Source organism: Gossypium arboreum, chromosome 6 (genome assembly GCF_025698485.1).
Source record: "Gossypium arboreum isolate Shixiya-1 chromosome 6, ASM2569848v2, whole genome shotgun sequence".
Taxonomy (NCBI): domain Eukaryota; kingdom Viridiplantae; phylum Streptophyta; class Magnoliopsida; order Malvales; family Malvaceae; genus Gossypium; species Gossypium arboreum.
Window position 1 is genome coordinate 898,873 of NC_069075.1, and position 284,502 is coordinate 1,183,374.

The window sequence follows — 284,502 nt, forward strand, 5'->3', positions numbered from 1 at the left end:
AAAAATCTATTTTCTTCGAATATGAATTATTCATTTGAATTATTATTCATAGAAGAAGTTGTTTTCTAGGTAAAAATATTAGGGAGGTCGTTGTATTTAGGGGTGGATTATATTTCGGCCCGTGTTTCTATTATTCTACAGAAAAATAAGTAAATTAACCCTTATATATTTTAGAATGTGCAAATTAGCTCCTTTGTTTAATTTTATCTGTTAAATGATGACCTAAAACGTTACTTTAAATGGTTAAGTACTAATTTGGTCCTTGTACTATAGTTAAAATATCGCTTTTAATTTTTTAAAATTTCTTAACAATAATTCTAAAATATTAAAATGATTAAAATATCGTGTTAATGACTTTGGGGATTTATTTTAATTTAAAATTTTACTTTTTATCTTTTATTTATTCCCATAGATTTAAAACATTATTTTCTAAAATTTCAAAACCAATGAAGACCTTATCTAAAATTAGAAATTTATATTAAAAATCAAAACCCGAAATTGTTGAACCCAATAACTTAATATTAAAGCTTCTCAATGTACTAAACAATAAGATCTTGAATGGAAAAATTTATAATAGCTAAGGGATGCGAAAATGAGTAATCAAATTTTTATAATCGAAATTACACATCATTAAGATATACGAAAGTATAGGAGATGCGAAAATGAGCATTTTGTAAAGTAGAAAAAAATTAAACATTGAATAAATTTTATATACCTTTTAATTGTAAGCATGAATGATGAAGATGAAACTGAACAATAATAAAAGCATGAGAAATTTGAAAATGAGTAATCAAAACTTTTAATTAATAATTTCTTTTCTTTACTTCAATCAAGTTTTTATTTATTTATAGCTTCAATCAAGCATGATAAATGATTTTGCAAAATAGGAAAGAAAGCCTTGTAAAAAGATGATGATTTTTAGATTTCGACTCGAAAGTTTAATAAATACTTTTAAAATTTTTGTAATTTTTAAAGATTTTTTACATATAAATTTCAAACTTTTAGAAATTTTTATTTATAAATTTTAAAAAATATTTCAACGTCATTTTCAATAACTTATATTTAATTTTAAATTTTTTAGAATTATGATTTTTTTAAAATAAAATTGATATTTTAATTATATTTTATGGACCAAATTAATACATTTAAATTAATATTCTACACATTTAAAAGAGACTAATTTACACGTTTCAAAATGCACAAGAACTAATTTATCCATTCTTATTCTTTTAATAAAAGGGTCGAAATAGACTTTCCTGGTACTTTTTATCTTATTTTCTATGTTCTAATTTCAAATTTCAAACTGTATAATGTAGGGTTGATTTAGAAAAATCAAGAAATCAAAAATCAATCAGTATTAAGGTGCCGAACAGAATGAATTTTAATTTTATATAATATATATTTAATTTTAATCAATTTATAATGTAAAATAAACATTTTATATTAAGTTAGTGAAAACAGCTTTAAAATCATATATAAAATGAATTTCAAAAATAAGAGTTGCTAATTATTTTTCATTTACTTAGACAAACGTTTTTTTCTTTTATATGTATTTACATGAAAAATATATTTCAAACTTCATTAAATAATATCCAATTTAAAACAAAGTTTATTTCATTAAAATAAGATAAAATAATATAACAAAAATTGAATAACATGAATAATTTGAAAAATCAAGAAAAACATAACCCAACCCAACAAAACAAAACATTATATATGTATATTTTACAAATATTTTATATACATAAAATTTCAAAAGAAAAACAATGTTTTTATTTAATTGGAAAACTAACTTTTATTTCTAAACACTATAACACAAACTTTATCAAATAATATAAAAAAATCATAAAACAAAGGTTGTTTTGTAAATTAAAAAAAACCCAAAACTTATATTCTAATATTAAAATAAAAAATCAAACAATTATCAAGTGCAGAAACTAAAAACGCAACATGAAGGCCCAAAAAATAATTAACCCAATATAGAATAACCAAAAAAACCAGTCCTTTTTCCAATGAAAAAAAGTTAGGATTCGATGGAGTTCGTATTCTGAAAAGGAAAAATCTACAAGTTCAGATTTTTTTTTTTTAAAGGAAGGAAATTAAAGGGCTAAAAAAGCCTAAAACAACATCAGAGATTACAATTAAAGACCTCATTTTCTTCTATCCAAAGCATGTTTAACAAAAGGTGGAACCTACCTATCAAGTATCTGAATTTTTAATCAAATCAAAATTTGTCCATGGCTCTCCACCCCCTCTACCATCTTGTTTTTTTCACTAAACCAGACTTTTATCAAAACTTAGAGGCCGAAAAAGCCGAGTTCACTGGCTCTCTCCTTCTCGAAAGTTTCGAAATACTGATATATGATTGTTACGGCAAGCAATATTCCGGTACCTGAACCGATTGCTCCCATGAAATCGGCTAAGACAGTTAATGCACCGATGCACATTCCGCCAAATGCAGCTGCCGTTGGTATGTAACGGTTTAGTTCTTTTTGTAGATTTGAATCTCTATGTCCTGGCATCACCATTTGTTGTTCCTGCAAACGGAACACGAAACAAAGACCTTTAAAACGGCAATAACAAATATGCATTGACAAATTGGTGAGCCTGAAGGTAAGGCTGTGCAAAAATCAGTGGAAAACGACCAAACTGAACCAAATTTTGGTTTTTCTCGATTCAGTTTGGACAGTTTCAATTGAAAATTGGTTAACTTGGTGTACTCGGTTTGGGTATGAATTTCAAAACGGTTTAAAATTGGAAACAGCAAATACACATTGACAAATTGGTGAACTCCAGGGTTAAGGCAGTGCAAAAATCAGTGGAAAACGACCAAAATCAAATTCGATTAAAGGAATCATCGACTGAGAATGGGACAACTAACAGAACCAGTAGATGAGCAAACAAGGTTCATCATAAAAGGTTTACCTTGAGCTGCTTAGCAACATCCCTGGCTGAAGAACCGGAAACTTCAATCCAAGTTTTTGAAAACAAGGCACAGGCAGAAAGCATGAACACTAGATAAAACAGAGCATGGAAGGGATTTGCTGCCATATCTGCCAAGCTGTAGTAATAATTAGACAAAACCAGGCATCAACACATTTGAAGAGAAAATAACCCAAAAAAGAGAGTTTCACAACCAAAGACAAATGGAACCGATTCTAACCTTGCAGGGGCAGTAACATAGTACGCTAGACCGCCAACGGGAATAAACTGACCACCTGAATATTCAGATTCTTTCCACTTGCCCAACAGATTCACAAAGAAGTTACCACTGTACTTCCGGTACAGCAACTGCATAAAGATAAACAATGTTTAGAACGAAGCCTTTTTATTATTTGCTTTTCATGTAGAGTACAGATATAAAAAGGGTACCTGGGAGATGAAATAAAGATTTGAAACGAGTGCAGATTGAAGGATGATGGGCATGTTGGAGGTGTAGAATAGCTTAATGGGATACGACCCTTGCTGTCCTCGAGCATTCTTCGATCTTACAGGCAAAACAACTCGGAAACCTTGGAAGTAGATAACAATAAGGAAGATCAAAACCGTAGCGAGTAAATTTGTAACGTTTGGAAGATTCTGTCTGTAGAAAGCTTCACGAAGTGCTCGAACTTTGTCCGTCCTGGTTATTAAAAGATGGAACATGGCAATGACAGCACCTTCGAATTCAGCCCCACGACCGCTGTTGATTGTTGTAGGGCTAAAGGCTTTCCAGATTATGTTTTCACTGCACAATGGAAATAGTATTTAGGATAGCCACTTAATGAATAGATTGCAATTGAGATGAAAAAGGAACGATAAAATAACATACCAGATATTGGTGGCTATGAAAAGGGAGATCCCAGAGCCCAAACCATACCCCTTTTGGAGAAGTTCATCGAGGCAGATCACAATAATTCCAGCAAAGCAAAGTTGAATAATAATAAGAATGGCATTTCCAACACCGAGCTGACCAACACTGCCGTACATACCAGACAGAACGTACGCCACTGCCTCACCAACAGCAATTAGGATCCCCAACAGCTTTTGAGCCCCATTTCTGCAAAGCAAACATAAAAGAACCAAAGATTATAGAGGATATATAGTGCTTCAAGTTATAATGGAGAAAATAGTCATGTTAAAACACTCACAAGAGCGCACGATCCTCACGAACACTGTTGTCAACCTCGATGATCTTTGAACCAGCCAAGAGTTGCATCACCAAACCGGAAGTAACAATGGGGGTAATCCCAAGTTCCATAACGGTTCCACGGTTGGATGCAAGGATAACACGCATCCAATAAAACGGATCAGCACCCGTCGTAGAATGTATTCCATAAAGGGGAAGCTGACTGCAAACCAGGAAAATAAAGAGGGAGATCACAGTATAGATGACCTTCTCTCTAAAAGGGATTTTCCTATCAGCACTCTGAACTTCAGGCAGAAACGAAAGGAATGGTCTAACCAAATGAAGAACTCTGAACCCACCTCCCATATTGGCTATTCAAAACTGAATTACACCACAAAATTCAGCAATTGTTTCAGTTAATGAACTAGCAAAATTAAGGAAAAAAAATACATACTAAATGTGGCCACATATCAAATACAAATATCATTGATTGTAAAAAACAAGAATTAAGTTCATTCTAATTTAACGGATCCTTGCACAATTTTAAAAAATTCTCTACATTATCTATCCTAATCCAACAATTAGAACAATGTTATCGTTCTTATATATACCCATATCTGCATAATAGGGACAAGGAGGAACATGCAAGAAATACAAATTGTAGATTAATCGATGATGCTTTGAAACATGAAATAAAATAGGAACTGATTAAGTTCTCATTACATTTTAAAAAAAAATCAGTAGTAGCAGACCTATCAATCAATCCGATCTAAAAATTAGATTCAGCATTCAACCGAAATTACCAGTCAAATTACAAATCAATCCGATCTAAAAAAACTGGTTCCAAATTATATTAAACACATGTAATCGGTTCAATTTAGCTGAGATTAAAAGGAAAAACCGAAATAAACACGAATCTGTCCACAGATCAAGCAGATCTACAATACCGTAAAGTAAATCTGGTAAATCAAAATTTGAAAACTAACATTCTAAATATATACACATATGCCAATCCAGATCTAGAAACGAAAAACACAATACATCAATTCTTTTTCTTTCTATTGCCAAGGAAATGACATTTCTTAATGAACAAAAATTCAAAATAAAACGATAACGAAAAACATAAAATGAAAAGAAATCGATACATACTGTGAGGATTTGAGAGCAGATCTGAGAATATTACGAGCAAAAGTTTCCCTTTGGAAAATTATTTTTCGTATTTTTCAAAGAGAAGAGAAAAATATCCCCTTACTGGGTTGTAAAATGACAGATACAATGTGTTGTTATTTTTATAGCACAAAAATATTATTTGAAAAATAAATATTTTTCGATTTATGCTTGATTTTTATTTTGTCGCGGCACTATTTTAGAAGGCTTGCCGTGCCACGATATCTTATCCAATAGGAATTTACCACGTGTACTTTTGGTGTATAATTAGTTAATTGAATATTTGAATTTGGATCTCATGGTATATTGTTCCTTACTAATTTGACTTTGGGTAAATTGCGATAATAGTCACCTTTGTTTAGTTTAGGTTACATTTTAGTCATTTATATTTAAAATGTTATGTTTTAGTCACTTGTCTTATCCTGTTGTAATATTTTAGTCACTAAGCCGTTAATTACCATTAACAGTATAATGATAAGCTGATGTGGTAAGTTAAACCGTCATTTTAAATTAATATTTTAGGTTAAATTATACAATTAGTCTCTATATTTTTTCGTTTTGAGCAATTTAATTCTTTTCTTTTATGTTCTTTTAACTTTTTTTTCATTCTGCTTCTCCTATGTTTTCCTCCTTCTCTATTTCTTTTAATATAGTTTTTTATGTTTTCCATTTGTTAAAACTAGTCTCTATATTTGGCTTTAATAAATAAATAAATAAAAAGAAAAAATAAAAGTATAGGGACTAATTTAACAAGTGGACAACATAGAAAAACTATGTTAAAAGAAATGGAGAATGGAGGAAAATAGAGGACTAAACAGAAAATAATGGAAAAAAAAGAAAAAAAAAGTTAAAAAAATATAAAAGAAAAAAATTAAATTGCTTAAAACGAAAAAATATAGGGACTACTTGTACAATTTAACCTAAAATTTTCATTTAAAATGATGATTTAACGTGTCACGTTAGGTTACCATTACACTGTTAACGATAATAGCTCAGTGACTAAAATGTTACAATACGATAATGTAAGTGACTAAAACATAACATTTCAAACATAAGTGACTAAAATGTAAACTGAGGCAAACAAATATGACTATTTTCGTAATTTATCATTGACTTTTTGTTTTCAAATAAGATACCATTCATAAAAGGAAGTTAGATACAAATGGGCTGAAAGCCCAAATATACAATATGAAGAGCAAAGTTGTAGCCCAAAACTATGTTGTTGCATGAGGAGGAGGACGGGGAGACGAAGTCCGATGAATGTTCTCTACGTCTGACCCGAACGAGAAACAAGCTTTCTGGAGAGGTCAATCAAGTAGTGAAACTCGAAAGGTGATATTTGACTCGCCACGGTATTGAAGAGAGCATCAACGATGGAAGAGCCAAGATCAGAACATGACAGTGGCCAAGGTAGAGCTTGGTGTGATGGCACCAGTGGCCATCAAACTCGAGACCAGTGAGAGATTGGATAGACATCGGGGCCAAATAGACTTGACTGTGGGTCGGGTTACTCACCCAAATTCGAAGTCTCACCCAAAAAGTGAGAAAGCTTAGGCAAAAATATAGATTTGAAAAATGTGTTTGTACAAAAATAAGGTCCATTTTCTAAATGTGTTGGGCCTCGAGTAAGGATTTTTTTGACCCGAATCAGTATAAACATTTTTTTTTGTTGTTTTATTATTAATTCTATTACTATTTTAAAGTTAAATATTGACTCAAGTTCTGAGCAAACTGCTTGGTGCTGCCATTGAACCAATCAAAAAATTAGTTGAATCGAATTTTTGACTTTATTAACTCAACCCATAAATTTTGGTCCAAATCAGTAAAACTCAACGCAAAATAAAACCCAAAAATAAAAATGTTGCCCAAATAAATTAAATTGAGCCTAATAAATAAATAAATAAAAGTTAAATATATATTAAACTTATTACTTATTTGTGTTTATAATTTTTCTAGATCTTTTATCTTGTTAAATTTTGAGTGATTGATCTAGCAATTTAACCGGTTGAATTTTTTTTTTTCAAAAGATGAAAGTATGAGTTAGATTCTTCTACTATAAAGACTAGATTAAATTACTCCCTTAAATATTAAATGAGTCGATTTAGTCCATATATTAATCTGACCCCTATAACAGAGGGATCTGTAATTTCACTTTTTTCCAAAGTTTCTTTTGTACTTCTAATCAAGCTTTACAAAAGTTTTGAAAATTATAATGAAGTATTCTTCAAATTAAAAGAAAAAAATAAATATACCCCTATTTTTTTGGTGAAAAATTCTAATTAAACCTCAAATTTTTTAAAAAAACTGACATGAACACGTGTATAGAGAGAGAGAATGCAAGAAATAGTCATATCTAAGGTGTAATATTTAATGCATTGTCAATGGATGAATCTTATTAACTATTAATAAATAATAAAATAATATATTATCATTGAATTAAATAAAAGACAACGGAAGACTTCTAAATAAATAATGATAATTTTGTTTAAATATAAAAAATATTAGTTATAATTTTATAAATAATTACTAATAATTCTTAGGTTTAGTCGTTTAGGGTTTAAAACTCGAGTTTATGGTTTAGATTATTAGTATTTATAGGATTCCAAAACTCATGTTTATTTTTCTTACTTTTTAGATATTTACTGATCAAATTTATATAATAGTTTAAAAAAATACTTTAGAAAAGAAGAAAGAATCGCGGTGGAGAAGGAGATAGTGGAAAATAAAATATTTGAAAAAAATTTAATTCAACTTAATTTAAAAGTGCCACGTGTTTCAAAATGATTGGTTAATATTTTTTTTTAACGATGTCAATTTTTTAGGGTAAATTGAGTAACAAAGTATGGGTTAGGTACCATTTATGATTAAAATAACTGAATTTAAGTACCAACTTGAGAAAAATGGTACAATTTAAGTGCCATTTTGTAATTTAAGCTTTTTTTCTTGTTTTATTCAATGACGAAATATCATAATAATTGTCACCGATGATATATGAAACTTATACAAATGCATCAAATATTTTTGAGTATTGTACAATTAAAGGGTCAATATTCGCACAAACACACGCTCACACTACATTCAAGTGAACTGCTCAAATAAAGGTTTATCACTTCCTTCTGAAAACTCAAATTCGAGTAAATTCTATAAATAAACATCTCTTAACCATCAAGCAAATCACCACGAGATTTCCCATTAAACATATATTTCATGCCAAAACCCAACATTTTTACATTAAGCCCAACATGCTAAGTTATATTTGAGGCCTTGAAAGTATATTTTCAGCTTTCAATAAGGCCTTAGTTTAAAAAGCCTAAGCCTGTTTTCAGTCTCTCTTTGCTTAGCTTTCCCAATTTGTAGGCCCAAAAGTTACCAATTTCCAAAAAGTTTGGGCCAAAGAAAATTTGGAAAGAAAAAAAAAGTAGAAGGATGGAAATCATAATTTTCGATTGGGTTCTATTTTTTAGACACATTGTTTGATGTAGTAATTCCGAACTCTAAACATGGATCATAAAATGAATACGAGAGTGTCGAAAATAAAATTTATTTATTTTGTCCAAGATAGTTATTGAACTTGACAGTTATTTGCTCACGAAGTTGAATTTTTTCTTAGTCCAAGTAGCTATTGAATTTGACAATTGTTTCTATATTGGGGCATGAATTAGATAATTTCTCACGATTGGCTAAAATTTTCTTAGTCCATGTTACCCCCTGAACTTGGTAATTTTTGTCACATTTTAGACCCTAATATAGGAATAATTATCAAATTCAGGGATTAACTTAAATAAAAAAATTCAAGCCCTAAATAATATATTAACCTTTTTTTATCTTTTAATTGGTATGTTTGGTAAAAAAAGATGAAAAATATATCTCCCTTCTTTTTATTACTAGGTAAAGTTGAAAATGGAGAGGAAAGAAAATGTTAAAATATTATTCAAATCCTTGTTTTCTTTCGTACATTTGAAATTTAGTCCCTTTACTTTTATTTTAGGAACTTAGTGTCTTTATTTTTAGAATTTCAAAATTCAAGATCAATTGTTAATACCATTATAAAATTTTCACTAATTTCACGGGTGTGACATTTTGAAATAAATAAAAAACTCAATTGGTAGTCACATAATGAAAAAAAATAACGTTACAATGAACCTAAATTTAATGAATTTTTTTAATAATGTTAATAATTGAACTTGCATTTTTTAATCTGAAAAATAAAAGAGCTAAATTTCTTAAAATAAAAGTAGATGGATTAAATTCCAAAAATATGAAAAGAACAATGACTTTGGGCATATTTTAACCGAAAGAAAAAAAAAAGATGAGTTTATTATATAAACATATTTCCTTTTTTACTCATTAATATTTAAATTATTTCGAGTTTAATAAGTTTAATTTTGGTAAAAGTACTATAAAGGCTTTCATACTAGGAGTTAGATTGTATTTTGTATCATTTACTCGGAAAATGAACAAATTAATCCTTATACAAAAGATCAAATAGCAAACTGGTCCTATCGGTTAAAATTTTCATTTCTTTCTACTGTTAAAAACTAGCATTGCTAATAGAAAACTAGATAGCTACACATGATGTGTCACGTATAACTTATACCTCATGTTGACGTACAATGACCAAATTTTAACAGTAGAAATAGATAAAATTTTCAACAAAATAACCAATTTGCTATTTGGTCTAACCCGTAATGATTAACTTGTCTATTTTTTGAATAAAACGAGTAAAATGTAATTCAACTCCTAGTACAAGAAGTTTCATGATACTTTTACTGTTCAAACATAAACAATCTGATTAAATCCAATTTACATCTAGTTTAATTAAATCGATTTTTTAACATTAATTTCATTATAAGTTCTTATCATATCTTTTTTTTATATACAATACCTAAAATTACTCATAGCCCCTTCTAGACCTTTAAATAGGAGAATAATACACTTCAACATAGTTGAAGCCACGTCCTCCTGCAATGGCAACAATGTCGATGTTTATCAAACTAAAACTCGATAATTAAATCGGAATTTTAAATTCAAATCTAAATAACAAAACAAATTAGCCGCAAAGTAGTGTCCATTAGCATGTGATGAACAACACTAATCACTAGACTAGTGTCTATTGAGAACTAGACAACAAGGAACTGTTTCCAATGAATAAAAATGATCCCCCCTCCACTTCATCTTCTTAATTTAATTTTTGGTATAATAACTTTTTTGGCCCTCCAATTTTAAAACAAATTCATTTCAACAATCTATTTAATTTTTCACCTTTTTTAGCCCTTGAATTTGTAGTTTTTATCAAATCACTCCAAAACGGATGAAAAAGTTAATATTTGTTAACTCTACTGGCATGGCATATATATGGGTTGCCACGTAGATGACATATAAACTTTTTTTTGAAATCTAAAAATATTAATAATATATTTATAATATTTTAATAATTTTAATGATTATTAATTTTAAAAATAGTTTTCTATAAATTTGTTTTGAATTTTAAATTTAAAAATTAATTAAATGATAACATATCATCTACGTGTATGTAACATCAGCAATGTTAAAAATATTAACATTTTCGTTCATTTTGGTGTGATTTGACAAAATAAAAATTTAAAAGCTAAAAGACTAAAAAATAAATGAAGGGCTAAAATGATTTTTATATAAAATTAGAGGGTCCAATAAGTTATTATGCCTTTATTTTTTTAAAAGCTGTCATTAATATTGAAAATGCTGAGGAATCTAAAATTTCAACAAAGGTCAGCTTTCATAGGATAATACAAAATATTAATCATGATAATGTGGGGAAAAAAAATGCCAGTCAAAGATTTGGGCACCATTAACTAAGCATATTTTATTATTCCTTGTTGCAAGTAAAAAGAAATTTGTGGGAATCATTTTTAACTTTATTCTCTAATGGGTTTAATATTTTTTGTGTTTGGGATTTTTTTCAAGTAATTATTTTTATATTAAGGTCAGAGTCGGATTTAGGGGTTGATAGGGACCGGTTCCTCTAAAATATAAATTTTTATTTAGATCTTTAAATTTTTTAAAAAATTTTAAATTAGTAAATGTAAAATTACACTTCAGCCCTCTAAAATTATAAAAATTAGATTTAATCATTTAAAAAATATAAAGATATAGACTATAAAAAATTAAAATTTTATTCGGCCCCCCTAAAATTTTGTTTTGGCTTCGCCCCTGATTAGGGTTTAATTTTTTTCCAAGATTTTGATAATTTTTTGAAAACCTTAAAGTTTGAGTTTTAATATAGAAACAGTTGTCAAGTTTAAGGACTAATTTGAAAAAAAAAAGTTCAAGCCCTAGTATGGGAACGATTGTTAAGTTTAGGAACTAACTTTAACCAAAAGATGAGAATAGTTGCTTAGTTGGAACCCTAAATAGTTGTTTAACTCTTATCTAAAATATATTAAAGTATTAAAAACTAAATTTGTTACCGCACAAATGTTTAGGGTTTCAAACTTTAGGAGATGCATAGAGCGGCTCGCTCGAGGGGCAATTCATGCTAGAGAGTGGAGAGAGTTGCTAGACTTTTAAAAGAGTAAATCAAGTGGAGTCTTGACAGAATAATGACTACGTGTTGTCTCATTGCCTTTACCTCGGTGATAAGGGGTTATTTATAAGGGAATAAAGGTTGCATGTGGGTCTTAGCCACTTGAGATCATTTCTTTATAGTGTAGTGACTAGTGATAGGGTGACGTGTGTCAGTCCAAGACATTTTTGGAGTCGATTTAAAGGGATTAGACGAGAAATTGTCGAATGTGATGGATTGGTTGATGTCATCAGTGAGCCTTATCGATATATATTATATAGATTAGATCAATCCACTAAACTTAATATTTAAGCGACGATGTAAAGCCTAGTTCAATCCCTATAAGATGATACTTTAAAATATTAAAATTTCGTATCATTTTATAATAATCGATATCGATACGATACTAGCTACCGTGATTTAAATTGTTTCATTAAATCGATGTAATTAAAAAAAAATTAAACAATATATTTTAGCCGTAATTACTTTTGGTTTAGGTGCATAGCTCCTTCGATAGTATATAAAGGTGCGATAATCATTTGCATTGGAAGTAGTTCATGGCTTTTTCTTTAGTTGATTATTTTATTAATGAATAAATTAAAATGTTTTTGGGATTTAATTGCTATTTTTTAATGGAGGTTTAGACCAATATATTATTTTTACAATTTCAAAATATTGTGTCATCAATTTGTAACGATATTATAAAAATAATTAAATTATAGTTTATCTCGTTTACTAAAATTTTTAAGTTTTAAAATTGAACTAATGATTGAATTGGTTAGACCATCAGTTGTAGTTTGATTGGTTTAATCAGCCAATTTTTTAAATTAAATAAGTTATCAAAAAATCATAAAAATATGAAAATATTATTAAAAAAATAGTGAAAAATCGTTCACCACCAACTTAATCGATTTTAAGAGATTCTGTAAAATTTTGATTTAATTCTTTGTCTAAATTGATGTGTTAGTCGATTCTCAATCCAGCGGACTAGTATATTTTGGTTCCAACAACCATAGGCTTTAAGTTAAAAAAATGATAAACTGCACTCAATGTCACTAAACTATTAGTAAGTTTATGTTTTGGTCACTCAACTTTAAAAAGTTACAAAATGGTCATTGAACTAGTTGAAAGTTTTTTTTAAGTCACTAGGTTGTTAAGGTTTTTTTTTTTTTTAAAGTTCGGCTAGCGAGCTCCGATTGAAATTTTAATAATCAGTATGGTGGATTAGTACCCATTGACTAGTAGAAGAATGATAGTAGATCTAATTCGATCTAACGATAAGTACTAGGGATTGGAAAAGAAAACTGTTTGAATTTTGATTTGCAGATTTATGACATTCAAAGCAGTTTCATGAAAAAATTGAACTATAGAAGGGAAGGAGAATGCAAGCTTTCGATTGATGCAAATTATGCAAACAGAGAAGGCTATACATAAACAGTTTTAACAACCCAATGACTTGAACGAAAACTTTTAAATAGTTTAGTGACTTCGAGTGTAATTTAACCTTTAAAAAAATAAACAAAAAGGTGGTGGCGGTTGGCCAATCCTTAAGGTCACCCCTCTACACTACACAATTAAATAAAAGGTTGTTTTTAGGGATAGTCTCTCATCTCATAGCCATAATTATCACCGAAAAAGGAAAGCAGTTAAAAAACGGCGGCGTTTAATGTTGTCACATGCATTATGGTTATGGGTTTCCAACTCATCTAACCTAGATTAAAAATTTTTGGTTTTGGTCCCAATAAATTAGCTCTAAGGACAAATAATTATTTTGCTCAGGGCAAAGATTTTTATTTGGGTTCGAGATAAAATTATAAAATTTTCGTGTTAAAAAAAATTAAATTGCATTATTGATGTTTTTTAAACAGCCAAAAATGAAAATTTTCTATTTATTCAATAATTAAAAGACTCAATTTGAATGATTTATATTTTGGGATGGGTTAAATGGAAATTTTCTAATTTAACCAATGGGAAAAAAAGGCCCTACTCGTCTCCCCTGTCTTCATCACTTGGCTCGAAGGTACGAGTTATAAGTATACGATCAATATTGATACACTCTTTTTCTTAAGTGTTTTTGTATATTCTAACTCCTTTAAAATGAAAAATTGTTACTTTAGACCCTAAAATTCATAAAATCATAAGTTAATATATGGTAAAATTACAAGTTTCCCAAATACTAGAATTTTGATTTACCCTAAGTGAAAACTATATAGATTACATTTTAACTCTCATCCATTTTTTTTATGGCTTTGCCCTTATACCATACTTAAATAGAAAATAACCTTTTTTATAAGGGTGAAGGGAGAGGGTAGATAGGGTTTTGCCCGCCCTAAAATTGGAAATTTTCTATTTTACACCCTAAAATCTATAAATTTATAAATTAATACATGATAAAATTACAGTTTAATTCTTAAAATAATAAAATTTTGATTTAATTATTCTAAAACTATAAAAATATAAGCGAATATAACGATGAAATCATAAAATATATAACATACCCAAAAGAAAATTTTGACTTCATCTCTATTTTTTTTTAATTTACTTGAATTAATATGAATATATAAAAAATATATATATTTGTATCCATTAATGCATATGAATAATGAAATAAATTAACTTGTGGTACTATATTTTATGCCATATAGGCCAAAGCCTTTTTTTTTTTTTTTTAATGAGCTTGAAACCCATAGCACAACATGCTACACAATATTCTATCCATATGGTGCATTAATTAGGCAACAATTTTTTTTTTAAGTGGTCCACATATATTTTGTTGACTTATTTTAATTTTTCATTTGGAGAATCCAAAGCAAAATCCACATGGAATTGGATTGGGTTTGTTTGTGATTAGGGATGTTGAAACTTCAATTAAACTCGAATTAATCTAATCTAATCGATCTGATTCGATTAATCGATTAAAAGTTGATTAATGGTTTTTTGAAATTTTGGTTATCGATTAATTCGGTTTAAAATCGGATAATTAATTGAACTTAATAATTAATATTATAGGTTAATTTCAAGACTTATGTAGTGTTTCAAGATATAAAATTTCGGTTAATTCAGTTAATTCGATTAACTTTCAAGATAAAAATATATATTTTGGTTAATTTCAATGTTCTTTTTTTTTTTATAAGTTTTATACTTGCTTTAACCAAATGAAAAAAACATATAAATTTTGGTTCGGTTAATTTTTTTTGAAAAAATTTCGGTTCGATTAACAATTAAAGGATTATACAGTTCGATTAATTCGGTTAATGCTAATTCGATTCGGTTAATAACCAAACCGACCATTTAAACACCCGTACTTGTGATATGTAACAATTGTTTTATTAACATACATATTTTTTTTTATAGGTATTTGAACAATACAACAAAAACCCCAAAAGAGTTTAGAAGAGGAAGATAAGCTTCCCAAAGATGAAGGTAGGAAAAAAAATTAGGGTTGAATTAAATTATAAATCTTTAGAAGGGTCAAAAGGCAATTTTAATTTTATATTAATTTATAATTTCATAATTTTTCAAGGGATCTTAGAAAGAATTTTACCATTTTCAAGTAGTTAAACCCCCAGTTTTTACCCACTAAAACTAGTCTAGAACACTCACTTGAATGAAGCCTTCTTTAAATAGTTAAAACGTGTGAAATGCTTCTCATGAGATGATCACTTCAATTCTCTTAAAATGGGGATAAAATAATTGCTTTTATTTCTTAGGTATAATCATCTTTTTGGCCCTCCAACTTATAAAAAAAATCATTTTAGTCTTTCATTTATTTTTTCGTCTTTTTTAGCTCTTGAACTTGCATTTTCTATCAAATCACCTCAAAATAGATGAAAAAGTTAATACTAACTTTGTTGACGTGGCATACATATGGATTGCCACGTAAATGAGACGTCAATATTTAAACAATTGATAAATTTAAAAATAAAAAAATATTTTTTATAATTTTAATGATTTTAATTTTAAAAATATTTTTGAATTTTTTATTTTAAAAATTAATTAAATGTTTATGTGTCATCCACATGATAATCCACGTGTATGCAACATCAACAAAGTTAAAAAACGTTAATTTTTCCATTCATTTTGAGGTGATTTGACAAAAAAAAACGTAAGTTTAAGAATTAAAAAAAAGGAACAAAAATAAATAGATGACTAAAATGACTTTTTTATAAAGTTAAAGGACCAAAATAACGTTTATGCAACTTAATCATTATATTAACTTGTGATTTCCTAAACATTACTATGTATAAATTTTCAATCCCACAACATAAGTTTATCAATTGAGTCTTACCTCGATTGGCATCGGTATTGTTGCCATTATAGGATGATATGGATTCAAGTGCGCTGAAACGCATTACCCTCATATTTAAGGGTTGAGGAGGGGCTATGGATAGTTCTAGACATTGTATAAAAACAAAGATTTATATAATAATAACCTATAATGAGATTAACATTTAAAAAAAAAACCTCAAAATAAAAAGATGAAATAATAGCATTCATTATTTCTATCTAAATAATGGAGCATAATAATAACCATTAAATTACGATTATAAAATGTATTTTTAATTTTTTATTGTACTTTATAAGAAATATATATTTTTTATATTCTTCATGTTCGTTTTATAGTTTATGTTCAGGGTTCGTGACTACTCTTTCTAATAATGTTGTCTCTAAGATTCGAACTTGAATATTCTAGTAATTAATTACTATGTACAAATATAGTAAGTATTTAAGACAAAAAAGAAGAAAATCACAAACTAACCATATTAAATTCTTCCATAATTATATTACCCACTTATTTTTTTCCTCTTCAATGCTCCATTGTTTGTTTCACCTTCTTGAGGTTTTTGTCATAAATGAATACAACTTTTATTTATTAATTTATTATTGTAAAGAATAGTGTTTGATTCTGGTTTTTGACAAGAGCAAAGGTAGAAAAAAATTTAGGGAGGGAGATTAAATTGAAATTTTAAGGTTTTGAGAGGGCTAAATTGTAATTTTATCGTATATTAACTTAGAATTTTATGAATTTCGAGGTCTAAAGCAACTTTTGCCCTTTGTTTTGGGTTGAGCGAAGCAATATTTTCAGAATTGGATCAGTGACTGAATCAATTAGGCCATTGGTTTTGTCGATCCAATCGCTTCAACCAACTTGAGTAGTTAGTACATTTAGATTAAATAAATTACTAAAAATTTATAAAATAAAAAATATTTTTAAAAAAGATTCAATCGTCAGTTGAACCGATTTTTTTACTTTGATTCAACTGACCTGTGCTGATTCGCAGGTCAACGGGTTTGATGTCTCTCTTTGAAAGTTTAAAAAACCATGGAGAGGAGCTCGAGTTAGAGAATAAAGAATTTACAAAACAATGAATGATTATGGAGGTGATAGAGTTTGTGCTCTAATACGCTTTTGGATGCCTAAATTGAGATGAGATGAGATGCTATTCAGGAATAATCAAGCAAGCTGAGAGCAATGGGTTAGATCTTACTCAAAAACAAATATTCCTCTACCTTTTTATATGGATGTCGTAGTAGTTATTTTAGTTGCATGGAAGTGTTGGAGTAGAGATGTTTATGGGTTGAGTATAGTTGAGCTCATTTATGATATTAATACACTTTATGTTTACTTAAATCTAGGCTGACCTGAGATATAGCTAAAATTTTACCAAAAACAACCCATATTTTTAAATCCATTTTTAAAAAATATATATTATTTTCAATTTAATATTTTAGAAATTAATATATTTTATTAAAATTTAAAATATAGACAACTTAACATATTTTCAATGCTTACATAGAATATATCATTATATATTTACTTATATGTCATAAATTACACAAATATATATATATATATATATATATATATATATTACAAAAGTATAAATGAATACAAGCTCGAGCCATGAATGTCAAAATCAAAACCCAACCTATATATTAAACGGGTCTTTTTTTTTTCAAACCCATTTTTTGAGTATTGTGCTTTCATTAAATCCACCCGTATTCAGACTTACTTTCGAATTTATTATTTTAGTGAAACTAAACATTTACTCTTTTTTTTTTTAAAAAAGTCAATTCATACAACAATAACATAGAAAAATTCAACATATTAGTTACTTTTTGGTCCCCCATTTACAAACATATTTCATTATCAAAATCTTCTAATGGAAAAAGGGGATCAAATAAAAAATCAAATCAAAAACTTTATTTCCTTTTATTTTTTTGAAAAATTTTATGATATATTTTGATTATATCTAATTTTTATAAGTATAATATTTAAAATTATCCATAATATCTCTCTAATCCATAATCAAGAAGATAATATGTTTCAGCGCACTCGAACCACGTTCTCCTATATTGACAATAATACCCTTACCAATCAATCTACGGATTGAATCCGTGGTACTCGAATTTAAATATATGTAATATAAAAATACAAATTTATTTGCATGCTCAAACAAAAAATGGACATACCACTTTTATTGGGTATAATTAATGTATTGTCTTAAAACATATATATGTTTCTGAGTTTCTGTCTGGTACAAATTATACCTACCCTTTTATTTTCTTAAAGGTTAAAATCAGTTATAAGTCCTTGTACTTTTCAAATATTTAGGATTTAGTCTTCATACTTTTATTTTCAAGAATTTAATCTCTCTACTTTTTAGATTTTAAATTTTAGGTCTATCTGTTAAAAATATTAATAATTTTTTGTTAAACTTATTAGTTTGATATTTTAAAATAAGAAGAAAAAAAACTTATTTAGTAGTAATGTCGAAAAAAAATGACATTATAATGAACCTAAATTTAACAAAAATTAACAGCTTTAACTGTTAGACATGAGTTTTGAAATCTAAAAATTAGAAGATTAAATTTTAAAAATAAAAATATGGCGACAAATTCTAATTTTTAAAAAGTATAGGATTTATTGCAATTTTTATTATTCAATAATTCTATTAAGTTAAAATTAAATTTAAAATCGTGTTCTAATAAACATTTTTAAAAAAAATTGACTTATTTTGAAAGTTTAATAGTCTTAAAAATGGAAAAGGACCAAATTGATAAAATGTAAATACAAAGGATTAAATTTAGCATTATACCTTTAAATTATATCATATGTAAAAAAATACTTTAAGAAACATTTCTTTAAAAATTCTTCATTGTACACTCTCTTCATCTCTTTCTATTTGGTTTAAGCAAATTTTTAAAAGAAAAAAATCAGAACTTTGTTTTGTCTCTGTTTTTGTTTTTTTAAATCTTTTCTTTAATGGGACTATCATTTTCCTTTGAAAAGTTAAACCATAGTATTGAAAATACATGTGAAGTGAGGTGGCAACCAAACAAACACACAGAGAACAGAGATCTATGGTGTGTACTTTTTAATGATGAGCTTCTTCTTTTTTGCATTCAAAAGCTATAATCTTTGAAGGATTCAAAGCTTGAAACGTTGTAATTTTTTTTTTTTGCATGTTTCAAGTTCTGGGTTTTGTTCATACTTTAAATCTCATGCATTTAAGGTCTGGGTTTACATTTATATGATGATTTAGCTTAAAAGAGCTCATCATCTCAAATGGGGATGCTTTGCGCTTGATGAAATGTCTGTGAAAACTTCAGGTATGGTTTTACTAAGTAATTAATGAGGGAATGTGGGAAATTTTGTTGCCTTTTTTTTTACATATTTTTTATTATTAAATTTAGAGATTTGGGGCTTGTTTACATTAATGGAGATGTTATATGTTTTGATATGATTTCGAGATTCCGAAAATCGAATTTACATAAATGCTGTGATTCATCATGACTAGGGCTGTTAGGGTATTAAAGGATGCTAATGGTGATAATTTTAGTGACCATCTAAAGAATCATATTCATTTGACTAACTGTATACACTTGAAGAATCATATGCGTCATAAGCATAGCCCTATAATGTCCGACCGATCGATCGTGAGGGATCTTATGATCCTTCAACGATCCCGGTCCCTTAGGGATCCTTCTGCAAGTCCTCCTTATTGGCATTCACCTTTGGTTGCTGATTTGCTTTCGAAAAAGGTTGATAAGGATGGTTTTTATCGAGAGGGGAGAAGGTCTGTTGGTGTTGAGAGGCCGAGAAGTGGAAGGAGGTTTTCGGTAAGTTCGCCGGCTTTGCCTAATTTCGTGACTTCTAAAGTTGTGCCGGGTGAAGGTAGTGGTAGTGATCATAGTAGTAAGAGTGGAGATAGAGATAATCGAAGGAGTAGGAGAGATCATAGGACTGATGTTTTGGGGGAGAATAATGAGCCTGTACTGGAGCAAGATGGTAATTGTTTGTCTCCTGATGCGACCTCGGGTGGTTCTGGTTTGAATGATAGGAGTAAAAACCGAAAAGGGAAGCAAACACAAGGGATTCAAGTGAAGACTTTATCCGAGCAGTTGAATGACCTTCCTGTGGATAGTGATGATGTATTGTCTTCCAATGGTGACTTTCATGGAAGGCATGAGAAAACCAGTGAGGAACCTGATGTCAGCGTCCGTGGTTACTCGAGTGGATTAAACAAGGTGAAAAGGCGCAGGTTTCGAGGGGCAAGAAGATCTCGGGCTGCTCCTTCTCAAGAGGTTGGAGGTCGGAATGAGTTGTCTGTGGCTTCTAGTTTGTTTGCTCGAGGTTCAATGCGCACAAAGTATGGTATGGAAGAGGAAGCAAATGAATATGATCGGCAAAACATAACGAAGGCCCCTCGAAATGGATGTGGGATTCCATTTAATTGGTCAAGAATTCATCAAAGAGGTAAAACTTTCCTTGACATGGCAGGAAGGAGTTTTTCGTGTGGTTTATCGGACTCTAGATTACGGAAACGTGGGGCAGGTTTCCATGGAAGAAATTCTCCTGAAATACCTGTGGAATCCGATCAGTCGAGCTCATCTGCGAAGTTCAACGCTGAGGCACTGCCGCTTCTAATCGAGGCATCTGGATCACAGGACAGCACGGACAATGCTCGTTGGGTAAATGACTATTCAGGGGAGTTAGGTATATTTGCCGATAATTTATTGAAGGGCAACATTGATTCAGACCTTGCTTCTGAAGCTCGATCTAGTGACCAACATAAGTTAGTCAGGAATGGCCAAGGTAGGCACCAAAATATCACAAAAAAGTACATGCCGAGAACTTTTAGAGACCTCGTTGGACAAAATTTGGTATCGCAAGCCCTTTCTAATGCTGTTATGAAGAGGAAAGTTGGATTGTTATATGTCTTTTATGGACCTCATGGAACCGGAAAAACTTCTTGTAGTCGGATATTTGCTCGAGCTTTGAATTGTCAGTCACTTGAGCAGCCCAAACCTTGCGGGTTTTGCGATTCTTGTATTTCACATGACATGGGAAAGAGTTGCAATATAAAGGAAGTTGGTCCTGTTAGTAACTTTGACTTCGAGAGTATCATGGATCTTCTTGATAATATGAACAACTCTCAGCTGCCTTCGCAGTACCGAGTTTTCATATTTGATGACTGTGATACTTTATCCCCGGATTGTTGGAGTGCCATATTGAAGGTCATCGATCGAGCACCCAGACATGTGGTCTTTATTCTTGTCAGTTCGAGTCTTGATATTCTGCCTCATATAATTATGTCCAGATGTCAGAAATTCTTTTTCCCGAAACTGAAGGATGCGGATATAATTTATACCTTGCAGTGGATTGCATCTAGAGAGAATATCAGAATCGAGAAAGATGCACTTAAACTGATCGCATCTCGATCCGATGGATCACTGAGGGATGCAGAGATGACTCTCGAGCAGCTGAGTTTGCTTGGGCAAAAAATCTCGGTTCTGCTGGTTCAGGAACTGGTATGTTTGCACTGCTTAATATTTTTGGTTTTCTAGTATTTCTCTAAATACGTGCTATATTTGTTCCTTGCCTTATATGCTGTAAATGTAGGATTTTCATACTTGAATCCTAGTAATATGTATATACACATACATATAAGCTCAAATGACGAGAGAGACCTTTGTCCCCGAGTTGGGAAAAGAATGAAAGTGATAGAAATATTTATGATGATTAGCTGACATATCTATAATTACTCTAAACTTTACTGAGATGATTCACAGGTTGGGCTTATCTCTGACGAAAAGCTCGTGGATCTTCTTGATCTAGCATTATCAGCAGACACGGTAAATACCGTGAAGAGTTTGAGAGTGATAATCGAAACTGGTGTGGAGCCTTTAGCTTTAATGTCACAGCTTGCTACTGTGATAACCGATATTCTTGCTAGCAGTTACGATTTCACTAAAGAAAGGCATCGAAGGAAGTTCTTCCGGCGACAGCCATGTAAGTCTTAAACAAACAATGAACAGAACAATATTCATTGGCTCTTCGTGTTTAAATATTTATCTTTTTTTCCGAAACTGATAGACCATATTTATGCAATCCAGTGTCGAAAGAAGATATGGAGAAACTACGGCAAGCTTTGAAAACGTTATCCAAGGCAGAAAAACAACTGAGGATGTCAAACGACAAACTAACATGGCTAACGGCTGCTTTGCTTCAGCTTGCTCCTGATCAGCAATATAAATTGCCGATTTCTTCCGGTGACACTAGTTCTCATCATAGTCCATTGCCTCTAAGTGTTACAGATGGAACAGATATACCTGAGAAAGGCCTTGAGCTTGTTCTGCTGCGTAATAATACTAGAGACTTGTCAACAAATGTTAGGTCAGAAAATCTCTATGCAAGAAGTCCAGGGGATTTCGAGACGGGTACCGGGAAGCGACATCAGAAATTAGTCAAAGATCATACGAGAATCGAGAAAATTTGGTTGGAGGTGCTTGATAATATTCAAGTTAGTAGTCTAAAAGAGTTCTTGTATCAAGAAGGAAAGCTGATCTCGGTTAGATTCGGTGCAGGTATGTCCTAGTGCTCATTATGATTGTGTTTGCATGATTTCATTATACGGCCATAACATGCATTTAGACAAGCATATATGAAGTTCACAGCCGATGCGGAATAAGATATCGGAAAATTTGATTTCTAGTGCTCTTTCTCGTCTAGATGGTAGCTCCATGATCCGCATCCAAGTTTTGCATGTTATTTAGACTCAAAAAATTATTCCTTTCTCCCTCGATTTTCAAAAATCTCTTGTTATCGGTATCATTTTGGTATGGTTATTTTACTTGATACGAACAATGACAATATAACGCTTTCTCTATGTTTAGTAATTATCAATGTCTCCTTCACCTGTCTACTCGATATTTCTGTTTCTTTTTCAGCCCCAACTATACAGTTGATGTTCAGTTCACATGCGACAAAATCTAAAGCCGAGAAATTTAGGGGGCATATTTTACAAGCATTCGAGTCCATTCTCGGTTCTCCCTTGACAATCGAAATTAGATGTGAAATGAACAAAGATGCCACAGCTGGTTTTCATGGACTTCTCGTTTTACCATCTTCCCGGGATGGTCCATCTCATATGATCATGGATCTGGAGTCCAATTCTCGAAGTAGGATACATGAGGCAGGTTTTCATGATACTAACAAAAGAGTTATGGGAGAGAGAGATTCCGGCATGCATCGGAAATCACCCGAAGCAGGAAGGAGCGAAATTGTTGAAATTCCAGTTTCTCCGAGAGAAGCCAAGGACAACGAACATGCAGCTGTTCAGGAGCTGATGTTGGCATCCTACTCAGGGAGACAAAAACCCGGGGAACTAACCCCGAGTCAGAGCATTGTTAGTAAGCTGTCCATTGCACACGTAATTCATCATGGAGATGGATATACACAAGAGAACAGATGGTCAAATCACAAAGCAGTTTCCATTGCCGAAAAGCTCGAACAAGAGAACCTGTATGTATATATCTGTTGTTACTAACATTCTACTATAATTAGAATACTGCCAAGCTCGGACTTGACTCGAAATTCAGAGTTCGATACCCGGCTCATTCTTGATCAAACATTCTACTATAATTTCTTCTTTTTGACACCCGTCGACCCAGGAACCTATGCAACTCTTTCGTAATCCATAAAACTTCATATTTTCATATTTCAGGAGACTCGAACCAAGGTCAAGAAGCTTACTTTGCTGGAAAACATCTAAAGCAACACGTCGGAAGGTATCGGATCATTGATTGTTCCAGTCTTCTTAAGTTTGTGAAATGATTTTAACTTTTGTTCGTCTTTACAGCGCTTGAAGATCAGAACACGAAGACCAGCTCTGTTATTGAAGCTCGTCTCTTGTGGAAGATGTCTCTCTTCCAAATCTCCTAGGTAAAGACCCGATAAATTCCCGGACGGCTCGAACAGTTATTTAATTCATATTACATTTGTAATTAGCTATTCTTCTAGCCATTTACAAGCTCGATTTGATCCGAAAAAATATTTTTCCTCGAATAAACGTTCGAGTTTTTCAGATTTGTAGCCTTAGGTTCCACGTCAAATCTTGTATTCATCAACGGTGTTAGGCATTTTGTCTGTGAATTGATTCTGCACACAATCGTATTATTTTCTCATGTTATAATCGTATTTATTGATTAGATTCATTAACATTTTATTTTATTTCGATTTTGATATATTCATATTATTTTTCCGAAAAAATCTAAATTATTAAATTCCACTAGACTAATAACTCAGTATATTTTTATTACATATATATTGCAAAAAGTAATTCGTAAATCGATTCGAATTTGGACGATTTTAAAATACAAGTTAAAACGACTATCCAAATCAAACCAAAATTTATTTTTGTTTAATTTTAAAATTAATTTAAAATTTCATGATATAAAAATAAATATTTTATATTTAAAATAATGAAATTAACTTAATTTTTATATAAGAAATTATTTTTCAAAAGAAAATGCTACATAAGAATTATTGATGATTTTTATTTACTAGAATAACAAATAAAAACAGAAATATTTATGAATTTTAAAAAAAAACTATAGAAATAAAAGAAAAACCAAATTCATTTTGTTAAATAAAACAAAATATGAAAGAAAAAAATGAAAACCAAATCAAAGAATCATGAAAAGAACCAAAATAAGCTCACCCTTCACTAAAAAATCATCATTTATCAATAAAAATATAGTGAAAGCAAAAGTTAATGTCTTATTTTCTCAAAAATATGTGAAACTGAACTATATTGAAGCAGTTAATATATATATATATGAAAAATAAAGCCATATGAATCACTATAAGCTCTATAGTACCTAAAATATGACCATGACATGCCTAGAAACCTAAATATGATACATCTGAAATTCGGGTCGTTTCAATTTTTCATTTTTCTTGTAAGTACTCAAATACGTGAAAGAACCCATACCCGTATCTGATGATCGTACCCGAACCTGAAATATCAAGACATCGAAACCAATATCAAGTTCTCTCTGCAGAAGTAAGATGCCCCATTTGTTCTGTAAGGTTATTTACATTCTTCATGTTGTTCCACCAAAATCTGCTATGACCCTCGGGTTTGTCTTCGTCTTTTCTTGTATCGGGATCTTTTCTTTCGGGTGGAACTTCTCGAGTATCTGTTGAACCTGGATTTTCGGTCAAAAATTGTTCCCAGAATCCATCATTAACCCCAGCTGGTGGAGGAGCAGGTTGTTCCGTTGATGTAACGGGCTCTGGGGTAACTACGGTGGATGGCTCGGAATTCATGTCGATCTGAGGGGATTTAGGTTGAGTTTCAATGTTGAGTTGTATGGAAGATATAGATGGACTTTCTGGACAACTCGTTGATTCGTCAAACACGTTGGCTCGACCAAAATCATGTATGGCGTTCTCCCAAAACACCATGGATGATTCTAATTGCTCGAATGGATCCGTGTTGGACATTGATGCGGTATCTGGATTTGGATTATCTTCGATCCTGGATTCATCGTATAAGTAAGCAATTCTTGGTAACCTTCTTTTTCTAACATGAGCCTCGAATTGTGGAGTTGGATCTATAGGAAATCCCGGTCTCTTCAAGGCTCGAGCTACATTAGACACCATACTTTGTTGCCGCCGCTCCATAGTTTGTAAACGCTCCCTCAAAATCTGCATTTGCATCTCGAATCCTTGTCGTTCCTCCTCGTGTCTCTTTAACTCTAGAACGAGTGACATTTTTTCGCTTTTAAGCCTCTCGATCTCATCCCGAAAACTCTGTCTCTCTGATTCCGTTAATGGAGAAGCTCCTTGACCTAATAGATTCTGCATTGAATGACTATGAACCGGTTTCCGTCTATGTATGTTCTTCAAAAGATGAGGTTGACCTCTTATGAAATCATCGTTCGCAAATTCCCATTGTTCGGGATCACTTTTCCGGAAACCCTGACAAAATACAAAAAAAACCATTCAATTCAAAGCAACAATAAGCAACTACGAAGACACCAATTAAATAACCGAGTAGCTTACATATGTATTAAGCTGTCTTATAAAGCTAGAAAAGTTGTTGTGTTTGAAGAATCTTGGAAGTAAATCCCTCGCGAATTCCAACGGATTCCATACAATGAAACTTCTGTTACTTGCACTCCAAGAAACAATAGAATCTGTAGAATGATCATCAACCATCTCGTACGTCTTTGTAAGGAATGGAGGGAGTGAACTTGAACTGCTCTGAGCATCATCCATACCGAAAAATTCTCCTATACGTAATCTCAAACACCCCAAAAGCCAGTTCCCGACAATCACATAAAAACCAACTGAAAAAACCTCACTCGTAAGCCAAGCTCACCAACTGTTCAAGACTAAAATGTTCACTCCCATACATAAATCTCAAACACCATAAACTCAGTTTTCCAGCAATCACATACCAACCAACTGCAAAAAACTCACTTGTAAACCGAACTCACCGACGTTTCGAGACTAAAATCTTAACTCCTATATATTAATCTCAAATAATAAACTCGGTTTTCCAGCAATCACGTACCAACCAACTGCAATAATTCACTTGAAAACTGAACTCAACGATGTTTCAAGACTAAAATCCTCACTACTATATGTATATCTCAAACGCCCTAAACTCAGTTTTCCAGCAACCACGTACCAACCAAATGCAGTAAATTACACCTAAACCGAACTCACCAACAGTTCAAGACTGAAATCTTCACTCCTATATGTATATCTCAAACACCCTAAACTCGGTTTTCCAGCAATCACATACCAAGTTACCAACCAAATGCAATAATTCACTCGAAAATTGAACTCACAGACGTTTCAAGACTAAAATCCTCACTCCTATACTTAAATCTCAAACACCCTAAACTCAGTTTTCTGGCTATCACAAACCAATCAACTGCAATTATTCACTTGAAACATCGAATCACAATCGAAAGAACAGAGACCACTGAAGATCCTTATATCATATACAACCAAAACCCTAATTCATGAAGAAAATTCCCAATTCTTCAAATTTCAATCAAAGGACATCAATGGATGAAAAAGCAACACATAGGCCCTAAAAGTCTTAAAAACCCCAAATTAATCCCCAATAAAAGACAAAAAAAACCCACAGCTAGAGAACCCTAAAACTCCAATCCAAATCCCTAACTTCTCCTTCAAATTTCAATGAAACGAAAAACAGAAAAATACCCTTTTCTCTTCCAATCTCAAACTATATAATTCAACTTTTTTCCAGCTCCAAAATGAGAAAAATTAACTTCAAAAAGACAAAAGAGCCTCTCCAATGGCTATATAAAACCTCCCTGTATTAAATTCAAAACCAAAAACCAAAAAATTAAAACTAAAGAAAATAAAAGATTCTGTTATCAGTTTGAAAAAATATCAACCCCATAACCATCACTTAAAAACAAAAAAAAGTGTAAATAAACATAGAAAATGGGGGGAAAAAACTTGAATCAAAACCAAAAAAAAAAAAAAAGAATTAATTCACATTAACTGAGTTCATATTATTACCTGAGAAAAGCAGAGACAGCGAGAAAATATAAGAAAGAATAATATGAAATCACAAAGAAGATGATGGTGATGATGATTATGATGATTACCCAGAATCCGAAACCGCAAAAATAAATAATTTACTTGGAATTTTTGACCTTTTTTTTTCTTCTTTTTTGCTTCGAGAATTTTTCGGGGTTTCTTGGAACCGCGTAGAGTATAAAAGATTATAGAGATTTTCTACCATTCTACCGTTTACTTTTAATATTATATATATACTGACTGAGTTGGCTGTCACGAGTTAACTAGATAATTCGGTTATTAAAATTATTTATAAATTATTTTTAATAAAAATATTTAAAACTCGTTTTCTAAAATAAAGTAATGAAAATTAATATAATAATATTTTCGTCTTTTACTTTTATATATATATAATATAATCGATTGAGTTAATATTAGAAGTAAACGAATCGATTCATTACTAATTAGGTTAATAAAATTAGTTAAAATCAGTTTTAAAACAAAAATACTTAAAACCCACTTTTTAAAATAAAGTAATAAATATTAATATAATGAAATTTTTTATGAAATGCTTAAATAAAACAATTAAAAATGAGATGTCTAAATATTAAACTCGGGGTAGTACACTGATTTGAAACAACGCAAAAAAAAAAATTATTGATCCACAAATTGGTATGAATTGGTTGAACCAGTTTAAAAACCGATTGAATTGGATTTTATATTTTTTTTTGAATAATTTATTTGATTTGAATCAAACAAACTTAAAATCAAGAACTTTTACGTGTTCGACCATCAGTCAATTCCAATAATATTGCCTAGAGAATATTTATTTATGAATATTTTACTACTCTGCTCAATCAATTGTTTAATTTTTATAAAAATAAATTTAATATTACTTTTTGTGAAAATTTAATATATATATATATTTTTCATTTGTGAGAAATTTTCAGATTCGATTAAATGTAAAATCGAATTTTTCAACTTATTTTTCTATAAATTTTAGCTTAATTTTTTTTAAAATTTTCATTATAAGTTCTAATCATAGACGCTCTTTTTTTTTACACATGCCTAAAATTACTCATAGTTCCTCCTCAATTAATAAATAGGAGAATAACGCGTTTCAACACATTCGAACTCACGTCTTTCTACACCAATAACAATAAAAATTAATTTTGCTTAAAAATTAAAATACCCAATGATTGTGGTTATACAATAAATACAATGAAAATTAATATTGGGTTTTATAAAATATACAAAAATAATACAACTTTATACTTATATATATACATACATATGTATGTGTGTGCATATAAAGATTGACTTGAAGAGTAATTTGTTCAAAGTGAGAGGTGGAATTTAGGGTTTAAGACAAGGGCCAATAAAATATATTTATTTGTTTGTCTTAATGTTGGGGTGATGACATGGGTGCTTAGGTGAGAAAATTTCTAGAAAATAATATGTTTTTTTTTGTTAAAATTTGCTATTAGTCCCCGTACTTTACAAGTATTCTGAATTTGATCATTGTACTTCATTTTTATTTTGATAGTTTTATACCTTTTAAATTTTAAAATGTCAATAATCACCAAACGATAACAATTAATTTAATTAAGTTATATTTTCAAAATCCGATGTGACAAACATATTATCATGTGTATTGCACAACTTTTAACCTTTTATTTTAAATTTTAAATTTTAAAATTCTAAAAGTATAGGGATTAAATTTGATAAATTCAAAAATACATGGACTAGAATTGATCAAGTTAAATACAAGAACTAAATGCACAACTTTTGCAAAGTATAGAGACTAATAGTACAGTTTGACATTTTATTTTTAGATTAGGGTTTTAAGATTAAAAAACATATATATGTAGAATTTGAACGTTAGTCTTTGTAATTTAATTTAGTATAATTTTGTTTTATTTTTCAATAATGTAAATAATTAATAATGTTAATTATTCTGAATAAAATGTTGAAATAAATTCATTTAAAAATATTTCTCGTAATAAACTAATACCGCATAAATATTTTAATCAAAATAGTTAACGTTGCTAACTATTTGGATTAATTATAAGCATGGAATACCATCAAATTAAAATTTATGGACTAAATTACAAACTTGAGCATAATAGAAGGATCAAAATCATATTTTAACCCAATAATAGCAACAATAATTAAGGGAAGATTCCATTAATTGAAAATTTTGGCTTTTTCTTTCTTCTAAGTCCCATATGAACATGTTTTTCTCTGACTTTGATGTGTGTGTTTTGTTTTTCTTAATAACATTTTATTTAATTTTTCGATATAATATTAAAGGTAAGAGATAGGATAACACGATTCAATCACCGATATTTTAATTAAAATTTCTAATATTTGATAAAAAAATTAAAATTCAAAAGTATATTTGAATTATATTAAAAAAAAGGTAAATTGTACACAAGATCACTAAACTATCAATAAATTTATGTTTTGGTAACTCAATTTTAAAAAGTTACAAAATGGACATTGAATTATTCGAAAGTTTTCATTCAAGTCATTGAGATGTTAAGTCTACCTCTTTTTTCTTTTTTTTTTTTAAATAAAAAAGTCCGGCTAGTGAGTTCCAAGCTATGATTTGACGATTGATACAATGGATCAATACCCATCGATGAGTAGAAGAACATATCCTAGTTCAAAGTTGTTTCATAAAAAAAAAGGTTGACCGTAGAAAAAAAGAGGAATGAGAGCTTTCGATTGTTGTAGGCGGTGTAATCAGAGAATGTCATACAACAACGATCTTAACAATCTAGTAACTTAAATGAAAATTTTTGAATAGTTCAGTGACCATCTTACAAATTTTAAAATTAAGTAACTAAAATATAAACTTATTAATAATTTAGTAACTTGTACTTTACATTAAAAATTCAAAGTGCAATTTTCATCCAAATTTGTGGCTGAGTTTATAATATTCAAATATTGTTATTTTATTTAAGGATAAAGAAATATTTAGTTTCAGAATTTGGTAAATTTTTAAATTTAATCCCTTAATTTTTAATTCATATTAGTTTTAAATTATGGTAATTTTCTCAATTTGATCCTTGATTTTATTAAGGCATAACAACGTGACATTTTGATATTGTACTACTATTACAACTACGTAATCATCTAAAAAATTAAAAATTTTTATGTAAAATCTAAAAAAATTCAGTGAAACTCGAATTTTGGACTTCTAATTGCAACCCCTAACATGTGATAGGTGTTAAGAATTAGGTCAAAAATTTGTTATTAGTCCTCGTTAGCCCCTGTACTTTAACTTGATAATTTTTAGTCTTTGTACTTTTTTTTTTTAAATTGAATTTTCAGTTATGACTTAAATAGTAGGCATTGAGTTTGTTCAATAAAATTACGTTAATTCTAAAATCTTATGCGATAAACATATTATTACATGTATAATATCGTATCAACTTGCTATTTTTCACATAATACTTACCGAAAGACCATATTATTTTAGTTAATGGATTTAATTGCTACGGTTTTGAGTTAGGTTTAAAATTTTAAAATTTGAAAAAGTATAGAACTAAAAATGATCAAAAAACACAGATTAAATCTACACCCTATATATAGCACGAGACTAGACCTATTCATGTGTTGAGCTATTGGTTCAAGCTTAAAGGTAAGATAGAAAGATGAGAGGGTTTAGAAAAAAGTGCGTGGCTCGAAAAATTAGTTTTGTGGGTGAAATCAAACTTCAACATTCAAGGTCCGAGTACATTCTATATTTTTATTTGTATATATATTATATATTATAATAATTAACAATGTTAAAATTAACTTTTAACTAATAAAAAGTAATTGTGTGAGATTGACATTATTTACATAAAAAAGATAAATATCAATATATCGAAACTCTAATTTATAATGTATAAATTTATTTATTTATTAACAATGGTTTCACTATCAATGTAATAATTATTATCACTTAATTAGACATTCGATTCATATTAAATTAAATTAATTATTTTAAATTAATTATCATTTAATTAGTGTTTCAGTTTTATACAAATTAAATTCGATATTTACCACTATAAATATATGTATTAATAAGATATTTTTATTCAAAATAACATACGAAGAATTACTGGAAAAATCATAATAAGTTTTTTTTTATCATCATCAAAACAGTACGATTTTCATCATTATTCGAGATGTTTAATTATTATTATTATTTGATATTCAATTGTTTTACTATTATTTAATTTTTATATTATTTAAAAATAATTGTGAATGTTGTTTACCGTTGTGTTTTGAAATATTATATCAAAGGCAATGAAATATTGAAGTAATGATTTCTTGTAGATGAAATTTTGACTCATATTCGGATGATAGATCATTTTATTTAATTAGTTAATATTTTATTATCGGTTGTTTCACGGTTTTAAATTTTTCTTTACTTTTAAAATGTTATTTTATTTTGTTAATTATTTTAAAATAATTAATTTTATTGTAAATTGGACTAATTATTAAATTTAATTAGTAAATATATATTTAAATTTATAAAATATATTATTTAATAAATTTAAAAATAAACACGTAAAGTCAGTGCAACGACGTGACGTGAGAACTAGTTATAATAAAACAAGATGTAAACATTAAAAATATGTTAATCTTTCTAAATTTAAAATCTTAATAAAAGAAAAATAATATAAAAATAAAAATAAAAACAAAATATTTAAATAAAAATTGCAAACTAAAAACAAGCTTAAATTAGTGATTTACAAATATAAACATGTTTAGACAAAAATTTAAGTCTGTATTTCGAGTCAAACCATGCTTGAGTAAACATAAAGTATAATAATATTACACTTAAGTCTAGCCCATAAACCCCAAGATTGATAGCAAAATTTGACTTAGGGGTGAATGATTAATCGGTTTGGTCGGTTTAGTTTAAAAAATCCAAAAATCAACTTAACTAACTTCATTTTTCTAGAAATCAAATCTGACATACTTTATGAATAAAACCGAATAAATCTAATCGACTTTTGTCAGACAATTCGATTGGTTAATCGACATTATTGACATTACCATGTTTTTTTTCGATATTGGATTTAGTTTTTAGTTGGGTTTGGGTTTAGAGAATATATTTAGATGTATTGAACTTATCTTGGGTCTAGGCTCGGGAATATATTTGAAAATTAGTTAGATTTAAATATTTTAAAATATATTAAAATCATAAATATTATATAAAAGAAGGTGCAGGGAATATATTATGGGACTCGTTATTAACTTGATTTAATTACATTATATAATAATTAATTTAATTTAATTATCATATTATATACCTCATTATTAATCACATCATATAATAATTTAATTTAAATTGATTTAAGAATCAAATATAAATATAACATTTATTTTTATCAAATTAATGGTGCAAGAAACAAGAAAAAAAAGTAATCTTATTTTATTTTATTTGTTTATTACATATATGATAGTATACATGCACATGCACATGCACATGGCATATCATATCACATCATATATATAATAAAATAGAATTTTGGAATAATTTTAACAACAGTAATGACATTTGTCACCTATTAAATAAGAGGATAAACATACTTCAGTATGCTCAAACTCACGTCTTCTTACACTGGCAACAATGTCGACCCTAACTGAGTTAAAACTCATTCAAGTAATTAAGTGCATTCTAATTAATACATACAATCGCCATTGCATCACATAAATATGCAAACTAGTAATGGATAATTTAAAATCAGTTAATTTAGTTAACTCGAATTTGGGTTTTTAAAAACCAAAACTGAATAGGCTAAATTATTTTACCAAATCTAAAACTGCAATTATATAAACCAACCGGTTCGATCGATTTAGCCAGTTTGACTCAACTTTTGTACACTCTTAATTTGACTACATGGATTTAACCACCACAACACATAATTGGAATTTCAAAATCTTTCTCTCTTCGTATAGGATGAGTATTTCGGACACTGATGATGTAGATATACATTACTAATAGAGTTTTTAAATTCTACAAGTAGAGTCAAGATGTTAACAAGTGTCATATAAGAATATAGTATAATATTAAAAAAATTACAAAAAAAAGAGACATAAAATAAAAATTTAAGGTTATTTATGGAATAAAAAAATATATTGTCGCTTGTAGAGTTTTTACTTATAGACTAAAATTTATCAAATTAGAGTACGTAAATTAAATAGCGATTGTAATTTGTACTTGCAATGACAGAAGTACCCTTGATGTAGTTGACCGTTGGGCCATGTTTCCGTGATTGGATGCTAAAATTTGGGGACTACGGCATTCGTGTATTTGTGGACACAAAAAAAACCTAATTATTCAATAGGATTGACTCTTTTTTTTTCCGAAGAGTTTCTTTTAAAATGATTTGGGGATTGAAAATGGACTTAAATAAAAATTGGGCCTTTTTAAATAAGTTTTAAAAAGCCCATATAAACCTTGCTTTTGGGGGTATATTGAATAAATTGGCCAAATTTTGGGTTAGATATAATAATTTTTAAATTTTTGTACTTTTGTCTATTTAGTTTTAACTCGATTGGTATCGACATTGTTGCCAGTGTAGGAGGATGTGAGTTCATATGCGCTGAAGTGCATTATCCTCCTATTTAAGAGTTGGGGAGGGGCCATGGGTAGTTCTAAGTATTGTATAAACAAAAAGCAGATATGATAAGAACATACAATGACATTATCCTCCTATTCAAGAATTGCGAAGGGACTATGGGTAGTTCTAAGTATTGTATCAACAAAGAGCAGATGTGATAAACAACCTATAACGAAATTAATGTTAAAAAGAAAGTTTCTGTACTTTTTATACATTTGGAATTAAATTTAGTTCCTATATTTTTATAATATTTTGAGGGTTTTAATATATATTAATTTGACATTTGATGATTATTGATATCTTTATCATGCTTTATATTTTGATTTTTGATATTTTTGGAGGACATATATAGTTATGTATTGAGAAAATATTAAAGGGTTAATTTTGTTCGAGTTAAAATGAAAAGTCGATCAAATCCATCAAAATTTTTAAGTTTAATTAATTTATTCATAATAAATTTCGATTCAATTAACAATTAAGGATTTTAAATTTTAATTAAATTGATTAATGAAATTTTAATTTGATTATTATCTGAATCGACCAATTAAATACCCTAATTAAATATGTTTATTACATATTATAAATATATATTTAAAAAAATATTATATAAGTCGATTAAGTCCATTGGCTCAATATTGAAAATTTATAATTTATTTTAACCACCAACAAAATAATATTCATAATCAAACCGACTCGACCTAATTGATTAAATAAAGAAATACCAGTTAATTCGATTGAAATAAATTGACAGAAAGTATAAAATTGAGAATTACAAATTATTATTATACCAACTAAAAAGTGGCACTTAATAATCGGATGCTTCACTAATCAAATTGTAACTTTTTTAATTAAGTGACCACAACGAAAATTTATCCATAACTTAGTGACTAATAGTGTAATTTACCAAAAAAAGATGTAAATAAATGTCTCGTGGGTGGCTGGCATATCGGGCATCACGTGACCCCACCACTCTTTGAGAGAGAGTTTGTTAATGGTATAGGTATAAATGTTAAATTTTGGTTTTAGTCCCTATACTATAATTAACTTGAGGATTTAGCTTTTACATTTTATTTTAACATAATTTAGTCATTTTGCTATTATTAATATTGGGTTTTAATTCAAATCATTAGCACCATTAAAAACTTCAATAATAGATTGATTAGAGTAAAAAAGAACAACAAAATCACGAAGTTATGCTGAAGTTTTTTTTTAAATAATGAAAAATTTTCAAATTGAGTTCAGTTGTTAAAATAGTATTCGTCAACTTGACCAACTCAAAATTTTTTGATTCGGTTCTACTCGACTCCATCGAATGCTAAACCTTAATTGGATCTATTAATATATTGGGTGGACTGCCCGTTTTGGTTGGACTTAGACAAATTTTTCAGTTTCGAGCTGAATTCGAATTAAATAATTTAATTTAAATTATTTCAAAACTATTAATATAGAATAAATTTTAAATAATGATCATTTGGGTATGGTAGGTCAAGGCCAAAACTTTTTTTTTTTTTAAATCGAACTACAACTTGATTGGTCATATATGCAAGGGTGAATGTAATGGGGGCACGCAGGACCCCTGCAAAAATGGACAATTGCAATTTTCTCCTTATAAATCATTAAATTATAAATTTATATATATGATAAAATTACATTTTGATCCTCTAAAATGAAAAAAAAAATATTTAATCATTTTTAAAAATGATGAAATCATAAATTAATATACAATAAAATTATATTTGAACCTCTCAAAATTTTATAATTCAATTATGACTCCTAAAAGTTTTTCTAGATTTGCCCTTGCACACTAAAAGTGATCTTAGGCCGAGATAGGCCTGACCCGAAGAAATGGGCCTAAAATTTTGCCCAAGCTCGATGCGAATAAAAATGCTAAAATCGAGCTTGATCTAGCTCTGCTCGACCAGTATTATTATTTTTATATAAAATAAATTTAAAAATATAATAAATCAAATACACTAAAACCATTAAAATAAATGTTTCTTAACAAATTGAAAATAAATTAAAAAAAGTAATATTTATGCTTAAATAACACTACGATAGGTGCAACTTAGCAATCAAATGTCTCTAAAGTAGTAGCAAAATTAATAATAAAATAATTATTATACAATATTCAAACAATAACAAAAAATAGTAACGATATGATAATGAAATGACACCAAAATAGTGGAAACAACAATTTTTTAAAAAAAATTGGGTCAGGCTCGAGCCAAAAAAGCTCACTCGAGGCTCGGCCTGTTTAAAAAATGGGAACTTATATTTTTGTTCAAACACTTCTATTTTTAGGGTCGACTTTGGAGTCGAATTGAGTGGTCCGACCCATTATTAGATCTATTATGCGTGTGCACACATATGTATATAGGCTTAAATATCCATTTAGCCTTGAACTTACACCTCATGAACTTTTTTTAGTATATTTATTTACTCTTTTTTTTTTTTGTAACACCTTTAATAGATTGTGAGTACGTGACAAATTAAGATTATACATTACTTGAAAAATGTATAATTTTTTTTTAAAGAAAATTATTATTAACCAATGGAGAATGACAAAGTTGATTTGGTAATGGTTCACCCCAAGTTGTGTCAATAAGTCATTGGGTATTCAATGGAAGGATGGTCATTTTGTCTCTTGGCCCATGTGCCTTCATTTCACTAACAATGGAATTATACTTTGTTTCTCTACAGTGACAATGAAGTAACATCTTAGGATATAAGTTATTAGGACAGTTAGGTAATTGATAAACTTGAATCTTCATATGCATTCCATGTACACCTAGCGGAAGTAGTCTTATGGAGGTTCGTCATTTTCCCATGATCTGAGTTCGTTAGGTTCACCTCGTTGGTGGTTCGGTCGATGTGGACACATTAACTAATGACTTGCTTATTGATGACACATAGAGGGACATATAGAGGAAGTATAACAAATATGAAAAAAATTTACAAAGTTAAATTATATAAATATTTTAAAATTATTAAAATAAAAAAATCTATAAATTTTCAAATAAATGTATGTATGTATGTAAAAGAATCAAAACAAAAATGGTTAGAGCTTACGAAACGATTTCTTGGAAGGCCAAACCGTTTTCACCTTTATAACGGTATTGTTGCCTTCTTCACATTATTGTGATACCTTTCCTAAAAAGCATAAACACGTGCTATCCTCGTGATCTCATTTTAATAGGACTTAATTGCATTAAACATCCCAAACTATCATACTCATTCTAATTTGATCCTCATACTTTAAAATGTCCTAATTATATTCCAAATTATTGATGTTACATCAATCAGGCTCTTCATTATTAAAACCATGAATCTAACCATCATATACGATAACTAAACCAACAAACTGATTTAACATTGATCGATTTTATCGTTAATCAAGTGAATATATTTAGATTTAAAATAATGAAAATATAATTATATCTAATTGACTTCACCTACTTATATATTAATTAAAAAATATAAACATATTTAAAATAATTTAAAATATTAAATATTAAGTTCATCGATTCGGTTATAAAAATTCAAGAACCAATAACCAATTGACATAACCAAATAAATGACTCGAAAACTAATTTACCACTAAAACCATTTAAACCGAATCCCACTTTATCAAATTGGTTAGTTAAGTTGCTTTTAACCGACTTATGTTCTCCCTACATCTATTTTTATAATATTTATTTTTCTTTAAAATTTTTATTTTAAATTATATAAGATTAGATTTGATATATAATTTAATATTTAAATTAACAATTTTAGTGATGGAAGAATTTATTGATATAATCTTGATAGTTTAGGATGTAATTAGAATGTTTTCAAACTTAGGGACCAATTTAAAACGAGCATCATAGTTTAGGGACATAGAGGCAAATTAACTCTTTTAATAATGGCTCGCTCGTAATTTTAACAATAATTCATGTCCAAATTTAAAAACACCTCTCCTACTAATATTTTAGCTCACAAGCCACACACCCTTTCTCCAACCTCCCATCATTTTTACCACCACTTTCTTTTTTTTTTTTTTTGTTACTCTTTTTCCGTTTGTTTCTCGAGAAAATAAATATCATCATCACAAACACAATAGTAATCACAAATTCTATGAACTAAAAAGAAAAAAAAAGAGTTTAACGTCGTCATCGCTGTTTATTTTCAAAGAAATGACGTCAGGGACGAGAATGCCGACGTGGAAGGAGAGGGAAAACAACAAGCGGAGAGAACGGCGGAGACGAGCGATCGCGGCGAAGATCTTCGCCGGTCTGCGGATGTACGGTAACTACAAGCTCCCGAAACACTGTGATAACAACGAGGTGTTGAAAGCTCTCTGTGATGAAGCCGGTTGGACCGTCGAAGAAGACGGCACTACTTACAAAAAGGTAAAAACCGATCCAAATATATATATGATTTATAATTTATGAGCGAACAAATTATTTTTTTCAAGGTTTAAATATGTTATAAGTACCTGTACTTTTCATAAATTTGAAATTTAGTCCTTATATTTACTTTTCAAAATTCAAAATTCTGATCTAATTATTAACATTGTTATTTTTAAAATTTACTAAATTTAACAAAATAGTTTAACTGTGTTATTGGATCTAAATTTTGAAATCTTAAGTGTAAAAAATTAAATTCCTAAAACTAAAAGTATAGGGACTAAATTAAAAACTTGTGTAGAGTATAAAGACTTATATAGCATATTTGAACAATTTATCAACTGTTAAAATTCGATTAAAATATTTAATCATGTTTCACAGAAGCACGAATTTGTGTATATATTTTTTTCCGGCTTCGGTGAAGCAAAAGGACGACGAAACATTTTTATAATAGGACGATAATACCTTCCATCTCCTGGCTTGAAAATTTGCACTTTGCTTTAACGTAAGAAGTCATAAATTTAATTGGAAGAGCTAAGTACACTTTGCTAATATAACTTTTAGTCCTTGAATTTTGGTAATTACTTTTACTTTGGTAACATAGTACAAAAAAATTTAAGTACCACAGTGGACTTATCTGCCAAGTTTAGGGACTAAAAAATATATTAACCCTAAATTTAATCCAAGTTAAGAATTTTCTTCAATAGTTAATTTTTTATTATGAGATTTTTCATTTTTTTTATAGAAGTTATCTTTATGTTTGATGTGACGTCTTGTATACGCATGTCATATTGATAAGGGTACAAATTGAGAGTTAAAGATTAGACTGAAATTACAAGCTTTATTAATTTAAGGGATTAATTATAAAATTGGACAAAAATCTAAGGTCACTTTAGTAATTTCAATCCAAGTTTATTTATTTTATTTTAAAAAAATTTTCCGGGATTATTGGCTTTGTATTGCTTTTAAATAAATTTTAATGAAGAAAAAAGGCTGATATCGAATCCTTGGATACCACTTTTATGATGAGATTTTAAACAGCTTTAGCTGTAATGCGTGTGGGGATGGGGTTTTGATTAAAGCTTACGGTAAAAATAAACAAAGCATGCTACATTATATGCTTATGTAAACGCCATTGTCTTTGACATTATTATGCTTTTGGCTTATTTCACTATTTGGTCTTAAATTATATCATTTTTTTATTTTGGTACTTAATTTTTTTGTCTCACTTCAGTATTATGAATTGTCATTTTAGTTGAAGTTTATCTAAAAAAATAAGGTAAAAACATCACAGAGGTCCTGTATTAGAAGTCAGATTGTATTTTGTCTCATTTATTAAAAAAATAAGCAAATTAGTCTCTACACGTTAGATCAAAGATCAAATTGATCATTTTTATTAAAAAATTCATCCATTTGTGCTGTTAAAAACTGGCGTGCCAAGTGTCCTTCATGTTAACGTACATAAACCAATTTTTAATAGTAGAAATGGATGTAATTTTTAACAAAAAGACTAATTTACTATTTGGTTTAACTTATATGAATTAATTTACCCTTTTTTAGTAAAGAAAGTAAAATATAATTCTGCTTTTAATAAAAAGGCTTTCATGATTATTTATTGTAAAATGTGATAAAAATCATAGTTCACGTACCAAAATTGAGAAAAAAAAAGTTTTGATAGATATAGTTCGGGGACCAAAATAATGAATAAAACTTCTTTTTACCCTTTTTAGTGGAAGTTTTTGTCGGGTTGCAATGACTATGTTGCCCCCCCTAATCATGCATTTTGGTCTATCATATGTGACCCCATGAAAACAGAAAATGTCTCATGCAATGTTGGGCAAAATGAGGACTGGCAGTTAGATTTTACTTATAAAAAAGTTTGATTTAGACATTTAATGTTTTCATAATTCATCAATGCCTTTGTTCTTTTCTTTGTCTTTGTTGTTTAAAATCCAAGTAGTTGAGGTATTTTTCGAATGATGGCTTGTTGTGTTTAGCTACTATGTGCGTGAACATCAGCTTATTTTTCTTGACTTTCTTGGCTAAATGGATAAATTTTTATAAGTTTCTCTCAAAATTTAAAACAGCGGCCTTTTCAACCTTTGATTAAATGAAAAATTTCATTTTTGACCCCTCTAAAAATTAGTAATTCAATTTAAGCCTTTTTAACATAATTGTTTTTAGCTTTAGCCTTTAGCTCCTGATATTTTATGGTTTTATGTAAGGGCACTAAAAGAATTTTAATGGCTTCATCCTCAGTTTGGACCATTTCGAGATCAGATCATTTTGGGTTCAAATTAATTATGTTCGAGTCTTTTTGGGTTTGAGTTATTTAAGTTTTTTGGGTTTGGATTATTTTGGATTATAGTAATATTAAGTTACTTGTTTGAGTGATTTGTAGTTTAAGTTTTTTAGATTTGAGCCATTTTAGGTTCATGATTGACGAGTTCAGATTTTTTATTTTCTATTGCCAAATCAAGTTGGGTCAAGTTTGGGTTTTTGGGTTTGGGAAAAATTGGTAAGTCGATGTCAGATGCATATCTTAATATGGGTACGAGAATATGATAGAAAATTTAATAGGTCGAGTTTAGGTTTTTGGATTCCGGGAAAAATTGATAAGTCTATGTCGGATGTATATCTTAACATGGGTACGAGAATATAATAGAGAACTTAAAAAATTGAACACATTTATGTTGGACGCATATACATATTTGATCCTTTGCTCTTGCATACTTTTTTGTCCTCCATTTTGTAGGGATGCAAACCAGTGGATCGGATGGACATTTTGGGAGGTTCGGCATCGGCTAGTCCATGCTCTTCGTATCACCCAAGTCCTTGTGCATCGTATAATCCGAGTCCCGGTTCATCATCCTTTCCGAGTCCGGCTTCGTCACATTACCGAGCCAATGGCAACGGCAATGCCGATGCCAATTCCTTAATCCCATGGCTCAAAAACCTTTCATCCGGCTCGTCTTCAGCTTCATCCAAGCTTGCTCACCATCTCTACTTTGCTGGAGGGTCGATAAGTGCTCCGGTCACCCCACCATTAAGCTCCCCGACTTCCCGAACTCCTCGAGCAAGAAACGATTGGGACGAAACAACCGGTGGCTCGGCACGAACCGGGCAACGACATTGTTACCTTCCTTCATCAACTCCACCAAGTCCCAACCATCAAGTTTTTCCTGATCCAGAATGGCTTTCTAGTGGACCGACATCCCCTACATTTAGCCTCGTCTCACGAAACCCTTTCGGGTTTAAAGACGAGGCTTTATCAGCCGGAGGTTCACGAATGTGGACTCCAGGCCAAAGTGGAACATGTTCACCAGCATTTCCAGCTGGTGTTGATCAAACGTCGGATGTTCCGATGTCCGATGTCATTGCTGCCGAATTTGCCTTTGGTAGCAATTTCACTGGGTTAGTTAAACCTTGGGAAGGAGAAAAGATCCACGAAGAATGCGTAGCCGATGATGATCTTGAGCTTACACTTGGAAATTCAAAAACCCGGTAATGTCTCCATGTCGAAATCTCAGATTCAGTTTTCCGGTCAACGACATTACTGAGTTATTTCGAGTCCGAAACTGCATCCGCCGCACCCATCTCTCCATTCAAGCTAAAAAGAAATCAAAGACCAATTTATAAATAGCTCATAGCTGTGTATCTGCCCCTTCAAGTGCAGTCCATTCATCAATTTCATATATATATATATATATATATATTCTTTCTCTCTTTGTAACAAAAAAAATTCTAGTAATGGCATTGACATCGACATTGACTGTTTGGTATGATTGTGGTTTTTGTGATTGCAAGTGATTTAAAATGTCCCGGATTTTTTTATGGTATTCTAATTTTGTATTTTCTAAAAGAAATTATTTGTGTTTGATGTATATTTAATCATAAACTTTCAAATCGATTGAACGACAATAACTAATTATGTTCGATCAATAGTGACTTAAATAAATTTTTTTGAATAATTTAAAAGCTTAAAATAATTGCGTTGACGTACTAATCATGATAACTGTATTGTAATATTTCAAAGATTTACCAAATATTTTCAAAAATTTTGTAGAGTTTATTTAACAATTATTAAAATTTTAAAGGGCATAGAAAAATTTTAAAATTTTTAAAAGGGCTTAATGACAATTTCTCAAATTCTTTGAGTGTCTTTACGTTACACCCCTATCTATCATCCATTGCATTGTTTTAATAATTTAACATTTTAGAGAGTAAACTCACCAAGAAAGTCATTAAGAGGTTTTCAAAGGTTTAGGAAGGTCGGAGCATCTACAATCGGAAATTTAGAGATTAAATCATAGTAAATTTCTTACACGTATATTTAGACTTAATTAATGAAGCACGTGTCGCCTTTTTAAAATATTCTGAAATTGTATCAGATGAAACTCTATGTGTACAACAATACATAAAATATAAATGTCAATATGAATACTTGGAAAATAAAAAATCCAAGTAGAGTCAAATTTGTGTAGTGGTAATGCAATTATAATGTTGGATTGTTCATCATTGCTATGGAGCCGAACGAAATAATTAAAGCTATCCTTTTAGTTTAGCAAAAGGGTAAAAATATTAGGTAGAGATTGTATTTTATCTTTTTTTTTTAAATTTAAAATAGTAAATTAAAATTTTTTATATTAGATTAGAGAGTAAATATAATTTTTCTATTAAAATTTATTTTAAAAATTGGCATGATTGATGATATTATACACCAATGATCATTAACCCGAAACTCAGATAAGATTCGGATCGCTTACCCGTGACCCGGACAGGCCCCACTAGATGAATGTGTGCGAGATGTACAGCAAGAGGATAGTCATGGGAGCTCGCGGTATCAGCTCGCACGAGTCAAGGGGAGTTCGCGGTCTCAATCCGCATATATCCAATGAGTTCATATGTAAGGGGCCGCGAGGTCTAGCAAGCGACCTAGAACGGTACAGATGTCCAACATACCCGAGACCTGCTCTAATGTCAATCCTATGAATAGCAGGATCAAGTCAATGAACATTTGAGTCAAATCATGAACATTGATAATATGTATAAATACCCGAATATTTCCTTTAATGAGACACGGAAATTAATTTACTCTTTGATATAATGTACATAGACTAATTTATCAATATTTTGAATAAAGAGTATAAAATACAATCTGACATCTAATACAAGGGCTTTTACGAATACTTTTATTGCAAAAGGGTGTATAATGTGTTCATTTATTAAATTGGATTTGTTTTAAATTTTAGGAATTCAATCATTTTGAGTTCAACTTATTTATCAATCGAGCATTTTAATTCAAATCATTTTAAATTCAACAGATTTCGAATTATTTGTTTGAATCATTTCTAATTTGAATAATTATGAATTCAAATCATTTTTTGATGTTGACTTTTGACTTTTCTGTTGTTGACTTTTTATGGTGAAATAAAATCTTAAGAGAAGTAATGAATTCCCGAAAATGGTTACCTAACATTAACAGCACAAATGTGTAAATCTATACAATATCTGAATATTCTTCATCATATACATCATATTAACAAGTCGAGTTTTTCCGGTTTCTTATCTACCAATCATTTCCATTTTCATTCAACATTTCCCCATCTAGGTCCGGGTCCGGGTCCAGGTCCGGGTCCAGGTCTGGGTCCTTCCCTTTCGAAAGACCAAGAACCCCTATACAACAATCCATCAATATAAATTTTTAAACAGGCAAAGAATGATAGGTGATTTACAGAGAATGTACATATGATACCAAGGTTCATGCTCCATTGTCTCTTCTTTATACCGAATACCAAAGCGATTAGTTCGATTTCCAACTTCTGGCACTTAACTTAGTGTGTTATATAGATCAGAAAGCGCACGGTAAAGAATGGCGGCGGCAGGTGGCCGAGGCATGGACCCGAGAAGTATATCGGTTGCAGTTATTGACTGGCTGCCGTAAAATCGGGCATTCTCTCGTCCCCGTGTTGTAACAACAGTCCCTTTGAGTGAACATCCAACAAAAGCACCTACATATTCAACTGACTATACTCAACAATGCAATCATTGATCTTGAACTTTAGACAACCGTGCGAGATTAAAAGAGTTCAAGTCAACGGTTGATAACAGTACCATGAAAGCTCCTGTACTAGAAGTAAGATTGAATTTTACTCCTTCAACTAAAAAAATGAGCATATTAGTCCTTGTACGTTAAATCAAAAAGTAAATTTATTCTTTCTGTTTAAAATTTCATCCATTTTTGCAGTTAATAATTGGCGTGTAAGATGGATTAACCAAATAGTGACATGTGACGTGCCACATGTACATCATGCTGACATAAAAGATCAGTTTTTAACCGTAGTAATAGATGAGATTTTTAATAGAAGGACCAGTTTGCTCTTTGATCTAACATAAAATGATTAATTTGACCATTTTTTAGAGAGGGCAAAATGCAATCCGATTCTTACTACAGGGGTCTCCATGGTACTTTTATTGTCATATAGCTGATAGACAACATTATTTATGTCGATATTTGACATGATACCATGACAGGTCCTAAAAGATCACTAAGACAAATATGCAACCAAACCAAATTCAATTATGTTTAAAAGGAGAGGATGAGACGATACCTTTACTACAGCTGTATGTATAACAAGCAGCATAACCACCATCACCGGCTCGTACATCTGCTTCTACAGTCCGTCCAACAATACCAACGGCAGCACTTACACCAGCTCCAATAGAAAGATGTGCATTGCCGCTAAAAGTCTTAACAGCATCATTCGTTCTCAAGATTATAATAAAATCCGTCAATTCTCCCCCAGCCTGCAGATGTAACCCTTAATAGTTAGGAAAGATAGTGAAAAACGATTAACTTCATGAGATTGGCTCGTTGCATCCCACCATACACATATCCCAGTTGATTTTGTTCCGTAATATATTCAATCGGTTTAAGATATGATTGAAAACTACCTGAGCTCCCCATCCCAAACCGAATGAGGAAATGGCAGAGGGTGGAGACCAGGAGTCGTCCTCTCTACGAGCAATCACAAGTCCCGTACCGATATTGTATGTAACCATGACACCGACTTTCATAACAGAGATTATGGCAAGACCTTTTGCATCTCGGAGAATAGAATCAGGAATGGATTTCTCAGGTTTCAATGAACCAACCTGTCCGGTGAAAGAGAAAACGGTAAGAATTCAGAAAAGCTATGTATAATTTCAATGAGAATTCCAAGTATGAAATGAACAATAAAGGTTTACTAGTTAACGATTAATCAATGAAATGTAAACCTCAAAGCTCGATTCTTACCTTAGTAATGTAACCCCGAATCGTATTTGTTGCCTTATAAATTTCATGTTCCATAGACTGTCCCCAGGGGAAATTAACCCAAGATCTCAAAGTACTCAAGTCAGTCAAATCGTGTGTCGGCAGCTGAGCAGCATTACTAACCTGGTCCATCAAGTATGGCTGGACCGATTCAAGCCGCACACAGCATACATCGCAGACACGTTGCGGGTCTGTTACATGAAACTTTTGGGGCATTAAACTCCTTCCTTTAGAACACTCACCGCAAAATATTCCTCCACAAAACCTACAATGGTGTCTTGAACAAATGATCGGGTGAAACCTCACACCACACAGCATACAAGCGGAAGCCGCACTGTCAGCCAACCACTTTGGCGGTTCCGCATCGAGAATTTCCTTCACGTTACCTAAATTCACTTCGTTTAGTGTCTGAGCCATCTCTTGCCAAGCTTGCTCAAGCAAATGACTCGATAACCACGAAACTCCACATCGTTGAATATCACCAGAAGCTAAAGCGTTGACTTTCCCACGGGCAGCGAGTATCATCTCGACGATCACATCCCACATAGTCAACTCCTTCTCTTCACTCAAAAACTCACCCCACCCCATGTCACCTTCAGGGAAATAACCTCCATTGGAATGAAAACCTTTGGCCCATTGTTCGTGATCGCTTTCGAGCATTGGTGGAACAGAGACCGGTATCCATACTCCGGTATCCTCAACAAGGGGGGAGTCGTAAAAGAAGTACTTTCCCATTTTTTGATGGCTGGTCCTTGGTTCTTTTTCTTCTTCTTTTTCCTCATTCAAGTCCTCCACAGTGTTGGTTGGCATTGATAACCCATTATCATATTCTCCATAAACATTAACTCCTTGATTATCAAAACCCTAATATTAACATTAGAATACCCTAATCAGAAAAGTCCCCAAAACTTTGAATTTTCAAGGGAAAAAAAAGCATTTTTTTTATTGATAATGAGAATGAAATTAACAATAAAAACAAACCCATAATTCAAAAGATCAAAAGGGAGCAGGAAAACAAAACCAAAATTTAAAACCCCAACTTTCTACTTCACTCTCAAAACCCTAACATCAACATGAATGGGAAACAAGCAAATATTCGTAAAAAACCCAAATCATAAAAATCCCCAAAACTTTGAATTTTAAGGGGGAAATGCATTTTTTTTTTAATTCACGGGCATGAAATTAACAATTAATATAAACCCATAATTCAAAAGATCAAAAGGGGGCAGGAAAAATCAAAATCAAAATTAAGAACCCTAACTTTCTACATTCAATGATTATTCGATTAATTCAATAAAAATAGAAACAATTTCAAAGACTTACCGAGTTGGAGCTCCGATTAACGGTATCATCGTTTAGGGAAAGAGAAGAAACCCCAGAATCAGAGCCCGAATTTTGATTGGAGCCCTCCATTTGGAGTGATTGAATTAAATTAAAAATTATTTAGCAAATGAAGGGTATGAACAATAAATTATTTACAGTGAAAAACAGTAATTGAAGCGAAAGAAGAAGAAAAGACTCAGCTTATTTATAAGAGAAATATTATAAATTAATTCATTAAATTCATTGAAAGCTGCCTTCAAAACTTGGAGTTCTTTCTTTTCGACGTTACGTTTGCAGGCAGCATCTAAATGACAATTTACACAAATATATGAATATTTTAGGGTAAACTTCGTTATTAATACCTGTAGTTTACAAAATATATGGATTTAGTCCCTATACTTTTTAAATTTTAAAATCAGTCATCACCAAACAATAATTGTTAAATTCATTAAGTTAAGTTCTGCTATTTCCAAATTTTGATGTGTAAAGATTGAAATTTCATAGTTCGAAAAAGTATATGGACTTAGAATGATCCAATTGGAGAATATGAACTAAATTTACAAATATACGCAAAAAAATTAAATATCCATCAACAAGTAAAAGAATATACCTTTGATCGAAGTTGATTTGACGGTTAGTGTCGGAGATCAAAGAAGAAAACTGTTTGAACTTTAGCTCACAGATTTGTAATATTCAAAATTGTTTCATGAAAAAAAAAAAACCTAAACCATAAAAGAGAATGAGAACAAAAACTTTCGATTAGTGTAGGTGATGCTAACAAATAATGTAATTTAACTTTAATGAAAACTTTCAAATAATTTAGTGACCTTTTTAAAGTTAAATGACCAAAACGTAAATTTACTAGTAGTTTTAATAAACTTGAATGCAATTTACCCAAAATTCTTAACACCCAAATAGAGCTGATCATGGGTCAAGGCGGCTGCCCTGACCAAGGCCCTTAGAAAAATGGGAGGGTTTGGGTAAAATATAGGCCGAAAAATAGGCTTGGGCAAAAAACGAGGCCTGCTTTAAAAACGGGCAGCCTCGAGTAAGAGTTTTTTAGTTTGCAACTATTTGGCCCAATTATATATTAATATATATATTTTTATTTTATTTTAATTATTTTAAATTTTAATATAACTATTTTTATTATATTGTTAATTTGTGTATTGTTTTAAGAATTGTTTTAGTATTATTTTTATTTGTTTTAATATTTATTTTATGTTTTTAAATATATTTGATTTATTATATTTTTAAATTTTTTATTTAATGAAATAAGAAAAAAAATTAATATGGGTCGGGCTGCTCGGGCTTTGTAATTTTATTTCGGCCGGGCTTGGGCAAAATTTTAGGCCCATATTTCGGCGGGCAGGGCCCGAGCCTAATAGACGGGCCTAAAATTTTATTTGGGCCCGCCCAACCCGCCCGCCCATGATCACCTCTACACCCAAAGGATCAAACTTGCAAGATTAGACAAATAAAAAAATCACCTCAAAATGACATGATTTTTTTGAAAGCACCCAAATTTCCCTTGAATCTCGGCTATAAAATTCCCTTCTCTTTCCCAATTCTCTTCCTTGTATTATCCACTCTAAGTTAAAAGGACCATTTTGTAATTTTTAAATTTGAATAACTAAAATATAAAATTATTAATAGTTTAATGGCCTATCTTGTTTATATTAAACCAAAATTCTATGGATTAAAGTAATTAGTAGTTTCGTGTATAATAGAGATCGGATCAAATTAGTCATTTTATTATTAAATGGATCAATTTCATCCCTATACTCTTAAAAGATTCAAATAAGCCCTAGTTGTAATAGCATTAACGTTTACGGTATAAAAATGTCTTGAAAATTATTGAAGTTCAATTACAAATAAAATATTTTATTTTACATAATTATAAAAACTTTAAAATTGTTAATTCTGTTAAACTGTAAATTATATTTTTTAACCAATTGATGTTAACTATAGTACGATTTGACATTATTTGATTGTTTTAGGGTAAACTACGAGTTCCTTTGGATGGAAGTTTAGCTTCCTTGCGGTACTTTTGGTTTTTCTTTTTTATCTCACACTATAGTATCGTTACAGAGGGGCCCTACATTAGTAGTCACCCAACTGTGATTTTTTTTCCTTTTTGGTCACCCAACTATGAAATGTTACAAATTGGTTGTTCAACCATATTTTTTTTTTCTTTTTTGGTCACTCAGCTATAAAAAGTTACAAAATAATCACTTAACTATTCAATTTTATATTTTTTAGTCACCCAACTATCTTGGACTTTTGGAGTTTCCTTCTCGTAAGCCAGTTGGTGATAAAAAAGACAAAATTGAAGTTGGGTGACCATTTTGTAACTTTTCATAATTGGGTGACAAAAAATGAAAAAAAATCATAGTTGAGTGACCATTTTATAGCTTTTCATAATCGTGTGACTTCAAATTTTTTAAAATTTTAAATTAGTAAAGATAAAATTACGTTTTGCCCCCCTAAAAATAATATAAATTTAATTTAATAATTTAAAAATTATAAAGATATAGACTATTCAAATGGTGAAGTTATATTTTTGCTATCATAAAAATTAAAATTTAATTTCGGCCTCCCTTAAAAGAATTTTCTACCTTCACCCCTAGCTGAAGGTAAACACCCATCCAAAGGGACTCTAAATTAAATCACTTATTAGTAAAGAAACTAATTTGATCAGCTTCCTATAATATAGGGACCTCTAATAGAAATCCACCAAATTCTAAACACCCAAAGGATCAAACTTCCAAGATTCAGACAAATAATAAAAAAAATCCCCCAAAAAGACATCTTTTTTTTTTGTTTTCAAAGCACCCAAATTTGCCTTGAATCTCGGCCATGGAAACGAAACCAAGCTCTAAAATTCCCCTCTTTTTCCCAATTCTTTTCCTTCTATTATCAACTCTAACCCAACCCTCATTATCATCATCAATCGATACCATCATCATCAATGGCAAAGACCCATCAATCTCTTTACGGCGCCGTATTCTATTAGCTTCTCAAAGGAACAACAAGATGAACCAGATCCCTAATTGTGGCGAAAGGGTGTCGAGATCTCAGTGTTTACAAAACCCAAAGTGTCGATGGTGTCGTAGTGAAGCTCTTGATGATATGTGCTTTAAAAAAGCTGAAGCTTGGCGATTGCCTCAACAGGTTTTTCTTTGTAATTGATATTCGATTTTAGTTTATTTGTGAATGAATTTGATCTGATTTATGATATGTTTTTTTGAAATTTTTGTACTGTTTGATTTGGTGATTTTATGTGGATGCTTTTGAATTGATTTAAAATTTTGGGGGGTTTTAGTGGAAATTTGATGAATTTTGGGGGGTTTAAAAGCTGTTCTACACTTAATAGAATTCTCTTACACTTTGCTTTAGAGCCTGATTTCCAGTCTTTTTGGCTTATGATGTTTCTTTAGATCTATGTAGCCATTTGATGTTGTCGAATTCAAATTTAGTAATACTTGACTCGGGTTGTTCGTAAATCTTATCTAATTTTTTTTATATTTTTATATTATTAAACTAGATATTAATTTTAATATATATGGAGTTCGAGTACAAAAATTAGTAAATGAACTTAATTAAGTTTAAACTTGAGTGATTCGTTATATCTTAAACAAAGCTTAAGCTTAAAAAAAGATATTTAATCGAACTTGAGTTAGAATATCGAATTCCAAATTTTAAGTCGAGCTCAAGCGTGACAGTAGGACTCCACCCCTAATCACGTCTCACTTTGCACATGCTGCGTATAGGAGTTCAAGAATTGGGCTAGAGTAAGGAGCACCTTTTCTTAGGGTTTTATAGCATGGGAGTCAATTCCGAATTAGTCAAAATGTCTCGTAAATCGAAACAAGAAAATTTAGGTTCCATTTCGATATAAATTTTAGTCGGTATTAACTCGTATTAATAGGTTTCACTCGTATTATTCGAAATATAATGTATTGAAAAATTGGAAGAATAAATAAAATTTTGGATCAACTAAGCCCTCTCAGGGATTTGTTTAAGAATAAAAACGAAGAATTTCATATAAATACTATGGAATAAGATTTAATTCTATTAATGAGGTTTCCGTAAATATGTCTAGGGGTGTTTAAATGATCAGCCGAATCAAATTGGCATTAATCGAATTAACTGAACTGTATAATTTTTTAATTGTTAATCGAACCGAAATACTTCGGTTAATTCGATTAGTTAATCGAATTAACTGAAATTTATATATATTTTTTGTTTTGATTAAATCAAGTATAAAACATATAAAAAATACATTGAAATTAACCGAAATATATGTTTTTGTTTTGAAAGTTAATTGAATTAATCAAATTAACCAAAATATTATGTCTTTTAATACTAGATAATTAAAAACGCTACCTAAGTCTTGAAATTAACACATAATATATATTATTAAGTTCGATTAATTATCCGATTTCAAATCGAATTAATTGATAACCGAAATTTTAAAAAATCCTTAACCGACCTCCGGCCAAACTAAGTTTGGCTACTGACTGATTAATCGAATTAGATCAGTTCGACTGGTTAATTCGGTTTTAACCGATGTTTGAACACTTCTAAATATATCCATTTCAAAAGTAGTAAGTTTGAAACAATTGAAATTTATTTTACATGATGCCACCTAAAATATTGGTGTCACTGATTCAAAATTTTTTTTTAAAAAAAAGTTGGCATGTTAGGATGTGTGCCGGTGAGTCAAATCGCAACAGTGGTACCACTTGATAGGGTGGCCGCATCAAATTTTGTATTTTAAACCTGCTCCCCAATAAGAAAAACAAATCTGTTATTATTTATCCGTTCTGAAATAAAACGAGAGGGGAAAAAATCTTAAGTTTGAAACAATGACAAAAGTCTCAAACTTGGGTTCCTAAAGCTATTCGAAATCAAGATTGAAGATTAAGAATATTTGCTTTTCATTTCCGAAATCAAGTTTGAGTTGATCATATTAGTTTGTAATTATTTTTATGTAATTTCATTTTATTTTACTATTATGTATAATTATGTGCCTATTTATTGATAATAATTTCTAGTTTTATATGCAAATTATATTGATAATTTCAAAGCTTTTTTTATTGTTTTAAAATGGTATAAATTGTTTTATTAACAATTAAAATATTTTTTATTTTTAATTTATTTTACATATTTAGTATACAAGATGAATAACTAGCGTTCGTATATGTCCATTTTGATAGGATAATTTACCATACAAAAGTTGGTTGTTTATTTGAGAACGTGGTCTAACATGAGTGTAAAACTTGATGAAATCAAACAAAAGATTGATGCGAAAATCGCTTGGCATTGTTGGAGCCTCGAAGGAGGATGTCCAAACTATTCTACAAATTTTTAGTTTCGTCAAATCCGTGCAAATATAAGGAGATGCAACTTGTAGAGAATGATGATGTGGAGACTATGATCACACTGCATTGCTCGCTTGATAACGTTGAACTAGTTGAGTTATTTGCTGAGTTAGCAGGTGTTGAGCCGCTACAAAATGTCACTCCATTAAATCAACAATATGGAATTCATGACCCGTATACAAAGTGTAACACCCTTCACCTGATTCAATCGTCGGACCTGAGCTACGAGATGCTACCAACATTACTAGAGCAAGTCACATTCAAATCTCAATAATAAATCATCCACAACTTAAACCTAATAGAATGACCAATAATAAAATTTAACCAAATAATAAAATATTTGTAAATCCCCAATTCCTTATAAAACCATATGTTGAAACTCAACTTTTACAAGTCTAACCATCTTAATGGACCAATCTCTTATATTATTATTACTTTTTGGTGGATTACAAGAGGAAAATAAAGCTCTAACAGTAATATGATTAACGCGACTCGAATCCATATCACATTTGGAGCGGTAAACATCCTGGCCATCAGGCTAACACACGAAATTCTCAATCTCTTATATTATTACATCTAAATTATGAGAAACAGAAAAGTAAACAAAAAATAAAGGCAAAAATAACTTCATTATCATGTGAACAAAAAAGGAAATTTTACTTTTCAAATCTTAATAAAATTAGATAAGATTGAGATTAATAAAAAAAGCATGTTTTTTTTTTCCTTGTAATAATTAGTTGAGATGATCACATGCTTTTTTGTTTCACATGTATTTTAATTGAAGCCGCCTTGAAACAGTCCATGTGTGATAAATGATAATATTTTTTTAAGAGTCGGATTATTCGTTCAAATATAATTTGTAAAAATTTTTGAGAAATTTTAGTAAAGTATTGAAATTATTGTGGATGGTAATTAAAATATTCGAATTTATAATATTTGAATTTGTAAAAATACGCTTCTAATTTGGATCTCGAAAAAAAAATTATTCCCCGTGCTACATTTCAAATATGGTCAGAATCTAATTAGTTCGGCATAAAATTTTTCAAGAGTTGAAAAAAATTATTATACCATTTTAAATTAACGAGTTTTTTTTTTTTTTCATTTTTAAGAATTAAGGACTCTTCATGCTGTCCCTAGAGTTGTTTTATATATCCTAAAATCAAGCAATGGAATACTTAAATATGAATCACTTGATTAGATAAAATTATTTAAATTTGACTCGATAATAATCTAACCGAATTTAAATTTTTTAAAAATAAATTCGGATTCTGATAATAATTACATAATCTCATATGTAACTACAACAACAAAGTTGAATGGTCAATGGTACTGTTAATCTACAGGATCTTATATATATATATATATATATACCCTTTAAATTGTTGTTGAAGAACAAAAGCATTTTGTGTCACTGATTTTCTTTGTTTCTATTATCCAACAAAACTTAGCAACCATGAATGAAATTTGTAGTGGCGATGAAAATCATGTGGTTCTCAATGTTTATGATGAGCCCAATAATCATAATCATCCCCCATCATCCAAAAACAAAGATTCTGAAATGGTCTTCTCCATACCTTTCGTGCAAAAGGTGATGTATGTATGTATATATGTATATATTGGAGGGGTTATATCTTTCGAGAGAAGTCTTCAAAGTATTTTGAGGACCTGGTTTACAAAGCTGGAAGCACCTTGACTGTTCGTGGGCACATGGCCACCCATTAAGGGGATGTGAGCCCATGTTTTGCCCTCGGTGGGGTGGGTGGCTGTGCGTCTATGTATAGTTGAGGTGATCCCGGCTCTGTGAACTAGATTCTCAAGGCAGCCATTCACTACAAGTTGACTGTTGATAGAATATCTTCGATTATTGAAGGATCGATTGACTATCTGATGGAAGGCTTCTCCCGAAAAAATCAATGCCCCTCAACAGTATGAATGTATGTATGAATGAAGATTTTTTTTTTTTTTTTTTTATAATTTTGCAGGTAATGGGTGAGGTATTAGGCACATATTTCCTAATATTTGCAGGTTGTGCAGCAGTGGTAGTGAATACAAACAATGACAAAGTGCTTACAAATCCTGGGATAGCCATAGTATGGGGATTAGCTGTAATGGTGTTGGTCTACTCACTGCGTCATATATCGGGTGCTCATTTTAACCCTGCAGTCACCATTGCTTTTGCTACTTGCAAAACCTTCCCTCTCAAACAGGCATGTGCTGCTATCCATCATTCATGCATGGGGTAGAAATTTAATTATAATTTTTTCATGGATCAAAATATAAATTTATTATGTACTGATTTAACCATCATTTTTAAGGGATTAAAATGTATTTTTACTATATATTAATTTATAGATTCTTTATTTATAAGAAAACTGATTTTTTTTTTTTTTTGATTTTTGGAGGTCAAGCCCCTGGATGCCCTCCTTCAGATTCACCATTGTATATACATACATATCCAATGGTTGATATTTGATATTTGGTTTTTTGTTATATTAGGTGCCGTTTTATATATCGGCTCAAGTTGTTGGATCGACGATGGCGGCCGGGACACTTCGGCTTTTATTTAACGGACCGGATGATGTATTCGCCGGAACGGCACCGCAAGGGTCGGATTTGCAAGCGTTTGTGATAGAGTTTATTATCACTTTTTACCTTATGTTTGTTGCATCCGGTGTTGCCACTGATAACAGAGCTGTAAGTTTGCTTATACCTTTTTTCTTATACCTTATGGTTTCTTTTATTTATTATAAAAATGCTAAGGTTCAAAACCAAATCGGTAGAGTGATTCATTTTTAGCAAGGATGTTTGAACCAGATCGACCGGTCAATAGGACTAAGTTTTTAAATTTTAATTTTTAATGATTTTTAATTGATCTGGTAACTTGATCGGTTTGGCTATCGATTCGATTTAAAAAAAATTAGTTTTTAGTTGTATGAACCGACCAGGCTACACCCATATTTACCTTATCATTTCTTTCATCGAAACGTGCCAATTCCTATATGTATATGGAAAACTTGTCCCAAATTAATTTTATCATAAGAAGCCAACAATCTAATACCCAAACTCAAAAACCTTAATCCTGGATGAATTTGACCTAATTACTTTAAACTTGAAACAACTTGAACTTTAAATTGACCCAAACTCAAAAACCCTAAACTTAGATAAACTAGACTTAGTTACTTTAAATACAAAACAACCCGAATTTGAAACGAAACTAAACTCAAAATGACTTTAACTTTTTAAAATCCGAAATGGTGTAATTTATTTCATTTACCATTTGTTTTTATATGTAGATCGGAGAACTTGCGGGACTCGCCATTGGCTCTACCGTTTTGCTTAATGTATTGATTGCTGGGTATGAGCTTTGTCCTTAAGCATTCTACATAAAATATTTCTAGCAAAGGTCTCTGGTTTTTAGGGGCGAATTTAGAAAAAAAAAAATTTAGCAGGACCTGGATTTTGTTATAATCTTTTTATAGATTAAAATATAGGTTTATTATGTATTAATTTATAATTTTATCATTTTGAAGGGACTAAAATAAATGTTTTTCATTTTTAAGGGGCTAGAGTGCAATTTTACAATATATTAATTTATAATTTCTTTATTTTGAAGGGCTAAAGTGCAATTTCACAACCCGAAAATTTTTGGAAAATTTCATTTCTAGGTTTAAATTTGTTAAAATTTTGCCTTAATTTTTTTTGAAAATTAATTAATCTCTTTTAATTTTTGGGAAATTTTCATTAATTTCACAAAATTTTAAAATTTTAATTAAATCCCATTTTTTTAAAAAAATTAGTTAAATCTCCCAAAAGTTAATTCTGAGAACCATCACTCATCGTACTAATGATATTATATCTTACTCGACAGGCCGATCACCGGAGCATCGATGAACCCAGCAAGGAGCTTGGGACCTGCAATTGTGTCGAACCATTACGAAGGAATATGGATATACGTTACGTCGCCGATCATCGGAGCAGTGTCGGGTGCTTGGGTTTATAACATGATGAGGTTGAATGACAAACGGGACATCACAAAAAATGTTTGTATCTTCAAAAGTTGACCTAATTGTGCTTAAAATAATTTACAAGATCTATTGTACAAATGTAAATTGTTTAATTTATAATTTTTTTTAATTTAAACCATATTTTTAATCTATTTTGTTTGTAAATATTTGGTTCATTTGTTTATATATATTTTAACAATCTCGTTATAAGTTCTAATTATATCTGCTCTTTTTGATACAATACTTAAAATTACCCATAGCCCCCACTCCAACTCATAAATAGAAGGGTAATACGCTTCAGCATACTTAAACTCACGTCCTTCTGTATTGGCAACAATGCACATGTCAATCGAGATAAGATTCAACCGACTATTAAAATATATGTTGAATATGAATATTTTAAGAAAAGTAAAATATCCAAATAATATATACCATGATTGATTGTATTGTCTAACCATCATATTTTACTAAGTCTTGTATTGCATCAAAATAATGTGAACTAGAAAAGTAAAAAGCAAAAAATAACTTTACATCCTTAATAAGATTTAGAAAAGAACAAAACTTGATAAGAATAAGATTTAACAAGATCGCATGATTTTATGCAATCGGTCCAACGATTAAACTACTAATTCATCGAATCAATTAGTTTTTTAACAGTTTCATCGGTTCAGATAATTCTTGGCCTAATTAACTCAAAGCTTTTCTCTAGACCGGTACCTTAACCAATTTCCAATCCAATCAGTCTGATTGGCCTATAGATGTGTTTATTTGCAACTATTTGAAAAACATAGTGGACTTTCGAGTTTTAACGAAGCTAAAGGCTGAGAGAAAAAAACGAGGAAAAATATACAAGTGTCACATATGAGTATTATTTTGTTTAGAGTTTTTAATGTATTCAAAATGACCTTAGATGATCACATCTCAGTACCCAAATATTATGTATACATCATGGATTAAAAAAAATTGTTGAAAAAGAAGAAGCTAACATGCCCTATCAAAATTGAAGTGAGTTTGTATGCAAATTATTTATCACCATGAAACCCTACATTGCTTCAAATCCAAGCTTTTCATCGATTCTACGTAGATCATTTACCGGTAGAACCGGTTGTTTTCCTTGTTCGCGGAATGAGAACACATCTACAATAGACCGACATAAACAATAACTCCGAAACAAACGACATGATGCTAACCCAAATGAATAAGGTTTTTCTCCAATACCATATAATTCTTTTGATGAGAGGAAGTTTGGATTCGAGGACAAGGGATGCACCGTATAGGTCAGGGATACCAGAGCCCGAACCGTGTGCCGGTCGTTGTTCGAGCACTACCTTTAAGCAAGCGGTGGGCTCGGTGCCTTGGTTCAAATCTTTGAGTTTCACATTCAATGTTTGGACTTCAGAGATAAAGCCAGTGACTAGTGGTACGGCCTTGACTAATGTTAAAAGAAGGCGAATAGGTAAGCTTTTAAATCTCATCATGCATGAATGGCTTGAACTGTCAAGTGTTTCGCCCTTAATAGAGATGAAATCTGTCCTTACCTTAAAAAAAATAGTTGCATAAGCATTCATCAATATTGGTACTCGAGCCAAGCTCAGCTCGAGCTCGACTCGAAATTTAGGATTCGAGACATTATCGAGCTACTCCAACTCGAGCTTGATTAAGCTTGATCGTATTCAAGCGCTAACTTATTCGTACTTAAGCTCTTTCTATATGATAAGAGTAAAAACATAACTCATTGTACAACAATTTATTAAAATGAAAAACTTGATTAGGCTAATAAGCACTCGACCAATAGTTTGAGTTGCTTGAGGTCAAACTTGACTTGATTATTAACAAATCGAATTTAAGTTTTCCATGAGTCGAAATTGAATAATTTATAAACACCACTCTCATTTACACCTCTACAGTTTTTTTAAAGTACTCGCATTGAACATTCGTTTTCAATGCATATTTTAACATGGGTATGGTCATACGATCTTCCAAGAACTCTCTAAATATATGAGAAAATATGTCAATATTCAAAACTCATACCCGATTTCGAGTAACATAAACTTCAGTTACCTAAATAGACTCTAATTAAACTTGGCAAAGAGGCTGCCATTAACCTACGGGACATGCTTATGCATGAAGAGAAATTTTAGAAATAACGTAACTTAATGAGTTCAACCTTTTTTTTTTTTTTTTGAGTAATGAAATTTTAAAATTTAAAAACTAAAGGAACTAAAAAGATCTCTCCAGTCCCTCTCAATTTTGAAAATGAACAACTAAAGACAATTAATCACAACATTAATGTTTTCCATCAACTATAGATTTTTTTATTGGTATTATAACGAATTTAGCCCTCAAAGTTTACACTTTTTGTCAATTTGATTATAATTTAACAAGTTTATCCCACAACATTTGTACAAATGTTGAGGTTGAATTTTTCAGAATTAAGGCTAAAACGGAAAAATATGTAAACACCGAAGGCTAAATTTATTATTATACCAATCAAAATTATGTACAATTGACAGAAGACATTTATGCTGTGATTAATTATCCTTAATTGCTCACTTTCAACATTGACAGGGATTAAATTGCTCCAATTCTTTTGAGAGGAACCAATTTGCTCAATTTTGAAATTGAGAGGGGCTAGAAAGGTCTTTTTACCGATTAAAAATAACCAAATTAAAGTATAGTGACTACACCTACAACTTTTTATGTCGTGATTAATTGTCCTTAATTGCTCACTTTCAACATTGACAGGGATTAAATTGCTCCAATTTTTTTGAGAGGAACCAATTTGCTCAATTTTGAAATTGAGAGGAGCAAGAAAGGTCTTTTTACCAATTAAAAATAACCAAATTAAAGTATAGTGACTACATCTACAACTTTTTTAAAAGTAAAGGGACTAATAGCATAATTTAACTAAACACAAATAAACAACATGAACGTAAGAGGAAATTTCAATTTCACACCTGAAACATCCCCAAATTCCTGTTGTAATCCGATTCCGGCAATGTCAAAGAAACAGTAACCTGCAAATCATGAAAAGGAGGTATAATTGGAGACCCTAAATTCTTCCCCAAATCCATCTTCTTCCCCGTACATCTCACCCCACAACCAACAGCAGCACAGGATATAATAGGAACATAAGCAACCGGACTACCCTTTGTATAATCAAAATTCAAAGTTTCTTTAATCTCCAATGGTTTCTCCACTAAATACCTCATTAAAATCCAACTAATCACAAGTGAAGTAAACAATAACCCACATAGAACAAACCCTAAATAAGCAACCCACAGAATTCCCCTCCAGGTTTTGAAAATGAGCCGCCCACAAGGTGAATCGAACCATAATTTGATCAATTTTGAAATCAAATAAGCTTTGATTTGTTTCAATGGTCTAAAAGGATCGATTATTAAGATGATGCAGTAACTCAATATTGATATGGGATATGTAATGGATCTTATAATGAGTTTCAAGAGGAAATAGATTGGGTTTATGACTAAACGAGATGTGAAAAATAGTAAATTCCAGGTAATGCGTATTGGGTCGGTGAGTTCGGGTGAGTGATGAGCTCGAGCGGCAGTGATGGTTGATTCGAGGTGCGTTGACTCGATTATCTCGGAAGAAGAAGAAGAAGCGGCATCGCTTGGTTTCGGATCGCGGCAGAATTTGTATGTTTTCGAATTGGTTTTTTTTACGAGCGAATCTACGGCGGGTTCTTTGGAAGTGGTTCCTTGGCGGGAGAATAACCGGTTACGGAGTGTAGATGATAAGGCTGACGTGGAAGGATCTGATTCGCCGACGGTGACGGAATTGTGTGACGGAATGTCGTCGGAGATTTGTTCGATTTCATTGTTGTTTTGGGATTCCATTCGAGCATTGGCGACGATATAATGCTTTTTTTTTTAAAGAAAAAAAGATTATTGATAAAAATAATAAATAAAAAAAATGAAAATAGTTACATGTAAAAGAATTCACATCGGAATTGTCGCGAGTACAAGAGCTCGTGGATTCAAGTGTATTAAAACGCATTATCTAGAGAAGAAACAATAAGTTATTTTTTAAGAGAGTTAAAATTAATTTTTTAATTTTTAATAGTTTATATCTTTATAATTTTAAAGGATTAAATTAAAATTTTATCATTTTAAATGTCAAAGTGCAATTTTACTTTCAGTAATTTAAATTTTTAATATTTTTAAAGAGCCTAAATGGACAATTTTTTATTTTATGGGGAGGCAGGGCTTCTGCCATCCCCCAAGATACGCCACTAGCATTATCTTTCTGAGGAACTATATGTAATTCTAGCCATTGTATCAAAAAGAACATATATGATAAGAACCTAAAATTAATGTTCAAAAGAGATTAAATAATATATAATCGTATCAAATCAAAATTCATGTCTTTTTATGATTCGTTTTTCTTCCATTTTCACCATTGATTCAATCCAATTCTGACAACTAATGATGAACAAAATATTTTAAGAAAATAAAAAATAATGTTAAAAAAAATTGGAATACCATATAGGATTATTGTAATTTAGAGTTTCATAATTTCAATTTCCGTAATGAATTCCTTCTCAACTAAAATTATACATTAATTACTTTCGATAAACGTACATTCAAAACCGACTTGAATTTAATCAGTTGATTCATATAACCATATTTAGTAAACGATAACGAGTAAGTTCGAGACTCGAAACTCAATACTAACAACATCTCCCTTCGGAACAGTAATTTTGTAGACTCGCATGTCCTAGAACAACGACACTAATGATTGAAACTAAACATAAAACAACATAAATATAGTGTGAAATCATATGAATAATATCTATTATTCATGGTAAATTTGTTGATCGCTGTCGTCAAAGCTGAGCGAGACGGCGGATATCGATTGGATAAGCATCGGACGGCTTCTGAGCATTGTACGATCTCCTTCCGATGATCACATTTGCAGCCTCAGTTGGATGGAAAGCATCCCAAAACAAGTACTCATTCCTATTCCTACATGGCCTTTGTAAAGGCAAGCAAGTGATTTGTCCGTTGTTCCTCCCAACACCACAACATCCAGCATTTGTTACCCTAAAACCTGAAACATATAGACGAATAGCACCATTTCGTCATGTCGGAATCGATAGTGTCGATAAATTAGGATGGCAAAACCCAAATTGCCGAATGGATTCAAGGGCTAATCCAAAGGGGCAGGTAGGGTCTTGACTCACTAGATAATATGGGAAAATTCAATTTTAGACCCCTTTATTATTTAGTAATGCAATTTAATCCTTTTAGCATAAAAAATCTTAAGTTTACCCCCAACAAGTTATATTTCTATCTTGGCCCCTCCAATAAAAGATTCCTGGATTCCCCCATGGATGGATTTTTACAAAAAATGAATATGGGACAAGATGATTTTTTTTTTTTTTTGCGGTGAGCATGAAGCGATTTGGTAATTACTTATCACACTCTATCCCACTCCACTATATAAAAATACTCTTTTACCTTTTTTATAAGTATAACAATTAAAGGGTAAAAATGTATTATAGATGTCTTTAAAAGATTGAAAATATTAAAAATAACTAGCAAAAATTAAACCAAGACTCGGCGGTAGTGGTGCAATGTGATTAAATTTTGGAGGCCTAATTAAAATTCTCAAAAACTTTGAGAGATCTAATTAAAAATTTTCAGAAATTTTAGTTTCATTAAAAATTTAAAAAAGGATCTAATTGAACTTTATAAAATTTTTGAGAAAAATTAATAAGAATTTTCGAAATTTTAGAGGATTTAGTTAAAATTTTCAAAACTTTGTAGAACTTAATTATATTTTTTTTAAATTCTAGGGCCTAAGTGAAATTTTCAGACATTTTGAAGGACTTAATAGTATTTTCCAAAATTTTCTTATGGAACGGTAGTGAATTTGACATTAACACTCGTCCTGCTCCATTGTTATCCCTATTGTAAAAACCGAGTTAACATTTTCGTTTTCGAGTTAGCATTTACCGTAAGCCGAAGGATTGCTTGTGATGTCTTGAAAAATTCCGTAAACATCAATGTAGATGAACTTTGCATCAGAATTGGCATTGTTGAATTGATCAACGAGTCCTTTAAGCTTGTTGTTGAAGATCCTATTTGCAGCATTGATTCTTTCAACACAAGTTCGACCATCTCGGCTGTTTTGAGCCAATTCATTCGGGCTGCACCCGATCTGACCTAACCCAATCAACACGAACTTCCTAGCCCCGTAGTTGTACAAAGCCTAGAAATTAAAAAAAAAAAAAAAAAAGAGAAACGTTAATGTCCAAAAATGATTTCATATCGACTAGTCAAAGATCAAGTTATGTCTACCAAGGCATATTTTGTAATAGGGTGCAATTCGAAAATACTAGAGATCCCATTATAGATTTCTACAGGTCTCAGTGAAAATATAGTCCGTACCCTTATTTAGGAGATTAGTGTTGATCGGGAGAAAAAACGATTTCACATCGACTAGTTAAGAATTGGAAGAAAGGGCAACCTACATCTAATTTTAGGATGCTTCATTGAAACGAACACGATTTTTATCTCCAACGCAAACAATATCTTACAACGAACATGGTTCAAATGTGTAAAGATGAACAAAAACTACTAACTCGAAGTTACCGAGTATGTAAGTTAAATGAAGAAAAAATGATCTCATATTTGATTATAGTGGAGGATCTTCGAACTAAGTTTGAGGGCTAACTAAAATTTTCAAAAATTTAAAAGTTTAGTAAAATTTTTTTCAAAGAAATTGGTGTCTAATTAATTTTTTTTAGATTAATGAGAATTTCAAAAAAAAAGAAAAGAAAAGAGTTTAATTAAAAATTCTCAAAAAAATTAAAAAGTAAAATGAAAATTTTCAAAAATTTGAAGATTTAAAATTTTCAACAAATTTCAAACCAAAAATGAAATTTTTCAAAATTTGGAGGGGTAGGCAGGGCTTGGCCCCTTTAAATTGGAATTTTTCTATTTTAGACCCTCAAAATCTATAAATTTACATATTAATCCCTAATTAAATTATAGTTTGACCATCCAAAAATAATAAGATTTTGATTTAATTCTTCTAAAAGCAGTAAAAATATAAGTCAATACAATGGTGAAATTGTATGTATTTTAACTCTCATAAAAACATATAACATAATCCCGCCCCAAAAAAATTTTTGACTTCGCCTCTGACTAAAGTAGATAGTAATTCTATAACGAACACGGTTCAAATATGTAAAAACGAATCGGAACAGAATACGAACCTGAAGTTGCTGAGTATATTGTTGAATAAGAACATTAGCATATTGTTCAGGGTTATATCGCCTGCTGGTAGAGTAAAAAAGAGGCATGAAATAGTTGTTAAGGTAATCGTTGCTACCAAGTCCAATGGAGTAAATACATTTGCTCAAGTAATTTGCTGCATTAGCTTCACTCCCAAGCAAGTTCACCACTTGTGAAACTGTTTGCCTATAGTTTCTAACTTGCCCACTGAAACTGATCCGAGCTCCCTGCAGTTTTTAAAATCTGATTAGCATGGGTTGGGTTGGATCGATTCGAGTTTTAAAATTTTGTTTGAGTTATTTCGGTTTGGGTCAAGTCCGGGTTTGGATTACTTCGGGTCGTTATCTTTTTGCGTTTTGATTGCTTCAAGTCTAGGTTAAGGTGAGTTCACATTATTGACTACTAATGGAATAATTTGAGTTGAGTCAAATTTAGGTTTGAAATGGACATGTACAGAGCGTTGGCTTTTTTTTTTTAAATCGGGTTTTGGAATTGGTCTAATTCTTCAATTAGTCAAGTCAAATCTAAAAAATCCCCGCCCGCCAAGGTAAGTACAAAATACCCCTTATATATAATATTACTTTAAAATATATGATAAAAAAATTTATATTTTTGTTTCCTCTAGTAGTTTGGTCAAGTTGGATTGATTCGGGTTTTAAATTTGTTTGAGTCATTTTAATTTAGGTTGGTTTTGGGTTTAGGTTAATTCAGGTTGTTTTAGATTTGAGTCATTTAAATTTCGAGTTTTAGGTCTGGGCTAGGTGAGCTCAAGTTGTTGACTATTAGAAGTCTCAACTAAGTTGAGCCGGATTTAGATTTGAGTTCGGAATGGACAAATAGGAATGGTAAAAACTGAGACTCTACAGAGTCTAACTCAACTCAATCCAATAGGGTCGGAATTTTTAAAAAAAAAAGGGTTTCGTGATGGGTCTAATTCTTTAATTGATCAGATCGGATCTAAGGAAAACACACCTTATCCCACCACAGGATAATTATCAAAATACATTTTTATATATAAAATGTTAGTTTAAAATATACTAGATTTTGTCACTTGACAGAAAATATTGTACGTTAAAAATATTTTCTTTAAAATTTATTCAAAAAACCGCCTTGCCCTGCCCCTTAGCAATCTCTATGAACAAGTGTATACAAAAATTACCAGCTGTTGTCCAGTCTCTTCTCTGATTCCGGCCGCGGCTGATGCATAGTTAACTCCTCCGAGGATTTGTCTACCTCTAGCGGCGGAGTAAGGAGGAATGTAATTCTCAAAGCCCAAAAGTTCAGCTATACAATAAAAAAAAAAACATAATAACATTAAAATTAAATCAAATATAATTAATGGAGAGCAATCGATTTAATCAATCGATTTTTTTAATTAAATTTAATATGAGAAAACGAACCCAACCGACTTTAGTTGAGAAAACTAATCAAACCAAACTTTGGATCAGTCGATTCAATCAATTTTTTTTATTAACACCTTAATTTATAAATATATACTATAAAATATAAATATATATTAAATAATTTAAAATTAATATAAAATAAGCCATCGGTTTGATTTCGAAATTTAAAAACCGATAATTAATTAAATTGTTCAATTAAATTGAGATTAAAATCGACCAACCCGCCCCACTCAACCAGGAGCTAAACCAGGAGGGGCAGGCAAGGGCCCTGGCCCCCCTAAAATAGAAAATTTTCATTTAAGCCTTTTAGATTTTTTTAAAATTTTAAATTAGTAAAGATAAAATTACACGTTGATTCCCCTAAAATTATAAAAATTTAATTTAATCTTTTAAAAATTATAAATATATAAACTATAAAAAAATTCAATTTTCATTCGGCCCTCAAAAAAAATTTTCTGGCTTCGCCCTGCACTCAACCAGATTTCAAATACATGAAATCCGGGCAGTAACATAGAAATAAACATTAAAAACCAATGATAAAACTCAAGGCAGATTTTTCAATGAGTAGTTCCGTCAAACAGATGGAAAGCTCACCAATGACATCGACTGTGGTTTTGCCATTAGAGAACCTTCCAGTTGGTCCATTAGGGAAATCGATTCCATAAGGCATGTAATTAGCTTTCGCTAATGACGATAATCGATTATTGTTCCCATTATCAACTAATGAATCACCGAAGATGAAGTAACAAGGAACTTGAGGTGCGCCATTGATGAACCCGAAGCTCAAGCTTAGAAGTACAGCCACCCCAAATAGCACACACAGTTTCACCATTGTTACTATGAAATTGAAGCTTGAAAGAAGGGAAGAATAGAAAGAATGGTGGAAATGTGTGGGGAAGAATGGCGTGTTGTGAGGTATATATAGAGAAATGGAGAAGGAGATATGATGTGAAGACTATGCAATGATCGCCATGCAAATGATTTTGCTTTTACAGTTGAAGAAAGTAGGTTAAACGCATTCATTACACGCGGAGTTAATGTGAGAGTCTATCTCACCTTGTCGGTCCATATACGACATGCTGAGATTCGGGATGAAAATTTGGATAAAGGTAAATAATACTATATTAGGGGACGACTCGATTTTATTTTGGTATTGGTATGTATTGGTATCGACATGTTTTAATGTATCTTTTCAAGTTTATAGACGTTTTTAAATATTTTTCAGATATAAATTTTTAGTTGGTAAAAGTACCATAAAGGATTTATATACTAGAAGTTAAATTTTATTTTGTCCCCTCCACTTTTAAAACGAGCAAATTAGTCTATGTATGTTAGATTAAAAATCAAATTGGTCATTTTCTATTTAAAAGTTCATCCATTTGTACTTCGAGCCATTTCAACATGTGAAATCATACGTGACATAATTTAAAATGAAAATTTTAAAGAAAAGTAAAATGTTGTTGCATAAATTTTAAAATTAAAATTAAAAATAAAATAAAATCGAAAAAAAAAATGAATGATAGTTTCGTTAAAAGCTTCAAAAACCTCAAAACTGATATTTTATAACATTATTCATTTTACAATGTTCATTTCTCTTTATATTTTTCCTTTCAAATTATGTCACATAAAATCAAATGTTTTATTTAATGGTTAAATTAACGATTTGAGTAATGGAAGGACCTTATTGATATAACATCGATAGTTTGAAGATGTAATTAGAATGTTTTAAAGTTTAAAGATCAATTTAAAATGAAAATCGCAATTTGGGGGTGTTTAATGCAATTAACACATAAAATTATTTTATGAAAGGGTTATTCTTAATTAATGAGTTAATTACTCTCTCTAGTGTTATTATTCTTCATATTAATTAACTTTATTCATTATTTTTAGGCATAATAACTTATTTGGCCTTCTAATTTTAGAAAAAATATCATTTTAGTCATCCATTTAATTTTTTTATCTTTTTAACCTTTAAACTTGTAATTTTGTCAAATTACCCCAAAATGGATGAAAAAATTAACGTTTTTACCTTTGCTGACATGACATACAAGTGAATTGCCACGCAGGTGACACGTTAATATTTAATTACTTTTTAAAATTAAAAATCATTAAAACTATTTAAAAGTATAAAATTTATAATAAAATTTATTTTTAAATTTTAAAAATTAATTAAATGTTGACATGTCATCCACATAATAATCCACGTGTATGTTACATCAGCAAATATAACAAATATAAACTTTTTCATCCATTTTGGGTTATGACAAAATATAAATTGAAGGGCTAAAATAAGCGAAAAATTAAATGAAGGATTAAAATAATATTTTTATAAAATTAGAGGGCAAATTATTAAATATAATGTATCAAAAATTGGGTGGACTACATTTAGAAAGCTAACCAAATTTCAACGCTAATTAATTTTATGCTGCAAATGAATAATTAAATAGTTCTAATAATTATTGCAATTAGCTAATTAAAGCACATAATAGTTACATCATCAATATCCGTACACTTTATCAATTCACTTACATTAATTATTAAAAAATTAAACTATTACCTTTACTCGACTATGTATAATTAAATGAGATATTACGAGTTAATTTAACATTAATTCAATTAAAAATAATTAAAAGATATTTTTATTTAAATTTGTTTTTTATATTTTCATATAAAATTTATAAAAAATAATTTAAACTCGTAATAAATTCACAAGAGGTAGGATTTGAACTTAGGATATCAAGATAGTAATGGACTCGATTTTGTCATTTTAACTAAAGTTAGTTTTTTTCTTTGGAGGAACTTCCAATTATCTTGGGAGAAGATTACGAAATGTTGTTCACTCGGAACTGACAGACGCCTCAACAAGTTTGAATTTGTCCTTGCTAGGCTAAGTAGTAGCATTATCATCCAAAAGTGACTTATATACTCTATATGACACGGGTTTGAGTCCAACCATGCGCATTATCAAGAATCTAATGTGGTACTCTTGTTATACGGGCTTATTGTCTCTTGTGGGGTGTGCATCGCATTTATTAAACGCTTTGCAGGCATTTAAAAAGACATTTTGACGAGTAATCAAAGAAGACCCAAAATAGGCCCAATGTCATGATGTGGGGCATCAGGATGTCGGGATGACGCAACAATGTTGAAACAGCAAAGCAGAGATGGCGTCGTGACGAGGCGATATGCCACGTCACGACATGTTCTCAAATTTGGTAGACGTGTTTTAGACTTCAAACATGACTGATTCTCCTAGTTAGACTCTAATTATTCCAGGGATATTTTAATATGATTAGAACTTTAATCTTAACCCTATTTCGAGTGGCCAGAATTAACACACCAATCAGCAATGGCAGGGTGACAAAATGTAGTCGTATATGAATTTTGGTAAGAGTTTCGTGGTAACTATGGAGAAAATTTTGTGCCCGAGTTAAAGACTTTGTTTTCGAGGTTTGGGTTTGTACGTTTAGTATATTTAGGTTTATTTTCTCTATATTATACTTTCGTTTGTTTACTCATTTAATGAAAAGTTGATACCTACTTTACTCGTAGTTTTCCCTCTTTGAAGATTTTCCACGTAAAATATTTATATTCATTCCTCTGCTCTTTTTTATATCTCGCAGTTTATACAAATCCATCCCCAAATCCTCTTCAAGCATGTCAAAGTTGGGAGAAAAATCACCCCTCCAAGAACAATCCCAAATTTGTAGGGAGGTCTGCCAATGTTGGGTTGACAATATTTTATAAATATAATTTTAAATAATTATTTTACACATATCATAATAATTTCCGTCGATATTACACCTTATCCAAATAAATATCTAAAGAAAAACAATATCCACATCATCATTCAATGGTGCAGCTTACCTTTAACACCAATCAAATCGTTTCATTGACCAGTTTTTTGTTCACATTCTTATGTTAATTAATTTTGAGTAAACTATCAAAATAATCACTTTTGTTTCTCTCACGTTATATTTTAATTATTTATATTTGAAATGTTACATTTTAGTCACTTATGTTATCATGTTGTAATATTTTAGTCATTGAATGTTAACTATCGTTAACAGTGTAATGGTAAGCTGATGTGGCACGTTAAATCATAATTTCAAACGAAAATTTTAGGTTAAATTATACAATTAGTCCCTATATTTTTTTTGAACAATTTAATTTAATTTTTTATTATTACACAAATGTGAAATGCATCAATTTTTTAAAAGCCCAAACAGCTAAAATAACTCATTTAGCATCCATCAATGAGTTAACAATTGGGACATGTATGAATTAGATTGAGACTTTCCAAAGTCTTGGTGAGACTCGATGGAGTTCTCATCTAACTTCAATTACTAACTTATTAACGATGTATAATGCTACTAGCAAAGTTTTTGAAAATCTAAAAAATATTGCTCCTCACTATTCTCAACAAGGAGATGCTTGTTGCGCATATAATAAATTGAGGTCTTTTGAGTTTATTTTTATTTTGCACATGATGAGGGAAGTTTTGGGATTACTAGTAATCTTTGTCAAGCTTTGCAACATCGTTCTCAAGATATAATAAATGCCATGAGTTTAGTTTCGACAATAAAAGATTTAACTCAAAAGTTGAGAGACGGTGGATGAGATGATTTGTTGGAAAATGTGATATCTTTTTGTGAAACTTGAGAGTTGGTTTTTCCATATATGAATGCTCAATACATTGTGGGTGGTAGTGGTAACAAGAAGGAAGATGTTATAGTGGAGCATCATTATCGAGTGGATATATTTTTTGCTACAATAGATGCTCAATTGCAAGAATTAAAGAGCAGATTTAACGAACATGTTGTCGAGCTTCTCACTCTTACTACAATTTTAGATCCCAAAGAGTTTTTCAAGTTATTTGATACTGATAAAATTTGCATTCGTGTAAACAAGTTCTACCCAAAGGATTTTTCTTAACAAGAGAAAGAAAATCTCCCGTATGAGTTGAAGCATTATAAACTTGATGTATGTAAGCATCATACTTTGAGAAAAATATTAACACTTTCAGAGCTTTGTAGGATCTTAATTGAAAGTAGAAAGTTAGTCATGTAATCACTCGTTAATAGATTGATTAGTCTTATATTGATTCTTCTAGTCTCAACTGCGTCTACAAAACGTGTTTTTTTTTTGCTATAATGATTTTGAAGACTCGACTTCATAGCAAGATAGAAGCTGATTTTTTGAGAAATTCTTTAGTTATCTACATTAAGAAAGAAATTGTAGAAAATTTTAATGCAAACGAAATAATTGATGGTTTAAGTGAGATCAAGGATCGAAGAGTACAATTCAAATAAATTTTAAATTTTCTTTCTACTTTATTTTTATTTATTAAATTATTTTTCTTTAATTAGTTTTTATTTTTAAAATATTATTATCGTTCATTATCCCAAACCCCCTCTTGAAATTTTTTAACTTCATCCCTGATTTCTACAAATTAATTTTGTGTATTTTCTATCTTTCACTCATCTCTTGCCAAAAAATTTTAATTATCAATTCATTCCTTTAAATAAAATCCGATCTATCAATTATTTTTTAAAATATTTATATTTAAAATTTTGTCGACATAAATGTCAATACATCAAACACAAATATATATATATATATATAAAGTCAAAGTGTAGCCTTTAAAGGCTAAGGTAAAGTAAGATTACAAAGTCAATTCTCAAAAAGGCTATATCCATCAACTTGGTGAAGAAAAGAAAAATGGGAACACAAATCACATGCCATTACACTAACAAATATACACTTCTTTGTGGTCTTATTCATATATATATATATATATATATATATATATATATGTATATGTATATATATGTATATGTATATATATTGGGTTTACTTTGACTATCTTCTCAATGTGCATGCTTTTAATTACGGCCATGCAATTGATTGAGAATTTGGTGGGTATATGAAACGAAAAAAAAAACTTTTTATAAGATATTTATGTTATACTAGACGTGGATAATGATAGTAGAAACGATCGCAAAACAATAAAAAAGAAAAATAAGAACACTTAAATTTTACGTGAAAATTTTTTTATCAGGAAAAATCACTGGCAGAGGAGGAGAAATTCACCAATGTTGAAAAACAACAATATAAGAGGTTTACGATTATACACAGTTTTTAAGGGTTAAACAACCTGTCTAGTAGAAAAAGTATAATCCTATATGGATTCAACTTGTGCGACAACGTCCGGCCCGAGGCCGTAGCCCGCCACAGATCTCCAATTTTGCCTCTCTATTTTAACAAGTAAGTTGCAACTCGAACTTTTTAGGCTAGATCAAAAGATATTCGGGTCACACAACTCTAACAATTTATATAAATCCATAAGTACTGATTAATGGCCGACTGAGTTCTAGTTCGGTTTGCATTGACATTGTTGTCTATGCAGAAAGACGTGAGTTCAAACGCACTGAATCATATTTATCTTGCTATTAAAAAGTTGGGGAGAGTATGAGTAGTTCTAAACATTTGTATAAAAAATACCAATTAATGTATTTCTCGAACTCGATGAAGTATAATTTATATATATATATATATATATATTAGTGGATAAATCTAAATATATATGTTAGTGGGTGGAGGGTAGACAAATTTAATGCTGGAGAGATGGTCATAAACCAAGTCATGGGGCACATTAGGCTGTGTATTGACTGCTCGTCGTTGACCTTCACCGGTGCCGTTTTACTAGTTCTAAATGGCAATGGGAACATTATTGAATAATAATAATTTTGGTAGCATTTATTGAATTGGGGCTGACCCTTTAATTTCCCACCCATATCACACATATATATTGGCTAAATTCCAGTTTAAGTCACTCAACTATGATTTTTCTTCTTTTTTTGTCATCAAACTATGAAAAGTTATAAAATAATCATCTGAGAATTAGTAAATTTCTTTCTTGACAATCTAACTATGAAAAGTTACAAAATGATCACCCAACTATCAATTTTGTTTTTTTCGGTCACCAGTTGACTAATATAAAAATGGAAACACCCAAAAATCTAAGATAATTGGGTGACCGAAAAAGAAAAAAAACAATAGTTAGGTGACTAATAATGTATATATATATATATACATACATTATATTTTAAGTTATTGACTGAATTAGTATCACGAATTAATTGAATCTTAGTTTAATTGAAAAAAAGTTAAAATCCATTTTATTTAAAAAGTGCATTCAATTTTCTCTATAACATATTAATATAACAGTCAAGTTTATTTGTAAAATCGATTTTTATGTTTTAATTTTTACTATTTATAGTAGGTTTCCACCTATAATAATAATTGTCTTAAATTATGAAATGCACTGTTTATTAAATCCATTTTCTATAACAACCTTTCTCTCAAGTTTTAGTGAAATTGAACCTCATGTATTAACTGATGGCCAGGGTGTTTACCGTCCCAGGTGTGACCAATGTTTGAGTCACGCTAGTCGCATTGCTATCAGGGCTTTGCCCTCTTGTAATTCACCAAAAAGAATTAGTCAAATTAATTTTATTCCTAAATTAAAACAATTAATTAAGATGCCATTCAATAAAATATTTAAATTTTACATAAAGAATCTATTTTCCATATTTTACAAATGAAAATATTCTTTAATGATTAAATTACATTTGTAAATCTTATGGATAAATATCAAATTTATACATGAACTTTGATCCAATACGCAATTTGATATATTGATCGGTACAATTATATATATGGAACTTGAATTATGGTTCATATATATATAAATAATATTACGTGAAACTTTAATTTTGATTCAATTGTACACATTTAAAAAAACGGGTACATATATTTATTTTCATATTGGATTAATATAATTGTTTGCATATGCAATATATCCAGATAAATTGTAGTAATTCAATAATGTTCCTAATGATGGGCTAAAAAGCAATTCATCCATTTAGCCATGAAGACACCATAACCCCTACAATGACTAAAACTACCCATAGCCTCTCTCTGACTTATAAATAAGAGTATAATGCTTTTCAACACACTCGAACCTATATCCTCTTGCATTGACAATAATACTCATACCAATTGAATTAAAATTTAATTTAAAATTAATTTTAAATATATTTAATCTCAATTAATAGCACTTAGTATATATAAAGTATTTTCATTATTAATAGTCAAAATCATTCTATAAATTAATCTGCATCAACAAAATATTTTTTTTTAATAAAATAATTAACTTTGGCAAATCTTCATTTTTATGTGTTTAAGTAAAGCTCTAAGGAAGGAATAATTTCCGTCTGGCTTACCTTCATTAGCAAGCAACCTAAAATTATTATAAAATCAATATATTACCCAATGACTTCTTCTTGAAGAAAAATAAGTTTTAACGTTTCCCTATTAGATTGTAAATAAAAAATATTAAAAGGATAAACATAGAGATACTCATGCGTCGGGTCGAGTTTCAGTCGAGCCTAAACATTATATTAATATATTTGATGCTTGTCCAAATCCAGTCAAGCCCGAAATATGGGCCTAAAAGTTTATCCAAGCCCGTTCATATTTGCAAAAGACTAACACAAGTCCATTTTACGTCTAACCCTATTAATTTTAATTTTAAAAAATATATTTTTATATTATATTATTTCAATTTAATATTTTTTATTTATTAAAATTTTTATATAGTCATTTTAACATTATTTTAATGTTTACATTAATGTAATATTATATATTTAGCATAGATTTATTTTTTAATGTGTTATAAATTACATAATATAAAGTATTATAAACTTAAAAACGGGTCGGGTCAAAATTGGGCATTGAATGTTCAAACTTGAGCCCAACCCATATTTTAAATGGGCCTTTTTTGTTAAAACCCATTTTTTAGTCTAATATTTCTACCCAAACCCTCTCAATTTTGGGGCGGACATTCGGGTCTGGGTGGATAGCCCAACCCGTGAACAGATCTAAATAAACATATATTAACTCTATTTTAATTTTGCTAGTGAAAATTAGAAATTTTATATTGGTATATAAAAAAAGTTTTATTAGTGAAATTAGTTCTTAAATTACACCTCAATTTTCGCTTTGATTTTTTCCTTCAAAAGTGATATATAAACTATCAAATTTGTCTTAACTTATGAAAATGTATTGTGTCAAATTGTAATTGATGTCGAGTTGTAAATATGCTAGGTTGTAAAAAAAGGGAACATGGTTAGGAGACTGGTAGGGGCCTTGACCCTACTAAAATGGCAAATTTAATTTTTGGTCCTTTAAAATTTAGAGCAATTGCACCATTAGTTACTAAACTATTGGTAAATTTTCGCTCCCCTTCAAATATATAATTTAATTCCAGCCCCCAAAAAATTTCATGGCTTCACCTCTAGTGGTAAATTATGTCAGCTTGGTATTTGACATAATACTCACAAAAATGATAAGTCATTTTTTACTAACGAATTTAACAGCTGCCATTTAATTCAAAACAAAAATTTAAACAGACTAAAACTACAATTAGACAGATGTCAACGGAAAAAATGGTTTGGACACTATTTTTATATATAGCGTATAAATGTAACTTAATTTTTTTTAATAATTTTACTATAGATTCTGATCATATTTGCTATTTTTTACTTAATGTCTAGAACTACTCATAACCCCTCCACAATTCATAAATAGGAGGATAATACGCTTTAGCACGCTCGAACCTATATCCTATTGCATTGTTAATAATACTCATGCGAATTGAGTTAAGACTCAATCGTTCGTTATCTCTTAATTTTAAAATAATGTCCTATTGACAACTTTATAATCATAAATTATAAGTATGTTAATTAAGTTTTAATTAATCGAGATTATGTCGATTGAGTTTTAGTTCCATTGATATCGACATTGTTGTCAGGAGGACATGAGTTTAATTGCGTTGAAACATATTATACTCCTATTTAAAAGTTAGAAGAAATTATGAATAATTTTAAATATTATATCAAAAAAATTAATCGAGATTGTGACTAACATCAAGAGGAAAAAAAAAAACCTTTACATGCACCAAATATTTGCATTTTTTAATAAAAAAGGGATTTAAAATCAAAACAGAACTCTTAAAAATTTGAAATTTAGTCTTTATGCTTTTATTTCTATAAATTTAGTTTTTTTAGTTTTTAGATTTTAAAATTCGGGTTCAAATTTTAATAATTTTAAATTTATTTTGTTAAATTCATGTACATTACAATGTTTTTTTTTTTTAGTTATATGACTATCAAGTGAGTTTTTTTTAATTTTAAAATGTCACACTGAAAATTTAACAATATTAACTGTTGGATCTAAGTTTTGAAATTTGAAAACTAAAAGAACTAAATTTCGAAAATAAAAAACAATGATCAAATTTTAAATTTATAAAAAAATACAGGGACCTATAACATATTTTAACTATTAAAATATTATTACATTATATCTTCTTATCATATTTGCTTTTTTAATACAATATTTAAAACTATCCATAGTCTCTCCCCAACCTTTAAATAGGAGAATAATGAGCTTCAACTAGATCTCATTTATGGGTTGAGCTACCCGCCCAAAACTTGAGAGGGTTTGGGCAAAAATATTAGGCCTAAAAAATGGACTTAGGCAAAAAAATAAGCCCGTTTAAAATATGGGTTGAGCTCGAATTTGAACATTCAAGGCCCGACCCGGCTCGTTTTAAGTTTAAAATAATTTATATTATGTAATTTAAAATACATTAAAAAAATAAACCTATACTAAATATATAATACTACTTTAATGTAAATATTAAAATAATATTAAGATGACTATATAAAATTTTAATAAATAAAAATATATAAAATTATTAATTATTAAAATAATATAATGTAAAATTTAAAAAAATAATATGGATGGGCCTAAAATGGGCTTGGGTTAGTCTTTTGTAAATATAGATAGGTTTTGGCAAAATTTTAAGCTTAGATTTTGAGTTGAGTCGATCTTGGGCAAGCATAAAGTATGTTAATATCATGCTTAGACTCGGCCCAAACCCGACTCATGAGCACCTCTACTTTTAACACACTTGAATCTATATCTACCTATACTAACAACAATATGATTGCAGTTAAACTAAGACTCAATCTATATTATAATCGTAATATATCTTAATTAAGTTTCAATTAATCGAAGATTGTGACTAGCATTAAGAATAAAAAGAAACCCTTTACATGCACCAATTATTTGCATTTTTATAACAAAAAGTAATTAAAAATTTAAAACAAAACCTTTTATATAAATTTTTTTCCTTCTTACACGTGTCAATAAATAATTGGCTTGAACTACTCAAAATCATAGTGAGGCAATAGATATAGTGGACCACACCCAAGCCGAGTGGGGCCTCCGCTCTCACCGTGGCTTATGCGGCGCATGAGCCGTGGGATACGCTGAGCTGTGAGGATGTGTAGCTTTACACTTACGTCGTTTCACGTCACCCTTAATCATTGGTGGGTAGAGTGTAAAAGGAGATAATTTAGTGTTAATTTTTTATTATTTATTAACTAAAAATTCATCAAAATTTAAGGACCTAAAAACACAAATATGCAAAATCAAGAGGTGAATGAATTGAGTTAAACATAATGGGAGCATCTAGTCGAGATGAACTGTGCTTGGCACATGATTACTTATTAAGAAAATGTGGGCATTTGTCTTATATGTTGTAAGGCATGGACACAAACCTTATTAAGCATGTTTCGTCCTGACTAAACGCTACCACTCTGTTTAACATACTATCTTTTCGACAATTTTAAGCACTCAGTTTAGGCCACTAAAATATAAAAATTTTCATTTAGACTTCTTTATAGTTTATAAAATTTTAAATTAATAATGATAAAATTATACTTTAATCCCTAAAAATAATAAAATTTAATTTAATACTTTAAATATTATAAAAATATAGACTATCCCTAAATTCAAAATTATAAAAACTTGTTTTTAGTGGTTCGAGATTATGTTGACACTATTACACAAAGGATTTGTTAGTTCATATAATATATACGATTGGAATTTAGGGTTTCAAATTAGAATTATAGATTACTTATAAAATTAATTTTAAAAGTTTTGGATAATAATCTTGATGTCTTTTAGAGCTAATTTTAATATTAATCCAAGTTTAGGAACTAAACTTATCTATAAGTCGAGCAGTTCGTCTAGTTCGATAGATTTGAGTTAAGCTTAAATAAAATTTTTATGTTTCGAGCTGATTTAACTTGGCATGAATTGAATTTTAATAATATATTGTTTTTAAATTTTAAATTAATTATAAAGTATTAATATTAATATAGAATATATTTATAATATTCTATTAAATTTTAAATAGTGAAATGGGCCGATGGGCCTAGACTTGAGTTTTTTGTTTGGATTCAGGTCATGATTCGATCCCGATCGACCCATGGATAGCTTGACATCAAACTAAGATTGAGCCCTTAAAAAAAATGAGAAATTGAAAATTGATATAATTCGATGATGTTTAGATTGTTTTGGTTCGTAAGTTAAAAATTATGATTACTTGAACCTAGTTGAATTTTTTATTTAATTTGTAATCAATTTTATTTTCATGATGTAAAAAATATTTTGTATTTAAAATAATAAAAATAATTTAAAAATATAGTATGATAATTAATTTTCAAAAAAAAAACATTGTATATGAGTTAATGGTTTTATTTATTTAGTTAAAATTTTATGAAAATAACTTTGAAACTTTATCGAATAAAATCTAAAACTAATATTAAGGGTTTGTATTTTATGACTAACAAAATATTATACACCATCATTAGCTTGTAGAAGAGGTTAAAGACTCGTCGAAGGAGAAACGAGTCAAGATGAACCCAATCAGAACTTTGAGCCAATTTGGCCAAATGATCCACACATATATTACCTTCCTGTAAGGATATGTAGAATATCAACCACTCATCATCCTTCATGTAATATGGTCCAACAGTCATCAACAAGAGATCCAAATGGATGGCTCTCCTCAACAAAGCATTGACCTCGACCTTGACTATCCACCATTGGATGCCCATCAACTTTGCAAACCGCAAGCCTTTGCGAACGCCCCATAACTCAGCTTGTACACTATCTGATAGATCAATCTTCATAGTGAAACCTCGTAACCAATTACCAAACTCATCCCATATCAGTCCTCCTGCTAACGTAACTAGGGGTGAGCAAAATCTGATTTGATTCGAAAAACTCGATAAAAAATTTAAACTTTGAATTAAATAGTTCGAGTTATTTGAATTAATCAAGTTATTCGGATCAACTCGAATAAAAAAATTAAGTTTTTCGGTTTAACTAGAATATGATTTACACAATTCGAGTTATTCGAAAATCCGAATAAAGAAAGACAAAACTACGTTATTTTGATAAATATTTACTTTTTTAAAAGTTAAAATTCAAAATAATTAAGTTTAAAGGCCAAACTACGTCGTTTTAATAAATGTTTACTGTAACACCCCCTACCTGTATTCGTTGCTGGAATAGGGTACGAGGCATTACCAGAGTTTACGAATTAAATTTTTTTAACTCAATATAACCCCTTTGTAGATATCTAAACTTCCCTGCAATTTTAAACTGAGACCAATCCACATCAACCAATCCAATTTTCAAGATAGATTCATGCATATTTATAAGACAACCTCATCACATGCCAAAACCAAGATTTGTTAGCCATACCAATGGGTGACCTTACAATCATTTCACATTAACATTTACTTTATTAGCTTATAAATGCCATTGATTTCCAATATAAAGTAAACCATTAAGTTAAAAGGCAAAATCATTATATTGTTCATGCAGTTAAATAATCTTGTACTTCATCTACTAGTTAAATAATCGGTCCATCTAAACGCAACATTAAGTATAAATAATAGGATTCGTTAACTCGACTCGATTTGACTCGAAATTTTTTGACTCGTTTCGATTCTATTTGAAAAAAATCAAATTGAGTTCGATTGCTAAAATAGGATTTGTTAACTCGACTAACTCGAATTTTTTTTACTCGATTCGATCAAATACTCACCCCTAAACGCAATCCAAGTACTAGTTGTTATAGCCCCATTAGTGCTAAGCAAACACATCCCCATTAGTGGTCGATTCCATTGGATCTAACGAGGTCCTCTAGCAATAATTGGAAAAGCTTATTTCATGTCTTGATCAATGTCTTTGGCTAACTTCTTTGCATACTCCAAAATGTAAAGTTGACAAAGTTTTATCCTGAAAAACTATCACGTTACAAGCATTCCATAGCCCTCAAATAATAGTGACAAAGAGCACGCCCCATGGTATACCAAACTCCCTCATCGTAGCTAGCTCACAATTCATCTTTAAAATAAGGATAAACTACATTCAAGGTCATTAAACTATTAAAAAGTTTACGTATTACTCAACTTAAAAAAGTTACAAAATAATCACTAAAATATTTGAAAGTTTTTGTTTAAGTCACTAGGCTATTATGTTTTTTTTTTTTTAAGTTTAGTTAGCGAGCTCTAAGTGATGATTCGATGATCAAAATAGTAAATCAATACCCATTGATGAGTAAAAGAGCTTACCTTAGATCTAAGTTGATATGATGGTCAGTGTCAGATATCAAAAAAGAAAGTTGTTTGGATTTTGGTTTAAAAATTCATGACATTCAAAGTCGTCTCATGCAAAAAAAAAAAATCAAATTATTAAAAAAATAGGAGAAAAAGAGCTATCAATTGGTGCAGGTGATGCAAATGAAGAAGGCCAAACAATAACGATTTTAACAACCCAGTGAATTAAATGAAAACTTTTGAATAGTTCAATGACCATTTTGTAACTTTTTGAAGTTGCGTGACTAAAACGTAAACACACTAATAGTTTAGTGACCTTGGGTGTAGTTTACCTTAAAACATATTATCAATAAATTAAAAAGCAAAGGTAAAAAGAACTCTCCAGTCCCTTTCAATTTCAAAATTGAACAGATCAGTCCCTCTTGAAAAACTCAAAGCAATTTAATCCCTGCTAATTTCAAAAGTGAGAAACCGGATAAGTAATGGCGACGTTAATGTTTTCCACCAATTGTACATGATTTTGATTGGTAAAATAATAAATTGAACCCTCAAAATTTACACATTCTGTCAACTTGGTCCCAATTTAACAAATTTATTTCGTAACATTTGTGTAAATGTATAAATGATTACGCTGAAATTGTTTATTTTTTTTAGAATTAAGGTCAAAATGACAAAAATATGTAAATACAAAGGCTAAATTTGTTACTATACCAATCAAAATTATGTATAATTAATGAAAGACATTAACACCGTGATTGACAGGGTTTAAATTGCTCCAATTTTTTTGAAATGGACCAATTTACTCAATTTTAAAATTGAGAGGGACTGGAAAGATATTTTTACCAAAAACAAATTTAAAATATATATTCTTAATAATAATATTATTAGAAAATCTGATAATGTGATTATTATAAAGGAAAGCGGGGACTGTACTCTAACGCTTTGTGATTGTTTGAATGACGTCATCTTCGTCTCAATCACCAGCATTATAATAATAAACTGAAACCAGTGCAATTTTCGCTTCTCATTTTCCCTTCAAATTTTCCCTCAAATTTTTGTTTTTCAAAATAATCTCTAAAAATCTGATTCCATTTCCCCTTCTTCTTCAATGGCAGCCGAAGAAGAATTCCAAGAATCAGATGTTATATTCACCGACGCCACACTTAACGGCGGAGCTCCTCTTCCCTCCGATGAATTAATAGATCGCCGGCGATTCTTATCCAAAACCGTCCGTTCTGTTCCCGTTAACATCCCGCTTCATCAACGTAGTACTATCGTTTTCGATTACGGTGGTGATTTAGATGAAGATCGGGAAATTGTGCCGCCGCATGTGATATTAGAACGGAGAATCGCTGCGAAAACGGCGTTTTCGGTTTGTACAGGTAATGGAAGAACGCTTAAAGGAAGGGATTTGAGTCAAGTTCGGAATTCGATTCTGAGGTTGACTGGATTTTTGGAAGTATAATATATATATGTTTAATTTTTTTCAATTCTTTTTTTTTCATCATTTCAAAATTCAGAAATGGATTGGGAGAAAAGAATTTGATTTTATATGTTATATATATAAATTATTTATGAGTTTCAATTGTAATTTCTATATCTTTCTATTTGCTTATGATTTTCTTTTCTTTTTGGTTTAATTTCTAGTTTTCTTGTAATTATTTAATTTCTTAATTTGATTTTGTTTTTAAGAATTTGATTATATTTTTCACTTATAATTCAGTGGAATATTCTTAATATGAATGTATTTTATTTTTAGTAAATTAGACTTAAAATTATACTCTAAATTTTAGTTTGGTCCTTAATTTTTAGATATGATTTTTTTAAATAATTAAGGATTAGTTTGAAAATTAAAGTATAATATTAAGGGTCAATTTATGAATTCTAAATTTTGCATATATTTAATTGATCGTAATTTATAAAGATAAATCTCAAAATTATACATGAAATTTGATCATGAATCAAATATATATATGAATAATTTTAATTTTGATTCAATCATCTGATTTAAATATATATATATCGTTTGTTTTTATATTGGATAAATGTAATTATTTGTGTACATAATATATAATCATAAAATTGTGCTATATCATTATTGTGTTAATAATTCGTGAAAATTAAATCAAATCAAAATTTTTATATAAAATTGCACAAAATAAAAATTCATGTATTGAATTGCATATTAAACCGAAGTTTGCTATGCATAGTTTTGAGATTTGTCTCAAAATTAAATTATATATATATATTTAAATATGTATCGATTGAGTCTTAACTCAATTGCCATCGATATTGTTACCAGTGCATGATGATATGGGTTCGAGTGTGCTGAAGCGTATTATCCTCCTATTTTGGGGAGGTTTTATAGGTTGTTCTAGGCATTATATTAAAAATAGTAGTTATGATAAGAACCTATAATGAGATTAATGTTCAAAAAAATTTAAATAATGTATATTTGTTCTAAATCAAAGTTCATGTACTAATTTGCACATCGATCAATGTTCACGTGCAATTTTCAGATTTTCTATAATTTATATAGAACTTTTAATTTTGATTGATATAAGTATTTTAAAATATTAATATTTTAAGGAAATGAATATAACTATAAGAAATTTAAAAAATACACAAATTAAGAGAAAAGTAACTATAAGTATTTTGATCATATGATTAGATGTTATATTTTTTTAGTTTTAAGTTTACAAGTATACGATAATCCTCGATTTAGTGAAAAATTTACTATTAACTGATCTAGTTCAATCGATCTTGAATTAAAATTTAACTAGTTGATGATGTTTCACTTTATCTGTTATTTCCTACCAAAAAAAGTAACTATCCTTTAAAATGAAAAAAAATAATTAGATATTATTTTCTGCTTTGTTGGACATAAAAGATCTTCAATCAAAGTTATTTTATTTATAATTTTAAATATTAATCGAATTTTGGATGCAAATATGCATTATCCATTCTTATATATATATATTTTCCTCGGTTTAGAGAAATTATTTTATGAATCATTTTATTGCATTATTTATGGTCTGATCCAATTAAAAAAGACATATTATCTTATTTTTTCATATCATATGTACATTTAAACTAAACTTTCGGATCAAAGATAATGTGTCATCTTTTAATTAGATGAACCATGAATGATGTAATAGAAATGAATTAAATAAATAATAAAATAATAAATATATTAATTATTAATATATTATTTATATAAAATAACTATAATTATGAAATGGAAATATGAAATATGCATAAAACATAATAATATACAATTTTAATAGAAATATGAATTGAATAATATTTTATTTGATATTCACATTTAAAAAAGAGAGAGTAAGATATGGAGAGGATTGACAACGAAGCCACGTGCAGTGCATGGGCTTTTATAATAAATCATTGCAAACTTGCAAACGTGGCAGACAATGAATAGATGAGTTGTCGGGAAGGAAATTGCCAAATAATGTATTGTGAGATTTTCCAATCAACGACGTGTATCACTTTATAACCCTACGTTCATTTTAAATTATTTTTTATTCTTTTATATTATATTAATTAAATCTTAACTCGATTGATATATATATTTTTATTAATGAAAAAGGACGTGGGTTCGAGTATACTGAAATGCATTATCAATGAGAAAAGATGTGGATTCAAATACATTAAAACACATTACTACTATAGAAATATATGAGTTTGAGTGCGCTGAAAGTAAATTATTTATAAGAATAAATAATTTCGAATAATTCTATATCCTCAATATGTTAGATGATATTATCTACAAAAAATATTATTTAAAAATAAAAATAATATTTTATTGTAAAAGGTGTCCCAACAAAGGGGCGGTACGCTTTCACCTTTTACTTTTCTTTTTAATATTTTTAGAATAAATTTTATATTTTATTAGTTTTATATTTATATTTTATGATTATTTATTTTATTTTATTTAATAAAAATGGTTAAGATGATTTATTTTTATAATTTTATAATTACAAATTTTATGAAATTTTATGTTAGTATAATGGTGAAGCTGTACTTTGACCATAAAAAATTATTATTCATCTTTAGTCCATTTAAAGCAATTTTTTTACTGCACTCTTAGATGTGACAGCTCATGTAATGGTTTACATGTATTTCATTGCTTATGTTAATTTTTTTTATAAAGTATACATAAACTGTCACATGGCTATCATATTATTGTTGTTAAAATTTGAATAATTTGGTTAGTTTTTCCTCTCTAAAAAATTGACTAAAATTTGAAGGTTGAGAGTCAAAGTGAGAAAATAAAAAGTGAGAAAAAATGGTAAAAGTATCATAGAGGTTCCTATACTTGAAGTTGAATTACATTTTGTCCCTTTTACTCAAAAAAAGGACAAATTAGTCATTATATGTTAGACCAAAGAGCAAATTGAGTTTTTTGTTAAATTTTCATTTATTTCTATTGTTAAAAGCTTATATTTGTATGTCATCATGAGGTACACATGACACCTCACTTATATTTTTTTAGTAAAGGTCACCCAACTATGATTTTTTTCTTTTTTGTTCAACTAACGATGAAAAGTTACAAAATGGTCACCCAACTGTGGTTTTTTTTCTTTTTGGTCACCCAACTATGAAAAGTTACAAAATGGTCATCAAACTATTCAATTTTTTTTATCACCAGCTAGCTAACGTAAAAATGGAAACACCCAAAAATCTAAGACAGTTGGGTGACAAAAAAGGACAAATTTGGATAGTTAAATGACTATTTTATAATTTTTCATAATTGAGTGACTAAAAAAGGAAAAAAAATAGTTAGATAACTACTAATGTAATTTACCTTATTCATTATCTCACTATTTAAAAGTTTATATATTTTATGAATCGAGTCTTAGCTCAATTGTCTTGAAAAATACGAGTTCAAACGTGTCGGAAATTATGATTACTTAAAATGGAAAAGAAAACAAATACCCAAATGATTTATATGGTTATGTATACCTAAATTAAGGTAAAGACAATTTTCTATTGGAAAAAGAAAACAAAGAGAAAGAGAAACGTGTTGCAAATACTGTCTTGTTGCTTGGGCTACTCAATATGATTGGAGTACACTCTAGGAAGCTTTTATTATATACTTTTACGTGAAGGCTTTGCAATTTCCCCTTTTTTTAAGGTCTCGTTAGTGTAAACGAGTTATGTTAATTGAAAATATTAAATGGGTAAATTGCACTCAAGGTCAGTAAATTATTAGTAAGTTTATGTTTTAGTTATTTAATTCTAAAAAGTTACAAGATGGCCGTTGAACTATTCGAAAGTTTTCATTTAAGTTATTAGACTATTTGAAAGTTTTTATTTAAGACATTGGGTTGTTAAGTTTTTTTTTAAAAAGTCGAACTAGTGAGCTTCAGTCGACGATTTGATGATAAGTACAGTGGATCAGTACCCATTGATGAGTAAATAACATACCTTAGATCCAAGTCGATTCGACGGTTAGTGTCAGAGTTAAAGAAAAAAGTTGTTTAGATTTTGATTCACAGATTTTTGGCGTTCAAATTTTGTTTCGCAAAAGAAACTAAATTGTAAAAAAGAAATAGAATGAGAACTTTCGATTGGTGTAGGCAGTGCGAACAGAGAAGGCCATATAACAATGATTTTAATAGCCTAATGACTTAAATGAAAACTTTCGAACAGTTCAATAACCATTTTGTAACTTTTTGAAGTTAAGTGATCGAAACATAAATTTACTAATAGTTTAATGACTTTGGATGTAGTTTACCACATTGGATACATGTATTTGTCATTCGACATGAAACTAATATAATGGTTAGAAACGTATCTTTTTTATGGATAACATGGAGAGTTTCACTCTAGCTTGTTTTTTTTATTAGACTTGTTCACGGATAAGGTGAGTCTAAATATGATGATATTATTTATTAATTCAACTTAGGTTTTGGCCTGATCCTGATTCAAAACCTGGGCATATCATTTTATCTAGATCGAAACCAAGTCATATTCAAATATTTGATGTTCAATCAGGTCGAATTAATTTGAGCTTGGCTTGCTACAATTGAGGGTTGCCAATTGGAGCTTTCCCCACTACTAGAGATGGCAACGGGGCAAGATGGTTTTTCTCCAAACTCAATCTTGATAATATTAATGATACAGATTCAGACGACAATAATGAACTCGATCAATAATCAACATTCAATGAAAATGAGCTCATGTTAAATACGAAAGAGGAAATAACCCAACAAATACGAAACAACTAAGTAAAATTGCATATGACGTTTATTTTTCTTGTTATTTTTATTAGTAATCGTATTATCGATTACTTTTTGAACTAACATAATACATATGATACATTGATTTGATTTTAATTTTTGTTACTTGTTTAGAATTTTTTTATCATGCTAATAATTTTTTATAGTAATTAATATTTTAAAAATACAAATTATGTAACTGTTTAATTATAATTTATACTACCGAACATGACATAGGGAATTATAATGTAATTACATTACATTAACCACACACATCTATAGAATTATATATTTTTTAAAATTACAATTACACTCTCATTCAATTATTAGGTTCTATCCAAACCGACCCTATATATATATATATTAGTTTATTGATAATTATCCCAAAATAAGATAGAACAAATCTTTCCTAAACTCAACCCGACTCGCCTAATCAATTATAAAATTAGACCAGTTCCAAAATCCGATTTAATAACAAAAATTATCAAATTAAGATAGAAACTCTAACAACTTTTTTTCATCCATACCCACTATCATTGCACTTGCCCCATTTAAGAAGGAACATCATTGATTAGAAGGGTTTATATCTTTTGGTGTTTCTTAACAGAATTGCAAGCATTAAAGGGGGATATGAAGCAATCTTGTTTTAGGTTAAAATATGATACAATTTTTGTAAATTTCATAAAATTGAAATTTAGTCCTTTTATTTTAAAATTTCAAAATTCAGGTTCAATTATTATTATTAAAATTATTTTCTTAAATTTAAGTTTATTACAATGTTACTTTTTAGTTATATAGTCTTGAGGTTTTTTTTAATTTAAAATGTTACACTAATTAATTTAATAAAAAAATTTAAAAGTGTTAACGATTGGACTTGAATTTTGAAATATGAAAAGTAAATGGACTAAATTCATAAAAATAAAAGTAAAAAGACTAAATTTTAAATTTGTGAAGAGTACAAGGACCTATGTTTGATATTTTAGTTGTAGTAAAAGAAGGAGTGGGTTTAAGTTTTTAAGAATTATCATTTGGGTTTGGGCTATTGGGTTATATTTTTTTGAATATTTGGGCTGGATTTTAATATAAGAGAATTGGGTTTTCTATTTATAATATGTAAATGTAGTTAATTATATTAAAAGGGTCAATTAATTTTTTAGTTCATTTTAGTCTCAATTTTTTTAATTTCTTTTAGTTTAATCCTAAACTTGATTTTTGTTAATATGTGTGCCATGTCATTATTTAAAATTTTTAAATATATATAATTCTTAATTTTTATACTATATGTATATCTTTTTAAAAAATGGGTGATGAGGTGGCGTAATGTCTAAATGTCACGTTATCACGCTTTAATGAAATCTATGTTAGGGGATCAAACTGAGAAAAGCTGTCAAATTTTGGGTCTAATGTGAAGAATAAAAAAATTAGATATCGAAGTAGACCTGATTATCAAGTTCATGGGTCAAAAATTACATCAATTCTATTTAAAATTTCATATAATATATATATATATAATTGAGTTGATTTAGTTCTAGACCTAAAAATTTGGCTAAATGCTTAGATTTAGATCAAACCTTTTAAAGGTTACTCACGCAAGAACCAAACTTTTCAAAATAATCAAATAATGGCTAAACATGTTTGAATATACTTAAATAAAGCGGTTTTCACACATTTCTCTCCTATTTGTAGTATGAAATTAGGTGAATGACGATCTGTTAACAGTTGAGACAGATATTATTTGAAAAAATAACCATAATTTAAAACTTAATATACGATATTTGAAAAACCCTTACTTGAATACTTTCAAAAAGGTTTAGTATTTATTTGACCATTTTGAAATATCTGGTCCTCGTGTGAGTAACCAAGTATTTGTTGCAATCTGATCATTTAGCCTAATTAGATTAAATAAGAGGCCTGATATTTTACTCAAGCCTATTTTATTTATTTATTTTAACAAACACTTATATATATTGGATAAAACATTTAAATTTGAACGAATAGTTCAATTTTTTTATAAATTAATTGCTTGAATTTAAAAACATCTCTCGTATGAAATTGAAGTAATGATTTTTCTTAAGGGTTCGAATTTGAAGTATAAATATTTTAGAGGGTTAAAAATGTAATTTCGTCTTTGTATTAACATAAAATCTTACAATTTTTTAGGGGAATGAACTATAAAATTTTAGTTCTTAGAGAGGCCGCAAATGATTTTGAAATTTTAGAATGAGTCAAAATACAATTTTACTATTGAATTAACTTAAAACTTTTTGAATTTTACAAGGACTAAAGGGATAATTTCTCATTTTGGGGCCCCTCGCTCCGACTTTATTCATATAGATAACTCAACCTTTGAATAAGGATATTTATAAATATATGAGAGAACACATATTCAAGCATTGAAGATAGCATTGTTAAGAAATATAATCACAAACTCTAAACATGGACCAAATATGCAAAATAACCAATTTATTTCCTATTTTATAACTTATATTTCAATATACATATATTTATTTAGGGGATAATATAAATTTTTACCCCTAAACTTGGCAACTAGGTTTACGGTTCATTTTGGTCCCTTAAATTGAAAAAAAATAAAAGTTTGATTATGTGGCACTTTGAAATTATGCCATGTCATCACTTGAAAATTTAAAAAATTATATAAATTCTTAGGTGATGACGTCTTACAATATTAGAGTGCCACATTCAATGTTTTAATAATTGAACCAGTGGTTGAATAGGTCTGACACCGATTTCAGATTCAGCCACTTCGACTGATTCGACCACCAGACCAACAATAATTAAATAAATAATTAAAAATTTATAAAAATATATAAAAAAAATTTTAATCTAGTTCAACTGTCGATTTTTATTAGGATTATTATATCAGTCAGTCCTCAATCTATCCAATTCAGTCTTGTTCCAATAACATTGATTGCATCATCAAAACTTAACATAATCGAAGTTCAAGGGCCAAAATAGATCTAGTTACGAAGTTCAGGAACAAAAAAAAATTGTAGGTACCAAAGTGAACCTAGTTGCCAACTTTAGGGGCCAAAATTTATAATATCCCTTTATTTATTGACCAATGAAATAAAGTCGGTTTGTGGGTCAATTTATAAGGATCCATGGGGCTTCTTGTAACCCTTGGGCAATTTAAAGAACAAATAAAAATCAAAGAAACAGAGGAAAGTGAAAGAAAATCGAGAGAAAAAAATGGGGCTTGAAGAAAATCTCAAATCAATGAACATCAACGAAGAAGAGAACAAGAACCCTAACCCTAACACTAAAGATGAAGAAGATGGTGAACTTGAAGAAGGGGAGATCGCAGGTGAAGAAGATGATACGACGTCGTCTTCGTTAAAGAAAGGTGTCGTCGAACAGCCTCACCCGTTGGAGCATTCATGGACCTTTTGGTTTGATAACGCTTCTGCTAAATCAAAACAAGCTCCTTGGGGTAGTTCTATGCGCGCTATTTACACTTTCTCCACCATCGAACAATTCTGGAGGTTATTATTTTTCTCTTCTTTTTTGATTTTTTTATTATAAGGGTGTGAATTTTATGATTTATTTTGGGTTTTTGATGATATGTTAGATGTTGGATTAGTTTTTGGTTTACTTTTTGGGGTTTTGGAGATGTTTGGGTTTCTTGAAATTTGGAAATTTGATTTAGGGCTTTTGTTTTACTTCTGCTATTGATCATTTAATGAATGTATAGGGTTTATTCAAAATAGGGCTTCATAATGAATTTGTAGTACCAAATCCTTGAATAATCTATAGTTATTTTTCTGTTTGGTACTCCAATTTTTTTTTTTTTTTTTGTAATTTAGTCGACTCATTACAATGAAGTTAACTATTGCTGTTTATAATCTTGTGATTATATATACATATACCAATATGCATATATATATGATGAGTGTAAATGGGATTTGCTTTGACTGTTATTGTGGAAGAGTGTTCATAAATATATGTAGACATACATATATATACGTGTGTTGGTATATGTGATGAGTGTAAATGGGAATTACGGGGTTGCATTAACTGTTATTGTGGATTATTTTTCACATGTGTGTGTGTGTGTGCACGCATGTTTGTTTATATATATGATGAGTGTAAATGGGATAGCTTTAACTGTTATTGTGGAAAATTTTTCATATATATGTGTGTGTGTGAGCTTGCACCTGTTTGTTTATATATATGATGAGTGTAAATGGGATTGCTTTAACTGTTATCATCAAAGAATGTTTACTGTAAGGATCTTGGATCTTAATGGATGATGTTAAGTTGGTCTGTTCTTTAAATTTCATTGTAATCAACCTTGTGGAAAGTGGTTTTATCTGACATAAAGTAATTTAATCTTTGTTTATTAAAATTTGGGATTGTTGCTTGGTGCCTCCAGTCGAATAAGTTACGTGATAATCAGAAAACAGCTATTTGGACCATCTTCATATATGTCGCTGCCATTGATTGCGGATTTTATGTGTCATTTATTTTGTTAGTTTCTATTTGTTTCTCAAGTGAATGTCAGCTATGGATTTAACTTTCGAACTTTTCTGATTACAGTCTATACAATAACATACGTCATCCAAGCAAATTGGCTGTGGGAGAGGACTTCCATTGTTTCAAAGATAAAATCGAGCCCAAGTGGGAAGACCCTGTCTGTGCTAACGGAGGCAAGTGGACTGTAGTTTTCCAAAAGGGGAAATCAGATACGTCTTGGTTGTACACGGTATTGTTTCAGATGATATAATGGTGTGCTTTTTCCTGAAAATTCGATGCTTAAGTGAAAAACGAGGCCTGATCTGTTGTATATTTTTTCTGTACTAGTTGCTGGCTTTGATAGGGGAACAGTTTGAGTACGGTGATGAAATATGCGGAGCAGTTGTCAATGTGAGAGGCAAGCAGGACAGAATAGCATTGTGGACCAAGAATGCTGCCAATGAAACTGCGCAGGTGACTTAAGAGTTACTTCATTACAAAAAATGACAGTAAAAGTATCATAGAGGCTCGGGTACTAAGAGTTGGATTGAATTTTGCCTCCTCTACTCGGAAAATGGGCAAATCTGTCTTTATACGTTAGATCAAAGAGCAAACTGATCATTTTGTTAAAAAGTTCATCCATTTTTGCTTTTAAAAACCGGTCTTTGTACCTCAGTATAAGGTACATGTGGCATGTCAAGTGTCTCTGTCTAATTAATTTGTTAGCAACGCTAATTTTTAACTATACAAATGGATGAGATTTTTAATATAAAGATCAATTTACTCTTTAATCTAAAGTATATGGACTAATTTGCCTATTTTTTGAGTAAATGTGGCAAAATGTTATCAAACTCCTAGTACAGGGGCCTCTATGGTACTTTTACCGCAATTTCCTTAACCGTTCTCACGGGTTTTTCTTGGCTTGGATGCAGATGAGCATCGGGAAACAGTGGAAAGAGTTACTTGATTACAACGACACTATCGGCTTCATATTTCATGTAATGGCTTCTTTTAGTTTGCAGTGATCTTTCGGGTTTATGTCTTGAGTTTCTTGCTTTATAAACAAACACTTCCTATTTGCCCTTTTCAGGATGATGCAAAGAAGCTCGACAGATCTGCCAAGAATCGCTACACAGTATGACTTTCTGTAGAGTTCTTCTCTACTGGACAGCATGCGTGGCACAATCAGGACTCTCTGTATGCTTCCTATGGCTTATCTTTGTTGCCTCCTTTCGGATTCTAGTTTCAAGCTATTGCTGTTTTTTACAAAGATTTTTAGCTATATAAAGCGAATATTAGTACTAGCTTAAGTTTCAATTTTATGACCATTTATGAAATGCTTTTTCAATCACTACATTTTGTTATAAGGTTCTTGCTTAAAGGTATCACAGGATTGCACCATATCGATCTGGGTTGATTTGGTTTAATTTGTTTCGGCTTTTCGTGTCCCGGGTTTTTTTTTGCCGTTAAGCTAAGCAAGTATTGTTTGCAAGGTTGTATCATAATGAGTAATCACTGGTTTTAGACACGAGAGATTAGACCTGTCAATTCTACTAAGAACACGAAAGCTCAATCCGGGTAACTTGAATATGAACTTGATCCAATCTGATTTCATCATAAAAGTCGATTTTGGATTATTTGGGCTGATGCCAAGCAATTGTAAGCGAACTTGTGGAATTTTATTAAAAATGGTTCCATCTGTTAATTGGGCAGGTCAATCTAGTTGGTTTTGGGTTGATTTTAAAAAAAATTGGATTTTTTTTTTGGCTTTGGGTCAATTTCAAGATTGGGTATGTTTAGGTTTGGGTTAATTTTGGATTTGAATTGTTTTTGGTTCAAATTATTTCGAGTTTGTGTTGTTTTGAGTTTCGAGGTTTTCTGAATAGGATGATTTTGAGTCATGGACATTTCAAGTTACTTGTTTGGGTTATTCAAATATTTGACATTTTGAATTTGGAATGTTTCGGATTTAGTTTTGGGTTTGAAGTAAACGGATCCGGAGAAAATGAGAGGTTAAGATAACTATTCTAATGATGGTAAAAAGATATAATGATAGATTTAGTCCTCAAAGTTTATATATATATTTTTAAGTTAAATGTAGTCACTAATTTTTGAATGTTGATTAAAATATTATTTTTGAACATTGTTGGCAAGACAATTTATGTGGCGGTCAATATACACTTTTTGTTAATATGATATTGTGTCTTATGTGTTATGTCAATAAATAATTTAAAATTATAAAAAAATAAAACTTACAAAAAGATTCATAAAATATTAGCATAAAGTACACATGAAGTGTTATTAGGTTAACATGTTTAAAATTTTAACATCTTAATTTATATTTTCGTTAAAAATTAATTAAATTTTATTTTTTAAAGTTGAATGGTCAAATTAAATTTTTTAAAATTGATAAGTGCTAAATTTAAAAAAAAATTAAATTGACAAAAAATGCAAATAAAAGTTAAATTGGAGATTATATAAAATAAAACATTTTAATTGTAAAATGAAGAAAATGGAAAAGATATCTAATTATAAACAATCTTTCCCAAAATAAGTCTTAAACTTGAATATTTTTTTAAAAAAATCTTGTTTTAGTCTTATGTAATTTTAAAAGTAAATAATGTGAATTTATTCAAACATGAAATTACATGATTTTTAAAAAAAAGTTTAAGCTTCAATTCAAATGATTTATATGAATTTGGAATGATTTGAGTTTAAAATGATTAAATTTAAAAATTAATTTATGCTTAAAAGATACTGAAAATTTTAAACCTCAAAATTATTTGATCTTCAAAAAAGTGATTCAAAAATTTTAAAATTCAGATTGATTTGATCTTTAACAATAGTAACAATTGTTATCTATATTGTTATGAAGCGATTGATTGAAGTAGATGTCACCTGATTTAGTGACACCAAACAAGTAGTGAAATTACCAAAAACTGAGAAAACTTCAATGAACTTATCAAATTAGGATAAACATGCCCTTTACTTAAAAAATTGGGGTTGAAGAAAATCTCAAATCAATGAACATCAGCGAAGAAGAAAACAAGAACCCTAACCCTAACACTAAAGATGAAGAAGATGGTGAACTTGAAGAATGGGAGATCGCAGGTGAAGGAGATGATACGGCGTCGTCTTCGTTAAAGAAAGGTGTCGTCGAACAGCCTCAACCGTTGGAGCATTCATGGACCTTTTGGTTTGATGACCCTCGTGCTAAATCAAAAAAAGCTACTTGGGGTAGTTCTAGGCTCCCTATTTACACTTTCTCCACCATTGAACAATTCTGGAGGTTATTATTTTTCTCTTCTTTTTTGATTTTTTTATTATTAGAAGGGTGTGAATTTTATGATTTATTCTGGGTTTTTGATGATATGTTAGATGTTGGATTAGTTCTTTGGGTTACTTTTTGGGGTTTTGGAGATGTTTGGGTTTCTTGAAATTTGGAAATTTGATTTAGGGCTTTTGTTTTTCTTCTTCTATTGATCATTTAATGAATGTATAGGGTTTATTCAAAATAGGGCTTCATAATGAATTTGTAGTACCAAGTCCTTGAATAATCTATAGTTATTTATCTGTTTGGCACTCCATTTTTTTTTTTTTTTGTAATTTAGTCTACTCTTTACAATGAAGTTAACTATTGCTGTTTATAATCTTGTGATTATATATACATATACCAATATGCATATATATATATGATGAGTGTAAATGGGATTTGCTTTGACTGTTATTGTGGAAGAGTGTTCATGTATATATGTACACATACATATATATACTTGTGTTAATATATATGATGAGTGTAAATGGGAATTACGGGATTGCATTAACTGTTATTGTGGATTATTTTTCACATGTGTGTGTGTGTGTGTGTGTGCACTCATGTTTGTTTATATATATGATGAGTGTAAATGGGATTGCTTTAACTGTTATTGTGGGAACATATGTGTGTGTGAGAGCCATGAATGTAAATGGGATTGCTTTAACTGTTATCATCAAAGAATGTTTACTGTAAGGATCTTGGATCTTAATGGATGATATTAAATTGGTCTGTTCTTTAAATTTCATTGTAATCAACCTTGTGGAAAGTGGTTTTATCTGACATAAGGTAATTTAATCTTTGTTTATTAAAATTTGGGATTGTTGCTTAGTGCCTCCTGTCGAATAAGTTACGCGATCATCAGAAAACAGCTATTTGGACCATCTTCATATATATCGCTGCCATTGATTGCGGATTTCATGTGTCATTTATTTTGTTAGTTTCTATTTGTTTCTCAAGTGAATGTCAGCTATGGATTTAACTGTCAAACTTTTTTTATTACAGTCTTTACAATAACATAGATCATCCAAGCAAATTGGCTGTGGGAGCGGACTTCCATTGTTTCAAATATAAAATCGAGCCCAAGTGGGAAGACCCTGTCTGTGCTAACGGAGGCAAGTGGACTGTAATTTTCAAAAAGGGGAAATCAGATATGGCTTGGTTGTACACGGTATTGTTTCAGATGATATAATGGTGTACTTTTTCCTGAAAATTCGATGCTTAAGTGAAAAACGAGGCCTGATCTGTTGTATATTTTTTTTCTGTACTAGTTGCTGGCTTTGATAGGGGAAGAGTTTGAGTACAGCGATGAAATCTGCGGAGCAGTTGTCAGTGTGAGAGCCAAGCAGGAAAGAATAGCATTGTGGACCAAGAATGCTGCCAATGAAACTGCGCAGGTGACTTAAGAGTTACTTCATTACGAAAAATGACAGTAAAATTATCGTAGAGGCTCCTCTTCTAAGAGTTGGATTGAATTTTGTCCCCTCTACTCGAAAAATGGGCAAATCTATCTTTATACATTAGATCAAAGAGCAAACTGGTCATTTTGTTAAAAAGGTTATCCATTTTTGCTGTTAAAAACCAAGTTCATCCATTTTTGCTGTTAAAAACCAGTCTTTGTACCTCAGTACGAGGTACATGTGGCATGTCACGTGTCTCCGTCTAATTAATTATTCAGCAACTCTAGTTTTTATTAACGGTACAAATGGATGAAATTTTTACATAAAACTCTTTAATCCAAAGTATAGAGACTAATTTGCCTATTTTTTGAGTAAATGGGGCAAAATGCTATTAAACTCTTAATACAGGGGCCTCCATGGTACTTTTACCGTAATTTCCTTAACCGTTCTCACGGGTTTTTCTTGGTTTGGATGCAGATGAGCATCGGGAAACAGTGGAAAGAGTTACTTGATTACAACAACACTATCGGCTTCATATTTCATGTAATGGCTTCTTTTAGTTTGCAGTGATCTTTCAGGTTTATGTCTTGAGTTTCTTCCTGTTTGCCATTTTCAGGATGATGCAAAGAAGCTCAACAGAGGTGCCAAGAATCGCTACACAGTATGACTTTCTGTAGAGTTCTTCTCTACCGGATGGCATGCGTGGCACAATCGGGACTCTCTGTATGCTTCCTATGGCTTATCTTTGTTGCCTCCTTTCGGATTCTAGTTTCGAGCTATTGCTGTTTTTTACAAAAGATTTTTAGCTATATAAAGCGAATCTTAGTACTACCTTAAGTTTCAATTTTATGACCATTTATGAAATGCTTTTTCAATCACTACATTTTGTTATAAGGTTCTTGCTTAAAGGTATCACAGGATTGCACCATATCGATCTGGGTTGATTTGGTTTAATTTGTTTCGGCTTTTCGAGTCCCGGGTTTTTTTTTGACGTTAAGCTAGGCAAGTATTGTTTGCAAGGTTGTATCATAATGAGTAATCACTGGTTTTAGACACGAGAGATTAGACCTGTCAATTCTACTAAGAACACGAAAGCTCAATCCGGATAACTTGAATATGAACTTGACCCAATCTGATTTCATCTTAAAAAGTCGATTTTGGATTATTTGGGCTGATGCCAAGCAATTGTAAGCGAGCCTGTGGAATTTTGTTAAAAATGGTTCCGTCCGTTAATCGGGCAGGTCAGTCTAGTTGGCTTTGGGTTGTTTTTGAAAAAAATTGGATTTTTTTTTTTTGCTTTGGGTCAATTTCAAGATTGGGTATGTTTAGGTTTGGGCTAATTTTGGGTTTGAATTGTATTTGGTTCAAATTATTTCGAGTTTGTGTTGTTTTGAGTTTCGAGGTTTTCCAGATAGGATGATTTTGAGTTATGGACATTTCAAGTTACTTATTTGAGTTAGGGGTGAGCAAAATTCGATTCGATTCGAAAAATTAGATAAAAAATTTAAATTTTGAATTAAATAGTTTGAGTTATTTGAGTTAATCAAATTATTCGGGTCAACTCAAATAAAAAATTAAGTTTTTCGGTTTAACTTGAATATGAATTACACAATTCGAGTTGTCCGAAAATCCGAATAAGAAAAGACAAAACTACATAGTTTGGATAAATGTTTACTTTATTAAAAGTTAAAATTCAAAATAATTAAGTTAAAAGGTAAACTTACGTCGTTTTGATAAATGTTTACTTATTAAATTAAAAGACTAAATCATTATATTGTTTATGTAGTTAAATAATCTTGTACTTTGTCAACTATTTAAATAATCGGTCCATCTAAATGTAACATTAAGTATAAATAATAGGATTCGTTAACTCAACTCGATTTGACTCGAAATTTTTTGACTCGATGCGATTCGATTCGAAAAAATTTTAAATTGAGTTCTGTTGCTAAAATAGGATTTGTCAACTCGACTAACTAGAAAATTTTTGACTCGATTCGACTCGACTCGATCGAATACTCACCCCTAGCTTGGGTTATTTAAATATTTGACATTTGGAATTTGGAATGTTTCAGATTAGTTTTGGGTTTGAATTAAACGGATACGGAGAAATTGAGAGGTTAAGATAACTATTTTAATGATGGTAAAAATATATAATGATAAATTTAGTCCTTAAAGTTTATGTTTTTTTTCTTTGTTAATTTGGTTCTTATTTTTTTTAGTTAAATTTTGTCATTAATTTTTGAATATTGATTAAAATATTAATTTTTAAACATTGTTGGCGAGGCAATTTGTGTGGCAGTCAATATACACTTATTGTTAATATGAAGCTGTGTCTTATGCGTTATGTTAACAAATAATTTTAAAATTATAAAAAAATAAAAACTTACAAAAGGTTCATAAAAATTAGCATAAAGACACATGAAGTATTACAAAAGGTTCATAAAAAATAAAAGTTTGATAAGTGCTAAATTAAAAAAATGTTAAATTGACAGAAAATAAATGCTAAATTAGACATTATATAAAATAAAACATTTTAATTGTAAAATGAAGAAACTGGAAAAGATATCTAAGTACAAACAATCTTTCCCAAAACAAGTCTTAAGCATGAATATATATATATATATATATATAAAGAAAATCTTGTTTTAGTCAAATGTGATTTTAAAAGTAAATATTTTGAATTTGGAAGCCTCTGAATTTGAATTTATTCAAACATGAAATTACATGATTTAAAAAATGTTTAAGCTTCAGATTGAAATGATTTATTTAAGTTCGAATTGAGTTTAAGCATGATTTAACATACTTTATGTTTGTCTAAACCTGGCCTAGCTTGTAATATAGGTCTAAAATTTTATCCAAAACGGCCTGTATTTGCAAAGACTAACTCAAGCCTATTTTAGACCCGTCCATATTATTTTTAAATTTTTTAAATATTTATTTTATTTTATTTTAATATTTAATAATTTTATATAATTTTTTATTTATTAAAATTTTTATATAGTCGTCTTAATATTATTTTAATGTTTACATTAAAGTAATATTATATATTTAGTATAGATTTATTTTTTTGTTGTGTTCTAAATCACATAATATATAAAAATAACATAATATAAAATATTATAAACTTAAAATGAATCAGGCCGGGTTCGAGCCCTGAATATTCAAGCCAGACCATATTTTAAGCAGGCCTAATTTTTTTTCCCAGACCCTCCCAAATTTCGAGCAAGCTTTTAGGCCTGAGCGGGTAACTTGACCCATGAACAGATTTATCCCCAACCCATAAATAGGAGGATAATACGCTTCAACGCACTCGAATCTACATATTCCTGTATTGACAACAAAGCACATGCTAATCGAGTTAAGACTCCATTGGCTTATATTTGGGTTAAATGTCCATTTAGTTTACAAAAATTGCAGTTGAGCGGGCTTTTATTTTCCAATTGAGAATTTAGCTCAACTCAATTATTTAAAATTAATATTCTTTCCTTTCCATATTCCTTTTTATCTTCAATCTTCAAGCTTTTTCCATTTCACTTGTCACTCAGTTAATAATTACCTCTCAAAATCAACTCTTTCTTTCCTAGCATTTTCCTTACAATTTTTTTTTCTTTTTCTTTTAAAAATTAAAGCTGAAGCAGCTTCTGATCTTGAGGTAATATTCTTTTTTATTTGCCTTTAATTATTTTATTATTTAGTAATTTAATCTGCAATACCCAGAATTTCTTTTCGAAGGTTGGAATTTTTGAATGGTTGATTGAAAAAAAAAGACATAAATTAATGTAAAAAGTTGAGCATGAAATTGTTACTAAAAGTTAATGATAATTTCGGGAAAATTTATATAAGCCATATATATATCAAGTGAGATATGGTTGATTTAAATGATGGGTAGCTTTGATTTTTTTTTTTGTGCTTGTTTTGTGATTGTTAAAATGAATTATATTTAGCTTAATCGATGGATGATTGAATACTTTTGTATATTGTTTTTGTTCACAGATTGTATGGGGCAGCTTGATTTGATTGTTAGCTGTTGGTATCTAATTCAACAGTTTGTATTATCAGCTTTGAATTTTTCAGGTTACTTAAAGCACACATTGTAGTTTGTTTTTTGGGTATTTGATGGTGTTAAAGGAGATAGCTTACAGGTTAGTATGTTTCGGGTTAAAAGTACCATGGTGGCCGTTGTACTAGGAGTTAGATTGTATTTTTCCCCTCTCTACTCAAAAAATGGGCAAATTAGTATCTGTACCTTACATAAAAACTGGTCATTGAATGTTAAATTGAGGTACCCGTGTTTTGGTTATTCTGTCAGCTAAGTCAGTTTTTAACAGTAGAAATGGATGAAACTATTAATAAAAAGGATCGGTTTGCTCTTTAGTCTAACTATAATGGCTAATTTGCCCATTTTTTGAGTAAAAAATGCTATTTGACTCCTAGAACAACGGCCTCCATGATACCTTTACCGTGCTTATCATTAAGGGTATGAATGTGTTAGCTGATGTTGCTTCTTTGTTTGGGAATGTTTTGTATATAGAAAAGGATAATGAGTGATAACGAGGATCGATCGGTTTCTCAAAAGAATAAAACAAAACTGCCTGAGAAACATAAACATGTTCCGAGTAGAGATGTTTTGGCCGGGACCGATCTTTGGACAGATGGATTGATTTGTGCTTTTGAGTTTATTCGAGGCCATAAGAAACCAATGAACACAAGATATGGTTATAGGGTGCAAGTGCCTGCCAATAAACTAACTGAGGCATCTTCTCGAGGACTTGATGAACAGAAAGTAATGGAATCCTCTTTCGGTTTAGAGTCAAGGGATCGTGTGGCTGTTTCTTTAGATGAATACAATAATGGACATAGCCTTCAACCAAGCCGGTTTCATACTACCGAAAGATTTGATGGAAGTTATTGGGCACCTATCGGGTGGGAAAGAATTTCGGACCTTGTCAAAAATGTGCAAGTCAATGGAAGCTGGGATTCACAACAGTTTGAATGGATAGATAATGAAGATGATTTAACTGTTGCAGATTTAGCAGCTCCGTATTGGGAACGACCGGCAGGGCCCATATGGTGGTGCCATTTAGCTGCAGGTAACCCCACCGTTGTGTCTTGGCTCAACAATGCTCAATGGTTACATCCTGCTGTTAGCTTAGCTTTGAGAGATGAAAGCAAACTGATAAGTGAGCGGATGAAGCACCTTCTATACGAGGTAATAGTCCCCGACATTCTGTAGGTAAAGTTTATTTTGCATCAGTTAAATATCATTTTAACGAGTTTCGAGTTAAATCAAGTTATGTACTATTCGAATCTCTCGAGTCTCAACTAAGTGGTTGTAGAATATCAACTTGAGTTATGTGCTGTTTGATTCTGTCTAATGTCTCAACTAAATGGTGATATAGTATTATACGCATTTCAAGAAAAGTATGAAGAGAATTTATAGTAGCCTGCATCTTTGCTAATTTCTTTTAGGGTAAACTACACTGGTAGTCACTCAACTATTACTAAATTTCTTCTTTGGTCACCCAACTATTAGAAATTACAAAATTGTCACCCAACTATTTTTTTTTTCTTTTTTGGCCACCAGCCGTTACATTACTAATGGAAAAATAATTTGGTAGCTTTTAAAATTGGTTTAATAGCAACTTTAACCCTCAGCATTTATACATTTTATCCATTTAGTCTTAATTCTAAATAATTTTTACCCTCAACATTTACACATTATATGATTTGGTCTTTTTTTGTAGTTTTGCTTTTCTTTGTGACACTAATTTTAAAAGAATGAGAAAAGATGTTTTTTTAGTTTTTTAGTGAAAAGATCACAAAGAAAAGCAAAACTACAAAAAAGACCAAATCACATAATGCTCAAATATTGAGGGTTAAATTTTTTTCGAATCAAAACTAAATTGACACCATGTATAAATGTTGAGGGTCAAAGCTACTATTATGCCAAATTTAAAAGCTCTAGTCATCTTCCCCTTGGCCATTTAACGGCTGGTGACCAAAAAAGACAAAATCAAATAGTTGGGTTACCAAAAAAGTAGCTTCCCAATAATTAGGTGACTACCAGTGTAGTTTACGGGCTGTTTCTTACCAGTATCCCACTTGATATCTATTCGATGTAATAATTCGTATACAGGATATCATATGAAACCTCCTTAGTGGTATTTGGTTTTGTTAGATAATTGATTGCGAATTTTATCATTTATAAAAGGTCCCGGTTAGAGTGGCAGGAGGGCTGTTATTTGAGCTATTGGGACAATCAGTTGGAGATCCACTTGTCGAGGAAGATGACATCCCTATCGTGCTCCGTTCTTGGCAGGCGCAAAACTTCCTCTTAACTGTTCTGCACGTAAAAGGGACCGTATCTGGTGTAAATGTTCTTGGAATAACGGAAGTTCAGGTTGTTCATTTTTTACAACCTCTGTCACAAAGTCAACCTCTGTCACAAAGTTGCTTTCATATATTATCCCATACAAGCTTACAGTTCCATGTGATTATCGTTGCATACCATTTTTTTCAGGAGCTTCTTGCTGCTGGAGGTCACAACGTGCCTAGAACAGTTCATGAAGTCATAGCACATCTAGCTTGCCGCCTTACACGGTGGGATGACAGGTAGTTTAACATATTAATATTCATGTTAACTCTGCTATCAAGTCTTTCCTCCTTTATGTGTTTGTGATCTCATCAGTTATCCAAGGCAGACATATCAATCACTTGTCTGTCACTTTTTTTATTGAATTAATTGCATCAGAGATCCCCAAACTATGACCTTCATTCTAAATTGGTCATTAAACTTCAAAGCATTCTAGTTACATCCTCAAACTATCGATATTATATCAATAAGGTTTAAACTTCACAGCATTCTAGTCACATTCTCAAACTATCGATATTATATCAATAAGGCCCTTCCGTTACTAAATCGTTAATTTAACCGTTAAATGAGATGTGAGATTTTATGTGATATAGGATCTTAAGTGTCATTTAATTGTTAAATTAATGGTTTCAATAATATAAGGATTTGATTTATATAACATCGATAGTTTGAGGATGTAACTAACGTTTTAAAGTTTGAAGATCAATTTAGTATGAGGGTCATAGTTTGGAGATGTTTGGTGCAATTTACTCTTTTTTATTTTATTTTAAGTGAAGTTTTTGTTTTTGTGACCTACCTATTGTTTGTTCGAAAACATGGATCAGGCACATACCGATGCCCTTTTTCACCTCAGTGTCGAGTTCTTAGCATTGCAAAGTATCAGATGACCATTCCTAAATGTTTTTCTCCATTGAAGCCATACCTTTTTTGTATTTGTATATCATAGTCATATATGTGCATTGATGTTTGAAACAATGTTTATCAATACATATTATTATATCTATTGAAAATTTCAGTAAATTGAATATTACCTGAAGAAAAACTGCAGTTTCATCAATTTGAACGTCATTGGAAGAAAACTGTAATGGTTGCAATTCTATAGGTAAAAGTATCATGGAGACCCTTGTATTAGAAGTCGGATTGCATTTTGCCCCATCTATTTAAGAAATGGGCAAATTGATCCCTGAATGTTAGACCAAAGAGAAAATTAATCCTTTCGCTAAAAATTCTATCAATTTTTACTATTAAAAGTTGGTTCTTGTACGTTAACATGAGGTACACATGGCGCGCGATGTGTTATTGTCTGATTATTCTGCCAGTCATGCCAGTTTTTAACAGTACAATTGGGTGAAATTTTTAATAGAAAAGATCAATTTGCTCTTTGAGCTAACGTACAGGGATTAATATGTCTATTTTTTTAGTAGAAAGGGAAAAATACAATCTAACTCTTAGTTTAATGGACTTCATGGTACTTTTACCCATTTCTGTATGAAAGTAGTTTATTTATATTTGGTGTATATATATATATATGCATCATTTTGTGGTTCTTAAACTAATTCATAGTTTCTCTTTAACAATTTCAATTTGTAAGGTTGTTTCGTAAATCCATTTTCGGGGCAGCAGATGAGATCGAATTGAAGTTTATGAACAGGTTCTTTACTTAAAAAGATCATATAAAATTTTCTCTTTAGCATGGTGTTTTTGATATTTTCACGCATAGGAAATGCGAGTGAAAAATAGTTTTATTGTGTAGGAGAAACCACGAGGACATGAATCTTTTCGCCGTTATTATGAACCAAGAAATCCGAAGATTGTCAACGCAGGTACATTACGTTCCTTCACTCGATCAAAATCTGTCATTGGAATTGGAAAACAGTTATATGTGGGGAACTTTGATAACTTATTAATATTCCAAATTGTAGTTAAGAGTCAGAATGCATTTTGTCCCCTACTAAAAAAAATGCAAATTAGTCTTTATACCTTAGGTCAAAGAGCAAATTGGTCATTATGTAAAATTTTTTATCCATTTCCCCTGTAAAAAATTAGTCTTTGTATGCCTATCTAGTCATTTCATCATCCACCTCAGTTTTTAACATTACAAATGAAAGAAATTTTTAATAGAAATGATCAATTTGTTCATTTTTTAATTAGAGGGGGTAAAATGCAATTTGAGACCTTTATGGTACTTTTACCTCAAATTGCATTGCTATTAGAGATATTGCTAATTGGTTGTGTTCGCATTAGAGTATGCGTTTGATATGGCTGTGTAAATGAAGAGTCATATCTTCGTACCTATGTCTGATTATGTATTGGACACGGGTACTTCAAGAAAAATGAGGAGTTTGAGCAATATGGAGCACTAATACGAGAGCTCGCAACTACTCTCAGGATAAAGCTTAGTTGCTCGAACTTGTTCTGATATGGAAGTTGCACTTTCTAAATATTATCTGAGTTTTCATCTCCCTTGCTCTGGTAAACTATATAGTTAATTGCACCAAACATCCCTAAATTATGACCCTCATTTTAAATTGGTATTCAAGCTTCAAAACATTCTAATTACACTATTTATGTTATATCTATAAGGTCCTTTTGTTACTAAAATCGTTAATTTTAACCATTAAATGAAACGTCATATCTTATGTGACATAATTTAAAATGAAATATTTAAAGAGAAATGAATATTATAAGGATTTTGGTTTGAGGTTTTCAAACTTTTATAGAAACTATCATTCACCCTCTTTATTTTTTATTTCTTTTTATTTTGTTTTTAATTTTAAAAGTTATGTGGCAACATTGTTTCTTAAATTTTCATTTTAAATTATGTCACATAAGATTTTATATGTCATTTAATGGTTAAATTAACGGTTTTAGAAAGGACCTGATCAATATAATATCGATAGTTTAAGGATGCAATTATAAAATTTTGAACTTTGGGGACCAATTTAGAATAAGAGGGTCATAGTTTGGGGATGTCAAGTGTAATTAACTCGCTACTATATTGTTTGTAAAAAATTATATCTGCTCGAAAATGCAAACCTCGTAAATCTGTGTCCTTTTCTGCAACTCAGAAACCATACGGTAAACACGAGCAACTAGAAGTCTTGTGTAGTTTATGCGTCGCACGTTCATGAATTTTGTGTTTTTCCGTGTTAGGTTATCAGAGTGAAATGGTCACTCCATGCGAGAGAAGAGATTGTTTTCGAGCTTCTGCAACATTTGCGGGGGAATGCGGCTAGAATGTTGCTGGAAGGAATACGAAAGAACACGAGAGAGATGATTGAAGAGCAAGAAGCAGTTCGTGGCCGTTTGTTTACGATTCAAGATGTTATGCAAAGCACCGTTCGTGCATGGTTACAGGTTCGTATAATTTCATCGATTTGAAGCCCGTTTCATTCTTTTACCTCGTTCTGAGTGATCCGGTGACTTCATTTGCCTATTACCGATTACATTATTGCAGGACCGAAGCCTTAGGGTAACTCATAATTTAGGTGTTTTTGGTGGTTGTGGCCTTGTTCTTACCATTATTACTGGGCTGTTTGGAATCAATGTTGATGGGATCCCCGGGGCAGAGGGTACACCATATGCGTTTGGTTTGTTTACGGCCATCCTCATTGTCATCGGAATTGTGCTAATCGTTATCGGCATGCTTTATCTCGGGTTAAGAGAGCCTATAAATGAAGAGCTAGTGCAAGTTAGGAAGCTAGAGTTACAAGAGCTGGTTAAAATGTTCCAACACGAAGCGGAAGCTCATGCCCAGGTTCGTAAAAGTACTTATCGGAATAACTTGACCCCAACTAGCGGAGATGGATTCCTTGACGATGCTGATTATGTTCTCATCCAATAACACATATACAACTGTTCAAGTACTATAATATGTACCATTTGCTAGCTATTGATGGCTAAAAGAAGTTAGGTTGAAAGACTGATAAATTTTGTACTCGTAATCATAACAATCATAACACTGATGAATACAATTACGACCATTTCTATCCCGGTTTCAAAACCGAATGCTTTTATTGGATGCAATGAGATGGCACGACAAGTAGTATCAAGAAAGCACAACATTGCAATAACATCAATGCAAACAACATCTGCCGCAAGTATATATTCAGTTCTATCGCATTCAAAACAAGGCACAAAAATTATCCTAAAACATATCAAGTACAGTATCATTACGGAAAGATAATACCGTCGAGCTTATCTCGTTTGGTTCAATGTAAACACATTTTACTTGAGGAGAGATCTTGTAAGATGTTCACGAGCGGTAGCCAATGCTTGAGTTATTGTCTGTTGGAACACCAAATATGTTAATATGGTGGCAATGGATTTGGCTAAGGGATAATCAGAAGAATGAAAAAGAGGTAAGCTTACCTGCTCGGACAAAGGAGCTCCGGCATCCATACTATGACTATCAACTTTTCCGGCAATGACATTTGCATCAGTTTCAAGAATGATACTGTCCATAGATTAAAGAAAGGGAAAAAAATAAAGTTAAACACAATGATTGGAGAAGCATCCTATGGGGACAGTTGCTTCTAGTGACTCCCCTTGGTTCTATATCCTAATTTCTATCCTTTTTCATTCCCTATCCAATAAATCCAAACATACATGAATGGAAACCGTAAAAACTAATCGCTTCCTTTCTTTTTCGGCCTGTATTCTGGCATAATCATTAGAGGATAAAATGTGTGATTAGAACAGAACCAGCCAGATGTTTAACCTAGAGTATTTTGAGGAGAAGAATTAAGAGACATTTCTGGCGAAGAATTTTACCAGAGACACTTTAAATAATCGAACAAGCAAAGAAAATTTATCTACTCGGAGATTCATGAAACAAAATTACGTAAACTACGATAGTACAATGAATGATAATTCATACCCGCCATCAACAATCTCATCGAGGCATAACAAAATAAGATCCAAGTTCTCCAATGCTTCCTTTTTGTCCTCAGTGCCTCTGGAACAAGGGGAATATTCTAAAGTTAGGATAATGATATCGAACATAAACGTATCAGAAGACAGTTATAGTACAAAGTATGATGAAAAAACCTAAGGAGGAGTCCAACAGCATCAAAAAATCCCTGGAGCACTGTGGCCAAGATGATCTCGTTTTCATTTTCACCTCCAGTAACGAAAAAGTGAAGGTCTTGAACGAACTTGTATACAACAATATAGTTGTCAAACATTGTTATCTCAGCTGCAAAAAACGCACCATGTTAAAATAGCAATATGAGCCAACCCATAATGTTTCTTGTTCCATGTTACACGGATTCGGGAGTAAATGTGAGATGCAAATATGTCAATTTTATAAACAACAAAAATTCACATATTTGGAGGATTGCACCTATATACTCGTATCTGATTATGTCTCAAATATGGGTGATTCGAACATGGATTATTCAAGAAAAGTGAAGAGCCAGAGTGAAATGGTTCTAATTGACCCAAGAAAATGGCTATGTTGCTTAAGCACTCTTGTATGACACTCTGCCTGACACACGGATATGAGAATATGACATCCAAGGATCTCCCAATACATAGAAAAACTTAGAAAAGACTAACCATACCCGTGTGGGATACATACCTGTATCCAACACTCACAGCCGAGTCCGAGTAACACAAGAAAATGGTAAAAGGCAAACAATGTCCAAAACAATATATCCAAGGTAAACCCTATATGCACAAGAAAAGAGCCTTTTTTTTTTTTTTAATTCTCAATTCCAATAAATTGTGAGAACCATTGATCAACCTTCCTAACATATCTATAGGATCTATACATACAAAAATCAAATCAAATGAAATGTAAGGAAGCATTAACGAAGGAAAAAATGGTGCAAAAACTGATCTACCTTCAGTTCGAGCATTAGTCTTCTGGGTTTTGGCAAACACAGCTTTCTCAAAAGCTTCCTTAGCAGCATTCGTTGGCCAGTCATCTGAGTAATACTTAACAGCTATACGTTTCCCTTCGGAATCCAAAAGAAGGATGTTCTTAATTGTAGGGCATAACTCCTACAAACAAGAAAATCAATGAAACTTCCACATAAATAAAGATTCAACTAACCAAGCTAATTCAAATCTTAAAAAGGATAAAAAAAATCCTTCAAATATAGTTTCAATTTTAAAATGCTTTTCTAGCACTCCAGTTCAAGTTAAATCCTAAAATTCTAAATCCAATTTAATTTCAATTTTAAAATTTAATCCTTCAAAACTAAAAAGCTTGGATCTGAGTCTAACAGTTAGAAAAAACTAAAATACATGTAAAGGAAAATAAATTCAAATCCTACAAACAAGAAAATCAAAGAATTTTTCATAAAAATAAAGATTCAACTAACCAAGGTAATCCAAATCTTCAAATAGAAAAAAAAAAAACCTTCAAATATAGTTTCGATTTAAAATACTTTTCTAGCACTCTAGTTCAAGTTAAACCCTAAAATTCTAAATCCAATTTAATTCCAATTTAAAATTTTTAATCCTTCAAAATTAAAAAAAGCTTGGATCTGAGTCTAACTCTTCGGAAAAAATTAACAATTTCGCATATGAAGGAAATTAAATTCAAATGCGAGGTTAATAAATTCAGATCTGACCTAGAGATAACTGAACATAGCCAAAGCAGATCTTTAATACACAAAAATTGGAAAGAAACAAAAGAATTATTGAAAGTTCGTATGATGCGAAATTGAAAGACTGCATAACTGAATGAGAGAAAGAAAGCTAACCATTTTTCCTTTTTTTTCTTTGTTTGGCAAGATTTCTCGGGAAAATATCGGGATTTTCTTTTGACAAATGCTCTTTATGAACTGTGTGACTGCGACGAGAAATAACGGGACGAGGGAAGATTGGAACTGGCATTAATACATGTAATTTTATTATTAGAGTTAATTATAACAACATCCCCAAATTATGACTTTTATTCTAAATTAGTCCTTAAATCGTAAAATATTTTTATTGCATTCTTAAATTATCGATGTTATATAAATAAAGTCTTTTTGTTACTAAAATCAAGTAAAATATCGAATTTTATATGACATTATTTAAAATGAAAACTCAAAGAAAAAATTATAAAAATCTTGGTTTTAAGGGTTTTGGAGTTTTTACGAAATATCACCTTTTTTTTTCGATTTTATTTTACTTTTAGTTTTAATTTCAAAACTATTCTTTAAAATTTTCAATTAAAATTATGTCGGTAAGATTTTATATGTTATTTAAGGGTTAAATTAACGATTTTAATAATGAAAGGACTTGATTGATATAACATTGATAGTTTTAAGATGTATTAGAATGATTTAAAGTTAGGAACAGATTTAGAACGAGGGATGTACTTTGATGTTTAGTACAATTAACTCTTATTATTATTACCACCCAATTAAAATTATTTACTTAATTGCATTTTTCTCTTTATTTTATTTCATTATTAATGTACCAAATACGAACATTAAAAATAATGATAGAAATAGTATGTAGTTGTAAGAAGGGTGGATTTCTTCGAGCATTTGAGCTGACTTTGAATACGTGTCACCCAAAAACGATTAGACTCATATTATAAAATAGTTGAGAACACATGTGATCTATCTAGTGACAACGTCGTCTTGATCCCCTTAAATTTTTATAGAATTTAAAGGAGCAAAAATGCAATTTTATATTTGAAGGGGATCACGACGACGCTGTGAGCTAAATCAACCATGTATTAACTTAATTTTTTTATAGAATCTAAAGGAGCAAACATGCAATTTTCTATTTTAAGTTAATATATGGTTAAATCACATTTTAGCTCACCCAAAACTGATAAATTTTTAATCTAATCTTTTAAAAATTATAAAATTATAAACTGATAAAATGATAAATTTACTTTTTAACCCTTATAAAAATATGTAAATTAGAGTCCCAAAAACTTTTCTGCTTCAACCCTAAGATCTACCACTAAGTCGGCTGCTCATCTTACTTCAGCTCTAGTTCTTCTCTTCATTTTTTATTCCAGTGTGTTGTCCCGCCTCTCACAATGGGGGCCTCTTTGGGCTCAATGTGGGTTTTCTTTTCTCCGCTAATGAGAGGTTACCACTTTCGCTAGAGTTGTGGTGGATCTGGGTGCTATTGGTGATGGTGATGTTTACGAGGGCTAGCCTCAGCTTCTTAACCGATGCAATAAATTTTACCTACAGAATGCCGAGGACTATTATCTTATATAGAAGATGCTAAACCTGGGATCGGATTAGACCTGACCGACCTATATTAAAGTCTATAGTATCGATACAATAGGTAATGTATCATTACTTGCTATTAGGTATCAATACCTAGGGGAGGATATCTATACTTTGTTAAGGCTATCCAAGTTAGGCCCGGGCCAGAAAAGCTTACCTGAGGCCCAACCCATTTAGAAAATGAGACTTATTTTTTTTGTTCAAGTTCATTTTTTGAGTCTATAATTTTACTCAAACCATTCCACTTTCCAGAGTGATTTTACCCATGGACAAATCTAGTTTGTGTAATAACCTGAAAATCGGTGGTGTTGAAAAAATTCAGTTTCAGGATTCCGATTCCTTAAACCAAGATCATAAATATTTTTATTAGATATTTATGAAATTATGTTCTAAGTGAATTGAATTTTGAATTGACAATTCTATCGAATTAATGATTAACTAAGATACAAAGATTAAATTATAAAAATAGTAAAAGTTCAGTTGCCATCTACATTTAATTAAGAAATGAACCAAATTATTATTTCATTAAATTGATTAATATAAAATATAATTTAAAGTAAGTAAAAGGAAAAAAAACCATGAAAATTTATATTATTATTATTATGAATTTAGTGGGGAATAATGATATCATCTTCTTCCCCACTCACCCAAAGCAAATAGAAAGAAAAGAAGCTTAACTCTATTTAGGGATTTTGGAAGCTTTAACCTTAAAATTCAAATAACTACATGATTATTTTCTTCTAACTTTTATGTTTTTGAAAGCTCGAGAGTTTAATCTAGTTGATTTATGTGTTATTTTTAAAATTATTAAAATTTTTAAAAGTTATCATTGTTAATTACTTGAAATTTTTGTATTAAATCATTAGATTTTAAATTTAGATGGGAAGGTTATTTTCATTGCATAGCAAATTTAAATACGTCACAAGGAAAGAATTATATATATATATATATATTTAGACCAATTATTTTAATAGCTTTTCAATATATTAATTGAAAATCTTATAGAAAGTTATTATTAGATTGATATTAGTCAACAGTTGCTATTTAAATATCGAAAACTTAAATTTTGAAAAAATTGAGAAAAGACTGTATGAAACTGTAATTCCATGTCATCCTTATCCCTTTCTAATAGGGGAATGACAAATAAAAATTTTCAACTTTCTTAGTTGGATTTCAAATTTTTTCCAAGAGGAAAATTTTGATTTGTAACGGTTAATTCTCGTTTTAATAGCTGTTAAATATTTCTATAAATAAAATAAATTTAATAATAATTGAGTAAACTTAATATTAGCAAATAAATAAGACAATTGTATTGAATAAAATTTAAGAATGTCAAAACATAACATAGACATTTTGGTATCTCCAAAGACGGTGATAATAATTAAGTAAAACATCAATCCTAAACTTTAATTATACTCTTTCGAGGGCGAGATCCAAATGTAAGGAGAAAGATCTTTATGCGAGTTTTTGAATTGATAATATTTTTCCAAGCTTCCATCTTTCAAATGAAAAATACCAATATCTCGAGGACCCAATATCTCATATGCATCCCTATCAATAAAATCATCCGTGAAATATATAGAATTAGGCTGACCTTCGGGAAAATTCAAAGCTGAAACTGCTAAGGTCTTATTATCACCCACAAAAACTTTATCTCCATCTATACTCTCTACCTCTTTCTTTTCTAACAATTTACCATTTTCATTATCTAAAATCAACTTGAAAACTGTGAATTTTTTTGTCTAATGAACATTTCTTTCACCAACCTATTCAAAATCTAAATGTTTATGGATGGAGTATAAATTTCCCATAGATGACTTAACAAGATATACTCTAAATGAATGATTCTCAAGCCTTCGAATTTTTGGCACGAGTGTGTTCAATTTTGGTGGCTTTGAACTTTCATCATCTTTTACACCATTAACATCGAACCATACAAGATTGCTGTAGTGCCCTATAGCATAAACCAAACCTTTATGGAAAAGAATATCAAGGAAAAGAGATTGATCTTCATTGACATCTATGTATATCCAATTTTCTTGGCAAGGTATGTAGAAGGCTAATCTGCCATAAACACTATAAATTACGACAACTACAAAATTATTCGAATGCAACAAGGGATCGTCTGATAACACAGCCTTTAAAATTTTATATGTGTAGTGCCCACTATCATATGCCATTCTGTCAAACTGAGGAAGATGAATGCTAAGATTTTTAAAAGGATTTGAAAGAGTTATATTGAAGCTCTCGTCCACTTTGACTAACCAACCATAACAAGAACCACAGTATCTCCATGTATAAGGCTTGGGAAATTCAATCTCAGCGATTTTTGATTTGGCTTGTAGGCTGTATAGTTTTCGCTTTGTGGTGCTTTTTTTGGATGGAATCATCAACATTGGAACTAGATTTGTGAACGATTGCCTCTTGATGTCGAGAAAAGTATTGAATAGTGAATGCCAATTTTACTAACAGCGCCAAATTGAACCTGACTGATGGGTTCATCTATTTTCTCAAGAACAGTAAGAAGACAGAGCTTTGGTAAATATTTTCAATCTGGCACAGAATTCCCCATACTTGTTAGGAGAAATAAGTCTGCGTGGAACCAGCATGGAATTGGCCTGGTTCAAGGTTATGTCCATTATTGTATTCATCGAATGAAGCAACCACACCATCCCTTGGCTCCAAACCGAAAGAGGACTCTGTTAATTTCTGTCCATCCAGTCCCGGAGAAGAAGACTTGGTTTCTTATGACCTCGAATAAACTAGAAAGCACAAATCGTTTGCCTTGGACCCTATAACCATATCTGGAGTTCATCGCTTTCTTGCCCATCCGTCCAAAAGATCAGTCGCAGGCATAACGTCTCTACTCGGGACATGCTTATGTCTCTCGAGCATTTTCTTTTTGAGAAACGGGTCCATCCTCGTTACTACTCATGAAGTACCCAAAAACAAACTACAATGAATGCTTTAAAGTAATCTGAAAAAAAGAGTCAAACCTGATAATACAAACTGTTGAATTAGATTTAGATACCAACAGCTTGTTTTTAACAATCAAATCAAGCTGCCCCATACAATCTATGAACAAAAACAATATACAAAAATATTCTATCATCCATTGATTAAGCTAAATATAATTCATTTCATACAAGAAAAATCAAAGCTACCCACCATCTAAATCAAACTTAATAATTATGAAGTTATAACAACAGTTTCTGGGTATTGCAGATTAAAATACAAAACAATTAAAGAAATAGAAGAACAATATTATTACTAAATTATACAAAGGCTGCTTAAATTTGCCTACCAGCAGCATCAGCAACGAAAGGTAAATATGGAGTCCGACCCAAAATACTAGAAACCACCCCATAAACAAAACACAAACAACTAAACACAAAAACCCCCGTATGTCCCCAAACCATGACCTTAAACCCCAACCCGACCCGACCCGGATTCAATATCCTCGTTAGCAACAAAGGCACCACCAGCAACACATCCAATGTCACAGCCTGCATCGAATTGAACCTAACGTAATGACTGAAACTCGGGTTACGAACCACACCAAGGTACAAAGCAAAGAAAGCGACGAAGCTGGCGTAAGGGACGGATTTATAGAGGGATAAGAAGGGTAAAATGGGGTCAAATAGGATACCCAATTGAGGGTATTGGATGAATAGGTAGCGACCGTATTGAAGGGAGTTGAAGAAGGGGAGACTGTAAGCTGCGACGGAGATTAACCGATCTGTGGCTGGAGTAGGGTTAAGTGACATGCGGGTGATGGTGGTGGTGGGTTTCTTTGGAAGGCGGAGACTGGGTTTTGGGTGGCTGAGGAAGGGGATATTGGGGTAGGGTTTGGGGTTTAAAGGGGAAGGTTTTAGGGTTAAAGAGGGTAGAGAGTAACAGAGAGCAGCCATTTTTGGTTTTCTTTGTGTGAATTGAAAGGCTTATGGGATTGGTTCTAATTTTTGCCTTTGGAAATTCGACTTTTATGTCTTGTGACGGACCGGTGAATTTTAGGGTTTCGTTAGAGAATAAACAGTAAATCTACCGTGGAGAGGTTTAGATTATATTTTGTTTCTCAGTCCTTTTATATTAGATAAAATATCAAATTGGTCCTTTATGTTAAAATTTTTATTTAATTCTACTGATAAAAACTAAAGTGGCTGACAAAATAACTAAGTATTTACACTTCCACGTGTAACCTTATGCTAGCTTACAGTGACCAATTTTTAACAGTAAAAATGAATAGAATTTTTAACAATAGGACTATTTTGCTCTTTGATTTAATGTATAATGACTAATTTGCTCATTTGTTGAGTAAAAGGGGCAAAATGCAATCCGACTCTTAGTACATGGGTCTCCATGGTTCCTTTACTAAGGAAAACACATTGTTTAGATCATGGGCCTAAATCAAATTTGGGTCGAGTTTAAATAACATATTTCATACTTATTCGAGCCCGACTCGACTTGAAGAATATATTTAAAATTTTACCCAAACTTACTTATATTTGTAAATGATTATTCTATTCCAAACCGAGCTAAGGAAGAGTTACGGCCTTAAAAGGCGTAAAAAAAAATACTTATTTTATTTTGGTTTGGTCATGAATATTGTATAAAGAATATAAAAAAATAATAATAAATAAAAGTCCACTCCATTTTGCCAAAATATCAATGCCCAAGTTTTATGACTTTGGGCTCACTATCTCGATCGTGCTTTTCCTACCTTTAAGGAGAAAAGGTCCTAAATCAAACTCTCAAACACGTGATTCATGGCCACATTTTTTAATCCCTTTTTAAATTTTAAATTTAATAATTTTATTTTTTTATTTATTAAAATTTTATGTATAAACAATTTTAACACTTTTTAATATTTACATTATAATATTATATATTATTATAAATATAATCCTTATGAATTATAAACAATTTATAGCATAATAAAATTTATTACAATTTAGAAAAGCAGTTGAAATGAGTTCGATCCTTAAATGTTTAAGTTTAACTGTTAACACTATTAAATATTTTTGTTAAATTCAGGTCAATTACAAAACATCATTTTATTATTATATGACTACTAATTGAATATTATTTTTTTCAAAATATTATGCCATTGAATTAAATCTATACAGATGTTGCTTCAAATCTATACGGACGTTTTCCCTCGAAACATTTGACATTTGAATCAGAGATGAGTGCACCATGGTCTGAGTGAACTATAGGCAGCTACAGGATAAAATAAAGTGTTGGAACATTTTCAATATATATATATATATATAGTGTTTCAATAGTTGCAGATGAAAAGCTATAACTAACCAAAAATTCTGTCACTTGATTATTAAAAAATAGTCATGTTATTCAAGTAGACACAGAGGCGAAGCTAGGGGGCTGGCATGGGCCTCGGCCCCCCTAAAATATAAAATTATATTTTATACCCTTAATTTTTTAAAAAAATTTTAATTAGTAAAGGTAAAATTACACTTTGGCCCCCTAAAATTATTAAAATTTGATTTAATCCTTTACAAATTATAAAGATATAAACTATAAAAAATTAAAATTTCATCCGACTCCCCCTAAAAAATTATGTTTATTTCTAAAGATATGTCTATCCATTTGAGTAGTAATATTCTTATAAAAAAGACATGAGATCTCCTATAAATAGGTGTGAAATTTCATTTGCATTACACCCAAAAAAAATATAGAAACAAATTTTCTTTCTATATATTACAGCAATTCTTTATAGAAATTAATGTCTATGCTATGCTCCGCTCGGTGTTCGATAGACTGTTTCCATTAGTGTAAAACGTAAGTAGTTATTGGGTTTCATTGTATCTTCAAGATTTATTCACCAGTAACTTTTTTTGCACACTATAATATAGTAGCTTTTAATCTGGAGCAAATTCACTGGTTCCAAAAGTCTAGGGTGGATTGGTTTGTTGCAGGAGAATGAAACACAAGATACTTTCGAGCATTAGTAAAAAGGAGAAGAGTTAACAATAGAATTTGGTCAATTAGTAACAACAATGGCAGATAAGCTATCTCAAGAAAGTCTAAATCATCTCTGTTCTCCAATTACTAATGACGATATCACCAACACAGCTTTTTCTCTTGGACCTGATGGTGTAAGCCTGCTATCTTCTTTCAAATGCATTGGGACTTTGTGATAAACTGGTCTGTCTGTTATGGGATTTCCTCAATGGTGGATGCACCGAAACCTTTCGTGCCTATCTTCGATGAACGGAGGAATTCGACAAGGAAATCCCTTATCTCCTTATATTTTCATTCTCTGCCATAATGTCCTTTCCTCAACCTTGATCAAAGAACAAGATGAGGGCCTCATTTATGACATTAAGCCAAGCAGAAGAGGTATTGCTCTCTCCCACCTGTTATTTGCTGATGATAGTTTCATATTCTTGACAAAATTAGTAATAAACTCCAAGGCTGGAGAGCTAATCTCCTCTCCCTGGGTTGTTTCTACAAGGTTCTAAGCAATGAAACTTTAGCTCTAGCTTCTTCAAGTTGTTTCTTGGCATCATTTGTTTCCTCGAAACTTTAGCTTCTTTCAAAGCCAAACTTATTAGAGCCTTGACTGCTTTAATTACCGCAATCTGGGCATTGCTAGGAACCTCCTCGATCACCATATCGGATTTCGTTTTCCCTCCTACGACAGCGGGTCCAGCGTCGGTAGCCCCAAGGGCCACAAGCTGGAACAGCCGCAGGTGCGAAAACAGTAAGTGATTTAATTTATTAATAATAAAATATAAGCGATTTAATTTGATTATAAAATATATAATAAAAAACAATATAAAATTATTTTCATTTAAATTTAATTATAAAATATAAATAATTTCTATACTTTAATTATTTATAACAGTAAAGCAAAGGGATTCAATTGGTGTAAATAAAAGTATAAAGACTAAATTGAAAATATATGAAAAGTACAAGGACTTAAATAAATTTTATCCTTTTTTCATAGATCTCTTTACGTACTCCATCTTCATGGCATTCGCATGAATGGACTAAATTAAAACTGTTCCAAAACAATACATCCATCTACGATATCCTCTGGTGCTAATAATTTCACTTTTTTTTTTTCATTCAAATTTTTATTTTTATTTTCCATTTCTCAAAATTCCCATTTCTTCTATTGTTCTTCATTGAATCTGCATTTTCTTTTAAAAATTTTCCCCTAATTTTCTTTTTCAAAATGGAAAATGAGCAATTACTATCATATTTAAGCCCTAGGAAAAATTTAAGGCCACCCCCAGTTTTTCTCCCATCAATATTCGAATCACTAAATTCACCAAAGCCGCCGCTACCACCATCATCATCTTCAGATACCATTTTAAACCTTCAAGAATCGCTTTTACTTCAAAATCAACAAAATTCACCAGCAGCACGATCAGACCCAAATCTCGCATGGGGAAAAATCAATCTCCACCGATGCAAAACGGCACCAGCAATGGCGGTTTTAATGGATGCAATCAACCCATCAATCCCTAAACCTAAATTCGGATCCGAATCAATTGTAAGACAAGCTTGTATACTTTTAATATTGTATTTATCATTGGGTGTTGCCATATATTGGTTTAATCGTCATCATTTCGTCGGTCCAAAAACGAATCCTGTTGTCGATGCATTGTATTTTTGTATCGTCACAATGTGCACTATTGGGTTTGGTGATATTACCCCTAATAGTAACGCTACTAAGTTATTTTCGATCTTATTCGTGTTGGTCGGTTTCGGATTTATCGATATTTTGCTTAGCGGTATGGTTAGTTATGTACTCGATTTACAAGAGAATTATTTGTTGAAAACGGTTCAACATGATGGTGACAAAAGAGATTTAGCAACTAGTTATATCATTGATGTTAAGAAAGGGAGGATGAGGATTAGATTGAAAGTTGGTTTAGCATTAGGTGTTGTGGTACTTTGTATTGGTATTGGTGTTGGTGTTATGCATTATGTTGAACATCTTGAATGGTTGGATTCCTTTTATCTTTCGGTTATGTCGGTTACGACAGTCGGATACGGTGATCGGGCATTTAAAACGATGCCTGGTCGGCTTTTCGCTGCGATTTGGTTGCTTGTATCGACGGTTGCCGTTGCTCGAGCTTTTTTGTATCTGGCTGAGGCTAGAGTTGATAAGAGGCATCGGAGGATGGCTAAATGGGTGCTTGGTCAAGACATGACTGTCTCGCAATTTCTCGCTGCCGATATAGACAACAACGGTTACGTAAGGTATGGATCTCCATGAGCACAATATTAAGTGCCAAGCTTTAAGATTAAGTTATATATTTTTATGAAAGTTAAAATGTAATCTTATCCTTGTATCGGCTTCCTCTCTTTGCCCCTGCACAACACGGTTCCGACATCTGCTCTTCGTTATTACAACCTTTATGATTTATCTATGACCCCTTTAAAGTAACTTTTTAGCTTCACCCATCTTTATGTTCATTTAGGTGTTTGTGATGTATGATTAAGTTTGATGTCGGTTTACATATGCAGCAAATCTGAGTTCGTGATATACAAACTCAAGGAACTGGGAAAGGTATCGGAAAAAGACATAATGCAAATCTCCCAAAAATTTGACAGGCTTGATTCCGGTAACTGCGGAAGGATATGCCTCGCCGATCTTAAGGATGGTCATCATTAGTATACAACTATGATTTTTGAAGGTGCAATAGGAATACCAACAAGTAGAGAAAAATAGTGGGTTCATGTTTTTGTATTCAAACGTAAGCATTATCGGTGTTTATACGAGCTTTTGTTCATGTTCAGTTCGAGTTTCCGTATGATTCGTGCTGATAGAAACTATATGTTATTCTAATTTAATGGTTTGTTTCTTTTTATTTTAGGTTGAAAAAGTTTGGCCAATGCATCATTCAACAACTTAATTCAAGATGCTTTGAAGGCGACAAGTCTACTAATTGGTAGTATATGTATGTGTATATATATAAATGTGAGAGACATATTAACATCGATCTAAAACTTTTATAATATTAATATTTTAACAATTTAATCATTAAATTATATCTATCTTATCGATCTAAAATATTATTTATATTTATATATATTTAATGCTTTAATTTTTTTACATAAAATGAATAGTTAGAAATTTTTTAAATTGCCGATTGAGTCTTATCTCGATTGGCATTGACATTGTTGTCAATGTAGAATGACATGGGTTCAAGTGTGCTAAAGCTTATTATCCTCCTGAGTTAGGGAGGGGCTATGAGTAGTTCTAAGCATTATGTAAATTTTTTTTTTTAATTTAGGCATAATGTCAAATCTGCCCCTTAACATTTAGTCAATATTTCCGTTAAAAATAACAATTCAATTCTTTTTAAAGATTGATGGTCAAATTTGACTATTTTAAAATGTTGAAGGTCAAATTTAACTAAAAAATTAAATTGAAAAATATAAATATTAAGGACTAAATTTGACATTATATCTATAATTTATGTCAAATTCTACATGAAAGATGTAGGATATGAGCTATAACAGTTGAATTATTAAATTATTAAAAACAATAAAATAATATTAATTTAATCTATAATCTAATTTAAAAAGAATTATTTTATATTTTTCAAAAATATATATATTGCTAATACTTAAAAATGTTAATACATATAAAATTAAATTAATAATATATAAAATAATAATAAGTACGAAATGACATATCGAAACATACTGATACTAGTGCGTATCAATATCAATAAGAAAACGGTATATTCACCAATACGATATTAATTACTTTAATAAAAAAATATTTTAAAGAAATTTGAAACAATTTCATTATAAGTTTTAATTATATCTGTTCTTTTTGACACAATTCCTAGAACTACCCGTAATCCCTCTCCAACCCATAAATGGAGGATAATGTGTTTCAACTAGACTTGTCCATGGATCGGGCCACTCGATTTGAATCGAGACAAATTAACGAGCCCTATTTTTTCATCTTAATTTAATTTAAAATTTTTTAATTGAATCAAGTCGAATCTAGTGAAATTGTTTAAGTTAAATTAAAAAATTAAACATGTCAAAATATCTGTTACAGATAATTAATTTCATATTAGAACATATAAATTTGAAACTATATATATATTTTAAAAATTTTCAAAAAAAAAAGAAGAAGATATTTTAGTACGATAAAATTAAATAATTAATTAACTTATTCAGCTCCAAAATTATTATTTTAGTAAATTTTAAAATTTTAACTTACTTTATATATTCTTCAGAATTTTTAAAATTGTTAAAAATATAAATTTTGGAATTTTATAAATATTTTATTTTTTTGTAATTTTGTTGAGAGAGACTAATTTACTTATTTTTAAAATTGACGGGGATTAAAAGAGTATTGACACCAATCTATTTTCAAATTATTCGAATAGTAAAATTCAATTTAATTCAACCCGACTCGAACTCGAATTATTTTTTTAGTTGACTCGAATAACTCAATTCGATTAACTTAAAATTTAATTTTTTTTAAATTGAATCGTGTTTTACGCACTCTTAATATTTTTTTTCAGTTATGTTTTTTATTTTGAAAAGCATAATTGTCAGTATGCTGCGAGACAACACAAATTTTATACTTTGAATTTGTGCTCTACAACATAATGGACATGGTAAGTTTGAAAGTTTTCTTAAAAAACGAGAGGGTTTAGATAAATTGATAGAATATGTAAGTATTGAGGGCTAAATGTATTATTACATCAGTTAAAAAAAGGTTTACCGTTATCAATTTCACCGTGGATAATCAAAACAGAAACGAATTCAAACGTTAGTGCCTAAAATTAAAAATTTTTAAAGTTGAATGACCAAAACAGAAAATCGGGCTTAATTGGATCAAAATTAAATTATCCCTTTTAAAAAAGAAAAACATTTCAATAAATAGAATAGCATGTGCAATTGTCAGATGATTGAAAAAAAGACAAAATAGAAATTCAAAGAATATAATTATTATCCACTTGACCTGATCTTATAATTTCTGTTATATTATATATAAACATTAAATGTATTAAAATTTAAGTTAAATAAAACTGTGTGCAAATACACGATTTATGTTAATTAATGGTATTTAAATGAGGAAAAATTTCGATATTCTCGGGTTGATATTGTCTTTGATCGGGATTTTGTCTTTTGATTATGAAAAAACTTTTGAGTGCAGAGTTCAATTGAGTGAAAGTATCTCATTGGATCAGGTTGTGTGTGACGCAAGATCGATTATCACGTATGGTCCAACATAATGACACGCTTTCACTTTGTTGAATCCATTGACTCTTTCGACAATCTTAGGCAATTGAGAGACAAAGCTCTAGTCAAGGAAAATACTGATTTGTTGAAGGGTTTGTTGGTTTTCGACGGATGACACTTTGAAAACTTCTCTTAAAAGAGTTAGTCTCCCTTCAAAATACATATTGCAAGCACTGTTTTCAGAACCGGACCGGATTGAGAATCAATAGAGGTACTGGTTTGGAATAAAGGGTTGGAAAAGTTAACCCACTAACCGATTGAACCAGTTGAATCTCTATTTTTCAAAAACAATTTATTTAATTTAATTGATTAAATTAATCAGATCAAAAACTAATAATCCGACTGATCCAACCTTTGATCCGGCTATGAAAACCTTCATTTACAAGAGCTTGTTTTTTTGTTAGGTTGTCAATTATAAGGTTAGAAAATCATACCTTTATTAATTTGCCTAAACCATTAATAAAACAATATAAAGTTGTTTAGAATAGAAAAAAGAAAAAACTCATTTTTTTATCATTTAGTTTAAACCAACCCAAAATAATAACATTAATAATTAGGTAAGGTTCCTCAGTTTGTACTTTTGCATAGTTCCAATACTTAAAAAATGTAAATTATAAAAAAAATAGTGGTTAGATTCTTTTAATATTCTTTACAATAAGATCTTTTAAGTAAATTATATTGGTAGTTGTGGATTGAGTCTTAGCTCGATTAAAATGGATATTATTGTCAATACAAGAGTACGTGAGTTCGAGTGCACTAAAACGTATTATTCTCCTACTTATGGGTTAGGGTGGGACTATGGGTAGATTTTGGTATTGTGTTAAGAAGAGCAAATATAATTATAACTTATAAAGAGATTATTAAAAAAATTATATCAGTAGTCATCAAACTATTTTTGATTATTTAATTATAAAAAATTATAAAATGATCATCTAACTCTCCAACTTTTTTTATTTTTATTCCTAGCTGTTAAATTACTAACGAAAAGATAACTTAACAGCTTTTAAAATAGACATGATGATAACTTTAACCTCAACATTTACCCATTATAAAATTTGGTCTTTTATTGGTGTTTTGATTTTCTTTGTGATATCGAGGTTAATTTTTTAAAAAAGGAGAAAAGATAAAAATTATTATATTAGATATTTGGTCGTTTCCATTATATATATCTATATATATATTTATCATATTTAGTTGATAAATCATTAATTTTTTCTTTTAGTTTTTAAATAAAAGGGTCACAAAGAAAAGTAATATCAAATTACACAATATGTAAATCTTGATAGTTAAATTTCTTAAAATCAAGGCTAAATTGATACAATGTGTAAATGTTGAGGGTTAAATTTGTTATTATGCCAATTTTAAAAGCTATCACATCGTCTCTTGCTAGTCATTTAACGAATAGTGATTAAAAAAGAAAAAAATTAAATAATTGGGTGATTATTTTATAACTTTTCATAATTCAATGACAAAAATAAAATTTACCAATGATTCAAAGTGACTACTAGCGTAGTTTACCTTTTTTTATATATATATTTTGACTCTTACAAATATAAATACATAGCCAAAGCAATTATAGTATGATTTAATCAAATCAGTATAAAGTATAATGGATGAAGAATCGAAAAGAATTCAATGAAATCCTTATCATACACATGCGGGAACTAAAGATTCGTACACTACAATTGTAAATGAAAAGACTCTGTGAAAAATAAAATAGAATAAAATAAATAAAATAAAGAACACACAAATTTTACGTGGAAACCCTTTCGGGAAAAAAACCACGGGCAGAGGAGAAGAAAATTCACTATGTCGAAAAATTTTTTTTCAAATACAAGAGGAATAGACTGTGTCTATTTATAGGCTTGCAAAGCCATATTCTAGTAGGATTGAAACACCTTATCCTAATCAATATAAAATAGATGGAGTTTAATAAGGTTTAAAACCTTATTCTAAAATAAAATAAAAGAAGTCTAGTTCTATATGGATTTTACTTTTATTTTATTTTCCATCGTATTTTATTTAAATAAGAATTTGGGTCACTTAATTCTAACAATCTCCACCTTGACACAAATTCTCAATGAACAAGTTCTTCATCGCGAACTTTCAATAAACAAGTTCTTCACCTCTTCCAAAAACCCCTTAAGGGTTTAACTTCAACAATGAACACCAACCAAGTCTAAGCAATGCTCAAACTTGGTTATAGGAAGTGACTTAGTCATCATATCTGCAGGATTTTCATGAGTGCTAATTTTGCTCACAACAATATCACCACGAGCAATAATATCACGAACAAAATGATACCGAATATCAATGTGTTTTGTTCTCTCATGAAACATTTGATCTTTTGTAAGAAAGATGGCACTGATTGTCACAAAATCTTTGTGGCTGATTTGAAGGTCTTCATTGAGTTCACTAAATAGTCCTTCAACCAAATAGCTTCTTTACAAGCCTCAAGAATCGCCATGTACTCGACTTCAGTGGTAGACAAAGCGATCGTAGTTTGCAAAGTGGCTTTCCAACTAATTGCACAACCTCCGATTGTAAAGACGTAACTCGTGAGAGATCTTCTTCTATCAAGGTCTCCAAGAAAATCAGCATCAACATACCCTATAACTCCATCTTTAGTTCTTCCAAACGTAAGCAAACATTAGTAGTGCCTCGTAAGTATCTTAAAATCCACCGAATCGCTTTCCGGTGTTCTTTACGAGATTCGCCATGTATCGCTAAGCGCACCGATCGCATATGATAAATCGGGCGTGAACAAACCATAGCATACATGAGAGATCCTCTCGCACTAGAGTATGGAACATGTGACATGTACTCAATCTCATTATCGATTGAGGAGATAAGGTAGATGAAAGTCCGAAATGGGTCGCTAAAGGAGTACTAACAGGCTTAGCACTCTGCATATTGAACTTGCAAAGAACTTTCTCAATGTACCCTTCCGACTTAGGTACAATTTACTTGCTTTTCTATCTCGAGAATCTCCATACCAAGTATCTTCTTTGCTGGTCCTAAATCTTTCATCTCAAATTCTTCACTTAGTTGGGCTTTAACCTTTCTTATCTCTCTTTTATCTTTTCTTTGCTATCAACATGTCATCAACATAAAGAAGTAGATACACAAAAGAACCATCAACTGTTTTTCTTAAAGTAGACACAACTGTCAAAACTACTTCTTTTGAAATCATGAGAAGTCATAAAGGAATCAAACCTCTTGTACCACTTGTCTTGGTGATCTGTTTCAAACCGTAAAGGGACTTTTTCAAGAAGCAAACATAGTCCTCTTTTTCGAGACTATAAAACCCTCTCGGTTGTTGCATGTAAATATCTTCCTCAAGTTCTCCATGCAAAATGCGTTTTACATCTAACTGCTCAAGCTCCAAATCATGCATGGCCACAATACCAAGCAAAGCTCGAATCGAACTATGCTTAACAACCGGAGAGAACACATCATGAAGTCCACTCGAATTTGATCGTAACCCTTTGCAACAAGCCTTGCTTTATATCCGGGTTCTTCAACTCCCGAGTCCTTCTTTCTTTTAAACACCCATTTACAACGAATGCCTTTTTACCTTTAGGAAGTTTTACAAGATCCCATGTTCGCTTTTTGTGGAGTGATTCCATCTCCTCTTGCATAGCAAACATCCACTTTTCGAGTCTTCACACTAATCGCCTCGAATAATTAAATGGCTCTTGATTCGCATCTATATCTTCACCACATTTAAAGCATAAGCAACTAGATCAACCTCGGCATACTTCTTTGGAGGTTTAATTTCTCTTCTTGTCCTGTTTTTGGCGATAGAGTATTGCGGTGAAGAAGCAACTCTATTCTCAATTTTGTATCTTGGCTTGAGGAGTTGATTACGTATTAACTGATGCTCCACCGCTTTTGGTTTTCTTTATTGGAAGAGTCTTTAAGAGATAAGTTAGGTAGCATAGCGTTTCATCAAAACAACATCTCTACTAATCACAACTTTTCTATTTTCAGGACACCATAACTTATAGCCTTTTACACCAGCTTTATAACCAAGAAAAACGCATTTAATGGATCTCGGTTCCAATTTTCCATTATCAACATGAGCATACGCAGGACACCCAAAATCTTTAAATCAGAATAATTAGCAGGATTACCGGACCATACCTCTTGTGGAGTCTTTTCTCAATGGCAGCGGATGGAGATCGGTTGATCAAAAACATGCAAGAGAGGTCGCTTCGCCCAAAATGACTTGATAAGTTGGCATTTGACAACATACATCGAACCTTCTCCATGATCGTTCGTTCATTCGTTCGCAACGCCGCTTTTGTCATGGAGTATGACGAATCGTCAAGTGTCTCATGATCCCTTCGACTTGCACAATCTATTAAACTCATCGAGCGTAACTCTAAGCCATTGTGCATGCGGAGGTATTTTATCTGCTTTTCCGTCTGTTTTTCAATCATAATTTTCCAAGACTTAAATGCGAAAACACATCGCTTTCGCTTCGGGAAGAACGCCCAAACTTTTACGGAAAATCATCAATAAAGGTTAGCATATAATTAGCTCCACCTCTCGAAGGCACTCGGGCGGCCCCACGATCGAATGGATATACTCCAACGTTTTCTTCGTGTTATGGATTCCTCTAGTGAATCGAACTCTCTTTGCTTCCCAAAACACAAAGTGCTCACGAAATTCGGTTTGCAAATTCCTTGCCCATTAAGAAGTCCTCTTTGCTTAATTCGCCATGCCATTCTCACTCATATGCCCTAGGCGATATGCCAAAGTTTAGTAATATCATCATCGACAAGGAAGAGGAAGCGACAATTGCATCACCAAGATAAGATAGAACCACATAATACATATAACTTGGCAATATTTCTTTGCCCTTTCATCACAACAAGGGACCCTTTGAAATCTTTAAAACCCCACTTTCACTGTGTATCTGCACCCTTTTGAATCAAGAGTACTCAACGAAATTAAATTTCTTTTCAATTCGGAACATGCCGCACGTCACTAAGTGTTCGACAACTCCATCAAACATCTTAACTTTAATTGTTCCAACACCGCGATTTTACATGAAGCATTATTTCCCATCAAAACAACACCTTCAGATCTTGTTTCATAAGTTGTAAACCAATCCCGATTGGGACTCATGTGGAAGGTGCACTGAATCAAGTATCCACTCTCGCTTACTTTAGAATCATTGATGAAGCGACTAGAAGTTCACCATCGCGTAGTCTTCTACAACATCGCCTTCACCGAATTTTCCGTTGTTTTCCCTTTTGATTCGCACCTCCTTTTAATCTTATTTTGTAGCTTATAGCACTTTCAGTTTAATGTGCCCTTTCTTCTTGCGAAGTTGCAAGTTTTACCTCTGTTGAAGACTTGATCTACCCTTAGATTTACCACGAGGATTCCGTTCTCGTGTTCTACCACGATCATCATCAACATTCGGTCTTGTCTCCCACGAACAATGAGACCCTCTCCCGAGAGTTGGGTTTAACCACAAGATGCTTCATCTTATCATACGAGGTTAAAGAATCATAAACCTCATCAACTGTGAGAGACTCGCGGCTATATAAAATCGTGTCTCTAAAGGTTGAATAAGACGGGGGCAACGAACAAAGTAGAATCAATCCTAGATCTTTCTTATCATCTTGAACCTCCATGGCCTCCAAGTTTGAGAGAATTTCTTTAAACAACATTAAGTGTTCGTATCTGAACACACCTTCCTCCAAACGATGAGCATAAAGACGCTGCTTCATATGCAACTTGCTTGTTAGAGTTTTCGACATACATATTTGTTCTAGCCTCTTCCATAATACAGCGACAGTTTTCTCTTTCATCACATCCTGCAAAATTTCGTTGGACAAATGCAGATGTAATTGTGTTAATGCCTTTCGATCCTTACGCTTCTTCTCTTCATCTGTTAATGTCGAAGGCATCTTATCTATCCTAGCAGGCATCCTCTAGATCCATCTCGCAAGAACGCTTGCATCTTAATTTGCCACAACGCAAATCTGGTGTTGCGATCCAACAATGAATTTCATACTTCAAAGACGCCATTACTGTGATCGAGATGAATAACCCTAAGCTCGATACCAATTTGTGAAAAATAAAATAGAATAAAATAAATAAAATAAAGAACACACAAATTTTACGTGGAAACCCTTTCGGAAAAAAACCACGGCGGAGGAGAAGAAAATTCACTATGTCGAAAATTTTTTTTCAAATACAAGAGGAATAGATCGTGTCTATTTATAGGCTTGCAAAGCCATATTCTAGTAGGATTGAAACACCTTATCCTAATCAATATAAAATAGATGGAGTTTAATAAGGTTTAAAAACCTTATTCTAAAATAAAATAAAAGAAGTCTAGTTCTATATGGATTTTACTTTTATTTTATTTTCCATCGTATTTTATTTAAATAAGAATTTGGGTCACTTAATTCTAACAGACTCGAATTTAGATAATAAAGATTGAAAGCCTCCACTTTAACCAACAACATAAAAACCAATGAACTGGTTCGATATTTGATTAAATTAATTAAATCTTTGATATTTAATTAAATCGATTCGATTCTATATACTCTATAATTTTTACACTTAAACACCTAAGTTAATATTAAATATAAACAATAATCAAACAAAATAAAAATATGATGTGACAAGTTAATAAAATAATATATTTTTATAAGGCATTATTGTTCGGTATCAAGTTTTATCATACGTAATTGTCATCTATAAGTCTTTAATCCCGTTACATGTTGATGTCATGTGAGCATTTTTAGTCTGGTGGGTCGGTTTTAATCCTGAGTTATTTTGATTCTTAGTTCAAGTGTACTTTATATTTGATTTAATTCTAACATGTAATTGCTCGAACATAAATTTATGATTGTTTTACTATTACATTGTATTTGTATTTGTAAACTCTAAAAAAAATTATGACCCGACAAAGTCAAATAGGCTTTTGGTCAATGGTACTTGACATTTCAAATTTGAGTTCATCGCGATCAGTAAGTGGACCAAAATAGATATGGTTGTCAAATTAAGGTACTAAAGTGAACAAAAAACTAAGTTTAGGGGGGAAATTATATTATCCCTTTATTATTTATTTATTTTTTCTTGAATTAAAAAAAAATTATAATTTTCTCATTTTTCCTTTGAGATCTCACTGTCTCCAACTTCACATCCACAACGCTCAAAGCCCGAAGCTGAAAGCAAAATACTAACCAGAAAAAAAAAAAAAACCCAACTACCACCACGATTACCACCAACCGTTTTTTTTTTCAGAGGAGTGAGAACGACGCTGCATCCGAAACCTTTTCTTTACTCTTCAACCAAGCTGCTGCTCATTCATCCCTTTCTCTCTTTTTTTGGTTTCATTATTAAACACACCAAAAAAAGAATTTCAAATTATTGGTTTTAAGGTGATCGTATTTATGATCACGTCGTAGCTCTCTATTCCACGCCATTGTTCTTCTGTTTAACTCGGTAACCGTTTCCTTCGTCGTCGTCGTCGTTTTTGCTGTTAATTTTAGGATTTTGTTGGATTTTTATTTTTTTTTTATTTTTACAGTTTTGAGGAGGTTATTGTTTGGTCTAGAGAAGAAATGGTGGTTTCTGGGCCAATTACGCCTGGACAGGTACGGTTTTTGAATTGATTTGAATTTTTATTGATTCAGGGTTGCAGGTTTAGTTTAGATTTAGTTTTTGAGACGAACAATATGATTTTTGAGCTTTTTTTTTTTTTTAGTTTTTGCTAGTATTGAGTCTGTGATTTCTATGTACTATTTTTGAATTTTTATTTATTCAGTGTTGTTGGTTTAAGTTTAGATTTAGTTTTTTTGAGTCGAACAATGTGATTTTTGAGCCTTCTTTTGTCGTTTTTGTTAGCATTGACTTTGAGATTTCTATGCACTAATTTGAATTTTTATTGATTCTGTGTTGCTGATTAAGTTTAGATTTATTTTTTTCGAGATGAACAATGTGATTTTTGAGCTTTTTTTGTCGTTTTTGCTAGCATTGACTTTGAGATTTCTATGTACTAATTTGAATTTTTATTGATTCAGTGTTGCTGGTTAAGTTTAGATTTAGGTTTTTGAGTTGAACAATGTGATTTTTGAGCTTTCTTTCTTTCTTTCTTTTTTGTAGTTTTTTTTTTTTAATGCTAGAATTGACTTTGTGATTTCTATGTACTAATTTTGGATTCTGGTATTTGGTTATTGTGATTTTGTACTTCTTTTTTACTATATTATTTGAAGGATTATCAATTCTAGTAAATATTTGCAGAATATATATTTTTAATTATCATGCTAATTAATATGATGGTAGTACTTCTAATGTTAGACTTCGTTTTCGCTTTTTTAAATTACAGCATTTTTTTCTTAGAAGAACTTAAGAATTTTTATAATAATTGTATCACGCAACTGTGTGCTTGGTTTGAATGTGTGAAGATATTTGACTTGTAGCTTAGTGACAGTCTAGAGAATGATCTAATTGACTATTGTTTAATTATGATAATACTAGTCTTCATAATGTATTGAGTCTATGTGAATTGTTTGGGATGCAAATTTACTTGATATTTGATGAAAATAACTTATTTGTATTTGTTATAATGCGGGAATCACATTTTCATTCATCTACTGCAATTGATGTTTCATTTTTCTTCTTTTAATTGTTTTCGACCATGCTTGTATGTGTATATTTCACTCCCCTATACTAAATTTAACTATGTTGCCTGTTCTTATGTAAGTATTGTTTTATCTTTCTTTGCCCTTTCACACTTATTTCATTCTCTCGCAGACACTAGCTTTGCATGAAATACTTGATGAAACCTTTTCTGTTATGTTTCAGGTGTCTTTTCTTTTAGGAATTCTTCCTGTTTTCATTGCATGGATATATTCAGAGTTTCTAGAATACAAAAGATCTGCATCTCATTCTAAAGTGTAAGAAAATGCCTCTCTTAGGAGTTAAAATGGCTGTACAAATTTGATAGGGGTTTATATTCATTGGATTTATTGACTTCAATATTTGCTGATCCTAATGTCCGAGTTTCAATTTACAGCCATGCAGACAATAATCTGGTTGAATCAGGAGATGAGAAAATTAAAGAAGATGACCGGGCTCTTTTGCTTGAAGGAGGTCTCACTAGATCAACATCTGCTAAAGTCCATAGTTTAACCATCAAAACAAACTTGATTAGGTTACTTCCTTTGAGTTTCAGTGTTGTTATGGAGTTCTCCATGGTTTTACTCTTTACACCCATCTTACCATTTGCTTCTTTTGATTTTCCAGGTTTTTGACTATGGAAGACTCTTTTCTGTTGGAAAATCGAGCAATTTTGAGAGCAATGTTGGTCATTTGCAGAAATACACTTTTTTTGTCAGCTTTCTTTTCCATCTTATGTTTAACAATGTAATCTAATGCAGGGCTGAATTTGGTGCTATCCTAGTGTACTTTTATATATGTGACCGCACAAATTTACTAGGAGAATCTACCAAGGTGTTTTAATACTTCTTGTTTGTGATATTAATTATAATTTGTTTTCATGATTTCCTCTTCTTCTTTTTTTTTCAATTTTTTGAAATGCTTCTCAAGTATATTGTTGCATCTTCATACTGATAGGGTCTTGGTTTTCATTTTTATATGTTTCATATTTTTTTTAGTGCTTTCTGGTCATGATTTCATCTTGCTTTCTTGTCAGTCCAAATTCCTTTCCCCTTCACTATGAAAAAAAGAAGACTTAATCTGGTTCTCTAGTTCTGTAAAAGCTCTTCAAGTAATTTTTGTGGTCCCGAACCCTTTGAACTCATTGTTTTTCTTATTTTCCCTTCTAGGTGAATGTTATTTGTGTAAACAACCTTTTATTTTTTCCCTTTGTACTTGCATCCTTCCTTTTGTCCTCAAATTTGGGAAAATACTAATCTGTAATAAGCAGTTTGTGAACACCATGTCCTTTCACTAATAGTTCAATATACATAAATTCCTTAAATTGCCTGAAAGGCTGAAATTATTTTCTTCTCTTATGGTTGGAAATGTTTGATGGCTAAGATTTTCCCTTGTTATTGGTTAAAGTGGCTATATATATTAGCAATTGATGATATATTGAGGTTTAGTGCTTTGTTTTAACTCATTGAAGAACACTATAGAGAATTATTTATCTATTTTAAATTATTTCTTATGTGTGTTTCCTTGGACAGAAATACAACCGTGACCTTTTCCTCTTCCTCTACGCTATTCTCATCATAGTTTCAGCAATGACTTCCTTGACGAAACATAATGATAAATCGGCATTCTCTGGAAAGACCATGCAATACCTCAGTAGGCATCAGACTGAAGAGTGGAAAGGATGGATGCAGGTAAGTGTTTATTGCTAGACGATCTCTAGATCTGCACTGATGCTCACACGAGACATTTTCTATCTCTATCACGTTATGAGATTGCTTGTGTATGCAGTTCCATGGGAATCCCTGATATCCACTGACCTTTTCTTCTTCTAATAATTTTTCAGAGCTCTGTCAGCTGCACTTACGTGTCTTTTTTGCCTTTACAGGTCCTATTTCTAATGTACCATTATTTTGCTGCAACGGAGATATATAATGCAATACGTGTCTTTATTGCCGCGTATGTTTGGATGACTGGATTTGGAAACTTCTCGTACTATTATATTAGAAAGGATTTTAGTTTAGCACGTTTTACCCAGGTAATATTCTCTCTTTGGGTTATTATGCCATATCAGCACTCCAGCTGTGTAGTTTATATATTTATGCTTATCGGTGAACCAAAGATCCTTGTATAACTTTGATTTGATGCAGATGATGTGGCGACTAAACTTTTTCGTGGCATTTTGCTGCATTGTTCTCAACAATGATTATATGCTTTACTACATCTGCCCGATGCACACGCTTTTCACCCTGATGGTGTATGGAGCTCTTGGGATTTTCAACAAGTATAATGAAAAGCCATCGGTGATGGCTGTGAAATTTCTTGCATGCTTTCTCGTAGTTATATTTATTTGGGAAATTCCTGGAGTTTTTGAAATATTCTGGAGTCCATTGGCTTTCCTTTTAGGTCAGCGACCTACCTACTTCTTTCTTCTACTTTTCATTTGATTTATCGACTTAGCTGAGTAGTTTACAGTTTAGATAGTTCATGTCCTTTTGATATGCTTCTAAATAATATATATTTTTTATTGCATTTTCAATCGGAATGTTGTGCTTTCCGATATGAACCTCACGTGTGAACATGCAAATGAGCCCCATTGAATTAGTTTTCAATTTTATTTCAAAGTTCGTTCATTGTTCTTGGCTTCCATATGTTATAGCTGTTTGGTAATATCATTTCTTTTTCTCCCTTCAAATGGCAGGGTACACGGATCCTGCAAAACCTGATCTGCCTCGGTTGCATGAATGGCAATTTAGATCCGGTCTTGACCGCTATATATGGATAATCGGAATGATATATGCTTATTATCATCCCAATGTAAGCTTTTAAAATCTTTTGGTTACATGAAAGTCATGTTTTCTTGGTGCACAAGTACAATCTCTTTATATTGTTTTAAATCGTAGGTCGAGAAATGGATGGAAAAGTTGGAGGAATGTGAACCCAAGAGAAAATTCTCAATCAAAGCAAGCGTTATTTCGGTTTCTCTATTCGTAAGTTTCCTGATCTTTTGATTACTATAGTTTCGATTATGCCTATCGGTTTTCTTATGTAAGCTTTGTTTGTGTATTTTCTTAAATTCTTCAGGTCGGGTATCTGTGGTATGAATATATCTATAAGCTGGACAAAGTTACGTACAACAAATTCCATCCCTACACATCTTGGATTCCCATCACGTGCGTATTATTGACTTCTTTTCGTAATTTACTCGGATTATTTGAGGAAGTTTATATTACTTTAGATGAATTCCGGGATCTGACTCTCTTCTTCTCGGCTTTCTTATGATTCTAGTGTCTACATTTGCTTGCGGAATTCCACCCAGCAGCTTAGGAATTACTCTTTGACTCTGTTCGCGTATGTTTCCAGACTATAACTAATTTCATTCAATCCGTGCCTCGTTACAACATTGTCGATTATTTATTTGCGTTTTGAGGAGCGTCAGTTGTTATGTTGCTCTTAACCTAATTATGCTACGTTTTTGTGCTTCTCAGGTGGCTTGGCAAGATAACTCTGGAGACTTATATTTCTCAATTTCATATCTGGTTAAGGTTTGTTGACAGATCAAAGTTTTCTCTTTTTAATTTGTCCCTCAAAATCGATATCTACGAAATAGCACTGAAGCGCCGAAAGAATAACAAGTTTACGGGTCTATAAGATTCTCATAATTGCATTTCATACGTGCAGATCAGACATACCTAATGGACAACCAAAATGGCTACTTTCATTTATCCCGGAATATCCACTACTCAACTTCATGCTTACAACTGCCATTTATGTCTTGGTAAGAAAATTTTCCGTACCTTTTCCAACAGTTCGTTTTGTTCATTTGCTTGCTGTCTTCGCCCTTCTACAGGTATCTCATCGGCTTTTCGAATTAACAAATACGCTCAAGTCCGCTTTCATTCCCACAAAAGAAAACCGACGACTACTATATAATGTTGTAGCCGGAGTAGCCATTTCCCTCTGTTTGTACTGCACCTCACTTATTCTTCTTCAGATTCCTCGTTCAACGGTAAGCTCCTAATCCCATGAAACATTAACTAATTTTCCGAATTCTAAACGATGCATCAGCTCCATTTCTTTGCCATCCCGTAGTAGCTTCTTACGAGCTAGACATTATCAGAATATTCACCATGTTCTTAACCTGTAAATAACGGTTCCACCATTACAGGCCTGAGAAAACACGATTCATGAATTAGAACGAGCTTTAACACGGGACATACGAAAAAGAAAACGTATACTTGGAGCAAAAATAAAGAAAAAGGAACTTGGAATGTATCTATAGAATCTCCCTTTTGAACTAGATGTTTCCGACGATTGCGAGTAAAATATGTCGTTTTTTTTCATCTGTCGAGCCAAAACTAGAAGTCTTGGCTCCGGCTTGGGTCACCGATGATCGGAACAGGCGTACAGGGAGTAAATCTTTCTTTTTCTTTTTTACATTTCTGCTGTAACATTGCAAAATTTTGCATATATTGTGTTTTCTTTTTGTATTTTTTTCGAGCCATTCATTGAAGAAAATGTAGATTCTATGTGACATCATTTGAAATCCAATACTAAATGCAATTGTTCTTTTTTCTGAAACTTAGAAACAAGAAAAATAAATCAAGTGAGAAATTAGGAATTAGGGTTAATAATTGATTAAAAATAATAGTTTAATTATTAAAATGAGAAAATAAAACCCGACCAAAATGGTATAATTCAAGCTTAAACAAAAAAAATTATTGTTTATAAATTATATTTAATATTTATTTTACATTAATTCATATTTAATTATTAAAATATAAAATGTTCAATTTAAAAACTTAACTTTGATCCAACTTGGTTTGACTATAAAAGTCAATGATTTAAATCCATTCAATATGAATTTGAATTGACTTAAATATAAATTATATTTAACTGTCTTAAGTCTAAACCGATTTGAATTTTATGAGATCTAAACTAAAATAATCTAAAATCAAAATAATTTAAACAAATAATCTAAAATTAATATGAACATATAATAATTTGACTTGAAAACTCAAACTTAAATTCGAGTGACTAGAATCCAAATTTTAAAAAAACTCGATCTAAAAAATGATTTAAACACGAAATATCTAAAAACTTAAAATTCATTAAAAAAAATTTAAACGAATAAAAAAACTTGAACTTATCCACGTGTCTACGTCAAAACAATCAAGATTAAGGGAAGTGAAAGTCTCAACACTTCAATCTTTGGTCAAATTTATTTTTAAACATCTATTCCTTGGTTTCCTCAAAACCCAATATTAAATTAATGTTTAAGTAATTATTTAAATCCCGTCATTTTCTCCTAAAAGTTCTTAAGCTTCTTATATGCCACGCAATTTTTTTTTAAATAATTAAGGGTAAATTACATTAATAGTCCCTTGTTATATTTTTAATTTTTTAATTATTTTAAAAAATTACAAAATAATCTCTTAGATATTCAATTTTATCTTTTGTATTACTTAATAATCTTAGATTTTTTGGTTGTATTATAGAACACCTCATAGTCCAATCGCAATCCAACATTGCAACCCAGAACTCGACCCGTAACAAACACCCTTACTATCTCACGAGATTAATATGGAATGCTCCACAATCTTGCGAGGTGTTATCGATAGGGGATCCCTCGCAACTTGTGCAAGGCGTGCTCTTGGTCTTATGAGGTGCGATATGCGACTACTTACATGTTATAGGAGAACTTGAGAGCACGCCTTGCAAGGTGTGATAGGTGACCACTTCTGATAATACTTAGATGTGAGCCCTGTCAGAAAGACACGTATAGGATATGCATCGAACCAGAAGGGTGAATGTGTCGTCCTGAGTTATATGCATGACATCTACCTAGCTTCTTAGGATATCACATAAAGAGAACCATGTCTTATAAATAAGGAATGATCGCTCTTAGCGGAGACAAAATAAAACTTCAATAGGGTGTTTTCATTTTATGTTAGCCAACTAGTAGAGGTGTTCATAGGCCGAGACAGATTGCGCTTACGCAAGATATTAACCTACTTTATGATTGTCCAAGCCCGACTCAAAATACGGGTTTAAAATTTTGCCCAAACTTACGCATATTTGCAAAAGATTAACCCAAGCCCATTTTAGGCACACCTATATTATTTTTTTAAATCTAAAAATATATATTTATATTGTATTATTTTAATATTTAATAATTTTATACATTTTTATATAGTCATCTTTACATTATTTTAATGTTTATATTAGAGTAATATTATATATTAGTATATATTTATTTCTTAACGTGTTCTAAATTATATAATATATAAAATTAACATAATATAAAATATTATAAATTAAAAACGGGTCGGACTCGGGCCTTGAACGTTCAAGTTCAAACTCACCCCATATTTTAAACAAGCTTAATTTTTTTGTCCAAGTCCATTTTTTGAACCTAATATTTTTACCAAAATCCTCTCAAAATTCAGGCGAATAGCCCGGCCCATGAATAGGTCTACTACGAAATGATGACTAAAAAGGATAAAATTAAATAATTAAATGATCATTTTATAACTTTTCATATATATAGGTGACTTGTTCTGAATTTACCCAATAATTAATTTTAATTTGCTCACGCTAAAATTTACCGTCCTAATACATCCACTTCATCACATCAAAAATCGGAAAACTAATTGTGGATATCCTCAATCCTCGTCCGTCGGATTCGGATTAGTGTCTAAAACAAACACACACAAAAAAAAAAAAAAAATCTTAGTTCATTTAATTTAATTTTATCATTAAATCTCAGATTTCAACGAGAAGACTCCACAGTCCACTCGTAATCTATAAATATTTATTCATTTCTTCTTCTTCTTTTTTATTTTTCAATTTTTTTTTATAATTATGAATTATGCTAAGCTTACAGTTCGAGAAATCTAACTTGACGTTGATCCAAAGTAAACGGTGATTCTTTTACTATATTTTACTCTCTTTTTTTGAATCCATGCTTTAAAAGTTCTTTTTGAATTCCTTCGAAAGCGTTTTTTTTTTCTTAGCATTTTCTCGCGTTTTCTGGCGGTTTTTCTTGCGTTTCAAACGAGCCAAAAAAAAAATTTGATGAAAAAACAATGGCTGCGAAGTGTTCGATTTGTTTTTTCAGCTATGGATTTAACGGTTTGAGTGAAGGTAATTATGGAAATGATGTTGATAGTTGGAAGAAGAACGTATCATTGTTTTTGCCTTCTCGTCGTCGTTTACTTCCTGTTTGTTGTAAAATACAGCGACGGAATCTCAGGTGCTCTTTTCTTTTTCTTCATAGCTTTCGAAAATGATCGATTTTATTTGTTTTTTTATTGGGGAGACGCTTTTTTTTTGGCTTTAATTTAGTTAAATTTAGATATTTCTTTGTTAGAATTTGATTTCGCAATGCATATTAATGGCGGATTAGTACTCTTTTAATATTTATGTGAATGTCGCAATATTTTTTTGTCTTAGAAGAAGCTTTTTTGGCCTTAATTCACTCAAACCTAGACATTCTTAGCTAAAATTTTGATTTTGCAATGCATATTAATGGCGGATCAGTGCTTAATATTTATGAGAATGTCGAATGGTTACTCTTTTTTATTTATTTAGATGGCAAGAAAGAAAGAAGGAAAGAAAGAAAAGTTTTTTTGTAATTATGTTAGTAAATGAGCTTGTAATAATTGACTGTGATAATTTGATATTTCATGAATAACTCAATGTCGATTTTACATCATATAAATATATTATCAATAACTTGAAAGAAGAATTTTTATATTTTGTGTTCCTACTGATATATGATCTAGTTGTTTTGATGCTTCTATTGATATATGTGCAGTTCATATAATAGAAGACAAGAGAAGAAGCCTCCTTTTGAACGGATTCGACCAAGTGCAAAGTTGCAGCCAAATAGCGATGATGAATTTGATCCTGAACATTCTGTCCCAAATAATGGAGATATGGAGCCTAGTGTTAATTGTGAAAAAACTTTTGAAGACGATGTTGACACTAGGGGAGATGCAGAGCATACTGATGAAAAGAATTCGGGTACTCAATCTGCCTCTGCCATTGAGACTAACAGAGATGTAAAGCATGCCGATGAGCAGATAACGGACAGCTCCGCACAGTCTGCTGTAGCAAAAGCTTCGGTACATTCATTTACCAAGTTCTGGTTTTCCCCCTTTCTTCCCTATATGCCATATAGATATTTCAATTTGATTTGTATATCTTTGTGAACATTTACCGGATGATGGTGAAGTGGGAAGAGTAGAAATACGTTTTCACTGCTTACTTTTTGTGTGTCTGATATTCTCGTAATTATGAGTCCTCAGTTGTAAACGGTAGAATCAAGTTACTATATGGAATAATTATATCTTTGTTGAAGTTTGTTAATTAGTATTTTTGTAAGCTTTTTGAATAGAAAATTGGCATTATGGATGTTTCTTTTGGCTTTTAAGATGCATCGTTTAATCTTACTGTTCAAGAAGTGGTTTGAATTCTTTGTTTGATTATCATGTTGTTTTGATAAATAATAATTTTCTTTTAGGCTAGATTTATGGACATATCAAGGCTTGGGAGAAACAATTATTTATTGAACTATTAGATAAACATGCTCATGCACTTTTACTGAAGGCTTAAATTTTAAATACTGATAATCCTTCTTTGCTTTTTGCAGGCCATAAACGGAGTTGGTGCAGAGCTGCTCTCAAGTGTTCAACCAGACAACCTGATAGGCATGATAAAAAATGCGGAGAGAAGTAGGATACATTGCTATTAGAGAATTCTTGTAGATATTTTTATATAGTACTCTTATTGGAATGCTAGTTTCTGTTAAGAGAGGTATATCAAATGTTTGTATACTAATGTTTCTAAATATGTAGATATCCTTCTTCTCAATCAAGCTCGGGTTCATGCACTAGAAGATCTTCATAAAATTCTCAGTGAGAAGGAGACATTGAAAGGTGAAATTAACAATTTGGAAAAAAGATTGGCTGAAGCTGATGCACAGATTAAATTTGCTTCTCAAGAAAAGGTGCATGCAGAACTATTAGAAGATCAGTTAGAGAATTTGCAAAATGAATTGATTAATAGGGGTGGTTCTGGAAAAAGTGAGCTTGAATTGTATGAGAATCGAAGCAAAATTTCCAATGAAGGGGCACTTTTGGCACATGATGGTCATGTTCATTCTCTTAGCAAGGAAGTTGATTCATTGAGGACAGAAAATCTTGCCCTAAAATATGATATCCAAGCGCTTAAATCAATGCTTAGCAATTTGAAGAACACTGATAAACGCATAGTAACACTGGAAAATGAAAGCTCTTTTCTAGAGTCCTCCATGAAGGAGTTGGAATCTAAACTGTCAGTTTCTCAGCAAGAGTCTTCAAATATTTCTACCCTAAAAACTGAATGCAAGGACCTATGGGCAAAGGTAGAAAATTTACAACTCTTGCTGGATAAGGCAACTAAACAGGCCGACCAAGCCATTTTAGTGTTACAGCAAAACCAGGATCTTCGGAAGAAGGTTGATAAATTGGAAGAATCTCTTGAAGCGGCTACTGTCTTTAAAGCCTCATCTGAGAAAACCCAACAATATAATGAACTTATGCAGCAAAAGATAAAACTACTAGAGGAGCGTCTTCAAAAGTCTGATCAAGAGATATATTCGTATGTTCAATTATATCAAGAATCTATAAAGGAATTTCGGGACACCCTTAATAGTTTGAAAGAAGAAAGCAAGAAAAGGGCATTGGACGAACCAGTTGATGATATGCCTTGGGAATTTTGGAGCTGTTTATTGCTTACTATTGATGGTTGGGTGCTTGAGAATAAAATATTGAACAGTGAGGCAGTGCCGTTGAGAGAAATGGTGTGGAAGAGGGATCGACGCATTTGTGATGCATATGTGATGTGCAAAGAAAAGACAGAGGATGAAGTTATATCTACATTTCTCCAGCTGATATCATCACAAGCTAGGTGCTTATTTAACCAGTCAATTTTACTACATTACTGCCATTTTTCCCCTTTTAAACTTTTCCATTTTGTTGATCTTTAGTCCAGGGTTGCATGTCATTCATATTGCTGCTGAGATGGCACCAGTTGCTAAGGTATGTGTTAGCCCTTTATATTTGCTGCTCTCTTGGCTAATTTTTAATGAATGAACATTATAAGAGGTCTATCCTTTTTAGTCTTTTTTTCAAGTTGGTGCTCTATCCCTGCTTGCATATTCCCTTTGAAAATTGTGTTCCTCTTCTTTGATTGACCATGTAGAAAAGGAAAACCACAGATGTAGTTTATTAGATTGTTAATTTCTTTCAAGGTGTTGTGCAACCATTTGATATTTTTGCGGTTCTGATGCCTTGCATTTTTTCTCTTTTAGTATAAGAACATATAAGTTAGAGGAACATCTTAACATTTTTCATTTCATGTTCTCTGTAATCTTTGTCTTGTTAGGTTTGCTGGCGAATGTTCTTATCCTGTCCTGTGTGGTTTTTCCATGTTCACCAGTGCTTTTTCCTATGGTTATACTTGCTGCTGTAATGATTGGTGTGCATTCCTAGTTATTATTCTAGTGGTTTCTTATTTAATCATAACAGACAGAATTGCACTATCTTCACTAAAGATTGCACTTTATAAAGCTCACAAAGAGTACTATTGTTCTTTCCTTTTGGAGCCCAAGTAGAAAGCACTAAATTAATGTCTAGGTTCATTTAAAGCTGTTCTTTATGGCTTGGGTTATTGTGGAAAGAATGAAAACAAGTGAGACCTTTTAAAATTCAAAGAAGCTGACATCTTTCATTTACAGGTTAATCTGTTTATTTCATATGAAACAAGTTTACGACTTTCCCTACTACAGATCAGTCCTCTTTAGCAGTTCTATTTGATCTCCTTGGCCTATTGTTTACCTAGATTAAACAAGCTTAAAGTTTCAATTTAATGTTCCATAGCTAGCTGAGAAGTTCAACCACAAGGATTTCAAGCACAGTAATTTTGTAGCTTTCACCTGTTGCCCTTATTACCAAGCAAACAAGCTTATTGGGAAGTATGCTGGAATTTTGCATATATACTATATATGGCTTCAATTTGCTTGAAAGTAGCTGATAGTGTTAACCATCAATGTCCATGTACCTTCCGCTGTAAGGAATGTTGATACTTTGGTGCTTGGGAATATATTTTTGTGGTCGTGTTTGGACCTGTGTGGCTGGATAGCTTGCTGTTTTATGTAATCAGGAATGTCTCAATGGTGATTTTATTTTATCTCTGCATTATCTTTTCCATTTTTTTTCCAATCCACCCTTTTGATTAGTGAATATTAAAATCTATTTTTCACAGTAATCACCAAAATTCTTATATTGAAAAATGGATATGCAATAATTGGTTTGTTATTTTTGTTTTTAAATTTTCTAGTATTATTCTTCTTGTGTATTTTTACATGTTTGTTTGGAGGATTAATTGTTCTTTTCTTTTTTGTTTTTATATATATATGTATGTATATTTAATTCAATTATTTTTTATCAGGTTGGTGGCTTGGGAGATGTTGTGACTGGTCTTGGTAAAGCATTACAGAAGAAAGGACACCTTGTGGAGATTGTTCTTCCAAAATATGATTGTATGCAATATGATCGTGTTCGTGACTTAAGGGTATGTTAGCATATTGGAGATTTGAGAAGCACTAAATATCTGTGTTTATGATGATTTTAATTTTTTGAACAGGTCTTAGATGCGACAGTATACTCGTATTTCGATGGCAAACTATTTCAAAATAAAGTTTGGACTGGTACTGTTGAAGGTGAGAATTTTTTTTCCTTTCCCTTCCACTTGCATGTTATTATCTTTGCGTTCTGAACGTGGAATTTAATTCACAGGTCTTCCTGTTTATTTTATCGAGCCACATCATCCCAGCAAGTTCTTTTGGAGGGGACAATATTATGGAGAGCAAGATGATTTCAAACGTTTTTCATTTTTCAGTCGTGCAGCACTTGAGTTGCTTCTTCAAGCTGGCAAGAAACCTGACATAATTCATTGCCATGATTGGCAGACAGCTTTTGTTGTATGACATTTAAACTCTTGTTTCTTTTGTCACCTGATTCATTTTTCCATATCACTGAAGCTTTTTTCTTACTATCTCAGGCACCACTTTACTGGGACTTGTATTTTCCAAAAGGTTTGAATTCAGCTCGAATATGTTTTACTTGCCACAATTTCGAGTACCAAGGGGCAGCACCTGCTTCAGAATTGGCATCATGCGGTTTGGATGTCCAGCAGCTAAACAGACCTGATAGAATGCAGGATAACTCGGCATATGATAGGGTCAATCCTATTAAGGTGCTGCAAATTTTTTTTTTTAATGTAAAGTTTCTTTCTATTCTTTTTCTAATTTCCCTTCTTTTCAGGGTGCAATTGTGTTCTCTAACATGGTAACAACAGTGTCACCGACTTATGCACAAGAGGTCCGAACTGCTGAGGTATGGATATTTTTGTAGCTTTCTTTCAAGGGTAAACGACATTCAAGGTTATTTAACTGTTAGTAACTTTACGTTCTGGCTACTAAACTTCAAAAAGTTACAAATTGGTCACTAAACTATTTGAAAGTTTTCATTTAAGTCACTGGCTTATAAAATCGCTGCTGTATGGCCTTCTTTGTTTGCACCACCTGCACCAATCGATAGCTCTCTTTCCCCTTCTCTTTTATATAGTTCAATTTTTTTCATGAAACAACCTGGAATGTTACGAATCTGTGAACTAAGATCCAAATAGCTTTCTTCTTCAATCTCCAAAATTAATCATCATATTGAATTGAATCTAAGGTATGTTTTGCTATTCGTCAATGGGTATTGATCCACCATACCGATCATTGAATCACTGTTTGGAGCTCGCTAGCCTGACTTTAAAAAAAAAAAACCTTAATACCAAGTTGATTTAAATAAAAACTTTCGGATAGTTCAGTGACTTAAATGAAAACTTTTGAATAGTTTAATGATCTTGAGTGTAGTTTACCCTTCTTTCAACAAGTTGGTTTGTTTTCTTAGTTGCGAGGTTTAACTAAAAATTATGCTCTTTTTCTTTCTATTTTTTTAAAGGGAGGAAAAGGCCTCCATTCTACACTTAATTTTCACTCAAAAAAGTTCATGGGGATCTTAAACGGGATCGATACTGATGCTTGGGATCCTGCCACCGATATTTTTCTCAAAGTGCAGTATACTGCTAACGATCTGCAAGGAAAAGCAGAAAATAAAGCTGCCATGAGAAGGCATCTAAGACTTTCTTCTGCTGATGATTCTCAGCCTCTGGTAATTTTATTTCTAAAATCCTTTTTTGTAAGATTTCAATGATATCCTAATTAGAACCTTCTATAGTTATGTTAAGTTGATTTGTGGAATACCATTTTTTTGCAGTAACTCGAATAAGATTATATGGTCAGGCTTTCCGCTGACAACTTTTTAAGAATTTAATTAATTTCGAGAACGACTGAAAAATAGATTAATCAATTTTGAGAATGAAACTGTAGTATGAAATGGCCTTTATATCCTCATCCAATAAGAACACTGTACTCCGACTGCCTATTAGGAGTTTATTGAGTTTTATTAACATACTGATATGTTTTTTATATCTTCTCTACACGAGCTTTTGAGTGTACACTATGAACCGGTTGTCACCTTTGGTTTTGATAACATGGCATCATCAAGTTCTTTTTTTCCCTCTCAACCAACTCGAATTTAATAACAATGTACTGTGTGAATTCTAACTATGGTCTTTTATTTATTATTGAATAGGTGGGCTGCATAACAAGATTGGTGCCACAAAAGGGTGTGCATCTAATTAGACATGCCATTTATCGAACGTTGGAGATGGGTGGTCAGTTTGTGCTTCTTGGTTCAAGTCCAGTTCCCCACATTCAGGTAAATCTCTACTGCTGTTCTATGTAAATGTAATGACTGGAAAGTAAATAAGGTTTTCGATTTCAAATCGAACAAATTAGTTTCGTTTTTTTTTTACCCTTCTGAAGGTTAAGGCTGCCATCTTATCCTTCTGCTCTATTAAATTTCCTTTAAACAGTTTTCGAAAAAGAGTTTCTTAGTGCATTTGTTGGTTGTACTCTTTGTTATTTGGGACTCGGGTGTGATCCTCAGAGGTCATATCTCCATATCCGTGTGTCAGACATGGGTACTTCATGAAAAATGAAGAGTCCGAGCAATATAGGTTGTACTTTTGTTATCATTGACCAATAGGGAAGGAAAATACTTTCTTTCCATCTTTTAAATTTTTTTAGAAGCTAAATGAGTCCTTGAAAAGAAAAACCAGCAAACAATTCATGCAACTCCATTACCGTTATATCGAAACTGGAACGAAATCTGTTAATCATATGAATACTGCATAGAGAAAGCACTAAGAGCAGTAAAACCTCCATTTAGGCTTCATTTTATGCATCGAACAACAATGGTTGACCTCCGAAGTAGTTCTTTCATTTTAAGTTCATTTCTTTTCCCGTTCCATATTTCTATGTTTGAAACCGTTAGTAGAGTGAGATCCTTTATGTATTTTATATTTGATTCTTTTGCAGAGGGAGTTCGAAGGTATCGCAAACCAATTTCAAGATCATGAACACATCCGGTTAATATTAAAATATGACGAGTCTCTTTCTCGTTACATTTATGCAGCATCTGACATGTTCATAATTCCATCTATTTTCGAGCCTTGTGGCCTTACACAGGTATGATCCAACCTTCAGCTTTAGTAATCTTTGTTTGAATGAGAAACTAAACCGAACCGTTAAATGGAAATTCATATAAAACATCAGAGCCTCTGTTTAAAGTTTCCCATTTTTTTGTTCTCATACCAGATGATAGCAATGAGATATGGTTCCGTTCCAATTGTAAGAAAAACTGGTGGTCTAAATGACAGGTGAACTGCATTTCTTAACACGTATGGTACTTGTCTAAAAAGTTGTGCGCTTATTCTTTTATAATTTTCTTCTGTAGCGTTTTCGATGTTGACGACGACACAATACCTTACCAATATCGAAACGGTTTTACGTTTACAACTCCTGATGAACAGGTAATTTTAGTTACAGAATTGTTGAAATATAATTAACCACAATTCCAAGTTTGTTTCATTTTCCAATATCACTAATTTTTCTCTCATACTCCGGCACAAACCTGACAGGGACTAAACGGTGCATTAGATCGTGCATTTAATCTCTACAACAATGACAGCGAGACTTGGCAACAACTTGTCCGAAAGGACATGAACATAGATTTCAGCTGGCGTTCTTCAGCATCACAATACGAGGAGCTTTACGCGAAATCCGTCGCCAGAGCAAGGGCAGCCACAAGTCGCACGTAAGGTTCAGTCCCAAACTCTTTCTTTTTGTTCGAGCAAAGCCAAATATCCATAGATCCCGATAACAAGTGAGTTCATCCATATATATATTTTTACTGCTAACAGTTGATTTTTTTTACATTGTAATATCAATTCACACCATTCATGTTGTTGATAAGAAAAAAAAGCCTTTAGGTAATTTATATAATATAATCAGTGTAACATTTTGTGTTAATTCTCTAATACTATATACATTATAGATGGTTGAGAAAATATATTAGGGAATCTAACCCTTTAATTAAAATTTTCAGTTAATTATTCTTTTATCAGTTTATTTTGGTCAATTTTTGTTGTAATTTTTATGTTTAAATTTGGGATTTAATTGATTTAGCAAAAATCGTTTAGTTCGATTTGATTGATAATTTTTAGTCAAGTTGATTATAATGATTAATTTGGTTTTATAGGTGGTTAAAATAGATCATGTTTATTGGTTATCAATTATTAATTTGGTTAAAATAGATTATGTCTATGATATATAGAATTTTAATCAAAACTCAAACTATCTCCTATTTGTGTTTTATTTATTATACTTGGAAGTAAAGCTTGTTAAACTAATTTTAATATTTTTATTTTTTTATAAATTTTAATATTTGTTGAATCAAAGTTGGAAGGAAAAAAATTCGAAAGTTAATTTAATCAATCAATATCAACTTATTAAGTCTATTTGGTTAGGTTGTTAAGACATAAGTTGGCTAATTAGTTAAAATATAGGCTTGATTAATCAATCCGATTTTAACTGAATAGATCGTGTAAACTGATCAAGTGATGGAAGGGATTGTTATATTTTGGATTGTAAAATTTATGTCAATTAAGACTTAAAAGTAATTGATCCTTCAAATTCATATTTTAAATTTTCCATTGATTTGTATCATATTTTACATCACTAACCAACAAAGACTACATAAGAAGATATAAAACCACCTCTTTGTTTTCTTTAACCTCACTTTCCGGGAAGAAAGTTGGTGACATAGGCCCAAGCACTGTTGTCTGCAGGGTCAGCCAAGTTCCCTAACAATCGGTTCCTTCCGGTCAGGATTGCTTAAACGAAGAATCTGAACATCGCAAACATAGCCAATCTCCCGTTCTTAATCTCTTTCACCTTAAGTTCAGCGAATGCCCCCGAGTCATTTGCAAGAACTAATGGGTCAAAATTACTACCAGGGTATAACGGGTCAGTTACTTCATCGAGCGGTCCACCAACAATGCGGTAACCCTTGACAGTACCCATTTAGATAACTTGGCAAGCCCCAATGGCTAAGATGCTTTGAGCGTGGATCAAGTTTGGGTTACCCAAATAGTCAAAGCCACCTTCGCTTAAGATTTGGGAACCAATTTTGAGCCACACGGCTTCCGTTTCCTGCTAGGAGCTCGGGGAATATGCACCCCAAAGCTCGTAACATCGCCCATTGTGAATGGATGATTTCCAGCTCACGGTTTCTAGCAAAGGTCTCTGGGTCATCCGCCCAATTGTGTCCCAACCGTAATCTCCAGGGAACGCTCTTGTCAAGTAAAACGGTAGTTTACTAGAGAGTAGACTAGATCTGATCATGGGTCAAGTTATTCGTTTATATTTTAAAATTTATTTGAAAAATAGATTTGGATAAAAAATAAAGCTCGTTTTTCAAATGGGTTGGCACTGAATACGATTTTTTTGGCTCGGACCTAGCCTAATTCTGTTTGAAATTTTTTTTGTTGTTTTGTTGTCATTTTATTAGCATATTGTTACTATATTATTGTTATTGTTTGGATATTGTATGATTTTTATTTTATTGTTAATTTTGCTACTATTTTAGAGATATTTGCTCGATAAGTTACAACTATCTTAGTGTTATTTAAGTATAAAACTTTTGTTTAATGTATTTTCAATTTGTTAACAAACATTTATTTTAATATTTTTAATGTGTTTGATGCATTATATTTTTAAATTTATTTTTATAAAAATATAAAAATTTAATACAAACAAGTCAAATCGAGCTCAAGTTTAATAATTTTTTATTTAGACCAAACTCAAACTTAAAAAACAGACCTCAAATTTAATATCAATTTGGATCAACTTAACCTATGATTAGATCAAATCTAGAGTGAATCTAAGTACTAAACCCTGTCCAATTCATACCACGAGCTGCAACAGGCAACTGGCTTAGTGGTTTTTCTCATGGAGACACAACCACTGACATTGATCCCGAGAGTGGACGGAGAGAACTTCATGGCTTTTCTGGCTAAGGACAGGGAAGAAAGTGCCATGGTGGCCATGGTTGTTGTTGTTATTGTTATATATATTTATATAAAATTGAATGTTCGATTGTGGTGTTTATATAGATTTTTGTGAAAAGGGTACTTTTTATCTTACAAATATCGATAGGTGAAATCTTATTGGTTGGTTATCATTTTAGAAATTTTATTTTCAATGCCCACGTGGCATCCTTAGAGACCATTTATGCATTATACTTTTGGTATTTTTCTGGGGGAAATTTCTTGATAATTAAAAAATGAAAAATCTCAAGCTTATTTTAAATGCTGTTTATTACACCAATGAAATTATGCCACGTGTGAGTATCTGGTAGCCCAATCAATATCTACTTATAACAGATAACCTTTTCTTTCTCTTTGGCATAATGCCAAATTTAGCCATTCATGCTTACATTTTTTTCAATTTCACCATTATTCTTATTTTATCTAAATTTATCTCTAAACCTATAAAAAGGAGTCGAATTTAACTATTAATCTTTAAAAAATTCTAATTGATAATTTTTAATGGAAATACTAATTAAAATGTTAAAATTTCAAAACATGATTATCTGCATAGCAATTCATATGCATTGTATTTTTTTTAATATTTTTGAAAATTTTAAATTATTTATTGACATGATAGATAAGACAAAGATGATATATCATCATAAAGTGCACGTGGACTACCACACAGGTTGCAACCCGAACATCGTTGAAAGAATTAATATTTTAACCAACATTTTCGTTAAAGAAAGAGATTTGACTCTTTTTAAAAGGTCATATTTAACTTAAAAAAATTGAATATGACCAAATTGACAACAAATATAAATGTTAAGGAAAAATTTATTATTATCCCTTTTAAAAATATATTTTGAAAGAGAATTTAGTCAAATTTTACTATTAATTTTTTCACTGTATGAAAGTTACGGATTTAATTTTCTAATCTAATTTAGTTAATTTTAGTCATCGTACTTCTTGGATTTAAAATTTCAATTATAATCCACAAAAGGTAATTATTATATTAATTAAATTTAATTACACTATTTTTTTAAAACCATATATAATGAACATATTATCACATTGCCCGTGACAAATTCTAATATATATAACAATGATTGAATCTAAATAAGCCTTTAACTTATTTCGATTACATATGGCAACGAGGAGGGGTAGTTTTTTGTTTGCCCTAATCTTGCTCTAAACTCGATTTGATTTGATTTTTAAAAATCATCCTCGACCTTGACCCAACCCAACAATAACTTTCTTGATCCCACCCCATCCTACCTCAAAATTTTAGATAATATTTTACAAAATATTAATTTTTTAAAAATTAAACCAAATATATATTATAAAATTACGAAATTACAACAAAATATATAAAATTATAATTTAAATATATGGTACAAACTCTTATAAAATAATGAAATTATAATTTAAAAAACATAAAACATAGTTATAAGATTATTTTTTTTTTGTAAAATGGATCCATTATAAAATTAAAAAAGAGGGGTATTTTTTGTAAAATAGGATCAAATAGATTTTCTTAATCTCGATCGGACTTGACCTCGAAACTTTTAATTAAAAATTTGAATCACCTCGGCTCGAAACTCAAATTTTTTAAGACAAAAAATAATGCATGCATTTTAAGTGGGTACATAAACATGAACATTGAACATATTACCTAACCCATTCAATTTGTTGGCAAATGATTTTGTATAGTTACACAATTTTATTTATTTATTTATTTAATGCTATTAAGAGGATTAAAATGCTTTAAAAACCAACTTTGGGGACTAAAAAAAAACTATAAACATTCAAAAGCTCTGTTATAAAAATCAAAACTTTGTTTTCTCTTACAAATATTATTCCACTTTGCACCAAAATGGCTAAACCAGCTGGTTCCACTCCCATTTTCTCCCTCTTTGTTATGTTTTCTTTGTTGTACTCAGGTAAGTTTTGCTGATTCTTTTTACATTTTAATATTGGTTAAAATATGCCGTAAGTCCCTGTATTCTTCATAAATTTTAAATTTAGTTTTAGTACTTTTATTTTCAGAAATTTAGTCTCTCTATTTTTAGATTTCATAATTTATATCCAATTATTAACATTGTTAAATTTGGAATAAAAAAATACTCACTTGATAGCAATGTAACTAAAAAATGACTTTGTAATAAACCCGAATTTAATAAAATAATCTTAGCAATTGGACCTAAATTTTAAAATTTGAAAAGTGGAGGGACTAAATTCCTAAAAATAAAAGTACATGGACTAAATTTTAAATTTACAAAGAGTATAATGATTTATGACATATTTGAATATTTAGTATTTCTATTTTTGTTTATATGCTTTTATTATTCTCGATAATTTCGAACACAATTAAACAAAAAACACGAACCTAATACATAACAAAGGGTGTCATAACTTGTGTTTCGATGCTTAAACCAATAAAGAATGTTAAGCATATAATAATGGAAAAGCGAACTTTTTTGCCCTTCAACTTTATAAAAAAAGTTATTTTAATCCTTCGTTTAATTTTTTTTTCTTTTAGTTTTTAAACTTGCAATATTTTTTTGTCAAATCATCCCAAAATGGATGAAAAATTTAACGTCTGTTAACTTTGCTAACGTGGATGACATGTCAATGTTTAATTAATTTTTAAAAATTTTTAAAATATTTTTTTTTGTAATTTTAATAATTTTTAATTTTCAAAAACAATTTTTATATATTTGAAATTTTAAATTTTTAAAAAAATTAATTAAATACTTACGTGTCATCCACGTGGCAATTCACGTGTATGCCACATCAACAAAGTGAAAAAAGGTTAATTTTTAATCCATTTTGGGTGATTTGACAACAAAAAAGACAAGTTTAAGAATAAAAAGGTAAAAATTTAATTGGAGGACTACAAACTTTTTTTATAAAATTGGAGGGCCAAATAAAGAATTATACCTATAATAATATAGTAAGAAAGAAGATATAAGAGAAATTTAAAGATTTTAGGCTTACCTCGTACCTTGTAGCTAAAAGAAATGATAAAATTGTAATTTAATTTCTCCAAAAATCGTAAAGTTATAAGTTAATATAGTGATAAATTTATATTTTACACTTTTCAAAAAAAAGTCTAATTCTGTCCTCGAAGGTATGACCACCATGTCCAAGAGGTAGGGTTTTTTAGGGTTAACACATTTAAAATGTTAACCCTATATGATATAACAATATTTATATTTAATATGTTAACACATTTAATAATTTATGTTGTGCTTATATTTATACGACTGACACGATACGTGACACATGTATATACATTGCAGGTTCGGCATAGTTTTTATATATTTCACTTGTGACCCAAAATTTTTTTAAATTAAACTTCAGTTTGATCTGATCCATGTGCACTTTTATTTATGCAGGAAGTTCACAAACGACACCTAATGAACAGGTAACTAATTCAATCTAATACATTTACTTCAACATTTTAGTTAGATTTTACTTAAAACGTCATTAGTTCTTGTATTTTAATAAAATGCGAGATTTAATTATCGTATCTTTACACATAAAAAAAGGTTAAAATCCTCTTGCTATTTTTTTTATTAGTTAAAAATTCAAATCTAATTATTATTATTTTTAAAATTTACAGTCAAAATTTACCAATTTGGCATGTATATTCTATATCAATCATGCTCCAAGTCATATGAGAATAGTCAAATCAACTTATCAAGTTGGTAAATTTTGACACAAAAAATACTAACAATACTAATGGTTGGGTTATGATTTTTTAAATCGAAAAAGCCAAAAGACTTAATGTTTAACTTTTTAAGTACGAGTCTAAGACTTAGTCTAAGACTTTTTAACTACACTATATGTAAGTGTCAATCTAAAGGGACCCCAAATCTCAAAAAAATTACCAAAGTACAAGAATTGATTACATATTTTAAGGTGAAAATATTCGCTAAGTCTCTCTATTATTAGGACTAAATCAAATTAGTCCTCATACAATTAAATAGATCAATTTAGTCCATGTACTGTTAAAAAGAATCCAATAATTTCAACAGAGTTAGCCTTTACTATTTATTTTAAAAATTACATGACAATCGGTTTTTTTTTCAATTTGCTATTGACTCTAAACAAAATATTTCATTTTGTAAAATCATAAAAGCTTTCAAAATATTAACTCCATAAATCACGAAATAAAATTCTTTTTAAACAATAAATATTAACTCTGTTGAAATTAAGGCTTATTTGATTATTTTTAACAGAACAAAAACGGCTAACCCATGCCAATTTTAGCCCCGCCCATATTAATTTTAGATTTTTTAAAAATATCTATATTATTTTAAATTTAATATTTAATATTTTATATAATTCTTTTCATTTATTAAAATTTTATATATAGGTATTTTAATATTTTTAAAGTTTACATTATAGTATTATATATTATGATAGATTTAGTTTTTATGTGTTATAAATTATATAATATATAAAACATAATATAATATATTATAAAATTAGAAAACGGGTAGGGTCAAGCTTAGGCTTTAAATGTTTGAGTCCAAGCCCGACCCATATTTTAAACGGGCCTAGTTTTTTCGCTCAAACTCAATTTTTCGGGCCTAATATTTTCACCTAAACCTCTCAAATTTGGGGCAGATAGCTCGACTCATGAACAGTTGGACTAATTTGATCTGATCCCTATAATAAAGGGACCTATCAGATACTTTCACCCCTATATTAACCTACTTAAAAACTTCATTTTTTTATTTATCACAGTCCCATGATTATTTGCAGAAAACTTGGTGCATTGCAAATCCATTAGCTAGCAATTCGGCACTGGCTGCCAACATTGAATACATTTGCAGTCAATTAGATTGTGGCTCTATAAACCCTAAGGGTCCTTGCTTTGAACCAAATTCTCGAATGCACCATGCTTCGTTTGCTATGAATTTGTATTATCAAGCCAATGGCAGGCACCTTGCTGATTGTAATTTTATAAACTCGGGTTTGGTTTCGTTGATTGATCCAAGTAAGTGTGCCATTCCCAGTACTTAATTAGAGTGTCTGTTACCTGTTTGTTTAAATGCCTAAGTGAATTTATGGTTCTTTGTTTTATGTTTTTACAGGTTACGGTAACTGCAGTTTTCATAGTGGTATGTTACTTATTATTAGCTTCCATTTTTACTAATTTTTGTGATCCTATTTGGTATTGTGTTTAACACTTATATCTGATTAGTGGCGAATCTTGGTGACAAATTAGGGATCTAATTAAAATTTTAAAAAAATTTACAGATTTAATGAGAGTTTTCAAAAAATTAGGAGGTTAATTATTATTATTTTTTTAAATTAGGGGCTTAATGAGAACTTTTAAAAATTTTGGGATCAAGGCCCTCCTTGACTCCCATCACAATTTACCTTTGCTAAACATTGACATGTTAGTTCTATCTCAGTTTCGAAAATCTAATCTGACTAATTCAAATTTGAACCCGTACTAATTTGATTATCAGTAAAAGGTCAACAATTGAACCCACCTAACTTGAATCCTAAAATGACTCAAACTCGGCATGACTTAAACCAAAGATGAGTTGAAGGGCAAACCCGATCCAAAACTAATCCTCCCACCCATTTGACAAATCTAGTCCAATGTAAATTTGAATAAGGGTACAAGAGTATAATCTTTTTAGGGTTAACTCCACCATTAGTCACTAAATTATGGGTAAGTTTTCATTTTGATCATTGAACTATTTAAAAGATTTCATTTAAGTCACTAAACCATTTAAAAGTTTTTATTTAAGTCATTGGGCCATTAAGTTTTTTGGAAAAAAAGTTCTGCTAGTGAGCTCCAAGCGACGATTAGTACTGTGGATTAGTATCCATGTTTGAGTAGAAAAACATACTTTAAATTCAAGTCAATCTGATGGCCAGTGTCGGGGATTAGAGAAAAAAGCTGTTTGAATTTTGATTTGCAGATCTATAACATCTAAAGTTATTTCATGAAAACAAAATTGAACTAAGATGGGAAAAGAGAGTTTCCGATTGGTGCATGCAATGGAAACAGGGAAAACCATATAACATCGATTTTAATAGTCCAAAAACTTAAATGAAATTAAGTTACCAAAATGAAAACTTACCAATAATTTACTAACGAAAAGTGTAATTTACCCATCTTTTTAATACATGAAAATTTTTTCGAATCAAACATACTCATATACGACACTAATCCCCAATTTTATTTACTACAATTAATCTGCTTAATCTAAGATTGTGTTGGTAAACCCTTTTACAGGTGGAGGTCTAGCAGACGAAGAACCATCGGTAATGTTATAAAAGAAAGTTTCAAGGGTTAATATAACTTTTAGTTTTTGAATATAATAATTAGGTCCATTTTAATAAATATAATATCTAAATTTGGTAATTTAGTTTATTTAGATCGTGAACTTGAATTCTGTCCCTATTTGATGACATGATATAATCTCAAAGTATCACATCATTGCCTGAAATTTTTAAATATATTTTTTTAAAAGTTTTAAATAGTGACGTGGCATAATATTAGAGTATCACGTTATTAGACTTTTATATTTATCAAGTTTGAAGAACAAAATAGACTTAATTACTAAGTTCAAGTACCAAAGAGAAAAAAAAAATACAGGTACCAAAGTGGACTAAATGTTATAGGCATAATAATAAATTTAGCCCTTAATATTTATATCTTTTGTCAATTTAGAGTTAAATTTGCCCCTTAATCTTTTAAAAACATTAATTTTTTAAGGCGTGGCAACCCATGTGGTATCTACATGTATTTCATGTTGACATAACACTATTTGTTTTATATGTCACGTCAATAAATAATTTAAAATTATAAAATATTCAAAAAATAAAAATACAAATTTCATAAAATTTAAAAATAACATAAAATACACATGAATTGTCATGCAATTACCATGTTTAAAAATATAATGTCTTAGCCAATATTTTCATTAAAAAATAATTCAACCCTTTTTGAAAGATTAATTTTCACATTTGACTCTTTTTAAAAAGGTTAAGGGTTAAATTTAATTAAAAAAATAAATAAAGTCCAAATTAACAAAAAATATGTAAACATTAAATGTTAAATTTACAATTATGTCCCCATCCCACAAAGTACTCTCATTTCTCGAACCATGTCGAGTTCACAATCCGGTATTATTTTCTTTGGATATCTCCAATACATCGAGGCTCGAGAAGAATCAATAATTGGGTATCCAAAAAAGACAATACTAAATCATTAGCGCAATTTTACGTGATTTGTGCGGGGAAAATGAGAGTACTCGGTAGGTGGATGGGTCATATAAACTCGGGATCTAATGGTGTGCTAATGGGGGAGGGGGTGTAGGAAACTTGGTGTGTGGCAAAGCCAGGAACAAGTGATGAGCTACTACAGCTGAACATAAACTTTGCCTGTAACCTGGTGGATTGCAACGCCACTCATTCCGGCGGCGTTTGCTATTATCCCGCAACACTCATTAACCATGCATCGTACGCCATGAATCTTTATTACCAGATCACCGGGCGGAAGAAATCGAACTGTAATTTCAGGGAAACCAGCCTGATTGTCTCAAGTGATCCAAGTAAATTATATTACCCTGTTTTAGCTGCTTTATTTGAATATATATATACATATATATATATATACTTACTTTTTTAGAGAAGGTAGATTTTTTCGGAGAAGTCTTCATGTTGTCTGTTTGGAGTCAATGAACCATAGGGGAGAAGTTAGGAATTTTTGTTTAGGAGAGTTAAAATAAAATTATAAAATTTTTAGGGTCAAAGCTATAAATACTTATATTGGAGGGGGCAAATTTTGAATTTTTCCCTTTAACTAAAGGCTTAAAATGCTTAAAATTATTATTTTACTTATTGGAGGATCTTATATAGCAATTCTACCATTTGACAAAGGGAGACCAAGGTCATTTCTTGCTCCCCTCTGCTCAACAGGTTTGTATTGTCCTAAGTCGAGTTTGGATTTTCTCTCCCGACTTTGTGAATAGCTTGAGTGCCTGAAGAGACCACTTAAAGCACGTGTTCATAAAACGAGAACACCTAATCAGAATGAACTATATATAACACATAGACATCTATCCAGAAAATGGTGACTATTTGGTAGGGTTTGAACCCCAAACTTAAAATGTATAAGTAATCTTTAAGGAAAAAGGGTACCACTTGATTTAGTAATATCAACCTGTTAACGGGTATGTCAATTCCAAACGGACGATGCTTCAAAGACTTTTTCAAAAGAAGTTGATCCATATATAACCTCGTTTTGAGATTGGATTTTTGAGGGTTTTTTTTTTTTTTTGCAGGTTATGGGAACTGTTCCTACCCTTGTTTCACAGTGCAGTGAAAAAAAAAAAAACACTACAATGGAGTTTCTTAATGTTTGTCGGAAGATTTCATGTTCTTTCGGTTATCTGTTTGAATTTCCCAAAGCAAATTTGGGTTTTAACTTCATATTCTGGTGTTGTTTCCTTTTCACTCTCTAGTTTCTATAACTTATCTAATGGTTTATTGGACTTAGAAATTTTCTTTCTATTTTCCATTTTGATATTGTTATGGTGTTTGTTATTAACGATCCGTTACCCAATCATGGTCGACTCGATCCTCTTTACTTTAGTACCCAAATGGTACAATTTGCTCTAATGAGTTCGCATCATCATACAAGCGAACTTATACTTAAAGGGTTTGTTGACCTTAGAATAAAATACGTCACATCCAGAGACAATGTCTCATAAATGAAAAAATTGATCTCTATGAAGGATAGGCTCACAAAAATAATAGACTAGATGATGACATATCATATATATTATAAATTTCATTACGCACGTATTTGTGTGGAAGTTATGTATTTAGAACACAGAAGTTAATTTAAAATAACATACAATAAATAATAAAATGTGTGATTTAGAACTAATTAATTAATAATAATACATGAAATATGTACGATATTAAAATAAAAAAATGATTAAATTGTGAGTAAAATGAAATTTAAACACGTAAACACATCTTATTAAAAATATTAAATGCACTACAATTATTTATCGTGATGTTGTCATTAATCTTGAGTTAGTATCGAGTTGACTTGTGGCACCGACTCAACCAACAACATTATCGATATATACAATTGATGTAGATAATAAAATATGCATAATATAATTAAAATGTACATATTGTATTGAAATTAAACTTTGATTCAGTGATGAAGTTAACACTTTATTGATGTGAATAACACATGTTCAAATCCAATCAAATGCATTTTTATTGGTTTTTTTAAATGACTAAAATACCATTGAATAATATAATTTATTTTAATTACGGAAAGGCATTTTCATATTTTTCCTGACCGAGTCGACGCTTGGTTGACTCAGAACTCCAACATAGATAAGGGCTTAAATAATATATATATACTAGTATCATGAGTCAACCAGAAATTATTAATAATTCGCATTATATATATTTTAATACATTCGTATATTTAATTTTTTTTTCATTTTGAATATAGAAAAAAAGTTGTATATGAGAAATTTTTTTTAGAGATACCTCGATATCCATATGCGTCGAGTTCTTTAATGAATATTGAATGGTAACATATTCAATGTAATCCTCATCTTCTCAATTGGGGCTATCAAATTTCGAACATTACAAAAATGTTAACGATTTCAACAGATCTTAATAACAAAGAATTCAACAAAATTAATATTAATTTATTACAACGGCAAGCAAAAAGAACAACACAACTTTCTTATAATACACATCTAATATATTCAACAATTGTAACAACAATAATAACATCGCTATAGAAACATATACAAATTTAGTATAGTAATTGGTAAATACATTAATAACATAATATCGGTAAAAAAAAAAAAAAAACTAATGACAAATTTCATAACACTACTTATGGTAAAAAAACACACACACACACATGCTAAAATGGCCTATAAAGATAGCATGACCTTGACATCTATAAATATCGAGTTCTTTTTATAACAAAAAGGCCTAAACTTGACACCCACAAAATCGAGGTCTTACTATATTAAGTCAAATCCATCCGTACGGTAACAATAAAGTACAGGTTTCTTTAAGGGAATCTTGAAAAGTATTTAAAATAATCTCGATATCTATAGGTGTCAAGGTGATGTCATTTTATCAAAAAATGATTAAACAACAGACTGTACATGTTAATATGTAATATCCGTTAGAGAACTTGATATTTATGGGTATTGAAGTACCCTAAAAAAACTTATTATTAAAACTCATTTCTCCATATACATATTTCGATAATTTTTTGTTATATTCAAATAAAAATTCATATATTTATATTGTGTTCACATTAATTTTTTTACATAAATATTTTGATACCTATTTTTTTTATATATTTTAGGCCAATGTGAATTTTTCTATATAAAAATAAATAAATTGGAGAATATTTATGGTAAAAAAGAGAGGAAAAAGGTAAAGAAAAGAAAGAAAAACATTATTCCCAAATCTTTGCAAATTATATATATATTTAAACCCACCAAGTAACGGGGAATCTAGAAAATTAGGTTTAAAAAAAAAGGGCTTTATTCCCATGGGATAATAATTAATAAGTCCCTAAGGTTTTACAATTTAGCCCCAATCACAATTCACAAAACAAGTGATTGATTTGTTTATTAATTGATTAACATCAATTACCATCAAAGTTAATTGACATAAACCTAATTTAAATAATTAATCTCCACTTTTAATAAAAGTGATCCCTTTGTTTAAGGTGGAAAAATGGTGTCCATTCATTTTAGGTTAAAAATATGCTATTAAAATTTCTACTTTTATAAAATTTAAAATTTAGTACACAACAATGAATAATATTATAGTTTTTTATATAAAATATTTAAATAAAATAAAAATTAAATAAAATATCTAATAGGTTATATTAAACCTTTACCATTCCATCTATACTTTAATCGATTATTATAAATTTTTTTTTCACTCACGTCGTGAGTATGAAATAATCTGATTAATTTTGTCTTTAATGTTTACATTTTTGGACAGAAAAATTACCAAACTATAAAAATTTTAGTTGCATTGACGTGTTAGCTTGTATGACAATTTATATGTATTTTAATCTGAAGTGTATAATTATTTTTAAATTTTTATGAATATATACACTAATTGCCACGTAGGCTAGAGTATCAAAGCCATTAAAATTTTAATATTTCAGTCAAAAGTAATTTGATTAAACTTTGAAGGTAGAATTAAAGCTAAAATAATAAAAAGGTAAATATTAGGGCTAAATTTAAAATTATACCTTTTTTATTAAATTCTTATTCATCTAAACGCGGTTTAGTTGTTCGTCTAGAATTTATAAAGCTACAACGCCATCTGCATATATATATATATATAGATAAACCGCCTCTTAATCCCTCTTCTTCTTCAACCAAAGTTTTTTTTTTTAAAAAAATCCCACAAAATATTTTGAAAAAAAAGAAAAACCATAATGGGAAGAACAAAGATATGGGCAATATTCAAAAGGCTACTCAAGAAAGAATCATGGAGGTGGAAGTACGTTTTAGGGTCAGCTTTCAAGTGGAAGAGACTAAACATTCATCACTTTTCTTTCCTTGACGATTTGCTTTTCAAAATTGCTTCCATCTTCGAAGCGATTTTCTTGGTTTCTACTCTCTGTTTCTTCTATCTTTGTTGTGGATGTCAAATTTGATAGATTCTGTATGTACATGTATCTATATCTGGGTTCTTTTTTGGCATTTTCTTTTGGGTTCAGATCTGGGTTTTGAGAGAAAAGTGATTTCATGGAGACGAAATTAGGGTTTTGTAGCCATTGTTAAAGCTTGTTTTAGAACTTGTTTGAAAGGTGGTGGGAAACTGGAAATATAGGGAAGAAAGATAACTTATTTGGTAATTTTTCAGTCTTTATTTGGGGAAGTTTTATTTAGGTTGAATTGTGTTTTAAGTTCTTTTACTCTTTGTAGTTTTGTAATTTAATCCTTTTCTTTTTGTTGTTGAGAAGTTAAATTCAATTGTTAATATCGTTAAAATTATTTTAAAATAAAAATATTATAATAAACCGGATTTAATGAAAGAATTTTAAAATATATTTTTTAAAAGCTGAATTTATGAATTTAGTAGAATAATTTCATTGATAACAACAATTAGAATTTGTTCTTTTAAAAAATCAATTCAACTTACATTTTACATGCATAAATAAAGGAGTAAGATTTAAAAATAAATGTAAAAGGACTATATTTTAAATAAATAAAAATCCAGAGGCTGGAGCATATTCTACCTTTTATTTAAAGTTAATACATGAGTTTCTTGATGTATTCTTTCCTTATATTAATTTCCTCCCCCAAAAAAAAAAAAGAGTTGGCATGTGCCTTGCCGACAAAAAGGAAAATTGCATTCTCTAAGATATATAAATTTATAAGATAATATATAGTAAAATTGTAATTTAATTTTAATAAAATATTACAAAATATCAACAAATATAATGGTAAAATTACATTTTAATTCTTATAAAATATATAATTTAAATTTTCCACTTCGTCTTAAAAAAAGAGTACATATTGCAACGAATTTTGATATTAAGTTCTGGGGTTTAAATAAAATTTTTAAAAGTTTTTGAAGGATTTAATTAGAATTTTTTTTAATTTTGGTAAGTTTAATTTTTTAAATAAAATTGGAAGCTTATGAGCATTTACAAAAAAAAAAAGCTTAATAATAATTTAAAAATATTTTGAGGGACTGATGTTGCTTCATTTTGTAATTTAGAAATTCTTGATCGAGGTTACTGATTAATTGCATAAGATCTCCTTAATTTATGGTTAATTCCATAAGATCTCTTTAATTTATAATTTAGAAATTCTTACTGATATTTAAGAAAATATAATAATTATTTAATTCAGATAATAATAATAATAATAATATATAAATATAATACAAAGATTATATAAAATTTAGTTTCCTCTTATATTTTATTAATTGAATATTTTATTTCGATATAATTTCAACTATATTTTTTATATAATTCCACACATAACTTGTATATAGTGGGACTCGAATTGGGTAATTTTCATACACTTCTAGGTGTAAAATGATATTTTATATATAAATTTTACATTTTAAAAATAATATTTCATATAAAAAATGCTTTTGAATTATATTAAATAAAATGTAAACAAAAAAAAATGGAAGAAGAAAAAAAAAAAGAACTAAAGACATAATCTCACTGTTTTGAATAGCTAAAACTATGCTAATTTTCTACTATACTAGGGATTGACGCCGTTGCCGTCGCCGTCGCCGTCGTCAACATCACCTTCATCAACACCATGCATCTCTTTCAGTTTCTGTTCCGAGTACATCCATAACGTATTGCTAGTCGCCATCAACAATCGCCGGCTCCCGAAGTTCATTGCAGACCGGTCCATTGACAACCATTGTGTCCCGATCAAATCTTCAATCACTTTGTTATCGATCAAATTAACGAACTGTTTCACCACTAGGATGGAGCTCGTAGCGGAATCCGATGCCGCCAACAAGTCGCCGATTATACCGAGCTCCAGATAGTCGATCCTGTCAAGTAACTCGGATGTTATCGGCGAGTCTACCCCGTCTCGTCTCCCTACAATGAATAGCTCAAATTTATTCTCCATTTCTTTTAGTGCCTCAATAAGTTCTTCCCCATCATTTAAAATCTTTTCTTCGTACACAATGAATTCATCGTTCGATGTTTGTATTCGGAAATCATTTATGCAATCGTCGTCGAGTTCATTTGATTTCCTTTGATCCCGGGAATCGGTTTCTAATAATCGTATAACAGTTAAGAGAACACCGGGCTTCCTCGCCATCCTCCATGCATAAGATAAAGCTTCACAATCGTCGGCTCCGCCGATGAACACCATTGCTATTTCATGTACCCCGTAGTCAGGATCCGAACCGTTGGTCACTTCGAACCCACGGTCAATGAAGATTCCGACCGAACATGGGGCATTGTCAAGCACATCTTGGTTTATGTTAGGAAATGAAGAGATAATCTCTTCGAGGCACTGTTCTTTCGTAGCATGCTTATGAAACGGCAATATCAAGAGTGCCACGAACTTGTCTTCAGCTAAGCTACAAATATCCCCATGCATTGCCGTGATAGGCGACAGCGTGGTTAACGATTGGACACGTACATTGTCGTTCGTTTTCTCGAATTCATTGAATGCGGTGACGATTTGGTCCGTCTCAGAGCTGTCGTAGTCATGGTGGCCACCATTTGCTTTCGTTTCTTCAAACCGGGAGCTGTGCGAGTCGTGCACTATGAGCACGGATGATGGCTGGTCGGGGAGATCGACGAGGTGAAGCGCGAACACTGTCATTTGATTGTGACCGGAACCGTGCGATATTTCGAGGAGCTTTAAGATACCTGGTACGTTGCAATATGAATGGATGCATACGAGGATTCGAAGTTCGGTTTTGTTCCTAGCTTCTTGAATGGTCCTGCTATTGTATTTTATGAACAGATTGGTCCTCTTGTAAAGGGTAGCAATGGTGGGAGCAATAATGCTGTTCATTAACAAAATTGAAATAACAGTCACAGCATAGTCACCAGCATGCAAAACCTAAATAAATAAGAAAAAGAAACAAATTATATGCATATTTTTAAGGTTATCCATCTTCAAATTTGGGATTTAATCATATAGTTTAATTTGTCATAATTTGATCAGGTAATGGAACGTGGCATTAAGTTTTGGAGGGACCTAAATAATTTTTTAAAAATTTTGGTAGGCCTAATTAGAATTTCCAAATTTTTTAGGGTTCTAATTTAAATTTTCAAAAAATTGAGAGGATCAACAAGAATTTCCAAAATTTTTGAAGGATTTAATTAAAATTTTAAAACTTTTGGATGTTTAATTGACATTTAAAAAAAATGAAGGGCTTACTGAGAATTTTACAACATTTCGTATAACACATAAATAAAAAGATAATAAGTTTTAGCACACTCAAACCCACATCCTCCTGAATTAGCAATAATGCAATGCCAATCGAGCTAAAACTCAATCTACATTTTAACAGTAACGGTTAAAAATTTATGGTTAAACTAGAATATTACCAATTTGGACTATCTAATGACATTATAAAGTAAAATATGGTAAATTACATCCAAAATCAATAAACTGTTAGTAATTTATGTTTTGGTTACTTAACTTCAAAAAGTTAAAAATATTACTAAATTATTTAAAATTTTCATTTAAATCACTAATCCTATTCAAAAATTTTTATTTAAATTACTAGGTCATTAAGTTTTTTTTCTTTAAAAGCTTGACTATTAATCTTCCAGTAGCGATTTAATGATCGGTACAATGAATCGATTATAAGTTTAATAACCGTATTATAAGTTTTTGACAAAAAACGTAAATTTCTTAATAATTTAGATGAAACCCGAAATTTGATTAGGCTAAAAAGAGAAAAAGAGAAATGAAATTACCCCTTTGTCCAAAGCAGTGATACAAACAAGAATGGCCCATATCCCTTTGGTGGTCATAAGTAAGCCAAGAGCAAAGCTATCTTTAGAGTGAATGTTGGTGAAAAGTGAAATCGGTAGGAAACTAAGGATCTTAACGGCGAAAAGCAATGGTACAACTACAAACACGAGGTTCCACTTTGTTATCTTGAAGATGTCGACTCGGAGCCCGGCGACGGTGAAAAAAACGGGCATTAGAAGCCCCGAGATGAAGTAACTAAACCGGTCCATCAAGACGAGCGCGATATCACTGGGCATGATGAGCCCAAAGACGAACGATCCGACGATGGGGTGAGTGCCGGTAACGTCGGTCGTGAACGCGCTTAAGACAACTCCGACGAGGGCGAAACACAAGTAGCAATCAGTATAGTTGTTGTTGCCATCGGATGTGAAATGAACCATCCATCCAAGGAATGGACGAATGAGGTAAAAAGAGGCCACTACGTAGACTATTGTCACAAGGATAACATATAGTGCATTAGCGGGGTTGTCACAAAATGGAATCAAAATAACGACAAGAATCCACGAACCCAAGTCGCTGATGAGGGCGATTGGCATCGTCAGTCGACCGATTTCGGAGTTGAGTAGCTTGAGGTCACATAGAATCCGACCAATCGCCGGGAAACTCGTGACGGTTAACGAGGCAGCCCATAGAAAGCCACATCCAATATTGTGAACTTGAATCCGATATTGATCGAAGGATTCAAGCAATGAATAAAAAAAGGCAACCCCAACGATGAAGGGAAAGAGAAGACCAGATATAGTGAGGATTATGGCCTTTTTGCTTATCCGACAGACAGCAGTTAAATCGAGCTCTAAGCCAACTAAGAACATGTGAAGAAAAAGGGCCATGTATGCCAAGGTTTCCACTGTAATAACATTTCTTTTCGGAAACAAATCTGAGAAGTACACTATCTTCCCCAATGCAGATGGACCTAACAATATTCCACCCTGCAAAAACATCAAAATATGGTTTGAAATTTTGAGAAATATATATATACATGAATTTTGAAATATATGGAAACAAGGGGGCTTACAAGAATATCAGAAACGATACGAGGTTGATGTAAGGGTTTGAAAAGGTGGTGAAAGAAGCGAGTGACGATTAAGATGGCGGCGAGTTGAGTGATGAAGATAGGGAGAGCTTCGACGAAAGGGTTTTGTCCTTGCCAAATTCCATTGTAATTGGTGATGTTCAAAATGAAACACCGATTCTCATTGCCGCCCAACTTTTGTGGTTGCTCCATCGCGCTACCATCGATCCTCTCCGCCGGTGTGGGGGTGTCAAGTGGTGGCTTTTTGTGGGGAACGAGGAAATGGGTCAAAGTGAAGAAATGAACTTTTTCTTCTTTTGTGAGACGGTACGGCTAACGGGGTAAAGTGTAAAAATATAAGGTTATCCGTTCAATTTGGTTCCACTTTCTGTGGTTTTATTTTGATGGTACGTTTGGTCTGGGTTTTTTACTTTATTTTATTTTTTTATACTCCACTTAAATTATTCATAAATCTTATATATACCCAATCATTGATCCGATTGAGCCTCAATAGAATTTTAGATCTATTTTTAGGTCTGGACTAAAAAATAAGTTTAAAATTTTATTTAAGCCTAATCCGATTAAAAATATTAAAATTCAAGCATGACTTAGTTCGCTCGTATTATATTTTTTATACTATTATTATTTTCATATAAAATAAATTTTAAAATATAATATATCAAATATACCAAAATATTAAAATAAATATTTTTAATAAATTAAAAATAATTTATATTTAAATAATATTAAGATAAATATAACTTAACAAAAAAATATCTCTAAAATATTAGCAAAATTTGGCCACTCACCCACGTCTGAAAATATACCTAAAAGTGGCAGTAATTAAAATATAGGCATGACAAATAGACTTGGATAAAAAAGAAAACTCATTTTCTAAACAGGTCAAGCATTGAATAAAACTTTTTGGCTAGGGTTCGATTTGAATCTGCCTAATTATTTTTTTTTACTATTGTTATTATTTGGATATTGTATAATTCTTATTTTATTTTTAATTTTGATATTATTTTAGAGAAATTTATTTGTTAAGTTGCAACTATCTTAATATTATTTATAAAACCTTTTTAATTTATTTTTAATTTATTGAAAAATATTTATTTTAATAACTTTAATGTATTTTATGTATTATATTTTTAAATTTATTTTATATAAAATAATATTATAAAAAATTTAATACGAGTGAACTGGGTTTGACTCGAATTTAACATTTTTTATCTAGGTTAAACTTAAGTAAAATTTTAACCGAATTTTCTTTTTCGAGTTAACTCGAAAACAACGAATTAAAAATTTATCACCAACCCGGCCCGGCCATTATCTAGTCTAATCTGAATTGGCCTATTAACTAAAATTTTCCTTTCATTTTACTACATTTTCCTATAAAAGAAAAAAATGAAAAAAAAAATACAAAACTCGCTGGTCACAAAGCACAAAATTCCCGCCATCGAAGCATATAAAGCAAACATATTCTTCATCCTTCTTCCTCCGAGGTACCAGCACCGGCGCCGACGAAGGCATGATTCTGGCCAGATTCTTCGACGGTCTTCCCCGCCTCCGTTTCATCTAAACAACTTTGATTCCATTCCCCAACCTCACCTCCCCCATACCACCACCATCTTCACGAACCGCAACATCGACGAGATTCAAATACTCCGTTGACGGAATCTTCCGGCAACAAATTAAAGGCCCAGCAATAAATAGCCTAGGCCTACGAAATCGAAACTGGTGGTGCTTCAAGGCTCAGATGGCTGTCTACGGTAGCACGCCATTCTTCATTACCATTAGATTATTCCAAAGGTAACACCGTTAGGTACTATCAAAATTTTTAGATCTCTACACTTTGTTTGCTGGCCGGTAAAATGCCATCATAGTTTTTGGTTGAATTTTTTCTGTCACAAATCTGCCAAAAACCTTTGTCATTTTCGTTGTCACATGCAATCTTATTGTGTTTTTTTTTTTTGTTGTTGTTGAAGGTGTTATGGCGAAGTTAACGAAGCAGCGGCGATGGAAATTGATGATCCAAATTCAAATATTTGTGACCAGGATCAGCCCCAAGTTCTCAATCAACGGTCAGTTTTTTTATGTTTCTTTATCGAATTTTAACTTCAACAGTTGCATCAACTGTAGTAATTTGTTTGCGAGATTCATGCAAATTAATTACAGTCGGTCTTAGTTTTCCTAAGTTAGCCAATTAGACGATGACCTAGACGCCGGCCGGTGATGTTGATGCCGATGAGAAATGGACGGTCAGTTGTTTGATGACAGGAGGGTGCTAAGTTAAAAATTTTGTAATTTTTAAAGGGAGTAAAAGAACAAATTTTCATTTTATAATTTTTATAATAGAATATAAAAATATTGATACGCAAGTCCAAGGTAACGGCAAAGTGATTAAATATTAATAAAAAAATTAGAATGATTAAAATAAAAATGACATTATTTTAGGGTGATTTTTATATAATTTACTTTAAATTATATTTATTTTTAAAGATAAAGTACATTAACAATTACTCAACTTTGATCTCATATTTCTCTTCCTACCATCACTTTTCTATCATTCTCTCTCTTCCCTATCATCCCTAAACTCTAATCTGATTCTCTCCCTCTCCCCCGTCGACATTTTTTTCTACCTTGTCAAGGATATCTCACAGTCATATTTTAAAATTAATTTTCAACGTTGCAAATAAGAGTAAATCTGCAAAAAGAAAAATAATCAAATTACTTAATATATAAATGTTAAGAGATAAAATTGTTATTATGATAATTTAAATGTTATTAAATTATCTTTCTGCTAATAACTTAATTATTGGCGACTAAAAAGAAAAATTTAAATAATTTAATGATTATTTTATAATTTTTATAATTAAATAAAAAAATATTAACAGTTGAATAAGTACTAATATAATTTATCCTAAAATAAGATCAAGTATAATTTAAGTATCAATATATAAATTTACTCAAATTAATCCAATCCCCAATTATATAATTGTGGGCCAAGGGAGTTATCTTTCTGCTAATAACTTAATTATTGGCGACTAAAAAAATTTAAATAATTTAATGATTATTTTATAATTTTTATAATTTTTATAATTAAATAAAAAAATACTAACAGTTGAATAAATACTAATAAAATTTATCCTAAAATAAGATCGAGTATAATTTAAGTATCAATATATAAATTTACTCAAATTAATCCAATCCCCCGATTATATAATTGTGGGCCAAGGGGAGTAAAACCCAAAAAATCTCTAGAGCAAGGAACTAAAAATATCTCTGCCACCATTTCTTATCCCTTTCTCGTTCACCTTTTCGAAAAACTTTAAACCCCAAAGCTTTGAAAAAGAAAAAACATGAATTCTTCTTCAATTTGCATGGCGATTTCAGCTTCATCTTCCAACACTTCTTTGAATCAATGCTTAAACCCATTTTTGGGTAAACTTTTCCCTTCAAAACCCAATCAAAATCTCAGAAGAACAGCTTGTGTAAGAGCTAATACCAAAGCTCTTTTATCATCTTCAAAACAAGCTGTGTTGAATGATTTCAATGAAAGAAGAGCTCTCAAGGTTTTTTTTTATTTCAAAAAAAAGAAAAACCCATTTTTCTTTGTGGATTTTCGATTCTGCTTTGTTGTTTTGATTTTTAACGTTTTGTGTGTGTAGATTATCTCAGGTTTGCAGAATTTTGATAGAGAGAATGTGGCTTCTGTTGTTACTGCTGCAGATAAGGTTAGTTTTTAACTTGGTTTTTGACTCTTTTTTCTTAATCACATTACTCTCGGAATTTGGTAAATTTTCTAAATTTTATCTCTGAATTTGGATTCTTAAGGATTATGTAGGTTTTTTAGAAATAACCTAAATAAATTAATTATTAAATAAAAATAAGTACTAGTAAAATTATATACGAAAATGACCTGTTTTAAACTTTTGTGCCTCCATTGTCATGTGAGCACCACCCTTCATGCCTGATTTTAAAAAAGGAAATTTGGGTGTCACAGTTATAATTGGTAACACCGAAATATAAAATGTTTAAATAACTGATGAAGAAGTAATTACCTTTTCTATTTGGATGAAAAAACAGCGGCACTCAATTAAATGCTTTTGAACTTTTGGTTTATTTGTATGTTAAGATTGTTCCGTAAATAGTACTTAAAAATATAAAATAACAAAAATGATTTTTTATTTTTTTTAAAAATAATAAATTTATAAAATATATAAAATTTTTATTTAAATTACTTAAATATATCCATAAAAATTTTCGTAAAGTTTTAAAAAAGCCGATTCGAAGTTAAAAAGTTGTTTTTAAGGAGTCAACAATGAATTATAAATTTTAAGGGATCAAAGTACAATTTTATCATTATATTAACTTATAACTTTACAAATTTTGAAGAGATTAAATGGGTATTTACCATTTTGGGGTCAAGACTGTTACTTAGCCAAAATTTTATATAATTTTTTAGTTTAATTATTTTTAGAAAGCTGTCAAGTTTCGGAATTAATGTGGACAAAAATAATGGATCAAGACGAAAAAAAAGTTATTAAATTTAAAGACTAAAATATTACTTTACCCTTTATTTATTTCATTTATTATTATTTGAAATTAATAATGTAAAAGTGTGATTTTTAATTCAGGGTGGAGCAACTCATGTGGACATAGCTTGTGACCCAGATTTAGTGAGGCTTGCCATTGGCTTAACTTCTCTTCCTGTATGATTTTCTTAACCTTTCTTTCTCTCTCTCTCACACACACACACATTTTAAGCACAGGTTATTAATTTAGTTATGAAATTACAAAATATCATTTATTTTAAATTATAATTAATATTATTATGATTACACTTTCATCTTTTCATATTTTTGTATTATTTTTAAATAAAATAATCATAAATTATAAATCCAAGGACCGAATTGATATCTTTATCTTCTCATGTATTTATTATTATTATTATGTGTAAATGTGTAAGTATTGAGGTTAAATTTGTTGAATTTTTTAGAATTAAGATTAAATTGATAAAATATATAAACATCGAGGGCTAAATTTATTATTATACCAATCAAAATCATGTACGGTAGAAGGTATTGTCGTGATTAATTATCCTTAGTTGCTCCTTTTAAAATTTCACAGAGATTAAATTGGTCTGTTTTTTTTTTTGAGGGATCGATTTGCTCAATTTCGAAATTGAGATTAAAATTAATATTTCATATATCATAAAATTAACGAGTTCGAATATTTTTAAATTAATTTTTATTTTTCACATTATTTTTTTTCACAGCAATACTAAGCACATGCAATCTTTAACCAAACTTCTTAACACTTTTCTAAAGTAATACTAAACTATTGCTATTACAGGTTTGTGTTTCATCAGTTGATCCAGCAGCATTTTCTGCAGCAGTTGAAGCTGGAGCTTTGATGGTTTGATCTGAAAACAATAACTATTAATAAGGTCCAGTCTTGTAATTATGTTAATTAAGTTTATGAAAATTGCAGGTGGAGATTGGAAATTATGATTCCTTCTACGAGGCTGGTGTTATTTTCTCCCCAGAGCAGGTATATCAAAATATGTTAGTAACTCGAAGTTACTGTATGTTAATTGAACTCGGGTTTGTGTGTATATTTATGTTTAAATATGTCGGACATGAACATCGAATAAAATACGAATCAAAATGAATAATTTAAGCAAACTTATGTGAACATAGCCTTGGGTGGTTGGTGAGAAAAAAGCTTTGGAATTTTAAGGTCTTTGTTGAAGGATTTCCGCCTCTTTTGAGAAAAATCTTTGAAGTGTCGTTCATTTAGGGTCGGTTGATCTCTCAACACATCCGCAGCGTTGTTTATGATCAAGGTTTTGTCTTCTCAACTCTATGGAGTGCTCGAGTGCCAAAGGCTGCCTGAAAAGGCATCAAGCTTGCACTCTATTGGACCTACTGCCTCTTTAAGCAGCCTTAGGCATTCAGGCTCTCCACATAGTTGGGAGACAACCTTGACCAGGGACAATTCCAATCCGTTGAGGGGTTCATCTTAAGTTCAAATTCCATCGTGTTCAGAGTGTCATATTTACACATGGGTGGTGGGAGGGGGAAATTTGCATTTTTACCCTTTAAACTTTATAAAATTATAAATTAATAATGGTAAATTTGCAATTTGGCTCTCCAAAAAATGATAAGATTTAAATTTAGTTTTTTGAAAACAATTATAAATGTATTAGCTAACACAATGATGAAATTGCATTTAATCTCTTATCAAAATTTATAAGTTAATTTTGACCCCAAAAATAATTTTTCTGGCTTTGCCCCTGTTAACATATATATATATATATATATATAAAGAACATTAAGAAAAAAGTATATCCCTATTAAATACATACTTGGAAATGTTTTTACTGGTGGAGCAATATCAGATTCCAATTTGTGTTTGATCATGTTTCTGCAGATACTAAAGCTAACAAAGGAAACAAGGAGCAATCTTCCTTCTATAACACTATCAGTTACAGTGCCTCACACACTCAGCCTCCCTGACCAGGTTTTAAACCCTAAAGCATCCATAAAAAGCTTTAGCTGTTACGACCGACATTTTTGAATGGATCTTTGAGCTTTTAACATTTTCCATCTCCCCAAACAGGTCAAGCTTGCAGAGATGCTGGAAAAAGAAGGTGTTGATGTTATCCAAACTGAAGGAGGAAAATGTTCCGCTCCCTCAAAATCTGGTGTCCTTGGTTTGATTGAGAAGGTAAATGGTTTTTAAGTGTGTTACTCGGGTTTAGGTGTAAGGATCCGGATTTAGGTACGTGTTCGACATGGGCTCTTTAGAGGATTATATTCTCGTATTTATATATGAGAGTATGTCCGACGTGGATAAGGATCCGGATTTAGGTATGTGTTCGACATGGGCTCTTTAGAGGATTATATTCTCGTATTTATATATGAGAGTATGTCCGACGCGGATATTGGATGCAATCCTATTGAAAGGATGGTAATGGATAATACAGGATTTGGATATTGCAAATATCCGAATCTGTTTTACAAAGCAAATAACGGATTTGGGTATCCAAATCTACTTTTTGTTAACGTTTTTGGAACTGGACTTGTGGTCGAGCTGTTCAGATCAGTGGCTCTTGGTCCAATCGGTTCAACCGGTCCAAAAATCTTAAAAAGAAAAATTAGAAAAGAATGAATAAAAATGGGGAAGGAAACAAAATTGAGATAAAAACCTAGAAGAACCCTGTTCAACTGATTCATGGTTTGTGGTTCAACCCTTGTTCTAAAACTGATCTAATCCCTTTGTTTAGACCAATACACCAATTGGTTTCTGGTCTAGCCGGCCTGGGTTAGATAACATTGTACTAAATCCAGATAGGAGCACACACTTAACTAGAGTATAAGCACTTTCGACAAATGTGAACTATGGACTCCCATGATTAGTATAGGGGTTAAAGACTGTTCATTCGAGTTCAAACTTTCGAGAAAGCAATAGGTAGACCTTTATTTGATCTAGCTTTCTTTGGACGTAATGTTGTGCAAGCGTGTGAAACTGTGAATACTAACCCCTTAATTGATTCCAACTGGGATAATAATAAAAAGATTTATAGGCGGTCATATTGATTTCATTGTTTTGGAACAATTAGGCAACACCAACATTAGCAGCAGCATATTCAATATCAAGGGCAGTGAAGATACCAGTAATGTGTTCATCTGGACTTAGTGCAGTTACTGCTCCAATGGCAATTACAGCAGGGGCAGCTGGTGTGGTATGCAATTCTTTTTAAGATTTGTAGTGAGACATTATTAATCTGATAATATAAAAAAAAAGTAGAGAAATAATGGGTAAAAATTTGTTTTGGGGGGAATGCAGGGTGTGGGATCAGCAGTGAACAAGCTTAATGATGTCATAGCAATGGTTGCAGAAGTGAGAAGCATTGCGGAATCATTGAAAATGGCAGCTGCTGATCAACAGATTACACACACTGACAGGAGCTTCATGATGTAGGTTTCAGCTTTTTTATCTTCATTTTAGCCATAAATAAAAAATGAGTTGTACCTGGATTTTGGGTAAAAATGAAATGATTCTAGGGATCAAGCTGTTGAAACTGTGGTACCAGATAACCATATCTGCAGATTTTCTATGCAGGCACTACACTCAAAGAGTTAATTGCACCAAACTTCCCTAAACCATGACCCATATTCTAATTTGATCCCCAGACTTTTAAATATTCTACTTAGATCCTCAAACTATTGATACTATATCAATCAAGTCCTTCAATTATTGACATGTGAAACCAAAAGAAAAAAAAATGATAATTTTTGTAAAAGCTTTGAAAACCTCAAAATTAAAATATTTATATACGTTTTTACAATATTCATTTTCCTTCAAAATTTGTATTTATAGGTTAAATTAATGATTTTAGTAACAACACTTTATTGATATAATATAGAATAAAGGGCGTAGTTTGAAATATAATTTTCATATACCAGAACTCAAACTTGAACACTTATGGTTTCAAGGTCTCAATATTTACTAAAACTGCCAACAGATGTCTCATTGGTAGAGAAAAAATGTTAAATCGTAAATTTATCATATACTTGGATTGCATTTTTTTAAAAAAAATATTATTAAAAGGGATAATCATGAAGCCTGAAAGGTTTAATCTTCATGAATCTGACATAAAATATATATTCAAAAAAAGAATCTAATTCAAGCAATGATAGAATCCGGGACTTTAAGTTATTAGGCAGAAGAAACTACAGCCATTCATTATACTTTCAGCAATTCAGAAGAAAATACAACTATATGCATATACATACATATATACCCAATAAATGATTATGGGGGGTTCTCTTTAATGTAAGAACAAGAGGTCTGAACAATTCTTTTTTTACCAAATTACAAGCACCAATGCTTCTGTGATTCTGAAAAAAATAATGTACAGCCAACTTCTTAATTTCATAGTCCATACCTCACCAGGCACGAGTTCCTCCCTTTGTCAAACCAAAGGTAATGGCGATCATAGCGACAACGGACTGTAGAATTAGAAAGGGACAGCACCAAAAAGGAAAAGAATTTAGCAAAAAAAAATTGAGACATCGATCCTTGTTTCTTAACAAAAATTAAAGAAACATATTGAGGTGCAAAGCAAGAATGCGCAATCCAGATTTGTGATGCAGGCACAAAATGGTAATCAGTTTCAAAGGGTAGTAAGCATATCAACCATGCATTTGGTCTATGTTATTCCCTCTTCATTTTCTTTGAAATATGTGTTCGACACATTTCATACATATGCACGGGGTATGATCAACCAAATGTATGTAAAAAATTTAATACTAAACTACCCCTAAGATCACTAAACTATTAGTAAATTTACATTTTGATAATTCAACTTCAAAAAGTTACAATATGATTATTGAACTTTTCAAAAGTTTTCATTTAATTTACTGACTTATTCAAAAGTTTTTATTTAAATCACTGGGCTCTTAAGTTTTTTTTTTTTTTAAAGTTCAGCTAGTGAGTTCCAAATAACGATTCGACAATAAGTACGATAGCTCAGTACCCATCGACGAGTAAAAAAACATACCTTAGATCCAAGCCAATTTGACAGTCAATGTTAGAGATTGGAGAATAAATTTGTTTGGATTTTGATTTGCAGATTCATGATATTCAAAGTTATTTAAAAAAAAAAAAAACTAAACTATAGAAGAAAAAGAGAAGGAAAGCAATCGGTTGATGCAAGTGGTACAAACAAAAAAACCCATACAACAATGATTTTAACAGCTCGTTATTTAAATGAAAATTTTCGAATAATTTAATAACCATATGTAACTTTTTAAAGTTGAGTTACCAAAACATAAACTTACTAATAATTTAGCTCATACAGATACTGGTATTGTATCAGTCACTCAGCCCCGAGTCTAAAGCAACATAACAATTGGTTGTTTCAGGATAAATTCAATAGAACACTAAAATGTGTAACTTCAAAGTAATAAGTATTACGTAGGTGGTTTACTCGAACTGAATAATAAGAGGTCATTTACTTCCTTACGAGTTTCTGAATGTTTTTTTCTTCTTTTTTTTTTGCAAAATGCAGATGGATTGGTATCAATATCCAGTACAATAGATAACAGAGCAAGACAAGAAAGGCATTCAAAGAAACCATATGCAAATAAGAAAGAAAATGAAAAACTTACAGCAATAGCACATGCAAGGTATCCTGCTTTTTCTCTATAATCCACTTTGACACACAGTAGAATAAAAGTTCCAACATACCAGGGAATACCGCCAAAGAAGAAGCCAAGAAAAAACCTATCCAAAAATAGTTATGGCAAGAAAACCTTTGATGTTAGACACAGAAAGACGGAATAAATTTAGGCAAACGAAAAAAGAAAATGCTGAATTTTTGCTCTTCTTTCAATAAAAATACCATAGAGGCCCTTGTATTAGGTGTTAGATTGCATTTTTCCCTCTCTACTAAAAAAATGGACAAATTAGTCTCTGGACGTTAGAACTAATCTTTCTATTACTAGAAGCTTCTCCCCTTTTTTTCATCATACTTCTAAGACTGCTCGGCTTTACTACTCTCCCCCCATATCTAAACTCTCAACCTAAAATTTGTATCAACAGACATAGCTGCATCAACCTGTTCATCTACCAGATGCCGTACGAATTATGCACAAGGAAAAGATAAATTTAAATGTCCAAAAGAATTTATGCTCAAAACCTAGTTTAACATTATTGTTAAAACACTAACAGATTCAAAAAAACACCAAGAAAAAAACAAATCAATCCAATAACTTACAATAACCATCCCATTCCAAGTCCAAAAACAGGTAGGCGAGGTTGCCTCAAGGGCACGGGTTCTTCAACTGGAAAACCTTCAAATAACATCAAATTCAAACAAAGATTCAAAAACCCAATTCAATTTTAACAATCAATAAACTCAATTTCAGACGGTTAGGGTTCAAAGACAGATTATAAATAAGGAAAGAAAAAAAAAGCAAGCAATACCAAAATAAATATACCTGTAACGGTCTGGTAGCCATGGACATAGGGGTTGGCGGGGCAGCCCGGCGGAGGGATGGCATGAGGTAAGCCGACAAAGGGCTGTGGAGGCGGTTGTTGAGGGAAATGAGGGTGGTAGTAATTGGCTACGCCTTGAAACGTGCCGTATTGATATTGGTTTTGAGGGTTGAAACTGGAGGTGACGCCTCCTCTATTTTTCCCATCTTCGCTCATTTTTTCTTTTTTTTTTTTGCTTCTTTTCGGCGGCAAGGGTTTTGAGTTGTTACCGCCGGCGGTGATAATCCGAAGCGGCTGACAAAGCGGTGGTCAAATATATATTTGAAAATGAAAATAAATATTATAGATCGTTGTTGTCAAAACTGGTAGTTAGAATTTGTTTATGGTTAATATAACATTTGGTACCTGAATTTAGTTTTAGTGTTCAATTTGATACCTGTGTTTGTCTTTAATATTCAATTTGGTACCTGAGTTTGGCTTCAATAATACCCAATAAATATTTCACATACGTGCTTTAGTAAAAAAGGATTAATATAGCACTTGGTACTTGTATTTGGCTTTAATATTTAATTTGTTACCTAGACCAAACGATATTATGAATATTTAACATGTGTACTATAGTAAAAAACAACGATAGTTACTTGGAAAAAAAACTTAGGTACTAAATTGAACATCGAAGCCACACTCTTAAACCAACTTGAGACAAAAAAAAACTTAGATACCAATTTGAAAGAACTCATGTACCAAGCTAAACCTCGAAGATAAACTTAGGTACCGGTTTGGGACAAAAAACTCAAGTACTAAATTGAGCATTAAACTCAAGTACCAAATATTATATTAACCCAAAAACATATATACTTAATTGGAAAAAATTTTAAATACCAAATTGAATATTAATGTCAAATTAATATACTTAATTGAGACAAAAAAAACACTGAAGTATCAAATCAGAAAACCTCAAGCACCAAATTGAAAATTAAAGCGAAACTCAAGAATCAAATTAAGATAAAAAAAAATCTCAAATACCAAATTAATATTGAAGCGAAATTCATATACCAAGTACTATATTAACCCAATTTCCTTTTTGACTTGAACAACGTGTTGGATATAATGGGATTTTGGCGAAAAAGAATTTCTTTAATTAATAGATTTTCTTATTTTAATTTAATAATAAAATAATTAAATTTTTTTTTAAGTTTTAGGATGAAATTATTAAATTCGAGGGCCCAATTAGCAATCGGACTCTAATAGGAAACTTTAATCGCTCTACTTTTCAAATTAAAATTTTGTTTTGTTGATAGTAATGTCCTTGTTCAACATTATGTTTGTGAATTTTTTTTTATTTCAACCTATATTATCATAATTTTATCCACAATTTTGTTATTTCTTTTATCCGTATCTTTTATAGTTTTTGTTATATTAACTATATATATTATGATTTTATTTTTAGTTTTTAGTCATCTTTTACATTTATCAATATAAGAATAGCATTAAATTTATTAGGAACCGTTCTCAAATAAATTATAGTAAGAGTGATAAATCTGAGTTATTGAGAAGGAAAATATACTATATTGAGAAAGAAAATAAACTATCTTAGACTTAATTTTTCGTGCATTATTGATACGGCGAATCTCTTAAAATTTTTGATAATTTTTATTGATTGATCTAGATTAGTTTAGACATGACAAGACTAAGATATAAATTTCAACAATTTAATAAAATTGATACATCTCTATTCCAATGCTGCAGTTACTATTAATTTATTTTTTCTTGAAATTATTATTGAAACATGACATTTGCATATTAATTTGTTATAATTTATTTATTATTTATATTATTACGTGACTTGTTTTGACATAATATTGTTCATGGTTCTTATTAATTAATAGTATTATCTTAAAGAAAATACTAAAATTGACGTTAAAAGAATTACAAAAAAATTACCAAAATGATTAAATGTTTGTGCAACTTAGAATTAATAATGAAACAAGCAAACAAAATGGGGGGTGGGAACTGAAACTTTGTCATCCAATTTCCCTCACAAATCATATTTTCACCACCAAATCTAAATCATTCTTTGTTATAAACATGTACATATACCAACAGACCAATTTTTAGGATCGTATTTTCATCATTGTTCTAAATACTGTGTTCAGAAGAAAAGCTAACACCATCACCATTTATGAAACACAGATAAATCCATTTAGGTTTTTGTTTTTCATACTTGGCCTTTGAAACCATATGCATGATAAGCAAAATACATCATTAACTTGGTTTAGAAACGAGAGGCCGTCCACGTCCCATTGTAAATCCCCGTGTTCCATCAGGCATTCTAGGTCCTGGTGGTGGCTTCGATGGTTCTACGGCATGGCATAAGGATGTAGTTCCATGGCCTGTATGACGTAAGCATATTACAAAACAGAATCGAATAGGGAAAGAAGAAAGGAAATACGAAAAAGATAGTGCCGGTTTTGTAATACCATGTCCGTTGGTACCACGATTTTTCTGTCTCCTCCCTCGTCGTCTGTTTCTAGGTTGAAACCCGTTTTTCTCTTTGGACAAATGCTCCCCATCCTAAAATGTAAAAGCAAAGTTGCACCTTTGATTACTACACTCTCTTCTTGAAGAGTTGTATGAATATTCGATTATGGCACATCCAAGAACAAGGAAGGAAAAAAAAAACGAAATCTACCTTCATTTAATTCGAAATTTTTTTTCCTTGTAAGGAATAGTAGGATAAAGAGTTATGTTTAGTGCAAGTATATCGGAATTCGTATGAGCGCATGTTTTACACGAGACTATTTCTTGCAATCAAGTAGATAAAATAGTACTGAGCATGAAAAAGAAAGAACATGTAGCGTGCGTACCTCATCATCAGGTATATCTTCATGATACTCACTTGAAGGATTTTTCTCCTCGGTTCCTGTTTGATCAGATACCTGAGCATTGATGTTTTTTTCATGAGCAGGTCCCCTCCAAGCTTGCTTTCGCTGTCCATGCTTACCCTAAAACACAGAAATAATATCAATTCCAGCTTATTCCTTGGTAGAGAAGCTGTTCAAGAAATATGGACCATTACCTTTCGCTCAAGAAGCTTAACATGCATGCCATTTCTCCAGTCATGTTCATCGTTCAAAGTAGCCACCTTATGAAACCACCGGAGAAGTGCTCCAAATCAATTAATCGAATAATCAAGCAAGACATCAGTTACAAAGACTGAAGACTTCTTTGACACTTACAGCTTTTTCAGCAGCCTCAATAGTCTCATACTCCACCAGTGCGTGTAACTAGATCCAGAAACCGGCAAATTAAACGGACCATAAACAAGGTTATACACGTATAAATGTAAATAGCTCTTACTAATAAAACCATATCTTGCCATAAAAAGACAAGTTTTTAAATCATAATACTTTTTAAACTTAATTATAATTAAAAAAGTAGTAGTTTTAAAGTAAATGGTTATTTTATGGTAATTATTTATCAAAATTTAAGTCTTAAATGCCACTAGATACATATATACACCCACCATGTGGGTGATTTTTTCAAAAAGTAATATAAATAGTAGTTATCTTGAAAAAAAGGAGTCATTGACAAAACTGGGTAGAATTTTAATAAAAATAAGTAAATTTTCAAATAAAAGAATTATAAAATTAATGGGCATAAATAGCCTTCCTATATTACTGAGTTAGTGTCGCTTGACTCATGATACCGAACTCTAGTCAACATTTTATTATTAATATAGATAAAATTTAAAGATAAAACCTAATCAATACCCACGATAACAATGCATTGTAAAATGCCAACTGATTTATAAGAAGCAACTCAAAAAAAAAAAACTTAAAATGTTCATTGATCATATATAAGTGGTTAGGTTATTAAAACGAGAAAGAGAGAAGAGAATGATGGAGAAAGGACACAAAATTCCTAACTAACTAAATAGTATCAGCCAAATTAGAAACCAGTTCCATACCTTACTACTGATCAATATATCGGCCCTACCAGTTTTCTTTGTCTCTTCAACAGCATGTGGATCGCGAACTGATATTTTCTTTATGCTGAAAATTCAGAAGAAACAATAATTTAGACAAGGATAATCCTCAAACAACGGAAAGAAGAAAGAATGAGAATATTTTCTTTATTTAAAAGCGAAAATATACCTTCCCACTTCACCAAATATCCTCTTAATATTCTCTACCAAATGATCCTCTGGAAGATTTTCTACCAAAACGGTAAATAACTACAGTCCACAAATTAGATGCCACGAAATTAAGAGTAAAATATGCGACCGAAGCCATTATGTTCCATAAGAGAAATACCTTTGGATCCCTAACTTCAATGAACGGAAGAGGATTCCGACGCTTCACCTTCTTCCCATCAGAACTCACAACCTGAGAGGGTTTCAAACTTTCCATGAAACTAGAAATGGCATACCAGAGAGAAGGCCGAAACAAAAAATTCTAAATTATTTTATTGTAGCGTATCAAATCCTTATAACATATACAATTTAGGGCAATATAGCAGTTGATCTGTACAACAAAGGGCAATATTTCTAAGGACCGAGCATCTAGAAACATACAAGTAAAGATGACTCTTTGAGAGCGGCAACTATTGATGGATAATTTCTGGTGAGTCTTTTCATTTTCCTAAATGAAGAAATAACTGACATAGGAACTGCAAGGAAGACAAAAAGCCATACGCAAGTCAATAACAAGATATCAAGATAATAAGAATAGATATTTTTATCTGAAAAAGTGATGGGTACCTTCTAATAATAATTAATCAATTAAGAAGGTCTCGATTTAGACAAGTATAACAAAACAAGAACACAATGAAAGCTTAAAATCTTTGTTCTTATCTTTATGAAAAAGACAGCAAGAATATAAACATTCCCTCTTGCATATATCACATGATAAGGAAAAGAGTGTCATAGATCCATCTATGCAATAGACACCAATCTAACTAATTCACTGGTTGCCATCATGCCATGCAACTTATTCCACCCAATGAAATACTCTTCTGCTCAGTTTTGCTTTCTTCAATGAAATTTCAAAGTGCATATATATAAATATAAATATATACTAGAATTCAAAAAAAAAAAAAAATGGAAGGGAAAACAAGAGAGAAAGATATAAGCCAATGAAAAGACACGGCTTCTTCTGGTTCAAATAATGCTAAGATTAATAAAAGGAAGGGAAAAGTGGACACAGCTAGCAAGCCAGCCCCTTCCATGTCGCATGTACAGCAATTCTATTACCAACTACCCGTTTCATTGTTTGAGGAAAAAAAACTCAAAAGATAAGGTTCTCATGTTTCAAACACAACAATAAACATGACCAATATTAACTAATCAGTGGATTCAATATACCTATGCGTAGTTTTTATTTCTCAAATTCATCCTCCCAATCCAAGTCCAAATAAGTTTTCTGAAATCTTCTACGCAATTGCTGAATCTGATTTAAACTCTTTTTATCATTTTGGCCAAAAAATTCCATTTGCCTGATGATTCAATAGGTAACTACTTGTTTCCACAAAACTGACTAATCAAAGTGATAAGTTAAAACATAATACTTAAAAAGTACAAGCAAGCTACATTAAAAAAAAAAACTAAATACCAAGCAGAGTTCTAATCACTTACCAAACCCTTCTTTGTTCTTCTTAATTAGTCCCATCATGTACTTATCAGTAGGCAGATTTTCATCGCTAAAATAATATTCCGCCTACGAAATCCAACATAAACATAAATAAAGATCAATCAGAACAGTTTCTAGGGCTTAAAATGTCAGACAACACGAGAGAAAGAGAAAAAATATTTTTTTTTAGGCGCGCTTGCCTGCTTAATGATCTTCTTTTTGAGATTATCAGTAAGTACATCAACCGCCGACGAGATCTCATGATTCTGAACCTGATCCTCCTGGCCGTGATCATCTTCATTTTCGTGACCGTGATCGTGGTCAATATCATCATCGGACGGCGGATACAGAATCTCGTCTTCAGGTGACCCGATGGGAACGGAATCGAGAGGATCGTGCGGCGGAGAAGGCGGGATGGAGTCGGCGGTGGCGGACGTAGGCTCCACGTGGCAGTCCATCTTGGAGAGAGAAAGGGGGGAAGAGGTAAAAAAAAAAGTTTTGATTAAACGAAGGGAAAAATCAAAACCCTCCCGCCCTTCTACCTCTCTGGTTTCTTCTGTTCAGTGACCCTTTTATAAACGAAAGTGTATTTTCCGTCAAATTTTTTGGTAATTTACATCTAAAGTTACTAAACTATTTGTAACTTTACATTTTGGTCACTTAACTTTAAAATGTTACAAAATGATCACATAATTATTCAAAAGTTTTCATTTTAGTCGTGAACTATTCAAAAGTTTTTATTTTAAGTCATTTGACTATTAAGTTTTTTATTTAAAGCCTGGCTAGTGAGCTCCAAGTAAGATTGGTATAATGGATCAATACCCATCAATGAGTAAAAGAACATATTTTAAATTCAAATCGATCTGACGATCAATGTTTGAGAAGAAAGCTATTTGGATTTTGATTTTACAGATTGGCGATATCTAAAGCTATTTCATGAAAAAAACTAAATTATAGAAAAGAAGAAGAGGCTTTACAACAACAATTTTAACAACACAATAATTTAAAGAAAACTTTTGAATAGTCTAAAGACCATTTTGTAACTTTTTAAAGTTGAGTAACCAAAACGTAAAGTTTTTAATAGTTTAGTGACCTTACGTGAAATTTACCCTATTCCTTTGGATTTTATAATTTTCAGTAAAATAATATTTTAAATTATAATAAAATTATGCCACACTTGCTATCCGAAATGAAAAATTAAAATTAAAATAAATTAAAGATGTTAAAAATTATAGCGTTGACTTCAGATCCTATTATATATATATATATAATTATCTATTTTCTATATCAAATAAATAAATAATAAAAGTATTCTCAAATTAAAATAATTTTTAAAGTAATGATATTTTAGTCATTATCCAATTGAATAAATATCAAGTTAACATGTAATTGCAACTCATTTACATATTTAATATATACTAACAGTTAATTGCACTAAATATCTTCAAATTATTATTTTCATTTGAATTGGTTTTAATTACATTCTTAAACTATCAAGGTTTTCATACTAAAATCATTAATTTCCTTGTTAAGCAAAACATTAGGTCTCACGTGACATAATTTACAACGAATATTATAAAATAAATATCTTAAAATATTTATTTCAAGGTTTTTAAAGTTTTACAAAAATTTTATCATTTACTCTTATTCAATTTTATTTTATTTTTAATTTTTACTTTAAAAGTTATATGCATCATTCTATTCATTTTAAATTTATGGTATTATTTAACCGTTTTAATAACGAAAGGGTCTAAATGATATAACATCAATAATTTTAAAGAAATCGATTTAAATTTTAATGTAAATAATTGTTGTCTCCTAATATTACAAAATATTTTAAATGTGTACCCAAAAGTAAAGACTTATCCAATCAAATATAAAATGACAACTTTCATTTCATTCTTATCTATCACTTATTTAATGAATCGAATCCCTAAATTCAGTGAATCTGACAGTTTCATCCAATCGTGACATTCATAAAAATTAAATAAAATTAAATCAAAAGAAACGAACCTTCTTGTCTCATCTCCATAAAAAATTATTGCCAAATCATTTGAGAAATAGGTTACTTATCTCTGGAGTTTAGTATTAATTAGGTATATTGAATTGGTTTTGTATTGAATTAATTTAAATTTTAAAATTTTAAGGGTTTTTTATTGAATTAATTTTGGGTTTAAATTATTTTAGATTCACATTCTGTTAAAATTAGATTGTTTTAAGTTCAGATCATTTTAGTCATAGTTTTTTGAATTGGATCGAATTGGTCAAGGTATTGATTCAAATAAAGGTGTTAAACCAATTGAATCGCGAACTGATATGGACCAACTAGACTAGGCTAAAAACCGATTGACCCAAATTTTTTATTTTATTTTTTTATAAATTTTTAATGATTCATTTAATCGAATCAAATAAAAAGATCAACTGAACCAGTTGGACCAACTAGACTAGTTTGAACCATTTAAACCGACAAATTGGTTGCCTAACCAATTCGACCATCAATGCGGTTCTAAAAGCCTTGATTTTAAGTTCAAATCATTCAAAATTAAGGTTCAAATTTTTCAAGTTTTGGTCACTTCTAGTTCTATTCATTTTAAGATAAAATTGTTCCGAGTTTAAATCATATCGATTTCAAATTAAACATATTCAGATAGTAATCATAATAATTTAATAAATATTTAATCTACAATGTTTAAAATATTATTATTCATATTTTTATAAATTCTCTAGTGCATTCAAAATATTAAATAAAACAAGAATTTGGGAGAGCGCTACTTGGTGCAAATATAACCTATATTTCTTGTTATATTAAACATATATATATATATATATATAATATATGATGAGGAGGATCGTATGAAATTAGGATGTCATGTCATTTTTATTCTATTTTAATAATTTAATGTCACATTAGTTTTTTTTTTTGAATTTCAATATGATCCAACTGAAAATACTGGAGTTTAGTAGAAAAGAAATTAATGTGATATTAAACTATTAAAAAATAATACAAATGACGTGACATCCTAATTTCATACCAGTCTTTTTCGATATATGATAAGTCCTACAGAGGTCAAAAGACTTACCCGGTCACAATCAACTCCTTTTTTGGTGCAAAAGAGGGAGACGGTTAGAGTTGCTTCGGACTGATTGAATACAAGAGCTGGCTCAGAGTGGCTAGTACATCCGACCAGAAATGTGCACTTGAAAATATACCTGAACATATGGGAAAAACAATTATAAAAGGACTTCGAATACCCGAAAAAAATACCAGAAAACCACTTTTACTACAATTACCTGCTTTTGCTTTATCCATTCCTTAATCCACGACCACATGAAACTGCAGGGGAAAAGTTGGGAGTCTACGCATTTACAGAAGTTGTTAAAGCTGAGAATACAGAAATAGATGATGTACATGTCGTTTGAGATGGTCGTAATCTGTTTCAACGTGACCTTTTTTATAATAAAAAGGACAGTCGTGAAAAGATGCAGGCAATGCCAATGATAATGAACAAATAAAAGAATCAATTGATTTGGGGCTCGAAATTACAATTACACTAAGTCAATTACCTATGATCATAGTTCACTCGATATATTGGTGGCCCCAGCCACATATAACCTCAAAAAATGTCAATCAGAAGATATAAGCGTTAAAATCAGGTCATGATTAGGTGGGTCTCGTAAATGCCGGTCTAAGTGTAGATCAACAACATGTAAGTTAAACCACAGCCTAGATAAACCGGGAACCTGGTCAAGTAGGCATGGACTGCTTTTGGAACAAGAAAAAACTATACTAAACCATGTCAAAGGCCAGTGTATTCAGTGGCCATGTCAAGAGACATTAAAGCTCTTACATGGTTCCCTTCATCATGTAACTGCCTCCCTCTAAATAGATAGCATCTTTAATCGGGAAAGGGTGAGCTTCCGTGTTAAAAACAAATTTATCGAGTGGTATAACAGAGCTATCCCCAAAGAGTAAGTACAAATACTTCAGAGTTTCACCGAGGAAAAAGGTCTCCATCTTATCTCTTCTTTGAGGAGGAAGTGTGGTGACATCGTTTAAAGAAGTGTATCCACCGGAATCCACCTTTGTGTATTTCTCGAATGACTGAAAGATCTGCCAACCCCATTCCCGATATCTGCAGTGCATGATATTAAGTAAAAAAAAGAAAAGAAGAGTTTACACGCTCTTGGACTGGGAAAGAGAGACTAGAAACGAAAGAACTAAAAGAGCATACTTTGGATCTTGAGTGATACGATACAGTACAAACAAGGATTCAACAGTTTCAGGACGCAACAAATTGTGACGATCATTGAACTTAATTATTATGTCATTTACATATTCTGAACTCTGATTTCCGCCACCAAGACCATCTTCATAAAAGTCCTGTTGAAACCGGAGCAGCCATAGGTAGATGAATAAGCAAATATGAACCATTTCGGTGCACATGCAAATTAATTTGATCCTATACTGATTTTCACAAACAGGTTAACCAAAATCATCTAACCTTAGTATGAAAGTATGCAATTTCAGGAGCCAGACCAGTGGAAGTTACTGAATACATCTCGAAACATGTCTTGGCTAAATCTTCTGCGAGTTTCAAGTTTTCAAAGTCTTCAATCGTAAGAAGGTTGTCCTTCATGGCTTTCTCCTTTGTGATGCCTTTAGTGGCACCAAGTGCGAGGGTACCAGGCAAAAAACACACCTGGCAAGTGCAGTAAAAATACTTCACATCAATGAGAGGTGTTCTTCAGGATCCGACAACAGAGAGGCTTTCATTGGAGTCAATGATTAACACGAAAATATAACTTATAAATTCACGCAAGTGAATAACTAGAGCTATAATGATTAGAAACACCGTGGTGGGACGAACTCTTCCAATCACTAACTCCTTTGCACTATTCAGCATGTTTGGTCTAAATGGAACCAAACTGTTATTCTACAGAATACTCCTTCGAAGGTATGGGCCAATAGCCTACTTCCTGTCATTATTCAGCATTATTTTTTTTTTTTGAAAAGAAATAAACTCTGATATACAGAAAACTACTGCTTTGGCAGAGTGAGCTAATAGCCTAGTTTTGATGGTAAAGCCAACACGTTTTTGTGCCAAGGAAACAGGATCAAAGTTTGACCTCACTGGTAAATAAAGGTTATGGAATGGACCAAGGAGACCTCTTGTTGATCCCATAGGATAGGTCAAAGAACGGGCTTCACTTTTATGCATCTAAGATACCAGCTAAGCTTGTTTAAGTAAGCAACTGGCAAATTTATTTTCGAGGAAGAGAAAAAAATTGTCACAAGGATTATAACCACCTAATAAAGTTCGGATAAAGAACATCGGTTTTTTCAGCCTGCATTTCTGTTTCCTCTAGCTCATTTAAATTGCCCAAAAGAATTGAAAGAGGGTATCAGGGAGCCCACAGCAATTAAATTTCTACTCGATTCTGCTGAATATTATTGAGTGGTATATGAAAATGTTATCAAAAGGAAACTTCGTTGAAGCAGAACTTAGAAGGCACATTAAAGTATCTGAAAGAAAAATTCTCAGAAATAAATATTAGAGGACATTGGGCTGTTCTGGGAACAGATAAGAGGAATAGAGAAAAGAAATAAAAAGAACATCAAATATGAATTTCACAATATTGGATATGTAGAGACCAAAGTCCTAATTCTCCGAACACAACTATAACGATTCTTCAAATTAAAAAAAAAGGAAAGTGTACTCACATTCTCAACTGTACAAGCCAATAGACATATGTCCTAGAAGCACATAATGCAGAAGCTTATTCTTGAAAATGTTCTAATGCTTCAGTAGGATGGCAGTATGAGACTAAATTTGATATCTTTCACCTTTTTAAAAAAAAAAAAAAAACAGACGCCAAATATTTCCAATTATCAAGGTATTCCTAGAAACTCAAGGGTGGAGAAAGCACTACATACCAGGTGATCCATTTTTGGACTGAAAGAACCTTTGGATCCCCCAGGCAATTCCCCCACAAAAACTAATTCATTTGGTATCGTTTTTTGAACAAGCAAGTGCCTAACACCCCTCATTGCCTCCTCATACATATCATAGAGATATGTGAAATTACCGTCTTGAATAGATCTTAGCTGAAGCCACACTTTGATTAGGTACTCATAATAGCTATCACCTCGAGATCCGAGTCTAATTTCTTGTCCAATAAATTCACCAGAATGAGGACTGCATTTCATAACAAGATTATCAAAGAGAATATAAATAAATGCTCACTAGAATGATCTGCATTCCATATTAAGACAATATCAGGCCTAGATAACTTTAAATAAATATTATGATGACAGAAGACAATGATGATAAGTATAAAAATGATATAAATGGATGATAAATGGAATTAACCTCGAATCATTTAGTCCGAAGAGAATGGTACACCTTTACATACAAGAATAAGTCAGATTTATATTTGAACAACCATTAAAGATTTTCGTTGTTCACATTTGTGGAAGTCATAAAGGGATAAGGCAACTATAACAAGGGAAAATATCAAGCCAGCCTTTTCCTACACATTCTCGTAAATCATTCACAACTAAGAAAGAATTATTCTACATGTGAAATGATAAATTGAACACATTTAGCCTGAAAAACTGTTTCACCTTTATCATGAAGTTGATTGTGAATACATAAGGTCAATTCACAAGAACTTCTAGAAAGAGACCGTAATAAAATTTTCATCGAATTGACGACTACATAAGACAATCAATTTTAGCACAAACTCAAAAATAATAATAACAATTTGGGGGGTTGATGGTATGCAATGTCTCTAAGTAATTCGCTGTCTTCATTGTTTTCCTTTGTCCATTTAATCACATCTCATTTCATCACTTAAGCCAATTTGTTTTCGCCTAGTTAAGTACATTAATTAAAAACAAAAAGATGTGACAGCCAGATGTCAGAGCAATCCTGCATGTTTAGAGCATCCAAAAAAGGTAACAGCAATGACATAATGAAAAACCAGGTTATCACATACTTTTCCTCTGTGTTTAAATGACAAAAATAGTTATCTTAGCAAAAGAAAATTTCTGTCAACCTAAACTTGGCAGGCTACAAATCTAGTAAGACATAAAGAATGACATTGCTGTTTTAAGTAACAATGACTTGGGAATTACGAAATATTTGATGCAAAAGAAACATACCTGATGTAGATAGGAACTAGTCCTTCCACCTTTGGAAGAGTTTTGAAATGCGCAAAAACCTTCATCCCTTCTGTTTTATACTTCGGATCACCAGAAATTGCACTGAGGTAATTGAACTCAAGCTGTAAAGTGGAAACTTCTGATGTACTACTCAGTAGATTATGGGCTGGATGAGCTGAGGAATTTTTTAGCAGAACATCACTGTAAGGAATGGGAGTTGGACTAGAAGTAAAAGCAGATAGCAGACGATCAGCCAAATTTTTTGCAATCTCTAGATAAATGGTAGGTTTTGGTCCCGTATTTGCTAAGTTCATATCTTGATCTCCCCCACTCAAATGATAAGCACTCAACAGACCACCTAAGACCCGTATTGTGGTTTCAAATAAATTGACATCCCCTTTCTGGCTAATCCTCTCTAAAAGATTTGACTCAATCCATGATCCCGCTTCAGAAACAACTTCCTCAAGACCCATTATCATGGCAGTATCAAGAGAATCTACAACAGTAGCACCTAGACCTCCTAGCCCATCAAATCCCTGCATGCTCAGTGGCAAAAGCTCATCGTAACCCATCGCAAACTTTTTATAGCCAGACCATGCATGGATAAAAGCCTCCTTTACATTTCGTTGTCTAGCTTTCCATTTTTCTTCATCATGCTCATTCGGTTTACCAGTAAATATACCGGAACTAACTTTTTCATTCCCTGATAACCGAGGAGGAAGCCTTGGAGCTCTTCTCAAAAGCTTTTTAAACCTTACACCAACATCAGTAACTACCTTGTGTTCTTCATTTGTTTCAAGACCTTTTGATAGTCCATCAGTAGCAGAAGGTGTTTTACTTGCATGAGTCAACATTAGACATGCTAAGCCAAATATCATAAATAATCCTAAAAACTTCCCTGCACTACAACTTACACATTCACGCTTCATATCACTAGTAAACAATGTTTGAGTGATCACCTGGAATACAACATAGAAGAATAGATAATAAATTCAAATTAAACACGTAAGTATGTAAATCCATGTAGGATTCAAATATCCATATAATAATAATAAAAAGCAAATTCAAATATCCGACACCGTTCGAACCAAAACCAAATCAGATTCAGATATCTCGAAAAAAAATTTGATTGATAGTATCAGATATTCAAATTCTTTTTACTATCCATTGTCATCTCTTCATTTTCAGCGAGCTAAAGTCCTTAGTAATCTTTTTTTTTTTTTAATTTCATCTCTTTCACACTGATCGCTTCCATAAATATAATCACGTCACATGAAAATCACATCAATATGCAGATCGTCGACAATAACCTAATAATTTAGCCATTAACTTCCTCTTAAAGCAATTTCTAACTTAAAACGAAACAAATTTCCAGTTCATCAAATGAAAAAAAAAATACAATTCAGGAAAATGAAAAGCAATAAGGAAAACGAGAAATTAAGAAACAAATCCAAATAAAAAAAAATGGAGGGAAAGAGAGATCATAATACCTTAAAGAAAGATCGGTGACGGAACTTGGCATTATCATAGTGAACATCTTTCACAGAATAAGGAAGCGATTTCGACATGATCGAAAAACTCTGATCTAATTTTGTCCTTTTTTTTCTAAATATATCAGTTTTAAATCAGGAATTTTAACGGGCAAAATTTAAAATAAAGAAATAAACGGAAATTGTGAGAAAGCAATGGAAAATTTTATTTTTGGCGGGGGACTAGGTTCGCGCTAGAAAGTGTTAAAACGTTTATATTTGGTTTAATTTTAGTTAACTCCTTGTATTCTTTAAATTTAATCTTTCTGATTTTGTTTCTATAAATTTAATTGGCATAATTCCAATTTAGCCCTCAATGTTTATATCTTTTGTCAATTTAGTTTTTTTTTTTTTTTTGCTAAATTTGGCCATCAACTTTCCATAAAGAGTCAAAATGAAAATGATGATTAAAATATTAATTTTTTAATGATGTTTGCCTAGCAACCCGCATGAGAGTCCATCTATACCTCATGCTAATATGACATTATTTTTCTTAAATGTCATGTTAACAAATAATTTAAAATTTATAAAAAATAAAAATATATATAATTCATAAAAAATTTAAAAATAGCATGAAGTCCTTTTGGATTGCCATACGGGCCGCAATGTTTAAATTTTTAACGTTTTAGTCAATTTTTTTGTTAAAAAACACAACAATTTGATTCCTTTTAAATATTGATGGTCTAATTTGACTCTTTTAAAAAGTTCAAGACTAAATTTAACTAAAAAAGAATAATAAATATCAAATTGATAAAAGATATAAATATTGAGGGCTAATTTAACATTATGCCAATTTAATTTCTATAATGAAATTTTTGGTATTTTAAATATTGACAATACATTTAAATTTAATAGAAGTGAGTTAATACATTATTAATTGAATTTTAATTTTTAAATGAAATAAACATAGGGATAAGTTCTTCAAATTAAAAATAAAAGGCATTGTTGTTAGAATAATCGAATAGGTTGAATCGGTTAAATATGGAATTGGTGGTCCTACTGATTCAATCAATACTATTAAATTTATTTATTATAATTTATAAAATGGATGTTTATGGTTTTTTTGGGGGGGTTTGTTAAATATTTTTCCTTATTTTTTACTTTGTACAAATTAAAGTGACCATTCTATTAGTTGAACAAAAAATTAATGGTTTGATCGGTTTAACCACCAGTTCTTACAATATCGATAAAAAGAACATGTTTGTATAGTTGAAGGGGGTTGGCTCCTTTGGCAGAAGTCTTTGAAGAGTCATTTGATGTGTAGTTAATTAGTTCCTCAACAATAGAAAGTATTATCTCTTTGTTGGTGTTTTGTCCTCAACCTCCACGAAGAGTCGTGTACGGTTCATAATGGTACTTCAGTTGGTAGAGATACAACCTGTAAGAGCTCACGTGAATCATACATGGCTCTCCACAAATGCCAGGGACAAAACTCCAACAAAAGGATAATACTTTTGATTATTGTGAGACCGATTGACATTCTGACGAAAAACACTTCAAAAACTTCTCTTGAAGTAGCTAAACCCTCGTTACGAAGCATCAAAACATTATTTTCTTATGCATTCAAAGAAATAATTAAGGAATACAAAGCAATATTTTCTTTATAAGAATAAACAAACTACATGCATACATACATACATACATACATACATCAATGAAGCTTTGGTAGATTTATTGTTTTTTGAGTTGTGTTGCAGCAGCATCAATGTCCTGTTTGAGTAGATAGACTGCATTCTTGAACTCAGTGAATTCTTCTTCATTGAAACTTGGTGGGATTGTTTGGTTTTGAATTTCTTTAAAGGTTTCCCAATGTTGAATGGCTTCTTGTTCCTTTTGATCCATCATGGAAATAATAGCCTGAAAATAATATGTTTTGCAACTAAGTTTTTTGGTCAAATTTCAGTTTTGGTCCGTCTATTTAGATTAACTTATGAGTTATGACATTATAAAAGTAGATGATTGAATTATAATATATCAAAGTATAAAGACTAAATTTTCAAATTAAGTATAATAAAAGGACCAAAATATAAATATTTCCATATAGTACTAAACCTCGAAAAAAATAATAAATAAATTGATTTGCAATGTTACCTTATAAAGAGAAAGTTTTGCATCAGAAGCCCCTACTTTTGCTAAGCATTTCGAAGCCTTTTTAACATCTCCCTGCAAAAGATAAACCGAAAAATGGATTTAAATATCCGAATCCGAATATATTCACACACACAAAAAAAATAAATTTAGATAATGAATATCCGAATTTATTATCGACAAATATGAAGTAGATTTAGATAATGGATATCCAATAATTAAAATTTGTGTATGCTTTAAATCCACTGCGGATTAATGTTTTAAAAATCGAATTGATGGTTAAACTAGTTGATTTTCAATTCAATTAGTTTGACTTTTATCCAACAATAATAAATAAATAATTTTAAAATAATAAAATATAAACGTATGAAACCGGTTTAACCATCGATTTTTTGTCTCGATTTTTGTTTTTTTCTATTTCCAAACTATTCGTTTAGAAATCGATTCAACCATTTTGTCTGAACCAATATGTCATCGATTCTAAGTCCAATCGGTTTGACTAATCAGTCCTGTCCGATTCCAATAACACTACTAAGGACAATAATTAAAATATTCGAATAAGTAACATTTGAATTTGTAAAAAATAAATAAATTAAATATTTGTATCTATCTAAACTTGCAATAATTATAAATTAGAATTAAAACTAGACTTGTCCATGAGCAAAACAGTTTGATGCCCTACAGGTCCAACCCTATTTGGGCCCAGCTTGGACAAGGGTTTCTATCTCAACCCGACTCAAATTTAATTTAAATAATAAAAAATTTAAAAATAAATTTAATTATAAATATATAATATTAATCTAAAATATATTTTAAATATTTTATTGATTTTTAAACAGTAAAATAAATTTTATAGATGAATTGAGTTAAAATCAAGCTTAAACTAAAATTTTTTATTCAAGATATCATCTGACTCGGCTCATAAATAAGTCTAATTAAAGCTAAAGAATTATAAGGAACAAACCTTGTAGATGTACATTACAGCAAGCAACAATCCAATCTCATTAGCTTCATTTGAATTGGGCTTCATTTGTGCCTTTTTCTTCTTCATTGCTTTTTTCAATATTTTTATTGCTTCATCTTCTCTTCTGTTCATCTCTAGTCTTCCAATAACTTGCTTTTGAAACCCAAACAAGAAAAATTAAATTTAAACTCATATCTTTCATAAAACTTTACATTTAAATGTGGATCGAGTCTTAATTCGATTGATACGAGTATTATTGTCAATACAAGAATACGTGAGTTCGAGTGCACTGAAGCGCATTATCCTTCTATTTATAGGTTAGGAAGGGCTATAGATAGTTTTAGACATTATGTAAAAAAAAAAAGAAAAAGAAAAAAAGAGCAAGGTTGACATTTGAGTTTGAGTTATTTGAGGTTATTTGTTTGGTTCATTTTTAATTTTTCGAATCAAGTCATTTTAGGTTTGACACTCGAGTGTAAGTTATTTGGGTTAGGGGCGGTATCAATAGGAGCAAGTAAAGGGTTTGGCCCAGTAAAATGGAATTTTTTCTTTAGTCCTTTTAAAATAACAAAATTTTAAGTTAATCCATTGATAAAATCATATTTTGGCTCCCATAAATATTTAAAATTCGATTCTAACCCTTTGAAAATGAAAATCTTATAGACTAAACCCTAGAAAAATTGTAAAATTTACAGTAACACAGCTATAAAATTGCATTAAACTTTATTATACCAATTTCACCCTCCAAAAAATTTTTTACAACTTCATCCCTACTTGGGGTTACTTGTTTGATTCATTTTGACTATAAGTCATTCTAGATTCAGGTGATCCTGGATTCTAATCATTGCCCCCAACATAGTAAAATTATCTTTTTAGTCCTTATAAAATTCATACAATTACAAATTAATATAATTATAAATTTATAGTTTACCCCCCAATTTATTATTCATTTTTACCCTTCTAAACAATATTTTAACTTTCCCCTTGAATTTTTTATGATCAAATCGAGTTAGCTTTCAAGTTGATATCAAAATCAACCATCCTAAATCATATGGCAATCTCAAATATATAATATTTTTAATTGTATCATTAAAAAATAACAGAAAAAAGAAGAAAAAGAACCTGAAGTTCCTTGTAATTGGGTTGTTCATTTTCAAGAAGAGTCTTTAGCTGTTCTACATCATCACCACTTTGTGTTGTTGGTTGCTGCTTGCCATAATTAACCAATCTGTCCAAAGCTAGCTTTCCGCCATGGATGGCCGCCATGGAAATGGATCTCGGTATCTTTTGCTGCCGCCGATGATCGGTTTTTTTATTGTTCCATGCACGGCTCACATATTTCCACCCAATGCAAATTCCTCCGATGACGATGAAAGGTGTCGTTGCTACAATAGCTATTGTTCTATAGTTGCTCTCTTCCATGTTCATCTTCTTAGCCGAGTTCGCCATACCAGACCTTAACTAGGGAAAATAATGGGTTTTTTTTTTTCCCTCTAATGTCAAAGCTTAATGAAATGTTGAAGAGGATTATGAAAATTAAGTGGCCATATAAGGTGGTCAAATTATCTTGATTTCTAGCTTGCATGGAGGGGAAACACAATATGCATACATATCTAGAGAGATGTATTGTGTACTATGGTAAAATTTATAGTAAAAATATTATGGATGTAATTGTACTGAGTGTTAGATTGTGTTTTGCCTTCTCTACTTAAAAGATGGACAAATTAGTTATTATACATTATATTAAAAACTAAACTAGTTGGTTCAAATTGACATAGCTAACAGTATAACCAAATAGTGATACATGGCATGCCACGTGTATCTCATGCTGACATAAAGAAACCAGTTTTTTACAGTAAAAATGGATGAAAGTTTTAATAGAATGATCACTTTACTCTTTGATCTAATATATAGGGATTAATTGGCCTATTTTTTTAATAGACAAGATAAAATGCAATTCGACTCCTGATACAAGGGCATCTATAGTACTTTTACTTACAATATATTTGACTTCTTATATAGATAAACAAGGTTTAAATATTGTTATATGTCTTTTTAAAAAATATATATTTTTATTATTTTACCGCACTAAAGTGGTAAATGTCACTCATTTAACCTTGTTTGTGGTGTTTTTAAATTTCATTTCTAGTGTATGAAATAAATTTTTATTAATTTATTTTCACTAGTAGTGTATTAAATATCGACTGTGTATATCAATAAATGGTTGGAGAAACAACAATGGACATTTTTCCAAGGCGTTTGGACTGAGTTCAAATATAAGTCATTCTTGTTAGAGGGTTTTAATTGAATACCATCTGAATACATCTCCAACTCGAACAAGATTAGACTCGGATGAAAACTTTATCATAGACGTATATATTTTTAAAATAAACAAATTATTGATTTAGAGAATCCCAAGAAATGAAAAACTAATATACATTCTTGAAATCAACTTAAGCTCAAGGGAAAACCTAAAATATTCCTTACCCTTCTCATGAGATTAGCCCTTTTTGAAACTTTATGATACAAGATTTCTTACCAAATAACTATATTTATAATTTATTTATTTATTTTAATATTCTTGTAATTTCTAGTACATGAAAAAGATTATAAAGTTTAATGAGAATTTCTAAATTTTTAAATTTAATTAATTCAAAATTTTTAAATACATTTAAAATAGTAAATATAAATAAAAATATTTTAATAATTTAACTTCGTGTGATCCCGCTATATTTTTGGCGCCTTATAGAATTTCTACGAAAATTCACACTTTTGCGAGAGTTAGGCTAACTTAAGCAAATTCGGAGCAAAAAAATCGCCTAACGCCTTTCGATTAGCGAGACGAAAGGTCTAGCTCCGTAACATTTGGATTAGCAACGTGTCATCATCACTTGTGGATCGAGTAACATGTTCCATTCATGCCAATTTTAAATTATTATTATTTATTAAATAAACGAGTTTAATTCAGCAAGCTCAATTAGTTCATTTTTTATATAAAGTGATCTCATACGTAAAAAATGAAACTTAGATTAAGCTCGAACTAAGTCTTAAATTTTGAATTGAGCTCAAATCCCAGCCTTTTAATCCTTTTTAATTTCTTTATTAAATAAAAAATTATATTTTTGACCCCTATTAGAAGTTAAAAATACAAAAATATAGCCTTTTTTTCGAGTTTATCAATTGCACCCCTAAGTTTATAGTTCTTGCATTTGTCTTTTTTTCTTTTTTTTTATGACAAAAAGGAAAAATTATTATTAGTGCATCAAATTAATAGGGTTTATAACTTAGGATATGATATTATTAGGAGGAGTGACCACGAATCTCGAGTTTTCATGAATCGTAAAATAGATATAAATGATATTTTAATTATAAAAAGAAATTAAAAGGGTCATCTAATACAAGGCTAAGAATAGTAATGGGATAATAATAATCAAAATAAAATGGATCATCATAATCAATTTATCATTATACCTTTTATTTTTGGTTTAACTTTGAATTTCATCCTTCTAATATAAGAAAACTAAGAAGTTAGTCCATGTACTTTAACTTTTATAATTTGATCCCTTACTAATTTACAAAATAAGAATTTAATCCAATTGCTAATTTATTGCATTAAATTGTTGAGCTTAAATTATTGAACTATTGATTCCTATGTCATCAATTTAATGACAATGTTCAACCATGTTACCTAATTGGACTACTTTTCCAGTTTTTCTAAAGTATAAGGATCAAATTCTAGCAGTTTAAAAATAGATAGAGGGGATGGAATTCAAAATTAGACTCAAAATGTTGTCCGTTGGGCAGTCGATTGATCCCTTAACAACCAATGGTATTATTCTCATGCCTGGTTCACATAGCCTGGCGTGCCTCGGTTGGTAGTACCTGTAAGACACGAGATTTATCAGTATATGAAGTGTGAATAATAATAGAGCTACCTGAGTTAAGAGGGGCTCAAACCACCAACCAGAACCTTATAAGGCCCTTACCTACAACCATGATATCACTTGGGCTACAATAGACCAAACCCCGACATATGGACAATACTTTCAATTATTAATGGACCAATCATGTACCCGACGAACAACACTTCGAAAACTTCTCCGAAAAAAATGGACCCCTTCAGCATTCCTCCATTTTCATACTTTTTAAGGCTTAAATCCTTTTTTAATCCCCAATGCCACCACTTTGTCTTTATTAATGTGACAAATAATGAACCATATCTTTCAAAGTTATAATTTCTTAGAAACATCGGCCTTATTATTTCGTCGCTAATGATCATTAATCTCACCTCTTTCAATAATTAGTAACGATATTCCAAGAAATACCTGTCTTTACCTTTGTTTGACCACAAATATGTTTATTTCTAAGTTGTTTGGAATATGTCACTATGTCCCATAATTTTCCAAATAAAAAAATATCATTTTAAATATTTAATTTCTATTTTTATTTTATTAGAAAAATAATTTTCACATTGTTTATGTAAATGATGGCGCAAATTTCAGTTTAACATAAAAATAAATTTAGTCCTTAATGTTTACATTTTTGTTAATCTGGTTTTATTCTTTATTTGAGTTAAATTTGGCCCTCAATTTTTTAAAAAGAATCAAATTTGATCATCAACTTTTAAAAATATCGAATTGTTGTTTTTAAATGGAAATAATAATTAAAACGTTAAATTTTTAAACATAGCAGTCCCCCAGGCAATCCGCATGTACTTCATACTAATTTTTTAAATTTTTATGAATATTATATATATATATTAATATTTTTAAAATTATTTTTCGACGTGGCATATGACAAATAGTATTATGTTAGCATAAAGTACATGTGAACCATCACGCCAATATCATTAAAATAATTAATGTTTTAGTCATCATTTTCATAAAAAAAATGATTTGACAGTTTTCGAAAGGTTAGTGGTCAAATTTAATAAAAAATAAGGGCCAAATTGACAGAAGATATAAGCGTTGATGGCTAAATATATCATTATGCCTTTCTTTTAAGGTCAACGATGTATTAACAATGTTAACAATAGTTGAGGTGTTGAAATCTTAAGTGTTCATATTCGAGTCACACCATGATAAATAAAACGTGGGGATTCCAAATCCAAATTTCATTCTAATTTGAATTCCGTAATGTGTGGGCCTAATTTAGATTTATTTTGATTTTGGTCCAAATATATTTCGATTATCAATTTTACACGTGCATATTGAATGATCTATCAAAATCATATGATTATGAAATATGATACATCAATTACTAAGTCATCCATCGTTATCCTTCAATAATTAAGTGAGAAATTTTTAAAAAATATTATTGGTTAAATTGTGATTTTTCATAATCAAGTGATTAAAAAAGTTAGAGGACTAAATTAGCAATTTTAAAATATTATTGATTTCATTTCATTTGCTAAATGATAATAAATTCAGTTTGAATAATCAAAAGTTATATAATTGAATTAAGTTAAAATATTTCATATATCTTCGTGTACTCTTTATAAATTTGAAATTTAATCCTTATACTTTTATTTTCAAGAATTTTATCCATTTACTTTTCAAATTTCAAAGTTCAAGCCCAATTAATAACAATGTTAAATTTTTTTATTAAATTTGTAGGTGTAACATTTTGAAATAAAAAAATCTCACTTGGTAATAATGTAACTGGAAAAATGAAAAGTAAAAAGACTAAATTCGAAATAAAAATATAAGGACTAAATTTTAAATTAATAAAGAATACAAGAACTTATGACATATTTTAACCTTTGAATTATTATGGTTTTATTTCTTTATTGAACATATTAGGGTTTTATTTATTAGAACATTATGTTCTTTTTAAAATTAATTCTTAAAATAAGTGTGTTTTGAGATTATTTTTTAAAATATATATTTTTAAGGAACGTTTCGATATTCATGAGTGTCAAGATCTGATTGGTTCTAATTCTTCATAGATTCATGCTTCTTGATCTTTGAAACACTGAAAAGTAAATATATCGTGTCGAGGTCTCATTGTATTCAACTTAGGTTTCAAAGATCAACAATGACATTGATTTGAGAATTTATTGTCCATGCTAGTCCCCCCAATTTAGAGGTCGTCATGGCTGGGTCGAGTTTGAGTCAAGCCTCGATAGAATTTTATGCTAGTTTTCAAGATTTGGGTTTGACCCAAGCCTAAAAATGAGTCTAAAACTTTGTCCAAATCCAGTCCGAATAAAAATATAAAACAAATTTAAAAAATATAACATATCAAATACAATAAAAACATTAAAATAAAAATTTCCCAACAAATTTAAAATAAATTTAAAAATTATTTATACTTAAATAACACTAAGATAAATGCAATTTAACAAGCAAATGCATTTAAAATAGTAGTAAAATTAACAATAAAACAAGAGTTATACAATATCTAAACAACAACAACAAAATAGTAGCAATATAATAGCAAAACGATACCGAACAATGATAAAACAACAACAAAAAGTAACATTTTTTTTTTTGCAAATTCGAGCTAGGCCTGAGCTAAAAAAGCTTACTCGAGCACGGCCCATAAATGAGCCTCATTTTTTATCCAAACCCTTTCACTTTTTAAACAAGCCTTCAACAGCCCAATCCATGATCAAGTCTTTGATGCGTTGACAGTCGACACCATTCCCTATAAAAACTCTAAATTATCTACTATTCCATTTCAACTTCAACTTGTAGGTAAAATGGTCGCATTTAGTTTCAGCTTGAACACATAGCTCCTCGAGCCATGAACAAAGAAAAATTACCACCTCTGCTATTTAATTTTGTTGTTATTAGCTATGAAATTCTATGTAGACTATAGTAAATAAATATTATTCTTTTATTATTTTTAATGGGAAAAAAAGTTGAACAGTTCAATCCCAACAGGATCTTAAATTTGAAAAATCATATTCATATATTGAAAACCACTTACGGAGGATTGATTTCATAACAATATCCAGAATGCCCGCTTCAAAATCGTGTTTGGACTTGCTTGCCACCTTAGTTGAAAGATGGAGACCAGAGATAACTAGTAAGGGACCTTCCAATCGATGAAAAACTAGTAACAAGAGATAATGTAATTGATATGCTTTAGTTATTCCACCAATTGTTGGGTGCAGTTTTAGGAAAAAGCAACCCTTTTTAATATCGACGAAATAAACAATTGATGTCGACTTTTGCAAGCTTAGGCATAGATACAATTGGTGTCGATATATGTTTGGGGTTTATGACTATTCTTCCAACAATGCCATCTTCTGGGTTCAAACTTGCATTCTCTCATTCAGAGTGCAGCGTGCCTTACCGGTATTCCCAATACTTAGTAGTTAATCATAATCACTTAACAATGTTTAATATATATTTTTCATTTGTATAAATATATATTGTCATTGCTATTTGGGATAAAACAATATTTAGTCTCTGAAATTGGTGACTTTTTCAATTTGGTCCTATAATTTTTTATCTACATTAGTCCTAAAACTTGATAACTTCTCCTAATTTGGTCCCTGAGTTAGGATTTCATTAAGTTGTGATGATATGACATTCTTAGATTGTGCTACGTCATCACCTAAAAATTAAAAAATATAATCTAAAAAAATATTCAGATGTCACGTCATCATATTTAACGAAATCTATGTTTAGAGATCAAGTTGAGAAAAGCTACTAAGTTTTGGGATTAATGTAGACAAAAAAAGGTTTGGGACAAAAATGAAAAAAATGTTAACAAATTCAGGGAGTAAAATGTTACTTTTTCCTTATAACGACAGTTTCTTTTTGGCTAAATTGTTCTAATAGTATATATATTATACTTACGTTATGGATTTAATCATTATACTTTGATTTGGTCACTTTCTATCCTTGTACTTTTAAAAATTTGAAATTACAGTTCTAACCAAATAGTAGCTATTAATTCATTAAGTTATGTTATTACCAAGATCTTATGCAACAAATATATTATCACACTCGTAATGTCATGATAGTTTGTTATTTTTACATATTACTTACAAAAAGCCAGATAAAGGAATAACGGTTGTCATTTGCATAAAAAAATGGAATTTGAAAAGCATAAAATATAAGAATATGATCGAATTAGAGAGCATAGACTAAATCTACAACTTTACACATAGTACATTACTAATATTAGATTTTAATCAAACGGATTTAACAGCTACCATTTGGGTCATGATTGATATTTTAAAATTTAGACTTAAGTTGATCAATTCGAAATATACAAAGATTAAATCTATAATTAATGCATAGTATAAGGACTAATAACAAAATTTAACTTTTTTATTTAATTTCAATTAAATATTCAAAATTCATAATTTCAATTATCATAGTTACCAAAAATTTTCACAAAGAATCACAGAAGTTAAATAAGATAACAAGAGTCACTCTTACCTTAATCAGTGGTCGAGGGTTTGATCTTAATCCTGGATATGGAGTAACTTTAAAACTTGTGACTAGCATCTACCTCTTTAATGGGTCTACAGAATACGAAAAATTAATTGTTGAACTCGTTCCGACAAATACATTAAAAAATATTTAATAATAAAAAACCCCACATAACGCCAAATTGCTACACACTATAGTTAGTAACGCCTTTAGCCCTCTCTTCTTCCCTGTTTGTGCATTACCAAAACCGTCACCACCATCTCTTTTTCCATTTTAAATACCCCTTCCAAATGCCCTCCAAAAACACACTCCATCCACAACTTTCTCTTGTGTTATTTCTTGTGCTTTCTTTTCAAACACCACCATGGTGGTTCAATCCAATCTTTCGACGTTGAACCATTGTTCATCGATCGAAACACGTAAACCCGCCACCGTTCTCGACTCCATACCGTCGATAAACTTGAAAGACCCCGAATCGAAAACTCACATAATGAAAGCTTGTGAAGAATATGGGTTCTTCAAGGTGGTGAATCACAGTGTTCCAATGGAGTTTATAGCTAAATTGGAAGCTCAAGCTTTGGAGTTTTTTAATCTTCCTCAATCCGAAAAAGATAAAGCTGGTCCACCAGATCCTTTTGGTTATGGTAGCAAAAGGATTGGAAGCAATGGTGATGTTGGTTGGATTGAATATCTTCTTCTCAATACCAATCCTCAAGTCACTTCTCTTAAAACCCTCACTGTTTTCCGGGAAACCCCAGAAATTTTCTGGTAAAATATTTTTTTTATAGAAGCAAAAGTTTTCGGTCAAATTTCAATTTCGGTCCGTCTATTGGTATAATTTAACTTTTCTTATAATGTCATTAATTAGTTGAAATAGTCTACACATTTAACTATTTTTTAGAATTTTCCTTTATAAGCAAAAGTTTTGGTCAAAATTTAAATTTAGTCCCTTTATTATATTTAAATTTAATTTATTTTTTCTATTTTATAATATCCATCGAAATAATTCATACGGTTAACTATTTCAATTTCAATTAAATTGCTAACATAGATTTTCCCCTTATAATTTTATAAAATACTTCTACAAATGCAAATGTTTTGGTAAAATTTTGATTCTGGTCCCTAGACCATACTTAAATTTGAGTTTTATCTTTATACTTGGTATAACCTAGTCTTTCTATTTCTATAATACCATTATTTAGTCCAAATAGTTGCTACTATTAAATTGCTAATGTAGATTTCTTTTCTCTTCTAATATTATAAAATAAATATAAAAAGCAAAAGTTTTGGTCAAATTTTGATTTTGGTCCCTCTACTATACTTAAGTTTGAGATTTATCTTTATACTTGATATAATTTAGCTTTTTTATTATTCCTAAGAGTTGACACTGTCAACTATTTCGATGACCAGTAATATCATAACAATAGGCTATTAAATTAAAAGACTGTTTTTTTAATTTGAGCATAGTAGAGGGATCAAAACTGAAATTTTACCTTTTTTAAAATATGAGTAATTCTTTTTACTATTTTGATTGATGACTCAGGTCAGCTGTAAAGGAGTATATTGAAGCAGTGAAGCTAATGGCATGTGAAGTATTGGAACTAATAGCAGATGGTCTGAAAATTGAACCAAGGGATACATTGAGCAAGCTGTTAAAGGATGAGAATAGTGATTCATGCTTTAGGCTAAACCATTATCCACCATGCCCTGAATTACAGGCATTGAGTGGCAGAGATTTGGTTGGGTTTGGGGAACACACTGACCCTCAAATAATCTCTGTCTTAAGATCCAACAGCACATCTGGTTTGCAAATTTGTCTGAAAGATGGGGTTTGGGTTTCTGTCCCACCTGATGAAACTTCCTTTTTCATCAACGTTGGTGATGCTTTGCAGGTACACATAATATTAATGATGTCATTCTTTTTGAAATTTCATTTTTTTTATCGGTGCTTGCTGGGCCGAGAGCGGTGTGAAACTCGATACCTTTTAAATGAAGTATTGGTTTTGAGTCATGCGAATGGAGAAAATAAGTGTTGAGAGAGATCTCATCCTATGACTTATCTTAGAATAGAATCAAAGTTTGACATGAAAATTTTATTGACACCATTGGACCAAGTAAAGTCTTGTTTTGAGTTTTGTAAACGAAGAAAAAAATATTGAGAGAGATTTCATCCTGTTTAATATATGAAATAGAACTAAAGTTCGAGTCTTACTAATAATCCATTTAGTAGGTGATATTTAAATACTATTGTTAATCTTTTTTTTTTTTTTTACTATACCAATACTTATTGGATAGAATGGTAAGGAACTTGGTACCTTTTAAGCTAAGTATTTGTTTCATCCTGTTTAAGATATAATCGGACTCGACTTGGAATAGAGTCAAGGTTCAAATCTTACTAATGATTAATCTCTTTTTAGACTTTTAAATAATACCCTAATCTTGTACATATAAATTTCGAGGTTTCAAACCTTATCAATTGTAATCCACTCGATTAATAATTTATGGATTCTTTTTTCCAGGTGATGACAAATGGGAGGTTCAAAAGTGTGAGGCATAGAGTATTGGCAAATTCACACAGATCAAGGGTTTCAATGATATATTTTGGAGGACCACCTTTAAGTGAAAAGATAGTACCTTTAACTTCACTAATGGGAAAACAAGAAGAAAGCTTATACAAAGAGTTCACATGGTGGGAATACAAGACTTCAGCATATAAGTCAAGGTTGGCTGACTATAGGCTTGGGTTGTTTGAGAAAAAAACACACCAAGTGCAAGCCATTGAATGAACCCCCCGTTTTTTCTTAGCTTTAAAAACTTAGGGTTTTTTTTTTTTTAAATTTTGTCAAAGTTTAAAAGAAAAAAAAGTAGTCAAAAGGTTTGACTCTACTTGCCTTAGGTGATAAGCAAATAGGTCTTTTGGTTTTCTTTTTCTATATTAAATGTGACAAATCTCTACCCTTCTCTACTATCAATGCAAACTTTATTAATTATATTTTGGTTCAAATATAATGTAAGTCCTTGTAATCTTTATAAATTTAAAATTTAGTCATTGTACTTTTATTTTTAGGAATTCAGTCTCTCCACTTTTCGGATTTCAAACTTCAAATCCAATTGTTAACATAATTAGTGTTTTTTTTGTTGAATTGATTAGTGTGACATTTTGAAATAAAAAAAAGTACTCAATTAGTAGCAAAATAACTAACAGAATGACGTTGTAATCCAAATTTAACACAAATTTGGAATTTTATCATTATACCTTTATTTCCAGGAATTTAATCTCTTCATTTTTCAGATTTCAAACTTCAAATCCAATTGTTAACAATGTTTTTTTTTTTTTGTTAAATTGATTGATGTGAAATTTTGAAATTTTTTAAAAAAAATCACTTGGTAGCAAGCAATGTAACTAAAAAATTGGCGTTGTATTGAACTTAAATTTAACAAAAGAATTTTACAGTGTTAACAATCGGACCTGAATTTTAAAATCTAAAAAGAAAAGAAACTAAATTCTAAATTTACAAAAAAATACAGAGATTTATCGCATATTTCAAGATTATATTTTTAACATATGTTGAAATGCGAAATTTAGATTTATTTGTACTAATATTTTAAAAAAATTGTATGGTAGTCAACTAGCTACCAACGTAGTGACAAATGACTTGTGTTGTTTAAATATTTGTTGATATCAAATCCCAAGTTCAAACCCTATGACAAAACATGCGATAAGATTTGGGAGGTCGAACTAAAATCTTTAAAAAAAAAAAAAAAAGCTTAATTAATGAGAATTTCCAAAAATTTTAAAGAGTTTAATTAAAATTTTAAAACTTTTAAAGAGCCTAATTAAAATCTCTAAAAACTTTGAGGGACCTAATTAAAATTTTAAAATTTTTGACGAGCATAATGAAATTTTTTATGAGACCAAAACCTCCTCTGACTCTTATGACGTTCCACAACCTGATGAACAACCCCTTCTCTTATAAATTTCGATTAAAAAAATAATTGTCTAAATTAACATGGATAAATTTTGAGTTCATAAAGGATCATATTAATGGTGTTAGGTAAAGTACTTGTAGTTTCAAACCTCTTTTATTACAAAGATTGTCCACAAACAATGTTAAAACTAGTTGTTTCTTTTTGAAAAGTCATTCATCAATATATATATATATATATATATATACACACACATTGTACCCAACATTGAAATGTCAAAATACAAATGTTTCTTTCAAACAAATTTTACAAATATGTGAGAGAGGATTCTGAAAAGGAAATAGTGTAGCCAAAAAGATGAAGCAAAATCACTTTCATCAAGAGTTTGTTTTGACCATCTAAGCAAGTTTTATTCAATCACAATCAAATCCAGTCGATTTTTATCTCGAATCAAGTTTAAATTTTAAAATTAAAATTTGAATTAAACTGCATCTAAGGTTATTAAATTATGAGTACGTTTTACATTTTGGTCACTTAACTTTAAAAAATTACAAAATGATCATTGAACCATTTGAAAGTTGTTATTCAAGTCACCGGGTTATTAAAATGGTTGTTGTATATATAGCTTTCTCTGTTCACAACGCCTGCACCAATCATCAGTTTTTCCATAAAATAGCTTTGAACGTTATGAATCTATGAATTAAAATCTAAACAACTTTCTTATCCGATCTCCGACACTGACTGCCAGATCGACTTGAATCTAAAGTATGTTCTTTTACTCATCGATGGGTATTAATCCACCGTATCAATCGTCGCTTGGAGCTCGCTAACCGAACTCTTTTCTTTAAAAAAAAAAAACTTAATAACTCAATGGCTTAAATATTTTTTTTGAATAATTTTAAAAATAAATTCTACCAATTTTTTCAATGGGCATATTTAATGGAACAATCCCATTTTTATTAAATTCCAAGGAATATTAGTTTAATATCCTCAAATTCTCAAGGTTTAGGTAAGAATATTGGTCCCAATTTATAATATTATTCTAGATAGAGACAGTTTTATTAAATATTAATTTATTTTACCATTTTCTTTGGGACATTGTTCTTTTCAAACATTAGTTAAACAACTGCCATCCTTGTAAGCCTTTTAATTTGCTAAAAGACATTAATTAATCAATTAATTATGGCATAGAATAGTTAAGGCAAAATAAAATAGTTTAAGAATCTTAGATATTATAAATTAATTATTAAACTAACCATTCTAGAAAATTAATTTTATAATATTTATTTTTCTAATTTATGGTAATGAAAAATTAGAGAGCCCTTTGATTTTATGCTAAATCCATTTTTTTCTTTTTTATTAATTAATTTAATGAATATCGATTTTAGATGGTCAATTTCCTCTCTCTAGAATCTAGAGGAAAAAGGTTTTTTCGAAAAAGGAGATAGAAAGTAAGTTTTTTAAGAGAGCCCCTCTCCTTCGAGAGGGTCTTTAGAAATGTATATAAGGGGCTCTCTCAAAAAATTCTATACTTTTCATCTCCTTCTTTTAAAAAAAAAAAAACCCTTTTCTTCTAGAATCTAGAAAAACTGATATTCAACCTAACTCAAAATTCTAGTGTGAATGGAGAAAATATTAAAAGAATTTCTTTAAAGAGTCAAAAGAAAAGTTAGATACGAATAGTTTTATAAAAATCTAGACCCAATTTTTTTTTGAAATATAAAATATTTTAATAGGTTTTTTATAGAAAATGTGATATTTATTAGGGTACTATAAAGTTCATATATTGTCGAAAATACGATATAAATAAATTAATTAATGATTTTAAAATTTATTAAAATAAATATAATACTTAATTATTTTTCAACACGTGTTATTTTATGAGTTATTAATAATATATGCACTTATACACTATTAATGTATCAAATATAAATCTATTTTGTTACTTAGTAAATAATAATAATAAACATATAAAATATTTTTATTAATTATTTCATATAAATTTTAGAATGTATTTTAGATTAATATTTTCTAAGAAAATTACATTTATGTGTTAAATTATGAGAAAATTTTTAATACATAATCTTTTATTCCACTTGTTGTTAGTAAATAGAATTAAGTGATATTAATTAATTAAGTAATAAATAATAATAATAATAATAATAATAATAATAATAATAATAATAATAATAATATATGCAAAATTAAAGGTAAATATTTCATTTTCTAAAAATAATAATATCTGCCAACCTACTAAAAATTACCATGTGTCTCTTTTAAAAAAAATTAAAAATATTTTATTATATATTTATAGGATACTTGTCAACTCTCTAGCTTTACTTGTGGAGTCTAAAAACTCTCATGCATCAGATCAAATATCTTTTAAAACAAATAGGTGACTATTTGGTATATTGGCGATTTACTTTGTTTATTCCACAAGCAAAATTAAAAAAACTAACACGTGTTTTTTATATTTATTTTTTAGTATTTTACTATACTTCTATAGGACACTTTTCAATCATCTGTTCTTACTCATGGAATCTAAAAATTTTACTGTTAAATTTAGATAATTATTTTTATTAAAAATTTTTTTTTTCAAAACAAAACCCTAACATATTGTATGATTATTTTTAATAATTAAGAATAAGAATTTAATATAAAAATGAGTGCTTGACATTGTTTTCCCATCATGGTTGTATATATCATGGATTTTTTTTCCTTGGACTTTTGGAAACAAAAGGCATTCAATTTTCAACCCCATTCTTTGGTAACCTTTTTAGTGCCTTAATACATGTGATGCTTCTTTCTAGTACTAAAGGTGACAATGCAATTCAATAAATTCTTGTTTTAAAACAATAATGTGAGTTTAAATTCATTAAGATAATCTTAAACAATATATTTTTAGGCATTCATTTTATAATCTATTTAATTTAGCTTAGAATAAATTTAAAAAGTCATCTTTAGGCATATTATGCGTTTGAGTGTCATGGATAATATAAAGAGAGGAAACCACTTACACTGGTGTAAAATTAGAGTAGTTTACACACTTGAATAATTTTTGTTCAGTTAATATTTTAACAATCTTCTTAAAGTAATCTTTGAGCATGTCTCTTTGGTGTCAGCATCGCTCATTTCGAAAAATTGCCATGTTTTGTGTTGGCAAATTTTGGTAATAGAATCATTTGGCTTTGATCTTTGCTAATAATTTGGATGTGTACAAGCCCATCTATGGTATCTAAACCGTTTATAGCAACATATCCTAAAGATTGGTTTGGATCAGATCAATGACATCGACTTCCCTGTTGTGAAGAGATTGGATCTGATCGAGTAAACTTGGAAGCATATCCTGAAATTTTGCAGACTTATCTTGGACTCATTGAAGATACTTTCTTTGCATATTATCTTGTTGTTTATTTGGGAAGATTGATTGTGACTAATCTATTAAATTAGCAATTCTTGATTCCCTATAAATTGAGGAGACTTGTATATGTGATGTACTGATTTGAGAGCACTTATTCTTGTTCATTGAGGAACGTCTTTTATGAGTTCATGGTGTGAAAAATCAAGTGTGTTACTTGATTTTTGTCCTAAGTTTTCTCGTAAAGGAAAGTGATTTAGCTCTTAGGTGAATAAGTGAGGTTTCTAATGTGGTAAGTGTTAAAGGTTGTAATTACTTGGTGTACGAGTTACTTAGATAAGAGATTACTTCTCTAGGTAATGCCCCACAGACGTAGGGAAATCAAACTGCGTAAACATATTGTGTGCTCATTATTTTTCTACCTTGTTCATTACCAGTGACTAAAAAAGTTGTTGCTACTTTTAGCACTACTTTTGACATTGCTTGATTATGCTTGTAAATATTAATTTACTTCTTTCAAATCCAACTATTGAATTTATTAAAATATTTGTACTTATCATGCATGTAAATTTTTGAATCGATTCGATATCTCTATCATATTGATCTAAAATATTGTATATATTAATATATATTTAACAGCTGAAAGTTTTTATATATGACTATGCTCGGACGTGCGTGCACCGAGGTTAAGAATCAACATAATAACAATCAATAGTAGAGCAGTATACTGCAAGTGTGATAGGTCGAGTTGTAATATTTTTAGTTTTATAGTGGAACACTCCAGTATTTCTAGGATCAAACCCAATAGAGTTTGAGCACAAAGTGATTCCTAATTGAAAAGTATGCAGCAAATAAGCCTGTCTAACTACTCATTAAGTTCTATATTACGACAAGTCATGATTAGGGTTAATTAAGCTAAGTAACTACTTAACACTAATGAGGACCAAATTGTAAAACAAGCAAAATTGCACAATTAACAATTCAGGAAACAAAAGTGGTCGGTTGAATTCCATGTTGTTGATTAGTCTTTGGATTAGGGATCTAAAAGGTTTAAACTTCTAATTGGCTCAATTTTACCCTTCGATTACCATTTTACCAAATTGGACGATTTAGTCTGATTTATCTCTCGACCTCACCAAAATAACTCAAGCTAAGTGAATTGATGCTCAATAGGATCTCCTATCATTCTCACTTATCTATATGTTCCCTTAGAGGTGTCAATTCTAAATTTTGAAAGTTATTCAATTTAGTCTAATTTTTACAATTTAGTCCCTATACCAAAAACTAACCAAACAACATTTCCATCAACCAATCACCATAAACTTAGTTACCTAACATCATTCCCATACAAACAACAGTTAGATAAACAATCAAAGCATACATTAGATTAAGCACAAAAGTATGGTTTAAGAAAACTTAATGATTTCTTGATGGTTGTTTGGAGGGGAGAATGTTGGCAACAATAAAGGTCACAAATACTATCAAAGATTAGATTTTTTAACTAAGAAAAAGAAATAGAGCTGAGCTATATTAAATGTTATGGATTAAAATGAAAATAAAAAGAAAGTTTGAGTGCTAAACAACAATTAGGACAAAACTATAGTAAAAACTAACTACCAACTAACACAACTAAAAACCAGAAAAGTCTAAAACTAAATCCTAAAAATATGAAAAAGAAGACAACTAGAAAGCTAAAAAGATGAAAGAAAAGTAAAAGTGAACAGCCTCCTTAGTTTTCAGCAGAAAGTGGCTTTTAATATCTTATTACAACCCAAAATTTTGGACCAAAATGCCCATGTACGTTGTATTTTGATTGGTGTTGGACAAAAAATACCCCTATAGTTAATTTTCTCCTTGTCAGGTAGCAGTATCGTGATACTCAATACAGTATTAAAATTGGGAGTCTTGGGGGTCTCAATGTCGCGATACTCATTCTTGATATCGTGATATCATTGGAGTTGGCTTCAATTTTCTTCACTTCAGCACTGTTAGGGGTATCATGACTTCCATGCTTCAGTGTCATGATACCCCCTCTAAATGATGATTTCTTCAAGTTTGGGCCATTGTCAACTTCTTACACCAACTCAATCATATCGTTAGGCCCCCATGGCGCCATTTGGCTAATTTGGGTCTCAAAAGAGCATAAAACTAACAAAACCATTTATTAACAAAAAAAAAGTTAAAAATAAACTAAAGTAAAGAAAAAACATTTAAATTACTTGACAATAAGCTCCTCTAGTGTAATGGAGGGCTTATTTTGACGAACTAAAGTAAGATAGATAAATATAAAACAAATAGTTTGAAAATTTTAATTTACTCCAAACTTGAATAAAATATAAAATATAACAATTAAATTTTTAAAATATTAATCGTACAAAAATTTATTAAATTGTGTAAAACTAGAGTAGTTTTACACTGGTGTAAGTGGATCCCTCCCCATAATATAATATAGGATAATTATTCTGTATACTGCTAACGGAATAAAAAATTCCACAATGGAGTTTAGGATGTTGCCATATGTACTTGTAATATCGAAAATGGAAAACAAAAAAGGACACATGAAAACATCCTAAACCCGTTTGTAGAGTTTTTTTATTCCACTAACAATGTATGGAATAATTACCGTATAATGTATCTATGAACACCAAAGAACTCTCATTAGCTTTTTTAACTCTAATTAACAAGATCAAATATGCAAATGCTAAATCTTACCCATCCTTGAAATCCTAAATTATATTCTAACTTTGACCTCAATTATAACTCATAAACCTTAAAACTCTAAATTATTATATTAACCCTGAATACTAAGTCTTAAACGGTAAATTTAGCTTTACCATATTACTAGTTCATTTTATTTAATAATTGACACAAAAATTAGGATAATTAAGTTAAAATATTGTTAAAGAGAATTGATCTAGTGTTAGATAGTGCATGATATGAATTAAGCATTTTTTAAAACATATGAAACGATATATTTTTATTGGGTTACAAAAAAAATGATTCTTTTTAAATCATCCTAATATAGTCCAATGAAGCTTTGGGTCACCCTGAGAGATGTTTAGCAGGTACCCGTATGTCACTTTTAGTGGTTTGACTCTATAATTAAATAGCAATGACATTAATAGACAAAGAGTAGGAATTTGATTACATGTTATTTTAGCCCATATTATATGGTCCAATCCGTCCTTTTGCTAACTCATTACAACTTTACATACAATGCATGTTAAACTATGAACCAATGGATAAATAAATTGTAAAATAGATTGTATGAATTACTAATTGTACTAATTGTGTTTTCTTGAAAAAGCAACTCAAGCATTAGGTATGAATCAAGGGTAACGCCAAGGGAGGGCTACCCCGCTTAAACCCAAAAAAGGAAAAATAACACTTTTATCCCTTTAATTTTTACAAGATTATAAGTTAGTAAATGGTCAAATTGCACTCCCCAAAATGAATGCATAGGTACAACTCTCATTCCATCTATTTACAATACTACACTCTCTATCTCTTTATCATCTCAAGTCATCTTGCTTTCCTATTCCAACTTCGCTCTTTGTTGACTTAGGCCTCCTTTGGATGGGCGGTAGTTGTGGTGCGGTGGAATCTTTTACCTCACCATCACCACAATTTTTGACCTTATAAAAAATAAATGCACTGTCCATCCAAACTAAGCCTTAATGTACCCAAAGCATAAGCTTCAATGATGTCAAAGCTCACGTTTATCATGTAGGAATGTCTAATCTCCAAGGCAAATCCATCTTATTTCAATTGTTATCTCCAAACAAATTCCACCGTCAAAAAAACATCAATAATCATCCTAATATAAATTAAACTCTTTTGAAATATTTGGGTTTCTGAAAATCCCCCCACCCCCACTTCCATTCTCCTTTTTAGTATCAATCATTTTGCTATTTAAAGCAAATTTTACTATTAAAAGATCACATCCAAAAGCAATATTGAAGAGGAAAAAAATGTGCATCGTTAAAGGAGGATATAGGCCATAATAATTTGTTGGAAATGGAAGAAGAACATAAAGCCCTTTTTTTCTTCTTCTTTTTATTACTTTTAGCATGCCATTGATGTATCATTTTCACCTATTGTCTAATTATTCTTAACACAAAGGTCAACAAATGTTTGAGTGTACATAATAAATAGTATCAAAATGCAATATTTATATAAAATAATTTATTTTAGGGTTTACAGAATAAGATTTTTATTTTTTTTAATTTGATATTTGATTCAATTAATTTATACAATTACTCTTAACAGATGGTATTTAGATATAGGCTCAAAACTTAGCATTTACAATATCCTCGAACAACGAGGCTAGTTTTTTATTAAAAATAAATTAAAAATGGGTTTTCTTTTTCTGAAAAAGATAGAATTTTCTTTTCTTTCAAGGATTAATATACTATTTAATCTCACTTGAGTTTGACTTTATCGTTTAATTTTATATCCAAACCAAATCGCATCATATGTCCCAATGAATATTTGATACGTATACTCTAATAAAAAAATTCTAGCGACTTAATTGGGACAAAAAAAAATATCAACTACTAAATTAAACATTGAAGTTAAATTCAGGTGTTTAACTAAGACAAAAAAAAAATTAAGTGCTAAAATAAACACTGAAGCTAAACTCAAGAACTAATTGAGACAAAAATTTTAAATATTAAATTAAATATTAAAATTAAATTTAAATAACATTTTTTTTTCTTTAACCATTGACTTCACAACTATAAAACAAACTTCATTTATTGATATGACTTAATTATCAGTGCAGATTGATTCTCTTGTCTAAATTCAAAATCGTGTTACACATGTCAATTCTCTTCTATCAATTCCTCCAACAACTTTAAGAACTTTAAGAGTACGTATTTGTTTTATGGTCTAAAAATAATGATGTTCGAATTAAAATGATATTTAGGGTCCTTTTAGATTGACGATGTGTTGTTGTTAGTGTAAAAATAACGATAGTGGTAAAATTAGATATTATAGTGATATTGTAGTGTGAGATAAAAAGAAAACTAAGCGTATCGCACTAGAGACAAACGCACTGCTCATCTAAAAAGACCCTTAAATAAAAAATTTCTAATAATAGAACAAAAAATTCGTTGTATTTTTTAATATATGTAATTAGTATTTTTAAAAATTGGAAAAAAAAATGTTTGTGATGCACATGCACGTGAATGATTTAAATCCAACCGTAGACTATGGTTTGTATAGTTTTTTTCTTTCTTTTTGAGCAGATAATTTCAATTGTGTGTAAATTTCTCATAAATCATTATGTTATTTTTCATCATAGTCCTTGGGATGCATGTACCTTTTCCTAATTTTATATACCCACATTTTGTTGGAGGTTGATTGATATTATTTTTTTTAAAATAATTTAATTTAGATTTTTTATGCTTGTTGTAGTATATTTCTGTCTCTCGACGTTTTTTTTTCTTTATTTATAAGACATGGTTCTGTTGATGTGACATGTTAGAGAGGTAGTTAGGTGCCATTCATATAACTCAGGACGACATATACCTCCTTTAGGTTTGACGCATATCACAGATGTGTCTTTCAAATAGGATTTGCACCCAGGTATCATCATATGTGCTTGTGTGTCTCGCCTCGTAGGGTGGCGAGGTGTTCGCATGTCTTCCTCGTGAGGGATTGATATTTCTCCTGGCGATACACATTAATGTCCATCTCGCGAGATCGCGAGGGTGTAAGTTAGGGGTCGGATTCAGGGTCACAAGGTGTATGGAGGCGAAGCCAGAAAATTTTTTTAGGGGGTTGAAATTAAATTATAGTTTTTATGATAGTAAAAATGCAGTTTCAACATTTGAATAGCTTATATTTTTATAATTTTTAAAGGACTAACTCAAAATTTTATCATTTTAGGGGGTCAAAGTGTAATTTTACCTTTAATAATTTAAAACTTTAAAATTTTTAAATGGCCTAAATAGAAAATTTTCCATTTTAAGGGGTCGGGGCCCCTGCCAGCCCCCTAGATTTGCCTTTGAAGGTGTGTTTACGTGTCTTCCTCGCAAGAGGATGATATTTCACCTCACAATACACATTGATGTCCTCCTTGCAAGATTGCGAGGGTTCCAATTAGGAGTTGAATTCCGGCTCACAAGGTCGGGTCAGATTTCGAGTTGTGAGGTATTCTATAACAATGATTAATTCAAAATTTTGTTCTAGGATTTTTAATCTTAAAAAATTTTAATTTAGGTCTAATATTAAATTTGACACGAGTTCATAGTGGATTTTAATTAAAGTTTTAAATGTTAACAAATTATAATCTAATTAAAAATAATTAGAAAGGTGTGGAATTATTTAATATTACAAAAGAAAAACATCATATTTTCATACATTAAAAAAGTAAATTGCAAAGTCTGTATTAAATATGAGGTATAATAACAAATTTAGTCTTTAATATTTACATCTTTTGTCAACTTGGTCCTTGTTATTAATTTGGCACTGAATCTTTTTAAAAAGAGTCAAATTTAACCATCAACCTTTCAAAAATTACTACTACAATGTTAAAATTTTAATCATGATAATCGACGTGTATCTCATGCCAACTTTTTAAAATTTTTAATTTTTTTATTATTTTTATAAATTTTGAATTATTTGTTAACATTACTTATAAGATAAATAGTGTTATGCCAACATGAAGTACATACGGACTACCAAATAGGTTGTCACGCCAATATCGTTAAAAATTTAATGCTTTAGTCAGCAGTTCCGTTAAAGAAATTCAATTTGACTCTTTTTAAAAGTTAATGGTCAAATTTATAAAAATATAAATATTGAGGATTAAATTTATCATTATACCTAAATATTATAATGGTTTACCTTTTTTTATTTGTTCAATTTTATTTTTCTTTTATGAATAATTAATACAAAGGTGATCGACATAATTAGGCTATAAAATTAAAGAGGGCCAAAGAGAATTTTACCAATATTTATTTAAATTCATTTATTTCATATGTTGACAACTCATTAAAATTTATTTAAAACAAAATATAGAAAATTAAAATTTTTAATGGGTAGCATCATATAATTTCTTACCAATATATAAATTTATATACTGATAATATATTAAATATAAATATAAATATACTAATTTTATATTTTGTAAACTAATATTTTTTATAAAACCCATTATGGAGAATGGAATTTTTTTATTGCAAAATAGATTTTGTTTGAAGAGTCGAAATTTTTTTGATACAGTACCTATTTTTACTCGTAATCTCTCAAATCCTTAAATCAACGGAGGAATACACCGAAGTGCGCTTGAATTTGAACCCATATTAAATAGTTTGTGTTTAAACTTTAAATAAATGCTTAATATAACAACTGATACATGTACAAGCCCAATTTTAGGCCCAAAACCCCTAAACCCACTAAGCCAATAGCCCCAAACCTACCCATGCCCACACACACAACAAAAGAAAAGGCTAAGGAAACCCTAGCTGTCAGCACATGCTCCCCACCCCATCCACCACCGACGCCTGCAAGTGGCCTCTGCTCCACCACCGTTTGCCTGCAGCAACAACAGAAGAATAGACAAATATTAAAAGAAAAAGAAATGTAATGGCTATTTAAAAGCCAAATCAAAAACCATTGCAGGGGGGCATTCTTTTGAAAATAAAAAGCGAACAACATTCAATTTCAAGAAAAAAAACAGAGACTTTAGCAACATCAAAAGCAGGGAATAGCCCCATATCAGAGACCGGAGAACCGAAAACAGCAAATCTAAGGTCTATTTTCTTTTTTTTTTCTTTTTGAATTTATTCACATATATTATCCCCATTTTTAATAAAACAACGCATATATTAAATAAATAAAAAATATAAGAAAAGGAGAAAAATCTACCCACGGGCGATTTTCGGCCACCGTGTACGGTGGCCGGAGCGACGGCCGGCACGGCGGATGACACGACGGTGACCGGCCCACTCCTCGCCGGATTCTGGTACCTGCAGAGAGAGAAGAGAGGATTAGAAGTTTTTTTAGAAGAGGAGAAAGAAAATGAAATAAAAAAATAATAATTAGTTTATATTGTAATGAACCGAAAGTTACGGCATCAGAAATTGAATCTTGAGTACTGTTTCAGTGAAATTTATTCATGAATATTTATTAGAAATATTTATGAATTATAGTTGAATGGTTATTTAATGTTTGATTAAGTTAAGTAGCTTGAATTTAGAATAATGACTAAATTGCATATGGTATAAAAGTTTAATTATAGATTAAAGATTAGTAAAAGGGACTAATCTAGCAATTAGACCCTAAGTGCCATGTGTGTGAATGTATGATATAACATGTGTAATAGTTGGTATATATGTGTAATAGCTATAAGATATTTTATGTTATAGCTATTACACATGTTAATTATATTTTTATAGGTTAATAATAATATAATATAGTATAATGAATAAAGAATAATGAGTAAAGAAACATAGAAAGAGTTACAGAGAGCAAACGTGAGAAAGAAAGAAGGAAAGAAAGAAAGAAAAAGAAAAGGAAAATTTGAGGATTAAGGCCCTAAAGATTAATTGGTAAGTTGTTTTAGCTCATTTTCTTATGATTTTTATGTTTATGGATGCCTAATTCAAAGTTCTACATGTATGAGGTTAAAATGAAGAAAAATAGAAAATTTTTAGATATTGATTTGGTTGAATAAATTGAGGTTTTATGGGTTAAATTGATAGGAATTGAAGTTAGAAGTGAAAATTGAGTGATTTATTAAAAGAATTCTAAGTTAGGTTTAAATAGGGATTAAGTTGAATAGAGCTCAAAATTTATGTTTTATAATGAATTTTATGAGTTAGAAATTGTTAATGAGTTGATTAAAGAGAATATGAAGCTTAAGTTAAAGAAAAAGATTAGTAATGGAAAAGGATGAAATTGGAATTTTTGTAAAAGTTTGATAGAAAGTGAAAATGTGTTTTATGAATTAGTATATTGATGATTTTAATTGTATGATTGTTAGTAGCAAACGTAGCACGGATACGTCATCAAAGAAGGAAAAGAGAAAGTGAACGAAGATATCGATTAAATTCGATAAATAGTGGTTTGTATTTCTATAAACCGAGCTTAATCGTTATTGCTATATTTGATATTTATATTGTATGAAAATGTGAATGAGGTAAGTATTTTTACCATATTGAAATGAATGTGATTTTGAATACCCTATTAACGTTGTCGGGCTAGTCGGATATAGTTGACATGTCATAGGAATTGGAAGTATTGGGATATTCGACATTGAGTCGATGAGACACTATGTGTCGACTCTCGTTAAAGTTCGGATTTGTTCCGATGAAGTACTTTGTGTACTATAATGTTAAAGTTCGGATTTGTTCGATGAAGCACTATGTGCTTATCCCGAGTGTGGGTTGGATCCGTGTATCCGTTAGTGTCCGAGTTATGTTAATAAGGGTAAATAAAGTAAAGGTTATTAAAGTCTTGATTGATATTGAATAATAGCAATAATGTGTTTGAATTACCATGTCTTAAAGTTGATTAAGCTATTGTTTATAGAAATACCACTGAGAGTATTCTCAGCGACGGTTTGTTTCGTCGCATGCAGGCTAGGTACTGAAAGTATAAGGACTCAAAGATACAAGCGATCCCCAAACTCAAATTGGTGAAGTTTCTATCTTTTGGAAAATGGCATTGTACCTAGGATGTCTTTTGGTTATTTTGAAAGTATCTAAGTTGTTAAATGATATTTTGGTATGTTTTGTAAATGTTACCAAAACCTTAAGTATGGCATGTTTTGATATGTTAGTGAAGAGTAATAAGAGGAATTGTTGGTAAATGTTGTAGAGAGAAGAAATGAAGATGTTATAAACTTAGTTATCAACATTTTATACTAAAATAGATTTGGACAGTAACAGTAGTCCAACTTTGAAAATATACCAAAATAGTATAAAATGAATTAGATGATGAATAAAATATTTAATTGAAGCTTAATGAATCTATTTTTATATGAAAGAAACAAAATAGGTAAAAGAGTTGTATTTTATGAGATATTTACGTTTTGGTGAAACAGGGTTAGAACAATTTCTGGATTCCCTGTTCTGACTTTAGAAATTCACCATAAATTTTGTATTAATAATTAGGACTCAAACTTTATTTGTATGGATTCCTTATTGAGTCTATTTTTAATTGAAACAAATGGCATAGTCATTGGATTTTTGTAAAGGAAGAAATTTGATTCGTAGTGCACAAGGGTCAGAGTAGCCGAACCCTGAAACAGGGGAGACTTCTTCTAATAAACTGTACTAATTGGCCTGACCAAAAATTCTAGAAAAAAATTAGTAAGTAGATATATGAGTCTAGTTTCAGGAAAAATTTACGGAATTGGATTTCGAGTTTCGTAACTCGAGATATGATTTTTTTAGCAACCATGACGCAGATGGATAGTTTACTACGAAAACTGTTTAAGTGCTATGATAAGTTTTGTAATGTCTCCTGCTTGACTCCGGCAACGGTCTCGGGTAGGGGGACGTTACATATATAGGCTGGCAAAATGCACCGTTTTGCCCGGCCCTTTTAAATCCAGAAACGGTGCCGTTTAGCTACCCCGACCCGAGACCCTGCTCCGACCCGCCTCAGGATCCGCGCGTTTTCGTATGATGGTCTAATTGCGCGCGCGGTTCTTCCGCTTTTCACACGTTTTGCAATTAGCTTCTTATTTCTTTCAAATTGGCCTCAAAATTCATCATGTTTTGTGATTTAATCCTACCTCCTGCGACGTCGTTTTAAGGGTTCGGGTAAATTACCCTTTTGATCCTCTGCAGTTGCGCGCGCATTCAAAGGGGTCCCTTCTTTCATATTTATTTTAAAATCGACCCCAAAACTTAATATTTGTTCCGAATTTAGTCCATTTTTCATATTTAATACTGTTTCCATATTATTTTTACTCTTTGTTATTTTAATATTATTCATTATTCTATTTTACCTTTCTTGTATTATTATTTTTAGCATATTTTATTATTATTTAGGCATTTTTTAGATTAATAATACATATATATATATATATATATATATTTTATAGTTGTTTTATATATATTATTATTGTTCCTAATATATGTTTTATGTATACATATTCAAATACTCTATTATGTACATTTTGTTATGCCTATTCTTACCTCTATATTTATTATTAATATCAATATATGTTTTATTATATATATTTAACATATATACGTATACGTTTATATATTATTATTATTAGTTTTTGATATTATTGTTTTGTTAATACATTTGTGTCATATATACATACTTTTAACATATAGTTGTATATTATATTTCATATTATGCCCATGTAAATTAATATTATATCATGTATGTCATTTTGTTATAATTTTTATATATTGTATATATCATATTATGTTCTACCATGTATATTATGTATGTCATGTATATGTTTTAATATATTATGTGTATATTTTGTTTTGTATTACACGTACATGTTATGTATATACATTTGATTTTATCATATATTTATTTTCCATATATTTATGTAAAGTTTTAATATTATTATCATTATTTTTGCATTTTACTATAATTACTATTGTACCTCTCACTGTTATCACTATTGCATTATTACTTTTATTACTATAACCTTTTTATATGTAATTACCTATATGCTATTGTTTTTATACTAACTAATTTAAAATATATATATATGTATTTTAACGCATTACTTATGTCACTTATATATATCATTATTCTCATTATTATCGTTTAGTCACCTATTTATTTATACCTTTGTAAATTCTCTCAAACCTTAAATCATTCATTATTTGTATCATCATAATTATTATTACTAACATGTATATATACCATGTAATTTTTATTATATTACTTATACATTTTATATATACCATGCATATGTGTCTTTTAATATCGTACTATTATTGTTATGTATATATATTTTTATATTTCTTATTACTTCTATTATTACGTAGGTACTTTGATACGTATATGTATGCGCTTTTATATTATTATTATCGCCATCATTATCATTTTATTTCTCCATCTTTATATTCATTTATTCGTTAATTTACTTATGTATTCGATCATTTCATTTTTTCTCACGCATTTGTTTATATTTATATATTACTAACCTTGCTTCTACGTCATCTTTTCATAATTACTCGTTATTATCACTCACTATTATACGTTATTATTAATATCATGATCTGCTTTTATATATTACTATGTATCACTTTATGTTTTTACTCAATGCCTTAAAATAATTCTTTCATAAAAGTGATATTCCGTATTTGGTAATTCGAGATAATCGTGCCCTAACTTACTGGGTTTCGATTTTTCTCATTTAATCTAAATAACGGAATACTCTTTTAAATTGCTATACGAGTTTTGAAAATGCTCATTCTCGAAGATACGAAGTGTTGTGCCCTAACTTACCGGGTATGACATTTCGTCACCTCGAAATATGAATTTGTTTTAAAACAAAGGCAATATTCGGTGTTTGAGAACTCTGGAAAACGTACCCTAACTTACTAGGTTTCGATTTTTCTCGTTTACCCTAAATAACCAAATACCCTTCTAACAAATTAAAATACGTAAGTTTTATATAAAAGGCAAGCTCGCTCTCAAAAATTCAAGATGTTGTGTCCTAACTCACTGGATGTGACATTTCATATTTTGAGACGAGAAGGTCTTTAACACTTGAACTTTTTTATAAAAAAGGGATCGTATTTCAAAATTCTTTCAAGTTTTTAAATTTTCGACACTAATTAATCAACTAGGTACTAATTTTGGGCGTATCGAGGGTGCTAATCCTTCCTCGTGCGTAACCGACTCCCGAACCTGTTTTCTTGATTTGCGTAGACCAAAATTGTTGTTTCAATAAATCAAACTATTTATTAAAAACAACCACTTTTACAAGGTGACCCGATCACACCTCGTCAAAAAGGATCGGTGGCGACTCCTCTATTCATTTTCATTATCAAAATCCAAGTCGATACTCGATTTTCCTAAAAAATGGTTACGACAATACATAAACTGAACAGTTTTTCTTAATTTGGTATCTAAACTTTTCTTTGGACTAATTTGGCGCCTTAACTTGACACTTTTTCCTAATTCGGTACATGAACTTGACATTTTTTCTTAATTTAGTACTTAATCGTTTTTTAGGTCCAATTTGGCACTCAAACTTGACTCTCTCTCTCTCTCTCTCTCTCTCTCTCTTTTTTGTCTAATTTGGTACTTGAACTTGTCAAACGTTTTACAAATTAATCCAATACACTAACAATGTTATATTTTTACGAGGTAGTAAAAATCGTCAATGTATAACCGACATGTGGCAGATGACATGATATTTCACTTTTGTGTTTTAAATTTTCAATCACTTTTCATTTTATTTATTTTGCTGATTTAAAAAATAAAGTTCTTATACTTTGGATTTTTAAAACACTTGTTTTTTATTCAATATTAATTCATTAAGCATAGCTTAATGTCTAATTTTAACACAATTTCCACTAATACTAACAATATTTTGTAACACAACACAAAAGTTTGTAACATCGTTAATGTTTTGGGTAATTTGTATAATATTTAATAAATTTAAGTACTAAATTAAAAAAAGTGACAAATTCAGATACCAAACATTATATTAAGTCTTAAATAAAATATGATTATATATATATATATATATATATATATATATATATATATATAGATAACATAAATGCTTACCTTTCCCATATCCCTAGTAGGATACCCACACCCTAGTTTAGTTAAAGCAAAGGTTTGGACATATTATTATTGGTTGAAAGCTACCTTTTAATTGATACCCTTTTTAAGCCAAACCCAACATTCAACGAATTAAATTATTTCATTTATAAAATTATTTTACATTTATCACGTGGGTGAAATATTTTATATAATAAATATATTTATAAAATATATATATAAATAAATACAACTTTGGTTGGAAATTAGAGTAGTAGAGTATAATTTTTGTGTTCAAATTTCATCATATACAGGCAAAACTAAAAATTTTTTAGGAGTCGAAATTAAATTATAATTTTACGATAATAAAAATATAATTTTACCATTTTCATAGACTATATATTTATAATTTTAAAAGATTAAATTAAATTTTTATATTTTTAAGGGTCAAAGTGTAATTTTATCTTTACTAATTTAAAATTTTAAAAGAGCCCTCTGAAAAAAACTTCATTTTAGGGGGACCAGGGCCCCTGCCAGCTCCTAATTTCGCCATCTTGATCATATATATACATTTTTATAAATTTTATATAAAATAAAACAACAAAATACCCCCGGTATGTGTGTTTTCTAAATTTTATATAAAACATAAAAAATAAAATCTTCTCTTAGTAATATTTATTATTTTGTAAAATTAAATATTATTTTTAAGTGCATGACTAAGTTAGTGTCATCTATTAACCGAGTTCCAACTCAGTTGTAGAACTATCAAAAGCCCATTCGTTTTACAAAGCAACAAATATTATTTTGAGGACAGTTATGTCTTTTACATTCTGATAAATCTAAAATATATATATACATATGCTGGGGCGAAACCAATAAAATTTTTTAGGGGGCTAAAATTAAATTGTAAATTTTACGACGGTAAAAATATAATTTTACCATTTTAATAGCCTATATATTTATACTTTTAAATAACTAAATCAAATTTTTATATTTTTAGAGGAGCCAAAGTATAATTTTACTTTTATTAATTTAAAATTTTAAAAATTTCCATTTTAAAGCAGTTGAGCCCTGACCGCTCCCCTAATTTTGCACTTGACCGTCTCAATTTTACCATGTCAATCGAAGAAAAATTTGATTATAGATCAAGATATTACAAGTCAACTGAACACGAATACAATGAAAAAATTTCAAAAAATTATTTTAGTTAAAAGCAACAAATATTATATAAAAAACTGCTTCAAAGTCAAAAGAATATTATTATTTTCCATACTTTTCTTTTTTTGGGGGATTTTATTTTAGATTTTGTCTCAAAATATAATATGATATAAAATATAAAAAAAAAGTGAATAAATTATGGGTATATAAGAGTTTAGTTAGTGGTTTTGGATATGAAAAGTAGTATTGCTTGTCATTCTCAACCAAATTTTATTAGTATTTTATTTTTCTTTCGGCTGTTAGGTTCATTGAACTTTATTCTGCGTACTAACTTTCTATTGCATTCCTCTTTTTATTATTATCTATTATGATTCTCTCGTTTCGCGTTGAGTAAATTATTTGTTTGTATTAAATTAGAGAATATAAATTCAAAAGTTTGAATTTTTTGGATTTAGAATTTTAGATTCAATTGTTACCACGGTTAAAATTTTTTTATTAAATTTATTGATATTATATTTTAAAATTTAAAAAAATCACTTTATAACACTCCCGACTCGGCTTAAGAGTTTCGGCTAAGTCTAAGGAGTTACATTCGATGACTGAAGTGATCCTGTAAAGCCACTTTTTTACTTGTGTTGATATGCAAAGGAAATGCTCTTTTGTTTTCGGTAAAAAACATTCATTCATTAAGTCAGGTTTTCTTAGAAATTTAATTTTGATATTATTATTGTGGCGTTTTGAGAACAATTAAGGTTTTCAAAAAAAGGTTTATCGAAACTTTTAAGTATTTTGTAAAGCAACAGAAAACGTTTAAAATAATAGTTTTCTAAACCGAATAGCATGCAAATATCAGAGTATAATTAAGTAACATGCTTAATATATATAAGCTAAAAAATCCCAAATCTAATATATAAAAGCAAGAATAATTAATAATTATAACTCAAAAACAAAACAATTACAGAAGAACTTTAATGAAAACTTTTAAATATGAAGAAAAACAAGTTGCTAATCCGAGGTTCCTCAGATGCCATTCTGAGACTTAGTTCTTTGCGCTACCTGAGAGGTAAAGAAAGAAGAAGTTAGCTTATGACAGCTCAGTGTGAATCTAATTATAAACCATTATATATAATCATTCGAACAATATAACATTTAATTTATAGCATAATAACAAATTAAGCATGATATAAGGAACATATAGTAAATCAATGCATGTATAGGTTATGTTCATGATGCAATGCAATTTTAATTTTAAGTTCCCACCCATCCACTCTATCCGCCCTCTAGTATCACTCAACACACCAAAACACATATCAATAACTAACGATCCCGGATTTCCCGATGATTAGCATATTATGCTATTTATCATCAGTCGATCCTACATTCAATATTTCATACTAATATTTAATGGCATGTATTCATGCATTCATTCTCATCAATTTCACATATACAATTAATTTATACAAATTAAAAACAGTTTCACATATACAATATCTTTATGTGAATTAACATGCCTAGTTCGGCTAACACATACAAAACAAGTTCACACGAAGGGTTCACACTTATAAGGTTCCCACATATAGGGTTCACACCTATAAGGTTCGTACATATGGATTAGCACCTACAAGGTTCGTACATATGGGTTCGCACCTACAGGATTCGCGCATATGGGTTCGCACCTATAGGGTTCGTACATATGGATTCGCACTTACAGGATTCACGCATATGGGTTCACACATGTAGGGTTCACACCTATAGGGTTCGCACATGTAGGGTTCGTATATATAGGGTTTGCATATTAAAAATATGGGGTTTGCATACTAAATCCATAAAGGTTTGCATGTAGGCTCGCATTCATAAGTTCGCACATAGGTGTTCGCATGCAAAGGAGGTCGCATATGGGGGTTCACCTATATAGGTTCACATGGGGGTTCACATGGGGTTCACATACATGGGGGTGTTCGTTACACACTACTTTCTTCTTAATACTTCAATGAATCAAACATAATGATTTAAGTTTAGATCCCACACTTGATTTTGAAAACACAAAAAACCTTAATTGGATGAAAAGTTTGAGGATCTACTCGAGAGGAGAAGGACGATTTTGAAAACTTCAAATTCTTTTGTTTGAATATTGATTTGGTAATGGTGGAGAAAAAGAAGAAGTTAAGATTTTTTTTTTTTTTGAAAAATTTGCTAGATAAAAATTTTAGAGTTTGAAAAGGGTTCCTATTTATAAGACTATTTTTCCCTAATTGAAATAGGTTTTAAAATTTTATGTAGAATTAGGACTATTTTAAAATAAAGACTAAATTAAAAAAATAGTTTTAGCTGGGTTATTTTGAAATTTTGGCATTTTATGGGGTAAAAATAGGAAAATAAAATATTTTAGTTGAATGCACAAAGAGGGTTTTAAACTTAAAACCTAAAGATAAAAAAACTTTATTACTAAACCAATAGACTTATTCTTATTATTATTTTAACGCAAATAAATTTTTAGGCTTTCTAATTCTCTTAACCTATGCTTTAAAAAATTTCTAAATTTTATCCCTATTTTATCTAGCCATATTTTTTGGATGTGACACATCTGGTAATAATGTAGCAATAAAAATAACATCGAATACGTTTATATGGATTTTTCTCTTAAAAATTCATTCGAACTATTCATGATAAAATATTTTTTATTGGAATATTGTTCTGAAAAAATTGACGTCAACAATTTTATTAAAATAGTTAACAATATTAAATATTTAGACTAACTAATGACATTATAAACGTAGAAATATCAAACTATGTCGATAAATAAAATATATAGATTAAATCCCAAGTTTCGCATAATATAAGGCTAAAACTGAAGTTTGATCATTGTCTTATAATTCAAATAAAATGCAGCAAGGTAAACCTAAAAGAAATAGAAAGCTACTTATTCGACTCTAAGACCCTTAGGGTATTCAAATTATATATAAACACGTAATATTTTGATCGAAAATTTAATGATATTAACTATTTGGACTAATTAATAATAGTATAAAAATATAGGGATTGAATTACATTAGAAATTAAAGTGTGGCCATTAAATTTTAAATTTAGGCATAACAGAGGGACCAAAATTAAAATTTAATTATTTTTCTAAATCTGTAAAAAAAAAAAAAGGGGTAAGACGTACGTAAACCTAAAAGAAATAAGAAACCGTGTGTCAATTTCTAAGACTCTTAAGGTATTCAAATTTATATATAGCCATCGGTCGTTCGCCCCCACAGATCCCCTATTTTGCCTTTCTATTTTATTTCTTTAATAAGTGAGTAACACCTCAAACTTTTCAGGCCAAATCAAACGAGATTCGGGTTACACAACTCTGTCATTAATATTTAAATTGATTCTAACATCAAATTTTAGTTACATACATGTTATGGAGAGTAGTTGAGGTGTTAATGATATTAAGTAAAAAATAATAATTACATTTTATTTAATGATTTAATATTAATTTAAAATTAAAATAAAAATAAAAATAAAATTGATTTAATACGGCGGATCGAGACAAACAAGTTTAAAATTTTGTTAGAACTCGACCTGACCTAAGGGCATCTCTAATTCAAACCTAATATAAAATTAATATTGTAATCACTTAAATATTTAATTGAATATATTGAATGAAAAATAACTAAGTAAAATGACATTTTGACCCTATTTACTGTATTTAATAAAACAAAAAATAAAGTTTAGCCCTATTTACTTCAGTCATGGTCAATTTTGCCCTTATTTACTTCTGTATCGCTCCCTTAAGAGCTGATTTTATATAATAAATAGATATACATATATAGATTAAATATATATAATTAAAGCAATATAAAATCTAGTTTAAAAATACTAAATTAATATGTTTAACAATAAAGTTTAAAACTATATCTTAAAATAAATTTAATTTAATTTGTTGCATCTACGTGACGTACAAAAAATAAATTGTTAAAAAATAAAATAGAAAAGCTAATAAAAATAATTTAATAATAAATATGATATTTAAAATACAATTAATTCAAATAAATACTACAAAAGTAACTTTCAACAAATTAAAAAAAAACAATCAAAAGCACAAATAATTAAAATAACTAATTAGTTTTTTATCAAAATATCTAAATTGCCCTTAAATTTTAATACCAAAATCACCCCTACTCCTAACTTCTAATACCTAAATTACCCCTATTTATTCCTAAGGACTCCAATGCTTAGCACCTGTTATTCGATTCAATTCTGAATAATTGCAAATCCTATCTTCTTCTTTTTTGGTAAAAAGATAATGAATGTTTATTTGATCTTGATCCTTGTGGAGCAAAAAAGGAACTACACTGCATTTGTACGAACTCCCTGATAATATCCACAAATGGCTTGTTTTTGGTAAGAGACGGACATTACTATATGTAAATTCGAACGAATGGTACACATTAGTACTCCAATGCATTTCCCCCTTAGAGTTAGAATAAATATGTTTTCGAACCCTTCCTTTCAAATTTAAAGTGTATGCTCTTGCACGAATCTCAGTGGTCACTTGTTCTAATTCTACATATTGACTCCCAAATGAGCTTGGTTTTATATATATATAGATCATACATAACTTTTAACACTCGAATTACCCTTACTCCTAACTTTTAATACTTAAATTACTCCTATTTATTCCTAATGACTCCAGGAAGGAGTTGGTTTTATATTGTATATAGATCACACATAACTTTTAATGTCGGAATTACCCCTACTCCTAACTTTTAATACCTAAATTACCCCTATTTATTCCTAATGACTCACCAAAAAGTTAGTTTTATATTATATATAGAATATACATAATTTTTAATACCTAAATTACCCCTACTCCTAACTTATATTTATTCTGAATGATTCCTAAAAGAGTTAGTTTTATATTATACATAGATTACACTCCGTCGATCTTTAAAACAAATTTAATGCCATAGCTCATTTGATCAAGTTAGGGTAACTTTTTCTATTGTTATAAATTATCAATTTTTACAGTAAAAGTATTATGGAGGTCCTTATACTCGAAATTGGATTGCATTTGGTCCCCTCTACTCTTAAAATAGCAAATTAATTCTTGTACATTATATCAAATAACAAATTGGTCCTATTAAAAAATTCACCTATTTCTATTGTTAAAAACTAATCCTTATACGTTAGAATGAGATACACATGACACGCTATGTGTGACTGTTTGATTATTCTATTAGTCATATCAATTTTTATCAATAAAAATGGATAAAATTTTTAACAGAAAAAAACCGATTTACTCTTTGATCTAACATACCAGAACTAATTTACCCATTTTTTGAAAAAATAGGCAAAATTCAATTTTATTTTTAGTACAAAGACTTGGTACTTTTACCCAATTTTTACCTATTTAAACTAACATAAAATGTGAAGAATTAAATTGCACTTTAGAATTTAACCCAAAATCTATAAGCCCAATGGCAAAAATCTCTTTTCTTTAGGTTTTTTAAACCATTAAGCGAAAATTATTTGCAAAAATTGGGTCGCCATTGCCATGGGTCCGGCCCGGATAGAAGAGTTAAATGCCTACCCCAACCCACAGGATTAAAATGTAAAAACTAAAAATAAAATTTGGCATCCCCAAATTTGTTCAATAAAAAAGATGATTTTTTTTTTTTCAAAATCTTTTCCTTAAGTTTAACTTTTTTTAATAAAGAAAAAAAAATCGAGATTGGATCAAGTCAGACTTAATATATTATAGGTTGAATTTGGTGACTTTTAGTCAGGAGCGAAATTAGAAAATTTTTAAGGAGGGCTGAAATTAAATTATAATTTTTACGATAGAAAAAATAAAATTCCACTATTTTAATAGACTATATCTTTATAATTTTTAAATGACTAAATCAGATTTTTATATTTTTAGGGGGACCAAAGTGTAATTTTACCTTTACTAATTTAAAATTTTAAAAATTTTAAAGGGGCCATATGGAAATTTTTTCATTCCCAGCCCCCCTGTTCCGCCACTGCTTTTAGTCTGAGTGCTTTTCAAATTTTAAATTTTTGGTCCTAACTTGAACGATAAAAATTAAATTTGCTTGGTTAAATTATGGTATTAATACTATATTATGTATAAGTTTTAGATTTAGTAAAAGTTCTCCAAATTAATCATTCTTAGCCCAATATTTTTCGAAATTTTAATTTTGACACAAATAACAAATATTAATTCTATTAATTGGCTTTTTTGTGACTAGATGTGAAAATAGTGATGATATACTTTTTGCATAAAATTTAAAAAAAAATAAAATTTGTTAAATATTTATGTGTATATCCTCATAATGGAAGCCAATTTCTTATTTATATGGCTTGGTTTCATGATTTGATGTACTAAGATTAAGTAGACTCCCATGCAGGTCAACACATGTTTCCTAAGTAGGAGGTGGCCTACATGGTGCTACAAACCCATGCAGGCAAACTGTATGGTGGCAAACTATATATTAGTGAGCTGGACATGCTGTTCAGGTTGTGGGTTGGTATGGGAACCGAGTCAGCTTAAGAATCGGGTAGAGGTGAATACTATAACCATTTCTCCCCTATCTGGTTGAAGAAGAGATACAAAGTGACTCTATAGTAGTATACACATATTGACCCTATATTAAAATACATGTTGACCTACATGGGGCCTATCTAATCCTAGTATATCAAATCATGGAACCATGTCATATAAATAGAAAATTGGCTTTCGTAAAGAGGACAGACACAAAAACACTCAACAATGTTTAATGAATATAACAAGTATTATTCGGTAAAAATTAAAATTTTAAAAATAAAAAAAATAAGAATTAAAAATGACCAAATTAAAATGTAAGGACTAAATATATAATTTAGACATATTAAATGGACTAATAGTAAAAACTAACCACATATCATACTCATACACTTATACATCAATCACTAAGGGTAATTTTGTATGGGCGTTTAGTTTCAGTGCGATGCATTTAACTTTCTTTTTGTTTCACACTACAGTATCGCTACAATATCTAATTTTACCGCCATCGTTGTTTTTAAGTCGTATTTATTGTATATTTTAAGTTGTATTCATATTATTTATTTAAAATATAAATTTATATAATAAATTCCAATACAATAAAAATTTATTTTGAGTGCGATATTTTTTTTTTGTATTTGTATTGTTTTGAGCTCTCGTCATTTGAGTTTACGTTGTTTTAGTTATGAATTTTCAGGTTTAATTCAATTCGAGTTTAAATTATTATTTTTATATAACAAAATAAAATTAGATCAAGTTTGAATCTAAATTAATACGTTGAAATTCATATTAGGGTCAAAATTTACATATTAACACTTTTCGAAAAAAAATACTTTTTTTTTTCAATATTGTTGGAGTTGAATCGAAATGTTCAGTTGAACGGGAAATCAACCTATATATTAATTTGAGTAAAGGGATTGAATTAACACTTGAGCAAATTGTTTGGGATTGGTAAAAAAAAAATTAGAAATCGAGAAAAAAATGATGGTTGAACCATTTTATAATTTAAAAAAAATATTTTTATGTATTTCTATTTTTATTTAATTATTGTTGAATTGATGGTTGGACTGATTACGGTTTTTAAAGTAATTTTTTTGTTAAATTATGCTATTAACTACTATATCTTGTGAAAGTTGTGGATTTAGTTTTTATACTTTAATTTGATCAATTTCAGTCCCTATACTTTTCAAAATTTAAAACATTAGTCCTAACTCAAATAGTAGTAATTGAATTTGTTTGGTTAAATTCAATACGAGTCTTATATTATGCGGTACAATTGTAGATTTAATCGAGGATCATTCTAAATACAATTTTTGTAAATTACAAGGATTAATAGCATAATTAAAATTATTTTTCCTAAATGGCACCGTAAGAGAAATCAAGGTAAAGGAAAATAAATAAGTAAATGAAGCTGAAAATATTCTTACGACGATCTCTTTGATCATCACTTTCATGTCTTTCAATCTCCTTTCACAAAACGCTCTCTTAAGCAACGCTAATCGCTAACCCCCAAAACGCCATTGCTGCTTCTTCTTCTTCTTTTTCATCTGCAAATCATCAATGACGAAAGCAAAGTCCCAAGCGGTGGCTGGTTCTATAGACCCAAACAAAAACGGCCTTCATCACCACCATCAAGACGGTAACGACGTCGTTTTCGACCCTTCATCTATGTCCCTCGGCGATGATTCTAAGTCCGGTGTTCCTCGTTCTCCCGCCACCGCTAATCTCTCTCGTAAAAAAGCAACCCCGCCTCAACCCGCCAAAAAGCTCGTCATCAAATTCGTTAAAGGTTTTTTTTTCTTTATATAATTTTTATTGGTCTCGATCTCATTATTTTTTTGTCTTCGTGAAATTTATTTTCTGGGCATTTATTAAATTGCTTGTTCTAGTTCATTTGAGTGTTTGATCTTAGAAACTGAGTGGTTTTGGTTGTTGGGTCGTTTATGGAATGACGAATTAGGGATTAAAGGTGATGAAATTCAGAAACTTGGAGTTTTGATTGATTATAGGATCTTTTCACTGGTTAATTTATTTGTATAGTTCGTTTTTCACAGTTTTACTGGGCTAACACTAATTTATATTTAATAGGCACTGAATTATTTAATATTTTTTTATGGATTGTTCTATTTAAACCGTTTAAATGAGACCAAGTACTTTCCATGACTTCCTATATAGTTTTAAATAAAAGTTTCTATAGAGAACTGTTAGCTGATCCTAAGAAGTGTTACCTTTTTCAGTGTAATCTGGGCATTACTTACAATCATTTTATGATGATTCGAAATTGATATCGGTTTTTAAGAGGAACACTATTTATACTAAACAAATTGAGGGTCCTAAGTTTCTCGTTTGTTTACATGGTTTCGGTACATTCTTCGTTTTCTTGCCTTTGTGTTGTAGGTCTGCTAATGCAACTTTACATTAAAAGCTCTCAACCTACACTCTTTTGCTTTTTTTATTGACATTTTCTGTTAATTTATCAAAGAAAATGTAATTCAAATACTAAAAAAAAAAATTTTTTTTTGGGGGGGGGGGTGGCAAGGCCACTGCCTGCCCTTGGATTCTCCTCTGCATCTATGATGTGTGCTTGCATAAGTACAAGCAGCTACTTAGTCTTTCTAAACAGCTATAGTTTTAGTTAGCAGGTGATTCAACCTGTTATCAGTAAGGTTATTTGCTTGTGTTGAACTAAGTTTTTTTGGTTTCTTTTTTGTATTTCTGAATCATATTATATCTCTAAAACTATGTTGTTTGCATGAACTAATGGTAGAAAGCTAGAAGAGCATTATTAAAATGCAAAATGTGTAGAACATGTATTCAGAATGGTTTCTGACTTTTGTTGTTTCTGTGTAGCAAAACCGACAATGCCTACAAATTTTGAGGAGGAGACTTGGGCAAAGTTGAAGTCAGCCATTAATGCTATCTTTTTGAAGCAACCAGATTCTTGTGACTTGGAGAAGCTTTATCAGGTAAACCTCTGTTATTTCTTGATTCTCTCTATTTTGATTATGAAAGCCATTTGTAATTTGATCGATATTATGTCTTGGTAATCGATCATGCTTCCTTTAGGATGTCAATAATCTTTGCCTACACAAGTTGGGAGGAAGCCTTTATCAGCGAATTGAAAAAGAGTGTGAAGAACATATATCTGCTGCACTAAGGTCTTTGGTAGGGCAAAGCCCAGATCTGGTTGTTTTCTTATCACTCGTTGAGAAATGTTGGCAAGATCTTTGTGATCAAATGTTGATGATTCGTAGTATAGCCTTGTATCTTGACAGAACATATGTTAAGCAAACCCCAAATGTACGTTCATTATGGGACATGGGCTTGCAACTCTTCCGAAAACATCTTTCTCTAGCTCCTGAAGTTGAGCACAAAACTGTTACTGGCCTTTTAAGAATGATTGAGAGTGAGAGGTAATTCTTATGAATTTTAAGTTGAAATATACAAAATCTTTTTATTCTAGGTTTTTTGGTTCCGAAATATAACCTATGCAAAATATGCATAATAGTTTTAGATGAATACTGTAATGGATTGTGTATCATTGAGTATTGTGATAGTTATGGATGAAACTATGCTTCTCTTCATGTAATTGATGAATAGGTATAATAAATTGGAAAAAAGCTATACTGTTGGTTGCTATCGTGTTGGCTTTGGTGATAGTACATAACTAACAATACTACTGGATGAAAGTATATATAAATATATACTATGGTTAACTTATTTTCGAGGACTTCAGACCAACCAACTTGATGGCGTGTTGAATTTCCTGTGCGCAAGTACAAGTGGAGAGGTAAAAGTTAAAAGAGGCAAACTGCAACATGATGAGAATTGGTCAACTTGAATTGACTTATACATTCTTGTTCTAGTGTCATTGTGGTAGCATGGTTTCTGTTGAAGAAAAAAGTTTCTTTAAGGGATAATTAACATCAATTTAATTCTAGCCTACTTGTCTATTATTCTTTTTGTTCTTTCTGACTCATTTTAATCATCAATACCTCAAGAGTTTCCATTCACATATTCACCGTCTTGGTTCAAGAATGATGTGCGATGATAAATTCTCATCTTAGTGTTTATAGTTAGCATCCTGGAATCCACCGTATCTGTTTTTTGATTATGCAGGTTAGGAGAAGCTGTCGACAGAACACTCATTAACCATCTTTTGCAGATGTTCACTGCCTTAGGCATTTACTCAGGAAGCTTTGAGAAGCCATTCCTAGAGTGCACGTCTGAGTTTTATGCGGCTGGAGGAACAAAATACATGCAACAATATGATGTTCCAGATTACCTGAAGCATGTTGAGGTGCTTTTAATGTTTTATGTTCTCAATTAGTAGTGACTAGTGCTTGTATTTTGAAGCATACACGTTCATCCTTCTTATATGTTGATCTACCATATTATTCCATTTTTATTTGGAATATACGTGTTTATCCCACTTAAGATTTTGTGTAAATTATCTTTGTTAAGATTTTGATTATATTCTTGCAGACTAGGTTACATGAAGAACATGAAAGATGTTTACTCTACCTGAGTGATCTTACAAGAAAGCCACTAATAGCAACAGTGGAAAGGCAACTCCTTGAACGTCATATACATGCCATTCTTGATAAGGTATGAATATGAATCGTCAGTTGTTTGTGCACTTTGTATGCCAGCTTGGATATGTATCTTTTAATAGTTATAATTTCTCTGATTTATATAGGGATTTATGATGCTTATGGATGGACACCGTATTGAGGACCTTCAGAGGATGTACTCACTGTTTTCAAGGGTCAATTCTCTTGAAGCACTCAGGCAGGCCGTGAGTTCATATATTCGGAGAACTGGGCAGGGCATTGTCATGGATGAAGAGAAAGACAAGGACATGGTGCCATCATTGTTAGAATTTAAGGCTTCACTTGACTTAATATGGGAAGAAAGCTTTTCGAAGAATGAAGGATTTTGCAACCACATTAGGGATGCATTTGAGCATCTAATTAACATTCGTCAGGTTAGCACTTGGAGATTATTTTACTTTTGAACTGCAGTCTTCTTATTAGGTTTTAATCAGTTCAGCAATATTCCTAATTTAGATTACCATATTTTTCACACTTGACTCAACTGATGGTTTAATTCTGCATTATGTTTAATAGAACCGACCCGCAGAACTGATCGCCAAGTTTCTGGATGAAAAGCTTCGTGCTGGAAATAAGGGTACTTCTGAAGAGGAATTAGAGGGTACACTTGATAAAGTTTTGGTTTTATTCAGGTTCATCCAGGTAGGGTCCATGTTTTCACTATAAAAATCATTAAATATTCCTTTGCCCTCAGATAACAGTCCTCTTTGTGTGTATTTCTTACTTTTCTTGTCGTACAAGTTAATGCTAGAGATGTGAACAATGTTTTTGTTGGTAACTAAGGGCAAGGACGTATTCGAAGCATTCTATAAGAAGGATCTTGCAAAAAGGCTGCTGCTAGGAAAGAGTGCTTCTATTGATGCAGAGAAATCCATGATCTCTAAGGTCATTATCTTCTTCTTTTTGCATTAAATGACACGTTTTAAAGATTGTATTAAATTGTTATGTTATTATGATGCTGCAGCTGAAGACCGAGTGTGGCAGCCAGTTTACGAACAAACTTGAAGGAATGTTCAAGGTCTGCCTCTATATCTTTTATAAGTTTTGTCAAAGAAATGTATCCAATAAATATTGCCACTGGAATTTCTAATAAAATGTCTCGTGAACTTGTGCAATTGACCATTGCAAACATGGCGATCCAATTATAACCATTAAGAAAATGTTAGCCATTGGTGGTATTGGCCCCAGGAGTGTTATAACTCATAAAGGAGTCGGATCGATTATGATTAATCCTTGCAAAGAGTATGCAATGAACTAATCATTATGTAAAAAATTTATTGTGCCATAAGGCTCACTGTTTTCAGAACCGGTCAGTCCAACCACTGGAACCGATTGAACTGGTTTTCTCTATTTTTAATATTTTTTGATAATTTATTCAATTGAATTGGTCGAACTGGGAACCGGTGGTCTGACTGGTTTGACCAGTGGTTTGGTTTTGAAAACCTTGGTGAGGATGGATTATGCAGGTAAATCTATTAATGTAATAAAATCACAGGGGAAGTCGGGAAGAGAAGAGAAAAGGATTCTGGAAGTTAAATTTATCTTTCGTTTCTTGGATTACCTTCTCTTGTATTGGTCAACTTAGGATCTGACTAATGACTATGTGACTGGATTCTTATGACCAGAATGTGTATACAGTCAAATCATTTTACTTATACTTTTGGTTTGAGGAAATTTAGTAATATGAGATTAATACGAATGCAACTTTAATGCAATTGACCTTGCCTTGTGATTTTTATGCAGGATATTGAACTATCAAAGGAGATAAATGAATCATTCAAGCAATCATCACAGGCCAGGACGAAACTTCCATCTGGAATCGAGATGAGTGTCCACGTCTTAACAACCGGGTAAATCTTATTTCACCGTTATCTCTATTAAGTCATAGTGGCATAATCGATTAGTTTATTGTTGAGATATTTAATTCTACTCTGGCTGTTGAGCTGCACAGGTACTGGCCAACATATCCACCTATGGTTGTTCGACTTCCTCATGAGTTGAACGTCTATCAGGTTTGCTGCAGGTTTTAGGATGAAATGTTCACTGTTATAAACACTGGTAAGTTCTTCTATTGAGAAGTTATCTAACACCATATTCTAGTTGGTGTAACAGGACATCTTTAAGGAGTTCTACTTAAGCAAGTACAGTGGGAGGCGGTTAATGTGGCAAAACTCGTTAGGTCATTGTGTATTGAAAGCCGATTTTACCAAAGGTAAAAAGGAGCTCGCAGTTTCCTTATTTCAGGTCAGCACTTCGGTTCTCATTTTGTTTCCCTGTTCTAATGTTCTGTACAAGCAGACATATTCTAACCGTTTTCTCAATTTATTGTTGTTGTTTACTCTCTAGACTGTAGTTCTGATGTTGTTCAACGATGCCGAGAAGCTTAGCTTTCAAGACATTAAGGACTCTACTGCCATAGAGGATAAGGAATTGAGAAGGACCTTGCAGTCCCTTGCATGCGGTAAAGTACGAGTCCTGCAAAAGGTATGCCGATTTAATTATTGCACTTACCATTTTAACTTGGAGTTTGGGCTGGTGTAGTTGGTGACCTTATCTTGGTTTGCTTTCGTGTACTGCAGTTGCCAAAAGGGAGGGAGGTGGAAGATGATGATTCTTTCGTTTTCAATGAAGGATTTTCTGCTCCTCTCTATCGTATAAAGGTACATACGTTTGTAACGTTTTTTTGACAAATCAAACCATGGTAAGTGAATACTTTTTTAGATCAACTAAATTCTTGTCAAGCTTATCTCTTTGCTATTTAATTGAACTGACTCCCAAGTAGACCTCTCAATTGGTGGGTCGGGTTGACTCGTGTTTAAAAATTTTGGGTCATTTCAGGTTCAGGTTAGTTTCAGATTTAGGTCATTTCAAGTTTAGGTTATTAACTTTTTATGTCAAATGAGATTGTATCAGGTTGAATTAATCAAATTGGGTTTTCATGTTCGAATCAGAATCGATAGGTCTAAGGGACCAAACTAACTTTTCCTTTCGGAACACAGGTAAACGCAATCCAGATGAAAGAGACAGTGGAGGAAAACACGAGCACTACCGAAAGAGTATTTCAAGACCGTCAATATCAGGTTTGGATTTGCTTTACACTTGCGTTGTCTCGCATTCTATCTATCCACTAATACAAATGAAACGAACGGAAAGACACCTCACATGAACAAGCTTAATAAAAAATATGCTTTACTGCTCAATTTTATCACAGGTCGATGCTGCTATTGTTCGGATAATGAAGACAAGGAAAGTGTTGAGCCACACCCTTTTGATAACCGAACTCTTCCAACAGGTAAGTGTATTCTTATTTTTTGCATTGGGTTAAAGTACCTCCTATATTATAGGGACTGGATCAAATTAGTCCCTCTATTATTAAATAGATCAATTTAATCCCCATACTATTAAAAAGAATCAAATAAGTTCAAATTGCAACGGAGCTAACATTTACTATATAAAAAATATCTTGAAAATTATTTTTTCAAATGCAGTTCAATTCCAAAGGAAAGATTTCATTTCGGAAACCATGAAAACTATAAAAATATTAACTCTGTTAAACAATTTAGTCTTATTTGATTCTTTTTAATAGTACAAGGATTAAATTGATTCATTTAATAGTAGAGGGACTAATTTGGTCAAGTCCCTATAATAGAGTGCCCTCTCAGGTACATTCACTGTTTGCATTGTGTATAAACCTGTCAATTTTTGACCCGAACTGATTGAGAATGATCCTAGTCTTGTACGATAATTAGATCATTGCAATTGATGATCAAATGGGTAATACGTTTTCCTTTTTGATGTATATTGAGAATATGTTTTCGGGTCGTTGAACAGCTTAAGTTTCCGATAAAACCGGCTGATTTGAAGAAAAGAATCGAGTCTCTCATCGACAGGGAGTACCTGGAACGAGACAAGAACAATCCACAAATATACAATTACTTGGCATAAACTTTGATTTTCTTTCAAAATCCCATTGTTAGATCCATGTACAGTAATTTGTAGTAATTGAGATTGTAAATGTAAAGAAAATTTCTAGACTCTTCTATCCTTATTTTTATGCTTATTTATTGCATATATAAACAAATAATTGAATTTATTTCTTAAACGCATATAAAAAACCACTCATACAAAAAATAGATGGACGACAAGCAAATTAAAACATAAGATCATGTAATTTTTTAAAATTTGAATATCTAATCTTAACCAAAATAGTATCATGTGTAAAGTTAAATATTTTCGATTAGAGCATTTATAAGCGTCATATTGTGGATTTTAAAATTTTAATTTTAATGTAAACAATAATCTTTAAATTTATTAACTAAATTTTTATGTTGATTTTGAAATTTTAATTGTAATGTAAATGATAATAGTTAAATTTATTAACCAAAATTTTTATGAGTAATATATGGATATGATAAGTTGATTTTGTGTTTTTATGAGTAATATATGGATATGATAAGTTGATTTGGGATTACACAATATGTTGGACGTATCAATTTTGAAAAGAAAATGAATGGACTAAAATTTCAATTTTGAAAAGAAAATAATTAATAGACTAAAATTTAAAAGTTCAAAATTGAAAATAGAATGATTTGACTTATGTTTTAAATGTGGGATGTTGCATCAATTCACTTTAGTTGATTCAGATAATCAAATGTTGAGTTTTTTTTTAAAAAAAAAAATAGTGAATAGCATATTCAAATATCAAAAATGGTTTGATCATTGTAGACAAATTTGAATATCAGACAAAATAATATTTCAACCCAAATACTGACATCCACAAGTTTCCAAATATTCATACCAAAAGGGAAAAAAATAGACGAAATGGAATACACATTTTATCCCGTGAGTTAATTTTTTCAGTATTCTACCTGTAAACTATTGCTTAAACAGGATCCTATTTTGCCTTTCTCAGTCAAGGAAGAACCAGATCAAACAAATAACAGGCCTTGACTCGATAAATATTTATCGAGTTTTAACGGACACAATGTTGGTAATGAACTGGAAAGTATATATCGGAAACAGAGTTTGCATGAGAACTAGTCTAAGGGTAACAGAAACTTCACCTGTGCAATCACTGTTTCAGCTACTACTGACAGAGTTGCTCGACAGCCGTCACAATCTGGGCCGGCTGAACAACGGTCCATTCCTCCAATGTTCCGGCGTAGGGTGTAGGCACATCCTGTGAAGATAAGCACATAACAGGAGCATCCAAATAATCGTTGAAATTCTCAGTGATGGCAGCGGTCAAGCTAGCACCAATACCACCGGTCCGCATGCATTCCTCCACGATAAGAACACGGTGTGTTTTCTTCACCGAGTTCCCGATGGTGTAAAGATCGAATGGTTTCAAAGACCTAATGTCGATTACTTCAGGATCATAACCCTTGTTCACCAAAGTTTTTGCTGCCTGCATCACGTGATATCTCATCCTTGAATAGGTTAGAATAGTAACATGTTCTCCAGGTCTTACCATCTCGGCTTCTTCGAGATTGCAGATGTAATCCTCATCTGGAATTCTCTCCTTGAGGTTGTACAACAAAACGTGCTCGAAAAGTATAACGGGGTTCTCGCTTCTGATTGCAGCCTTCATTAAGCCCTTGGCATTGTAAGGGGTTGAACATGCAACCATTTGGATTCCAGGAATCGACTGGAAATACGACTCGAGACGTTGAGAGTGCTCGGCCCCTAGTTGACGTCCAACACCACCAGGACCACGAATGACTATTGGTATGGTGAACTGGCCACCGGATGTATAATGAAGCATACCACAGTTGTTGGAGATTTGATTAAAAGCAAGGAGGAGAAAACCCATGTTCATGCCCTCAACAACCGGTCTAAGACCAGTCATAGCAGCTCCGATCCCCATGCCAGTGAATGAGTTCTCTGCAATAGGGGTGTCGAGAACTCTGAGGTCCCCGAACTTGGTAGCCAATCCTTTGGTCACTTTGTATGAGCCTCCATAGTGACCGACATCTTCACCCATGACGCATACACAGGGATCCCTTTCCATTTCTTCTTCCAAACCCTCTCGTAGAGCTTCGAAAAGTAAAAGCTCATGCCTGGTGATACAACATAGATCTAGGTAAATATGTTACTGATAAGTGATGCTGACATGATATAGAGACTTGATGATGATAACAAGTACGAATACCAAATTTTGACTATGCAACATCAATCCATTTCATCGTGCAAAAACATAGACATATATATACATGCATGCATGCATACACCTGACATTCAAATGACACCTTTTTTATTCGACATTTGACACACAGGTCCATGGCATCTGGTCGATGACAATATAAGGACTGAGACGACTCATCCCACTAGAATTTTCAGGATTGCAACAGAAAAGAACAATGTTTGTTGAAACAAAGGCCTTTGAGAAGTCTAGAGCTCCCTTTAGAGGTGCAATGGGAGGGTGTTGAAACCTATGTTGCTCGGACTCTTCATTTTCCTTGAAGCATCTGTGTCCGACACTTGGTTATGTGGATATGATCTCCAAAGATCCTCTAAATACATGGAAAACCTTAAGAAAGACTAACCATACCCGTGTCAGATATATACTTAGATCCAACGCTTATACCGAAGTCCGAGTAACATAGTTTGCAACCATACTGGAGTGCCTAAATGGCATTGTACCTTTAGGCACTCCAGTATCGTGTGAACTGCCTTCCACTACACATACAAATGGAAGCTAAGCTGGCTATAACAGAACAAGATCAACAATAAATTTATTTGCAAAAAATAAAACCGCATTTTATATTACAAAGAGACGAATGGTATCAAAATATCAAATGCATGAACCTTACACAACAATGAGGATGAAACCTTTGTTAAGCATGCAAGCAGGACTATGAGATTAAACAAAAGAAGAAAAAAAAAACAATATTTAAATAGAAGAAACCAATGGATAAATCTTATTAGAAAGGGTTAATATAACTTTTAGCTCCTAAACTTGGCAATCAGGTCCAGCATGGTACCTGTATTCTTTTGGGTCCACTTTAGTACCTAAACTTGGCAAATAAGTTTATTTTGATCCTTAAACTTGGATTCGTCAAAATTTGATAACATGATTCACTGAGAATATGCTACATCATCAAGTTTTTACATTTGATAAGTTCAGAGACTAAAATGGACCTAATTGCCAAGTTCAAGTACCAAAACGGACAAAAAGGAATTGCCAAGTTCAGACTAAAGGTTATATTAACCCTCATAGAAAGCCTAAATACATTAAATTCCAAATAAGAAAAAAGATTAACAAAATTTGACAATCAATGCTAATAATATAGTACTACGATTTACATCTTTCAAATTTACATGAGATATTAGTATACTTAATCACTAGCTTTTAACTTTCTTAAAAGGCGTAATGTAAACTACGAAAGTTAAATTAAAAAACAAAATCATACCCTGGTTTCGAAGATGACGAAGCTGGAGAGCTATCAGCTTTAGTCTAAAAGAAATAAACAAAAATACAATCAAATTTAGCATAAAAAAAACTAATTAAAATTCAAAACATAAATAAAAAAAAAGAAAAAGAAAATCATTACTGCAACTGCATTAGCAATCAATTGTTGAGCTCTTCGACCTTTGGAATTAAGATCGAAGTTCACACTTCCATCAGATCTGACCACTGTGAAGCTCGCTCGTTTCCGCACTGCATCAAATCAAGTTTCAATTAAAAAAATGAAATGAATTGAGAAAAAGAAAAATCGGAGAAAAATTTCAAGTGAATCGAACCGGAGAAAGATCTAGAAGGAGAAGAAAGGAGTTTCTTGGAACCGAAAGAATTCGATGGTGATGATGATGATGATAAAGCTGCAACAGTAGCTCCAACTCCATGGAAGGTAGCCGCCATTTGGGATTTCGATTTGCACCCGCGAAAAAAAAATTGGAAAAAATAAATAAATTAAATTGAATTTCAAAGAAATGGAAACGTTAAATGAGCTAGTGATATTTATAGGAGTTATAAAGAAAATGAAAATGGGCGGAGAATTTGAGGATTATTTTAATTAATTTTTGTTGTGGTGTAATTTGAGATTAGTCCCTTTAATTATGTTGAAACTAGACACTAATCTCCCTACTTTAATTTGCACACTTCGAAGGATTCGAGAACTTTGGGTGAAACTCGAATTTAGGATCTCAAAGTTCCAAAGCCTTATTAGTTATTTTTATAGAATTATCAACTGATGTATATATAGTTGTTGGAAATCAAATGGACTAACTGATTTAACGAGTTAAACCATAATTACGTGGTTAGCTCCTTTAATTATGTTGAAACTAGAGACTAACCTCTCTACATTAATTTGCACACTTAGAAGGATTCCGGAATTTTGGGTGGAACTCGAATTTAGGATCTCAAAGCTCCAAAGCGTTGTTACTTATTTTTATAGAATTATCAATAGATGTATATATAGTTACTGAAAATCAATCGGACCGACTAATTGAACTAATTGAACCAGAAATTGGTGGTCCAGTTAGTTTCAATAAACTAGAGTTAGATTGAATCGGTACAAAACTAGTTGAATTATATTTAAATTAGATTTAATATTTAATTTAATTTTTATAATTTATAAAATGGATGTTTATATGTTTTTTTATCCATTAATTTTTTATAATTTTTCTAATTATTTATTAAATATTTTTAAATATTTAAGAATTTTCTTATTTTTAAAATTTAGATAAATATTAAAACTATACATTAACTTTAATTTTGTGTAAATTTATAAATAAAATTTTAATTTGATTTAATTTTCACAAATTACTAAAAACACTATCGAATTAACACCGCTTTACATTGATATATTGAATACACAAATAATTATTATTAATCTAATATGAAAATAAATGTATGTATTCATTTATTTAAATATATACGATTGAATTAAAATCGAAGTTTCATGTGCACATTTGAATCACAGTTTAAGTTTCATGTGCATGATTGTACCAAATAAAAGTTTATGTATCAAATTTCACGTTGAACCAGAGTTTATGCGTAAATTGATATCTACCCCATTAAAATGTTTTAATTTTAAACTGATTGAACCGAAAATCAATTGTCAGCTCAGTTCAACCACCGATTTATTTTTTAAAACTTCGATGTAAATTAATAACAGAACATATACAATTTAAATCAACCATTACAAGCCTGGTTGGTAATTTATAAATTTATTATTGATTGATTATGATTGATTTTGATCGAATGAACAAATAACAACATTGCTATCAATCTGATCATGTTGAGAATATTATAAAAGTAATGACTAATCTAAAATTTTCAGCATGATAGAGGGACTAAAATCAGAATTAGACCTTTGTATTTGGCGATCTATCGAAGGCTATTTTGCTTTGGGTTTTAGGCTTTTAGTGCTAAAAAATGGGCTGCGCTCACTTGCGTAGGTGGCGAGGTTTGATTGGATAAGAAAGTGAGGGCGTACCATAAAAGAAAAAGTGGTTGTTCTAGGGTAATCCACGCACCAAGACCAACTAAGAACAACTCTAACTAGCGGCTCGTTAATGTGGTTGAAATTGGATTCTTGTTCCAGAGGGAGCAGTTATCCAGTGCTGCCAAGTTACACAAGTCTATGATTAGGTTCCAATTAAAGATTTGATAACAACGCAAGTCCTTTTAAATAAAATATTTTTGTAACAAAAGCATTTTATAAAATTGAATTTGGAATTTGGATTAATTTGCAATTTTAAATTCGTCCCTAATGATTCGGAAATTGTAATTTTCGTACTTATTAGATTTGATCATAGATTAAATAGATTTATTTATAGATTGAGTTATTCGTTTAAGCTTGAAAGCTTGTTTAAAATTTGAAAGAGTTTGAACAATAATATTGTGCCCAAAAAATGAATTTGAAAAAAATAAATAGGTTCATTTAAGATATAAATATAGCTCGAACTTAAGCATTCAAAGCCCAAGCTCGACCTAATTTGTTTTCTAAATTTATAATATATTATATTGTTTTATTTTTAAATATTATGTCCTTTATAACACAAAAATAAATTTAAATATATATATAACAAAAAAATATATGTATAGTAATATTTAATGTTGTAATGTATACATATTTAAGTTGTTTATATATATATAATTTTAATAAGTAGAAAATAAAATTATTAAATATTAAATTAAAACTATTTTTCATTTTAAAATTAATATAAGTGAGCTTAAAATGAGTTTGAGTTATTCATTTATAAATACGAACAGTTTTGAGTAAAGTTTTAAGAACATATTTGGATTAAACTAAGTTGAAATAATAATAAAATTATTCTCAAACCAAAATCTAATTCGACTCATAAACATCTCTCTGTTTTAAGATTTTATCAATCAAAAATCAATTTAATTTTTTTATAGTAAAGTTTGTTGTTGATGACTTGGTTTTTGATAGAGGTGATCATGGGCGGGCGGGCGGGTTTGGGCCGGGCCCAAATAAAATTTTAGGCCCGTCTACTAGGCCGGGCCTGCCCGGCCCAAATATGGGCCTAAAATTTTGCCCAAGCCCGCCCGAAATAAAATTACTAAGCCCAAGCCCGGCCCGGCCCGGCCCATATTAATTTTTCTTATTTCATTAAATAAAAAATTTAAAAATATAATAAATCAAATATATTTAAAAATATTAAAATAAATAAAATAATACTAAAACAATTTTAAAACAATACACAAATTAACAATATAATAAAAAATAGTTATATTAAAATTTAAAATAATTAAAATAAAATAAAAAATTATATATTAATATATAATTGGTTTGGGCAGGCAGGCCCGGCCAAAAACTCTTACTCGAGGCCTGCCCGCTTTTTAAACAGGCCTCATTTTTTTGCCCAAGCCCATTTTTTCGCCTATATTTTTACCCAAACCCTCCCATTTTTCTAGGCGGGCCTTGGTAGCAGGCCAGCCAAAACCATGATCACTCTAGTTTTTGATTTGATTATTACTTTTAATCCTAAACTGTTTTCTTTTTCCTCTTGAATTAATTCCATAACTTCAACCTCCTTTGTTTCAATAAATGCTATTAAATGCTCTAAAATAAAATTGTCTATGGATGAAGTTAGGTTAAGGCCAAGTCAAATAAAAAATTTAGGCTAGAGCTCGGTTTAAAAATGGATTTAAAATTTTACTTAAATTTAAACCGAATAAAAATGTTAAAATTTGACCCAGCCTATTCATGTTAAATTACCTCGAGTGGGATGGTTTTGGGGGGGTTTTAAAGTTTTTTTTTTAAACAATCTCATTATAGGTTTTGATAATATCTGTTCTTGTTAACACAATGCTTAGAATTACTTATAATCTCTCTCAAACTCATAAATAGAAGGATAATGCACTTCAAAGCACTCGAACCCACGTCCTCCTACATTGGTAACAATGCTCATGCTAATAGAACTAAGACTCAATCGACTCAAAGGGTTATTTTGCCTTTCATTGTTACTTGCTTTGGTTTAATATATAATTCGATATCCAAATTTAACACTTTTTTCAATATAGTACTTATATTATTTTTCAATCCAATATGTTAACGGACACTTGTATCTAATAAAAATTATATATTTTAATAATCAAATATAACTATATTAACTTTTGTTTTTATATACACAAATAAATAAAAGATATGATATGTTGCCAAACCCTATATCACATCAAAATATTGGTCCCCAATAGTTTGATGTTTCACTCTAGAAAGGCTATGAACTTATCAACAAATATGATCCCATTCACTGTTGTGTAAGGTTTTATGGATAGAATTTATAAAAAAAAAAAAAGGGGGGGTTTATAGATAGAAACGTTTAAAATATAGGTCGGATTTAAGTTTTATCATTTAAGGTATAAATTGCTCAACCTATTTTTATAATTTTTGTAATATATATATTTTATTTTTTATATATAATGTAATTTATGTTTTATAAAATTAAATATGTAATATTGTAATAACATGAAAATAATAAACAATATATATGTTAATTTTCTATATTAAAATTTTAATAAAACTGACTCAATATAGATTCGAATAGTCATTTGTAATTATGAGTAAGTTCAGGTAGAAATTTAAATTCATATTTCAGGCAGAATTATACTTTAACAAACATAAAATGTACTAATATCATACGTAAATCTGACTTGAATTTAAACGCAATCTGAAGCCACTGGCTTTCGATATACAAATGAGTAATCCTTTATCACGTTGATAATGATCTATTTTTTCCTATTCACACATTTTTGCTTAGTTTGGTCTAATTCTAAATGCATCCTTCCATTGTATTGAAACTGTTAAATTAGTTCTTTTACTTTAATTTGATAAAATTGATCTTTATGTTATATGAAAATAAAAAGTTAATAAATTACGTAACAATATTAAATATTGTCGTTATATTGTTGGTTTGAAAATCAATAGTTTCGTAATTTATATGCGAGGAATTAACATAAATCAACAATTTATTAATTTATTTGCAACAAATAAGGAAAAAAATAAATAGTTTAAGTTGATTATTAACTTGTAAAATTTGATAGAGGGATGAAAATTGTGTAAAGATAAGAAAAAAAGGCTAAATTTTGCTATTAGTCCCCATACTATGAGTAAGATATGGACTTAGTCCTTATGCTATAACTTGACTAATTTTAGTCCATGTACTTTTCAAAATTGAAATTGAAATCCTAATCCAAATGATAAGAGTCAAATCCATTAAATCAAGTTCTGCTATTACTCTTATACTATGTGTAAGTTGTGAATTTAGTCAATATTATCCAATTTGATCACTTTTTAGTCCCTATCATTTCCAAATTCTGAAATTTCAGTCCCTACTCAAACAATAATTGACTAGTTGTTAAATCAATTAAGTAAAACGACTTGGTTTTGTTTTTTTACAAGCATTATGTATTAATACCAAGCTGACATAGCATTAAACATGCGATAACATGTTTACTACACAAGATTTTAGAAAAAAAAAACAAAAATTAGAGGTAAAGCCAAAAATATTTTTAGGAAGATCGAGATTAAATTATATATTTTTATAAGAGCTGAAATACTATTTTACCTTTATATTGGCTCATATCTTTATAGTTTTCAAAAGAACTAAATCAAAATTATCATATTAGCTGCTCCCCCCGGGCTTTCAAGCATTTGATCGGGATTGAAATTTTAAAAATAAAAAATACAAGATTAAAAACGATTAAATTAGAACACAAGGACTAAATATGAAATTAATGTATATTATAGGGACTAATAACATAATTTAGAAAAAAATTACGTGGATCTATCTCATCCCACCATTTATATCCTTTTCCCTCTACCCATTTTCTACCTTTTTCCTTCCATTTTCCTTTATTCCTAAAGCTTCGTTTTCTCCTTAGGCACAGAATTCAACCCTTTTCTCCTTTCTTTCCCTTTAAACAAGGGGAAAAGAACAATGTCTTCGGTTTATCCAGATCCGGATCAACCCGAACCGGTTGATCACTTCGACCGTCTTCCTGACTCGGTTCTTCTTTTAGTCTTCAACAAGATCGGTGACGTTAAAGCTCTCGGCCGGTGCTGTGTTGTTTCCCGTCGTTTCCATTCCCTTGTTCCTCAAGTCGAAAACGTCGTCGTTCGAGTCGATTGTGTTATCTCCGATGACGATTGTTCATCTTCTTCGTCTTCATCGGATAAATCGCGTGCTCTCGTCGGTCCTTTTTCGAATCTCTTTCGTCTTGTTTTCGGGGGCATTGTTAAACCGCTTCAAGCTTTGGGTCAATTCCTTGGTCCTAAACGGTCGGTTTTGAATGAAACCCTAAATTCCCTTTCGTCGTCTTCGTTGTTCGTTGCTCCTGGTGTTGGTGATGATGGGGAAATGGATCATGGTGGGGTTACCCATCATTCTCCGACCCAGGTTCTTAGGAATTTTAACGAGATTCGGTTCCTACGAATCGAATTACCTAGTGGTGAGTTAGGGATTGATGATGGTGTTCTTTTGAAGTGGAGAGCTGATTTTGGGTCAACACTTGATAATTGCGTTATCCTTGGAGCTGCTTCCGTTATTAACAATGGGATTTCGCCGGAATTTGGCGTCGGCAACGGTGACGATAACGGTAGTATCCCAGAAACGTTTTATACTAACGGTGGCTTGAAATTAAGGGTTGTTTGGACGATTAGTTCGTTAATCGCAGCATCAGCGAGGCATTATTTGCTTCAACCGATAATTGCTGATCATAAAACGCTGGATAGCTTGGTCTTAACCGATGCAGATCGACAAGGGGTGCTTTGTATGAACAGGGATCAGCTCGAGGAATTGCGAGTGAAGCCATTATCGGCTTCTTCTGCTTCGAAAAGGACATTGGTGCCTGCGTTGAATATGAGGCTTTGGTATGCTCCTTACCTGGAATTGCCTGATGGGTTTGTTTTAAAAGGTGCTACTTTGGTTGCTATTAGGCCTAGTGAACAATCTGCTTCAAAAAACGAGGTTTCAGATGCCTCTTGGTTATCGAATGCTTTTGAAGGGCCTTATGGGACTGCGGCTAAGATGCTGGTTAAGAGAAGGACTTACTGCTTGGAGATGAACTCGTTTTGATACTCACCTTCGGATCTGCTAAGGTAAAAAGTCTCAATTGCTGTATAGAGGAGCAAATAATTTGATTCTATGTTATTGTTTAGTTAATAAGTTTAAGTTATTGGCACATATAATGCTATGAGGTGCATTCATTTACATAAGACCATCTTTAATTACATAGTTTTATGCTATTTATTTCTTTTGGTGATGCATATGTATTGAGGGGGAAGCATGCATATTGAATTGGTGGTTGTGTATGGTGGAGTTTGGATTTCAATTTTCATTTGAGTTGTGAGAAACCTTTTCTTGAAACTGCTTGTCCGGGTAAACATCACGGGATGCATTCAAAACTCGTATCTGGATTCTTGAAAATAAATGAACATATCCGTACTGGAGTTTTAGTAACTTTGATAGCATGCCTTCCCATCTTTGTTTTGCTTGCATTTCCTTTTTATTGATGCACATTTTCTGTATTTAAAGTTCATTTTGCTGTTTCCAGGGAAACAGGTTGTGCACAATGGTCAAGGGGGAGGATGGATAGCATGCTTTGGAAAGCCAATGCTCATACAAAAAATTGTTACATATTGTAGCGTAGTCTCAGGGCAGTTTCCTATGGATGCTAAACATTGCTTTAGACTGCCAGTGATATTGATCCATGCTTGTTGATAATGCGGTGCAAGCATTTGAACAGATTGCCAAAATGCATCTGCTGGTTGTTTTACTAATCTCAGGCGTATGCTTGTCACAATGGACACCTACAACTAATTTGATGATGTAAGAGCTTTGAGTTTGTAGTCTCTTTTTTTTCTAATCTATAATCCTTCTATATGTGTATATTGTAGGTATATGATCATGCCATGCTTTATGTTTTATCCTTATGAAGGTCATTAAGAATTGTAATTTACACTTAGCTTTTTAATGTTTATTTGATAAAGTTCCATGGATTCTTTGAACCATTCTATGGATGCACGATAGAGGTCAGAGCTAGATCTTAGTTTGATCGTATTAGTTCTATCCTGAATACTATGATATGATTTGGTGATAAAATAATGGTTGCCACTTCAAAACAGCCGTGTTAGGTGATGAAAGGGTTTCGATCTGAACTTAGGTGAAGATTTGGGTGAATGAAGACATCAACTATGAAAAATCAGTGTACAAGACTAAAATGTGCCCACTCTGCTTTGTTTCAACTAAGGTTACTATCAATAGTTATTTTGCAAATTTAACTTTTATTGTGTGGTCTATGTTCTGAATGTACTTTGCTTGTTTCATCCCAAGGGAGATTCGGGTTAATAGAACTTTTAGTCTCCAAACTTGTCAATTAGATTCACTTTATTATTTTTACACTTTTTTTTTTGTCATTTTGGTTCTTGGACTTAGATTTCATCGAGATTTGTCAAATAACAATGATGTCACAATTTTATAGTGTTATGCCATTCTTACATTTGCCAAGTTCAATGACCAACGTAGACATAGTTGTCTAGTTAAAGTATCAAAGTAGAAAAAAAAGTACTAAATACTAAAGTGGATCGAATAATCAAGTTCTTATTTTGGGATGGACATATATGTCAATATGGGATTGGGGAAAGGGTTGTAGATAATTAGATTCGAGTTTCTAACGTATTAGATATAAGTGTGATTGCATGAAACAACTAGAATATCTATCAAGCACAAATTTTTAAAGAAAAGTATGGTTACCAAAATCAAAACCACCTTACATGAAAATGAGTAGAAACAAATGTAGATCAATAACCTTGGGACTTGCAGCCACTATAGGATGCTCAATCAAGCACAATGATAGTTACTAACCCTAATCAGATTGACTATGAAACAAAGTGCTAACATCATAAGTGTGATTGTGTTTTAGACAAAGTTAAAATGCCCTTATGTTGTTACATATAATACAGTAAATTTGATGGAAACAGGAAATCCTGATCCATTCCTTTTTTGGCCTCCGCTTGCTTGTTTCGAGAGATGTTTCGTCTGTGGATGCAGTAAAGTAAAAAAAATCCCGGATTCATCAGATCATCTGCAAATAGGTATATATAGATATTAATGCTTGTAATTCTCTATTTGACCACTTAAATGATGGATGGGTACTGAGACCATTCAACACACTGTAAATAAGGCAAAACATTCATGATTTTGCATTTATAAATTCAGCTAAGCTTAAAGTAACAACAATGTTAATAGATATGCAACAAAGATTATGCTCAAATCTTACCATATGCTTAGCGAGACTTCTTTACTCGTTTTGAGGGCCTTATTTTCTCTTTCCTCAAATCGTCGGGGATTTTGAGATCGATAAACGGCTGCAAATGGTGAGAAAATAATTACTATAGTGGAATGCTACTATTCCCGTAAACATAAAGCCATGAAAGTCCTTGAATTGATAAGGTAGGGATTGGACTATCCATGTATCCCTATGAATTGTGATAACAGCATTATAAATTAGGAAGGAATATTTGCTTTTCCTTTTCTTAATTAGCTGCTAAACAAACATGACTGAGATATAACTTTTTCTCCCAGTTCTAAAGGCGCAGTGACGATTAGCAGTAATCCGGAATGGTTGGAATATGTTCAATTATGTACAAAAACATTTGCATATCATGCAGACTAGATATTGGAAACAACCACGAACTAAGGTTTCGTATGACAGATAATCATAATTATACATTAATAAGTTCGAGTCTTGCTCTATATTTATGAGAACAATGTGAAGAAAGTGTTGAAATCAAAAGGTGCATAAATGAAATACCTCATCCCACTTTTTCTGAAGCTCCAGAAGTTCTTGACATTTTGCTAGGCATTCAGCATGGTATACGGCAGCTAACTCTTTAATTAAGGCCTTCCTCTTAATGATGCCGATCACTGCACAAACATATATATATTGAGAGATAATGCGAAACAGAGCACGAGGTTCATAAATTGGAAAATCCGGACATCCTCCCTAGCAGAATAACTTTAAACCTGCTAACAAAGCTACCGCCCTGATATGATTAAAGGCATCCTATAACCAAAAAACCCTTGCTGTCATCAACCACATAATAGCTATAGTTCTGACAAATGCCTCTAATTAATTGAACACAGAGTGCGAGGTTCATAAAAGCATTCTGAGGATAACAACTAAACACTAAATCCTTCCCAGCCAAATAACACTAAAACCAATTGACTCGAGTGAAGGTCTCCTTAAACCACAACCCTAGCTCTCATCAACACCATAGATAGCTATAGTTCTATTAAGCACTTCAAATTATCGAACACAGGGAGTGCAGGGTTCATAGAAGCATGATAATCACAAAACTCTTAAGTCCTCCCTAGCTAAATAATTCTAAACCCATTAGTAAAGCTTTGGGTTCAAGTAAAGGCGTCCTTAAACCGTAATAGCTGTAGTTCTAACAAATGCTTTGAATTAATCAAACATAAAGGCTGTGAGATTTCATAAAAGTGTTTGATGATAATCACAAAACGCTAAATCCTCCCTGGCTAAATAACTCTTAACCCATTAGTAAAGCTTTTGGTTCAAGTAAAGGCGGCCTTACACCGCAAACCCAGCTCTCATCAACACCACAGTAACTATAGTTCTGATGAAGCCTTCGAATGAATCAAACACAGAGAATGCGAGGTTCATGAAAGCGTTTGATGATAATCACAAAACCCTAAATCCTCCCTAGCCAAATAACTCTAAACCTATTAGCAAAGCTTTTGGTTTGAGTAAAGGGGTCCTTCAACTACAAACCTAGCTCTCATCAACACCATAATAGCTATAGTTCCGATGAAGGCTTAGAATGAATCAAACACAGAAATGCGAGGTTCATAAAAGTGATGGATGATAATCACAAAACCCTAAATCCTCCCTAGCCAAATAACTCTAAACCCATTAGCAAAGCTCTTGGTTCAAGTAAAGGGGCCCTTCAACCACAACCCTAGCTCTCCTCAACACCATAATAGCTATAGTTCCAATGAAGGCTTCGAACTAATCAAACACAAAGAATGCGAGGTTTCATAGAAGTGTTTGATGATAACCACAAAACCCTAAATCCACCCTAGCTAAATAACTCTAAACCCATTGGCAAAGCATTCTGTTCGAGCAAAGGCATCCTTTAAACCACAAACCCAAGCTCTCATCAACACCATAAATAGCTATAATTCCAAAGTCCAAACCAATCAAAGAAGTAATTAAAAGGCTTCTAATTTTACATGCATGCATATGAATTCAAAACAAATGTTAGCCAGTTTTTTCTTAAGCAAAACAGGTGATTTTTAAACAAATAATCAAACTTAATTAACTACAAACACACTTCAATTTTCTCAAAATTAAAAACCCAAATTCATAATAAAAAGAGAGAGAGAGAGAGAGAATAAAACATGAAAGCACAATAATCAAAATCCCTTAAATGGAAAAAGAAAAAAAGAAAACCCAGAAATAAAAAAAAAAGGGAGAAAAAGAGCTACTTCGACTGGGATCGAATGGAGGCGGCGGAACAGGAGGAGGATCTGGCTGAGAAGCCAACGGAGGCGACGGCGGAGGTTGTTGCTGTTCTTGGCTCATTGGGTCGGTTTTGAAGAATGTTTTGGCTCTGTGGCTTCTTTCGAAGTCCATATTTTTGTACTTTGCAAGCAACTCTAATACCTGTTTATGACAGTGTCCAAAAGTGTTTTTAGTTAAAAAAAATGGGAAAAGGTTAAATTATGTGGGAGGTCCTTGTATTATAGACACTGTATCAAATTCATTCCTATATTATTAAATGGATCAATTTAGTCCCTATATTATTAAAAAGAATTAAATAAGTCCAAATTGTAACAAAAATAATATTTACCATATAAAAAATGTCTTGAAAAATATTTTTTTCAATTGCGCTTGATTTCAAACAAAATATTTCATTTACAAAACCATAAAAACTTTAAAAATATTAACTTTATTAAACAATAAATGATATTTTTAAATAGTAAATGATAATTTTATATCTAATATAGCTCTACTTAAGTCTTTTAGTAGGGCAATGACTAAATTAATCCATTTAATAGTAGATGGACTAGTTTAATCGTGTTTTTATAATACAAGGACCTCTCAAGCACATTCATTAATGGTAAACTACAGTTGAGGCCACCCAACTGCAAAAATTTTACAACATGATCATCCAACTATTTAACGTAAAAAAAATGCAAACATCCAAAAAAAATAAGATATTTGGATGGAAAGACAAAAAATTGAATAGTTGAATGACCATTTTGTAATTTTTCATAGTTGGGTAACCAAAATAAATAAATTCACTAATAGTTAGGTGACGTTTTATAACGTTTCATAGTTTGGTGACTAAAAACGAAAAACCCTTAGCTGAATGACTACTAATGTAGTTTACCCAAAAAGAACTAATAATGAAAGGGATAAAAGCAACCTTTAGCCCCTAAAATTGGTAATTTGTTTCATCTTGGTCTTTGAATTTTTTATCTATATTAGTCCTGAAACTTGATAGATTTTTTTAATTTGATCCTTAAACTTGGAATCTTTTAAAGTGTGATGGCATGACTTAGGTAGTTAGTAACATATCGTTTTTGTTTTGATAGTGGTACATATCAGTACCGATGTGTTTCGTTATACCATTTCAAGTTTATCTACATTTATATTTGTACACACATATCTATATTTATAGTGTAATTTTTAATAAATTATATATTATATTTACATGCAAATATATCTAAATTCCATTCACACAAATATATTTATATAAAAATATAAATTAGGTTGGATAACTAAATTTAATAATTATGTTTTAAGTTGAAATGTGATTTTAAAAATATTTAAGATAAAAAATAAAAATCAAGTTTAAGTATCAATTAGTATGGGCCGATACAAAGTTAGTATTAATTGAAACACATGGAACGACCGGTACACATTGAAACCCATATTACTTAGTATCATTGAGGATCAGAATGGTACAGCCGGTACTAGTGTCACGGGGCTAGACCTTTCGTCTCGCAATCCGTGCGGCCTTAGGCGATTCGCTCGTCCAAACTCGCCCAAGTCAGCCTTTACTCGAATGAGGATTCCTTAAGAACTCCTCCAAGGCACTAACTCGTACAGCGGAAGACTTACTTACGCCAAAAGAAGCTTATAAAGAACAACAGAAAGGGACGCACACAAAGTGTTTGAGTAAATGCTCTCTATTCTCTTATTCACAAAGAATAATGAAACAATGAATGGAGTGAGTACAAATGAGGGGGAGGCTCTCTATTTATACTTGAGCTCCCCCAAAACCGACGGTCAAGATACAATTACATCGACGGACGAGATTAAAGGTTACCTACTACCAAATATAATATCATATCTTCTAAGATTACATATCTTAGATAAGATATGTAATCTTATAAAATAATATCTTATAAGATTCCATATCATATCTAAGATCTCTAAGATTATAATATCATATCATGTTTCCATATTTGTAGATGGACCTTCAATCTCTTCAAGCAACGGGCCAGTCCGATCGGGCCAACCAGACTTTGATCCGACAAGCTTCTCCAACAGTTCCTTGAATCGGGCCAGCTCACGTGGGCCAAATGATCCCCATCTAAGTAATAGACCTCCATCGGATGCATTTGGTTCGATGGTCACGGGCTTTGAACTCTGGCCCGTGACATTCTCCCCCACCCATTCTCGCAACGTCCTCGTTGCGACTCCTGAATGGCACTGACTTGATTCGCCTTGAATCCCACTTGTCGTCTTAGCTCTTCCCTTCCTTTTGGACTTTTGCCTCGGCTTCCGTCGCCTCTTAACTCGAGCCGTCCTACTCGTTGGTACATCTCGATGACAAGGAGTTATGTCACTCCCTTGCCCACATTCTAACTTCCTCAATGTAATCCTCATGATTCACGACACTTGGCTTCGCTTTGCCCACAGTCTCTCGGCCTCCTTGCTCAAGAACTTCGAGAGGGCCCCTACGTTCTCGCCAAGTGCACAAGTTAGAATGCAAAACACTATCAGAGTGTTTCGAATGTACCTTTGCATTTACTCGGGTCAACTGTCCCACATGCATCACTTCTTTTTCCTTGAAGTCCGATGCACCACCCACCTCTCCCATAGGTGGAAGCCTTGTCAATGACTCGGCCAACTCCGACGCTTCACTCGATACGAGCCTCATTGGTCCAAGCTTCACTGTTTTCATCGCAACTTTTTCCTCTAAGTTCGATGACAAACTCACCTCTCCCTTGGGTGGAAGCCCCTCCGACGACTCACTATGCTCGGACGTTGCCTTTCCTTTGACTACGGCTTGCTTTGGACAGTTCCGCAACTCATGCGGACCACGGCACAAGAAGCACTTTACTCGCTTCTTTTTGCTCCTCTTAGCCCTCTTGGCTTCGGCTTTACCCTTGCTCGAACCAAGCTTCTTGGGCTCCTTGTCTGCTCCATCGTTCTCTTCGATGACAGACTTCCTCGACACTTCCGCAACCTATGCGGACCATGACATAAGAAGCACTCGACCGCTTCTTCTCGCTTTCGCCTCCTTGGCTTCAACACCCTTGCGCCGAACCAAGTCCCAAGGCCTTACCCACCGGCTTCTTCCTAAGCGGATTTCATCGGACATTTCTTTAGTATGTGTGGACCGTCGCAGAGAAAGCATTTTAGCTTGTCCCTTCTCTTCTTGGGTTTTTTCTTCCCAACTCGTGGTTTCCTATTACCACAATTGTCACCGTTGCCATTGCCATACTCATCCGTATCTCCCTTGTGATTCTCTTCACATACGCCCCTTTCCTCGGACTTGGAAGATCCAAGCTTGTCTTTCTCTAGACCAAGCTTAACCACGGATACCACTACCTTCATGGCTTCCGACAGCTTTTGGACACCTCTTTGTTCCACCTCCGTCGACCCACGGCTTCAATCCCTCTTGAAAAGCAAGCATTGCTTCTCTCTCGGTCATATCCGAACTTTGGAGAATGAGTTCCTTAAACTCACAAACATACTCCCCCACTGTGCCCCGTTGCATTATTCCTTGCAACCTTGCCCGAGCTTCTTCCTCGGCAAACTCTGGGTAAAACTGTCCCTTCAACTCGCATTGGAACTTCTCCCATGTTCCAATCTCACATTGCCTTTCATCTGTGGTCCTACCTCGCCACCATAAAAGCGCAATATCAATAAGAAATAATGAAGCGCTTTGTACCTTATCCGCATCATCCACGATGCCTTTGGCACTAAGTAGTTTTCCATCCTCCACAAGAAATTGTCCACATCACATGCGCACCTTGTCCCCGCAAACTCTTTCGGTTCCGGACACACTGCCATCGAAGTCTGCACTCGACACTCCTTCTTCCACCGCCGACACAAGGCCGCTCTCCTCGAGCTCCTCTATTCTTGTGCTTAAAGTCGTCGTCATGCCATTGTTTCCTCCTTCAAAGCCTTCACCATGGCTTCGAGCATTGTTCTTCTCTCGACTTCTTCCTTTGGGAATCTAGCAACTCTTGCACGTTATCCCTTTGGGAAGTTAGACACGTAGTCACAAAGTCTCGAACTAATCCTTTATGTCTTCAATACTTTCCCCACGAGCATTGTCGACTCTTTAACTTGGCTTCCATAGACTCCTCAAGTTTACCCACGCATACCTCTCTCGCCGACAAGATCTCCTCAAAGATTTTCTCGCCGTATTTGTTCGAACTCTTCTTCGACATCCCAACAAAGGCCTTCGAACCAACAAATCGAATACTTCTTGGTTTGAACTCTAGCTCGGTACCACTTGTCACGGGCTAGACCTTTCGTCTCGCAATCCGTGCGGCCTTAGGCGATTCGCTCGTCCAAACTCGCCCAAGTCACCTTTACTCGAATGAGGATTCCTTAAGAACTCCTCCAAGGCACTAACTCGTCAAATGGAAGACTTACTTACGCCAAAAGAAGCTTATAAAGAACAATGAAAGGGACGCACACAAAGTGTTTGAGTAAATGCTCTCTATTCTCTTATTCACAAAGAATAATGAAACAATGAATGGAGTGAGTACAAATGAGGGGAGGCTCTCTATTTATACTTGAGCTCCCCAAAACCGACGGTCAAGATACAATTACATCGACGGACGAGATTAAAGGTTACCTACTACCAAATATAATATCATATCTTCTAAGATTACATATCTTAGATAAGATATGTAATCTTATAAAATAATATCTTATAAGATTCCATATCATATCTAAGATCTCTAAGATTATAATATCATATCATGTTTCCATATTTGTAGATGGACCTTCAATCTCTTCAAGCAACGGCCATCCGTCGGGCCAACCAGACTTTGATCCGACAAGCTTCTCCAACAGTTCCTTGAATCGGGCCACTCACGTGGGCCAAATGATCCCCATCTAAGTAATAGACCTCCATCGGATGCATTTGGTTCGATGGTCACGGGCTTTGAACTCTGGCCCGTGACACTAGTACCATACCAACTACCACAGATGTGACACAATCTCAAACATAGAAAATTTTCAAGTATAGAGATTAAAATGAAAGGAATTATCAAGTTTAAGGACTAAAGGTTAATTTATCCCAAATAAAAAAATATTATCATTTTATTTTATTTTGCTTGACTTTGGCATTTTCCTTTTTCCCTTTCCCTTTTTTCCCTCTTAGAAAATTGAAAATTCAGATTTAAAAGATTCTAATTTCTTGAACCAAAGCAATCTTTTTCACTTTTTGATTCAATTAGCGAATAAAAGAAAACCCTAACGGACCTTCCATTTTCAAAGCTCTCACCAAATCAGGTAAATCTCTATATATTTTTTGCTTTACTTTTGGTTTTAATTCGATCTTCTTTTCTCGTGATTGAGTTCTTTGTTTTTAGCTGATCGGAGCTATGTACAGGTTGCCGTGGATGTGAGAGAAAAGAAAAGTGAAAGCCTAGTTAATGTTTTGGAATATTTATTACTTAGGATAGACGAGTTTTCTAAATTCAGGATTAATGAAATTATTGCAGATTTGAAATTTGTAACTCTATGTTCTGTTTGTTTGGTTGGAAGTTGTAGGATTAGGTATTTTAAATTCGAAGCAATGATGAGATTGATCTCTGCTTTGAGTTTAATTAGAGCTATACTTCTGAGTTTGTAACCTAGGAATGGAACCAAACTCTGTAAAATGCATGTGCTTAGAGAAATGTTGGATGTGAATTGAATGATGAGGATGATTAAATGTAGAATGTAGTTGAACTATCTTTCAGTAGAGGTTTAATACTGAATTTTAAGTAAAAGTGCATGTGTAAAAATTATGTTTTGGATCGTTTATTACTTAGCTTCAGGATGGAGAAGTTTTCTAGATTCAGGATTAATGAAATTATTGTAGATTTGAATTTGTAACTTTATGCTACGTTTGTTTGGTTGGAAATTGTAGAATTAGGTATTTTGAATTTGAAGCTATGATGAGATTGATCTCTGTTTTGAGTTTAAGTTATACTTATGTAACCTAGGAATGAAATCAACATTGTAAAATGCATGTGCTTAGAGAAATGTTGGATGTGGAGTGAATGATGAAGATGATGAAATGAAGAATGTAGTTGAATTATCTTCTAGTAAGGTTTAATACTGAATTTTAAGTAAAAGTGCATGCATAGAGATAATGCATAGAGATAATCTTTGTGAAGGTTTGTGCTTTACCACCTTGATTGGTCTGTTGTTATACAGGAACTCAAAGATTACATTAAGGGATTGCTGTATTTGGTGGGAGTGGTAGAACATCGATTCCGGGTTTTCAGAACTGATGGATACGGATAGAGAGAGACACAGCGCCAGAGAAACAGGTTTTCTATTTTAACTCAATGTTTTTAGTTTTTGGACTTAGAGGCTTTTTTACTTAATATATTCGTTGGTTTGGTTTTATTTAGATTCATACACACACACTCTCTCTCTCTCTCTCTCTCTCTCTCTCTCTCTCTCTCTGAAATAGACACCCTAAGAGATCCTCATGCACTACCCACCTAGGACGGCTGCAGAGGCATGAATATACATGCTTCCCTATCTTTCGTGCATGTGCTCAAGCTCCATCTACAAGTGAAGATGTACAAACAAACATAATTGCTTCAAAATACAAGTTCTTTTGTTCTTTTTATGTATCCGTTACCTGCATTGTTTGCATTTTTGTGCTAGAAAAGTGTAAGCAAATTTGTTTGTCCATGTCACTGTGTCCTCACATGCAACAGAGGCTGTTCTCGCATCAGTGTGTGCAAGCATGTGTTGTTGAATCTTTTCTACTTGTGGAGTTGCAGCAGTGAGAATAGTCAGTGGAAAGATGGTGCTTTGTTTAAATCTTCTCTCCATAATCACCATCAAGTAAAAATGATCTGTTATATACTGGACTATTTTTGGCTAGAACACGTTAAAATTTGAAATATATGGATAGTTATGCTAACTGCTAACAAAAGAAGGTTGGATGATATCTAGACATGCATAAATGCATATGCATTGATACTCAACTGTGAGCCTGGGTCTGCATTTCATTGCAAGTTTGCAACTTTGGCTTTCATATCAGAAGTACTATATTATATGAAGTGGTGGCAAAGCTGTCTGCAATTGTCTCCAATTTTGTTTTTCAGTCTGGCAAGCAATCGAATATTGCCTCATAACATTTTGCTTGTTATATGGTTGTTTTGCAGCTTTTTATCTGTTTACTCAGCAAAGTCTTCCGGCTTGCAAACCTGTCTTAACACCAGGATGGGTGAGAGCATGACAACTCTCTTTAATCCTCAATTTTTAATTTATCTCTGGTTAATATTTAACTTGCACTTTGTAGTGTTGGCTGTCTTTAATGCTGGTTCTTATCTAATTTTATAGTGTCATTTTCACTTCTGCAGGTTATAGCAATATTTTTGTTTATGGGTGTCATTTTCATTCCTGTTGGCCTGGTCACTCTGCGTGCTTCTCATTGTGTAATTATCCATTCTATGGTTCTTGTTATCTCATGTGTCAAGTTATTATTGTACTTCTTTTCCTAGCATCTGTTGTTCTATCGAGAACATACATGTGGATAACCTTTTCTATTTGATTGGTAGGTTGTTGAAATTGTGGACCGATATGATATTGATTGTGTACCTGAGTCATCTAGAATGGATAAAGTTTCATATATCCGAGATGACTCAATTCCCAAGAATTGTTCTCGTTTCATGAAGGTGATACTTCCCTTTCTTTATTGATATATCTTCAGTGTGACAATCTTTACTTCCTATTTAAGTAACCTTTAAGTTAGCATAGCCAGTTCTGCCTATTACATGGAAGGTGTCTTGCATTTCACTATATGCCGAGCTATATACCTTTTCTTCGGCAGTCATTACAAGGCATTACACTGCAGTTAAGACTGCAACTGAGTGCTTCTGTCTTTCTGGATTATTACTTAGGCTTTCAAATTTACTGAGTTAAAACCTCTGGTTATCTGTGAGTTTATTTGAATTGGAAGGAAGGCTAACTGAACTAATGCACGGTAAATTTGCCTTACTGTGTCTATCAAACTCGAACTAGTTGGTGAAATCAAATTAACTTCTTTTTTCAATATGTTTGAGAACGTTTAAAATGCTGGATCTGTTTTTTTTCACCAAATGTTCTTTTAAAGTTTCCAATGCTTTGACTCATGATCATTTCTGCCTCTTTTTGTGGATAGTATTTCTTCCTATCCTTTTACCATAACCTTAGCATGTCATTCTTATTTTAGGGTTAATATACCATTAGTACCTGTGTTTGGCTTCAATATTCAATTTGGTACCTAAGTTTTTTTTTTGTTCCAATTTGGTACCTGAGTTTGGATTCAATGTTCAATTTGGTATCTAGACCAAACAGCATCATGTGGCCCAATGAATATATGGCATGTGTGCTTTTGTAAAAAACCGTATGTACTTAATTGGGACAAAAAAATCCTCAAGTATCAAATGGAAAAAACAAAGGTACCAAATGGAACGTTATAGCCAAACTCGAGTACCAAATTGAACATTAAAGCTAAACTCAAGTAACAAATAGTATATTAACCCCTCATGAATAGATACTGAGATAAACAGCTACTCGCTTCAAATGTAGGTGCATTTTTCTTAGTAGAATACCTTTATTCTGGTCTTAAAAATGCTGCTTGTTATCGTTTTTTGGTAACACATCTTTGTTTTTCTTCTTCACGGAATGCGTTTAAAACGCTGGTTCACCGTGGATTTTTTTTTTAATGTTTGTTTATTTTGCATCTATAACTTGTTTTGTAGGTGCACAAGTACATGAAAGCTCCAATTTACATTTACTATCAACTCGATAATTATTATCAGAACCATCGAAGGTGCAGGCTCTTTCACCTAATCATTTAATGCTTTAACTCGATCAACACTGATGATAAATTGATTCAGTTCTATATTACATTTAGCTTTAATCTCCATTGTTTCTTCAATTTGCACTTTGTTTGTTTTAAATGTTTTCCAGGTATGTCAAAAGCAGAAGCGATAAGCAACTCTTGGATGGCCAGAAGTATCATGACACAAGTTCTTGTCAACCTGTGGAGTCGAATAACAATAGGCCTATTGTTCCTTGCGGATTGATAGCATGGAGTTTATTTAATGATACATTTGAATTTATTCGTGAGGGAGCAGAACTCAAAGTGAACAGGAAAAACATTGCGTGGAAGAGTGATAGGGGCCACAAATTCGGAAAGAATGTATATCCTTTCAATTTCCAAAATGGAACCTTGATTGGTGGTGGAAAACTGAATCCGGAAATTCCTGTAAGTATTACCTTGGTATCGAGATTTTCTACTATGGCCTTTCCGTGTCTTTTTTGGTCACCCAACTATCTTTTATTTTTGGATGTTTCCATTTTTGTGTTAGGTAAAATTGAATAGTTGAGTGACCATTTTGTAACTTTTCATAGTTAGGGGACAAAAAAGAAAAAAAACTATAGTTGTGATCTCTATTGTAGTTTACCCAATTACTTATTAACTACCAAAAACACCTGTTTCCAAACTCCAATAACCACTTTTCTTTGCTCTTTTTGTGGCCCGGCTGAATGGATGCATTTAACTAGCTAAGCGACCAGGAAGATCTTATTGTATGGATGCGTACATCTGCTCTCCCTAGCTTCCGGAAATTGTACGGGAGAATCGAAGAAGATTTGGATGTTGATGATGTCGTAGTAGTCAATCTTACAAACAACTACAACACTTATAGTTTCGGTGGTAAAAAGAAGCTCGTCCTTTCAACGTCAAGCTGGTTAGGAGGAAAGAACGACTTTCTTGGCCATGCTTGTGTCTTTGTCGGATGTTCTTCTCTTACGCTTGCTATCATCTTCATGTTGCTACATGTAAAATATCGAAGGTAAAAATTTCAAGAGGTAATACAACATAAGTTTATCTCTTAAGAACGGATATCATCTCTTCATATGTTATAAAAGGCGTTAACCGAGTCATAATCGTACCGTTTGCAGGCCTTATGGAGACACGAGTTATTTACCTTGGAACAGGAAAAGCTTTTCAGGGTGATTCAGACAAGATCGACATACATTCGAGCTTTCTCATTGGTGAGTGATTTTTATATCATAATCCGGAAAAAAGCACATTTAGCTATTCCGTTTCGGAATTACGAAAAAACGAGAAGAGAAAAATCGAGTGGCATCACTAGCTGGGTTATATATACATTGTTTATAGTTGAACCAGAGAAAATATCATCAGGCAATCCCTTTGTAGGTAATATTAATATAATTCATGTTTTTCTTTTTTCTTTTTTGTCTCATTTGTGTAAATATTAATATAATTCATGTTTTAAACTTATTATATTAATATATCGTGTCCTATTTATTACATTATTTTCATGTTTTTGTGATATTTGTATCATATCGTATTCAAAACTTTTATTCAAATCGGATTAGACCAGTTAGTTGAACTACTTGGATTGGCAATTGGTCGAGATGCTAGTATAGAGAAGTTTTGAATCGGTTAATTCAGGAATGGGTATAGATCGGTTGAACTAGATTTTTAATATATGTTTTTTTTATGAATTTTTAATGATTTATTTAATTGAATTGGACGGATTAATGGAATCCGTTGAACCAACAAACCAGTGGATTTACCAGTTTGTCAGATTCTGAAACCTTGATCCAAAATTGATTGCTCTTCCAGATCTTGTGATCGGTAAATGATTGAAGCAAGCAACAAATCTCTATCTTCATTGATCAAAGTGATGCTCTTTAATGATCCGTCACTTGGTTGAAAAAAAATGAACTAAGATGGAATTGAATCAGTCGATTGGATTAAAATAATTAAATTGAGAATCAAGATCAGATTAAAATTGAATTGATGATTAAATAAAATTGGATTGATGATTAAATTGGTAGTCGTTTGTTCAAAATAAGTAAATTATTTAGAAAAAAAACTGGAAAAATCGAGTTAACTACTGTTTTGGTCTAATTTAATCAGTTCACAGTGATTCATAAATCAATTGATTTTATACTATTTAATTGATTTGATTTAGGCAACACCTAATTTAGGGATCGGTGAAATGTTCAAATTGATCAAATAGTTAGTATCGAAAATTATTTGATTAGGTCAAATTTTAATTAATCTAATAGAAGACTTGTGACATATTATTAAAATTTTTATTTAAATCTTAATGATATTTCAACCTTTTAACCTGTTAGTTTATATCATTATTTAAATTATGGATATGGTAGATTTGAATATTTACAGATATCTAATTTGTGTTTTTACACATTTGATTATTATGGATTTGGATAATATTTAGATTTGTATTATAAAATTATTATTCGTCGTGAATTTAAAGCGGATATGAATAGATATATTAGATATCCATTATTTGAATTCGTAGATCTTATTAAGATAACATATATAGATTTGGATTTAGATTTAGATAATATGAATTCACTCGTTAGAATGATTATAAATTTGATTTTGTATTTAAAAATAATTAGCATAATGATAAATTTAGTTCTCAACGTTTACATTTCGTCAATTTGGCCTTTATTATTTTTTTGAACTAGATTTGGCCATTAATTTTTCAAAAAGTATCAATTTGCTTATCTTCAATGAAAATAATAACTAAAATATTAATTTTTAACGAAATTGGCGTGACAACCTACGTGGTAGTCCATATGACATTATTTATCTTATATGACACGCCAATAAATAATTTAAAATTATTAAAAAAATCAAAACTCAAAAAGATTATAAAAAAGTTCATAGAAGTTTTAAAAAAATTAGCATGAAATATATGTGAATTGCCCATGCCGGCTACTATTTTTAAAAATTGAACATTTTAGTCAATATTTCCTTAAAAAAATTAATTTGACTCTTTTTCAAAAGTTTGATGGTTAAAATTTGACTCTTTCCAAAATATTAATGGCTAGATTTAGCTCAAAAATAATAAGGACTAAATTGAAAAAAATATGTAAACATTAAAGACTAAATTTGACATTATGCCAAACTAAATTTATCGGATTTAAATTTGGATCTGGATATCTAAAATGATTAGAAACTTTGAAATAATTTTTTTTTTGCAAATTTAGATATATGATGAATAATACATTTATTTCAATTTAAATAATAATACTTGGATAATTTATCGATAATAAACTGATTCAAAATTTTAAGCAATGAGTGATGCATGAATCCAATCTTGATTTTGTATAATTTTATACGTAAAATAATTATATTTATGTATTTATTTAAATATATATAATTGAGGAAAAGAAACTCATGTTCTCACGCCTACAACATAATACTCTTGCCATCAAGCTAAAAGGTTGTTGGCACAGACAAATTACATCATATCAAATTTCATGTATCAAAATACACATTAAATTTAAATTCATGTATAATTTTGAAATTTGACTATAACTCCATCCACCAATATTGTTACTATTAAATAAAATTATTTAAATATAAATACACACTTTATTTATATTTTATTCTTATATAAGTAGAAACAAAATATTCTATTTTTTTAAATCCCAAAAAATACATAAAATCCTATTATTATCCCATAAAAATATGCTTTGATATAAAAAAATAGAAAAAACTCACATGCCTTTGTTTTCTATTGAATGTAAATTAACAACCAATTTATTTTTAGTATTTTTCCTTACAATCCTTTCCTATATAAACTCTAAATCAATCTTCAATTACTCCCCCAAAAAAATTCCCAAAAATATTTTATATTTTTTAAAATGATGAAAAGAGTGAGAATAAAGAAACAGATGAATTGGGTCGAAATGGCACACGCGCGTCTCATATCTCCGAAAAGATCCCCAAGTTGTTCAAAGCTAGAGACAATTTTAGAAGAAGGGTGTTATGAAAAAGGCCATGAAATTTGGATCTCAAACAAGATTTTCCTTGTTCTTCCTTTGCTCATTTCCATGGTGTTTTTGTTTCTTGTAATGCAAAGAACTCTCAATTTTTAGTATCATTGAAGAAAAAAAAAATTGAAATTTTAATGGGAATTTTTTTGGGGAAAGATTTTAAAGGGTTTTTTTTTTTTTTTTCTTCTTCTTCTTGTTTTGAGCTAAGCATGGAAATTGAATACAATTTTATATAACATTTGTAATTGTGAGAAATTTGTGTGAGATTTTGGTCCCTAATTCTTTTGGAATATTGTTTCAATTTTCTTTTATCATGGCTTATTATATCAATACAAATTCTATACCTTTCTTAATCTAATGTTTATGAGTACTCTATGTTTTAAAGGGTATTTACTTGACAAAAATGGTTAATATTTGTTAGTCCCTGTGTTTCTATTTAATTTGAGATTTAGTCCTGCACTTTAAAAATTAAATTTTTTATTTTTCAATTTAAAACCTTATTTTAATTATTATCATGGTTGGTAATTTCCATTAAAATTTGTTAATTTAATATGTTTATTTTTCATCAAATCATATGAAATATTATGTGAGGGAATCCTAATTAACAGATTTTGATAAAAAACTTGCAATTTTTAGATTAAGATTTTAAAATAAAAATAGGAAGATTTAATTTCTAACTTTTTCTTAAAATATATTTTAACCAGAAAGTAAAATGATTTCTCCAACAGTTGCAAAGCAATGGCCCTCTTATCCCATCATACACTCGAAGTTGCAATGTCGGGTTTCGAATACGGCAAGAATTTGGTTTGTAAATTTCGTAAAATGCCATCTCGAGTTTTATGGCATGTCCAACACATATTTGGATACGGTCTCTAAATACTCACCTAAGTTCAAGGAACATAGTTCGTGTTTTACCGTGTATTGGTATATCAATTCGTAGACGATGTTCTCGATTTCACAGGCACATCAGCTTCCCTGGGAAAGGGTTCTTTATCTGATATACGGCAGGTAATTCATCGTGACCTGCTTCTACATCTGTATCCGACATATATTAGGACATACTCCTCGTTTTCTTGTAAGTATCCGGTTCCAGCATATATTCAGACACAGGTATACAAATGTTTTTTACAGGGAGTTGTAACTGCTCCAATATTATTTGCTATGGAAGAGTTTCCTCGGTTAAAATCGGTGATTCAGCAGGGTTTTGACAATCCTGCTAATGTTGATACCGTAAGTTTGAATATGCAACCCCGATGCTACTTCAATCGAACCGGTGAATATGCATTTCAATTCACCAAATTTTACGGTTGCAGGCTCTAGAGTACCTATGGAAGAATCGTGGAATACAGAGGTCGAAAGAGCTAGCAATAAAGCATGCTAATCTTGTTGCAGCAGCCATTGATTCTTTGCCCGAAAGTAGCAACATCGACGTAACAAAGTCGAGACAAGCACTTATTAATCTCACTCGAATACTCGTCACTAGGAACAAATGAGAGAAAAACTGATTCCCAGGTTTCAATCGGTAAAGTGTTCGTATCTCACATCAGTTTAGATTCTGTACATTACTTGTGTTCTAAGTTAGATGCTTAAACCTGATTTTGTCACTTTGAAAAACATTAAACAAACATACAACATTCTTTATATATCCATAAGATTTATACAACATTCTAACTGCAATTTTTCTTACAATATACATAAGATTTGTCTGCAAATCGCCATGTTTTTTTTGTCTTTTAAGCTTTTAACACGGCCCTTATTCCTTCGACTCCGTGGACTCCTTGTTTGTTCCAAGCTTCCCAAAAAGATTCCAAAATTCCTTGCATTTTTGTTGACTTGTTGAAGAAGACATCTTGGGAGATGAATGCACTCCATGCATCCTATTCATATACACCGTCTTTTATTAAACCTTTTGATTTAGAGTATAAAGTTTAAAAATGAAACTCCAACTCTAAACCTCAAGAACATTAGTTTATAAGACCGAAGAGCTTTAATCGAATATCTAACGGAGCTGGTAAGCAACCTAGCTCAAATCCCGACCTCAAAGCTAGTTCATAAGATGTGAAGTAATTTGTAGCTTAAACATCCCAAGATGGAAAGTACAGGGTTTAGAGTTTAGGAACTTATCTCTAATATCAGGTCAAACTCTAACCTGACCTTAAAGACAACCCGAAGACGAAAGAATTTAGGGTTTATAATTTAAGGAACTTAGCTTATATGAGATGGAGAATTTAATAGGGTGCATAAGTTATACTCGATGCGAATCTTGCCCTATTTGTATCTCTGCAAACTTTTTTCTTGTTGCAAAAGAAACTAAAGTAGTTCAGTATCTTGCTAGTGGGCATATAACATGATGGTTCCTGTACTGTTTTTACTTTAAAACCGATACGGTACCATGTTCGATAAAAGTTTACTTGGACGATGGAAAAGGCCTTCTCTGCTACATATTGGTGCAAACTCTAACCCGACCTTAAAGACAACTTGAAGACGAGAGAATCTAGTGTTTATGATTTACAGAACCTAGTTTAATATCGAGTTAAACAGAAATTAAAACCGTAAAACCTCAAAAGTTAATTATAAGGCGGAGAAGTTATTAGGGCAGTGTATAAGTTATACTCGGTGTGAATCTTGCCCTGTTTGTATTACCGCAAACCTTTTACTTGTTGCAGAAGAAACTAAAGTAGTTTGGTGTCATGCTAGTGGGCTTATAACCATTACGAAAGCAAAAGATCTTCGATAGAAGTTTACTTGGTGGATGGAAAAGGCCTTGGGTTTAAGGTAGAACCGATACATTACCAAACCATTATGGAAAGATAAGGATGTTTCTTACCTGGAGGATGGAAAAGGCCTTCTCTGCTACATATTTTTGTGATAATGTTGCACCTCTTTGTTGCAGTTTGTCTGGGTGAAGACATAGCCTTGCTTTTTGATAAGCTTTTTTCACTTGTGAGCTTTCTGCAAGGCTTGTGAGATCTATCATGTGCCAACCACTATTTTCCCATAGAATCTGTAATTCATATACATACACATATATAGATAGATAAAAATGAATTAATAATCCATTCTATATCATCCTGTAAATCAATGAAATCCTTAAAAATAATGGGAAACTGTCGAGGGATTTTGACCTCTCGGGGAGAAGTCTTTGATCTGTCATCTGTCGAGATTGGCTGATGAACCTCTTAGCAAGCCTGGTATTGAGTCAGGAGTGTCTATACTTGATTTTATCCCCGAGTTTTGTCTTCCGTGTCTGCCGAGAACCTCGTTGGGTTCACATAGGGGAAGTGTTTTTACCTACCATACTAAGGACATGGGTTCAAATCCCACCAAATTGTGAATTTGCATGGTGGGTGAAGCCACTCCCCCGCTTTGAACCCGGCGAGGTTAGACACTTCGAGCCCAATACTGGATTTGTTGAGGTCAAAATCCCCTCAACAGAAACCAAAAGCTGGGTTAATAATAATAATATCTTACATTATGAAGTGTTGAAAGGAGCATTCGGATGTTATTTTCATTGCCAGATGACCAATGCTTCACATCTTGGTCTTTTTCTTCTTCGGCTTTCGGTTTTCTCGGTTTTTCTTCCTGCAGAGATTTAAGAACTAGAATTTACTTGTTCGTGTCTTAAGAGAGTTCGTAGATGATCATAACCCGGAAAAATCATAATAAATTTAAAAAAAAAAAAGGATAGAAAAGCAAAAGATTAGTTTACCAATGGAGATTGCATTGTTTGATCATTTTCATGTTCTCTTTGGGTATTGTTGTATCTCTCTTTTGCCCAAGCAATGGCTTCATCAATTGAAACTGCTTCTTCACTGCTACTTTGTCTAAAATCAGAGTTTATCTCAATAACATAAGAACTCATTCCGTCTTCGTCATCCTCGTCATCATCGTATTCATCTTCTGAGAACGGATTAGTCTGGACTCTGGCTATGGTCTCAGGTTCTTGATTAAAACATGAAGACAGAGACGAAGGGGAGTTGAACTCCGAATCATCGGCCAATGATATTTTGATGCTTGAAAAAGAATGGGGTTCCAAACTAATGGTTTCCGGGGAAGAAGTACGCTTGTTGAAACGATAAAGCGATGAGCTTTTCATCGGATTATCAATACGGTTTTCGTTTTCCAAGTGAAGATTTCCATTATAAAACGAAGCAGTGCTTGGAAATGGAGGTATCTGTTGTTGTTGTTTTGATGGTTCTTGATTTGTCACCATTGTTGCCGAGTTCCATCTGCGTGGAGTTATATCACGTAAGATTACAGCATTCAACAAATTCAAAACGACGGCGTTTTAAAGAATTTTATTGTGGTTAAAATATGGCATAGATCCTGCACTCTTCACAAAATTAAATTAATTTTTTTACTTAATATATAGAAAATATTAAATTAATTTTATTTTATTAAAAATTAAAATAAATTACTATTTTTTAAAAATGAGATATTTAAATTACTACAATTTTCTTTCATCCAAAACTAATCGAAATAATATAAAATATTATATTAATAAGATTAAAATTAAAAGACTAATAATCTTTTAAAACCAATATTTACTTTTATCAAATAATATAATTATATTTTATACTTATGTTTATTATTTTATCAAATATTTTTAATATAAATTCAGTAATTATTAAATTTAACAATAAATTAAATTTTAGTTTATCAAACACACCCTTAGTTCATGTAACTATGGGTCTTGATCTCATTAAAATTTAAATTATCTTAAATTTTAACCTCAAAATTTTATAATTTGAAAATTCCGAATTTGTTCTTTTCTATGTGGGCGACACTAGAAGGAAGCAGGTAATGGTATTGGCCTCCTCAAAATGAAAAATCACACTTTAGGCCCTTTAAAAATAATAAAGTGTTAAGGTAATTTAATGGTAAAAAAAAATATTTTGTCCTTGTTTAGATTTAAAATTAAATTTTGACCCTCTAAAATGAATCGTTAATCCCTCAATAAATTGTAAAATTTTATGTTTATATAATGATACAATTGTATTTTTAACTCTTTTAGCAATCTATAATCTAAATTCACCTCTTTAAGGAAGTCTAAAATTTTTTAGAGGGGTTGAAATTAAATTATAATTTTTTAAGAGAGTGAAAATGTAATTTTTCTATTATAACCTTATAACTTTATAATTGTTAAAAGGACTGAATCACAACTTTATATCATTTTACGGGAGTTAAAATATAATTTTATCATATATTAACTAAAAAGCATGTAAGATACTCAAAAAGACAGTGTTTTGGTGTTTTATGATATTTGCTTTCCTACCCCTAATTTCATCTTAAAATAAGACTCGAGTCAGGGTTATAAACGTCAACTCAACAAGACAGTAAAAAAACGGCTGAAACTTTAGAAAACGGTTAACAAAAGACGTTTTTGTTTAAAAGCTAAAAGCCGACTGATTTACGTGTGCTTTGGCGCAAAATACGACGACAGTCCGATATCATCACCGTCCGGTCGACGGAGGCAGCTCATTTCCTCCCAACTCATCACCGAAGATGAATCCGACTCGGTTCGTTCCCAGCTAGATCGCCGGAGATCATCATCTGACCCGAAAATGTCAGTGGAGAACAACCCTTCCACTTTGGCCGGAATCCTAAACGCCGGCAAACTCCTCCCACCCTTAATCGAATAACACGAACTGAAATCCAATGGCCCGAAAGCATCATCGTAAAACGACGCCGATTGGGTTAAATCATCAGTGAACTTCCTGCAAAGCACACTCCGCGGTGGACCACCGAAGACGTCGGAGAAATCATGATCATCAGCCATGAAAATGGCGGCGTTTTTGTGAAAAAAACCAGTGTTTTCCATGGGTTTTCGATGTGGGAAATTTTGGGTTATTGAGACTCCAACGCACATTCGCCAATACTCTTCCATTTAACTCGTAAAATTAATCAAATTCTATGGCTTCGAGTTCTGGGTTTTTTGCGAAGAGGAAAGATTTACTTAGAGATTTTTGGGGAAAAAAAAGGGAATTTAGGGTTCTTTTTCTTGTTGGGGTAATTGAAATTATAAGCTTTAAAGGGATTTTATGAATGATGTGGATGAAGAAGACGATGAGAGGTATATATATATATGGGACCGGAGCATTGATCACGTCATGCACCATCAACGCGGACATATGCAAGCTCGCGTGGAAAAGTCTTTGTTTCCTTTTGGTTAACATTTAAAAATGTAAAATTATGCTATTAGACCCTGTACCTTACATAAGATAAATTATACTGAGGTCACTAAACTATTAGTAAGTTTACGTTTTGGTCACTAAATTTCAAAAAGTTACAAAATGATCACTGAACAATTCAAAAATTTTCATTTAAGTCTCTAGGCTGTTAAAATGGCTATTGTATGGCCTTTTCTATTTGCACCGCCTGCACCAAATTGAAAATTCTCATTTCCTTTCTCTTCTATAGTTCAGTTTTTTTTTATGAAACAACTTTGAACATCATGAATCTGCAAACTAAAATCCAAACAACTTTTTTATCCGATCTCCAACAGTAATTGTTAGATCAACTTGAATTTAAGGTATGTTCTTCAACTCATCAATGGGTATTGATTTACTATATCGATCGTCAAATCGTTGTTTGGAGCTCACTAGTCGTACTTTTTTTCTTAAATAAAAAAACTTTTGAATAGTTAAGTGCCTATTTTGTAACTTTTTTAAGTTGAGTGACCAAAATATAAATAACTTAGTGAGATTGGGTGTAGTTTACCCCTTTATGTAAGTTATCGATTTAATATATGTATTTTAATTTAATCAATTTTAGTCCATGTACTTCTTGAATTGGGTCATTTCAGTTTTTGTCCTTTTTTTGAATTTTGATTTAGTATTGACTAAACGGCAACAATTAAATCTGTTTGTTTAAATTCTCCTATTAGTTTTGTATTATGCATAAAGTTAGATTCTGTCCATTTTCTCCACTTGAATCATTCTTAGTCACTATATTTTTTGAATTTCAAAACTTCAATCTTAATGTAAACGATATTATATCAGCGATAATATGCTTGTCGTATCAAATTTTGAAAATAACATAACTTAAATTAATAAAGTCAATAGCTACCATTTGGTTAGGACTAAAATTTTGAAAGTCTAGCAATACAATACCTATAGCCCTCCTCAACTCATAAATAAGAGGATAATGCGTTTCAACACACTCAAACTTACGTCCCCCTGTATTAACAATAATACCTATGCCAATCGAACTAATATTCAATCGATTTCCTACATATAATTTTAAATATTTTATCAATTTAAACCTAAAATATCTAAAATACTAATTTTGAAATGTATTTAATCCTTATTATCTTTTCACTTTTCAAGAAAAAGAATCTGCTTTTATTATTCTGGAAAAGTGTCACATGTTAGTTGTTTTAGACTCCCAAAATGCCAAAGATATTTAGACAAATATATATATATATATATATATATATATATATATATATATTTATGTTTAATTATTATTATTTTTAAGCAAATTTATTATACGCTCTGATTATATTAATTATTTTTATATAATACTTAGAACTATATATAGTCTTTCTTAACTCATAAATAGGAGCATAATATACTTCAAAGGTACTTAAATATACGTCATTATGTATTGACAACAATATCCATGCCAATCGAGCTAAGACTTAATCGACATTTAAGTTTAATTATTTTATATTTATCTAATTTTTGATAAATTAATAATTTATATTATGTAAATTTAAAAAAAAAGTTCTTATATTTTTCTTATATTTATATATATCATAATTTTTTTTTTTTTTTTGTTAATTATATCATGTCTAACTCATTTGGAATGGTAGCTAGCAAGGAAAGTGCATGACAGACCACAATTTCCTCGCAAAAATTATTTGTGGGACAAAAAAGAACATAAAACTTTCATGAATTCCACCCTACATCCTTAAATTACAACCTTTATTTTAAATTGGTTCCCAAACTTTGAAACATTCTAATTACATAATTATGATCCTTTCGTTACTAAATTAATTAATTTAACCCTTAAATGAGATGTAAAATTTTATATAACATAGTTTAAAATGAAAATTTTGAAAGAAAAGTGAACGTTACTGCAATAACTTTTAAAAGTAAAAACTAAAAATAAAGTAAAATCGAAAAAAGAAGATGAAAGAATGAGTGATAAAGCTTTTGTAAAAGTTTCGAAAACTTTAAAACCAAGATCTTTACAACGTGCAACTTTTAGTAATGAAATGACCTTATTGACATAACCTCGATAATTTGGAGATGTAGTTAGAATGTTTTAAAGTTTAGAGATTAGTTTAGAATGCAGGTTATAATTTAGGGATGTATGGTGCAATTAATTAAAAAATTATGAAAATTTTGAATAATCCAATTTAAATAAAGATGACAAAATTCTCAAAAAGAGCAGACAAGACATGCTGTATCGTGAAGCTTTTTGCCTCAAAAACCATAAAACTTTTAAAAAATCGTTTTCGTCCTCGTCTTCGTCGATATTTGAAAACAAAAATTAGTTGCTAAAAAGTGTTAATCAATGAGGGCTTTTTAGAAAAAATTTAGATATAATAATCCAAATATGAATATTTCTTAATATTTTTGAATAATCCAATTTACTAACCAACAATTATTCATTGGTTACTTTTCAATATATTCAATATAGTCCAAAACATATTGGCCAATGTCAAAATGTGGTGGGGGGGGGATTGAAAAACTTATAATACCTACGTTGAAAGTTCGTAAAAATATTTTAAGAAAAATGAAAAGTTCAAATATTATAAACTAGCAAACCCTGTAATGTCATTAAATTATTAGTAAGTTTACGTAAAGTTACAAAATGATCATTAAACTGTTCGAAAGTTTTCATTTAAGTTTCTGACCTATTCGAACGCTTTTATTTAACAACATATGTCAGGTCTAAGTCGACCTGACCTTTAGTGTTGGAGATCATAGAAGAAAGTTGTTTCATAAGAAAAAAATAAATTATAGAAGAGAAGAAGAATGGGAGCTTAATAGAGAATGTCATACATCAACGATTTTAATAGTTCAGGGACTTAATTTTTTTGAAATTGAATAAACAAAACGTAAATTTATTAATAGTTCGAACTTAAGATGTAAATTCCAAATAATTGTTATTACAACGATCAGGAGGATTTGAATTCGATCACGTTTAAACGTATTTTTCTTTCGACTTAAAAATTGGAAGAGGTTATGAAAAATAATATCTCTATTTTTTAAGATAAAAATAATATCTTTACTTTTTTTCTTAGTTTAAATCAAGATATTTTAATTAAAAAAAACCAAAAACTTCAAAATCAAAAACATAGACAATGGACCTTATTGAACGGAACTTTATATGAATCAAGGGGATCAGATTGATCTTTTTGTACCTAAGTGAGTAAATTTTGAGTTGAATTTAAAAATTTGATTTAGTTTGATTTAATTATAATGGAACGATATGAACAAATGATTTAAAGTGATCAAAACTCGAAATGATTCAAACCCATTGTAACCGATCTAAAAAACTTGAACTTGATCAAACCCAAATAATGTAAACCCGAAATGACTTATATTTGAAATTGACTCGCACAAAAATTACTCAAAAATTTTAAAATCTAAATTGACACAATCTAAATTGACATGATTCAATCCAAGGTTTTTAATGCCGGATTAATAACCATCTCTTCACCAGTTTAATAAATTATTAGAAAATTTATAAAAATAATAAAAAAATCAATTCAACCCTCGATTTAATTTATCCATGCCTCTTCTCGAATTAACTAATTTAATATTCTTCTTCAGCGATCAATTTTTAATTTTATTGGTCGTTCCGCTCCAATTTAAATAATGTTGGGGGTGACATGGTTTGAATCATTGTAGAAATCCCCCGTTTTAAATGATCCAAGTCTCCAATTTAGGACATTATATGATGGGATTGCTTTGTCTTGAAAAAGTTCTAGGAAAAAGAAGACAAAAGAGTGCAGTTTAGTCCTTTCTGGATCCAACACCGTCATTTCATTTATGTTCCCACCTTTGGTTATTTCTCAATACTAATTTCCAAGACATCATCTAAAATATCTCACATACCTACATATAAAATAATAATAAATTTAACCCTTAATATTTTTATCTTTTATCAATTTGATCCTTATTAGTTTTGTTTTAAACTAAATTTAGTTATTAATTTTTCAAAAATTGTCAAGTAGCTTTCTCTTAACGAAAATGTTCATAAAAACATTAAATTTTTAACGATGTTGGCATGGTTGTCAAGTATACTATATACATAAGTAGACTTATCCAAAAATCGAGTTTGATAGATGTCATTAGTTTGATTAGGACTTTGGTCAAGTTCGGTTCAATACGGATTTAGATAAAAGTTTCGATTAGAGTGCAATATGCATTATCATTGCATCCAACACTTGCTAGTCTAGACCTTGAGGTGCCAACAAAGATCTCTTATAATTGTTAGCTTTTCTAATAGTTTACTAACTGATTGATGCCTGATTGACTCGTGATACTAAAGTTTTAAGTAGGGTTAAAATATGTCATAAGTCAATGTATTTTTTGAAAATTTGGAATTTAGTCCTACTACTTTTCATATTTCAAAATTCAGGTCCAACTGTTAACATTTTTAATTTTTTATTAAATTCAAGTTAATTACAACGCTATTTTTTAATTACATTGCTACTAAGTGAGTTTTTTTATTATTATTTTAAAATGTCATACAAAAATTTAATAGTATTACTAGTTAGACTTAAATTTAGAAATCTAAAAATAGAATTAAATTTCTGAAAATAAAGATATTAAAAGGTTCCAACATAAGATACCCTTTTTCATAAATATCCAAATTGATTTGATAAAAGCAAAAACAAGCAAGTTGGAATAAGCCTTGGAATTGTCGTAAGACACTGGGCTCCTCCACCATAATCTTTTTATATGTTTCCCTTTAATGTTGGAGATGCATTGAATGAGTAGTTGCAACTTGCAAACTTGATGCTTTATGCACCTTTTTTTTATTTATTTAAGTATTACAGTTATTGTCAGTTTGTCTCTCTTTGTTTTTGAGATTGTTCTGCAGACATAACATTTATGCATTAGTTTGTAGTGATTTATTTATTATTTGTATTATATGTCATGTCTTTATATTCTTTTTGTTCTTGGTTACTATTAATAATAGTATTTTATTCGAAAAAATATCCGATATTTGAAGTGTTATGTCTTATTATTATAATAAGACAACTTTACCAATAAGTGGTTGGAAGAAGTGAAATTGAACTTTTTCCTTAGGTATTTAGACCAAGTTTGAATTTCGAAGTCGACATTGTTTGGAAGGCTTTATTTAAATAGCACTTTGAGTTTAAATAGTACTAGGCTCAATCGTAAAATAGATGAGGATATCTATAGTTATATCAATGATACTTTTGTTTCAACTATTTTCTCATTCAAGAAATGAAAATCAAGTAACGATGAATGTGCATGATTAAATATTTTTTCTTTACCATATATAGGTCTATCTCTATGAAAATTAGGTAAATAATACTGCTCTCTTCAATACGGTCCAGGGAACCCTTTCATTTGGGGATATCCGGAATCAACAATAAAATATTTTCTTACATGTCGTAAGATGATAATTATTCATTTAAAGAAATTATATTTTTTATAAATAAATAAATGAATGAAACAATTTACCATCTAGTTGGTGTGGAAATTTAAGTCTTGGATCTCAAATTGCATCAAAGAGTCATAGCTAAGAACAAAAAAAAAATCAAAATTGCATGCATTCTAGAAGTTCGGTATTAGATATTTTGGTATGAACTTGGGAATTTTGATGTAAGCTTGGAGCTTGAAAATTTTGGTGCGAGCTTAGAGCTCACCCTAGAATTTCTCCGAGTAAGATATTTTAAATGATTTATCTTTTTCTAAAAAAAAAAAATCATCCTTTGCATCAAAATTTTCAAAATTTACCAAAATTTTCAATCTCATACCTTTAGCAACTTGCTCTGCAATTTTTTTTATTAAAACAGAGGTTTAAAAAATGGCTTAACAATGGTTGATATTTTGCAGATACACCCCAAAGCTATGCTTGAATAAAGGCTTACATTACTTCACTTTACATTTGAGTAGATAAGAGTAAATTAATAAGGGTAAAATTATATTTTTCACCCCCAAACAACCAAAGCCAACAAGCACTGCATTTGATACCAACTTCTCCATTTGGATCAATTAGCACTTCTTGAGAGTGCTTTTAGTTGAAAAAGCAATCTGTTTGGGATTGCTTCAGTTATCTAAAAGTGCTTTTGCACTTCTAAAAGCATTCCTGAACAAACCCTTAGTATTCTTGAAAGGTCAATCCCTTTTCATTATTCTTGAAAGTATTTATAGGCAGGGTTCTCATAAGGTTTCCATGTAAGATGGTGTTCTATCATTACGAAGCGCATAGGGAGATATCTTCGACTAGACAAAGATATCTGGGGCAAGACAGATCCTGTCATTCATTTTAACTTGATGAGATAAAACAATTGAACCCATATGATATTGGTGACCAACATTTTTATGCTTCAGATGAAGATTAAGTCATTTGAAGTCTGAATGGTCATCCTAAAATAATAAACTCACAGGTGACCTCCTAACTTGTTGACAACAGACTTACTGTCCAAATATTTTTTTAACTTGCCACATATATTGACAAAGAAGACTCTAGCCACATTTGCCAAAAAAAAAGCACTAAGAATAAAGACAAATGAAATAGGAAATACTTAGAATTGGTTGGTTATTAACTTCCTATGTGATCATTACAATTACATTTATATATTTAAAATTCTACTATTGTTTCCCATCCAATACATTTTATATATTTTTATCATCAGATTTATTTCTCAAATAATATTAAATTACATTAAAACCTTTCTATCGCACGGGTATGGAAACTAGTTCACGGTTTATATCTATAAAATTCAATAAAATTTTGTAACAAAAGAAAAGTTAAAATGTGCTCTAAGTCTTGATAGTCTTCAGATATTTAAAATTTTTGTTACATCATAAAGTGAATATCTTTTAAATGCTAAATGTTACACTAGTGAATTTGATGATGAATTTTAAAAATATAAAATTAAATTTCAAATTTATAAAGAGTACATAGACTTAAAACATATTTTAACAAAATTCCAATAAATAGTTTTGTTAATAAAACAAATATTTTATCAATATTTAAAAAATCTAATTCTCTTCTAAATTTTTGAGTTAGGAAAAAGATTATATTAAACGGTGACGCAACGTCATTTGTATTTTTTTTTTAATAATGTAATGTCACATCAAGATTTCAATTTTGAATTTCAATATTTTCATTTATATTCAATCCTTTCTGGAGTTGAGTTCTATCATCTTTCTTTTAAATATTATTTTTCTTTATCTAATTTTTACGTTTTGAGTTTCAATAAAAGGATGTAATTAATTTTTTTAAAAAGAATTGAATTTTATAAAATATTTGAATTTGTCAGAAGATAATGGAACCTTTAAAAAAATATTTTCGTTTATTATTTTAAAATAGAAACATCACATCTGTCGGTAATTTGAACTTTCCGCCACGTGGCGGTAATACAAGGACCAGAGCCGTTAACAATTCGCGGGCGATATCTTCCCTATAAATACCCTTCACCTTTCGTAAAATTCCCTCTTCCTCCCCTTTACGCCAAAAAGAAATTTCCATCTTTTCTCTATTGAAGCATTGAAAATATTTCAAAAGAAAAACCAATAAAAATAAAAATAAATAATGGAGAACCAAAAGCCGCTCCAAAACGGGAATAATGTGGCCGGCGATGATCGCAGCCGAGTCGGCGATGGATCGGCGTTGATTTTCCTCGGAACAGGTTGCTCCAGTGCCGTTCCGAACGCAATGTGCTTGATCCAGCCCTCCGATCCTCCTTGTCACGTTTGTTCTCAATCCCTCTCTATCCCTCCCGAACATAACCCTAATTACAGGTTCCTTTTTTTTCGCCTTTTTTTTTGCTTAAATTTAATCGTCCATACAATTTCTCTCTCTCTCTATGTTTATCGTAGATTTGAACTTTTTCCGAGCTTTTTTTGTGCATAATTTGATATTTTTCGGGTTAGTTTCTTAAAAGATTTTGGCTTTATTTTATTTTATTTGTTTCAGGTGTAATACATCTTTGCTTATAGATTATTGTTCGACCAATGGTATGCATAATTATATTATAATTGATGTTGGGAAGACATTCAAGGAGCAAGTTTTGCGATGGTTTACTTTCCACAAGATTCCTCGAATCGATTCCGTGAGTTGAATTCCCCTTGTTTTATGTTTATTTTTTTTTTTGTAGTAACTTGGGATAACAGTTAGTATTTACGTTTGATTTTATTTTTTCTCATGTTTTTTTTATAGGATTTATAGCGAATTTGTTGATGTATATGATGGCTTTGTGCCTTTTTTTTTTACAAATATAATCTCTTCTGTACATGAATGGAATTCCAAAACTAGTACTGATTACCGTATGAACTGCAGATTGTTTTGACTCATGAACATGCTGATGCAGTTCTTGGTCTGGATGATATACGTGTTGTGCAACCACATAGTCCTACGAATGATATCGATCCCACTGCAATTTACCTAACTCAATACGCGATGGATAGGTATAATATGGGTTTTTTTATTATTCATGGGGTCATTGATCATAGCCTACAAATTGCTTGTTATGCTGATTCATTATCAAGACATCTGTTGTTTCACATGTTTTTTATAATGTGAGAGGCTACTGATTTAACGTGCTTTTAAGTAGGCTATACAAAATTGAAGCTTATTTCCCAAGCAAGCTATCAATAGCAAAAAGGATCTTTTTTGGGTTTATGATGTCTATAGCAATGTTGGATGATGTTTACTTTGTATGTCCCCTAAACAGCGTTGCTTCAAGATTTCCATATTTGGTTCAGAAGAAACTTAGAGAAGGCCAAGAAGTAAGGCGGGTGGCACAACTTGACTGGAGGGTAATTGAGGAAGACTATGACAAGCCATTTGTTGCTTCAGGATTAAAATTCATTCCTTTGCCAGTTAGTATGCTTTCTTAAGACGGTATCTAGTTTCCACCTTATCGTTTATGCCTAAGTGTTTAATCATACTTTTGATGCAGGTGATGCATGGAGAAGATTATATTTGTTTAGGTTTTCTTTTTGGTGAAAAGTCTAAAGTGGCTTATATTTCTGATGTCTCACGTTTTCCTTCAAACACAGAGTATGGTAGGTGTTGCTTTTGCTCCTTTTCTTGTTGGCGCACATGCATTTACACCTTTTATGCATTTTTTCTCCTTCTTGTGATGTTAAATGTGGTGGGGGCACTTCTATTTTCTACATGTTACTTTTAGTAGCTTGTCAATGTTAAAGTTGTAGGAATATATGTTTATTGGATTTTCCTTATGACTTAACAATTGAAGAGCCCTTCAAGCATTTGTTTTAATATTTTACTCAAACCCTTTTTTTTTTTGTCACTTGAAACATAGTGTTGTTGTCAACCTTAATGAAAGTGCTTCTCTGCACGGTTCACAAACAGGAAACCTCTTTATGACTTGACTAAAATTTCAAAAGATAAGATAGTTGTTTGGGATCATCTCATTACGCATTTACTCTGATCTCTTGATATTGAGTGCAACTTGGTGAAAAGAAAGCACATGTTTTCTCACTTTTATGATTTGTTTGTTTGTGATTTTTGTTTTCATGGTAAAATATGTTATGTCATGAATTGTGTTTGATCAGAATATTATGTTCACAGTTATTTCCAAAAGCGGCAGGGGGCAATTGGATCTTCTGATATTGGATTGTTTGTACAAGGTGTGTTACTCCCTTGCTTCTTTCTTTTTCACAGTTGTTGAATACTTCTCTTCATTTTTTCTTGTTAGTGAATTGTCTAGGAATTAGAAAAATTCAAAAAGACAATTTTAATCCATGCTGATTCTTTCATAACCTATCTGCATCTATGTATGTGCTGCTGTGCATATTATGTTCTTTCATGTTACATCACTGTGTTGTACCATAGGTTATTGTTTAACATAGTTGAAAGGCCATGTGTGGATTTGCTTTTGGGTTACAAATGGTGGCTTATTTAATTGTAAGTCTTGAAAAAGTTATCAGTATTAACTCGATTTTCAGAAACTTAAAAACTACTATTATAGAGATATAATGAATATAGAAATTAATTAAATGGTTATGAAAATTTTGAGATCTTTCCTTTGTCTGATTATCACGGATATCTTAGTAAAATTTTTTTTGATGAATGTATACTGCAATAGTAAAATTACTCTTCTGTTTTATTATTTATTGTACTTTTTAATTGTATATATCTTCTTTGAACTAATGTTTTATGTTTTCTGCATGGCAGAAAGGATCCCATAACGTTCACTTATGCTTACCTCAGGTTTGTTCTAAATTTTTCCAACAATTGATCTTCATATAAAAATTTTCCAGAAATGTTTTATGGCCAACACAAGCTGATCAATATCCCGTCTCTTTTATGTTTTCCAGACTCTTGACGCTCTAAAGCGGATATGTCCTAAACGAGCTCTATTAATTGGAATGACTCATGATTTTGATCAGCACAAAGACAATGAGGTTCTCATGGAATGGTCTGAGAGGTAAATTAGTACTTTAGAAAATCTTATGTTATACAAATTTACTGGAATTTCTCATAAGATTTAGTTAGAACAAAAGAAAAAGCCCCCGATATATGACATTATTCTTCTTAACTGTATGCAGGGAAGGAATCCATGTCCAACTTGCACGTGATGGTCTGAAGGTCCCCATAGACCTATAATTAGGTGAGCATTGTCCTTGGAAGCTCATACATGTGTGTGTACATATATATATATATATGCATGCATCCTGGTAAACTTAGCTTTCAAAGCCATGGATGTATATATACATTATTTTTGCTCAGCAGATGCATATCTACGTGTGTGTGCGTGCATATGTGCATCTGTCTCCCTGGAAGCTCTTTGCTTGTACTTTGGTTAGATCACATATCATATTTAAGTCGTAAATAAGAAAAATCTGAAAACAAATAGCTTTCTCTCTGTCTCTTGTTTATGTAGGTTTATATATATATATAGATATACATATATAGATAGATACACATGTATATATATATGCGAGTGCGTTATGGGTCCAGGTAAACTTCGCTTTCAAAGCAATGTGTGTGCATATATATCTATACATGTCTATATATAAGCATGTTTACATACATACATACATACAAGCGTCTGTATATATCTATGTAAGTCATAAAACGGCAACGGAAAACCTTGCTTTTTCTGGTTTATGCAGGTTTATAGTTACGCAATGATTTCGGAAAAAAAAAAGAAAATCATGGTTTTCTATACCACAGAGAATTTGGTGGGAGAAGAGCAGCAATTTGATTATGGTGATTTCAGTAGCTCTGGTTTTTAGAGTTTTATCATATATACATAAAATTATATAGTAAACGATATCGCTTTAACATTTTTTTTACAATTGAGAAAAGTCCAAATTTAATTGTTCCCAACTTATTATTCGATAATTTGATTAGGTAAAAACTACTGTTATTTTTCTTTGTATCACTGTTAGTGTTTTTTCCAAATAATAATTCTAGTCTTTTTATATATATATATATGGTTCAAAGGTTCTAGTCTTTCATATACCATAATGCATAATTCTAACATTTGAATTGGAATTTAAGAGATGTTATCTTGTACAGATTTTCAACTTAGAATAATTATCTTATTTCATGTCTCCATGCTATTAATAACATCTGGCAAATTCCTTCTTTCTCCTTTCATTACCATATATACAGCTATGTTAAAATATAATAATAATAATAATAATAATAATAATAATAATAATAATAATAATAATAATAATAATAATAATAATAATAATTAACTATTACAAAATAATTCTTTATACCAATTATTAATAGGACAAAATATGCAGCTATATTTGGAAAAAAGAAATTGTAAAATTACTTTTATTTAAAAATTTCAATCCATGACATAACCTTTATATTATTATTTAAAGGACTCATTATTTATTGTAAAATTATTATTTTAAATTATTTTATATAATTTTAAAAAATTTGAATCCAAAATATCGAAGTCTTTAACAACTCTATATTTCAACTAACTTATTATAAATATTTTACATAAATTTTTCACCTTGACTGTGCATTTTTTCACCTTGATCGTGGTTATCCCATCATCTAATTAATATAATTGTGATTTAGAGAATTTTATTAAGTTGTTTTTAAGTGTAATTTACATCCAATGTCACTAAATTATTAGTACATTTATGTTTTAGTCATTTAACTTCAAAAATTACAAATGATCATTGAATTATTTCAAAGTTTTCAATTAAGTCATTACACTATTAAACTAGCTATTATAGGCTCTTCTCTATTTGCATCACTTGGATAAATTGAGAGCTCTCATTCCTAATTTTTACAGTCAATTTTTAATGATACATTTTTATATCTAAAGTACGTTCTATTCGTTAATGGATATTGATCCACCATATCAATCGTCGTTTAGAGTTCGCTAGTTTTACTTTTTTTTCCTTAAAAAGCTTTACAATTAATTGACTTAAATAAAAACTTTACAATAGTTCAGTAACTTAAATAAAAATT

At 30.8% G+C, this 284,502-nt stretch overlaps 33 protein-coding genes, 1 long non-coding RNA gene and 1 pseudogene across 39 annotated transcripts; 20 read left to right on the forward strand and 15 right to left on the reverse strand.

Annotated features, from left to right (window-relative positions):
• Window positions 1-2,004: 2,004 nt before the first annotated feature.
• LOC108469944 (uncharacterized) lies at window positions 2,005-5,448 on the reverse strand. The gene is made up of 7 exons (XM_017771076.2): window positions 5,258-5,448; window positions 4,131-4,489; window positions 3,812-4,039; window positions 3,373-3,727; window positions 3,164-3,291; window positions 2,926-3,061; window positions 2,005-2,537 (listed from the first exon to the last, which is right to left on the reverse strand). Exons 2-7 carry the CDS (start codon window positions 4,472-4,474, stop codon window positions 2,298-2,300), a joined length of 1,431 nt encoding a protein of 476 aa, XP_017626565.1. The 5' UTR covers window positions 4,475-4,489; window positions 5,258-5,448; the 3' UTR covers window positions 2,005-2,297.
• Window positions 5,449-18,981: 13,533 nt separating this feature from the next.
• Window positions 18,982-24,321, forward strand: LOC108457678 (protein STICHEL-like 3). 2 transcript variants are annotated; one of them, XM_053029594.1, is made up of 7 exons: window positions 18,982-19,184; window positions 19,294-21,632; window positions 21,894-22,113; window positions 22,218-22,688; window positions 23,052-23,625; window positions 23,828-23,891; window positions 23,963-24,321. In XM_053029594.1, exons 2-7 carry the CDS (start codon window positions 19,611-19,613, stop codon window positions 24,047-24,049), a joined length of 3,438 nt encoding a protein of 1,145 aa, XP_052885554.1. In that variant the 5' UTR covers window positions 18,982-19,184; window positions 19,294-19,610; the 3' UTR covers window positions 24,050-24,321. The 2 variants fall into 2 exon arrangements, with proteins under 2 accessions (XP_052885554.1, XP_052885555.1); XM_053029595.1 differs by having other exon boundaries at window positions 19,863-21,632.
• Window positions 24,322-24,882: 561 nt separating this feature from the next.
• On the reverse strand, window positions 24,883-27,902 carry LOC108457790 (heat stress transcription factor A-4a-like). The gene is made up of 3 exons (XM_017756932.2): window positions 27,673-27,902; window positions 26,173-27,461; window positions 24,883-26,088 (listed from the first exon to the last, which is right to left on the reverse strand). Exons 2-3 carry the CDS (start codon window positions 26,386-26,388, stop codon window positions 25,150-25,152), a joined length of 1,155 nt encoding a protein of 384 aa, XP_017612421.1. The 5' UTR covers window positions 26,389-27,461; window positions 27,673-27,902; the 3' UTR covers window positions 24,883-25,149.
• A 10,347-nt stretch (window positions 27,903-38,249) lies between these two features.
• On the forward strand, window positions 38,250-42,552 carry LOC108458207 (BES1/BZR1 homolog protein 4-like). The gene is made up of 2 exons (XM_017757513.2): window positions 38,250-38,689; window positions 41,442-42,552. The coding sequence occupies exons 1-2, from the start codon at window positions 38,474-38,476 to the stop codon at window positions 42,192-42,194; spliced, it is 969 nt and encodes a 322-aa protein (XP_017613002.1). The 5' UTR covers window positions 38,250-38,473; the 3' UTR covers window positions 42,195-42,552.
• A 1,589-nt stretch (window positions 42,553-44,141) lies between these two features.
• Window positions 44,142-47,625, reverse strand: LOC108458040 (uncharacterized). The gene is made up of 5 exons (XM_017757276.2): window positions 47,325-47,625; window positions 45,984-46,865; window positions 45,641-45,841; window positions 45,298-45,493; window positions 44,142-44,697 (listed from the first exon to the last, which is right to left on the reverse strand). The coding sequence occupies exons 1-5, from the start codon at window positions 47,412-47,414 to the stop codon at window positions 44,516-44,518; spliced, it is 1,551 nt and encodes a 516-aa protein (XP_017612765.1). The 5' UTR covers window positions 47,415-47,625; the 3' UTR covers window positions 44,142-44,515.
• A 6,539-nt stretch (window positions 47,626-54,164) lies between these two features.
• LOC108457775 (aquaporin NIP1-2-like) lies at window positions 54,165-56,903 on the forward strand. The gene is made up of 5 exons (XM_017756906.2): window positions 54,165-54,299; window positions 54,694-54,918; window positions 55,208-55,405; window positions 56,005-56,066; window positions 56,580-56,903. Exons 1-5 carry the CDS (start codon window positions 54,165-54,167, stop codon window positions 56,770-56,772), a joined length of 813 nt encoding a protein of 270 aa, XP_017612395.2. The 3' UTR covers window positions 56,773-56,903.
• Window positions 56,904-61,245: 4,342 nt separating this feature from the next.
• On the reverse strand, window positions 61,246-66,298 carry LOC108457774 (GDSL esterase/lipase At1g29670-like). Its single transcript, XM_017756905.2, has 5 exons — window positions 65,978-66,298; window positions 65,140-65,264; window positions 63,962-64,207; window positions 62,697-62,952; window positions 61,246-61,788 (listed from the first exon to the last, which is right to left on the reverse strand). Exons 1-5 carry the CDS (start codon window positions 66,213-66,215, stop codon window positions 61,565-61,567), a joined length of 1,089 nt encoding a protein of 362 aa, XP_017612394.1. The 5' UTR covers window positions 66,216-66,298; the 3' UTR covers window positions 61,246-61,564.
• A 14,547-nt stretch (window positions 66,299-80,845) lies between these two features.
• LOC108459901 (uncharacterized) lies at window positions 80,846-81,647 on the forward strand. Its single transcript, XM_017759303.2, has one exon. The coding sequence runs from the start codon at window positions 81,038-81,040 to the stop codon at window positions 81,392-81,394; it is 357 nt and encodes a 118-aa protein (XP_017614792.1). The 5' UTR covers window positions 80,846-81,037; the 3' UTR covers window positions 81,395-81,647.
• A 7,629-nt stretch (window positions 81,648-89,276) lies between these two features.
• On the forward strand, window positions 89,277-91,992 carry LOC108457736 (eukaryotic translation initiation factor 4E-2-like). Its single transcript, XM_017756845.2, has 5 exons — window positions 89,277-89,671; window positions 90,726-90,891; window positions 90,990-91,115; window positions 91,574-91,639; window positions 91,732-91,992. Exons 1-5 carry the CDS (start codon window positions 89,379-89,381, stop codon window positions 91,780-91,782), a joined length of 702 nt encoding a protein of 233 aa, XP_017612334.1. The 5' UTR covers window positions 89,277-89,378; the 3' UTR covers window positions 91,783-91,992.
• Window positions 91,993-92,144: 152 nt separating this feature from the next.
• LOC108458039 (eukaryotic translation initiation factor 4E-2-like) lies at window positions 92,145-96,232 on the forward strand. Its single transcript, XM_017757275.2, has 5 exons — window positions 92,145-93,930; window positions 94,960-95,125; window positions 95,226-95,351; window positions 95,832-95,897; window positions 95,971-96,232. The coding sequence occupies exons 1-5, from the start codon at window positions 93,665-93,667 to the stop codon at window positions 96,019-96,021; spliced, it is 675 nt and encodes a 224-aa protein (XP_017612764.1). The 5' UTR covers window positions 92,145-93,664; the 3' UTR covers window positions 96,022-96,232.
• A 2,522-nt stretch (window positions 96,233-98,754) lies between these two features.
• Window positions 98,755-105,730, forward strand: LOC108460343 (uncharacterized). 2 transcript variants are annotated; one of them, XM_017759799.2, is made up of 9 exons: window positions 98,755-99,006; window positions 99,348-99,496; window positions 99,886-100,563; window positions 101,566-101,754; window positions 101,875-101,966; window positions 103,319-103,378; window positions 103,481-103,550; window positions 104,881-105,084; window positions 105,185-105,730. In XM_017759799.2, the coding sequence occupies exons 3-9, from the start codon at window positions 99,895-99,897 to the stop codon at window positions 105,569-105,571; spliced, it is 1,671 nt and encodes a 556-aa protein (XP_017615288.1). In that variant the 5' UTR covers window positions 98,755-99,006; window positions 99,348-99,496; window positions 99,886-99,894; the 3' UTR covers window positions 105,572-105,730. The 2 variants fall into 2 exon arrangements, with proteins under 2 accessions (XP_017615288.1, XP_017615289.1); XM_017759800.2 differs by having other exon boundaries at window positions 99,414-99,496.
• On the reverse strand, window positions 105,711-108,596 carry LOC108460345 (coatomer subunit zeta-1-like). The gene is made up of 6 exons (XM_017759802.2): window positions 108,441-108,596; window positions 107,574-107,733; window positions 106,777-106,924; window positions 106,607-106,684; window positions 106,099-106,183; window positions 105,711-106,014 (listed from the first exon to the last, which is right to left on the reverse strand). The coding sequence occupies exons 1-6, from the start codon at window positions 108,441-108,443 to the stop codon at window positions 105,955-105,957; spliced, it is 534 nt and encodes a 177-aa protein (XP_017615291.1). The 5' UTR covers window positions 108,444-108,596; the 3' UTR covers window positions 105,711-105,954.
• Window positions 108,597-113,161: 4,565 nt separating this feature from the next.
• LOC108460344 (protein TIC 20-II, chloroplastic) lies at window positions 113,162-113,943 on the reverse strand. Its single transcript, XM_017759801.2, has one exon. The coding sequence runs from the start codon at window positions 113,828-113,830 to the stop codon at window positions 113,210-113,212; it is 621 nt and encodes a 206-aa protein (XP_017615290.1). The 5' UTR covers window positions 113,831-113,943; the 3' UTR covers window positions 113,162-113,209.
• A 2,984-nt stretch (window positions 113,944-116,927) lies between these two features.
• LOC108458761 (two-pore potassium channel 3-like) lies at window positions 116,928-118,968 on the forward strand. 2 transcript variants are annotated; one of them, XR_008284428.1, is made up of 3 exons: window positions 116,928-118,154; window positions 118,422-118,651; window positions 118,772-118,968. XR_008284428.1 is itself a non-coding variant. In XM_017758159.2 (2 exons), exons 1-2 carry the CDS (start codon window positions 117,121-117,123, stop codon window positions 118,567-118,569), a joined length of 1,182 nt encoding a protein of 393 aa, XP_017613648.1. In that variant the 5' UTR covers window positions 116,928-117,120; the 3' UTR covers window positions 118,570-118,765. The 2 variants fall into 2 exon arrangements, 1 of the variants encoding a protein (XP_017613648.1); XM_017758159.2 differs by lacking the exon at window positions 118,772-118,968 and having other exon boundaries at window positions 118,422-118,765.
• Window positions 118,969-128,298: 9,330 nt separating this feature from the next.
• LOC108461000 (protein REDUCED WALL ACETYLATION 3) lies at window positions 128,299-134,376 on the forward strand. Of its 2 annotated transcripts, XM_017760746.2 has the most exons (17): window positions 128,299-128,645; window positions 128,731-128,797; window positions 130,008-130,099; window positions 130,219-130,356; window positions 130,449-130,505; window positions 130,583-130,655; window positions 131,354-131,512; window positions 131,707-131,856; window positions 131,969-132,224; window positions 132,520-132,635; window positions 132,722-132,808; window positions 132,903-132,991; window positions 133,107-133,169; window positions 133,307-133,363; window positions 133,500-133,596; window positions 133,669-133,827; window positions 133,987-134,376. In XM_017760746.2, exons 2-17 carry the CDS (start codon window positions 128,765-128,767, stop codon window positions 133,990-133,992), a joined length of 1,632 nt encoding a protein of 543 aa, XP_017616235.1. In that variant the 5' UTR covers window positions 128,299-128,645; window positions 128,731-128,764; the 3' UTR covers window positions 133,993-134,376. The 2 variants fall into 2 exon arrangements, with proteins under 2 accessions (XP_017616235.1, XP_017616236.1); XM_017760747.2 differs by lacking the exon at window positions 130,008-130,099.
• Window positions 134,377-136,522: 2,146 nt separating this feature from the next.
• Window positions 136,523-145,419, forward strand: LOC108457863 (probable starch synthase 4, chloroplastic/amyloplastic). The gene is made up of 16 exons (XM_017757050.2): window positions 136,523-137,073; window positions 137,638-137,947; window positions 138,475-138,556; window positions 138,680-139,772; window positions 139,852-139,903; window positions 141,315-141,437; window positions 141,510-141,585; window positions 141,662-141,846; window positions 141,927-142,121; window positions 142,190-142,261; window positions 142,877-143,086; window positions 143,570-143,695; window positions 144,358-144,507; window positions 144,637-144,698; window positions 144,776-144,851; window positions 144,960-145,419. Exons 1-16 carry the CDS (start codon window positions 136,907-136,909, stop codon window positions 145,137-145,139), a joined length of 3,159 nt encoding a protein of 1,052 aa, XP_017612539.1. The 5' UTR covers window positions 136,523-136,906; the 3' UTR covers window positions 145,140-145,419.
• A 581-nt stretch (window positions 145,420-146,000) lies between these two features.
• LOC108458760 (chlorophyll a-b binding protein 21, chloroplastic-like) lies at window positions 146,001-147,456 on the reverse strand (annotated as a pseudogene).
• Window positions 147,457-152,131: 4,675 nt separating this feature from the next.
• Window positions 152,132-155,949, forward strand: LOC108459858 (glucan endo-1,3-beta-glucosidase-like). Its single transcript, XM_017759251.2, has 5 exons — window positions 152,132-152,421; window positions 152,519-152,545; window positions 153,679-153,707; window positions 154,765-154,999; window positions 155,732-155,949. Exons 1-5 carry the CDS (start codon window positions 152,316-152,318, stop codon window positions 155,770-155,772), a joined length of 438 nt encoding a protein of 145 aa, XP_017614740.1. The 5' UTR covers window positions 152,132-152,315; the 3' UTR covers window positions 155,773-155,949.
• A 2,858-nt stretch (window positions 155,950-158,807) lies between these two features.
• On the forward strand, window positions 158,808-159,434 carry LOC108460063 (uncharacterized). Its single transcript, XM_017759442.2, has one exon. The coding sequence runs from the start codon at window positions 158,905-158,907 to the stop codon at window positions 159,124-159,126; it is 222 nt and encodes a 73-aa protein (XP_017614931.1). The 5' UTR covers window positions 158,808-158,904; the 3' UTR covers window positions 159,127-159,434.
• A 1,259-nt stretch (window positions 159,435-160,693) lies between these two features.
• Window positions 160,694-164,287, reverse strand: LOC108458759 (cation/H(+) antiporter 15-like). Its single transcript, XM_017758157.2, has 3 exons — window positions 163,968-164,287; window positions 162,895-163,881; window positions 160,694-162,028 (listed from the first exon to the last, which is right to left on the reverse strand). Exons 1-3 carry the CDS (start codon window positions 164,175-164,177, stop codon window positions 160,694-160,696), a joined length of 2,532 nt encoding a protein of 843 aa, XP_017613646.1. The 5' UTR covers window positions 164,178-164,287.
• A 1,014-nt stretch (window positions 164,288-165,301) lies between these two features.
• Window positions 165,302-166,035, forward strand: LOC128293711 (uncharacterized). Its single transcript, XR_008283888.1, has 2 exons — window positions 165,302-165,776; window positions 165,953-166,035. It is a non-coding gene; the product is annotated as an uncharacterized LOC128293711 (long non-coding RNA).
• A 1,162-nt stretch (window positions 166,036-167,197) lies between these two features.
• Window positions 167,198-172,138, forward strand: LOC108457748 (uncharacterized protein ycf23-like). Its single transcript, XM_017756874.2, has 9 exons — window positions 167,198-167,539; window positions 167,636-167,701; window positions 168,605-168,679; window positions 169,323-169,385; window positions 169,461-169,520; window positions 170,403-170,492; window positions 170,592-170,699; window positions 171,595-171,717; window positions 171,822-172,138. Exons 1-9 carry the CDS (start codon window positions 167,327-167,329, stop codon window positions 171,954-171,956), a joined length of 933 nt encoding a protein of 310 aa, XP_017612363.1. The 5' UTR covers window positions 167,198-167,326; the 3' UTR covers window positions 171,957-172,138.
• A 553-nt stretch (window positions 172,139-172,691) lies between these two features.
• Window positions 172,692-175,327, reverse strand: LOC108459462 (60S ribosomal protein L18a-like protein). Its single transcript, XM_017758834.2, has 4 exons — window positions 174,980-175,327; window positions 174,757-174,832; window positions 174,149-174,263; window positions 172,692-172,987 (listed from the first exon to the last, which is right to left on the reverse strand). The coding sequence occupies exons 1-4, from the start codon at window positions 175,191-175,193 to the stop codon at window positions 172,925-172,927; spliced, it is 468 nt and encodes a 155-aa protein (XP_017614323.1). The 5' UTR covers window positions 175,194-175,327; the 3' UTR covers window positions 172,692-172,924.
• A 1,670-nt stretch (window positions 175,328-176,997) lies between these two features.
• LOC108460964 (la-related protein 6A-like) lies at window positions 176,998-181,182 on the reverse strand. Its single transcript, XM_017760687.2, has 11 exons — window positions 180,808-181,182; window positions 180,613-180,694; window positions 179,554-179,648; window positions 179,294-179,365; window positions 179,135-179,214; window positions 178,948-179,032; window positions 178,217-178,264; window positions 178,057-178,122; window positions 177,845-177,982; window positions 177,458-177,551; window positions 176,998-177,370 (listed from the first exon to the last, which is right to left on the reverse strand). Exons 1-11 carry the CDS (start codon window positions 181,063-181,065, stop codon window positions 177,243-177,245), a joined length of 1,146 nt encoding a protein of 381 aa, XP_017616176.1. The 5' UTR covers window positions 181,066-181,182; the 3' UTR covers window positions 176,998-177,242.
• Window positions 181,183-184,126: 2,944 nt separating this feature from the next.
• Window positions 184,127-189,501, reverse strand: LOC108459983 (mannosyl-oligosaccharide 1,2-alpha-mannosidase MNS3-like). Its single transcript, XM_017759372.2, has 6 exons — window positions 189,263-189,501; window positions 187,773-188,731; window positions 186,543-186,804; window positions 185,110-185,307; window positions 184,840-184,988; window positions 184,127-184,740 (listed from the first exon to the last, which is right to left on the reverse strand). Exons 1-6 carry the CDS (start codon window positions 189,338-189,340, stop codon window positions 184,452-184,454), a joined length of 1,935 nt encoding a protein of 644 aa, XP_017614861.1. The 5' UTR covers window positions 189,341-189,501; the 3' UTR covers window positions 184,127-184,451.
• A 1,471-nt stretch (window positions 189,502-190,972) lies between these two features.
• Window positions 190,973-193,802, reverse strand: LOC108458758 (uncharacterized). Its single transcript, XM_017758156.1, has 4 exons — window positions 193,476-193,802; window positions 192,354-192,506; window positions 191,393-191,464; window positions 190,973-191,158 (listed from the first exon to the last, which is right to left on the reverse strand). Exons 1-4 carry the CDS (start codon window positions 193,800-193,802, stop codon window positions 190,973-190,975), a joined length of 738 nt encoding a protein of 245 aa, XP_017613645.1.
• A 7,253-nt stretch (window positions 193,803-201,055) lies between these two features.
• LOC108459805 (gibberellin 2-beta-dioxygenase-like) lies at window positions 201,056-203,559 on the forward strand. The gene is made up of 3 exons (XM_017759206.2): window positions 201,056-201,514; window positions 202,290-202,638; window positions 203,266-203,559. Exons 1-3 carry the CDS (start codon window positions 201,111-201,113, stop codon window positions 203,530-203,532), a joined length of 1,020 nt encoding a protein of 339 aa, XP_017614695.2. The 5' UTR covers window positions 201,056-201,110; the 3' UTR covers window positions 203,533-203,559.
• Window positions 203,560-230,795: 27,236 nt separating this feature from the next.
• On the forward strand, window positions 230,796-238,128 carry LOC108460847 (cullin-4-like). The gene is made up of 17 exons (XM_017760524.2): window positions 230,796-231,220; window positions 232,282-232,397; window positions 232,498-232,844; window positions 233,551-233,731; window positions 233,917-234,039; window positions 234,131-234,418; window positions 234,561-234,686; window positions 234,828-234,929; window positions 235,009-235,062; window positions 235,788-235,894; window positions 235,996-236,056; window positions 236,157-236,288; window positions 236,391-236,528; window positions 236,624-236,704; window positions 237,044-237,124; window positions 237,256-237,336; window positions 237,876-238,128. The coding sequence occupies exons 1-17, from the start codon at window positions 230,992-230,994 to the stop codon at window positions 237,987-237,989; spliced, it is 2,361 nt and encodes a 786-aa protein (XP_017616013.1). The 5' UTR covers window positions 230,796-230,991; the 3' UTR covers window positions 237,990-238,128.
• A 646-nt stretch (window positions 238,129-238,774) lies between these two features.
• On the reverse strand, window positions 238,775-242,214 carry LOC108457902 (pyruvate dehydrogenase E1 component subunit beta-3, chloroplastic-like). The gene is made up of 4 exons (XM_017757108.2): window positions 241,788-242,214; window positions 241,598-241,704; window positions 241,457-241,500; window positions 238,775-240,103 (listed from the first exon to the last, which is right to left on the reverse strand). The coding sequence occupies exons 1-4, from the start codon at window positions 241,903-241,905 to the stop codon at window positions 239,131-239,133; spliced, it is 1,242 nt and encodes a 413-aa protein (XP_017612597.1). The 5' UTR covers window positions 241,906-242,214; the 3' UTR covers window positions 238,775-239,130.
• A 5,126-nt stretch (window positions 242,215-247,340) lies between these two features.
• Window positions 247,341-249,526, forward strand: LOC108460459 (F-box protein At5g46170-like). The gene is made up of 2 exons (XM_017759959.2): window positions 247,341-248,614; window positions 249,070-249,526. The coding sequence occupies exon 1, from the start codon at window positions 247,455-247,457 to the stop codon at window positions 248,589-248,591; it is 1,137 nt and encodes a 378-aa protein (XP_017615448.1). The 5' UTR covers window positions 247,341-247,454; the 3' UTR covers window positions 248,592-248,614; window positions 249,070-249,526.
• A 719-nt stretch (window positions 249,527-250,245) lies between these two features.
• On the reverse strand, window positions 250,246-253,231 carry LOC108460460 (uncharacterized). The gene is made up of 4 exons (XM_017759960.2): window positions 253,026-253,231; window positions 251,329-251,441; window positions 250,795-250,882; window positions 250,246-250,599 (listed from the first exon to the last, which is right to left on the reverse strand). Exons 1-3 carry the CDS (start codon window positions 253,171-253,173, stop codon window positions 250,802-250,804), a joined length of 342 nt encoding a protein of 113 aa, XP_017615449.1. The 5' UTR covers window positions 253,174-253,231; the 3' UTR covers window positions 250,246-250,599; window positions 250,795-250,801.
• A 4,887-nt stretch (window positions 253,232-258,118) lies between these two features.
• Window positions 258,119-263,432, forward strand: LOC108458139 (putative ALA-interacting subunit 2). 2 transcript variants are annotated; one of them, XM_017757416.2, is made up of 9 exons: window positions 258,119-258,309; window positions 259,222-259,337; window positions 260,190-260,251; window positions 260,388-260,462; window positions 260,586-260,702; window positions 261,771-261,841; window positions 261,982-262,279; window positions 262,579-262,884; window positions 262,978-263,432. In XM_017757416.2, exons 2-8 carry the CDS (start codon window positions 259,298-259,300, stop codon window positions 262,870-262,872), a joined length of 957 nt encoding a protein of 318 aa, XP_017612905.1. In that variant the 5' UTR covers window positions 258,119-258,309; window positions 259,222-259,297; the 3' UTR covers window positions 262,873-262,884; window positions 262,978-263,432. The 2 variants fall into 2 exon arrangements, with proteins under 2 accessions (XP_017612905.1, XP_017612903.1); XM_017757414.2 differs by having other exon boundaries at window positions 258,120-258,309; window positions 262,579-262,868.
• Window positions 263,433-266,601: 3,169 nt separating this feature from the next.
• Window positions 266,602-267,356, forward strand: LOC108458756 (solanesyl diphosphate synthase 3, chloroplastic/mitochondrial-like). The gene is made up of 4 exons (XM_017758155.1): window positions 266,602-266,656; window positions 266,804-266,871; window positions 266,995-267,093; window positions 267,177-267,356. The coding sequence occupies exons 1-4, from the start codon at window positions 266,602-266,604 to the stop codon at window positions 267,354-267,356; spliced, it is 402 nt and encodes a 133-aa protein (XP_017613644.1).
• Window positions 267,357-267,368: 12 nt separating this feature from the next.
• Window positions 267,369-271,921, reverse strand: LOC108459430 (uncharacterized). The gene is made up of 5 exons (XM_053029782.1): window positions 271,278-271,921; window positions 269,573-270,152; window positions 269,335-269,445; window positions 268,691-268,867; window positions 267,369-267,740 (listed from the first exon to the last, which is right to left on the reverse strand). Exons 1-5 carry the CDS (start codon window positions 271,748-271,750, stop codon window positions 267,597-267,599), a joined length of 1,485 nt encoding a protein of 494 aa, XP_052885742.1. The 5' UTR covers window positions 271,751-271,921; the 3' UTR covers window positions 267,369-267,596.
• A 7,578-nt stretch (window positions 271,922-279,499) lies between these two features.
• On the forward strand, window positions 279,500-283,485 carry LOC108459554 (putative hydrolase C777.06c). Its single transcript, XM_017758941.2, has 10 exons — window positions 279,500-279,827; window positions 280,003-280,138; window positions 280,366-280,493; window positions 280,760-280,907; window positions 280,988-281,093; window positions 281,623-281,681; window positions 282,229-282,264; window positions 282,372-282,481; window positions 282,603-282,664; window positions 283,170-283,485. Exons 1-9 carry the CDS (start codon window positions 279,619-279,621, stop codon window positions 282,658-282,660), a joined length of 990 nt encoding a protein of 329 aa, XP_017614430.1. The 5' UTR covers window positions 279,500-279,618; the 3' UTR covers window positions 282,661-282,664; window positions 283,170-283,485.
• Window positions 283,486-284,502: the final 1,017 nt, after the last annotated feature.

Bases quoted from the DNA above. Each gene is read 5' to 3' on its own strand.
- LOC108469944 (XM_017771076.2), bottom strand. From the start codon at position 4,474: ATGGGAGGTGGGTTCAGAGTTCTTCATTTGGTTAGACCATTCCTTTCG. The intron at 3,292-3,372 runs GTACCCTTTTTA...ATCTTTATGCAG, and splicing joins ATCTTTATTTCATCTCCCAG to TTGCTGTACCGGAAGTACAG. The intron at 2,538-2,925 runs GTAAACCTTTTA...TTCCGTTTGCAG, and splicing joins ATGTTGCTAAGCAGCTCAAG to GAACAACAAATGGTGATGCC.
- LOC108457678 (XM_053029594.1), top strand. From the start codon at position 19,611: ATGACTAGGGCTGTTAGGGTATTAAAGGATGCTAATGGTGATAATTTT. The intron at 21,633-21,893 runs GTATGTTTGCAC...GATGATTCACAG, and splicing joins TTCTGCTGGTTCAGGAACTG to GTTGGGCTTATCTCTGACGA. The intron at 23,892-23,962 runs GTATCGGATCAT...TCGTCTTTACAG, and splicing joins CTAAAGCAACACGTCGGAAG to CGCTTGAAGATCAGAACACG.
- LOC108457790 (XM_017756932.2), bottom strand. From the start codon at position 26,388: ATGGATGATGCTCAGAGCAGTTCAAGTTCACTCCCTCCATTCCTTACA. The intron at 26,089-26,172 runs GTAAGCTACTCG...GTATTTTGTCAG, and splicing joins TAAGACAGCTTAATACATAT to GGTTTCCGGAAAAGTGATCC.
- LOC108458207 (XM_017757513.2), top strand. From the start codon at position 38,474: ATGACGTCAGGGACGAGAATGCCGACGTGGAAGGAGAGGGAAAACAAC. The intron at 38,690-41,441 runs GTAAAAACCGAT...TCCATTTTGTAG, and splicing joins ACGGCACTACTTACAAAAAG to GGATGCAAACCAGTGGATCG.
- LOC108458040 (XM_017757276.2), bottom strand. From the start codon at position 47,414: ATGGAGGGCTCCAATCAAAATTCGGGCTCTGATTCTGGGGTTTCTTCT. The intron at 46,866-47,324 runs GTAAGTCTTTGA...TGTTAATATTAG, and splicing joins TTAATCGGAGCTCCAACTCG to GGTTTTGATAATCAAGGAGT. The intron at 44,698-45,297 runs GTATCGTCTCAT...TTGAATATGTAG, and splicing joins TACATACAGCTGTAGTAAAG to GTGCTTTTGTTGGATGTTCA.
- LOC108457775 (XM_017756906.2), top strand. From the start codon at position 54,165: ATGAATGAAATTTGTAGTGGCGATGAAAATCATGTGGTTCTCAATGTT. The intron at 54,919-55,207 runs GCATGTGCTGCT...TTGTTATATTAG, and splicing joins AAACCTTCCCTCTCAAACAG to GTGCCGTTTTATATATCGGC. The intron at 55,406-56,004 runs GTAAGTTTGCTT...TTTTATATGTAG, and splicing joins TTGCCACTGATAACAGAGCT to ATCGGAGAACTTGCGGGACT.
- LOC108457774 (XM_017756905.2), bottom strand. From the start codon at position 66,215: ATGGTGAAACTGTGTGTGCTATTTGGGGTGGCTGTACTTCTAAGCTTG. The intron at 65,265-65,977 runs GTGAGCTTTCCA...TTTATTGTATAG, and splicing joins AACCACAGTCGATGTCATTG to CTGAACTTTTGGGCTTTGAG. The intron at 61,789-62,696 runs GTAAATGCTAAC...TATATGTTTCAG, and splicing joins AAGCAATCCTTCGGCTTACG to GTTTTAGGGTAACAAATGCT.
- LOC108459901 (XM_017759303.2), top strand. From the start codon at position 81,038: ATGGCAGCCGAAGAAGAATTCCAAGAATCAGATGTTATATTCACCGAC.
- LOC108457736 (XM_017756845.2), top strand. From the start codon at position 89,379: ATGGGGCTTGAAGAAAATCTCAAATCAATGAACATCAACGAAGAAGAG. The intron at 89,672-90,725 runs GTTATTATTTTT...TTCTGATTACAG, and splicing joins ACCATCGAACAATTCTGGAG to TCTATACAATAACATACGTC. The intron at 91,640-91,731 runs GTAATGGCTTCT...TGCCCTTTTCAG, and splicing joins CTATCGGCTTCATATTTCAT to GATGATGCAAAGAAGCTCGA.
- LOC108458039 (XM_017757275.2), top strand. From the start codon at position 93,665: ATGAACATCAGCGAAGAAGAAAACAAGAACCCTAACCCTAACACTAAA. The intron at 93,931-94,959 runs GTTATTATTTTT...TTTTTATTACAG, and splicing joins ACCATTGAACAATTCTGGAG to TCTTTACAATAACATAGATC. The intron at 95,126-95,225 runs GTATTGTTTCAG...TTTCTGTACTAG, and splicing joins ATATGGCTTGGTTGTACACG to TTGCTGGCTTTGATAGGGGA.
- LOC108460343 (XM_017759799.2), top strand. From the start codon at position 99,895: ATGAGTGATAACGAGGATCGATCGGTTTCTCAAAAGAATAAAACAAAA. The intron at 101,755-101,874 runs GTTGTTCATTTT...CATTTTTTTCAG, and splicing joins TTGGAATAACGGAAGTTCAG to GAGCTTCTTGCTGCTGGAGG. The intron at 105,085-105,184 runs GTTCGTATAATT...ACATTATTGCAG, and splicing joins CCGTTCGTGCATGGTTACAG to GACCGAAGCCTTAGGGTAAC.
- LOC108460345 (XM_017759802.2), bottom strand. The intron at 106,184-106,606 runs GTATGAATTATC...ATCTATGGACAG, and splicing joins GATGAGATTGTTGATGGCGG to TATCATTCTTGAAACTGATG. The intron at 106,015-106,098 runs GTAAGCTTACCT...GTGTTCCAACAG, and splicing joins GAGCTCCTTTGTCCGAGCAG to ACAATAACTCAAGCATTGGC.
- LOC108460344 (XM_017759801.2), bottom strand. From the start codon at position 113,830: ATGGCTGCTCTCTGTTACTCTCTACCCTCTTTAACCCTAAAACCTTCC.
- LOC108458761 (XM_017758159.2), top strand. From the start codon at position 117,121: ATGGAAAATGAGCAATTACTATCATATTTAAGCCCTAGGAAAAATTTA. The intron at 118,155-118,421 runs GTATGGATCTCC...TTACATATGCAG, and splicing joins GACAACAACGGTTACGTAAG to CAAATCTGAGTTCGTGATAT.
- LOC108461000 (XM_017760746.2), top strand. From the start codon at position 128,765: ATGGTGGTTTCTGGGCCAATTACGCCTGGACAG. The intron at 132,225-132,519 runs GTCAGCGACCTA...TTCAAATGGCAG, and splicing joins TCCATTGGCTTTCCTTTTAG to GGTACACGGATCCTGCAAAA. The intron at 132,992-133,106 runs GTGCGTATTATT...TTATGATTCTAG, and splicing joins ACATCTTGGATTCCCATCAC to TGTCTACATTTGCTTGCGGA.
- LOC108457863 (XM_017757050.2), top strand. From the start codon at position 136,907: ATGGCTGCGAAGTGTTCGATTTGTTTTTTCAGCTATGGATTTAACGGT. The intron at 137,074-137,637 runs GTGCTCTTTTCT...ATATATGTGCAG, and splicing joins ATACAGCGACGGAATCTCAG to TTCATATAATAGAAGACAAG. The intron at 142,122-142,189 runs GTGCTGCAAATT...CCTTCTTTTCAG, and splicing joins ATAGGGTCAATCCTATTAAG to GGTGCAATTGTGTTCTCTAA.
- LOC108459858 (XM_017759251.2), top strand. From the start codon at position 152,316: ATGCACCATGCTTCGTTTGCTATGAATTTGTATTATCAAGCCAATGGC. The intron at 152,422-152,518 runs GTAAGTGTGCCA...ATGTTTTTACAG, and splicing joins GGTTTCGTTGATTGATCCAA to GTTACGGTAACTGCAGTTTT. The intron at 155,000-155,731 runs GTAAATTATATT...TTTTTTTTGCAG, and splicing joins GATTGTCTCAAGTGATCCAA to GTTATGGGAACTGTTCCTAC.
- LOC108460063 (XM_017759442.2), top strand. From the start codon at position 158,905: ATGGGAAGAACAAAGATATGGGCAATATTCAAAAGGCTACTCAAGAAA.
- LOC108458759 (XM_017758157.2), bottom strand. From the start codon at position 164,177: ATGGAGCAACCACAAAAGTTGGGCGGCAATGAGAATCGGTGTTTCATT. The intron at 163,882-163,967 runs GTAAGCCCCCTT...ATGTTTTTGCAG, and splicing joins GTATCGTTTCTGATATTCTT to GGTGGAATATTGTTAGGTCC. The intron at 162,029-162,894 runs GTAATTTCATTT...TTATTTATTTAG, and splicing joins TCACTGCTTTGGACAAAGGG to GTTTTGCATGCTGGTGACTA.
- LOC108457748 (XM_017756874.2), top strand. From the start codon at position 167,327: ATGAATTCTTCTTCAATTTGCATGGCGATTTCAGCTTCATCTTCCAAC. The intron at 169,386-169,460 runs GTTTGATCTGAA...TGAAAATTGCAG, and splicing joins TTGAAGCTGGAGCTTTGATG to GTGGAGATTGGAAATTATGA. The intron at 170,700-171,594 runs GTAAATGGTTTT...TGGAACAATTAG, and splicing joins TCCTTGGTTTGATTGAGAAG to GCAACACCAACATTAGCAGC.
- LOC108459462 (XM_017758834.2), bottom strand. From the start codon at position 175,193: ATGAGCGAAGATGGGAAAAATAGAGGAGGCGTCACCTCCAGTTTCAAC. The intron at 174,833-174,979 runs GTATATTTATTT...TGTTATTTGAAG, and splicing joins TGGCTACCAGACCGTTACAG to GTTTTCCAGTTGAAGAACCC. The intron at 174,264-174,756 runs GTAAGTTATTGG...ATTTTTGGATAG, and splicing joins CTTGGAATGGGATGGTTATT to GTTTTTTCTTGGCTTCTTCT.
- LOC108460964 (XM_017760687.2), bottom strand. From the start codon at position 181,065: ATGGACTGCCACGTGGAGCCTACGTCCGCCACCGCCGACTCCATCCCG. The intron at 180,695-180,807 runs GCAAGCGCGCCT...TGGATTTCGTAG, and splicing joins AAAAGAAGATCATTAAGCAG to GCGGAATATTATTTTAGCGA. The intron at 178,265-178,947 runs GTATGGAACTGG...TTCTGGATCTAG, and splicing joins ATATATTGATCAGTAGTAAG to TTACACGCACTGGTGGAGTA.
- LOC108459983 (XM_017759372.2), bottom strand. From the start codon at position 189,340: ATGTCGAAATCGCTTCCTTATTCTGTGAAAGATGTTCACTATGATAAT. The intron at 188,732-189,262 runs GTATTATGATCT...GTTGTATTCCAG, and splicing joins GTCACCGATCTTTCTTTAAG to GTGATCACTCAAACATTGTT. The intron at 186,805-187,772 runs GTATGTTTCTTT...TATGAAATGCAG, and splicing joins CTAGTTCCTATCTACATCAG to TCCTCATTCTGGTGAATTTA.
- LOC108458758 (XM_017758156.1), bottom strand. From the start codon at position 193,802: ATGGCGAACTCGGCTAAGAAGATGAACATGGAAGAGAGCAACTATAGA. The intron at 191,465-192,353 runs GTTTGTTCCTTA...TATCTTTTGCAG, and splicing joins CTGTAATGTACATCTACAAG to GGAGATGTTAAAAAGGCTTC. The intron at 191,159-191,392 runs GTAACATTGCAA...TATTATTTTCAG, and splicing joins CAAAACTTTCTCTTTATAAG to GCTATTATTTCCATGATGGA.
- LOC108459805 (XM_017759206.2), top strand. From the start codon at position 201,111: ATGGTGGTTCAATCCAATCTTTCGACGTTGAACCATTGTTCATCGATC. The intron at 201,515-202,289 runs GTAAAATATTTT...TTGATGACTCAG, and splicing joins GAAACCCCAGAAATTTTCTG to GTCAGCTGTAAAGGAGTATA. The intron at 202,639-203,265 runs GTACACATAATA...TCTTTTTTCCAG, and splicing joins ACGTTGGTGATGCTTTGCAG to GTGATGACAAATGGGAGGTT.
- LOC108460847 (XM_017760524.2), top strand. From the start codon at position 230,992: ATGACGAAAGCAAAGTCCCAAGCGGTGGCTGGTTCTATAGACCCAAAC. The intron at 233,732-233,916 runs GTGCTTTTAATG...ATATTCTTGCAG, and splicing joins ATTACCTGAAGCATGTTGAG to ACTAGGTTACATGAAGAACA. The intron at 236,289-236,390 runs GTCAGCACTTCG...TTTACTCTCTAG, and splicing joins TCGCAGTTTCCTTATTTCAG to ACTGTAGTTCTGATGTTGTT.
- LOC108457902 (XM_017757108.2), bottom strand. From the start codon at position 241,905: ATGGCGGCTACCTTCCATGGAGTTGGAGCTACTGTTGCAGCTTTATCA. The intron at 241,705-241,787 runs GTTCGATTCACT...GATTTGATGCAG, and splicing joins TCCTTCTAGATCTTTCTCCG to TGCGGAAACGAGCGAGCTTC. The intron at 241,501-241,597 runs GTAATGATTTTC...TATTTCTTTTAG, and splicing joins TGATTGCTAATGCAGTTGCA to ACTAAAGCTGATAGCTCTCC.
- LOC108460459 (XM_017759959.2), top strand. From the start codon at position 247,455: ATGTCTTCGGTTTATCCAGATCCGGATCAACCCGAACCGGTTGATCAC.
- LOC108460460 (XM_017759960.2), bottom strand. From the start codon at position 253,173: ATGGACTTCGAAAGAAGCCACAGAGCCAAAACATTCTTCAAAACCGAC. The intron at 251,442-253,025 runs GTAGCTCTTTTT...ATGTTTGTGCAG, and splicing joins TCCATTCGATCCCAGTCGAA to TGATCGGCATCATTAAGAGG. The intron at 250,883-251,328 runs GTATTTCATTTA...CACCATTTGCAG, and splicing joins TTCAGAAAAAGTGGGATGAG to CCGTTTATCGATCTCAAAAT.
- LOC108458139 (XM_017757414.2), top strand. From the start codon at position 259,298: ATGGATACGGATAGAGAGAGACACAGCGCCAGAGAAACAG. The intron at 260,252-260,387 runs GTGAGAGCATGA...TCACTTCTGCAG, and splicing joins CTGTCTTAACACCAGGATGG to GTTATAGCAATATTTTTGTT. The intron at 262,280-262,578 runs GTAAGTATTACC...GCATTTAACTAG, and splicing joins AACTGAATCCGGAAATTCCT to CTAAGCGACCAGGAAGATCT.
- LOC108458756 (XM_017758155.1), top strand. From the start codon at position 266,602: ATGGCCCTCTTATCCCATCATACACTCGAAGTTGCAATGTCGGGTTTC. The intron at 266,872-266,994 runs GTAATTCATCGT...TGTTTTTTACAG, and splicing joins CTTTATCTGATATACGGCAG to GGAGTTGTAACTGCTCCAAT. The intron at 267,094-267,176 runs GTAAGTTTGAAT...TTACGGTTGCAG, and splicing joins ATCCTGCTAATGTTGATACC to GCTCTAGAGTACCTATGGAA.
- LOC108459430 (XM_053029782.1), bottom strand. From the start codon at position 271,750: ATGGAAGAGTATTGGCGAATGTGCGTTGGAGTCTCAATAACCCAAAAT. The intron at 270,153-271,277 runs GTAAATCAGTCG...TAAAATTCTTTA, and splicing joins TATTTTGCGCCAAAGCACAC to AAACGCCGTCGTTTTGAATT. The intron at 267,741-268,690 runs GTAAGAAACATC...GTATATGAATAG, and splicing joins AGGCCTTTTCCATCCTCCAG to GATGCATGGAGTGCATTCAT.
- LOC108459554 (XM_017758941.2), top strand. From the start codon at position 279,619: ATGGAGAACCAAAAGCCGCTCCAAAACGGGAATAATGTGGCCGGCGAT. The intron at 280,139-280,365 runs GTGAGTTGAATT...TATGAACTGCAG, and splicing joins AGATTCCTCGAATCGATTCC to ATTGTTTTGACTCATGAACA. The intron at 282,265-282,371 runs GTTTGTTCTAAA...TATGTTTTCCAG, and splicing joins TTCACTTATGCTTACCTCAG to ACTCTTGACGCTCTAAAGCG.